Source organism: Molothrus aeneus, chromosome 3 (assembly GCF_037042795.1).
Source record: "Molothrus aeneus isolate 106 chromosome 3, BPBGC_Maene_1.0, whole genome shotgun sequence".
In the NCBI taxonomy this organism is placed as follows: domain Eukaryota; kingdom Metazoa; phylum Chordata; class Aves; order Passeriformes; family Icteridae; genus Molothrus; species Molothrus aeneus.
This window is the reverse complement of record NC_089648.1, coordinates 78,432,815-78,692,818: the sequence shown is the minus strand read 5'-3', so window position 1 is coordinate 78,692,818 and position 260,004 is coordinate 78,432,815. Positions and strand designations below refer to the sequence as shown.

The 260,004-nt window shown below is 40.2% G+C and overlaps 6 protein-coding genes across 13 annotated transcripts; 3 read left to right on the top strand and 3 right to left on the bottom strand.

Moving 5' to 3' along the window:
- Positions 1 to 17,014: 17,014 nt before the first annotated feature.
- ASAP2 (ArfGAP with SH3 domain, ankyrin repeat and PH domain 2) lies at positions 17,015 to 101,457 on the top strand. Of its 4 annotated transcripts, none has more exons than XM_066547233.1 (28): positions 17,015 to 17,319; positions 35,822 to 35,894; positions 39,808 to 39,953; positions 48,618 to 48,692; positions 50,248 to 50,297; positions 60,036 to 60,165; positions 62,309 to 62,394; positions 63,762 to 63,837; positions 64,324 to 64,410; positions 69,657 to 69,760; positions 69,870 to 69,939; positions 74,935 to 75,022; positions 76,809 to 76,857; positions 76,966 to 77,132; positions 78,490 to 78,623; positions 79,355 to 79,449; positions 81,108 to 81,297; positions 81,709 to 81,794; positions 81,994 to 82,109; positions 82,565 to 82,632; positions 83,421 to 83,534; positions 86,283 to 86,538; positions 88,961 to 89,122; positions 89,993 to 90,161; positions 91,491 to 91,558; positions 93,214 to 93,320; positions 97,098 to 97,220; positions 98,824 to 101,457. In XM_066547233.1, the coding sequence occupies exons 1-28, from the start codon at positions 17,194 to 17,196 to the stop codon at positions 98,896 to 98,898; spliced, it is 3,090 nt and encodes a 1,029-aa protein (XP_066403330.1). In that variant the 5' UTR covers positions 17,015 to 17,193; the 3' UTR covers positions 98,899 to 101,457. The 4 variants fall into 4 exon arrangements, with proteins under 4 accessions (XP_066403330.1, XP_066403329.1, XP_066403331.1 ...); XM_066547232.1 differs by having other exon boundaries at positions 93,211 to 93,320; XM_066547234.1 differs by lacking the exon at positions 88,961 to 89,122 and having other exon boundaries at positions 93,211 to 93,320.
- Positions 101,458 to 101,736: 279 nt separating this feature from the next.
- On the bottom strand, positions 101,737 to 110,759 carry ITGB1BP1 (integrin subunit beta 1 binding protein 1). Of its 4 annotated transcripts, none has more exons than XM_066547228.1 (7): positions 110,690 to 110,759; positions 109,260 to 109,357; positions 108,272 to 108,350; positions 107,058 to 107,194; positions 105,775 to 105,867; positions 102,805 to 102,954; positions 101,737 to 102,095 (listed from the first exon to the last, which is right to left on the bottom strand). In XM_066547228.1, exons 2-7 carry the CDS (start codon positions 109,329 to 109,331, stop codon positions 102,024 to 102,026), a joined length of 603 nt encoding a protein of 200 aa, XP_066403325.1. In that variant the 5' UTR covers positions 109,332 to 109,357; positions 110,690 to 110,759; the 3' UTR covers positions 101,737 to 102,023. The 4 variants fall into 4 exon arrangements, with proteins under 4 accessions (XP_066403325.1, XP_066403324.1, XP_066403328.1 ...); XM_066547227.1 differs by having other exon boundaries at positions 109,260 to 109,360; positions 110,690 to 110,758; XM_066547231.1 differs by lacking the exons at positions 108,272 to 108,350; positions 109,260 to 109,357; positions 110,690 to 110,759 and having other exon boundaries at positions 105,775 to 105,839; positions 107,058 to 107,164.
- Positions 110,739 to 130,149, top strand: CPSF3 (cleavage and polyadenylation specific factor 3). Its single transcript, XM_066547226.1, has 18 exons — positions 110,739 to 110,881; positions 111,376 to 111,439; positions 111,834 to 111,931; positions 112,893 to 113,021; positions 113,772 to 113,949; positions 115,494 to 115,583; positions 116,582 to 116,732; positions 118,948 to 119,123; positions 119,652 to 119,810; positions 120,556 to 120,702; positions 121,717 to 121,869; positions 122,275 to 122,383; positions 123,120 to 123,218; positions 124,273 to 124,367; positions 124,909 to 124,996; positions 127,041 to 127,110; positions 127,695 to 127,791; positions 129,720 to 130,149. The coding sequence occupies exons 1-18, from the start codon at positions 110,748 to 110,750 to the stop codon at positions 129,819 to 129,821; spliced, it is 2,139 nt and encodes a 712-aa protein (XP_066403323.1). The 5' UTR covers positions 110,739 to 110,747; the 3' UTR covers positions 129,822 to 130,149.
- Positions 130,150 to 130,728: 579 nt separating this feature from the next.
- IAH1 (isoamyl acetate hydrolyzing esterase 1 (putative)) lies at positions 130,729 to 139,308 on the top strand. Of its 2 annotated transcripts, none has more exons than XM_066547225.1 (6): positions 130,729 to 130,961; positions 132,040 to 132,092; positions 132,545 to 132,693; positions 133,524 to 133,685; positions 135,843 to 135,961; positions 136,641 to 139,308. In XM_066547225.1, exons 1-6 carry the CDS (start codon positions 130,881 to 130,883, stop codon positions 136,806 to 136,808), a joined length of 732 nt encoding a protein of 243 aa, XP_066403322.1. In that variant the 5' UTR covers positions 130,729 to 130,880; the 3' UTR covers positions 136,809 to 139,308. The 2 variants fall into 2 exon arrangements, with proteins under 2 accessions (XP_066403322.1, XP_066403321.1); XM_066547224.1 differs by lacking the exon at positions 130,729 to 130,961 and adding an exon at positions 130,998 to 131,392.
- Positions 139,309 to 139,694: 386 nt separating this feature from the next.
- On the bottom strand, positions 139,695 to 173,175 carry ADAM17 (ADAM metallopeptidase domain 17). The gene is made up of 19 exons (XM_066547223.1): positions 172,993 to 173,175; positions 160,716 to 160,848; positions 159,158 to 159,291; positions 158,158 to 158,246; positions 155,997 to 156,165; positions 155,309 to 155,439; positions 153,568 to 153,657; positions 152,418 to 152,531; positions 151,741 to 151,885; positions 151,112 to 151,200; positions 149,157 to 149,309; positions 148,189 to 148,388; positions 147,061 to 147,164; positions 146,257 to 146,391; positions 145,209 to 145,339; positions 144,115 to 144,193; positions 142,884 to 142,972; positions 142,198 to 142,254; positions 139,695 to 140,610 (listed from the first exon to the last, which is right to left on the bottom strand). Exons 1-19 carry the CDS (start codon positions 173,087 to 173,089, stop codon positions 140,260 to 140,262), a joined length of 2,490 nt encoding a protein of 829 aa, XP_066403320.1. The 5' UTR covers positions 173,090 to 173,175; the 3' UTR covers positions 139,695 to 140,259.
- Positions 173,176 to 196,867: 23,692 nt separating this feature from the next.
- Positions 196,868 to 218,432, bottom strand: YWHAQ (tyrosine 3-monooxygenase/tryptophan 5-monooxygenase activation protein theta). The gene is made up of 6 exons (XM_066547222.1): positions 218,301 to 218,432; positions 216,912 to 217,290; positions 201,972 to 202,095; positions 199,453 to 199,616; positions 198,991 to 199,086; positions 196,868 to 197,937 (listed from the first exon to the last, which is right to left on the bottom strand). The coding sequence occupies exons 2-6, from the start codon at positions 217,203 to 217,205 to the stop codon at positions 197,878 to 197,880; spliced, it is 738 nt and encodes a 245-aa protein (XP_066403319.1). The 5' UTR covers positions 217,206 to 217,290; positions 218,301 to 218,432; the 3' UTR covers positions 196,868 to 197,877.
- Positions 218,433 to 260,004: the final 41,572 nt, after the last annotated feature.

The following is a 260,004-nucleotide window of genomic DNA, read 5'->3' as shown; positions in this document are numbered from 1 at the left end:
ATGAGAGGGAATTCAGAGCAAGTGATGGAAACCTATATACTTAAGCCATGTTTCCACAATCATGTGGGACCTGTGCATTGCTCAATCACTCACCTTTACCACCTCACTTAGTAGTAGATACAATGGTTATCATCCTAATTTCCAGCCGATTGCCACATGAGCAACACACCATGTTCACCTGTACCTTCAGCAGCAGCAGTAGGCTGGATATCTACCTGGAAGTGGTCAGAGAGCTGTGTGAAGAGGAATGGATCCACTTAAAGCTCATCACACACACCACAAAGGGACAGTGCAATTGTATGGCTATCAGTGGTACTAAATCTGGGTCACTGTAGTTCTGCCATCTGCAGGACTTCCCACTTACATTCCCATTCTTTTCTTCTTTTGTTACCACCGCTTCTAATTCAACCACATGCTGAGACAGTTCAGGGGGCTGACAGCTGGCTGTGCCAAGAAAGTGATTATTTTTTTGTCAGAACAGCTATAGAGTCAGCTCACCACATAATTCTGTGAGCTTGTGCAATGTGAGGGATGGGAACGTGGCTGGGCTGAGTGGGGCAGCAGGAACTCAGCAGCTCAGATGTGACAGCTCCAGGTGCCATAGCACTGTAAACAGAGAGAGGCCTCAACTAAGGCTTTAGGAAGTCACCGTAGCAATGTGAATAAAGGGACTCCCCCTCTGAAATCATCCCATGGGAAAGGAGGTGTCTCATAGCTGTGCTATGAGCATTCATGGGTGGCTGGAGAAAATGTGCTTGATCACCTGAAGGCCAGAGGAATATTCCTAAAAGGGAAGAAAAATCTCAGACTAACTTGAAAAGGATTCTGCTTCTCTGCTGTCTCCTGCATGGAATTTGCAGGAGCAAAGAGGAGCAGATGGCACCAGACAGAGAGCAAGAAACCCAAATGGAGCCCCGGTCACCACCTGTGCCTGCCACAGCTTGTTCACTCACCCGGGACAAATGGGAGGGGCAAATTGAGGAGAATGCCCTGACCGACTGTGCTGTGCACAATCCCTGACCACTGCTTGCTGGGCTGGGAAATTATACATGTGCTGGAGTGAAAGCAGTAAACAACTGTGCTCTGCAAAGCTTGCTCACAGTCTTTTCTAAGGTGTTATTCCTGCACCCACCCTGGACCCCAGACTTGGCACAGGGCTGGCAAGGCCTACATCCCCCAGATTGAGGTTCACTGATTATTCCCAACACCACGTTAATAATCCTCCAATTTACTCTTGCAACTTTTCTGCTTGGCAAAAGGGCAGAGAACCCAGAGCTGTTAAAATGTAACAGATTTTTTTTTTAAATGTAACAAAGGCTGAACTATGCAAAGACGGGGCAGGTCCGGCAGGCAGAGGGACTGTGGAGAGCTGGAAAGGTCAGAATCTCATCATGCGTCCTTCTGTGTCCATCCAATCTAGCGACTCTTACAATCCACTGCTCCTCAACCAGAAGGATTTTTCAGTGCTAGAAGGAATCTTGTTGTCCTGGGAAATATAACAACTGCCACACAAAGGGCACAGATGCCATGGTATGGTGGTGGAGGAAGCTTCAGGAGAGCAGAACGTGGCACAAAGTGCAGAGATTCCTCGGCCACTGGCACTACCACTCCATCAGCTGCTCCCTCTCCAACAAAAACACAGAAGGTATCATCATCTGGACAGAAAGCATGAGGGAACAATAAAAGCAATTGGAGGTCTAGAAACACAAGGAAGGAATTGAAGAATAAAGGATATTTATCCTGTGGAGGAAAAACAAAGGGAAGCCTCATAATAGCCTTCAGAACTTTTTAGTGGAGAGGAGCAGAGCAGTGGAATTACACTGTTTGCAGCAATCACACTCACTAAGTTTTTAGAATTTGGTCAGATAAGGTTTGTGAGGAAGTTGGTGATACAATCTTGGGATGAGTTGATGACCTGTGCCACCTCTGACTAAATTTTTATGATCTTATAATTTATACACATCATCGCATTTGCATCCTAGAGCAAACAAAGCAATAAAGATATTTATTAGGTATGAAAGAGAATTACCAGGATGTGGTTAAGAATATTGCTGCAATCAGAGTCCCCTCTTAGCACACTGAAAGGATTCTGCTCAGAAATCAGAGGCCCAGATAACTCTGCAATCCATACTCCCAACACCATTCCTCTTCAGTCTTCAAGTTATTATTCAATTGCTCTTTTAATTACCTTTATTATAATTTGCTTGAATTAATTTAATTCAAATAAAAATAATTGCTCATATTCACCAAAATCAGAAGGATTTAGTAAGTCGTGCTTTTGTATATATTATATGTTGTCACCTATTTGAGCACTATTCTGTGGATTAAGACTGTTAAATAATATTAATTTCTTTATCCAGTTCTCCTCAAGTCCTTCAGTGTGTTGCACTAACAAGTACACTCTGGGAAAATGCTTCTGGAATCACCTCCTCTCTTTTAAGATAACATCAGAATGGTACAGCAATTATTTTGTCAACCAAACCTATTTTATTCAACTACATGCATGATCTGATTTGAAAGTAATAATAATGAAACTGAAGATCAGCACAGAAATTCTTTCAACTATTTGTACTCCTCAGTTAAATTCCTCTATGAAAATAGTAATTTTGCTGAGCTTTTCCACTTTTTACTGTCCTTTAGCAGCTAGGTTGTCCTTTTGCTCATGCATTTGTGTAGCTGAATCTCATTGTTTGTGTCATTTCAGCTGCTTGGATGTGCTCATGCAGTGCTACAAGAAGAGGAAGCCTGGAAGCGGTGCCTGTTGTGTCCCAAGGGACAGGCTGAAATGTCATTTAGTGCTCTGCTATTGCTCACACTCCAGTGCTGAATGACAATGTAAAATACAAGCTGTCATCATCTGATTCCAGATTTTCTGGTGGTAAAATGAGTCCTGGAAGAACAGACATCCTGGTACACTGCAGGTTTATTCTGGATCCTGTTAATAGTTCCAGTCTCCTGTTTCCAAACACACACTCTTATTGCCTTGTGATTCAAAAGGTTGACCAGTTTACTGGGTTCTAGAGGGGTTGTGCCAGGGAGAAGGGGGAGCTGGTTTGAGAGCAATTGCTCTGATTCTTCCCTTTATTTCCAAACAGATTCTTTTATTCAAAACACAAGAAAAATCAAAATAACTGTATAATTCTATAGTTCATATCCTCAAATCTTTCCCATTCAAAATCTGATTAAAAATCCCTTCTTCTTTCTCAGTTTTTTCTCAGATCACCAGACTTTGGTGGGTGTGCCCTATCTATCCCTTTTTTTTTTTTTTGTCCAAGTCATGGTTCTGTCTCCTTTTGTAAAGACAAACCAGAAAGAATGAAACAATACCCAACAAATTCCTCTGTATATATATGTGTTTTCTTTTGGATGAAGCCAGCTGGTGCTTCAGTTGCTTTTTTGACATGGAAGTGTTTAGTATCTTCTTAATCTTAAATGAGGAATACTATACATAACTGTATACTCATCCTTGATGGATGCCCTGATAAATCCTGATTTTTTATTGCAATATAGGAATTTGGGCCAAGTGGAGAAAAATATCATAAAGCAATCCTTTTATTTTTCATGTGAATTTTGCAGAGGTTTCAAATATGCTTAAATTAGCTTTGTAGACTGTACTTCCCTTGGCCTTTGTCTTCTCTTCTGTTTATTTATGCTATTTTAGCCCCTCCAGCAATATTCAATAAATAACAACTTCCTTTCTGTTAAAACTGCCATTGGATAATGTTTGTTCCAATGCATATTTCCTATAGATTTAGCTGAAAATCACCGTCACCACAAGCATGAGGAAGCTTAATTCAACAGGTTGATAGTGCAGGCTAGTGCTTAAGAACTTATGTCCCAGAAATTAGGAAAATGAAAGCAAACATATCTACAGTTTTGCTATGTTTCTATACAATCCTGAAGTGAAAGTCAAAGGATTTATTGTTTCTATTACACGTTACATATCAAAATACATTCGATGTGTTAGCAATTTTGAAAAGCATATGACAGATGGAGCCAACAGAAGTGTATTTCCCATTGTTACTGAGTCCATAAGCCTGATTCAGCTTCAGGCTGATTTCCAGTCTCAATAGACATCCAGTGGTAGTGGAAGAAAGGATAACTGCATGCTTTTCCAACAGAAAACTCATCAGAAAGGAGAGACATCTCGGGATTTTTGAGATGGAAAAAATTATTATGTCCTGGCCATTCAAAAGACAGAAGATTTTTTTAGTATTCCCTGTGCAGAATTCTTTTTTTTTATTTTCTCAGACAAAAGTACATTGAGAGATTTTATCCTAGAATAAGTGTGGCATGCAATGTCTTGGCTACCTGTGACAAGAGCAGCTTACAAGATGAGCTTCCAGACAGATATTTAGTGTTACTCTGGTACCTTTACTATTCTACTCATGCAGGCATCCCTCCTCACTGCACTTTTACTGTTGTGTCCCCACAGTCATACCAGCAAGTTCATGTTCTTCCTTTGAAACAACACACTTTGCTGTATGTACTTGTCTCATCTGAAAAGTTTTAAATCATCCTGAGACCTCTTTAACAAGACAGACCCTAAAACATGGTCTTTGTTTAAAGCTTTGTTGGCAAGCTCCTCATGAGACATACAGTAAATTCACTCAAATGAAAACCAGGTCACCCCACTGCACCTTGCCACTGAATCATTGCATACATCCCCTTCCTGTGCTTCAGATGCAAGTACTGGGTTTTGTCACTCCATTGCATTTTAGCTATTTTCCTTTAATAAAGGCATTCCACAGCATCACCAAATCTAAGTTTTCCACTTGTTCTGTTGCTAAGTTTTATAAAATCTCGGCATAAATGAAAACTTTGTTATAAAATGAGGTCAGTGCAGGATTGCTACATGAGGTCACTGAAGAGCTCATAGAGTGTGTGTTAGACAGTGCCAGCGAGTCAAAGTGAGCTACCAGTAACAAACCCTGCCAATGGCAACAGAAGTCATAATGATGTGTAGCTGCCTTGCAGTTGCTCGAAGTTTTCCACAAACTTGCACTTGTCATGCAAACAGAAAGTCAGAACCTGCTAACAATAGTGTATGAAAACAACACATTGTTTTGCAACAAACAGGCATTATGTTAATGCACAAAGCCTAAACACTCTTTAGGACTAGATAATTATCCCCCTTGTACTTCTGGAAAAGCAGAATTGCACAAGGGAGAACTGCATTAGCTCAGACCTGGTTAAATAGTGGCCTAACTGAGACCTCAGTGCCTCTGGGTATGTTTTATTGTTGCTGTAAAACAATGATAATTTGTGGTAGCTAGAGACAGAACTTTTCTTCTGCAAACTCCTATAACACTGCTTTAATTATCTTTTCCAGAGTTTTTGGGACAGTGCTTGCAGTCTATAGCAGAGCTGAGCTAGCATCACATAGCAGCAGGGAAAAACAGCATTAAAACACGTAATGGATGTGGGCTGTCTCAGGGAACTCTGAATGAGGACAGAGGGAGATCAAGCAAGAGGTCATTTTATGTAAACAGAAGTGGAGAGCACTAAATTTAGTCAGCTGATTATTTATTTCATATTACTTTTGCTTGAACATTTGGCTGTGGAATAAAAATATGCTAATGTCACTCCATGGATATTCTTGAGAGCATAATAAATTTGTAGAATAGATAGATAAGCTCATTGAAATCAATACTTTGGACCATGCTGAAAATAGCACTCAGGACAATACCACTTAGACATTAGAGATATTACAATAATTGGTTTCATGTAAAACAGATCGCTAAAGACATTGGATTAGTTCCCAGGAGTGTACTAGACTACATCATTGAAGATGGGTTCTTTAATTGAATGCATATAGGAATAGATATAACAGTTTGAGCCATACACAGTATGTCACAAACCTTAACATTTATGGCTACATTTCATTCTGCACACCATCCCATCCCCATAAAATAGCTTGTTTCAAATTTAAAGGTACAGAATCCAATATATCTGCTTAAGAGGCATTTTATATTCTTTGAGGAAGGAGACACATCCTTCTGCTTTTTACTGAAAAGAATCAAGTACAGTCCTGGAGCAATATAAATAATAAATCTCTCTCTTACACATTTATAAAGGCTCCATCAGTATGATACATATTTAACATACAAGCACTTTATACTTCATTATATATGTATGTGAAAATTAACTCCACTTTCTAGGTTTCCATAAATTTTCCTGTATAAAAGAAAATATGAGCTATGTATTTTTATTTTCCTTTTCTTTTCTTTTCTTTTCAATTTTTTTGGTTTTTTTACCTTTTTTTGGTACATTTATAGAAGCTGAAAAACAGTGTGCAGCTATGCTTATCCTGCTCCTACATGATAATTTTTTAAAAGGACCTGCCAATATCTAGACTTTTTTTTGTTTAAGTGCAGGAAACGAAAAATTTTCATTGGTAGGGTGTACCTACACTGTTCCAATTTTGCAGTTGTTTATGTGAAAAAGTAAAAACAGAACAACTCAAGCCATAAGGATCGCAGATCAATCTGGGCAAATAATCAGACATCCTGCATTAGAGAACTTCCTTATATATATATATATATATATATATATATATATATATATATATATATATATGTTGGGTTTTTTTAACATATGTATTGTAAACCAAATCTCTACCTTCGGCCAAAACCAGCTGTGCACTGTAGTGGCTCTCTTATGAGCATTATCACAAGACAATAGCTTTGGAAACAGAGTGTTGTGTTGTCTGCAAGTGCAAAGATAATGAAAATATGTGAATGGAAATCATGTGATTTCCTTGGAATGCTATATCAAACCTCTTGATTGACTCTCATAAATTGCTTTGCAATTACTGCACTAATTCTTTTCCCTGGTTAGAGATGAAACAATGTAGTATTTACTCAACAAGTTTTCTAACACTTAAAAATGTGTCAGAAGAAGTCTGAGCTGCCTTCATAATAACATATGTGCTTTGAAGCATATAGCGGAATTTTTTATAAGTTTTAGCCGAATTTATTATTCTCCTACAGGACAAAACTAGATTGTAAGCCCATAAATATCAAATTAGGTTGCTTGCAGTTTACACCAGAGTAGCATCATTTCAGAGATGCTCAGAAACCACAGGAGGGAGTGGATTGCATCAGCTCTCAGGCCAGTGAAGATACTTTCCATAACTTGCCATTCATGCAGGCAGCAATTGTGAAGCAAATCCTCTTCTCAGCTTACTTTGACCCATATGGACAGTCTAGTTCTGTGGAGCCAGATTTCCTTCCTGAGCTGCTACTTGGGATGCTAATGCAGAGGAATTAAGGGGCTGCCTTAAGGCTCCTTACATGCATCGCAGTAAGCAAGTGCCCTGCATCCAAGCACTGCTGCATTTGAATTCTTAATGGCAAGTCAGTTATTGGTGTTTATTTTTTGTTTGCTTCATACAATATTGTAAATGTTTATGTTAGCATAAAGGAAGGATTAAAAAAATTATTTTTAATCATCTCCTACACACCAAGCAACACGCTGGCATGTGATTTGTTTCACTTCATTGATAATATGCTCAGAGCCTTTTGTGCTGAGGCATGAAAAGTTAATTACTTGCAGCACAGGGTATTTATTACATCTCCTTGGGTTCTAAGTGTTACTATTTCCTGAGTGGACTATTTAAATGCATTTTTGAGGTAGCAATATTTTTTGTTATTGCTATTTTAATGCATATCACGATTATGTAAATTTTTCATCCTATCTGGACTTTACCAAAGGATTGTTTTCTCTTTTTCCTTTAGGTACTGATGACACATTCTTTTAGCCACTGAGAACTGTGTGCTCATTACTACTTTTCACTATCTTTTAGATATTAGATAGTGACACCAAAAGAAAGACTGTCAGATACCTTAAGAGAAGTGAGTGTAACTCAGTTCAAATACAAATAAAGCTGATGTAAAAGGACTGAGCTTTGTGGCATCCAAAAGTCTGTACATTTCTACTGAAGTTCGTCACTGTCTGCCACTAATCCCACAAAGCTCAGTAGGGATCAGCTGCAGATAACACCAATGAAAGGGGGTCTTTGTTACAGCACTCTGGGTTTTTGTACATATTGAAGACCTTCTGAGCCTCATTCAGATTGTCTGTTACGTAGCAAACATTAACAGTGTGTATAATGCAGTGCTTCAGACAAATCTGTATTTTCTCAGGCTTTTTCGTTATTTCCATTTATCACAAATGTTTTATATATAATTCATGCTTATGATTTAATTCTCTATCCAAAATAAATGCCTCATAAATAAACAGTTGATTTTTTTGGTCTTCTTTTCGGTGGCAAAATAATGATTTCATGGATAAAGTTCAAAGCTAGAATGTTTCGCCTGTGGTGGATTTATTATTACCATCATAAAAGTTGTCTTCAAAGAATTAAAGTTGCTTAGTTAGTTATCCCAATTCTCCCTGTTTAATGAAATTATTTTGTTTCCTTAAACTGTATTTAATAAGTAATAAGGAAGACTGGAAAATTAATACACATCTTGCTGTGTTGATTTAGGTTTAGTTCATTCTGTTTTCTCTCTGAAGTCTACATGCCTTTAGGTGCTAGCTAATCTATTCATTTCTGACATGCACATCTTTCTACTGCCTAAGTGCCTGTGCTGTTCTTGAAGCAGCAGAGATTATTTAAATCCACATGCTTTGCTTTTTCACCTGTTCACCATTTCCCACATACTTCTCTTGTGTACTTCAAAACATTATAATTGTACTCTAAGAAACTCTGTTGCCATATTAGGTCTAACTTAACACGACAACATTATCCTAGGACGGTCCCTACATCCACTGTCCTGCAACTGCAGGAATACTGCTAGATCTCCCCTTGAGTTCTGAAAGTGCCTGGCAGCAATTCCATACTCAGGACTGCATTTTAAAATGGATAGCTGCTAGTGTTGGGGTGTAATGACTCAGGTTGTGCATATACAGGTAAGATACAAGGAAAGTTAAGACTGTGGTACTATGGTAAGTGTGATGAGAGCAGACTGCAGAGTTATTTTTAGATGGCAGTGCAGGAAATAAAATGATGTGCTTAAAACCCACAAAATGCTAAATTCAAACTCATGAAGTGCAGAGTCATTGTGACTGAAGCAGCCATAATTAGCAAAGTGAGGGACCAAGGCTGGTGAAAAGGCTGGAAGGCATGTCCCGCACAGAGTGGCTGAGGACACTGGCTTTGTCTAGTTTGGAGCAAAGGCAGCTGAGGGTGAAGCTTTAAAGCTTCCTGAGGAATGGACAAGGGAAGAGAGGGAGGTGCTGAGCTCTTCTCCCCAGGATGCAGTGACAGGACATATGGGAATGGTTCCAAGCTGCACCAGGGGAGGTTCAGACAAGACATCATCAAGCATTTCTGAGGTTGGTCAGACACTGGAACAGGCTTCCTTAAGAGACAATGCTCTGCGCCTGTCAGTGTTTAAGAGGTGTTTGGACACCAACCTTTACAACATCTAATGTTGGTCAGCCCTGGTGGTCGGGCACTTGGAGAGATGGTCACCGTGGGTCCCTTCCAGCTGAAACACTCGATTCCAGTCTATCCATATAGTCACAGTGCCATGCTATACAAACTATGTCTTCTCAGTATAACTTCTCCACTAAATCCTTCTGCCTGAGCCTCCTTAGGCAGGGGTTGGCCCAAGCTGTACAGTCTCTGTAGCATCTTTCCCTACCACTCACAGCAGCTATGAACAGTTCCCACAGGAGGATGCAGGCCTTTTGTAAGCCTCGAATGCCAAGTAGCTAAGTACCAGTTTCCATAGTCCAGAACACCTCTGGACTATGATCTTCAGGCAAAATTCAAGAGCAGAACCACTACTCGGAAAAGAGTTCCTTTCTGTACTGCCTAGGACCTGCCATGTCCCCTACCACCAAGAAGTTGTCCCACCAAACTAATTTTCTACCGTTGCTATGGATTCCAGGTCATCATATGCAGGCAAGCAAAAAATGTAGCAAAGTATAGCCCCTGAAAGGCATCCAAGTTTATATAATCATAGAATAGGTTTGGGCTGAAGAAGATGTTAAAGATCATCCAGTTCTAATGCCCCTGACAAGGGCAGGGACACCTTCCACTAGAGCATGTTACTTTAAGTTCATCACTGCCAGATATTCCCATTCAAGGCAGTTGATCTTGCATATTTTTGAATAAGTGAGGACTTTACCATACAAGGATAGAAGATGCCAGGCTTGCAGGCTTACTTTTGTTTCTAAATGTATTCTTCACTTTAAAGGTCATCATATTTTATTTAGCAGACATTCATGAAGTGCTTGATCTCATATGCTACACTCTTGATTGCAAGCCTGACTCTGGGAAACAAAATAGATTTATGCTCTTTTGTTTAAATTCTACTTTGTTTTGAGCCATACCTTATTACAATGGGGAAACTTTTAATTGCTATGCTTGTTTTCCATGTTAAAGCCAGGTGAACTTCAGTCTTAGTTCTCATTTTTAGACAGTCTTTGTCTACTGAATTTAATTTCTTAGAGTTTTGTAGTATTATAAGTAGCTTTTTGAAGACAGACCAATTTCAAGATTCTAAATTCCAGTGGGGCAATGGAGCACTGCTGTCTTCTGAACTGAGTTTCAGGAATTGGTCCTTTACAGCAAATTTATGAGAGGAATAAAGGTGCTTTGTGTTTGACAACAATACAGGCTTTTCTTTCTTTCTAAAAATTCTTGAATCTGAGAACATTCCTCATCTTGCCCATTTTGTGCCCATGGGAACTAATGTCTCTTCATTCCTAAACATGATCCAGTTGTCTTCCATGTAAGTGCTGTCACCTGAAACTTTGCTGATTCTGGCACGGAATTGTAATTCTTTAATTTCTCAGAAGAGAAATCACCTTATCTCAAGCTATACATCAGGGATGTGACACAACAGAGTAGTGTATTGAATATAGTCTGGTGAGTGCAAAAGTAGCCGACAGGCTGCTGACCTTGCCTATTTTCATTGGTGATCTGGAGCTGTAGGATCAGAATAAGATCAAAAGGCCATGTCTGTGTAAGGGTACCTCCATTGTGTAGTCTTTAGACACAGCTGAGCTACTGACAGGAATGATGACAGGTTCAGCATGACCTGAGGCTTGAGAAGTGACCCTTCAGCATGTGCTTCTTGTGAACATTGTGACTGCAGAAGAATTTACAACTGCCTGGGTACTAGAAAGACTGAGTTTCCTCTGCAGAAGTTACTCTCCTCCCCTTGTGTCAACAGGCTGGTTTATGGCCCAGTGCAGAGACTGAACGGCTGTGGTGGTTTGGGATGGTGACACAGGGTGAGACAGCAGCCCAGCCAGGGGAAACACAAGCTCTGCAGATTCATGTTAGAAGAACCTCTCTGGGACTCTAGCAGGGTAACTACAGGAGTCAGTATCCCAGAGGGCTTCCCCTCTATGTGCATTCCTGAGATAGCCCAGGGGCCTGAGGCCTCATCCTCAGCACAGCACAGCCCGAGGCTCCGTGAGAGGGGCGGCACTGCTCGAGGGCATCCTGAAGGTAACACACAGCAGTGTTCACATTCATCCAGGGCATACCTCACAAATACTGTGACCCTAAGATATTAGTATTGAATTTAAATTAAAACATGTGGTGTAGCTCTGCCAAATCTCAGTAAGCAAAATTCTTGTTACACCAGAAGATGTTACAGACTCAGTCCTGCCCAGTTTTACCCTTGGAGTGGCATGCTTCCCCACTGCTGGTTTAAATAATATCTTTGGGGAACTTTGAGGGAAATAGAAAAAATTGCCAACACTCAACTCCATGTTTTCCATCTTGCTATCGTCTACACACTACTATTTCAATTACAGGTGAAATTGTTACTATTAGTGCTAGGCAAAGTAAATCTTTTGAAATTCTCCACAAAAGTCTGAGAGCAATGCAAAGGTACATGATGTAAAAGGTAGTAAGGGTGGGTAAAGCATACAATCATATGTGCTTAAACCAGATTTTCAAGTAGGCACTTCCAAATGCAAAAGGACCTGAAAAAACCATACTTTTCTGAACTTACTTCTTTATTTGCAGAATTTGCACTAATTTGTAGAAATAAATCTCTGGAAATAGTCCTATGAGGCCAAATAAATTTTCAAATAGGAATTATTTTCAAGTTAATTCTAAAAGAGCAGACACACATGCTATTCTAAAGCTGCTACATATTGTAATTGTTATCATTAAAACATGAGTTACACCTCCAAAATCATATGAAAAACTTTAAAATAACCAAGTATTTGCTCTTCTGGGGATTAATACATTTAGAAATCACGAGAAATCTTTCTCCTAAACTGTAGTAACAAATTTTCAAAAGTGGAAGCTGTTTTGAAAGTGTTTCTCTGAACAATCAACATCAGGGATTGATACTTCACAGGAAGAATGTAAGAATTGGGATGAAACAGCAGAATCCACTAATAAGGCTCACCACAAAGTGTTTTACTAAGCTGCTATGAATTATATATACTATAGAAATTTCCTGAGTTTACCATCCACCTGCCTGAAAATTGTCACCCAGTAATTAGCAGCTGCCAGACTACATTCATTTGCATGCCTATTTTTAAAGTTCAAAGATAAATGATGACGCTAATGAGATTTTCTATGGACCATCTTCTTGTTGTGTTCCCTCAAAACACCCCTCATAGAATTAACAAATATACCTCAGAATCATTGTAAGTACTGAGTATACACAAAGAAGACCAAGAAAAAGTATTTCCTCAAACTACCTAAAGCTACCAAATAAAGAAATTCTGTGAAAAACCATTGACATAAAATAAAGATAGAGCAAACAGAAACAATCTGTCATGGAGCTGGTTAGTGGAGGGCAACAATGACACAACATGCTGTGGGTTAAAAAAAAAAAGCCTTATACATTTTGGGTCCTATCCTAGGCACCCTATGCTTGAGGGATCATCATATTCTAACCAGATCATCATGTTCTTTCCCTGCTATTCTCAAAAGTCCATTAGCATGTCCTCTCATTAAACAGACATTAATTTTTCCTCTGATCCATGATATTTACCTCTGACTCTAACATGTTAAATTTCAAAGACACAAAGTCTTTTGTGCTTTCTTTCATGTTGACCCTTGTTCTTGCAATAATTCCCCCTTAAACACACCAATCTATCACATAATCCTTCTTGAAAATCATACTTAAAATGTCTACAGAAACATTTGGGCAGCAGTGTGTGAAGATCATAGACTGTAGTACAGACCAAAAATGGTCCAGTATTTCCTTATATTAACTCAATTGCCTTTCATTAGCTAATTTTAGATATCAAGGTCTCCAGAGGCTGCCTTATTTTTCTGTTTCTATAGCACCTGGTCCTCAGTTTGAGTCCTCACTGATGCAAATAAAGATTTTGACATAGAGATAAGATTTCTAAAGGCTCAAAACCAACCATACAAATAAACAAAAACATAAGAAAATCAGTTATTTTTAAATCTGTCTTACTATTTTGAAGATGACATGTTTTTAACAACACTGACTGATGTAACCATTAATGTTGTTTTGAAGTCAGTGTTGGGAGAAATGTTTGTACAAATCAAGTATTCTGACTAATGGAGCTGTAGTCGGTGTGTATCCAGCAGATTAGAAGCTTTTCAGCAATGTGCAGAGCATGAATCTTTGGAAAATATTTTTGTTTATTTCTCCTTAGTAGAAGATCTCTAACTGAGTGACTGGGTCAAAGAATGTAGTGGCATTTTATTGAGGGAGGGAGGGTCCAAAACCAGAACAGGAGGAGCCATGGTGAGGAAGCAAGCAGGAAAACCTAGAGACAAGATAGTAGTACCCCATTCTGCACAAGAAAGCTTTGTTCACAGCTGTCTCCTTATCAAGGCATTCCACTTCAATACTTATTCACAGGTTCAAAGAATGGGGTGTTGAAATTAAGTATCACTCTTAAATACCTAAAGGCCGGACTATAGGGTTAGATGAACCTGAGCATGACATTGGGACCAGAAAGTCTAATAATACTCTTGAATATAACAATGAAGAAGTAGAGAACCAGGAGAATAATTTATTGAGGTGTTAGAACTGTAAAAATGATGGAAGGGCTGAGAAAACAGCCTTTCAGTGAGAGACACAGGACTTGCACACACTAATAAAAGTGTTACTGCAGAGTAATGAGGTGCCATGTGTCAGCTGACTCACAGTCACCACCTAGATACTCAGTCTGGATTTGTGGCCAATGCAAAGCAATTCAAATTAACTCTGCCCTCTTTAAAAGAGGGGAATTGTTCAGTTTGGTTTATCAAGAAATAAGCTAGGAAATTAAATAATGCCTGTGTACAAGAATGCTTAGAAGTAGAAAAGCCTGAGTACCAAATAGTTCTTTAACTACTGAAAAATTGGAATAATAGCTGTAGATGCAATTAGCTGATGTCCTAAAACACAACAGAGGCAGGGAATTCTTTGAACTGTTGAGCCTTGATATCAAGTCTAAACAACTTCTAGAAGGTCTACTCAAGCACAAGTCTTTAGCTTCATAAAGAGAAGAGCTCAGGCAAATGCACAGTCTGTCAAGCAAAAAGGCCTTGCAGTTTCACTGAGATGGCAAATTTTTGAATCCATTTAAGTTAAAGAGAGAAGAAGATCAGATACCACTGCAATCATGTAACTTTACCTGCTGTACAAAAGAGAATCTGTAGAACTCAAAGACTCATTGCATGATGGTACTGTCTGTCCTGTTTTCAGCTGGGATAGAGTTAATCTCCTTCTTCACAGATGGCACAATCCTGTGTTTGGAATTTAATATGAGAATAATGTTGATATCACACCAATCTAGTTGTTGCTAAGTAGTGCTTACTCTAAATCAAGGACTTTCCATTTTCCCGTGCTCTGCCTGCAAGCAGGTGCACGAGAAGCCAGGAAAGTGCATGACTGGGACAGCTGATCTGACAGGCCAAGGGGATATTCTGGAACATTGAATGTTATATTCAGCACATAAACTGGGGTTGGCTGGGGGCATCAACCACTGCTTGGTGATGGGACAGGTACTGGCCAGCGGCTGGTGAGCATTGTATTGCTTGTTCCTCTTCAGTTTTAGTCCTTTCTCTCACTCCTTCCCAATAAAATTACTATTATAGTCATTATTATAATATTTTATTTTGTTTCCATTATTAAACTGTTCTTAGCTCAACCTACAAGTTTCTTCCTTTATTTTTTGATTCTCCTTTCCACTGGGCAGAGCAGCAGTGAGGAATGTCTGTGTGGTACTTTGTTGCTTTGTACTGGACTGGAGTTAAACCATGACACCATCTCAGTTGCATATACTCCAATATCAAACTGTGGATGCAACCACTAGAGGCTGCATTATTATGTTGCAGATTTGCACACTATATCTGATAGAAGAGCTGCTGCAGGAAGTTAAAGTCTAGGAGTATTTGCCTTTCAGATCCCAAGTTTTTCACCCCCTTCAAAATATCAAAATAAATATGCTGCACTGGAAGATATGGTAGGCAGTTTAAGAATGCTAGTGTTACTAAGTTTGGGTAATAGTGTGATAAGTGTTGCTTTAAAGGTACCACCATCAGCTAATGCAAAAAATGAAAATTTAAGATCACATATTTTTAGCAAGAATTAATATTTATACTCAACTATATTTATTTATTATGTGATGTACAAATACAGACAAGAAATTTAATGCATTAGCAGCAGAACAATGTATACCTTTACATGCTGTAGTAACTGATCATACATAAGTATTAACAAGGAGAGCAGCAATGAAGTTAAAAGCAAAACAACAGTGGTGACTTTCATTGTAGAAAATGAGGAATGATTAGGATGGGAAAACTACTAAGAGTTAAAAAACTGAGAGAACATGCAGATAGACCCTGCATTCATTCATCTGATTTACTACAACCAGTAAAATAAATATGGCTGACATGCTTTATTATTTATGCTAAAGGATCTAGCAAGGATTGCAAAGGGCAGTAACATCTGGGCAGGCTTACAGTTATTTATTTGGACATTTTACAAATGGCAGCAAAAGAGTACCTGCTTACTCATCTGAATTCCCCGAAGAGTTTTAAAACAGAGTAATAAAGAATCACTTATAGAAAGCTAATAACTATCACCAGAGGGGAGTGAAAGAGCCACAGGAGAGTTTCTGGGCCAAAATACAGACTTCTGAAGCTTTCTGCAGGAATCAGCTAGAAGTCCTAAGGGCTTTGAGGCCAAAAGAAACCCCTGTATTCCCAATGCAAGCAACACCATGCTTCAGGGACACCTTGCCAGTGTCCTTTCTGCTGCATCAGTCACAAACACCACAGCTCCGGATGAGTTTCACCCCTTTTTGCCTTGAGTGATCCTTGTGGCTTTATACTGAAGAACAAAGCTTTATAGCTTTATTCCTTGAGTACAGAAAAAGCTTTTCAAGAATTTAGATTGAAACGTTACTTAGCCTAAAATTATTTTTGCACGGACCTCTTGGGAACGACAACATTTCTCTTTAGCTCTCTCTAAACTAGACAACGAATTCGTAAAACAGATTAAACTGTTGAAACATAAATTACGAGCTGTGAGGGAAGAGAGTGTCTCTGCACCTGCGAGCAGTCCCGGAGGGGACAGTGCGGAGACCTGTCCTGTGGGCTTCAACCTGTTCCCCCTGCTGCCAGGCAGGCACGGCGCCTCACCTTCCCCTGCCCTTGGGTTTTTGTTGTTAAACACTATCCGAACCACACGGCTGGATTCGTCCTGCCTGTCGCTGGGATTACCCAGCCGGCGCCTGCCACCTCCTCTCCCCTCGGGGCTGGGGGAGGACGGACTGAGGGAGGGAAAGAGGGAGGGGGCCGCCATCTTCTCAGGGCGGGCGCCGGTGGCGAGCGCGCGGCGGCAGGTCCGCTCCGGGGGCTGCCGGGGGTCCGCGGCCGCGCCCCCGCCCCGCGAGCGTGTGAGGGAGCGAGGGAGGAGGAGGAAAGCGAGAGGGAGAAAGCGACCGGGAGGGCGGGGTGTGGAGGCAGCTCCCGCGGCTGGGCGTGTGCCCGGCCCCCGGTGCTGCGTGACCGCGCGGGAGGAGCAGGAGGAGGAGTGTGGGTGCGGGGAATTTCCTTGTGTGGCGGCGGAGGAACAACACCGCTCCAGACAGCGGGGCTGCGAGGAGGGCGCTGCCGCCGCCGCCGCCGGTTGCCGAGCGATGTGAGGGAGAGCCCCCCCCTACACCCTCCCCTCCCTGTCCCTGGAGCCGCCTGCTTTCCCCCTCCCTCCCCTCGCTCATCCCCGCCCCGCCATGCCGGACCAGATCTCCGTGTCGGAATTCGTGTCCGAGACCAATGAGGATTACAAGTCACCCACCGCCTCCAACTTCACCACCCGGATGGCTCAGTGCAGGAACACGGTGGCGGCCATCGAGGAGGTGAGCCCGGGCGGGGGGCGCGGGGCGCGCAGCCCTCTCTGGCCTGGCTGCAGAGAACAAGGCGCTACCGGCGCTGGCTCCTGCCGCTCCCTCTCCCGCCCGGCCCCGAGCAGCGCCCTCGGCTGCCGCTTCGAGGAAATGGAAATGGGGCTCGCCCGAGTGGAGAGGGGAAAGAAAAGGAGGGGGGAAGGGCCGGGGCGCCGCTCCCCCGGCCCGCGGGGCTCCCACTCCGCCCGCCCCTCAGCGCACGCGGGGCAGGGTCGTCCGCCGCCCTCAGCTGGGGGAGCCCGAGCCGTCGCTTCTCGCTCCTCCTGACGCCCGAGGAGCCCCGATCTGGGCGGTTCCGGCCGCTTTCTTCGTAAATGGGGGTGGGGGAACTTGAACTGTGCAGTCTCCTCCGTCAGCCCCTTCCTTCACATCGCCACCTGAACCACCTTGGTCTCTCCAGCTGCCGTGTGGGGCTTTGGCTTTCCCTGTTTGTCCTTTCCCTGAGTGTGTGTCTGTCTGCCTCCGGGCACAGGTGGGATTTAATCCGCTTTCCATTTCCCGCACACAGAAATTTAAACGCACTTCCCCCGGCCATACGGTTTAAGGCAGCTTTCCCTGGGGATCCGCTCCCTCAGGGCCGTGCCCGCTCTTCGGTGTCGGGATCCCGAGCTCCCTCTTCCCTGCCTCCTCCGGGACAGCCGGGCTGCTCGTGCCTGGCGTGAGCCGCTTTTGTCTCGCCGAGAGCCGGGTGTTTTTCTGTCTTTAAAGATACTCGGAACGTGCCGTTGGACCTGATGGTGAGAGCCCACCCTCCCTCCACGGGGGATGTCTGCCAGCACTCGGGAGAGGGAGGCTCTTTTCCCTCCTGTTTCAAATGAGAGGGAAATCTGGGACAGGTCTGAACACAGTGAGAGCACATTCCACATCCCAGTCATACACGCACAATGAAATGAGAAGCGTCTGTGTATCTTGACTCCTTTAGCAGCTTCTCTGAAGTAACTTGTAGGAGGGGGGAGTCTTACTTGTGCTGCAGATTAATTTGCTCCATCTACCTGTTACATCAGTTCTTACAGTGTGTGTTTAGTTGATTTGTTTTGCAGTAAGCATATATTTTAAAAAGAGTCTCTTCAGCAAAAAGAATCTTGTCAGTTGTTGATGTCCCTTCTTTCAAAAGAACTGCCACTAGCAATGGATTATTAACTTGTCTTAAGTGAACAAAACGCAGGTTAGGTGTTTAAACACCCTTTTCAGGATTTTCCTGTTTTGCCAGTTCCCAAAACCACTAAAGCAAGGAGCTGAATTCAAAATAATCTTGCTCCTGAGGTAATTTTCTGCCCTGCAAGCTTGCACTTAAATGCCTGTATTTAATTATGCTTTATTAACCCGATAGTCTTAAGATCAACAATTCTGTAACAAAGACAACCTCTTCCTGAATATTTATAGTAATGAATAATTTTAATTGCAAGGTAGAAGTGCTTAATAATTGACTAATACAAGATCGAAGTTGGTACAAGCATTTGTGTCAAAAGCAGTTTTGTGAGATTTAGAGATTTTTATTGCAGTTCTGAAAAAAAATTGTTTTTTTCTCTAAGTTGAATTTAGTGGATTGGTGTTTGATTTTTAATGGAATTCAATCAGAACATTCAATCTTTCTTTGTATCTGCTTATTTCTGGTATTAGATGCTGTCTGCTAGGTTAGTACAAAATTATCTTTAGGTATAATGATGATAAACAATGAGCCTAGTAAAGTTTGCAAGGCAGGAGGTGAGAGATTGCAGAGACTGGCAGTAGTTGTTAATAGTATTGATCTATCTGGCACTTCTGGCAAAATATCAGCAGTTCCTGCCTGTTTGTGCTGCTGTCTGAAAGCATGTGTGGAAACAACTACTGACTCTTTTTCTCTGTGATTTGTCAAGAACAACAAATATATTTTCATAGTTTCAAAATGGTGAATTTTTTTTTCAGGCTTAGACTTTGGTTTGGAAATCCTCAGATCCTTTACACGACGTGCCTGGTTTTTCAGGTTAAATGTGATTCTTGGATAAAAAGCTGTCTATAAGTTGTGTAATAGAGAAGTCAGGGCTCAGCACCTTTTCTCAGGGAGGCTGAGCAAGAAGTAGTTCATCAGCTTGTTATGAACAAAAGCTTATTAAAGAATGCAACTAAAAATGTTCAGGGAATACAAAGAACCTGTGCATTTCCAGTGGCACTGGTAGTGTGAAGCATTGATTTGCAGAGCACACTGCTCTCTTGCAGCAGGCAGTGCAGTTCTGGGAACTAGGAAGTCTGGCTGTGCATGATTGAGGGAATGTGTTACTTTAAAGCAGTTAATAGGTAAGTTGAAACTGGCTGACTGCTGACTTTGTGTATGCCCTGCTTTGAGCAAGCGACTGTAAGAGCTAGTTTATTAACTGAATACACATTTGTGCTTCCCAGGGTATTGTATACATTTATTAAATTAACAAATTAAGTGGTTAATACTGATACTTAGAGGATGTCTCTTTACTGCTACTCCCAGCAAATATGGTTCTGGAATGAAAGTATTCACCTGCCTGCATGAAGCCAGCTCTGGGCTCCCAAGTCTGGTGCTCCCTTGGGAGCTGGGGAGGCAGGGCAGAAGCACAGGAGGGGGAGGCTGCTGTGACTTGTTAGCCTGAGCTCAGCTGTCCACAAACACAGATATGTTTTCACATCCCATTAGGATGTCTTTTGTACTTAACATTGCTGGCTACTAGTTTTGTAATTCTGTCTTTGTTAATTAGTAGATATCTAATTGTGTCTTAAAAGTTTAGTTAATTAAGTTTTCCATGGTGGTGTGGAAGAGCCTTGTTACGTGAGGAATTCAATAAGATGTTGGACAATTAAGAGTGTATAATTTATCTGTGTATCTTTGTGGGCAGTGGTATTGCCTTAAATCTGAACTTGGATTAAGTGACCTCTGTCAGTTTCACAATATGGTTGATTCTTAGTTGAAAATACTTTCAGTTTTACTGTTTTATATGATTACATACGCTGATTACAGACCATGGATTGTGGCTTTTGAGATCACCAGAAACACCTGCATTGCAGTTTGGGAGCTGGTGCCTCTTCAAACACTTGCAGAAAGAGCATCTGATTCTTTGCTGAATCTGTTTATTTTCTCTCAGTAGTGGAAAAGGGATTATGGAAGGTGTGCTTGTGGAACACAAAGTGATTTCAAAGGAAAAGGAATCATATAATTTCTTAATTGTTCTCAGATTAGGATGTTGCTTAGCAAAATGTTGGGAATATTTAGCGTATTCTGAAACAAAATTATTAATGAGCAATATGTCACAGGCCCTTACAGGTTACTGTTTAATCTTTACCAGTGTGATAGTGACTAAAGATTAAATAAGTTTTAATTGATAGAGTGCAGTGCATGGTCACATGACTTGGGGACGTGTTGCTTGAAATCAGTAAACTGGTCTGAGAACTGCAGTCTTTTTAATTGTCTGTTTCTATTAAAGGTCACAGGATCTAAAATTTTGTGGTGACTATTTTTAAACTAAATTGTAATGAAACCTGCAAAGTGGTTCTAGTAACTGTGATCATTTTAAAGATTTTTAGACATTAGTTTAAAGAGTAATTGAATGACTAGAATCTAATTGTGCCACTTTTTTTTTTTTTGAAGCGTGAGTTAAGTTTTACAATAAAGAGTGGAAGTGAAGCCCATATTTCTGTTCTGACTGTTAATTGGGATCCAGTGCTGGACCAAGTAATTAGGATAGGGAGCAGTTTTGCAGACTAATATGTAAACAGAGAGAGCAGACAGTCCTTGTGCTGAAGACATTTCCATCTAAGTCAGGACTGAGGTATTTAGTACAAATTAGTACAAAATTTACCTACTTAAACTTCACTGCATGCACAGATTTCCCTGTGAAGGGAGAAGAATGGAAACACTGAGAGAAGTTTCATGGGTTACTGGAACAGTCCACATCACAGTGGCACTTGCCACTGGAGTAAATGTGTCCTAAAAAGTAGAGAGGACAAATGTGGGGGCAATATGAAAAGTGTGCAACCAAAAGAAACAGTATAGTAGTGACAAAGGTGGTTTTAGTTCTCCGGATAGAAATAGATTTCAATTGCTTACAGTCTATTTAAAAACCACTCTCAAGGAATTTTTATAAAAGCTGAGGAATAAATGTTAAAGGAATAACTTGTAATTTCAAGTCTCTGCTTGCCTTTGTTTTTTAGGTCCCGTTCCATGATGATTATACCTCAATAATTCTGTTATTTTACACTTCCAAAGATTTTTTTTCAATTACCACTCCTACAAATGCAGCATGTCATTTCTGTATCAAAAGCTTTTTTTTTCTCACTGTCATTTATAATGCAATTTTCTATCAGAAATGGCAACATCTTCTTGCCACCTAAGGCAATCCACAGTTTTCAGCTGGCTTGGAGTGGTGTAAGGGATCAATGTTTATTGAATTTGATTCCCTCTTGTATGGTACAACTCTGTAGTGTGCTCTTCTGCATTTTGGTTCTGCAAAGCTAACAAGGGGGAGATGTAATAAAGCTTGGTAGGGTGGGAGAATGTGTGTCTGGATACATGGATGTATCTGTATATTTACTTTTTGCTTGCTACATTTATAGGACTGGATTCTGTTTTCCTATAGTTGATGATTGTGCCTTGCATTTCAAAGTTACATGAAGAGAGTGATTCTGTATAGTTTGAGAAGCACTAGGAAGTGTGATATACTGTAGTTCATTCTGAGAAATTTACTATGGTTCCTTGTATATTTCTTTTTAATAAAATGCATCTTTATGCCCTTTAGTAGAACATATTTGCTTTTTAGTAGAGCAGCATGCTCTTTAGTAGAACATATTTACACACTTTTCTTACCTCGTTACTAAATACACTCCCACAAATACATGTTGTTTAAAATGTTTTTTGTGTTCCTTTCTGGAATCACGATTCTCTGTCATCAGCATCCAGAGGTTTCCGGAAAAGTCATTATGACACAAAAGGCATGATCATTTCAAAAGGAGTATGGGAATTGTTTTCTTTTTGAGAGGAATATAGAGAACAAAAATTGCAGAAATACAGGAGCTAAACTCTACAGCTTCAGCTGGAGCTTTGTGCATATTTTCAGGTAGTCATTTTCAACTTAAAACTTCTGACATCAACATGCAGTCAGTTAAAACAATGTCAAACCACAAAAAAGATTTTTGTGCACCTTATCTTAGTGCATTTGGTGATGATTCTGCTTCACATTACCAAATGCTCCCATTCCTCCTAGGAATGTGAATTAAAAATATAGATTTATAAAGAAAGATATGTATCTTTCTGAAGTATTTTACTAATTGGGGGGGTTTGTGTTTTGAGTTTTCCATAATGTTGGTGTATTTTTCAGAACCATCTTATTTGAATCTAGTGTACTTCATGCTGATGCCAGAAGATGGTAATGTAGAAAGTGGCTACTTCTGCTTAGGTTTAACCCACTTCCTCTTCATGTTGTTCTCTGTATACCATAATATGCAGCAGTGTTAGATAAAGGTGAATAAAGGTGAAGCTTTTATTCTGAAAGGCGTTGGAAAGTCACAGGACAAAAGCCTAATCCCTGCTCCAGAGTTCTTACAGTCCACATCTCAAGTGGATCTGGCTGCTGAATGCAGATGGAGAAATGCAAGAAAACTTGGTGCACCTGACTAGTGTATTGTGTTAGTAGATGAACCACTGTGAAGTACTTTCTTTTTATTCATATGTGTTGGAATAGTGGTTATTAAACACTTAGTTCAGCTCTTAAATCTGTGATTGTTTTATAATTTTCACCTTCCATATGTGTATGTGCATGCACTACATACAGCCATTCCCTGTGCAAGCTCCAGCACTGCACCTTCTGAGCCTCACTCTACACAGCCCAGATGATCTGTTTACTCCAGTTTCCCAGAAACAACCTTTCCACTTAAAGCTCCACAAAAGTTGGGTCTAGCCTTGTTTAGGCTGACTCTTCCTCTCTTGTCTTGGGTATCAAGCTTCCCTATGCTTTTGAAGTGTTTACAGTCTCCTTATCTTTCTTCATGTCTTGAACCTCCTTTGCTACAGCAATTATTGGTGCTTTGTCCCATCTCTTGGAGGTCCCTGCCTTGGCCCAGCCCTGTCCAAGGTACTGGAGCAATGGCTGGACCTCAGGTGGGCTTCATGCTAAGGTGAAATGACTCTCATGGATGGGCTGGTGGCAAGAGCCTTCACTTGTTCTCAGCCCTTGCTCTCTCCAAATAAATCTTATTTTCTTTGTGAAGTTGCTAGAGAGGGAAGAAGTCATGTTATAGTCAGGCACCAGTCATGGCAAGCCAAGATGTTGACTTTTATATAAGGAAACAGATGCTGGATGGGCTAATGTGAGAGTTGCTGGTTTAAAGGAAGGAATCAAGTTGTGGAAACAAGTGAAGTGTTTATTGAATAGTAGGGGCTGAATTCATTATGTACTAAAAGCAAAACAAAGAAATTAAAAGCAAAGCACACACACAGATATATATATAGGGAAAAAATCATTCAACTGAGAGCTGGTGAGGTTGATAGAACTGAAGAATGCATGTACTAAAGCCTGAAAAATGTTCATTAAATATTCCAGGAAAGGGGAAAATTATGGGAAAATCCATAGACTTGGAACACCCCAGGAAGAATGTCCCAAATTATCTGAGCCTGTCAGACATGTGAAGAAAAAGGCAGATATTCAGAGGAAGGTTTTGTTTTAAAGAATGTGTGTAAAGATAAAAGACAAATTTGCAAAAGTCAAGTTTCTTTAGGAGTGACAGGAGGCAGTAAAGCAAACAAAAATGCTTTTAAGCACATAGAATTGCAAGGAGAAAAAGAAGACATAATATGCAGTTAGAATGTAGTAGTATTAAAGATAATGTAGGTATTGCCAAATCTAAACAAGTGCTATGCTGCAATTTTTGAGCTCAAAGTCTGGGAGAAGGTAGAATGGATGGCAGGAATAGAGGTGCAAGTAAGCAAGGCAATAAACAAAATTGTGAGCTTAACACACTCAGTTTGTTGGGGCTGGTTGACTTATTTCCCAGGATCCTGAAAGAACTAAGATGGTAACTAGCAAATATTTCTGACAAATCCTCGGAAGACTAGCTTGATATCTGATGTAGCACAGAGGGTTAAAAAGGCAGGGATGGAAAGAAGAGGAGAAATATTTACAATCTAAAAAAAACCAATATTGCAATGAATGCAGAAATGCAGACCATGACTGTTAAATTGAGGAGAGGTGTTCTTACTCAAAGATTGTAAGTGTTCCTGGATGAGTAGCAAATGAGTACTGGTTCCCCTCCTGCTTCCAGAAATGCTTGAAAAACATTCTAAACATGCATTTACAGCAATTACCGCTGCTATTCAAGAAGACTGTGCTTTCACATTTGTAGCATAGTCAAATGTGCAAGTGGTTCCCAATAGGAGAAATTGTGTGTCTTCTTATTTACTCTTTCAGCAGCGCTGGAAGCTGCTAATGGGAAATCAGAATTACTGAGAATCATACTTGTAAAGCTGTACAAAGTGGTCATACCCAGGTTTCATATAGCATTAAAATCTCTCCTTTGGTCCATTTTAACTGAGACGTTTTTTTTTTTCTTTAACCCAGCTGGAAAATGTAGTTCTGCTTATGGGACAAGCAGAAGTTTGAAGTTTGTACTATTAACTTTATTGCAAATTAAGGGCAGGACTTCTCTTTTTTTGGTAGCCTTTTCCCCACACAGTCTCACATTTGTTAGCATGAAGCTTAAACTGTTCTGCATGCAAGATGCTTACTGTAGCTGCTCTTAGTGGGGACAGAGACATCAGCTCAAAGAGTTTTAGTATTAGAGATGAGATTTTTTTGTGATTAAGGTGACCACAAATTTCTTTTGTTTTGACTAAATCTAGACTTCTTTTCTGAAGTTTACATCAACCTGGGAATTAAGTGGTCAAGGAAATTTGGCTGGGAAGCAACAAAAAATGATAACACAAGAAAGGGAAGACTCACAAAGTAATGGACACCTGAAATGTTTAAGAGGTAAAGTGGACATCAGTCAAATGTGAAGAACAAGAAAAGGAAATTTGAATTAAAAACTAATTGAGAGATTGAGAGAGTTATTCAGAAGCAGAAGTACTGCGATGGCATATAAGGAATTGAAGGGTCAGGAATTGCCACTTGGGGAGAAGCATTAAGGAGGGGATAAGGAAGTGCATAAAAAGTCTGAGGAAATTCAGAGAAATTGGAATTGACAGGAACTGCAGAGGAAGAGGGAGCGTGGCAGTGTTCACACAGGAAGTAGGATGAAAACACAGGCCCGAGAAGGTGGGGGCAGGGCTAATGTGAAAAGGGTCAGTGTAGCAAGGAAGTGGGCAGGAATATAGGGAAGGGGTAGTGGTGGAGGACAGGGAATAATGGTGATCTCTTAGCTATATCCTACTGGGTAGTTTAGGAATGGAAGAAGAGTTCTGTAAGTTCCTCAGAAAATGGGATGTTATTAAGAATTATGCAGACTTTATGAGATATTATACATATCTCAATCTTATTTGGACAGAGAAAATAATTTACCTTACAGGGGAGGATTTATTGATGGAGGAACTGAGATACAGCATTGTAACTGAATAGGCTTTTTCTTATGAGCAATGGGGCTTTGCAGGAAATTAGCTTGGGTGGTGTGATTCAGTACTTTTCATCTCAAGTAGTAGGCTTTGTTTTCAAGTGAGTAGGTGTTGGACAGAATTTGAAAAATGTGCTTCTTTGTGTATGTGAACTCTGCTTCACAAAAATATTTACTATGCAAGTGACATACAGTGCAGTGTATTTCTTGGGAGTATATTCTTTAAGAGGTGGCTGTAAAAGTTAACATGAAAGAAGCTATAGTATAAATTCTAGCATCTGACTTGTTAAACCAAGAAGAAATAGACAACTGAGAGAGAAGGCTGAAACTCTGCTCCTTGTGTCTTGGAGCAGCATGGTGTTCAGAACCATCTGCTGTTTGTGGACCCCTCAGCTAGCCCTGATTAAAGACCAGATTATCAATGTAGTTCTAGCCTGAAATCTATAATTCTGTCTAGGCATTATGCTAAGTATGTGTGTGGTTACATCAAAACAGCTGAAGTGATTAGAGCTGAACAAACTACTTCCACATTCCTGAAAGCTTTGTACTACATTTAAAAAGCACATAGGAAGGGAAAAACGGTAGTGAAGAGATGTGGATGTTCTTACAGATTATTTTCTCATGTTTTATGATTTCTCTTCATTGTTAATGAAAGATTTCTTTCCTAGAATATGCAATTTCAAGGAATTTTAGGCTGTATTCTAGGGAAGTCAACTCAGAAACAAATGCATGAAGTAATCATTTTAAGCCCCTTCAATCAACCAGGATTACTGTTTGGCTATTGCAATAGGAGTAGAAATTTCCCTAGCATTTGCAAACATAGAGCCCCTGCTCTGTAGTCACATGCAAAACATGCAGTATGGAGTTTTGCAAAGCACATGTTTTTAATTATTTGTTTATTTTCCAGCACTGTAGGTGTATGTTACAAAACAATAGAAAAAATGCCAGCAGAGTCCTCCCACACTCTGAGCTCCATGGAGAGTAGATGCTGATTGTGCTGATAGAGAATGAGAATAGCATTGAAGAAGCAACAAAGTAGTAAATCTTTCCTAAGCTGCTTTTTGTTCAGTTTCATTCATTCTTCTGTTTAGTTCACTCTCTTCTGTTATTTAAATGGTCTGGATATAGATGATAAGCTTTCCATATCAGTATTTCCAGCCCAGTCTGTTTAGGGATGGAGTCATGTTTGCCACTGCCTTCCCTGTCCCCCAGGCCATACGGATGTGGCACTGGTACAAGGACACACCGTGCTTGTTTACATATAGATTCAGGCATTTGTCTCTTTTGCTTCAATCAGTTGATTCAGTAGCTCTTTTCTATTTCATTTAAGAACAACAGAGGTTCTAATAGGCCTGGACATGCTTGTCTGTTCTAAATTGCTTCAATTTTAAATGCAGAAGTTCTTTGTCTTAGGTAGTGTTTTGTCTTAGGTAACAGTTGTGTATGAATTTACTTTCCTAATGTAAATTGATGATACAGGGAAGTACCATCTATTCCATTCTAGAGATACCTTCCATGACATGAACTCTCTCATTATTTTGGCAAAGTCCACTCTAGGGATAAAGCTTTTATTTTTGCATCAATATTATGTAAATGAGTATTGTATCTCTACTGTTTGGTGCACTAATAATTGCATCACTTAAGATTCACTTACACTTTGAGGCAGCTGTCTGTAGTGACAGGAATGTCTGAACTGTAATTTTAGTTATACTTAAAGCTGCTGAAATTCCAGTAGAATTTAAGATCATTGCTTTCAAATTATGATAGTGTCCTGTGATCTCTGTGTTGAGCACCTGAAATGAATGGCAGTTCAGAAGCCTTCTTTCATTTAAGTGTATTGATACTGAGATAATGCAGAGATTTTCAAAGGTAGAGTGAATTACAGAGAAGTTGGAGTGCAAATCACAGGCTGAAGTCTGAAAGCCACTATAGAACAGAAATAATTTTATAATATTTCAAGAGAAAATAAGTTATATCATTTGACACTGGGTTTTATGTATGATGAAAATATAGCATTAGTATTATAGGTAGATGCTGTTAATAAATTTCTATCCCGATAATAGAGAGATGATGTCCAATGTGCTGGTTTACCTCTGATGAACCTTATTTTGACAGCTGGTTCTATATGTCCCTAGGAATAGTTAGTTCATTTGAGGTGATTTGTCTTGCTCTCCTGAAGTCCCCTCTAGGTACCTCTGCCATTCTTTGCTGTGGGAATATGGCATCCTCAGAGTTTCAGGTGTATCATAAGCTAGATACTGTTTGTGTGCCTTCTATTCCCTTTCAGAATGAACACCTTGTATGTGTCTGCCAGAGATGTTTGTGACACCAATTTATTTTTTATGTCTGTTAAGAAGCTCTCAGAGGCCCGTTAAGACTGATGTTCAATTTTGCTGTGTTGCTGTAGACTCTTCTCTTTTCTAGGCTAGTTCCTTGTCACTAGAATTATTGGATACCTAAAAAGAAAAAGTCAAAGGAGTGTTGGATGTGGAGGGATAGATCAGTTTATGGCATCCAGCAGATCTGTGTACACACTGCAAATATTCTCATTTTTAGCATAAAGTACATCATACATAGGGGGAAATGTAACTGTTTCATTTTTCATTGTTTTATAGGGATTGTAACAGGAGTGTCTGCCTGGTTCAAGTAGAGGTTTGGAAGACTACAAATACCAAATTAGACCACTAATATGGGAACTTTTGAGTATCTGGAAAGTGTTTTGATTTGTTAATTGCTCCCATAAATAACTAAAAATTCTCTTTTTAGAAAGCTTATCACATCCAGAATAAAATGGCATTATGTTCTGCAAAGATTAATTCTTGTTGCCTCTGATGGTGTCTAAAAAGATGTAATACCAGAGAAAAGAGTTCCTGAATTAAAAAGATCTGCAAAAGGGAAATCCCATCAGCCAGCTCATCATGATGCTGTTGAATGATACAGTGTGAGGATCAGCCTCTTCCAACAGCTGGACTCCAACCATGAACTGCTGACAGCAGACAGAAATGCAAAAATATGAAGCTAGAAAAAAGAATCTTGCAGGGTGAGGACCAGAGAATTTTGGCATGGGTAAAGGGTTGGTAAGTCTTAGTGGTCCATTTAAGACAATCATCACTGGAACTTTAATCCTGTTGCTTATATTACTTTATTTTACATGGTGATATATCTTAGGATGTTGAAGCATGTAATATTAAATAAATGGAGATGGATATCAAGAATTGGCTACTGCAACTGAAAAAATAAACAACAATTAAATATTAAATAAGGGAGTTTATTTTACATCCCCTCTGTTTATAAATGAGCAACTCTAAAGATTAAGTGCATCATCTATTACATTGCTTAGGAGATCTGTATTTAAAGTCCAGTCATCTTGTCTTTGAAAGCAGATAGCTGCCGTGTTGGAGAAGGAAAGTATATTTCTCAGTGTAAAAATTGGTTAATGCAGGAGGTGGATGTGTTCTGGAGAAATAGCTGGCATAAGCAGCTTCCATTCTTTCTCTAAGCATGAGATTTTATTTCACAAAAATGCTTGATGTCTGTTTCCTAGTTGAGTATCTGTTGCATTTCTAACTTTTTGTAGTGAGGGAAGCCTGTGGAAATCAATTAATACACAGATACAGCACCTGTTGGTGTGAAACAGTCTCATTTAGTGACTTGTATTAATGACATAACATTTTGTATCTCTGAACTTCTGATTTAGGATTTCTCTTCTGACAGAACTAGTCTGTTAGAGAAATCTGGTTTTTAGGCATCCCTTCTTTGTATTAATAAATGCATTGTACAAAGTCATCATGTTCAGGTCTGGCTTTATACATAACATAGAGCAGTGCCAGATTCTCTCATTGTTTACCTTTGCAGCAGAATTACCTTGCACTTTCATGTATTAATTTCCCAAAGCACATTAGTGTTACTTTTTTCCACCGTGCATATCCTTAGCTCAAGAGTTTACTACATTCTTCTGCCAAATACACCAGTGCTTGTTTAAACAGATTGCCTTGGCATTCGGCCCTCAAGAACCATGAACCCAGATGCTGGAGAAATAATGGTTTTGTGGAAAGGGACCTTTCAGAGATTATTCTGCCATAAACTCTGTCCTTTTTTTTGCAGGTTTGTCTCTGAACCTTCAGTCTCTTTAGCTGACAGGTCTCACAGGAAAGAGCTCATTTATACAAATTAACTGTCATAGCTGCTGCAGTTTTTCACATAGCTACTGCTCCAAGTAAAGTAATTGCCCCAAATTCAAGTGTTTTTAAATTACTGTTGTTCTAGGATCCATTCAGAAGCTACAATGCCTTGCCCCAGACTATGCCTGTGAGGGTTTTTTTCCACCCTTTGTATCAGTCCCTCTGTGAATGTGCAAGGTGATCAGTGGAAGGAAACTGGAGAGGGTTTAGAAAAGAAACTAATACATTGAAGGAGGAAAGACATAAGAGTAGGAGAATGGAAAGAGGATTCTGGAGAGGGATAACATAATTTAGGGAGTTTTTTTACCACCCTCTATAACAGAGAAGTGGATTGAAGCCAGTGGTGTTGACAGTTCATTTCTAGTAGAAAAATAACAAGCTGAGACAGAATGTCTGTGGATATCTATGATCTTTTGAGTCAGCAAGGATTAATTACAGCAAATATCAGATCGCCTGTAAAGATACAGGAGAAAAGCCAAACTATTGTGGTTCCTGGATACAAGTATAAAAAATTTGCTGTTGTTAATTTTTAAACAAGAGCAGTCCAGTGAGGCACAAGAACCCTGTCTTGTTCTGCTGTCTCTACAATAACTACCTGATTGCCTCTCTTTTCCTTAACTGACAAAGTTTCTTCCTGTGCCCTTTGTTTTTTGGGAAGGATGTTCCTTTATGTATTCAGCCTCTGCAGCAGCCTCTGGCATTATTACTTCTTCTGAAATACTGGAATGGATGAAGTGCAGGATTTATGACTGTTGAGTAGACTAATGTTTTAAAGTAAATTGCTAAAATTAAGAGCGAGATCTGATTTTGTTTGAAAGAACTAGTGTTAAGATAACTGTGTATAATAAATCAAAAATCAGTGTGTTAATATTTTTTTGTATATTTGTCAGTTAGATGCTCAGTGTAGAGAAGAACATGTAGGTTCCTGACTCCAGGATAATTTTTCTAATGACACAAGATTTATTTCCCAAAATTTTGTTACTGCTTTAGCAGTACTTTCAAGCATTTGTTGTTGTTGTTCCAATGGACTCTTTATTTTATGAAATGGTAATCCAGTTCTATGAATACTTTCAACAAAACCCCATCCAAATAGCTGAAAATGTGAAATAGTTACTTTTACACTTTCCAAAAGGAAACTGCTGTGGGTAAGTAGGAGGGAATGTGTTAGAGATTTTGAACTGTTTTAAATGTAAAATAAATTAAAGATGATGGCTGACTCCTTCCTCTTCCTCCGTCCCTATTTCCCATGGTTTAGGTTTTTTACTTTCCCTTGCCTGGAATGAGAAAATTTGGCTTCTTGTTTCTCTTGAGAATAGCCTGTTGGGCTGTGTAGTGTTTATGGTTGAGAGTATATCAGTCTTTTGTTTTTAAACTCGTTACTGGAAACTGGGAGATTATCCTGGGGAAGGATGTGTACGTGCTTTTCCTTGCTTGCTGCCCCGAACATCTGCTGTTGGCTGCTCCTGATAGAGGATATCAGGTTAAATGCAGTGTTGATCTGATCCAGTATGGCTGTTTTTCTATTCCTTCACAAATAATTAATTATTTTCTGGGTCACAAAGAAAAAGACACTGGTGTGAGGACACTTGCATAAGATAAAGACCCAGACTTCTGCTGTAAGTTTGGCACAAAAGGTGTTTAATGAACCACTAGAGCGTGGGGACTCTCCACTTATGCTGCTCCTGCCCTGGTTTTCCCCGTACCCTTTGGCTCTGTAAAAGGTGCCAAAATCATCTCTGGGATGTTCAGTTTCTGAGTTTCTGTCTTCCTGCTTTTTTTCCTCCCTCAGTTAAATATGCTAATAATAGAACAGTTGTTTCTCCTCTCTCCACTGAAAAGGGCAAATAAAACATTCATCTTTTATGCCAGCCCTCTATATTGCACAGATCTATTTAGACAATATAGATTTGGGGATTGATACCAGTCTTTTTATTTTCTAAGGTTTTTTGGGGGGGAAGGAGCACAATTGAATGTTTGAAAATTGCAAATCCTGGTGGGCTTAAATCTTTCTAGGCAATGTGAAACAGACTTAAGCAGAACTGCTACTACTATTATTATTAATTAGAATGAAGCATACAGAGTAGGATGTAGAATAACATTTCAGGATGTTTCAGTAATCTCAGACTGATTTCTTCATGGTAAAGATGGATTTGGTTCTAATTAGTTGACACATTTTACTGTTCAAAGTAAAAACTCTTGAAGCAGTGAAAATGGAAATTGGCCTTTGGCAAGTGAAACTGGACCTTGTTCCTACATGTGGAAAAAAGCTTTGCTACTTATCACTGGTAGCTTGAGTCCTCTGTGCTGTGTTCCTTTGAAAATCTACATTTGATTGTGATATGCTTGTTCCTCTCCCTAGTATACTTCTGACTGAAAAGTAATTTACCTTAAAAATAGTTTCATCAGATTGCCATCAGAAATCACATGAAAGTAAATGAACAAAACACATAAATACTGTATTTGGAAAAAAGATTGCACAGACAAGGACACACAAGAAGGTCACTTTCGAGTTTCTGTTTCAGTTCACGTGTTTAACACCACTTCCACAATAGTGTGACTTCTTGTCCTATGTACTGTAGAGAATTCCCACCACTGCCCCCCCACCTTAAGTCAAAGCTATATTTACTGTTTTTAACAATAGAGCAGTCTGAGTGCTCATCAGTAGAAGCTGAGTGGGACTATGAAAATTATTTATATGGTCTCAGTTGTGCTGAAACAAATGCTAAAAGAAGCAGTCTTACCAGTCTTACAAAAGAGTTTTTTGAGACAAAACTAGAAACGTTACCTGAGAGGACAAACTGATCCCACCATGTGAAATACATTGTCACTTTTCTTCTTGTTCAGGAGTTTACTGGGCATTTTTAAGTGAATAAAAAGAAACACTAGTATATGCAACATCCAAAGTCATTTTAAAATTCCTGCTTCTGAAACTACTGAGAATGCACCAAGAAGTTGAATTAGGGTGCATGTGTGTGCATTGGTATAGTATGTATATATTTATGAAACAAGCAGAGGCTTAGAAATGTGAACTGTAGTGAGGCTACAGCTGGATTTTAACTGATTTCCCAGTGCTAAGATGTGGGCAAAGACAAGGACAAGGAAATATGAAGAAAAACACTAAAGACAAGGAGCTGACATTTTCAAGTTTTATCCTGAAATGACTCCTTTGAAACACTAGATGTGAATAAACACCAATGCTGTTCAATTAAACAAAGGCAAAGTCCTCCTCTCTGCTTTTTGGTCTGTAAGCAAGAGTGAAATACAGTATTAAAGATGTGAAGCTTTTCGGTTTTTTGTCCATTAGTTGTAGGCACACATTGGCGCTCTTAAATGTCACACACTATGAGAAGATTGCACCAAGAAAGGGAGGAATGGACAGAACGTTCTACAGCCGCAATTGTAGTTATATTGCCACAGTTGGAAACATAGTAATTGTATTTCATAAATGTTTCCAGGTCCCTCTTCAAAAGGCTAGATATTTGTTATCTTTTGTTTCCTGTTTGGAGAGCTTTCCAGAACTGATATTCCCCCCCCCCCAATTTCTACTAGTGGTTTGTTAAGGTTCAAGTGCAGCTTTGCTCTGACACAGCTGAAAAGACAGGCAGAGGATGAAGAGAGGACCCAAGAAAGCCTGACCTGTACAGTTTCAACACATTAAGGTTTTAGGTTTTGCTTGTTGTGTTGTCCTCGGTACTGTCAGTGGGGTATTTCCCCCCTTATCCTTTGTTTTTAATTTTTATGTGGACCAGCTGTCTGAAATGGGTTGATGCTTGAGTTGTCACTGGTGTATTAGGGGCATTAGCTGCCATTTCTATTGGACTCTGTTTGTGCTGTGCCTTGTGGATTTGTTCCTCTGCTGCCTGATCCCGGTGAAAGTGGAAGTTGGTTGAGAGACGTTTCAAACTAAAATGATTACTTTAGTTGAGGAAGTGGATTTGAGGTTTTTTCCTTGCTGGGAGTTTGTGCTTTCTCACTGAAACAGTCTTGGGCCAGAGGACTTTATGAATCCATAGATCTGTCTGGATCCCTGACCACGGTAATACAATTAATCCCATGCATCTATCCTTCTGACATTTCTCTTCCTTAAGAATTATCTCCCCCAAACTAAGGTGCAGAGATTTAAATTTTCTCAGCTGTACACACAAATCTAAGACTTGGCTGAGAATAGAATCTGTAAATTTTAAGTCTCTGACTGTCAGCCTTCTCTTTGGACTGTTGCTCATATTGCTTATATTTGGAGACACTCCTCTCACTTGTACTCCAAGAGGGTGACTGCTCTTTGCAATCATCAATGAAATTATTCCTCTGTATTCAGCTGGTTGGAGGGTGCTTTTCTGAGGTTATTTTTAGAAATCACCAAATATACAATGAGGGAATTCACTTAATGTACTCCCATCCAAACAGGTGACTAATCTAACCTTGGAGATCACTAGATACAGACTTGTTGTACTAGATGGAATTCAAATTGCTGAACAGATCTGGCATGGCTTTTATGGGCTTGCTTAGATTGTTTTATTTTCCCCTTCCTCTGTACCTCAGAATTCCAGGTGAAAAGGCCTGTGCACTTCTCCTGCTGATATGTTTCAGATGTGAACTATAAAGATGCTGGAGGTAAAACCTCCAATGGATATAGCAGTACCATGATGCTGTGAACATTAAGGCATGGTCAGAATTGCTTGGTTTCCATGGAATGCTGTGAAGATTTTGTTCAGCTATTTGTCGTCTAAATAGATTCAATTTAAGAATACTCCCAGAATCAGGGGGCTTAATATTTCTTTTTGCATTCGCTGTTTTAACATAATTGGATCAACTCCTAGGGGCTGACTTTTCCACATAAAACAATGGTAGGTCAGATGTGCAGCTGCTGCAATTCATAGCAGTGTTTTGAATGAAAACTGGAATTAATTTGGTGGGTTTTCTTTGCTTTATCATGTACCATGCTAAACAGCTCTTAGCATAATAGAATTTGTAGTGTTCAGTATTGTTTTTCAGTGGGGTCTAGAGATACCCCATCTCTGGAGCATATATTTTCTTCAAATTTCACAAGTTTTTTTTAAAAATTAATTTGTATAACCATAATTCTGCTTCTCCCTTCTGGAACAATTCTACATTTTTGAGTCTGCTCATATTTTGCTTCAGTAAGCAAAATGATTACCTGCTTTCACTTTTGTCTTTGAAACAAATTGATTATAAGTGTTTGAGCATTCTGGGCAAGATTTAAACTTGAATTTTATATAGTGTTGGGGAAAGCTTAGCCTAGTGTTAAATTGTGTGAAAGATATTTGAGAGATATGCAATTTATTTTGCTCAGCATAGCAGTTAGAAAGTTCATATAGTTGAGAAAGTAATTAACTAAATTATCCAAGAAAACTGAAATTAAATTCCATTTTCAATATTCTGCCTAAGGAAGTGATATTGCTCATTTCTTCAGCAACATCAGAATATACAATGAGTGAAAACTGTTTTAAGCTTCTTTAATAATTTAGCATGGAAAGATGATACTGTGTAAAATGTTTCCTGCAGAGTTTACATGATGCTGGTCTCCAGCCAAAGATGGAGGAGATGTTTTTTCAGGCAAGGGGACAGAATAGGTTGGATGGGGGTGGAAGCAAATAGCAAGTAATTTATTAATTATGGAAATAAAGTTAACTATGCAATAGTTGTAAGTACAGCAGGTTTCCAGGGCAGAAATTTGCCAAAGGACAATGCACTATTACGTTTTTCTCTTTTTTTAGGCTCTGGATGTTGACCGAACTGTTCTCTATAAAATGAAGAAATCTGTCAAAGCCATAAACTTATCTGGTCTGGGTAAGTACATAATTCCTATTAGTTTATATTGGTGAAATTAGAAGATTTAAACAGTCAGATGCCATACTGAATCAGAAAGAGTTGTATGGGGAACTCTGGAAAGAGAAATATGTGCATTTAAAATGGCAATCTTGAACTAGCTGTTTGATCATGACCTCAGTAAGGATGAGGTGTTGTGGTGTAGCTAAACCTCTCTTGCTGCCCTGCTGGTACCAAGTGGTAAAGCTGTGCTCTCCTCTTTCCGCTGGGTGTGGGCTCCCTGCTCCTTCTGTCACTCCTGCTGCTCAGCAGATCCCTAGATGAGTTTTTAAGCTGGTATAAAGCTGCATATGCAGTGAGATCAACTTAATTGGGATTAGATGAGCACCTGAAGTGGTAGGGCCATGTGTATGTATCATCAAGAGAGGAGGGTGTGGGGGGGTGAAATTACTCTTTGGCAGCAATAAGAAGCTACGTTGGCTCTACTTTGTGAAACCTCAGTCTCCCTGGTGGCTTCCACTTATGTATGTTGAGAACTTCATGACAAGAGGGAGCTGATGAGCTGCAACTTTTTATTGTTATCATGTAAAAAATCAGATATTTTTTCATACAATGCTGTATAAAATATAAAGAGCTATTGCTGCATGCATTTTTAAATGTATGCCATTCTCTTAGAATTGTGTATGTTTATCTTCTTTGAAAAAATAACTGAAGCTTTTGTTTTTGTGGATCAGCAGCATTTGTGAATAAGAAACAGCATTTGTTTTTGTGGATAAGGAACAGCATTTGGTTGCCTTTTGTGCTCACTGTTCAGTTCATAGCAATTAGAGCTAACAAAACCTATATTAAATGCAAAATAGATAGGCCTGTCAACCTTGGAGAGCCACCAATACCTGACAGAACTTGTGGTCATGTTGGTGTTCAGACAAGGTTAGAACAAGAACTGCTGCTGTGGTGTAATTCATCTCCAGTAATTGAAAGGAAGTTCCTTGTTGAATGTAATAAAGCTGTTATCTTTGGATTGTGGAGGGTTCAGTTTAAGATTTATCAGGAGCTGTTTCATTGATTTGGCATCCTTTCTTCTCTTCTTTTTCTTGCTTAGCTGGGTTTTTTTGGCTGTTGAGTTTTTTTAACATTTTATTCTAGAGTGCTAGGCTATGCCTCACAATCAGAGTACCTGTTAGAACATTGTAGCAAATCACTAGTCTTTGCATAAAATCATGCATACCTTGCCCATGTTTTAAATTTATGCTGCTCACCCAATCTTGACAAGAAAGGTTTGGAGGCTTTTATCTTCCACCAGCAGAAACATCACTAACTAAGCCATTTGTCAGCCCCTGGGGTTTCTTTTAACAAAACAAACCCCATGGTCCTACACTCAGAAGAGTGACTGGATTTTTACTGTAGGTTCCCTAAATAGTTAATAATGTTATAATAAAATAATGTTTTCTCTTTCTTTTTTAATGTGAGTTTAGAAACCGTTATTAAGGATTACATAGTGACTCTCAATTTGTACATAGCTTGGGTTCTTATTTAAAGAAAGCCTCTAAACCCTCAAAACTGGATCAAGTTTCTTTTTTTGATTTCATACTTTTTGTTTGTAGAAAAATTTTTAAAATTTTTCAGGAAAACATCATAGGACAGGTAGAGTGTTTTGGAGGGTTCCATCAGAAAAGTAGATTTTTGTGTTCTTCAGAAGCACTTTGGGGTTACTAGCTCAGTTACTAGTACTGCTGCAATAAACTACCATCAGCCTTCTGGGGAATGTCTCAGAATCCAGAAGAGCAGTCCCCAGGATGCTGGGGAATAGAAGCCTCCTGGGGATGCCATGTGCAATGGGTGCCATGCTTGTTTCCTAAGGTAAAAAAGTCAGCATGGCTCAGCTACTGCTTGCACATCTAACCATTACACTTAATGGTAGCAGCCTTTTCACCTTGCTGTCATGCAGGGGCACCTTTCTCTTTTTGCTGTAGGAATTGTGGCCTGAGCTCTTCTCTCACCTGCGTTCATATAAGCTAAGCTGGATGCAGGAAGCAGCAAAAATGCAGAAAGCCGTGTTGAAATAATTCACCTTACGGGGTAGATGTGAGATCTAAAGGAGCTGTGACCTCCCCCATCCTCATTTTTGCTGTCTGTACCAGTTCTCTAAAAGCTTGTTCAGGTGTATATATGTCACACAATAGAATTACTTGAACATCCTTACTTCATCCTGCAGCAAAAATTTTGCTAAGTGCTCAGGCCTTGCTGTTGATGCTGAGGAAAATAAGTAACTTTCAATGCTAGTACTCAGTTTTAAAATTTAATACCTATCTGCAAACTATCTGTTACAGGCTGCAAATTCAAGTGCTCAAGTTAAAAACTTGTAGAATTAATGCTGTTTGTGTAATTCCCATTCTGCATGTACATGATGTCAATCTTTAATTACATAGTGTTATACCACTACTACACAGGGTTTTAGTTTCATATACTGGAAATTAGAGAAAATTTGTAGCTGTTTGAGAAACAAATATCTTGAATGGCATTCCAGATAGGATGCATGAACAGAGGTTTATTTTTAGTCTGGAGCATGATAAGTTTATTGAACAGGTTATATAACCAATTCACTGAAATTTGGGAAAGGACATTGTATCAAAAATACTTTGGATATTAAACATGTTTATGTGTAAAAATGGGCTTGAAATGAAACTGAATCATTGCTTGTTTAAATAGATTAATCCTCTCTAAATAATCTTCAGGGTTTATGCTAGTCTCATGTAATGACCAAGACAGTCTTTGTCCTTATTAATGCATAATTGTTTTCTAGGGTGGGGAGTTTTTTTTTTTTCCTGACTTGCTTTGAAGCTTTAGAAAATGTCTACAGCTAGAATAAGAAATAGGCAATGTTAGCTTTCTCAGGTGGTAACCTGGTGTGCTTTGTCCACATGCTCAAGCATGACATGGTCACTAAATTTGAGTTCAGAAAAACTTGTTTCTGTTTTATTCCACAGGTCAAATTGACTTTTGACAAAGGGACTTTTTATGCTTCTCTATATAGGCAAGTAACCTGGTGACCTAGGAGTAAATCACTTGGGCAGAGTCATTAAGACTCTCAGATTTCCTTTATATTTGAATTTATTTTATGCCTAGATTTCCTCTCATGCCCTGGGCTGAATAACCCCCCAACATGTGCAGCTCAAAGCTTTCTGAACATTGATGTCAGATGTGTGCTGCATGAATTGTCCCGGTGTAGCCCAGGACCACTGGATAATTTCTAGGGCAGAGCCTCTGGTTTTGTTGTCTCAGAAAGGAATCTGGTTGTCATGAGCCAGAACTGCTTTCAGAACTGAACTGGCCTGTGGTAAATGCAGATTGCTAGGATTTGTTTCAAATCCCCACTGCTGCCCTGAATTGGAGAACTAACATAAATATGGTTTTGTCCTCCTCTGTAACATGCTTCATAGTCCTTTTTCCTAGGATATATGACCCAAGGATATTTGATCTATTGCCTTCTGTTGTAGAGATCAAAGACTGCCAGCACACTTTAGCTCCTCTGCTTCTTTTTCAGCACACAGTAAAGCATAACAGCACGCAGTTAAAATAAGAAAATGTTAATAAAAGACTAAAATCTGAAAGTTCATTATAGGAGTTGGCAGTTGTTATGAGGTCTGTGCTATGGTGCATAAATATTATGGGTCTTTCTAGGGTGTCAGATGTTTGTCTTGTCTTGGCACGTTGTCATTTGTACATGTGGATAGGTACATGCAAACTGGAAGTAGTGAGATATGTCATACTTCTGGCATATCAGTGTTAAAGTGTAAATAATGGCTGGTTTTTATATCAAGTAAACATTTTTAGCAATAACTCTGGAAAGCTTTTTTTTTAAAACCCCCATAAATTGTGACTTCACTACCCTTTTATCTGCTGATGATATCTTCATGTTTTGCTCTTTTTGAAGCTCATGTGGAAAATGAAGAACAGTACACACAAGCACTGGAGAAGTTTGGTGGCAACTGTGTTTGCAGGGATGACCCAGATTTGGGAACAGCGTTTTTAAAATTTTCTGTGTTTACAAAGGAATTAACTGCACTCTTCAAAAATTTGGTAAGAATTACTTAAGAAAAACATGTTGGGATTTTAAAGCCAAAAGCTGTATTTTGGTATTAAAGCAGATCTTCGTATTGAAGACAATTTGTGTTTTAGCAACCACTGTTCTTACAAAATTCTCAGCTTATGAAAATAGCTCATGTCCTAGGTTTTCCCCTTGCAGAAGTCAAAGCTCAACCCAAACCAAAGAAACCAGAAAGCAAACCACCACAGCATAAAAACACAACAAACCCCCCTCTTCCAACACTTCTCATGCCTAAAAGCTTCCCACAATAAAGTAGTTATAACATGCAAAATAAAACACACAATAAATCTCAATTTGCTTTAAAATGTGAAACCAGCAAAACCCAACTTGATTTACTGTGTGATCACGATGCTTTACTTTACTTTTTCCCACTTTCCATTTGTATTTGTAAAGGGAGATTTTAGTGGCCCTGGAAGACGGCATTTTTGCTTCTCAGGGAAATGAGTCAGGGAAACAAAATCAAGCAAAATGCTAAAAAAACAGTAGCATCCATTGGGGACCAATCCTACAGCTGAAGCCAGTAAGTCTTAAAAGCCTCTTTGGTGAGCCAAATGGGATGGAGCCAAATGGAAGAAAAGGATTTTTCATTATAAATGGAGAATTTTCAGCCTCAATTTCACATTAATCAGAGGGTGCAAAAAGGGCAGATTCTGATTACATCCTAGGAGATAGAGCTATCCCATATCTTAAGTACCAAATTTACTTGAATTCACAGAACTCTTATACCAGGGGCTAGGAAGGGGAAATGACCCAGATTCCCAGGAGCATTTAAAAGTCTGTGTCTGCTGAAATCAATGGCATGAAGGCACATCAAATGCTTTTGTGAGTCTAGACCAAATGTCTGTAGTTTGCAGCCAGCTGGTCATAATCACTTCTTTGGGGAATGTTTCCAGCTGATAGGATTTAGGACAGTGCCATTCACTCCTGATGCTGTCCTGTCTTTTTATCCAATCATGGTATTGATGAATACAGCCACAAATGTATTTATCAACAATGAAATGTATTGCATATTGGTTATATTGATTTGAACTTCTTTGGATGTACAAATACTATCTGAGATTATGTATCAGAAGAGGCATCCTGATTCAGTGGGAGTCAGTTATCCCAAGTCTCTCATACAGAGGCAGGCAGCTCCTTTGGAAAGGAAAATTGAATGGATCTTCTAATTGATACCTTCTGTTGACTAAAATCCCCTCTCTATCATATATTAATTGCAGTATGATGAATTCATTAGGCAAATGGATCTGGGAAATGTGATGTTTAAGTGGTTTTAAAAAGCAATCTGCTAAAAGCTACACCCCCTCCCCAGAAAAATCTTACAATGTATTACATTTCAAGAATACTTCTGAAGGCTAGGTGGTGTTGTTTTTTTTTTACCAAAAATCTTAGCTATTTGTTCTCTTAAGACCAGAAACTACTGTCTTTGCAAAATGTTTCTGACAAGAATAAATTTTCTTCCATGCTTTGGAAAGGAAAAATAACCAAAATATGTATCTATGGGATGTTAGAATGGATGTTTTTGTTACCTTTTGTTATTTACCTGTAAGGTGTTTTGTGTGTCTTCTCCAAGGAATATTTGTAGTTCTTTTTGCTGTGTACTGTTTTTTTTTAGTAACAGCTATGTCCTTTTGCTTCAGTTTGTGTGTATAAGAAGAGGCCATGTCATAAGAGACTAGCTAAGTCTGTAGTTTTTCTCAGTTTGTGGTTCTTATTTTCTCTGTTTTTGAAGGGAAGAGTAATTTTGCATAGGCATGAATATAATTTCTTTTTTTTTTAATGTTGCAGTAGCATAGGCACCTTCTCTCTTTATTACTGTCTGGTGAAGAGCAGGTCTCTGTAAAGGTCTGCTCCTTCCTGATATGCCTCATATTGTTGGGGCTTGAAGCTTTTTGTTTTTTCTTGACTAGCAAAGGAGACCTAAAGGTCCTTGAATTTGGTGTCTCAATGAGAAAATAGTTTCCTCCAGAAAGAAATACATATGAAAAAAAGATGTGAACTTCATTATTGCTAAATGCCATATTTATGAAAAAAAATCTAGAATAATAAAAACCTATAGCCTTATATAGCTTTGCCTATTAGAAGTTAATGCCACTAGAAAAAAATTTTAGTAACTGGTCACTTTGGAAATCTGTTCATAAATTCAGTGTTTGAGGTCTAGTTTTCTAGAAGGTTAAAAGGGTATTGACCAGTATAAAAGTTTCTGTACAGGAATTGGAAATAATTTGGGGTGTATTGTGTTTAAGTCACAGTCATATGTGCATTCTCAAAATGAGGTGACCTATCAAACTCTGAATGCTTTCAATATAATGGTATTAAAAACAGGCCTCTCCTTTGGTGTTTCCTTGTAGCACTCCACATGTTTTGGTTGTAAATATTTTCATTAAAAATGTAGCCAGGGCCATGCAACCTGCTATTGTTGAAAAAAACATTCTGAAAGGTACTTTTTAAATAGGCCTATCTCTGGAGTTCACAGGGTGCTGAGTTTCCACAGAAGATTTTAACTGAAGTGGATGGGGAATGTGCAAGGAAGTGAGAGGACATGTTCAGACTGGAACAGATGCCAAAGCTATTAACACTGGCAAAGCTTTAGGGCTACTGTCAAGTTTTGCTTTGTCATATATTTTACTTTTGTTTCTAGAAGCTGATGTGTTCTGTCAGCTCTTGGCCTGGATGGCATTTAGAGCTGTAGCTCTACAGTCTTTCTGCACACAGATTTTCCTTAAACTTGTCCTTTGCAAGGTAGAGGAAAGCCATTATAAAGTTGTTCTGCTTTAACTCAAGTTTCAGGTGCTTGTTTTCTCTAATAATTTTTAAAGTTTCCCAAAAGACTTTGAAGTTTTTATGGCCTTGTGAAGGCATCATTGTTTTAAAGTATTTCAATAACAGTTGAAGTGTTTTTGTTTTTAATCCTAAAACCTGTATACTTACTATTAAAGTTAAAGTTTAGGTCTTGAGGTTTTTATAAGTTTGCTCTGCTGCTTTTATGTGTGCACTTTCAAATAGTGCATCAAATAAAAAAAACCCCACCCCAACCTTTGTATTTTTTCTTTACTTTTGAAGGAATGTATAAATGCATCTTCAAGAAATTATTTTATATTTACTGTGTACAAGATCCTTGTAACCACTCATTTTAGCCATTCTACCCGTTTGCATTATTTCGATCACTTTCTGATACATACTGTGCAATTATTTTCTCTTGCCGAATCTCTGATATAAACTTAATTTTTTTTTTTCAACTTCTGTTTTTTAAGAAGATTGAGCAATCAGTTTGTCTTTTTGGTAGTGAGAGATCTGGAAATACCAGAGGCCATTTTCAGAGATAACATACTACATTTTGTGACAAGCACAATATTGCTGTTGATGGCAACCTTGTTACTAAGTCCTAATAGACTTGGGCCATCCACTAGAGTAGGCAGTGCTCCCAGGTGGGTAAGGTCTGCGTGGTACTTGCTTGTAGTGTTAATTATTATTCCTTCTTAAGTATAATGCCAAGGGATAAAGGTGTGAGTCTTAATATGAAAAATGTCAGGACAAGGAAAGGCTCATTGCAATATGTTTGCAGTTTAAATATTTTCTCCTTTAAAATCTGTTAAATTTCTACACTGAGAAGAAATAAACTCTGGTTGTGCATTTTTGTCAACACTCCTTGGAAAGGCTTTGATCTGTGAAGATAAAGTAGCTATTTAACAAATACCATTTTCTGTATTTGTATACATTTGTATACATTTTCTGTATTTGTATATTTGTAATATAAATTTAAAGCTAATGAAACAGGCTGCATTGAGAGGAGTGGATGTGATATTTCCACTCTGTGGAAGACAGCTGAAACAAAGACATTTTATTTCCTATTAATAATCCTTGTAGTTTTAGTCATAAAAAATTGAAGAACAGCAGTGGTATTTTTCTGACCATATGCTTTTGCTTTACTTACTTTTTTAAATGTAAGAAGAAAGAAAAATTCCTTAACTGTAAAAGGTAACAACAAAACTGAAGGAATTATCTTTTCTGTATTATGTAATGAACTTGAAAAATTTATGCCCAGAATTTTCTTTGTTTAGACCGAGGTGTTAAAACACAATGTTTGATGCCTGAACCTTCACAAACATATTTTTGTTTATAAGGACTTGCTGAAGTCCATGAAAAAACTCCACAGGTATACATGTTTGAGATTGGAGTATTATATATGGAGCTTAATGATTTAAGTTGTGCGCTTTCAGTTTTTCACCAGTACACTTGAGGAAAACTTGGCTAACAGTGCGAGTTAAAAAAGAGTACTCTTTGATTTATGCTTGTAGAGATATAAACCAAGATGTAATAATTCCTCCTGAGAAGCATGGGTTCAGCTCCACCTGGAATCAAATCTTTATTTTTTTGCCAATGGGTATTGATCCAGCTGGAGGAAATTCAGAGGACAGTAATAAAACATGATTAGGGCTTCAATAGGTAGATTTATGAAGAAAGTTCCAAAGAATGTTCACTTCACAGACAACTGATTGTGGAGGAGGAAAACAATAAATTGTGTATAAATAGAATCTCACTTTGAAAATCTTAGGTGAAGTGTCCCAGAGAAAGTGATAGAAGCCTACCAGTTATCCTTTCAGCCTAGGTTAGGAAACGTGCACTCTGGAGTTCTCCACTGGCAAGGAAGAAGGGCTAGAATAACCCCAATCCTCTTCCTTTTCTTTTGCAGCTCTTCATTTTATGCTTTTCAGATTTCCCATGAAGTATTTCTTCATAGAGAAGTTCCCAGTTTGTATTTTGCATGTTGATGCTAATAATGGGGCTGATTCTAAGGAGTCCATGGTGGCAACACTTGGTATCTTGTGTGAAGGCATTTTTGTAGGCAGCTCCATGTGGACACTTAGTGGTGTTCAGCTCCTGTTCTGCTGGAGTCCTTTTCCCTGTGGTGTAATGGGCGGTGGGTGATGTCCCAGCTCAGCCACACCTGTGCTGTGGGGGAAAGGGGGTGAGGACAGGGGAAGGGCAGCACTGTGTCCTTGTGTGTGAGGGGAAGGCACAGTGCAAAGATGAAAGTTTGTGCCACCAGTCTTTGTTACACATTTTTCTGAAGTCTTGGGGGTAGATGCTAAGCCTTAAAGTTTAGACAAACAATGTCTCATCTGTACCATGCTCATCAGGGCATCTGTGGATGCTCTGATTTCCACTTTCTCCCTGCTGTGTTGATTGGCCTTGTCCTACTAAAACTCATGTCACTTGGAAAATTATTGGAAACTATTAAATCCAGTAGCACTTGCCATAAAAAAACCAACTTAAATAATGATTTGTCAGCAGGCAGTACTGCCATCACCTGCACACACACACAAGCTCACTGATGGTTGAGAAGCCCACAGCCAAGTAAAGGGACTGCAATAGGAGACATATCATACTGCTCAACTGCCTAAATTTTAGTTTAAACTGAAAAAGTTTTAAGTTCTGCATGTTAAGAAAAGTATTTAACTTCTGAAGTATACTGAAAAGGCTTTTTTTCCTTTTTGCTTGGATTTAGCTGACAAAATCTACAGAAGTACTGTGGGCACCAGTATAAAAAGCTCTCATGGAAAAGAGCTTTACATTAAAGAAATCAGGAGGGCTGGCAAACAGTGAATTTAAATGTTTAACCATAGGCCCTTAAACCACTTGAACATCTTTCCCTCTTACAAATGCTGGCTTGCTTGTTGCCTCTTACCAGCACTTCTGGCAGCTATGTGTTTTGTTTATATGTTCTCTCCTCTGCCATTTCTTCTTCTCTAAGCCTTCTCCAACTTAGGAAGTTTTAATTTTTTTACACTGTCATCTTGTTGGAAACTGTCAGAGGAAAACTGCAAGTGCCACAGCAGCAAAGTTGGAAGTGGAAACGAGGTCAACTATTTTTTTCCTTTCTTTGTTTTTTAACCATGTGAAATGTGCTAGTGTTCCTCTGAGACAGGATGACATTAATTTCTGTGAAGCTTTCTTGCACCTTTGTGTATTTTTTAAAGCACATTTTAAAACATAAAGTAGTCAAAATGTAGAGTCCATTGCATATGTTCTAGCTCCTTGTACTCTGCACACAGAGTAGGAGCTGCACATATAAGTGCTTCTGTATGCCAAAAATGGTCTATATTTTTAGATAGTTCAGCTTATGCTTCTCAAGAAAGAGGGGAAAAACGTGTAAGATCTTTCATCTGTATACTGCTTGCTGACTTATAAATATGAGGGAGTATGATTCATCTAACTGGGTTAATAATGACAAGTTCATGCATTATGTATGTTTACTTTTGTTACAAATAGAATAGGAGCATAGGGAATACAATAGACTGATGGTAATGTACAGGTGATAGCACACAGAAGGAATTAATTTGAATAGGCAAACAGTCTCTAAACTTTTAAAAAGAATGTAGAGTTTTTCTCTTGTTTTTGGTTGTTTTTTTTTTTTTTTAAGTTGCTTTGGACTCCAGGCCTTATAGTGTAAAATTCTAGTAAATATCCATAACTATTTTGGAGTCTGATTGATGTTTACACATGAGTATGTTTGGGATAATACTTCAGATGGTTTATTTTTTCACAACTTAAAGAAAAATCAGTTATCTTGAGTCTGCTGCTGAGAAACGCTTTGTTCTTTATTCCTGTGTACTGAATTTGGAGAATAATGAAATGGAGGCTATGAAAGTATTGATCCCTAAGTTAGACATTTGACTACATCCTACTCATAAAATAGACTAAAAAAGTAGAAAACTTTACATGGAAAGATATCTTGAAAGGGACCTCTTCTCTTTTCCACCTGAGTAACCATTCTGGATGTGCACTTGCAGGTTCTGGAAGTTTTGGAGGTCTTTTATGTAGGTGTTGTGCAGTTTAAGCCTTTGCTCTTTCCCCTGTATCTATGGCATATAATTTTAGTACCTTTGGGAATGGTTGTGTTGATATATGCATGTGGTAGTACTGCTGAGGACTTAGGAGGTGGATGGTTTCCAGCACTGCCAGCTAAGCATGTGTACATGTTGCTCATTCAATTTTTATAGGAAGTACTTAAAAAAACCAACCCCAATACAGAGCTGAAATATAACATGTTGATCCTGAAGGACTGTGGTTGGGTCCTGCAGCTTTTTGGGGAGGAAAAAAGTAGGATGGAGGAGGGGAAATATGATTTGTGTTAAGAGTTTAAAAGACCAGATTTTCTGTATTTCTTTAGCTTTTCCATACAGAGACAATCTGTGTAACCTTTAAAACTGATGAAGGTTCACTTTGACTGGTGGCTGAAATTTCAAGCAAATGCAGTAAGGTAGTTTCTTTGAGGAGGAAAGGTGGAGACAGTGGGGCTTTGCTGGTTTGTTTTAACAAAAACTGTTACATAGCACAGAGTCTGTTCTAGTGAGGCCACCAAGTAACTACAGGGTGATAATATTTTGTGTTTTACGATTCTGGGGAGACTGAAGCATCCATAATTGGAATTATTTTTCCCTTGAAATTTTAGTATTCTTTCAACTCTGGGTGGGTTACACTAAAGGGGACTATGACATCCCTGACATTATTCCTGAGAAATAAAAGCATTTGTTCCTACATGATGCAAAGTTCTTTCTGTAATTGGAACATTTGAACTCCATCTTCATGTAGGGATTTCAGAGCTTCTTGAAAAAAAATCACATTTTAAAAGAACACCATAAAGTACCAAAAAAGATGTAACTCATCCAAGGGCAACTTTCACTGAACTACTACACAAGTTATTCTGATTTTTTTTCTCTTTGTGTTATTCAAAAGTATTTTGGGTTTTGCTCCTCAGAGCAGCCAATCCTTTTGAATAGTTACAGTTTAAACTCTTTGCCTAGATATTATGGTCCATACCTTGAATGTTTTCCCTGAATCATAAAGGAGTTGATATACAATCTTTTCCTAGCTGTCTTATTCCTACAGTCTTTCTTCGTTCTTTTTACTTATTAAAATATTATCATACAGATATTTAACAAAAATCATTATTATTTTACCACTGTCTTAATTTGAAATAATTTTTATCTTCTTGACGTACTTATTTTCTCTTGAATTACTTACATACTGAAGACCTCATTAAAATCTAATTTCAAAGTTTGAATGAGATAAATAAGGCAGATGTATTGCTTTTTAAAAACAAATGGAAAATATTGGAATGGTGGCTATTTTACAGGCCAGCATTCTTTGCCTTTATAACTTCTGTCAGAGTAAGATGCCATGTATTGGGAGAGTAGCAGATATGCTTTATGGAATAGGTCTAAGAAGCTAGAAAGTAAACAAGGTTAATATAAAATATGCTCATGAACTTAAAATTATCAGTGCTAAAAAATTGTATACGTTTGTTCATAGAATTTAAATGGAGAAATAAGGCAATGTAAAAATTAGTGTTCTTATTTTGCAGATACTGTTGGATGAGGTATTTATAATCAGCAGTAATTCTGGAGGTTTCCTGCTGGTTTGGGTTATAGTGTTTCCAGAGTGAGTTTAATTAACTTGTGTTGCTTTCATCTTTGACTACTGGCTGTGCTGATAAACATCTCCATAAGGCAGGGACAGGAAAATAATATGTAAGATTTCCTTGTGAAACTTTCTGAAATGTGTGTGTGTATTAAGACATTTTATGTTCTGTGTCTAAATATATTATCTGATTTGGTGTAATTTTCTTGTTACAGATTCAGAATATGAACAACATAATCACTTTTCCATTGGACAGTTTGCTGAAGGGAGACCTGAAAGGAGTGAAAGGGGTATGTCTTTCCTCCTGTTAATGTATAGGATTGTTGTTGGTACAGTAGATACATTTAGCAAGTGTATTAATCTTATGTGTTGGAAGGTGTAGGATACTCAAGTAATATATTAGCTCAATAAACAAGACTGTGGGGGTTTTGTTTGTTTTTCGTTTTTTTTTTTTTTGTGAATCAAGTCATCCTTTCTGTTTGTGCATTCACATACCTCATGTTCTTGACTGTGTATACAAAACAACATTTGAGAAGCTTTAAAAGCAGGCCTGAGATGCAGAAGATAAGCAGAGAAAGAGGTGTAAGATTCAGATATTCACTTAGTTGAGTTAAGGGTACTACTATATTTTTAAGGATTTTTAGCATTCTAAACTTACCTGGAACTATTAAGAAACACACATTAGACTGTATGAGCATAAGATTTTTTTTTAAGAAGATGAAATCTATTTCTTTATGCCCCAAGGACATTTCCTATTTGAAATAACAGCAACTTAAGACTAAAATGATGATATGTTTATGATAAATTTCAGAGCCTATGGCGAGCAAACTTTCTTACAAAGCTTTTACTTTGTTTACTAGTGAGCAAACAGGAAGTGACTGGCAGCTATTGTTCTAGGACACTGAAGGAAGGAGAAAAATATGTACATAGACTAAAAATGGTTTCTGTAAATTACTGGAGCATAAATAGATTATTTAATAGGATAGACTTATTATCTTTGTGTTGTTTGCTTACCACATTTCACTCGTGTTTTTCTCTATGTCAGAATAAATACATTTATTACAATACAGTGTTTCCCCACTGCCTTGAGAATATAATCAAATGCTACTTCAGTTAATGTAATAATTATTTCAATCATTAATTAACATGTAAGAATTAGTTCTTAATCTGTAATTGTAAAGATTTTCCAGTGTCTGATAGTTGTAGTTGTCTGTTCTCTTGAACTTCATCAAAATTTCAGCTCTTGCATTTTTAGACATCAGAGAAATAACTTTACAACTTGTTAAGATAATTTTATCCAAATTACCTTATTTAGAGAAAAGAAGATAAAGGAATTTGTAATGTAAGTAATTCAGAATTCTCATGGAATTAGTTATTCTGAGCCATAAGGTCTATACTGTTCCCATTAAGTCAGTGGAAATTTGATTTTTTTAAACTTTAATGTGATGAATCAAGTTCTTAGCCAAGGCTATACCACAGCCTGGGTACAGGAACTTTTTTCCCAGTACAGGCAGAGATTGAATGATGAGAAAGCAGTTACTTTGTTTAATTGCATAGTGTGGTCTTGGGATAACATGTTGTTATACCTTTTAAGGAGTAAAATGGAGCTGTGAAAATCATAGTAAAGAGCATCCTAGAGATGCTTTCAAAAACATGGGTGTATTAGTTCTCTTTACAAGATTAGTTTTCCTGTGTGCAAGATTGCTTTTGCACAACCCTTAGAAGAGAAAGTGAAGTCCCTTATTCTCGTAGGCACTGCAAGGGCCCAAGGTGTGTCTTCACTGTTAGAGCCACAGTGTTTTTTATGTAAATAGCTGGCTGTTATTTTTTCTCTTTTCTTGACAGGACCTGAAAAAACCCTTTGATAAAGCTTGGAAGGACTATGAAACAAAAGTGTATGTATTTTTAAACTTTTATTTAAGAGGGAAATGTAACTGAAATCTGTAGAGGTTATTACTTCATGCTGAGGTTGAATGTTCTCAGCAGGTGCAGCATGTATTAGAAGTGGATGTACACCTATCTGAGTCTTGTGAGTTGTGTTTTATGTTGTGGATCTAACCCTACTTAGCATAAGCCACTTGTTTGAAGTTACCAGATACACTGTTTAAACAAACAGCTATAAAATAAGTTTATAAAAACTGGAATTTTATATCTAGCTAAATAAATGGAATGAGTCAACAAAGCTCAACACCTAATATCAAACACAATTTATTCTGGTTCCTAGTAAATCTTAAGTGGTTCAGTGTCCTGCATCAGAGACAGCTGTTTCCAGGGTTGGCCAGGTCAATTGTATCAGTACAGCTGACAGTCTCTGAAGTAGAGTTTTGTAGTGGGTTTTATTCCACATTACAGTATTACCTGGACTGACTATCAGTTTTGTCACATGTCCAGTGTCTTTGTTCTTCTGAAATAATGCTGCCTTGCATCAGACCATCTCTGATGATACAGGTCCAGAAGAATCATGTATGATGACACTATTTAATGTAAATAACTTGCAGATCCACAGCCTACTAGACTGGCTGAAAATCCAGCACCATTTATGTATTTTTTTTAATTGCACAAAGTTATAGTGCAGTACTTATAGACTTAGTCTGTCTGAAGTCTTCAGAAATTATTCCTGTAGCTGGTTTACCCATAAAAGCAACCAGTTAGCTAAATTTCATTTTTCCTTTTGTGAATAACAATGAGCATGGTCTAGTTATTGCTTTCTAGCATCAAATTGTGAGGAAGACCTCTGTGGCTTTTGGTTTGAAACTGCCTAGCTATAGGTGGATTTTCATAAAAGGACATTCTGAAATACTGAGATAAACCTCTGGTCTGATACTAAATCCATGGAAGATTGTGTTGGCTCCAGTGTTTTATGTTCCTGACACCTGTGAGCAGTCTCATTTGGTGCCATTCCAGTTATTGACTCTTGAGATAATTAAGATTTCTAATCATTGCCTATGGCAGTAGTTGATCTCTGAGGATGGACCTTAAAGAATAATCCTATAATGTAGTCTGCTGTTGTCTAGCACTGCTTGATTGCTGGATTTGAAAGCTTGTTTATTTGTGTGTGAGTATTCATACTGACAACCCACGAAGTTTATGTGCCAAATTTAAATAAATTTGTGCACTGCTGGGACATACAACAAGAGGAATGTTACTACTGGACCAAGACCTCTAGTGCTTTTAAGATTTCTGATCTAATATTCACTAGGATGAGTGTGTTGAAGTGATGTAAGGATTTGTGCTTGATCATCAGTTTGTTCAGAGCTGGAATTTCAGAGTCAGATATACCAGAAATGTTTTCAGTTGTTATTTAATTTAATTAAGTAATTGCAAAGTAAGAAATCCCCTTAGAAAATGTATTTGTATATTTGGGGATTTTCATTTCAGGTTATGGACATGTTGGAAATGTTATTTTGTGTGCTGTGTCATTCATAATCTGAAAACAGGATGCTGACAATGTGTTTTCTGTCTGTGGCATTGAATCCATTGCTGCTTGTATGATATAATGAGATTTTTTTCTTTTTCTTTCAACTGACAATCCTTTAGAAAACCATTTTATGACTTTGCTTTCAAGTAAGACACTTGGGTTTTGATCTGAAACGGGTTTCCTTTTTCCAGTTGCAGTTACCTCTACTTTCTGCAAGATTTTTTAACAAATGAAGCAGATCTACTTGACAATGCTCTTTTCTAAGCCATTTGCATGTCAGGTTATTCAACATGCAAAAGTTGAAGGTAGCACACATTTATCAGAAATTTTTTTCAGATCTATGAACCATTTTTTTGGTATTTCTAAGTGGTGGACTGGTACAATTACTGAGTGCTGCATTTTTTAAGTGGTTAGATGAAAGCTCCACATCAATATTTTGAAGTTTTAAGCTCTTAGTCCAGTCTGTTGGACTCCTTGACTTTGATATAGACCAAAGGATCATCTGCTTGAGGCTTAGGATAGGGAGCCTGGGAATTCTGTGTAAATTCTCTCAAATAATGGACTGCTGCTTTGTTTTTTTGGTTTTTTGTTTGGTTTTTTTTTTTTGGTTGGTTGGTTGTTTTTTGTTTTTTTTTGTAGGCTGTTCTACAACAGTGGAAATTACTTTTCATGGCATAGAGTTGGCAGTCAGGAAGTATTGTTTTTCAGTGCAAGCTGTGTTGCTTATACCAAGGAGCAGACCAGTTTTCCATTATTTTGTTGAGTTAAAGTCAGTCTTGGACCTTTCTGAGACCCCTGCCCGTAGGACTGTGAGATTTGTCAGACCTCTTGTACATAAGCTCCCAGATAAATTGAGATGTTACAACCTGTCATTATGGAGCATTTGTGTTCAAAAACTAGAGATGGGAATTTTAATGATGTGATTTTCAACTTAGGATGAGAATAATTATTTGAGCTTGAATTTGTTCAGGTCATCTTTTTTCTCATACTAATTTTTTGACATAGAGAAACCGTGAGGTTTCTCTGGGTTGCTATTATACAAGCTGTTGAGGTTTGCTAAGAAAAGAACTCGTTTCATTCTGTGGCCGTCCTGAATGGATTTAGACTTCCTTATAGCTGTGTGTTTTGGTCGTCTGTAGCAGTAGGTGGATGCAGAATCACCTCAAGAAGTCTTAATTACAAATTTTGGGGGTTTTGTTGTGGTATCTTCATGCTCTCTGGTTTAATAAAAAGGACAAAGAGTTACCAGGGGAGGTAACCTCAGTCTCACCTACAGCTTGTATTGCCAGAGTTGAGTGGTGGATGTAGGTGCTGGTAGCCAGAGGTTTGCTCAGCCCTCTTCGATCTGTTACTTTAGATAACTCCTTGTTTGGATTGTGCCTAAAACCAATTCTAGGTGTGTGCTTAGTGAGCTGTCTTTTCCAGTGATATTTCTTCTAACACGTGAATAGCTCTTTTTAAAAATTCTTCCCCCCATTTTTTTTTTCCTTTCCTTTTCCATTTTGGTTAACAAAGTATTCAAGGCTGCTAGGCTGCTCTTTTTCTGCACATGCCTCTGTATCATGTGCTTAACATCATATTGTTCATCTGCATTTCCTAGTCACAAGTACAGACCTGTGAAGCTACGTGCCAGGTAATGAAGTGGTATTTTTGTAGTCTGTTGAGAAGCGACAGTTTTCATATTGATTACTGCCTTTATAAGGAAAAATTTTAAGCTTATTTATCACACTATCTCATCTCTCTTCCTTGCACCTTTGTGTGCAAATATACCCAAGTGTGACATATTTGAAAAGAAAAAGTTAATTTAAAAATGGCACCTGCTTTGCTTTATTCCCATAACAATTTTTGAGATTCAACCTCTCTATGTAATTAGGTGTGTTTAAAAATTCCTATGTATCTAGTTCTTATTTGGGAGTGAGATGTTTAAGATCCTTTCCAATGATCTTGGATCACCATCCATCATTGTTGATTACTATGCACCTCCTTTGCCTTGTAGCCACCTAACTTCTCAGACTATTTTCCTCAGGATCACCTTAGGTGAAGTAATGGAGGGAAACGAGCCCTATTTCTCTGTACCCTGGGGCTGCTCTTGAGTAAGGTAGTATGAAGAGCAAGCAACCTATAGCTTCATGCAAACCTACTTCAGTCAAAAATTGGGACTATCCTGAGGTGGCATTCATGAATAATTCATATTTTCTCACCACCAATCATTAACATGACTCAGTTGGAGCCATAAAGATTTTAAAATGTTTTTAAAGCCTTAAAGCAGTGCATTTCTGATGGGACTTCAGTTCCAGTTGTTGTTTCCCACATAAGAGCTGGGAGATGCTGCCGGCCACCAAAGCAGCGCAGCGGGACTGGTCTGTGTCCTTTGGGAGAGCTGTTTCAGACTGGGCTCTTCTTGTTACAAGGCAGTTGCTTTCCCCTGTGTACTTAAACACTAATGGCAGGCGTGCCCAGGGACCATATGGGGAAGGAGTACACATGTCATAAAAACTGCTCATTCTCCCAGCAGACAGATCGCATTCAGCAAGGCGCTGAGCCAGATATCACCCACACACTTCAGTTTGATCGGTCCTGTTGTGGTACATTCTGAGGTAAAGACTATGTGTCAATTTTATACAGGAAATAGAAGCATAAACTTACTGAAGCATATTATTCACAATTTTTTTTTAGCTGAGTATGTCTGTATTCTGAATATAAACCTGATTTTCCTGAAAAGAAAAAAAATGTTAATTTTTTAAAATAGAGTTGTCTTATTTTGGGGCCTGTAAATGCCTATTATCTTCAGAAGTCTTCTTTAACAAGTGTTGTGCTCGTGCTACGAAATGTAAAGGTTTAATGGAGACTAATGAACTGTTTCTGGGAAGGCTGATTACCTCTCCTTCTTTGCCATTCTCCTTTTAAAAACTGGGCATGAGGTCTCTTTTGCACAACTGAGGGAAGAGAACAAGTTGTTTGAATGTGCTTATGGCATTTTAAGATCCAGGCATTAACAATACATTACTGTGAAGAAATGCAAGTGCTCATATCTAGAAATAACTGTCATCGATTTGTTTCTGAACTATTTGAAGTCAATGGAAAAATGAACAAAGTCAAATAAAGTCATCTGTTGAGATGTCTGCACAACTATTTAAGTGATGCTATTTCCAGTTTAGTGAACTCATGTTTTGCACAATATAAAACAAATTTATCTGAAAATTCTGCAAGCATTTCTCAATTTACTTCTTCAGAGCTCTAACTTGACACAGAAGACCATTGATATTCATAGCTCCTAGGTATTTCTGCCATGCTTCCTTTTAGTGCAAGTACATAAGACGAAGTGGAGGTCACAGCTCATAAATAGTGATATAGAATGAAAGTGCTAAACAAGGTTGCTTAAATATAAAATCATAGAATAGAATAATACAATGATTTAAGTTTGAAAATACCTTTAAGATGATCAAGTTCAACCATAAATCTAACGCTGCCAAGTCCACATCTAAAGCATGTCCCTAAGTGTTACATCTACACATCTAAATAGCTGCAGGGATAGCGGCTCAACCACTCCCCTGGGCAGCCTGTTCCAGTGCTTGGCAACCCTTTCCAGAAGAATTTTTTTTCTAATATCCAATCAAAACTTCCCCTGGTGTAACTTGAGGCGGTTTCTTTTTCTGCTATTGCTTGTTACCTGTGAGAGGAACTGAAATTCCACTGCAAAAACCTCCTTTCAGGTAGTTGTAAAGAAGGATAAGGTCCCCTCAAACCTCATTTTCAACAGCCTAAAGAATCCCAGCTCCCTCAGCCACATCTCATCAGACTTGTGCTCCAGACCCTTCACCAGCTCTGTTGCTCTTCTCTGGACTTGCTCCAGCACCTCAGTGTCTTTGAGGGGCCCAGAACTGGACACAACACTTCTGTGGTGAGGTGTGGACTCACTGGTGCAGAGTACAGATGGATGATCACTGCCCTGGTCCTGTTAACCACACTATTACTGATACAGGCCAGAATGCCATTGGCCTCCTTGGCCAGCTGGGCACATGCTGGCTTGTGCTCAGCTGGCTTCTGACCAGAACCTCCAGGCTCTTTTCTGACAGGCAGCTTTCCAGCCACTCTGTCCCCAGCCTGTAGCGCTGCTTGGGGTTGTTGTGATCTAAGTGTGGGATCTGGCACTTGACCTTATTGAACTTCATACCACTGGCCTTTCCCAATCAACCCAGCCTGTCCAGATCCCTCAGCAGAGTCTTCCTACCCTCCAGCAGATCCACATATCCCCCCAGCTTAGTGTCATCTGAAGGCTTACTAGGAATGCACTCAGTCCCCTTTTCCAGGTGATTCATAGAGATATTTATCAGGACTGGCCCCAACACCAAGCCTAGGGAATACCGCTAGTGACCAGTCACCAGCTGGAGTAATTCCATTCACCATCATCCTCCAGGCCTGGCTCTCCGGGCAGTTTTTTTGCTCAGTGAACAGTGTGCCTGTTAAGCCATGAGCAGCCAGTTTCTCCAGGAGAATCCTGTGGGAAGGGCTTAAAGTGTCAAAGGCTTTACTGAAGTCCAGGTAACCACTGGTAATATACTGTTTCAAGTCTAAGATTTCATATTAAGTATTTTTATTTTGAAATAGATTACCTATGAATTAAATGGAAAAGTCTTTGAATGAATCTGCAGATGTGAAATGATGAAAATATCCTAGCACATTTCACTCCTTCTGTCCTCTTCTCCTTTATCATTCAGAGCAGGATGTATGGAAGGGAAAACCTTTCAAGCATTTCCAAAAGGAAAAGATGACTTCTTCATTGAGGACTTGAGTGTTAGGAGAGGCATACTTTACTGTGAGCATTGACAGACAGTAGGGTGAAATGAAATGGAGGCTCTTTCACTAAAAAGCTGGAGGGCCCAAGCCTGGAGAGTCAGGCTGAAAAGGAAGGCTAGACAAAGGATATTTGAACTGAAAATGTCTAATATTATTTTGTCAAACAAAATAGCCTTCAGAAGCACTTCTTTTTCCAGAGGGCTACCAATTAAAGTGTGTTCCTTCCAGGTTCTATTCTCAGTCTCTGCACCTTCTCATGTATGTACCCAGACTCAGCCTGGCTGACTGCTGTGTGGACAAGGAGAAGAAGAATGACAGAGTTGCTTCCCACCCAGCCAGTTCACTACTGCTGCATGTACACAGGGTGCTCTAATTTTTTACCCTTACTTACTGACAGAAAATAAATACAAGTTTTTGGTGCTTATTTATACCACAATCTGTATGACAAAATTGATTTATTTGAGATGAAAATTGTAATTTATATTGAAAGATGGTTTCTTTTCAAATTGAAATGGTAAAAATAGTCTTATATTGGAAAATTAATGGGTGAGACCATTCACTTTGTATCTCTTTGACTTTACTCTTGTAATTGTTCATCCTGTATTTCAGCTTTGCTTGTCTGTTACACACATCTGACCTCACTGTATATTAGTTATGTGCAGCTGTCTTGTGAATGGACTGACGTGTGCTCACGTTTTAATCTTAGTCAGCAAAGTGTCTATATGAGATATGTGCTGCATGAGCTCCAAGAATAGCAGCATTACAAAACATTTGCTGCTTTCTTATTGCTTCTAGGGTATTTTTTAGAGTTTTCACAATTTTCTTAATAATTTGGGTTAATTGATCTGCCTGGAAAACCTAAATACCCTGCAACATTTGGAAATCTCACAGTGTAGTCTTACAGGAGTGTCTTTGCCAAAAGGATTTGGTTAATGTCACAATAGACTGACACTTGAAGCTGAGTTGATCCCTGCATTTGGATAGGACACTCAGCCAGCCTTTAGCACTCAGAAGATTTGTGTGAAGAAGGGCTGTGAGGGGTTTCTTTGTTTCCCTAGAAACAAAGTGTCCTGTAGTGTCAGTCAGATAAGAGGGTAGCCTATAATTGTGGCAAAACAGCAGGGTAAATTCTGAATTACAAAGATGAAGATGTAGTTAGTTAGTTATTAAAAGTAAAATAATGAGGAAATGTAAATGTGAAATGCACGAGGCATGTATCTCTGATACTTGTCACTGAGAGGTGATTTGGAGTTTTTGGTAAAGTATCTTTTTGAGTTTTTGAAAACAGGTAGCCTGAAGCTCCACCAAATGGTTTCAAGGGTATCTTTGTCTGAATTGCTTGATAGAGGTCAGTATATTTTCATTTTGGTTTAACTATTTTTTTTGCCTGTGGAGTATGATTTATCCTTTAAAGAGCAGAAAGCACTCTTTCACCAAAATCTAGCTTTCTTTAAGAGGAGTACAATGTATGCTGTGGTATTGTGCATAATGTTTGACTGTTTGGCAGTGTTAGCTGTCTTTTGGTTTAACTAGCATTGAGAGATACCTTATGGCATGCTAATAAACTCCTAAGATTTTGGACTTGGTTTCATTTTCTTATGCTTGAGTATTGTTCTCTGTAAAAAATGAAAGTACTATACAATGATAATTGGTAGTTATTAGCCTTCTCACACCTGGTCACATGTTAGTGAGTTCTCTGGCCTCAAGAACTGTTAAGTTAATTTGGAAATTGAGAGAACAAAAACAGCCTGGATCTTTCCTCTGAGGTTGAATGTTTTAGAACTATCAAATATGATGTAATGTAAACTCTTCTACAGTGTGTGCTAGAAATGAGCTGCATATTCATAATTTTCTGTGAATCCTTTTTCTAGTGGTTTGTCTTTCTTGTTCAGGATTGTCTGGTTAATTCTTGTATCTGGACTCTTGTTTTCTGTAGCACCTTCAAAATAGCATAACTGGTAGTAATTGGATAAGAGTGAGGACTTATTCTTCCTGAAAACAGAACATTCTGGAACTGAGTTTTAATTCAGGCAACTGGAGGTTTTCAGAAGATTTATTTCAAAGGAGAGGATCTTCCTTCCAAACGTCTACTCCTGGCGGGATGTGATAGGCTGAGGAGGAGCACAGTGCTGGCTGGATGTGCTGGCTGCTGCAATACTGCACAGGGCTGCCTCTGCTGTGCCTGCCTGTGCTGAGAGCACAGTGGGGCTTCTTGAATTGCTGCTCAAAATGCTTCCCAGTGGGAATGCTGAAGGGAAGGATTCATGGAATTAATTCTTGTTTTCCTTTGCTGCTTGAGGTGTAATAGGAGGCAGTTCCTCATTTATGAGAAGTGTAAGTACAGAATATTTTGTTGTCTGGAAGTCCTTAGATCTTCTAGACATTTTCCCATAAGCTGTTAGGGTAATGTTAACATCAGGTTAAGAGACTACTTGAGACATGTCACCTTTTCAGAGAGAGAGCTAAGAGACACTTGACTACCCAAGAGGAGGTAGGACAGTTGTCTGTGTTATTTGTTCCTCTGATCTCCTTCCTGTATTCCTTGTTCAAAAGCAGTATAGCATTTCCTCAGGAAGCTCTTTTCAGAATTTGAAGTTCTAAACGATATGAGTGGCAAACTAAAAGTCTTCAAAAAGTAAACACCCTCTGTATCTTCTTTCCTTAATATATATATGTATTTATGTTAGACTTATCTAACTGGGTTGTCAAATTATGCTACTGCATTTAGGAATAATAGGGAGAATAGCTTTAACAAATGCAGAAGTGAGTTTATGGGAATAGACCAGGCATTAGTTATTCATTTATATTCTGCAGAAGAACCTGTTTTATTCAGAGCTCTTGGAAAATGTTCATGGAAACTTTTAGGGAATTAGGACAGCTGGTCTAGCAGACTTTGAAGTCGGCAACACAGCCGGCTGGTCGGCATTCCCAGTGCCAACTGGCTCAGCAGCAAGTAGAGACAGCAACTGTGATTTTGGCTTAGGAAACCCTGTATATATAGAAGATGACTTGATGACAGGCAAGACTCAATAAATCTGGTGACATAACTGAACTTTGTTAACCAGTGTTTGCTCTGTTGGGATTAAACATCCCCCTATGTTTTCAATTAAAACTCATTATTTTTTCTTGTATTTTCTTTCTTTGGAGCAGGAACTTAGTATGTACTTCTCATCGACTGTCTTTTGGAATATTTGTCAGAACATTACTTTAACAGATGATTAATTAGATTTCAGCTACTGTATGTCATTGCTGATCTTTAGTCATTGTCAAATTTCAAGTGAAATGTCATCTGGAAGTAAGTCATATGCAAAGCTACAGTAGTTTGGCTCCGAATCCGTCAGTAGACTTTGTGAATAATCTGATTTCCTGAGAAGCTTTGGATTTCTCACTTCATTGGCTGATTCTTTTTGCCTTATAGTACAAAAATAGAGAAGGAGAAAAAAGAGCATGCTAAGCTTCATGGAATGATTCGTACAGAAATAAGTGGAGCTGAAATTGCAGAAGAGATGGAGAAAGAAAGAAGGTTCTTCCAGTTACAGATGTGTGAGGTAAGATTCAGTGTGAAATTATTATTATCATTATCATTAATATTGTTATTGTGCTGTTTGTAGGAAATTTTTGAAAAATGCAATTGTTTAAGAGTAGCTGTGATATTAAAGGGAAATGCCAAGTTATTTGTTGACTCCATTTGTGAAAAAACGTTTTTTTATTATCCTGATGGGCAAACTTTGCAGGAAATTTAGATATTTTCTAATTTCACTAAACAGCTAAATTAATGCAAATAAAACACTGAGAGATTATAATAAATCAGTCTTTACACCTCTACTTCACTGTAAGTTATTTTAAGCCCTTGATCATTCTCTGAATTGTTCCCTGTCCTGACAGCTGTTGCGTTATTAGGAGGAGAGGCTCTAGTCTAGCGCACTGCTGGGTTGGTACAGGAAGAAAGTGCTAGGGATGGAATCTAATTGTCTTTCAAGTTGTTTCAGAATGTTTCTACTTCAAAATCTCTGTGGTTTTGCAGTATGTTAAATCTGATATTAATATTTTTGGTTTGAATCATTTAAGGATATGTCTGGTTCTGTGGTTGGGAATTCAAGTTGCTGTGTTCTTTTTTAGTACACATTAGCCCAAAAATACACCATGGGTGTTTCTACTGCCTTTCCTGTGATGATGATAGCTAATTTGACTCATATGCCAGCATAGCATAACTGCAGTTGTCCTGGATATTACTTTTAGTAACTATATGCACTCATACGTAAGAGAAAAGCTTCACATTCCTATACAGAATCAGACTAAAATGTTAAAAACTGATTAAGGGATTTGAGTAACAAATAAACATATGGATGTTGTCAGCTAATTGCCCATCTATATCCTTCCTAAGAAACAACTAGGAACACATGCTTCTCTCTTGCTGTGTCACAATAAAAGAAGAGTTCACTTTAGTCAGTTGTAGTGATAATGAAGGGTGAAGTTTATGAATTTGGATTAAATTACCTTCAATGTGGAACAGCTGAAGTGTATCCTGTATTTCTTCTGATTTTGAGGAAAATAAGTTTATACTCTGTTACCTCTGAATAGTTGTGAAAGAGATCTTTGATTTTGTTTTGATAATAAGTCAGAAGGGTGACATATTGAAGTTTTATCATAAGTACAGACTAGTTCTCTATAAATTATGAGAGTGAACTGAATAGCAAATGCCTAGAGCTCCGTTTTAAATTAACAGACAGCTGGAGAGGTGATTATTGTAACTAAATACTATCCAGTGCACATGACTACATTTAGGCTCATCATTTGTTCACCTGAACCAGCATAAGAAACTGCAATATTGAAAGCTGGCACTTAGATGCTGCTTTACCTGAGCTGATTTAAAACATTTAGGGTGTATGGTGAGAAGGGGAAACTCAGATGCATTAGAGCATCATTAAGAAGACGTTCACTCCTTCGCTTGGAGGTCACTGGCTAAGTTAGGGTTAAAATTTATTGTCATTTAATGGACAGTTAAGGACTATGATATTTGATCAATCATACTTCTGCTTGCATGGCTGACATTTTATGTTATGATATTATGGGGAGGAGCTGCCACTTAATGTGGACTTTGATTGTTTGCCTTTTGCAAAAGGACAGTAATTACACTTCTTTTGCACTTGACAGTAGATTAATTGAAAAATCTCTTGCTAAACTGTAATTTGTTGTAATTACCATGTATAAGGATTTGATAAAGACAACTACAAAATCAACGGGCAGATTTCAAAACTTGTTAAAATAATCCCTCACTTTTATTTTAGCAAATTGCTTTCCTACTTAATGACATCTGTTTGGTAATGAATTAACAACTAGTGAGATAAATTTTTAGATGTGCTACTAGGTATAAGAATGGGTTCCTAAATGTACTCTAAAAACCCTTTCATGTTTTTTTTTTTAACAGTGGCTTTCCTTAGGAGCCCCAAAGCATATTCTAACAATTTGAATGGATCATAGTGAAATGTCCTCACAGGATATCAAAAGTCAGCAGTGACAAGACTTCTTTTTGTGTGACTTAACTCATGAAGCCACTTTTTGCCGCATTTTCTTTTAGGTTTTGTAAATCTGCAACTGTTAAAACTTATTGAAATAGAAATGAAAATAAAGTGGAAAAAAAACCCCTGTAGCAGTAATAAATAATTTGTTTTGTGAATTACTGTTTTACAGTACCTACTGAAAGTCAATGAAATCAAGATTAAAAAAGGAGTGGACTTGCTTCAGAACTTGATCAAATATTTTCATGCTCAGTGCAAGTATGTTTTACTTTTCATAATCGCTACACTAACTGGAACAACATTTTGTTTTCAGATTTTTACATCATCATAACACTTTTCTAGAATTTTTAAAATCTTAAGTTTCAGCTCTTCTTGCTGGTGTCTTTTGACAGATTGCTTTTGTCAGATTAGTTATAGGTATTGTTACTATATTCTGAAAAATGTAATGAGATTGAGCTTGTTACATTGAATATAATTGTATGTTCCAAAGGAATGCTGAACAATAATTTGCCATGTTTATAAACTACTCTTCAAACAGGGCTTTTAGTTTGATCTATTACTTTTAGTTTTGATGGACTTCTTTGAGTGCATCTAGCAATGATCTAAATTAATTATGCGCTCAAGAAAAATAAGTTGCATAAGCAGTGGAATAAAAGTATATTGAAAGAGTCACTCTTTTTCTAGTTAATTGGAGGAGGACCCAGTGGTAAAACACAAAGTTCTCATTAGAATTATGTGCTTTTGCTATGATACTGTTACAAGTCATGTAGCAATGAAGTTACAGCTATAAACTTGAAAGAGCCACTGCTAACCTGTTGAAATCAGTTAAGTTTTCATCTTAAAACACCAGTTTGCATCTATGTATTTTTTCCTTAATGCCTTTTGCTTTTAAAATCAGTTTCACTTGTAGTGTGTCATTAATCTGCTCTGTCCATTTAATAATATTTTAGCAATGTAAGTGCTGTGTTGCATTGTCACTTTCATGACTGCTTCCCAGAGTGAAAATATTTTATGTTGCAAACAGTGCAGCAACATTTAATCAAATATGCATGTAACTGTGGTTTCTTATAATTTATTTTTTTAAATCTCAAATTATTTTTTTAAAGAACTGGAATACTTGGCATAGACAGCATTACTCTGCCAATTCAAAATACATGTACTACAGAAAGATGTAGCATATTCTATAAGCTCACTTATAGAGCATAATTAATGCTTGGGAAACAGAAGGGTTTTCCTTTAGTAAAAAGATTGCATCAGACATAAAATTATGTGGCTTCAAGAAATCACAGTTATTTTATATGGAGCTTTTGCTGTTCTTCAAGTGAATCTTACTTGTTCTGGGCCTTCAGAAAGTGTGATAAGAACTTGTATTTGAGGTGAGAATGAGGAAAATTTATGTGGCAATGGATTGTGGCAGTTCTGAATCTAATTGCAGATTTTGCATGTTAGAATAAGCTATGATCGAAATAAAGAGGTGGATGAGTCAAAGATTAATTTATAAAAATTTACTATTTTGAAGTTTATGGCATGGCATAATAATATGCATGTCTTAGTTTGGCAACTTTTAAAGCAGGAAATTCAAAGTAAAGTTTCATAACAGCTGGCTTTTTGCTTTTCTTTTTAAGTTTCTTTCAGGATGGGTTAAAAGCAGTTGAAAGTCTCAAACCTTCAATTGAGACGCTCTCAACAGATCTTTATACAGTGAGTAGCAACATTTCATGTTTGTGTGGTAAATTTAGTTTTCGACAGTAGAAGCATTATCATTTTGGTTCAGGTTGCCTGGCTGCTTTAATAGTCAGCATTAAGGTTGAGAGTAGATTGTTGGTAAAGTCTTGTTTTAATATGACATTCAGAAGTCTTAGTTTCAGTTCAGGACCCCACTCTGTAAAATGTTATGAAAATAGCCTTTGCTCAAAAGTGTCTATTAAGTGGAAAATAACCTGTGATTTCAAATGGAACACAAGGAAGCAAGAGCATTGTGAGGCAATATCAAAGCCTTAACACAGCAATATCCTAACTATTATCAAGTTTTCTGAAAATACAAGGGAAAATAAACTGATCACATCTTTTCACTTTCATTCTAACTGAATATTTCTCAAAAAATGAACCAATTAAGCAGCAAATTTTAAAGACCTGCATCAAAAGTTAAAAAATATTATTTTTAACCTGTGTTTTTCTTCATTCAAGATTAAACAAGCACAAGATGAAGAACGAAGACAATTAACACAGCTCAGAGATATTTTAAAATCAGCACTCCAAGTTGATCAGAAAGAGGTGAGCATATAAGGTGGTTTAACTTTGGAATACCTATTTTAGTTACTTGTAATGTAATCTTAATATTCAAAATAAAGGTATTTTAACTTTTATCAGACATTTAATTCCTTTTGTTAATTCATTTTTGTTTTGAGGCTGATGTTAAATGTTTCTAACAAAGGCATTTTTTACAAAAATGAATGCCCTCTAAAAATACTGAAAATAATTTATTTTCATTACCAGTGTTGTAAAATATTTTGGATGGTGCACTGTTGCTCAAACTGAGAATGAAAAAACTTGGGCAATATCAAGAAGACCATATAGAACCTTATCTCACAATATTATTCCAAACTCTATAATGATTATGTAAAACTGAACTTCAAATCCCAAAACACCTCTGTCATCATCTGCAAAAAATGACAATCAAGTTTGGTACTCAGCTGCAAAATGCCAGTGTTCAGATGTGCAAGAGCTGGGTCAGTTTGGCAATCCGATAAGTATTTTTTGAATTCCAATTATGATTGCCATTAGACTTAATGAATTCTGGAGTAGTCTCAAACTCTGATCTGGAAGTAAGCATCTTTTGTATGATGCAATCCTAAATACTGGGTCTACTTTTGTTTCAGATTGCTAGTGCCTCCTCTTCATGTAAATAAAAGCCAGCCAGCTTCCTTTGTGTGGCTGCTGGGCCATGAGTGAGTGATGAATGAACCACCCCCCCACTTTTCAGATTCTCTTTCTGAGTGGGATCACAATGAAATAGTTTAGTCTGCAGAACTCAGACTTCCTTGATCTTTTCCGGTCTTGCTTTGATCCTCCCCTAAAAGTTATGGTGCCTCCTAGCTCTTACTGGTGACAGATGATGGTTGTTGAGCAATGTAGTCTAGTGAAAGGTGTCCTTGCCCACAGCTGGGGGCTGGACTTGATGATCTTTAAAGGCCACTCCCAACCCAATCCATGTGATTCTGTGGCTTGCAGACAGGCATTTGGAACAGTCTGGAACACTCCTCACTTTGTCACCTTGGGAAGTTTGTGATAATGACCATTGTGTACAAAGTCCCACAAGATCAGCAGGCACTTCCTTAGATTCTGCCTGGCATTCAGGACTCACTGATTTGCCAAAAACGTCCAAATTTGAGCTTGGTAGAATGAGACACTAGGGAACCTCATGGAAGTGGTGACACTGCTTTGGGTTAGCTGTTGATTGCCCACTCCCAAGAAAGAGCTTTTACTGTTTGGGGTGTGTTAGCAGGTGTCCTCTTTTAGTTGGGTCTGTGGCTTTCTTGGTTGCTGGGAATGTCTATCAGTAATACTGATATTAAATATATATGGAAGATGTGACAAGTACACATTTTTTCACATACTCAAAAATTAATAATACACATACATTTATTATTTCTACTGAGTTTGTGACATTTAGAAATACAAGTATAAAAAGTGCTTTATGCTGTAGTCATTATTTAGTAATTCTTCAAATTTAGATATAGATGCTTACCTGCAGAGCATGAGAATTACTATAATTATTTTTAAAGCTTTTTGCAAACATCAATTAATCAGTGGGAAGCCAAAGAGTTCCAGTGGGATGCCAGAGAGTTCTTATATAATTTACTGTACAACCCACTAATATTATTCTTGTTGCACTGTAATTTTCTTTACTATAACTGATTTCTTTTTCCTTCCTGAAATGCATTTACATTTTGTGACCGAAGTCTAGGAGAGTAAGTGTTACTATATTTTAATCAAAATAGTGGCATGATTTGCATTTAGATTTCAAGAAACTGGATTTTTCCTCTGAGCTTTTGTCTGTTGTCATGAAAAGATTAGTTCTTTCTCCTCTTTGGTGTATTTTATTACCCTCCCTCCCTCCCCCCCCAAAAAAAGAAAAATATTATCAAAAAATTTATCAGACTCTTCTTGGGAAAGAAAATTGTTGTAAGACAAATTGGTGATTACCTTTGTACTTTCTTTTGGAAATTAAATCCAGTTGCTTGATTTGATGTTCTTGCAAGATTTTGAAGATATATGTATTTTTAATTAAAATGGACTTAACTTATGAAATGACAGAATGTTGACAAACATTGTTCCTGTTATGTTAAAGAAATTTAACACACACAAGCACTCTTAGTGAACCTTTTTTTTGTTGTCCCTATAGTTTTGTTGTACATAGTTTCTTCCTGCACACAACTTCATTAAACCTACTTTATATGGAAACTTTATTTTTAAATGTTATTTTGTGTGCACCTTCATAATTTTTAATTTTTAAGCTTTTATTTTTCAAATGTAGAAGTTCTACAAGTTTCAGAGTCAACCTTAGAGTTGTATTGCCTAAACTGTTCTTGTTCCCATGACCTTGGGTGAGGTCACCTCCTGTGACTATAGTGTTTAGATTCATTTCTGCTTCTTTGTTAGAACCTATAATCTATTTAGACCACTGCAAAATAGGATATGTGTTGTATTTCTTGACAAAAATTATGGTAGTTTTGCTATAAGAGAGGCTGCCTGCAGGGGGTTCTGACAGATATGTCTTTTGGAGACTTTGTGGGGCTGTAATAGGGATAGGGATGGATCTCAGGAACATCCTCCTGGCAATTATCCTGCAAATGTCAGAGACGCTCAGGCTCTGGAAAAACTATAAGAGCTTTTGTTGGCAGCTTTGCACACAAGAATGATCTAAATAGTCTAAAATCCCACTCCCTGGGAGCTGTGGAATGGCTAGCCAAAACTTGTTGTGTATAGGTTGAAGCACCTTGTAGGAAAAGTTCTGTTATGTTCACATAGTGGAGCTGACAAATAGCATCTCAGAATATCTCTTATCAGTATTCACAGACCATCTTTAGAGAATACTGTTTTCACATTTCTTTCATTTTTGGCTCTGCTGTTCAGCTTGACTTAAAAGTTAGTATATCTTCATAGACTTTGCAAGAAAGAATTTCAAACCTTTCTATGGTCAGTGAAGTGATTCACTAAGAACATGCTGCAAATTTTAAATGACTCACTTATTTTTATATGCCTATCTACATTTCAAAGTTGATAAAGTGGTCAAAGTTCAGTTCCTTAGGCTTGTGTACTTCAGCCTGTTCTGATTTTGTTATGTTAAGATATACTTAAAATGACAATACTCTGCACTAGGTGTGTGTCCTTTAGCCTGCAGTATTCCATTTCCTCCCATAGGTAATGGACATTGTTTCTGCTTCTCCAATGAGGCTACTGGGTCTGACCCTGTTATCTGTGATTTCTATCTCTGTTTTGTGTAGTATGCAAACCAGAAATAAGGGAAGATCCTTGGAGTGCCTGCTTATGGAAAAGGCATGCTGAAAGGGAGGATATTAATTGTGGTGGTGATTTGTGGGGTGGCTACCGTCTCTTAGGAGCTGGATCAAAATCATGAACTTCTTGTCAGACAGCTGTGGAAAACCATCATTTGGCAATCACATTGGACAGTATTGATCTGGACATGATCTGAACTGAGAATTTAAAATGAACAATATGTTTATCCTTAAGATCTTTTAATGAAATAGTATTAAATTTTTTAGATCCTGTTCAGAGTCATGAATGTGTGGAAATACACGTCAGCTGCTGCAGCTTCCTCTCCTGCTGAAATGAGGCAGGAAGCTTGTATTATTGGTTTGCCACTTTGGCCAAACACAGCAGCTGAGCATAAACAGATGAAGGGAGGTAGCTGAAATGAGGCAGAAAATAATGCACAAAAAGTAGCAGCACAGACTAATGGGAATGGTACTATGAGCAGGTGTTGGAGGTCATCAGTAATCTTTACATAATTGAGGATGGGGAGAACTGAAATTAATTTCCTGTCAGGCCTCTAATCTTGTGAATGGAGTTCCTTTACTGGGTAATGGGAGGCAGAGATCAAGGCATTGGTGGGGCACAATAGGCAGTGTCAGATCAGATTTTCTTCAAAAGTCAGTAAATGTATGCATGCAGCAGTTTTTAATGAGTGACAGGAATATTTTAAAAATGTTGTTCTGGCTTTATGTTGTGCAGAGTGCAAAACCAAATAATTATATGTAAACCAACTAGAAAGGAATGATAAACAGACTGGTTTAAATCTAAAGTGATGCTTTGTCAGGCTCAGACAGCTAAGTGGTAGTTCTTTGGGCCTTTTAAAAGCTCTGATGGTGTTGTAGCTACCTGGTATGGTTTCCTGGATCACATGCTGAGAGGCAGGGAGAGGGCACAGGTTGCTTCTCTTGAAAAGGAGCACCAAGGAGTGCTGCAGTCTGTGCAGAGCTCAGCTCATGGCTCTCAGGACCACTGAGCTCCTGCAGTGTATTCAGGATGAGCCTGAAATCCTGCAGCTTGGAGGTGAGGAGTCCTAAGCACTCTGAACAGAGCTGTAGGTGGGAGCTCTGTCCCCACCATCATGTTTAGAATTGCTCATAGTCATATGAGTGAGCTGCTTTGTGTCTTTTTTCCTTACTATACTGGTATTATATGCCATATATAACACAAGAGTAATTATGTCCATAGAGCAATGACAGTGGAAAAGAAAAAAATGAAAATTTGAATTAATAGTCGCTGTTACTTTGTGCATTTATAAGTCCATTCTGTCATGTTACTGCTGTTAATATGGTATGACACATCAGATTCCTCCTTTTCAGGTTCTTATTTTTTAAGAAGTTGGACTCTTACAGCAGTGGGTCCTGCCTCTGGGTCGTTCTGAGAGCAGTGAGAAGGGTTCAATTAATCCTTGTCTCTTCCTGTCTCAGAATTCTACTTTCTTCCAGATATTTTGCTTTAAATTATTCTTTTTTGGAAATGACTTTTCAGTTTTCCTGTATGACTCCTGAACTATGTTTCCAGGAGGACTCTTCTGCTTTTCAAATTGATGTATGCAATTTTCACTTCTTCAAATTGATGTATGTAATTATTTTTTCAGTGGAAGAGTACACTAGGAATTGCAGGTAATAATAGTCTTTAGTGTTTGTATCTTGCTGTGTTTACATGAGTTGGAAAGGCCACTGCTCAATTAAGTTTTGGGTTAAAACCCCTATATATTAGGACCAAAAGTAAATATAAATAAAGGCAAGTAAAAAGATTTTGGCAGGTGCTGATAATGGATGCTTCTCAATTTTTTTATGCCCTCTGAAAAAATAAATTGATCTTGTTCTATTTTATTGAGGAGGGAAATTGTGCTTCATTTGGCCTGTTGGATTAGAGCAGGAAGGAAAAGCTGTGAAACTCATTAATGGGGAAGTAGTTTGGTTAAAAGTGTGGAATGCATCACAAATTGCTGTTGATTATTTCAGGATTCTCAGATTCGCCAGAGTACAGCTTACAGTTTACATCAGCCTCAGGGAAACAAGGAACATGGCACTGAGCGCAGTGGCAGTCTGTACAAGAAAAGTGATGGGTAAGTACTGCTGCAGTTTGCTGGGAGAAATATTAGGTCCTAAGAACTCAAAAAACGTAATACAAAATATGTTTAAAACTGTCACCTTTCTTTTTTCTTTTTATACTAGAATCAGAAAAGTGTGGCAGAAAAGGAAGTGCTCAGTTAAAAATGGTTTTCTTACAATTTCCCATGGTACAGTAAGTATTTGTTTACAGTATTTTATGTACATAGTTGCTAATACAGAAAGGCAAGCTATGCGGGTCTATATTTATGATTTGGAATTAGCTAAATTCCTGATGCAGTGTTTTGAATATGAGGAATATATTTTTTTAAGGCAGCCTTTTAGAAATATATCAAGACATACACAGTATCTAAAAATACAGCTGTTTTAATGTTCATGACTGTTAATGGGAAAAAAGGTCTTTTTTAGTGACTCAGTTCTTGTAAATGTACATATTTTACCGGGCTATCTAAAAATACAAGTTCTAATTTTATTTTTTTTTAAGGTGTGGTTGGGCATTAAGCCATTTTTTCGATATGAATTAAACAACTTTTTATCTTTGCAAGATAAACTGAGAGTATGCTGAATTGCATTTCTCCCCCAGATTTGCTGCTGTATGGTAGTCTGTTAGCTCCTTAGGATACTAGGAGTAGCTGTTGGGGAAAATCAAGTTTAAAAACAACTTCTACCAGAATGACAAGAAATAGAGAATTACAAATTCATCTTTATTACTGCTACCAATATTTGAACATATTAACTATAACTATTAAACATTAGTCAAAATTTTAAAACTTTATGCTTTCATGGTTTGGACTTTTTGTACTTTGCCTTCAACTTGGTTGTGCTTTCCTGTAACATTTTATATATTGTTTTCTCAAAACTTTTAAGAAAGTTTCTTGAGGCAAAAAATAACTCAGTGTCAGTATTTCCCATTCTTGGTCTAATAAACAGCCCTGTTTCTTGTTCCTGTTATGAACTGTTCTGTTCTTCATCCTGTTATGCCTGTTGCTATGACTACAAGTTGACCCTGGCAGCAAAAATGAATCAATCTCTCATTTGTGCATCTAAGCACAAGCTGCTGCCTTCAGAATTGATAATCAGGAGTTAAGGAGGAGTGTAAAGTCAGGCCTGCAAAGCAGAGTCCTTACTATGGCTTTGGAATTGTCACTTGTTTATGCCTCTTCTCATTTGGGTGTGTAGGATTGTGTCTTTCTCGGAGGGAAGTCTGTTGGTGTATTCTGTGGTGGTGTCTCCATGTGCCATGATTGTGCCTGATGTTGGACATGTTGTACTGGTACCAGTAGGAATGTAGTTGGGAGAGCTCAGAGCTGGCAGAGGCTACAAAATCTACTTGTGGAGCAGAATTTGAAAACTTTCACTTGCAAGTACAGTTACTGAGTCTATCAAGATACTGTTTTCTTCTCTTTTTATAAGCTGTGTACTGGATGGTCTGACATTTTTAGAAGCAGTATGTTCCCACTGAAATCAGTGGAGCCATGGAGCCAGTGGAGCTGGAAATCATTCCTAAGGGAAGAATTCAAATGTGAATTTAGATAGGTGCATTGCGCAGGTTTGGTCTTGATGTTTTTATATTACAACATTAGAAAAGTCCCTCCTTGTTTTAAAATATACTCCTAAAAGGTATTTTCACTTATTTGCTCACTTCCCCCTTATATATTGATGACAGCATTATTTAAAAAATTAATTAATGTTTCACAGACACTGAAACAGGTAGAAGTAATTTTTTGTTAGTTAAATTTTTTCTAGGCTGCTCTGAATGTCTTCTGAGAATTTCCAAGCTTCTCAGGGTTGATATCTCCTGGTCTCTGAAATATGATGTATTGTTCTCTCACCCCAGCAGTTCATCAAAATCGCAGAAATTCCGTTGTCAGTTTTGCTTTCTTTATCAAACACAAATTTGTAAATACTTCTCCTTTAAGGTCTAAGTATTCTTCTTGGATATCTCTTCTTTGGTCATGTAGCCTATCTTTATGAGGGACTACTTTGTCAGTCTCTAGAACAGCTATCTTCAAGCAATTGCAGGTTCTTAAACTGGCCTGTCAAGTGCTTTCCTGATGGATAGAGAGAATGTGTTTGGTTCTCTGTCAGTCACCCAGCTGTGACCCTGGCATATGTGCAGAAGTTATACTTTAGACAGCTAAAAGCTTCAAAGAAATCAGCATTTGTACATTTAACATACGTGGATGAAAAACAATGATAGAAGAAGATTGAAACATGTAATTAGGAATTCCTAAGTCCTTTCCAGATCAAGAATTCCCAAGGCAAAAATATTTCAGAAACATCAGACTCCTCAAAGCTGGATTTGTGTTTAAAGAAGTTTTGCTGGTTGTTTGCAAAAGAAAGAATATAAGAAACTCCTTATCAAAACTTTTTTTGTTGGTCTTTCTTTACTGCTGAAAACCTTACCATGATGATTAAAAGGACGATCTGAAGGCAAAACAATCAGATTTCATATTTTTATTTTGAAATTGATCACTGATATCCAGAAGAAATGCATTATGAAATCAGCCAGTCTGTTAGTGGACATATTTGCTCATGCCTTTTGTAAAATCAGCTCTATGTCTCCTGTATGGTCTCAGAGGCCTAACTTTTTGATTCCAACACTTCTGTTTGTTGCTAGAACAGTTTATAAGTCAGTTTTGATGGATAGAGAGTTGCCATTTTTGCTGGAAGGAACATGAGTTGATGATCAGGTCTGTGTATGGCATGAAAGGTGGCAGCACTTTTCAGGATGTTGGCATGTTAACGCGGGTGTCCAAAAACTCAGCAGTAGTCTGAAATTTAATCAGAGACTCAATCAGGAAAGTAAATCTCAGACGTTTCAAACAAACAGTGTAATGTTAGTTACATTTGTTAGTCTTTTCCATGTCTAGTGTCTCCTAATCCTGCCAAGTGTCTGAATCAGTGTGGCTAAGGAGCTCACACAGCCTTACCTCCCTTTGTCTTTAAGCTTCAACATCTCCCCAGGCAGCATCTGCCATGTAATGGAAGTGTGGTGGGCATAGACCGGGGAGGCTGCTGGAGAAAAACTGTTAGTCAGCTGCAGGATGGAAGCATGAATGAGGTGCTATCAGCCACACATGCACAGGGTTTTGAATACCCTTGTTGATGCTGACTTCAAGTTAGGAGTTCTTCAGATAAAAGCTCAAGAATATGTATGGATTCCAAGCTCAGCATATTTGCTCAGGATATGCTATTGGTGTTGCAGCCATTTCTTTGGGTTGCCAGATTGTGATACTGAGTTCTTCTGCTGCATTCTCCTGTCCCGAGGGACAAGTCCTGTGGGCATTGCTCCTTCAGACCCCTCTAAAGCATTTTACTGCATTCATTTACAGCTTCGTAAGTTAGAGAAAACTAATTAGGTCCCAAATACACTTCAGAGCCAAAGTCTTGGGGCAAGGGGATTTTCTCTTAAACGTGAATTGCATTTTTACATTCTGATAGAGCCTGTGAGAATGGTATATATGACTTGCCCCAGTGTCTTTATAATTAATGATTTAGAAATATTTTTATATATTTATATATAATTTATAACTAAATAATTAAAACTGTATGCACTTTTACTACTAAAAGGAAGGCTGGAATTGGAAAAACTATTTATTAGGCAGAGAATACAATGTGTTAGTCAATAAATTGTCATCTTGCTGCCCCCAAAACCTCTCTTGGGTATAATTTGTATTACATTGCCCAGCAAGTGACCTGCACATTTATTGTTTCAAAGCTTGCATGACTTTGTTTGTCTGCTGCTTATGCTGGGCAAAGCATGAGCATACTATTTTTCAAGGACACCATGCTTTTTTTTTTTTTCCCTAACAGGAAAAAAATACCTAATTGTTTCCTTTTTTATCTTTGTCCATGCTTTTGATTTTTTTTTTAAACTGGTCTGCAGATATAATGGTACTGTTCTTTTTTGGCCAGCTATATTGTTTTGTCAGATTGTTTCAAGGGAATCTGTAATCTTGTGACTTGTTGTCCCTCGTTTTTTTGAATTAAATGTTTTCATCAATAAATTTAGATGAGATTGTGACAATATTTACATTTCTTATGATTCATTGCAAGTTAATAACATTATGTGATAGTAGTAGCTTCATTTGGTAATAGTTTTGTTTAGATATTTAAATCTTATTTTAGCAACTTAGTCTATAAATATTGTTAGAATGCAACAATAAGTGTGGTAATGAATTTGTGGATATTGCTATCCTTATAATAGTTCTTTCCTAATGGTTTAATGATGGTTTAATGATTTTTTAGATATTATTGTCTAGAGCAAAGGTTGACTAGTTAAATCTGCTTTCTAATTTAATTATTTTAAAAGAAGAGGGAAACTAATTATCAATTGTAGGGAGTGAAAGCCATTCCTCAAGTCAAGGTTGCAAACAAATCTTTCTAGGTACTACCCCAGGTCTGTAGCACAGGTAGGTTAAGGGAAAGAAGAGTGCAGAGATGCTATTTGAAAAGTTCTTTGTAGCCTTTATGAGTCTTTCAAAATGCAGGTTCCTTGTGAATCTTGTTCTTAGTCGAACACTGTCACTTTCTTTTCAAAAAGAAACTGAAATAGCTGAGAGGAACTTGACTCGAAAATATATGTCATTATAAAATATACATTATTTCACTAGATTTTTTTAGTAATCAGCTAGCTCGGTTTACTTTTTTATGTTTGCTGCAAGACTCCTCTGTGAAAACTTACTTTCCTTCACTTAATTCCCTTTAGTGATTTAAAAATTCGGCATTTGTTCTTAACTGGCTATTTGGGGACCCCTTAAAGGCATTAGCAGAAGTCAAAATAATTAATTATTGAAAACTAAACAAGTAATTTTTTAAAACTAAATGTCTGAGTTTTAGGGGATTAAATATATGGATGAACCTGTCTCTTTTTCATGCCCAGTTCCTTCAGGTAAGTTTTCCTGGTTAGTTGTAATTAAAGAGATTCTACCCTTTTTCCTTTCAAAATTTTAGTGTCTATCCAGCTACCAGTAAACAAAGTCATCAAATAAAAGTAGCTTATGAACCATGATGTGGAAGAAAACATGAATGAAAACTTGGGGACCTTAAAAATTTAACAGCCATTTGCCAAGTCTTTCTGGCCAGTGGGACATTATCCTGTGCTTTCAATCTGCACCTTTCAGTCAGTGTGGGTGTACTAAAATGTGTATGTTTTATCTTCAAATAGGCTAACCGACCTCCAGCAAAGCTCAATCTGTTAACCTGCCAAGTGAAAACAAACCCTGAGGAGAAAAAGTGTTTTGACCTCATATCACGTAGGTTTGTTGTTCAGGTCTTTTTACTTGCAGCTCATAGCAGAATTTTGCATTATTTCTGTAGATGTGTCAGTAATCCACTAGAATATTTTTGCCATTGTAGAAGGCTTCCCTTTATAAAATGCCCTTCCTATGACAATTTGACCTTTCAGTTATTTTAGCATAATGCAACTAACTGTGCCTGTTTCTTTGGAAAACCATTTGTATTTAAAAGCTGTCTTCACTTCTTTTTTCTATTTAATTTTTTGCTGTCTTACAGCACAGTAACTATTTTTTGCTATGACATCACTCTTCATAACTAAAAATATCCTAGCTCATCATCTTGAAAAGTTAAAACTTGTGCACAAGATCAAAAGGTGCTTGTTAAACTTTTTAAAATTTAAGTCTGGTGGTTGCTATGCAACTGTGAAGAAAATACTAAAAACATTTTCTGGTTTTATTATTTCATAATAGATAGAAAGGTGAGATAAAGAATCTACATGTTAAACCCACCAAAACAGAATAATTTTTGGATCAGAATGGTATGATATGAAATTGTGTAGTAGAATGTTTCCTTTGTTTTCTAACTAGGATATTTTACTGAAATATGTATCTCAAATTAGCTGGGGAGAAGAATATAAATGTATTCCTCATTTGTTCCTTTATTGAAGCATAACGTTCTTCTAGCATTTGTAAATGTAAGCTGTGCTGCTTTTGTGAATGGACTTGAATGCTTGTGTGCAACATGCAGCTGATTCATTTCTGCTCAAGCAGCTGGGCTTCCCTGTTTGCTTTTGCACTTTCTTTCTTTGTTGATGACCGTGTCATGTTTTGCCCAGTGTCAGCTTACTGCAATGTTACCACACACTTGAAAAGGCATAACTGGCCTCTTAGCCGTCTCCAGATTACTTTTTCACTTTGTTTTACTGTAGAGTAAAAAAAATTGTTCTTTACAAAATGGAAATTGCTGTATCATGGCAAGATAAAAATCTGTTAATGTAGCACTTTCCTTTCTGTTCTTTGATATATCTTCACTGCCTTAATATTTTCCATGCTTGTAGCTTAGCCTCAATATTTTTCAAACTTTAGAAATTTTCATCTTAGAATATATTTGCCTGTATAGCTTTACCTCTGTTGTTCTCATCAACTATTCTCACTCCAGCTCAATCATTAAACTGTATCATATCTTATTCTTTATAGACTTACAATGTATTATCTTTTTTCTTTAGTAGTGCCCTATAATAACAATGCTTAGAATTAGAAAAGTAGTAGTAAATTAAAAATTATGAGCTTGGTTTAATTGAAACAGATTGGGGCTCATCCTGGTTGTAGTTTGGACTTTGTGTCTGGCTGATTTTTTTTGAAGTTTGTGATTATTGGGTTTTAAGAGCTCATTTGAACTCTTTAAGTCTTTCTTACATACACAAATAAACTCAAATATGGACTCTATATTTTACTCCCCTCCCTCCCAGCAGAACTGTATATTTGTGATGATGGAGGTTATATCCAGAACGTGGAACATTTCCTTTGCTCTCCGGCTGCTTCTGTGATAAAAGCACAGCCCCGAAAAAAGCAATTTCTGTTTAAAATGCAGCAAGCCACCCTGTGTAAACACAGACGTAATCATACAGGAACTGTAGGTAGTAAGGTGAAACTTTTTAAATGGACTTTTTGTCTGTCAACACACTCCAGTGATGAAAATACAGACCTTAGGAATCAATTAATTTTAGATTTCATTGAGAGATTTCTGCAAGATGAGTTTTTCAATAACTTTTTTTAATCAGTATGTGAATTATTTATTGTGCAGACGACAGGACATACCACTTTCAAGCAGAGGATGAACAGGAATGTCAAATGTGAGTTACTTTGCTAATTTTATTGTTGACACTGGTGATCTACTGAGACTTACTTTGAACTTCAGAAGTGCCATAACACTTAATAGCAAAATATTGCTGCCATTTTAGATGGACATCTGTGCTACAAAACAGCAAAGAGGAAGCTTTAAATAATGCATTCAAAGGAGATGATAACACAGGAGAAAATAATATTGTCCAGGAACTGACAAAAGAAATTATATCTGAAGTCCAGAGGATGACTGGAAATGATGTTTGTTGTGACTGTGGAGCACAAGGTGACTCAATTAAGCATATTTCTAATTGGTAAAAATTCTTTGTCTCATGAGAATCTTTAAACTAATGTTTTATACTTTCACTTTTACTCATTATTTCACAAAAATTATACACATAGTAGAATATGCTAACAATTTAATGGAACTACTTTAATAAGATTGATTTGCTATGTGCTTATTATCAGGTGGGGAGAAAAGTTACTACGAAGCTTATTTTTCTCCCATGTATTTTTCTAATTGTAGCTTTTGCTTACATTAATCAAATGAACTTACATAAAATATGGGATAATAATGTAAGATTTAGGTAAAACTGAGCAGCCATAAGTTACTTGAACATTTTCTTAATATACCTTTTCTCTTTTTTTTTTTTTTAATCATGTTTGACTAAGTGAAACAGGGAATATGTCTAAGACTATACTCATTTTGAGAAGAATGCTCCTGCTGACTGTGGTTTACTGTGTTGGTTTTCTTCAACAATAAATTTCTACTTTAACCCTCTTCAAATTATTTTTAAAATCCTACTGTTTCTTGTGTTCTTTTGTGTTGCAGGGGCACTGCAGGACTTAGGGTTTTTTGTTGTAAAAATGTAGCTGCAAACATCTGCTTGGATGCTGTGTGCACTTTACAAATTGATCGTTACTTCCAGCAATAAGTCCTGTATAGGGCTATGGGAAGAGTCAAGCCTGCTGTCTTAGAAAAGGACAGTGTAAATGGCAACTAACAAACCTTATCAAACAAATTAATTGCTAAGCTGTCTCAATCTTCAGAAATGAGTTATTTGGCTGGAAGATGAGGGAATGATGCAGTAAATGCAAAATACCAGGAGAAAAGACTTTCAAGGGCTATGAAAGGAGAGGGATGAGCCTTAATATCTTTGAAGTAGTCGAGTGAGAATCTTGTAATGTGGGCTGTGTGTGCACCTCGGAATCACTTCTGCTTCACATGGTTGAAAGTCTATATTTGAAGTAGAAAAGAACCCCAACCCTGTAAATAAACATTGTTATTTCAGTTTAAACTGCGCCTGTATTCCCAGTTGAGAGTATGACACCATTATACTGGTGGTGGGAAAATGCAACTCCTGAAAGTTGTTTGAAGAATGACAAACTGGAGTGATTAATGGGCTCCCTTGGATAGCAATGTCTTTCACAAAAATGAAATAAAAATTCTCCTCTTCACTTCTTTCAGCATTAAAAAAGGTCCTGGATTTTTTTCCTGGTAGAATAAATGTAAAGACATAAATTAACAAAAAAATTTAATCTACAAGAATCTTATTTTACAGAATTTAATTTGTGTATTCTACATTTTCTAGATGAAATAATTGCATGAATAATTTTAATTCTGTGGGTGCCTTCTGTTACAGATCCTACCTGGCTTTCAACAAATTTGGGAATTTTAACTTGCATTGAATGCTCAGGAATCCATAGAGAACTTGGTGTTCACTATTCCAGAATGCAGTCACTTACATTAGATGTGCTGGGAACATCTGAACTTCTGGTAATCAAATTGCTTTTATTAACTTAAAAATAGTACTGTAAAATACTTCTAACACAAGTATATTTTTTGTCACTTTAGCAAGATGTTCTAATCCTGAAGTTGTCTCTAGATAAACACTATTTAAGAAAGCTTAATTTTTTAAATTTATTGGAATCTTCTGGAACATAGTGTCCTACTGTAAACTCTTTCTTATCTTAGAACTCAAATTAGTAGAGGCTTAATATTTTTTGTATTTTCAAATCTTTTTATCCTGAGTTGCTTTTTAAAAGAACACAGCTGTTTGGCATAAAAATGTGCTTCAGATTAAAAATTGGAGGACTTCACAAATACTTAACCCATTAATTATTTAGCACTATTTTAGAAGACAACTTTAATCCCCAAAGGAAAAAAATGTAGTCAGCTTTGCTACACAAAGAAGTTGCCACTTATCAGCTGCTCCATGACAGTTCGTATGTGTGTTCTTACCCAGCACAGAGTATTTGCATTTATTGTAAGAACTGGTGTCTTGATGGATTATTCTGCAGTTATTTGTTCATGTACTAAATCCCAGTTGAAAATTCACATCCAAAAAAAGTCCCTAATCTGTTTGTTATTGCTGACATAGCAGCAGGCCAAGAAATCAGAAATAAGAGGTCCCAACTCTCATTTTCCCTTGTTCTCCCCTAGTTGTGTCTGTGGCTAATAACTGAACACGTTTATTAATTGAGCTGTGGGATTTTGTTTTTTAACAGCTTGCAAAGAATATTGGGAATGCTGGATTTAATGAGATTATGGAATTCTGTCTTCCAGTTGATGAAGTGGTCAAACCTAATCCAAGCAGTGATATGTAAGTAAAGAGCCACTACTTCTGAGAAAGGCAGGCATTTAATTTAATATTGCTAAGGGGCTGTGCCATTATGGTTTGCACTGGTAGGCCATGGAAGATGTGTAATATCTTATTTATGGTCTTATAGCTGAGGAGTAAACCTTTCTTCTGATGCTTTGCATGTCTTTTTTATTGAGTTTTATCTGACTGTACCTACTCTAATAGTAAGGAATATCTTACCAAATCTTTGAATCATGGTTTGTGGGAAAGAAACAAATTAACTACGACTTGTTGGGAACCTTGAAGTCATACAAAGATAGGGATTAAAACAAAAGCAATTAATTTTGTGCTATTTGAAAACAAAATAGAAATTGTAATAAAGTGCACATTTACTTGAAAGATACAGAACAGCATTTAGAAACTACACCTAGGACCCAAGTCTGTGTGGAATGGAGACAGATCATTTAACTGAATTCCTCGAAAGCACTGAACAGTGATGGCAGAGATACAGCAAGGACAGCTGCCTACTTGGCTGGATACTACTCATCATGAAAGAGCTAGTAAACAATGCAGAAACAAACCCAGAAGAATTGGCTCTGGATGAAGCTGATTTTACATTAGGTGTATTTTTAGCATTCTGACAAAACCAGTGTTAAACAAGGCAGTTTAGATAGTTTTGGACTACTACTATCAATAAAAATGCAGAGTATTAATATTAAGAATTTAAATTACCAATAATTTTACCATATGCTGAATCAATATAATAGGAACACTTCTAAAAATTTGTATTTAAAAAGATAATTTCGTTTGATACCTCAGAAATTATCAAAATTTGGGCTATTTTATAGAAACAAGAACCTGACTGCTATCAAATGCTTTATGAACAAGAGTTATCCATTGATTCAATCAATTTATTATTATTTATTGGGGTTTTTTTTACTTGTTGCCCATTACATAGTATCTAGATGATATGGTATGACTTTGTCAATTGTCTTCTGTGCAATGCTGTGTTCATCCCAAGAGCTGCTAAGGAGTTATGCCTTTGGGAGGCAAGCAAACTCCTGCCTTGGAGTGATGGGAAGAGGAGTGGATGTGTTACTGGGCATCAACAGCAGAAGTGATAACTTGTGCTGAGTCAGGTGGACTAAGTTTTCATCTTGGTTTAGAAATGTTGCTAAAAGGTCCAACTTATCCTCCCTGTTACAGTTATGGTGAAGAGTTTAAAAAACATACTCCTGTGAATTCAAATTCAAGGCCTGGATAGTGGTGTGCAGAGGTATAAGATAGATTATTTTTTTTTTGGTATCCCATGCCTTCCATCCCTTTCCACCCCTCCTTGTGTAGGAGTACCAAGTCAGGTAAACATAAACTTGCAAGGCAACATAAACCAACATTATGAAGCTTTGATGTAGCTTCTGTACATAGAGCTAGATAGTCTTGATCTCAACATCATCGCAGAGTTTGGAAGAAGAAATTTGTGGTCCATCTTCATATTGGATATTTGATTCATTTTCTGTAACTACATTTCATACTTGAAATATGAAACTGCATGGTTACATGCATATTTAAAAAGAAAAATTATCATAATGAAGGATTTCAAATGACTTGCATGTATTTATGGAAATGATAATATGTATCTTCAGCTGAAAGTTATATAAGTAAATCACATTCAATTTCAGGAATGCAAGAAAAGATTACATTACTGCCAAGTATATTGAGAGAAAATATGCAAGGAAGAAGCATGCAGACAATGCAGCTAAATTGCACGCTCTTTGTGAAGCAGTGAAATCAAGAGACATTCTTGGATTAGTTCAAGTGTATGCTGATGGGGTGGATCTCACAGAAAAAATTCCACTGGCCAATGGTCATGTAAGTGTTGTAAATTTTATTAGACAAAATGTGCATTCATTAATTAAAAATTATTTGAAATAATATCTGAAACACTGTTCTGAATGTATGTAATTCTAATGATGTAATTTAACAATTAAAAAAGAAGAGACTAAATAGTTTAATCTAAAATTGTTCCCAAGTACTATCTTATTTTAAATGTATTAAAACATTAAATACTAAAGCATTCAATGATCCATTAGTTTTCAACCCATTTATTTATTTATTTACTTTAAAGGAACAAAAGGGACACAGCAAGTCTTCACAGATGTTTTAATGGTAGCACATTTGAATATTTTGAAATTACATGTTTATTTGATTTAATTCATGTCTTACTAAAATTTCTTCTTCAGAAGAAGAAGAAACAAATATCATTTTTCATTTTATTCTTAGGAGCAAGATGAAACAGCACTGCACCTTGCTGTTAGATCAGTTGATCGAACATCCCTTCATATAGTTGACTTTTTAGTGCAGAACAGGTAAGTATGGAAAGCTAAATACTGACATTGCTTTTATGTAAAGTAATATAAATGCTAAATAAATACAATTACTGAAGTACTAAAGCTGTATTTGCAAATGTCATTTTATTTTTTGAAAATCTTCTAATGAGAGTAGCTTAATAATATAGATTAGGAAACTTATGTTTAATTACCTTTCTTCTTTCTTGTACTCCAAAAGTGGCAATCTAGATAAGCAAACCTGTAAAGGTAGCACAGCCCTGCATTATTGCTGTCTAACAGACAACGTTGAGTGCCTCAAACTGCTGCTGAGAGGGAAGGCTTCTATTGAAATAGGTAAAAGGGTAATGTGTACTTCAATTTCCTATTTGTCATTGCTTCAGATAAGAAACAGTGAAGTTGGAATAAGTGCATTTTCTCCTCTGTTGTTTATCATAATTCTGTAAATCTTCATTATTAGAGAATCAGTATTCACTGTTTATTTCAAGTTTAAAATTGACTTATATATTACACTTAGTTTTTAAACAGGTTTAGATTTTTAATTGCTCTTTTGTTGTCAAGTTATATACTGCCATTTCATGGCTATCATTCATATGTATATATGGCATCTTGAATTGCTACTGCTTGTCATGTTCAGAGGGTTGATATAAGCTGGACCTACCTATAAAAGAAAGAGAGGAGTTTTCGAATGTGTTGCTCTGGTACTTTATTATGCAGGTTTGTCTTTTTAGTAATGGACATGTTAATAGTGACACCTCTCATCATGCATTTCTTTTTTTGCTGTAATATAGCAAATGAAGCAGGAGAGACACCACTTGATATAGCTAAACGTTTAAAACATACTCACTGTGAAGAATTGGTGAGTATTGTCATTCTGTGTGTGCATTTCAGGTCTGATCATTTAACAATTTGCAGCTGAATATTCAGTGAATCTATTCCAGATGCAATAGTGATGTAGTAGAAATAGTTATGTCCTCAGAAATTTTCATATGCTTACATAAAGTTATATGCTTTTAAGAAGAAAACAATATTTTTCTTCAGATGCAAGGGAGTGGTTGAGTCACCTTTCTTGGAGGTATTCAGAAATAGTGTAGATAGGGCTATGGTTTAGTGGTAGATGTGGCAGTTCTGGGTTCATGGTTGGATCTTAAAGGTCTTTTCCAACCTAAATGATTCTATGGATCGAAGTGTCTGACATCTCCTTGAAATCTAATTACTACAGTACTTTTTATGAGTGAAGGTCATGGATGAAGGCCGTTATCTTGTTGCCCAGAGAAGTTGTGGATGCCCCATCGTATTAGGGGGGTCAACGCTTCTTAATAAGTCACTCGGATTCAAGGAAACTGCCATTGCAGTTAATTTCTTTGAATTGCAATTTCTAAACCAAAGCAAATACTATGTGGTGCTTCTTATCAGAAAATGGAGAATGGATCTACAATGGTTAATGAAATGTCTAGTAACTTTTGATTTATTTGTGTTGTATTTGGTAACACAGCATAATTTAAATTTACTTCAGTGCAGTAACTTTTCAGATTGCTGAAATCAAGATTCTTCCTATTTATGGACTTTGTTTGCTTTTAAATATGTTGTTTTAAAATAAGTACTGCCCATAACATAAGTGTCAACAGTCATCTTTTTTTACCTTAGCTTACTCAAGCACTGTCTGGAAGATTTAATTCTCATGTTCATGTAGAATATGAATGGCGGTTACTTCATGAAGATCTGGATGAAAGTGATGATGATGTGGATGAAAAGCTACAGGTTTGTATCAATATTATTTTTCTGTGCACATCTATGTGTAAGTGTGATGTTCATAATTATTTCAATAACTTAGCTTTTATTATGGATATGAAGACACTGTGAAATAAATCTCTGTAGTAAAATGCAGTAGCTTAAATTTTTGTTTCTGGAATTATACTTGGTCTTCTTTTTCCTCTTAAAAAATGACCATGTGGTCCCAAATTATTAGCCATGTGTTATATATTCTTTTCAATCAAGTCAATAGTTGGTTTCAATATATCAGGAATATTTAGATCTGCTGATTGTGAAGCAGATCCAACATGAACTGGGAAAATTGCCTTTACAATGGAAGGCACCTCACACTATCTCCTCATGTTTGTAAAATATCTCCAGTCAATGACTCTAACTTTAAAACAGTTTATGCATTGTTTTGTCTTCAACTGAACCTCTGCATTAAATAAGCTGCATCCATTAACAGCAGGGTAGGGTCTTAATTCTGAATCTTCATGTATAAAATATTTTTTCATTTTCATGCTTTTCATCCCGGAAATGTTTAGTGGAGTTGTGGTACTTTTAGGTCCAGAATCCCAGAATGGTTGGGGTTGGAAGTCTAACCTCCTTGCTACACCAGGATCACCTGGAGCCAGTTGCCCAGGACCATATCCAGATGGCTTGAATGATGGTCATATTGCAAAACATTTCAATAGCACAAAAATTTCATTGCATTTTCAAAATTTAATTTCTGAAATCTGTGAGCTGTTAGATCCAGTTCTTCTGCATGAGCATACTCTATCCTCATATTTATGTATTCCTATATATTTTATCACCCTCCAGATAATAACAATAGTAATGATGATCATTTTGATAAAACAAATTGAAACCTTTAGAGGTCCCATGTTTTCCAAGTGTAAAATTTTTTGGTTATTTACAAATGCTAATCCCTTTCAGGCATGATCTAAATTTGTTTTTTGATCTGTTCTTGTCCTTCACTTTCTTCATTGTTGCCAGTTGCCTTCTGCAGTTAAGTGGGGTTTTTTTGACTGGTCCCTGAGCTCCATCTCAAATAGGAAGGTATATGCTACTCAACAGTGTGGCTAAAATTATGAAGCTCCTATTTCACTGCCCACTATTAGTAAGTTTATACTCCAAGGACTTTTGAAAGAAGATTAAAGACTATTAATCACAGAGTCCCAGTGTCTGTGACTATGTTGTTTGCACAGGTGAATACTGCTGTTGCTTAGGATCACATCAGAGTTTTGTTTTTAAATGTCAAACTATTGGATGTGTTTTGCTGGTAAGACAGCTGAATAGATTTTGTAATCTGTGTCAGAAGAGGTCATGTCTGAAATTTCTTTTAGTCTAGAACATTTCATATATGAGAGACTATAACCTAAAAGAAGGTTAAGATAATTCAACTGGTTTCTGCTGTTGTTGTACACCATGGCTGCCTGGTCCTGTCTCAGCTTTTGCCTCCACTCTGGCACACATTTGTCCCCGTACTGCTTCAGTTTGGTGAGCCAGTGAAAAGCTGAATCATAAACATGAAAAAGAACTTCTGCTGGTTTAGAAAGCAGAAGAAGGTGTGGACTGAAACAAGTCCCAGAACTAGGACAGTGGAGAGGTAAGGGAATGGAGAGTGTCAGCCAATGAGGAGTGAGGCCGGTAAGCCAAAGCAAGGGTAGGGACTATAATGTACATAGTTCTGATAAATCTTGGAGTTATAATGCTGTTCTATAACAGATCTAAAGGCCCTGCATGATGAATCCAGAAGTAATCATTGAATGTATTCAGAGGAAAATCAATTGCTTGTTAGTGATACTGTTGATGTAAATCTTTATTCTGCCTAGATGCTATTACTATAAATTGTTATTCTAATTTCATACAGACAATATGTCAGTATAGCATGTTTATCTAGCACTATTTCTGAAGGTATATTTATGCTCTCTGGGCTGTGGATTGTTAAAGTCCATTGCTGTACTAGCCATATGAATTTGTAACTCTAGCTATTTTAATTATCATTTGATAATAGAAATGACTATGCTTGCTGTTGAAACAGGAAGAATAATGCTAAGTGCAGATGATTGCCGTAAATCTCAAAACCAGCTAATCTGATAGAATTTGATAACGTGTGTAGGATGAGCAATGTTCCATCCCAGCTGCCAATTAAGTAATCTCCCAAACTTATCCAGTAATACTAGTGAGCTAAAAAGAGTTTAAGAGAAGTTTTGGCTACTCATTTGTTGTAGGCTGAGCTACAGGTAGAATACTTAGATGAAATCTTGTCTGGGTTATGGGATCATGATCATCCATTTGGGATTTAGCTCTGCTGAACTTCAGATGAGGCTTAGGACCTACAGTTATTTATTTAGTTTTGAAAATACTGCTGGATATTTTGATGCAGGAAAACTTTATTTGATCCAACCTGAAAATCTATTCTGGTTATCTGTAGAAGTATAGTCTTGTGTGGATAGGGATACAGTAGTATCCTGTAGCAGTGTACTACTGAAGAAATGAGAATATATGAATAGTTTTGAAGCGCAATTCACCTTAAATCTTTTGTTGTTGTTGTTATGGTGCATTGTTAGGGTGCACAGTTACTTTGGTTTGAAGAGGGCAGAATGTAGGTTTTAGGCTATGTATTAAAAGCAACAGAAACGCATTTTAGATGCCATTTTTTCTTTTTAGAAACTAATAACTTTCTATTAACTAATAAATAAAATGAGTACAACTAATGTGATATCAATGAGTACTTTTTTTATTGTGTTAAAGCAACCCAGTCCCAACCGGAGAGAGGACAGGCCTGTCAGCTTCTACCAGCTTGGATCAAACCAACTTCAGCCTAATGTAGCATCCTTGGCAAGAGATGCAGCAAACATTGCTAAGGACAAGCAAAGAGGATTTATGCCAAGTATATTACAGAATGAAACATATGGAGCAATACTCAGTGGCAGTCCACCTCCCATTCAGCCTGCAGTACCTGTTACAAGTAGTGCACCTCCTCTACCTCCAAGGAATATTGGCAAAGGTACTAGAAAATATAATTGTATATTAGAAGAATAGGATCATAAGTTGTTTTTTTAAAGTAATTTTTAGGTTTTGTCTTACAGTTATTTAGCACAGGTAAGTATTGGAACAGTTATTGGTGGCCTCAATTTAAATCCTTGAAGTGAATCTACATAACGTCTTCTGAGTTTGATTATTGGTATACCTGCAAGGCAGTACCCAGTAGTGTTTGGGAAAACAATACCCAGATAACCTCACCAGAGTTAAACCATTTATTAAAAGGATGTCTTCAGTCAATGTAGCTCATCAATTTTTTGGTTATATTCAATCTTTTCATACTTCTGTTTCTTGAAGACGTCATTGTCAGGGTTCACTGTAAAGATAAAATTTCAATAGCATTTGTCTGCCATCAAACTTTGTTTCAGACCTCAGAGAATGGAGAGTGTATGCAGAGCATGAGATCTTAACCTTGCAAATTCTTCTCTTAATAAATACATACTTCAGGATTGTTGAAATAAAAGTGTAAGTGTCATGATGTGGAGAACTGAATGATTTTCACGACCTGATATCTGACTGAAAACACAGCTGCCAATTACTGGTTGTCCCTAGATCGTTAGAACAGTGTAAAAGTATGTGTCTCATCCTAATTCAGAGGGTTGTGTGATTGCAAAATCTACCATTAAAGCTGGTGCTGTGAACTTCATTCCTATCTTCATATGTAATCTGTTTGCATCACAGTAAAGAAACATAGAGAAATCCGAATAGGTCCTCTTAGTACAGGTCATATTCAATGTGTTTCATTGTTGTAATACCTTTATTATCCACCATCTTTCATGGAGGCTAAATTTATGTATTCAATTCTATTCAAGAAAAGTTACTATTAAACACATGGTTTTCTGTGGTGCTGTATTCAGACCCCCTAAGAGGAGATATGATCAGGAAATGTTCTGGCACACATGAGTGACTTCTGCCTTTGGGAGCACTGTGCAGAGGTCAAAATGCAGGACTCCATGCACCAGTGATTGTGCCTGAGATGGCAATCTGATCTTCTGTGTAATATGAAAAGTCAGTTATGGAATGGCTGCATAAAACGGGCAGAAAAACGGAGAACAGAAAAGTCTGGTTTTGGGTTACTTGGAAAGGGTAGGATGGGAGTGGGGGAAGTTTAGTTATATGTAAAACTTAACCAAGGCAGGATTACTTTGACATTTCACATGAAGTCTAACCTTAATATCTAGACAACATTTTTTCACTTGGTGGAAAGGAATATTTTCCCCACCAAACAGGAAAATTTACTCAAGGAGCTTGCCTGGTTTGTTTAACTGTTAGATTCTATCTCTGAATTAGTGAAAAATTGAATAATTAAAAAGACTGTTTTATCCTTTGATATTATTTTAATCATGGCCAACCATACCCACACTTAGCCCTTGCTTAAATGACACATTTCAAGAAGTGTCATTTTAATTTCATTCCCAACCCCAAACTTCTTGGCATCACTGTAATACAACTCATGCCATGAAGACAATGCTCCCTGCCTATTATTAGCTCATATTCTTTACTCTAGCGATGTATTAGCCTATTAATTTATATACTTAGTTAAAAGCTATAATAGTATCGTTGACTGTAGCTTCTTTTCAGTTGCTGATGTTGTTAATGTTATGCTTATGGTGTATTATTGCTCCTTTATCCTCATAGCTTTAGGCTGTTTTCCAAGTCTTCTGAGCCTTTTATGCTTTTCCCTGCAACCTAATATTTGTTCATACCTTACTCTGTTTCATCTTTTCTTAATATGATACTCATGCAGTGAGTAGTGAGAAATGGCATAATATGTGCAAAATGCTGGCTTTGTAAAGAAAACCTGTGGACTGTTTTTATGAAAAGAGGAGGCAGCTCTTCAGAATGAAGTAATTTAAGAGGCTCTGAAGAAGTACTTTGTGACTGTTTCACAACTAGTTATTATAGCTTCTTGCTTGAGTGAAATTCAGGTTTACAGTTTTATTTTATTTCTAAGTCAAAACTGATGTTTCACTTTGAGTCAGCAATGTGTGCTCATGCTTATGGAAGAGTGAGGTCCTTTTCTTGCAGTACCTGAGAAAATTACAGTTATCAGTCAGGGACTAAAGAAGGTAGCAAGATGTGCCTTCTGCCTTCTTACTGAGAAATCTGCTTTTTCAAGTATTGATATATTTTAAAGTAATGACTGGAGACAAATTTTGTTTAGGTAAAGTGTTAGAAGTTTCTGGGTGATTTTTTCTGTAATTTCTAACACCAGACTGATTTCTGCTCTGGCATTCCATCAGGATGCAGTGACTATAGTTGATGAATATAGTGTTGCTGAATACAGTGGTCCATCCACACCATTTCTGAAAGCACAGGTGTGAATATTAACACTTTGTGCTTAGGGTAAGTAATAATAATAATGCAGTATTTTCCTCTCTTTTTAGTTCAGCCTTCAGTTCTTGGCAGTGGTATTCAGACAATTTCTTCATCTAATGCAATGTGGAAGACAAATTCTTTAGGAGTGGAAAGTATAAGCAGGCAGAGGTCTTCATCAGATCCACCAGCTATTCATCCCCCTGTGCCGCCATTGCGTGTAACATCTACAAGTATGTTTCCACTTTCCCCTGTTCTCCCTTCTACTGTATCTAATCACAGTTGGCTTATTTTTCCATTTCCACAACTCATACTTCCTCTTTTGGTGACTGTAGCTTTGGCCTATCGTTCCCATCCAGTAACAAACTATCTTCTCTGATGCTCCAGTGAGTACTGTATGGTGTAGTGCAGGGTCAGCAGGAAACACCATCTATTACTACAGCTAAAGGGCTTATCATTTTATTTATATATATATATATATGTATAGTTTTTGTGCTGTATTGCTCATTAGTTGTGAAGGTGAGTGTTACATGTAGGCTTGGGGCTGTGTCTCCACATTTTGCTTGATTCTTGCAGATCACTGGAATGCAAAAGGATGTTTTAATTCATTGCCAGCTGCTGTTTTTTGTGGTTTTAAGAATTCAATAGCAATTTTAATTAATTGCTAAACCTAGTCTGCTGTTAGTTGTGAATCACAACAAGATTTTAAGAAAAGTTGTTCCTCTAAATAAAATTTGTCAGATATTACTCACTTGGTTACTTTTCCATAAAACACAGACTGAAGGTATTGACTGGACAAATAATGTTAGCACTTTAAAAATGTATTCTGATCTACTGTTTTCAAGAATGTGACTGACTTCAGTAAGAATTTTCTTTGCTTGCACTTTAATGCTTGAATAAATTTAAGTGCTTGTGAGGTCTCCAGCTTTGATTAGGTGAAACAAAAGGTAAACCATTTTCCAAAGAGGTCCTCCTTCCATTACATGTAGTAAAGCATTTTTCTTACATACATCCTGTAACAGGGGAACCTGTTATGAGAACCCAAGAAATGAAATGGTAAATAGAAATTTAATTCCATGTTTCTGTCTAACTTTCCTATATAGATGTACTTTCTCCAGCACCACCGCCTCCAGTGGCAAAGACAGCCAGCATTATAGAAGCTCTGAACCAGCAATCAAAACAGCAGCCAGCTCCTCCACAAAACAAGCCAACCCCACCACCACTGCCTCCACAACCTCCTAGCAGAATCTCTCAGAGAAAGCCTATTCCTGGGTAACTGATGTCATTTTAATCTTTAATATACTTCATCATTTTTAGTAACTTAATATATCTATAACATGCAATCATCAATAAAGCATGCATGCTTTTGGCAGTGATGTGTTCATGTGAGAATGAACAGAAGGCAGATGCTAAGGATGTAGATGAATACTACAGTAATCAAGGATTACTACAGGAAAAACAAGACAGCCTAGTGATTTAAGGTTATCTGAATATCTCCAGAATGCCTAGCTATGATGGAGATAAAAAAAACTATAAAAAATATTCAATTCCTTATTCTCATCTAGTAACAAATAGGAGATAATGGGATCTAATGTCTGATTGTGCTATTTATTGTTCACGTGCTTTGTATAAGTTCTGTTCCATTGAATCTTTCCATTTGTGGCAGAAGTAGAGAGATCTGGAAAAGAAAAAAAAACTTTTAAATTTGCAGAAAAGTAAGTTAGGAGCACATATGCACTGGAAAACAGAATCATATCCAAAACATCCTTGAGAAACTGAAGGAGTAGTCAAGGGAAAAGAAGGGTGTCATTCTTAGTAATTAAGAATAATCAACTACAGGGATGAAGCATGGAGAACAGCAGAGTATAGGTAAGCAAAAGTCCTTAGAAGAAGGATCTGTAAGGACATTGTAAGTAAGGCAGATGACCTAGTGCTGTTGTGGAAGAGTTAAAGAATATAGTTTTACCTGAGCCTGCAAACTATAGGAATTAATTATCTCAACTGTCTCAACATCAGTGGTGCCTCAGCAGGACTGCTGTGTTCAGTTTGGGGCATTGCAGTAAAATTAAATACTGAGGCGGGAACCAGGGGAGATCAATAAGGTAATGAGAAATCTAGAAAATAGGGCCTTTGATCAAATTTTGGAAGAAATAATGTTTCATTTGCAAATTGGGACTGAAAGATGAAAGCAACCTTGACCCTTAAGCTCTTTTCTAGCCCTTTTTTTTGATGTACCATACTACATAAAAGGTAGACAAAATTGTTGAAACTTTCTATAATGTACAGACTAATATGGATGAATAATTTTAAGAAAAAAATAAAATAGCAGTGAAAGAAACTTCGAATCTCAGGAAAAGACATAAATTGCAATAATCAAACTTGTATTATTTTTCTGCCTTATTTTTTTAAAATTAGGTGTAACTTTCAATTCACTTAATCAGGAATACAGAAGAAAAGTAGTGCTTTTAAAAACAAAATAGCTGTCACCAGATTTTACTGAAGACAGGCCAAGATTTTTAAAATTTGGAAAGTACTCTGTATTGTTGCTTTTTGAGTTCTTGTTTGTTTCTGAAATGGACCCATTTCCCACTTTCTGCACAGGACTGAGAAGTCATCTGGCTTAACTAACAAAGGGCAGACCAGAGGACTTGGGTCTCTACAACAACCTGGTAATTGTGGTTTAGAGATTTATTTTATTATAGTTAAGCTGTCATAACAATCAAAGGGAGAGTGTGGGTTTGTTGAGGTTTTCTTTAATCTGTTCATTTACCCTACACATTTAAATAAAATCAGTGCCAACATTCTTCTTGTTTCTCTTTGTGATTGTGTAGGCCCTGATGCCTCAAGTTCTTTAGCATGAGCAGAGCTATGGGCCACATAAAGTCAACAATGGGACCATGTAATAAATATAAACACAGAATGGTTGATATTGGGAGGGACCTCTGCAGGTTATCAGATCTAACCCTTCCCTAAAGAAGGGTCAGCAAGAGTGGATCACCCAGGACTGTGCCCAGAGGATGGAGACTCCACAACCTCTCTGGGCAGCGTGTCCCAGTGCTGTGTCACCCCCACACTGACAAAATGTTTCCTGATGTTCAGACAGGGGCTCCTGTGTTTCAGTTTGTGTCCACTGCCTCTGGTTCTGCTTTTCAGCTAGGTGGCCACCAGCATATATTGGTGTGTGGCCTGTTTGTCCCCAGGTGCAGAACTTTGTACTTCATTGCTCCAGATTCTCCCCTGATGTCTGGACCAGGTTTCCTGAAGACCTGTCTTGCTAGTAAAGGCTAAGGCCAAGAAGGCATTCAGTAGCTCAGCCTTTTCCAAGTACTTTGTAACCAGTATCTCATCTTGTTCAACAATGGGTCCACATATTCTCTAATCTTCCTTTTGTTACCTATGGATTTATAGAAGCCTTTCTTGTTTTCTTTGACATTCCTTGCCAGATTCAATTCCAGCTAGGCTTTAGCTTTCCTAACTTCACCTTAAAACCCACTCAAACAAAGGATGCATTTTGAACATTTTTGTTTGCACTGTTGTTTGCATATGTCATAAACAAGGTATCAGATACACATTTTAGAATAGAAAAATGTGTTTCTAGCTTGAAAATCCAGAGCTTATATAGTGTCACTTCTCATTATATTGCAAATTGATATAGCTCTTTTCATGTCAATAAACAGAGTACATCATTCAGAGTCCATTATTCATTTTGTGGTTTTTGCTGTTAGAAGTAACTACTACTTTGGGACATGACAATAATGTAATCTCCATAAAATCTCTACAGTGAAGTTTGTGCAAATTCTGTGGTGGTTGTAGTGGAATTTCTCCTACCTTGTTTGCCCTTATACTATATATTTTATATTCATTTGATATTACTGTGATTCTTTTTCATTTTCTCTTGACATATCCCAGAGGAATTTGCTAATGGCTATCTGCCATCTGTGACAGGAGTCTCCTGTGAAGGATACAGCACCCTGATAATGATGGTCTTTACTAGGAAAGAAAGGTTCTAACAGCATACAGTCTGTAGTGAAGGAAAGGGGGAACAGGATATTTGGTTCTGCCCTCATCTATTTTATCTCTCTTAGCATATCTGCACTGCTTAATGTCTTAGGTAGTTGTCTTTGGGAAAAGTGGCCTTTTTGGTAAGGAAAAGGATAGAATTCTGTTCCATTATTTAGAAAGAACCAGTAAAAAATAAATACTCATGGGATATAAAATGATTTATATACTTTTAAGAATAATTGGTTTGGTTTCAATTGGTACCATCACTCTTCCTTTTTTTGGAAGCATGCCTAATATTTTTTTGGTTTATTTACCTTAGCAGGAGAGTCATCTTCTGTATGTGACATTCCAGGAACACAGACTGGTTCTACAGCAAATACTTTGGCACAAATCCAGCCACCAGCACCAATGCCAAGGAAATCACAAATAGTAAGTACAAAATGTGGCATTTGATTTTATTCGTCTTCTGCATTCTATCAAACACACTGTAGACATGATAGTGTGTCCTGCCATGGTAAAAGTGTGAGAGCCATGAAACATAAAAGGCCTGTATCCTGTGTTTAAGTATCTGTGTGACTTGTACTAAATAGTCACAAAAAGTTTTTTCCTTGAATTTCCTATAGGATAGTATGTGCTTTTAAATTTAAAAAAGCAAACCAAACCAGTTGGATTCTTGTTAATGTCCAGATGTGACCAACACAATCCACAGCATTATGGTTGACTTATTGGAGATAGATAAGCTTTAGGAGTTAGTGACTTGTAGATGAGCTTGGTGAGTCACTTGTAACATGTGGCTTCATTCTCAGTCTTTAGTTATAAGGGAACTCTTCTGCTTTTATAATGGACACAGATATACTGACAGTTGTTCATGTAAGTAGGTGAAATGACTTCAAACAAGACTAGCAGGAATCAAGCTCAAAACAAAAGAAACTGTTTCTTTGTGCTGTCAATTCTCAGCATTCACCTGGTGACAGGAGAGAAATCTCTTGGTAAGCATATCCCCAGCAGAAGGTGGTTAATTCTATATTTTTTTCTCCACCCTCCCCCAGCCTTACAGTGACTATTAGAAAAGACATACTGGATTTACATGGACTCTTGATCTGATTGTGTGGCCTTTTTATACTCTTTACTTATTATTTTTAATCTAGGACCATGAATGGTAACACATATTAGTGTCAGTACCTGTAATCTTATACTGGTGTAGGTAAAAGGATGTATTTCCAGATGTCAGTGGAGCTGTACATTATATGTAGTTAACTTGGTCTTTGGTTCTTACTTCAATTTTATGTTGCTTTCTTGTGTGATAGATCCATAAAAAGATCTATAAAGATCCATATCCTTGATCATGCCAGTACATCTCTGCAGGAAGCGAATCACAATATGTAGAGCCCATACATTTCTGAGGTGCTGTGTGTGACTGGGTCTGGGCAGTTTCATACATTCTGTGCAGGAGTGTGCTTCAGTAGTAAATAATAAGCAGAGAGGTAGGAGATGTGCTGTTCCAGGCTCTGCAATGCTCTTGTTAATGGCTTGTAATGAAAACACCTGCTTCCTTCAGTCCCTGGTGTCTCTCCCTTCAACCATTTTTCCTTAATCATGTCCACTGAAATAGCAGCTCTCCAGGACAGAGTTGGGTGTGTTTGTGTGCATAGCCTGGACATTGGTCTTGAGCACACAGAGCCCCTGTTACCTGTTTCTCATCTGATAATGATGAGAAGCCTCAGAGGCATCACCTTGCATTAGTTGGGAGTATAAAATTTTCTGGTTTCTTGCCTCCCCCACTCTTGCATTAAAGTAACCTTCATTTTTTAGGCCACAAAAAATTAAATGGTCTAAGTAGTGTAAATTGCTTATGTTGTCATATTAACTTTGTGAAGCTACTGGACTCTGATCTTAATTTCTGTTGTGTGTGCTGGGATTCAAGTGTAAGCACTGGTTACATCCTTCCAGCACATCTGAAACAGCTCCTAACCTGACTTTCTGTATAAATTGAAGTTGTAGTTTCCCTATGTTGTTCTTTTTTTTTTTTTTAATAGGACAAATTGATTTAGCTATGAAGGAATGGGCTGTGCTGGCTAGTTTTGGGGTCAGTGTCTTCAATGTTTAATAATAATTGCACATAATATGAAGAACGTATCTCCAGCTCTCTCTAGGTCTTCATTTAAGGTGAATTCTGTCACTGAGCAAATCAGCTGGGTGATTTTCTTCTGTCATAGGGACAGAGAAATAAGGGAAAACCTGGCTTAGAAGTGTGTGCTAGTTAAGATGCTTTAGCTAAATTAATCTAACTAAAGCATCTTAGCTGAGATTTAGTCAAGGGCCCCTCAGCTAAAGAGCTTTAGCTAGATCAGTCTAGCTAAAGTTCTTTGGCTAAATTGCTCCATTTAGCCTTATACTCCTGGCTTTTTTGCCATTTCTTTACCCTGCCAGGGAATTCAGAGGCCAGCCCAAGTTTAGAAAACAAATGCAGAAGTGCTCCTTGAGTAAAGAAAAGACAGGTCTAGTTGTACATGCACATTTAGCCAGTGGCTTATCTCCTACACAGTGCATTTACCCAATAGCCTGTTTATCAGGTGGAAATTCCTGATTCACCTTTTGATTTCTTCTTTTTCCTCAACGTGATATTTAGATTTTTGAAACCATTTTGTAGATACATGGGAAATTTCCCTAGAAGATTTTATTCCTCTGGGAATGAGATCTATTTTAATTTCCTTGCCTTCTAAAGAACAAGAAATACCTGTAATTACTGCACTTTGAAGTTAGTCATTATATCACTGTTGTACTGATGTGAAGCTTTTCCCTCTTGACCTAAAAGGTGGTTGTGGTTCAGACTGTCATTTGTCTGAGAGGGAGCGTCTGGAAAAATTGCTGTGCTGCACTGCCAGGCTGGCAGCTCCCAGGGATGAGACAGCCTCAGGATGTGCCTGCCCTGGGCAGGCCACAGCTTCATTTATATTAGAATTTATACTAGACAATTTATACTAGAATGCAAATTAATGCTTCTAGAGGAACATAACAATCATGCTGCCTCCATCCTTCCCCATCCACATTCCCTCTTTTCTCTGCATGGTGCTCAGCTCTAGCACAATGGCACAATAAGAGACTGCTGGGCAGTTCTCTCCTCAGCAGAGCATTTTGCTGATGGAGAAAATGAGAGTTGTAAATGAGGTCTCTTGTTCCTTTTTATCTGTCTGCTCCATGGCTGACCTAACTAGAGACTGGGACCAGGCACTGGGGGAACTCCAGTATGGTGATGAGGCCATCTCTTCCTTATGCCATGTGGAACTTCTGTCCCTAACAGCCATTGCATTAACAGCCATCTCAGACCTAAATGGCACTTACACCTCTGCTCTGACACTTTAAGGTAGAAAGGAGAGATTTTTGTTCCCTATGGCTGGAAAAAGGGTGGATTCATGGTGGAAAGCTTTACACTCTGCTTCCAGCCCTTGAGCCTCTTCACTTGTTGGGTTGTTTTGCATGGGAACACTGTGTAGGCAACATTATTGTTGGTCTGCAACAGAGAATGAGGAGGCTGAAAAGAAATGCAGCAGCAGACTGGCTTGTACTGGAAAAGGTGTGAGATGAGGAAAACCAGAGTGAAACAATTTTGGTATCACTTTGCTCAGAACATAGCCAGGACTGAGTCCCACTGCCATACTGGAATATTACAATCCTTACTAAACTCTACCTTTGAAAGAGCTGCCAAAAGACTCTGTGGCTGGCAGTCCTCAGAGCACTGCTGGGAGGCAGAGGATGTTTTGGTGGGTTCTTACACTACTGAAATGGGTTTAACAAATTAAGAAGAAACATATTGGCAGGTGGCTCAGGCCTCCCTCTGATAATGCTGCTGCTGTTACATTTGCACAGAATTTGATCACCCCATCATCTGAACAAAATCATGCTCACTGCAGTGATGTAGAGCTCTGAAGACAGAGGGTGACCCCTCTGTAGGTTTGGGTGAGCCAAAGTGGAGAATTTCTTCAGGAAACATGGCCTATGTTATTGTCACAGTGGCTCCAAAAAGCTTTGGGTGGTGCCATATTTAGTGTGAAGTGTGAGCACCCAGCATAAAAGATATAGCTGAACTCAAACCTATGAAAAACAGCAGTTGGAAGCAGTTCTGAAACTTTCTTTAAAAAACTCCAAGTCTACTCTGTCTATTCTGTGCTGTATTATTTACCTTCAGGTTTTTTTTTTTAATTTCAGTCAAAAAGTAAACCCAAGAGAGTAAAAGCAATTTACAACTGTGTAGCAGATAACCCAGATGAGCTGACTTTTGCAGAGGGAGATATTATTGTAGTTGATGGTGAAGAAGATCAGGAGTGGTGGGTGAGTATTTTGCATTTTTTGTCAACACACTTTGAAAGCAAGAAATTAAATCTTAGAGGTTGACACTCACTTCGGAAGATCCCTTGCTGGGTTTCCAAAAAACGAGAATAATTTCATCTCATGGAAACCAGAGATGAAATTTCAAAAGTAAAACTTCAGACAAGCTTTTAGCTTTTCTCACTCAGGGGAAAAAAAAAAGAAAGAAAGAAATCTGATTAGCAGGGTTCACAATATGGGGGACGTGGTCTCAGTGATCCAGAAAATTTTTGGTGGAGTGTCAGCAATTTAAGAACCCGCTATTACAGGTGCTGTGTAGTGGGTGTCTGTCCTGGCTTGAGACAAACTTGGAAGGGAACTTCCAAAGGGATGTTCCCTAAAGGGCAGAATTCAGTGCCCCCCCCCACCTGTTTGGCTGATAAACCTCCCTCAAGAAAAGTGGAAAAAACTGTTTATTTAACAAGCAAAGTAGTCACAGACATGAAAAATGAATACTATTAAACAATGGAACCTCTCATTGTTTTGAAGAGATGGCAGATTCAGAGAGTCTTTTTTGTGGGGTGTGACTCTGCTCGCTCAGTCTCTTATCAGTCCCTCCTGTGCTGGAAATGCCACATCCCAGGCCCCCGTGGGCCACAGGTGTGAGCTCCCCGTGTTTTTCTGGGTTTTTGGTCCAAAGCAGGGCTGAACAGTTCCAAGAAAAAGAAAACCCACAGTCCAGAGAACTTGTCTTCCTCAGCTAGCTAAAAACTAACTAAAAGCAAAGGAGCGCTCTGTCCCACTCACTGTCTGTGCTGCAAACAACATGCACTGAGAGGGACCTGAAGCTCTTATCTCTGTGTTTTGAATACAGTCTCCTAGACATTCCACCAATTCTTCTTCTGCCTCCCTTAGCTCTCAGATCTAGTTTTAAAGGTGCAGAACTTATTTCTGGGCTAAACAGATGGATGGGGATACAAGTACAATAGAGCATCCTAAAGTCACCCCAGGACAGCATCAGAGGAGAGCTTTGTATTGTCCTCAGCCTTCAGATGACTAGGACTGAGTCTATTTGAGCTGGGAAACCATCTCAAGTTTTTACATTCCAGAGTCTTACTGGCTCAAGCAAAATCTTGGAAAATTATTGTGCATGAAAACACTTGCCTTAATCTGTTAGCTGGTGAAGAACAGAGCTTCAGATTGCATCTAAGTTGACAATAATGCTGTATAAACAGAAATAGGTTAATGTAAAACCTGAAACTGTTGAAGCTTGATTCATCCTTTTGCCTCACAGTGATGGTTAGAGGAGCAACTCAACAGAGGCCAAACGTGGGCTGCCAGGCATTACAGATTGCACTGGAATTATGCAGCAGTGGTACTGCAGTAAGATGTTGTATATTCAAAGAACTGGATAAAACTTTTGCATTTGACAAAAACCCAACGTACAGCTGAAAAATAGGCACTCTGGAGGACTGAATTTTCCTCTTGGCAGAAGAAAACTAGCACTACTGCAGAAAAGATTTGGTGGGAGGCTTATGCTACAGGCAGGAAGGTCACTGGTATTCATTTTGGTGATACTGCAATGTCATTTCGAGATTTAACTTGAAAAATATCTGGACTCTTTCAGATTGGTCATATTGATGGAGATCCCAGTCGGAAAGGAGCTTTCCCTGTATCATTTGTGCACTTTATTGTTGACTAGATTGCTACTGATAAGTGAAGACATTTCTCATTTCCAGCAGTCACAGAAATAAGTTTTGTTCTATTTCATTTCACCTACCTATCCGCAGCCACCTTGCCAGAGCACTGCCCAAGTCCTAGGTACTGTAGCTTACTTTTTTATTGCCATTGTTCTGGTTTGGGGACTTTTAAACTTTTTTCTACGTGAAAATTTCTCATAAGCAGTTTACACTTTTAAATAAAAACAATTCTTCCTGTATTTTTCAAGGTGAACTGAAAAGCTTTAACAATCAAAATCCACGTGTCTGAATATCACAACATTATGAATGTTCTTATTGATCAATTCACTGTAATTTTAATCTCCCTTTTGTAACATGACAGTACAACAGTTCAGTGTTGCTTCCCCAGTTAAAAAATTGTGTGTGCATCTACCAGGGCAGTGAACTTATCTAGTTCTTGACACCATTTGAACCAAAACATGCAAGCTGCTCTGTAGTTCTGAAATGGACTCATTTAGTAGCTTGCCATACTGGCTGTCATCAAGGATGCCAACAGTTGCAGAAGAAATTGTTTTAATTATGTGTCTTTGGCCAGGTGAAAGTGAAAAAGTACTTCAGTTTACCACAGGAGAAACTTCTTTCTTTCAGAATGGATGTAGATATTTGCTTAAAGTTATCTGAACTCTGTGTTAGTCGTTGAACTTTCTAGTTCTAATTTTGTGAGCTTGAGACTGTTTTGTTTTTCTATGCTGCATGTGTGTAGAACCTGTTTTTTGAATGTTCTTTATGTATGTTACATCCATTTTGGTCATTTAATGTGACTACTGCTGGTTAACTAAACTATGGCAATATTAATGAGTTACTACATTAACTCAAGGATTTGAAAACTGCACTTCCTGAAATGTACTTAACTATGATGATGGATTGCAGAACATTTCTTACGCTTGTCTCATTATAGCATTAAGACTTTTTTTTAAAATTCTTGAATTTTCTTTAAATCATCCAGCAATGTGTTCACAGAGAGAACATATTTGGTGGAACATGTAGGTAATTTTCCTTGGTCAATAAGATACCTGACACCTCATGAGTTCACTACGTTATGTTCTGGTTTATGAAATTTGCGTGCCACTACCTTGCAAACAATGATAGTTTGCCAACTCACTCTGTATTTATATAGAATACCCACATATATGGTAGCTACACTGTTGTTAAACTTGTTTTGCTGATTTGTGAACAAAAGCTAGGCCATGGATAGTACCCAGGTGGTTGATGGAATTTTAAAACACCAATACAGATCTGACATCATTTTGATGTTTGTGTATTGTGAAATTGTACCAGGTTTTGCTTATGCTACAGGAAACAACTGAGGCATAGGATACAGAAAATCAATGTCTAGGTCACATTGGCTTTGATCACGTTATGTGAACATTGTATCTCTAGATTTATCAAGAGAGCTTTGAATTTCTGGTAAATGGTGCTTAAATTGGCCATTTCATATTGGAAGGAATGGAAAACAGGCCACCACCACATCTGTGCTTATTTGGATGAGAACCACGTTGCGAAAATGCTGGAAGAGCAACACTGATCTCACCCTGTGTCACCCTTCCTGAATGGTACCGTTGGTTGATGCCTCTCGGGCGTGTGGGTACAGCCACATAGATGTGTAACTTCCACTTCCTAGATGCTGTTGCTGCAGTATGAATGGGGAACAAACTGGAATGTTTCAAGATATTTTTATTGCAAGTTGAAGCAAATTAGTCTGTATTTTCAAAGTTCCCAGTAAAATGATAGAGTAATAGTTTAGCACTACAGTTTTATTCACTTACTGATACGTTCAGTTTGCAACACTATTTTGTATGTTTCTATCCCTGATAGAGTCTAGAGAGTAAATGGGCATATTATTTTGCACAGATCTCCTAATGTACAGTATTTTTAACACAGAATCTTATAGTGTATGTAACAATTCGTAACATTAAAAAAATTATACAAATTTCCCTTGAGTTCTGCTAGAAGAGGAATAGAGTAAAATGTCACAACTTTGTTCATTGGTCACTTAAAGACCAGGAAACTTGTAGACTACAATTTAATAGCACTAACAGTGCAGACAGGTAAAATCCCAAGGACCAATAAAGAGCAGCTAAGCAAAATTTATCCCTTGATTTTCTGAGTTTCTCAAAAGGTTTTCTCCTCTGGCAGAGAAAAATGAAATTCTAGAGCCTGTAGATATCTATTTATAATATAAAATTAAGAATTTTAAGTCCAAAATGTTGGCATATTTCATACAACTTTTCAAATCTGATTCAAAAAATCTGTTAATAGACTATTAGGTTGCTGTGTTAACTGTTTAAAAGGGAGCAAGTGACACTTAAAATGCAGCTTAGAATGCTATGAGATGTATAATATTCAATCCAGTTGTTTTTATTTTGTTTAGTTGCAGAGCAACTGTATATATTGTATAACCTAAAATCAACTCTTATTTTCAATGTCCTGGATGCAGTGATTTATAATTAGAGCATGATTAATAAATTTTACTCTTGTTAACCAGTCAAATGTCTGGAAAAATAAAACTACTTTTAAAATCACTTTTTCTGCTTCTCTTCTGTTCCCTTGTATTGCTTATGCAATATTGTTCTTTTTAATGTATAAAAATGACAAATACAAACAAGTATCACTTGAGGAAAAAATGTCTTTCTTATGAACTTTAGTTGAACAGAAAAACTGTAGATGGCACACCTGAGATTAAATTACAGGGGTAAAGCACCAAATAATTCCATCTTACCACTTGGCTTTTGTTTTCTTCTAGTACCTGGGTTAAGCAGAATCAAAGTCTATATTAACAAATTATTTCTCAGACAACGAGGTAGAAGCAAGTGTCAGTTTTATTTTACATTTCTGCAATATTGACATTAACATACAAAACATGATTTATGAAAAAGAGAAATTGTGTTAAATATAAAATTCTGTAATATCCTGGACACTGAAGATGGACTCTTCAAGTCATGTTTGGGGAATGCCAAGTACCATGTGCAAGGTTGTGAGGGTCTCCTTTGCACAGTAAGTCTCTCCTAGGACAGTGTGTGGCTCCAAGCTGTCCCTGGTGTCACGAGGAGCCCGGTGCCTCCCGCACCAACGCTGCTGCCCAAGGAAATCAGGACTTCTCCGACATTAAAACTGAGTCAAAGGCCGTAGACAACACTTTGCAAATGGCTTGTGCTTGTTCCTAAAAAACCCAGACACTCATGTTAACACCTTCTGAAGAACTTCTGAACTTCTCAAAACTCATTTAAAGCAGAGTGTGTCCTTCATTTTGTTCTGTGAGACCCACAAAACACCTGTCTGGCCTGCAATGACATGTAGGAGCTGTCTTACACAAGCTCTTTTGAACCATGTCAGCATTGCTGGCTGTCAGCATAGCACAGCACCAACATTCAGAACCTCATTTTTTGTGTTCCCCCAGCACTGCCAGCCAAGGGTCAGTGTCATCAGAGCATCCTGACAATGAATTCTCCTACTCATAAGGAGGGATCACCTCCCTTGCTTACAAATATGGTTGCATGCTCTATTACCAGAATTGTTACTCCAGCCCTTCCTGCTCTGCATCTTAAAAGATTTTTGTTTTGTTTGGAAATAGAAGTGGAGATTGTCCATAGGTGCTGCCATAGCACCCTTTAGACTGGACAGAGCTTTCTCAGGTGAGTACAGTCACTGGCAATTTTAGGGAATGTAGGTGTTTTCCTCAAAACTGATCCCATGAAGGCAGCAGGGCTGTTTTCCCTTCTTCAGCCAGCACAAATTTATACCTTTTTTTTAAATTAAGCTATCCTCCTTCTGCCAAAAAGCCTTCACAAGGGCCTTCGGTTTTAGAATCTCCCTTTACTGGAATCAGAATTCCAATACCTATTTTAAATACTAAAAGCATAAACTCTTACCAAACTACTGCACTGATATACCCAGAGGCTGCATTCTTCAGAGGCTGCATCTGTTGTCTTCAAAGCCAGTAAACTTTTTCCTGCTCCCAGACCATCATCATAGCACACCATCCTTACAATCAAATAGAGAGCATGCCTATGTAACACATCCTGAAAGCACATGGCAAATAAAAGTTACTCTGGAACAGCAAGAGATATTTCAGTTTTCCATGTTTTTATTCTTACTTACAAAAGAATACTTTAGATTTATTTAAAGGAGAAAAGTTTTCCTTAGTAAATTTTTTTTTTGAGAGTTTAGTCAAGATTTTAAAAAGTGGTGGTTAAGCACAGGTTTAGCCTTAACTTTAGCTTCTACTTTAGAAGTGCATTCCTATGTGGACTATGAAGATAAGCTGACAGAGTTGTTCAGCCGGGAGAAGAGAAAGCTCATGGGGAGACTTTGGGGCACCTCCCAGTACCTGAAGGGGGTCTGCAAGAGAGCAGAAAAGGGACTTCTTAGAGGGGTATGTAGTGACTAAAAGGGGATTTGAATCACTTTACACTGAAAGAGTATGTTTATAGAAAGTTATTGAATTTAAGCTAAGAAATTCTTTACTGTGGGAGTGCTGAGGCACTGGAACACGTTGCTCAGAGAAGGTGTAGCTGTCCAATCCCTGCAAGTGTTCAAGCTCAGGTTAGAGGGGGCTTTGAGCAACCTGGTGTAGTGGGAGGTGTCCCTGCCCATGGCAGGGGAGGTGGAACTAGAGGATCTTTCAGATCCCTTCCAACTCAGCCCCTCCCATGATTCTATGGAGACATTCCTGGCCATAATCTGAAAGTGCACATTCACTTCCTCACTCGGCCACTGTGACAGGTGGGACACTGTCCTTCTGGCACAGAGGTAACTTAAAACAACTTCTTACTTTCCCAGTATTTTTCCCCTGTCCAGTCTTGGGAAGGATACACACAAGAAACTGTTCCCAGAAAAGAGCATAGACAAGGCCAGTTGCTTTGGGGGGCAGCAGCCATGTGGCTTAGCCAGGCTATTGGCGACCTAAACCACAGGATGTGTCCTGACTCTTCCACGAAGCTCATCTAGGAGAAATCTACTCTCCATCAGAGCTGCAGGATTTCCACTATGGTCCCAATACTTCTGATTTTGGCCATTCCAGAGAGGGATTGGTAGAAGACATTCAGTACAAGGTCTCTGCAGCTGTACCCTACACAAGCCTTTCTTCTCCAGCCATCCTGCCCTCTGATCATTCTCATCTGGTCTATTCCAGTCATACCATCTCCAGGGTCTTAGGAATTCTAGACAGCTTTGTTTCTGTCTTCATGGCATCAAACAGCTGTCTCTGTCAGCTGAAGGGTCTAAAGCAATGCCCACTTTGATACAGAAGCTGTAAAAAGGGGCAGTGAGCTTGCTGCCTGCCTTGGAACCCTGGAAGGAGAGACCTCCACCAGAGCCCTAAGGTCACCTTGCTGAAAAACATCTCCATCCTGAAGCTCCTCAGCTCATTGCTCTCACCATCAGCAATATCCCACCATGCTCAGGACAGCTGGAGCCTGCCTGGAGCTTACTGCATCCACCCTCCCATCTCTGTAAGAAAGATGCCAAGACTGCTCACCAAATTACTAGTAACTCTCAAGGGTTGCTTGCTTGGCACTTGCTACAGTACTAATGTGTATGTAAATTATCACTCAAAAAGAGTGATAATCTACATACACATAGATAGAGTTCTTTTGAATACAGCCTCCTTGTAAATTCATTTCTTCCCATCCTTTCAGTATCTTGGAACTCTGTGAATAGAATTTGGTGAACTAACACACTGAAGGACAAATTAAATGCCTACAGTGACACAGATGCAAAAAGCCAGAATTTGAGGAACAATGCAATGCAACAAATTGTCAGTGCAAGCTAGCTTAACCACAAAAGGCTTTATCTGCTTGTGCAAGCTTGCAATTTGAAAAGCGATGGATGAAAGTCTTAAATTAGCTATTTGATCTTTACCAAAGCACAAAGGAATTCAAAGAATAGTGTAACCTATGTTTTTAATGAGAATTAAGAATTTAGGAGAGCAAAAACAGAATTCAAAATAATTCAAAGTCTGAATAACAAGTACTACCCTTCCTCCCAGGCACTAGAAACAAGTGTTTGATTTTCTGAAGGGACCAAAGGAAACTTTTTGGCTCTCTTCAGAGCATTCAACTATTAAGCAATGCTATTCTCCATGCTCATACTTGAGGCTTTCATGAACAGGCATCGCTGGGTTGTTGATGGGTCAAGGCTTCATAAGGCCAAGTATTTATGGCATCTGGGGCTCTGAGGGCAACCAGAAGGAAACCACATGGCTGCAACACAAAGCTACACAAAGGCAACTGGAGGGCCCTGGGGAAGAGACCGGATTTTTATTTTTAGCAAAGAAGCTACTTGAAGTGCACTAAAGGAAAAGAAACTATGCAGAAATCATGTAGGAAATGATGCAAACAAAAAGTAGGCTTGATCAATAAAGTGGAATCATGAGGTTTTAATGCTGGAGTGAACTCTAACTCTTGGATTAGGAGTGCAGGATGGAACTTAAAAGAGCTTGCAACTCGGGTATTCTTAGAAAAACCCCATCCTTTGTTTTTCCCTCTTCACAGAAACGCCAAAAGGAACTGCCTTGCTAACTTGTGCTGAGGAACCTATGGTCTTGGCCACCACAGTCACACTACTTTCCCCCAAGAAACAATGATGTCCAAAGTGTTACCGAAGAGTTGCTTGCCTTTTGTCTGGTGCTCAGTCTCAAAAGGAACAGCTTTTTGTCATAAATCCAGGAAAACACAGCCTGTAGAGATATGACATGAAGCAGTGCTGCTGGGAGAGCTTGTTTGTTTTGCTTTTGCTTAAAGCCAGAAATGACATTTTGGTCACACAGATCATCTACCAGAGAAATAAATGAAAGCACTTATCAACTCTCATCAGAAAGACAAGTTGGGTGAAGCACTTACATACTGATCAGATGTGGAAACTTTAATGCCATACTTGGAAACTCCCATAATAAACTCCTCTTCACCTGGAACAAAAGGTAACTTTCCATCTTGCTTTGGAGGGAAACAAACAAAATCCTTTAGTGCAGACAGAAGAACATGAACAAGGAAGATACGTAACAGAAGACATATTTACGTGTACTTGGGTCCACTGGGTCAGCACCAGCACAAACCCTGCTCAGATCCTGCTCTGTGGGACTACCCAGTGCTCATCCAGTCTCTTAAGGTTATGTGAAATACATTCAGGGGAGACTGGACATTAGGAGGCATTTCTTTACTGAGAGGGTGACCAGACACTTGAACAGGCTTCCTAGAAAGGTGGTTGATGCCCCAAACCTGTCAAGTGTTTAAGAGGCACTTAGACAATGCCCTTTACAACACATTTAACTTTTGTCAGCCCTGAAGTGGTCAGGCAGTTTGGACTGGTGGTCACCGTGGGTCCCTTCCAGCAGGAACACTCTATTCCATTCTGCTCTATTCTACTCTAAATATCACATGATTCCAGAAAGGAATTTGTCATCTCAGGGGAGAATTTGGCTCTGTGGTCAAATCAGGTTGGCTGAAAAATCATGCATGGCCTATCATGCTGCACTGACCCAAGGTGATCCATGTTCCACTGGCAGCACTTTCACTGTCTGGCTGCAAAAACAATTTTAGGAAATATTCAGAAATGGCAAGTTGCTGCACAATAAACAGACATTCTGTGCTTTTAAATATATATAATCAGCTACCTAATGAGAACAACCAGTTATGGCTTTCAGTACAAAAGTAAGTACAAGCAACCAGAGTTTGGCAAGGATGACCCAAATATTATTCAGGTTCTTTGGTCACAGGTTCATGAGTGATGAAACTTGCAGAAACTTGACATCCTCCTCTATGGGAAAACTTTTACAATACTAAAGAATCTGGGGAGATATTCCTTCCTGGATACTAATCCTAATCGTGCTGGAGGCAATGTAACAGCTTTCAGCTGGGACTTGATCAATAAGGACTCATGAAAAGGGCCTGCTTCTGCAGAATGGTTCTCTGGATGCATCTTCTCCAGTCACCTAAAATTACAGAACTGTGATGGCTTTTGAGATTCATAGGTTAATAGTTAAGTATGCCACTTTCTTCAAGTAAGTCTAAAACTTACAGATTTTAATAAATAAAAAATGGGGGGATATATAATAAATAAAAAAAACCCCACACCTAAGTTTAAGATGTTTTGACTTTGTTGGTATTGCCTTTTGTAACCCACTTACCTGTGCAACATCTATGTAATTTATCAAGTCCAGTGGCCCTTCAAGACTTTTGCTCTCATTGTATTTCAATTTTTCAATGGCACCAACATATTTAACTCTGAATTCTGCACATGTATCAGAATTACTATTGCTTTGTCCTGCAACAAAGTAAAACAAAGCCATTCTGAAGACTTCCAGAACTGTAAGGCTATTCTAATTGCTGTTGACAGGGCTAACATAATAAATTCCCTAATTTTGCAGACTTTCATCAAACACTTATCACAGTATATTAACTCCTCTTTAATGAATTGTACTGGATTGATTTAGAACAGACCCTTGGTAAAGGCAACAGTTTTATATGCATACATGATATTGGTAAAAACAGCACTGTTGATGCCAATTCAAATTTGGAGTTAACAACCTGGAATCAGAAAACATTAAAAAGCTGGTTCTACTTTTTGAGGTCTATTTGTTTCAAATTAATTGTTTGGTCCAACAGTGATACACTGGTGACTAAAAACAAATAAAATCAAATCTTATTTCCATTATTTTGGTGCAAATGTAAACTCAGAAAGCAGAAAACAGCAATCCAAAAAGCTGTACAAGATTTGTGCTGGTAACAGACTGGTAGCACAGCTTTCATCCTCAGATACTTTACTTTGAAAACAGTGACTCAATCCAAGATTTACAATCCTAGAATTGTAAATAATAGAAGCCTAGGGCTGTGCCTGCAATAGTCACCAAGCTACCTAACAGATTCACTCATATTACTGAAAATACCTATCTTAAGCTTTTCTGTCACAGACATGTTTTATGAAAAATCCCTTCTTTAGGATTTTTTCCCCTGAGAAGCTGAGAGGCTTCAGGAACAAAATGTAAACAATGGTTATCTGCTGCTGTGGAATGCAACAGGTGGAGCTTTGATTAGTCTCATGTGGTTGTTTCTAATTAATGGCCAATCACAGTCAGCTGTCCAGACTGTCTCAGTCAGTCACAAGCCTTTGTTATTCATTCTTTTTCTATTCCTTGCTAGCCTTCTGATGAAATCCTTTCTTCTATTCTTTTAGTATAGTTTTAATATAATATATAACATAAAATAATAAATCAAGCCTTCTGAAACATGGAGTCAGATCCTCATCTCTTCCCTCATCCTAAGACTCCTGCAAACACAACCATACTTTTCCATGTTCAGTAATCCTGCTCCATCCATACCTGCTCAGGCTCCGATTACATACCTGAACTTTTTGTGGAGTCTGTATCTAGGCTGGCCACAGTACTAGACCTGGAAAGTCCCCCAAGACTGGAATCTACAGACTAAGAAAAAAAGTCAGCATCATCAGAAAGTTACTGAGAATGCATTAACAATTAATTTGTAGATGTCCTGCCTCAAGTCTTTTTATTTTTTTTTTAAATCCTACAGTTTATGTTCTATTTACTTCAGCAGCACTGGAAAATGGGGAGAAAAAAACAGTACCACCTGTTTCTTTCCTGAAGTTATTTTTCTGCCTCAGTGCAGACTGGACTGATAAAAGTTCATCAGGAACCTTTGAGAAGTCCACAGATATTTTGAAAGAAGGAGGAAATGTCAGAGGAAAAGAAAATGAACCTTAAGGTTATTTCCAGAGAAAAAGGAAAAATAAACCTTAGAGTTATGTCCCATTTTTTCTGGTACTGCAATTTTACACGAAGAAATTGACAACTACATGCTTGTCACCAATACCTAAAATAACACAGTAGTGCAGGGGAAAAGAAGCAGCACCTTGGAAAACCCAGAATATTCAAGTGATCATTCTAAAACTGATCAGACAAAATGAACACATTATTCAAAATTAAGAATACTTTTAGAGATACTGAGAAACCAAGAAGTACTGAAGAATAAACTCATTCTTGGTACCTAGCAGCAGGCACTGTCCTTAAAGAAAAAAAATTAGAACAAATGTCGTAATTTTTTCTTCAAACCTTTCTATGTGCTGTGAGAAAATCTTGTGCAATTCAGTGTGGAAGTGACTGAGTATTCATCTCAGAATACATGGGCTTTATGACTGATAGGTATTTTTAACTCTCATAACACAATCTGAGGAATGGAAGTAGAAAGTTCTCTTTGTGGAACATGACATTTTATGGAAATCACATCCTACCATCAGTGTAAGTGAACCACTGAACTGTTAACTTGGAACAAACCCAAGTGCTTCACAAAGAGAATAAATACCACATCCAGCTTACCTTGCTTTTAGTGCTGATTTCACTGCTTTGTGAGCTGCTGCTGCTGTGTCGCTTTTTTCCTTTTCTAAACATCTTTTCATAATTGGATCAAAGAAGATCTTCTAAGAAGAAAAAGTTAAAATTAAAGCCTGTCATATCAAGGGAAGGAGGTCCAGGCAAATACCAGGGACTGTGTCCAAAGTGGACTAAAACTGGAAATTTGCTCAGGACTCTGTGAATGGAGGTAGGAATTTTACTTTGGTGCTCTTCATGCGTGACTGGGAAAAGTTCCTCAAGCTCTCTGCTAAAACTTCCCTATTCTTCTGAATTGCCAAAAAATGCTACTACCTGGTTTACAGTGTTGCAAAGGTCAGTTTCTAACGCATAGATAGATTTAGAAACAAGGCAAAATTTAAAATTTATTCCCACCTAAACATTAGGTGATTTTTACTTGTGAGTACAATCTAAGTGCCCTATGAAGTGCGCACAACACATTCCCTGCTCCTATGGCAGTGTTTCCAGTAAAACAAAACAAAAAGCGAAATCTATCCCCCCCAACACCCGACTAAACACCACCCGACAACAACAAAAAAAACACAAAAAACCAACCCCAACCTATTTCTGAAGAACTACTGACTGGAATACTCATAGGAGCAGCCATTACCACTTAACATATTCTTGAGAATTAAGTAAAATGCGTGGTACATTTACTGCATTAGAACTGAGTTCCTGGGCGTTCTGAGAGGATTCCAGAACTCTATTTCCTATGTGCCTGCCCTACCAACACGTTGCTTCACTTCAACTTTGGCTGGCCAGTGTCAAGCAACAGGGACGCTGGCTCTCTGCTTCTCTGAAACCCTATTTCTCAGCTTCAGAGACGAATTATTGTCATTACAAAACTTCAGAAACTTTGAGCAGGCGGAAGAAAGAGGACAATGGATGATGACAACCTACGGAAGACGGCTCCCACTGCAGAAAATAATGAAAGAAGCACAAGGCGGAGCCTGGACGCGCGATGCCGTGATGGGTCACAGTCCCTAGGCCGCCGCTAAGCAAACACTGGGTGCCTGGCGGACTAAGTGAGAGCCACTCAGAGCAACCGGCGGTGTGCGGGGCAGGGCGGTGTCCAGCACACACCGAGCCCCGGTTTCCAGCGTGGATGCGCCGGCGGCTCCGCACAGCCCTGCGGCCGTTCCAGAGGCGCCTCTGCCGCTCCGCAGCGGCCTCCGAAGCCCTCAGCACCCGCGGCTCCCGGGCGGTCCGGGTGCATCCACGGGCCCTCAGCAGCTCCCGGGCTTTCCGCGGAGCATCCCTGCCCCAGCGGGTGCAGGGGGCGGCCCGGGAAGCCGGGCAGGGCAGCACCGGTTCCCGCCTTGGCTTCTCTCCCCGTTCCTCCCTCCGTCCCCGGCCGATAACCCGAAAAGTGACAGAGCGATGCGGCCGCTGCTCACCGGGCGCGCCGGGCCCCGCTGGCTCCCGCTGCCGATCCCGCTGCTGCCACCGCCGCCGATGCCGTTCCGGGTCGCGCGGGGCGGCGCAGGCGCGGCGGGGCGGCGGAAGGAGCGCGTTGCGATGGCGGCCAAGCGCAAAGCCGAGGCGCTGATCCCGGCCGAGGAGAGCGACCAGCTGCTCATCCGGCCCCTGTGAGCGCCCGGGGCAGCCGGGGGGCGCGGGGGGCCGGGCCGGGGCCGTGGCAGCGCCGCTGGGGCCGCCTCTTGCCCTGGTCAAGGGGTCGCTGCCGGCTGAGGGGGTTTGTGGTAGCGTGCCCACAAGCCTTGGTTTGGGGACAGCTTGAAGGTGCTACTCCAGGCTTATTGGGCCCGGTTTGTTACTTGGGTGAACTTTAATTGTACGTGTCAATAGTTTGAGACTCGAGTGTTCAGTTAAAAAAAAAAAAAAAAAAAGAGGCTAAAATAATTTCCTCAAACGGGTTGGTTTTATTTCTGCCGCGTTACATAGGGCCTCATTTCCTTTGGGATAAGTACAGCTGCTCAGGTACTTGGGATAGCTGGGCTTAAAAGGGCCGTGCAGTTGTTATTTCTCCACAGAAAAATAACCGCGGTAAAGGCATCCAGTGTGGTCACATCTGTGCGCTGTGGGTTGTTTCAGTCCTCATGACTTTCATATCCTTTTGCAGAGGTGCTGGCCAAGAAGTAGGAAGGTCATGCATCATTCTGGAGTTTAAAGGAAGAAAAATAATGGTAATTATTGCATGGATATGTTTGTATGCCCTCTCAGTGTGCTACTTCAGATCACAGAAATGATCTGAAATGTTGTAGGTCAAATTCAGCCTCTGCTCTGCAGTCAGACACAGTGCTGGAAAAGGCACATTTTGTAGCCTTCTGGACCAGTATGTATGGCATTAGACATCACAGAGGCTGTGCTGTAAAATAAAACCCTCTCCCTATATAGAATGCATGTGCTTCCAACCCAAACCATTCTGCTTGAAATCCAATGCTGAAAGTAATGTTTAATGAAGAAAAAACTTTTTTTTGTGTGATGCTAAAAGTTACCAGTCACTAATAACTATGTCATAGACCAAGATGGAAGAGGCATTTTTATACCTTCTGCTAGAAGCTTTGTTTCGATTTTCAGCTTGATTGTGGAATTCATCCTGGGCTGGAAGGAATGGATGCTCTTCCATACATTGATTTGATAGATCCAGCTGAGATTGATCTCCTCCTTATTAGTCAGTAAGTAGCACCTAAAAGCACAAATAACTTGACATCGTGGTCTGAGCTGTGTTCACTTGTAGGTTATTAAGAGAGACTGAAAAATAGGAGTTATTTAGATGGTAGGGGAAAATTCTAGTTTCTGGGTTTTTTAAAAAAAAAAGTTTGAAGATCTCCATTTAGAATTAAGGACTGAACATTGAGGATGTTCATTCACTTTTGACATTACAGCTCTTCTCTGAGGTCACTATGATTTCTGACTGTTTTACATCCTGTCCTGCTTTAACACCATTGCAATAGCTTGTGGAGTGAGTTTTCTACACAAACACTGCAGAAGAATATTGGTTGTGTTTTTTGATCTGTTGGCTTTGAATTTAAAAGGTTCTTGGAGACTCACACAAGCTTTGAATGTGGTTTATGTACTGCTTAGTGGCTGAGAGACAAGGAGAGCCATTTCTAAATGATGTAATCAGTAATAAAAAGTTCTCCATAAAATACTGAGCTTTTGTGGTATGTGTTTGTTCCACCTGTATTTCAAAAGTATTTCTTAAGATGGATTGAACTAGAAGTGTGAACAAAAAATTTTCAGAGATCATGTTTTATTCTGTAGTATGCAACATGCAAACTTAGGATAATGTTTTTAGCTTTCATGTATCTTTGATGTTTACTGTCCCTGGTTCCTGTTCCTTTTCTCCCTCTAAATTTATATGGAAATTACAGAAAGAAGGTAATCCTAATACTATACATGTAAAACCTTGGCAATTAATGGAGAATTTCCTGTATTAGTTTTACCTTTTCTTGGTCATGTTTCTAGTCACTAGTCTGCAGAATGTAGACCAGCACAGTTAACAACAAGGTTGAAAATTCTGTTTCTGGATTTTTATGACACCATGTTAGTCCAGTGAAGTAGTGAATTATAGATGTTATATATTAGTGTTGTGTAATATGAATGTATTAATTGGATTTGTGTGTCTGTTTTAAGCTTCCATTTAGATCACTGTGGGGCTTTGCCATGGTTTTTACAGAAAACAAGTTTTAAGGGAAGGACATTTATGACTCATGCCACAAAAGCTATTTACAGATGGCTTCTTTCAGACTATGTTAAAGTCAGGTAAGCTAACCTGTGGGCTGTCTCTTCCTGAATTATTTCACCTATTATTTCCCTTTCCAATGGGAAACTTAAGGTCAAGCTACCAAAAGTAGCTGGATGAACCTGGATGTTATCTTAAGTAGCAACATTACATATAACCAGATTAGAAGTAATGAATCATTTTACTACCTCATGGATAGTTTGTAGTGAATTTTAAGCTCCTAAAGATACAATTTACTCTTCAGCAAAGGACAGATCAAATATTAAATATACAAAGAGGCTCTGTTACTTACATGTTGGGGTTTTTTTTATCTCTTATGTTTTTTTGTTTTCTTGTGTTTCATGCCTTGACACATTATTTCCATGTGACTGCAGTGGTCCTGAGTGTATCTCAACTCAGCTGTTTTGACCTTGGATCAGAATCCTGGTGAACAGTCCTCTTTTAACTTGTTTCTTCTGGGCTGGTAGGAAAAGCATGGATCCATGTGGTTTTTGAGGACTGTTACATCTAAGTTGCAGATCCCTGCCCGGGGCTGGGAACCTTTTGAGAAACACAGAGCAGATTCTTAACTGAAAAGACTCTTCTAGCATGGCCTTTCAAAAGAAAGGTACTTTAACTCTCGTTAAGGAGCTACATTAGAGGAGCTGGGCTTGATTTCTAACATGGGGGACGTGGTGTTACTGAATGGAAATCTGTCAGTGGGGAAAAGCCAGGAAGTTTTTTCCAGCTGTTCAGATGAGCTGATATTTAGCCATTTCACTTGTATGCAGTAACATCTCAGCAGATGACATGCTGTACACAGAAACAGACCTGGAAGAAAGCATGGACAAGATTGAGACCATCAACTTCCATGAAGTGAAAGAGGTGGCAGGAATCAAATTCTGGTGCTACCACGCAGGCCATGTTCTGGGAGCAGCCATGTTTATGATTGAAATAGCTGGTGTGAAGGTATTTTCTCTTTCTTACAAGTTGAAATCAAGCCTGAGTACTAATGTAGTCATTAATTATTGTTGTCTCTTATGCCCCACCACTGTGGCTGGAGCTGTCCAATAGACTTGGACTCAGGCCAGGGGCAGAGGTCTTGGCTTAGGACATGTATTTTCTCATTGATTAACACTGGCAAGTGACACAAATCAGGTAAGATGTGTGGATTGTATGGGAGTCTGAGACATGACTCAGATTTAGAACCACTAAACTTGTAGTTTCCCTTGCTGGGCTGATCAGAGGAAGGTGGTAGCTGAGGCAGTTTGTGGAAGCTGCATTTTATTAAATCTGTGAACAGATGTTTGTTTCTGTAATTCTCACTTACGTCTCTGCCTGTCTCTCAAGTTTTTATATGGCATTTGTCAGTGTATGTGAGTTACATTTTTATCATAACACTCCTGTGCTAAAGTACCTAAATAAATAAGATTATTATTAATTTTAGGCACAGAGGGATTAAGTAAATCATATAATCAGAGGCAGCACTGTGCCAAAACCAGATACTTGAAACACATCTCATGAATTAGAGTTCAGCAGGATAATCACTGTCCAAGGAAAGTTTCACACAGCCCTGAAGAGGGAAGAGAGAAGGTGGTTCTGAGGCTTGCTGCCCAGGAGTTTGTTCCTGATTTATAATGATTGAGAAGCACAAGAGTTTTAACTTTAAAAAAATCCTAGAAATAGAACTGAGTTTACAGTGATCACAATAAAGTTTAGATCTCTTAGTGTTGCTTTTTTGGGTTTTTTTCTGATTGAGGCATGATGAAGAAGATTTCCCTCTCACTATGCATGACTCAAATAGATTGGGTTTTACTATCATTATTTTCATTAATTCCCTGTGATAGTAGGTTACCTGGCAGACCAGGTGTCTGCTGTCACTGACTGTATGTTATTTATTATTCACATTTTCATCAATGGAATTATTGTTAAATCAAAAAATGTCAGTTTTGAAACCATCAATTTTGGTGCAGAGAGTTGCATTCTGCCCTGCAGTTAAGAATCCATTAAAAATAAATAACAATTAAAAATTACTTCTTGGTGTATTGGGGAACGTGATTATTCCATTTGGAAAACCAATTAGATTACAGGCTTTTTTAGTATCAAAAAATATTATAAGAACTTTTAATAAATAATTTTATTGGATTATTCGTTATATTTGCATTCTGGTATGTAAATACAGTTTGATCTTTGATTTACTTCCTTGTAGGAGTTGCTGTGTTTTATGTTATGTCTATTTTTACTTCTTTGTGAGGCTGAAAATGGTACCTTGATATCTGAAATGAAAAATAAGAGCCTAATAATTGTTTACCTGGTTTTGTTGGAATGATGTTACTACTTGAAAAACCTTTACTATAGAAGTTTAAATACTTGTAGTACTGTTGACCTAAAATTGTAAGCATCGCTCACGTAAGAAGAGTCTTATTTAAAGTACAGCTGACCTTTTTATCAGAAATTCATTAATTCTGGTAGAACCTGTAACCAGAGCACCTGCTTCTCTTTGTCTCCAACAGCTGTTATATACAGGTGATTTCTCAAGGCAGGAAGACAGACACCTGATGGCAGCTGAGATTCCCAATATTAAACCCGACATTCTTATAATTGTAAGTTTTGCAAAATGATTTCTTTCTGTTAGTGATTAATTATGGATTAGGGGTATTACTTGACTAAAGCCAAAACAGAATGACAAAGACAGTGAGATTTAGAGGGAGGGATTTGTGTTAAATATCCAAAATACTTGGGTACTCAGAACTCTGACATTGCTTCCCATTGTGTTGAAAAGTCTAACTACAATTTTATAATTCTTCTGATGAAGTTCCTTAAGACTCTAGACAGACCTTTCTGAGATGAGAGATTTATTTGATTTTGACTTGTGTTACACCAACCCAAATTTAACCAGACATCTCTTCTAGTGGATCCTAACCTAGTTCCAGATATGTTAAGAATTTGTCCTCGGTGGAGGGGCCCTGAGTATTATTCCATAGTTTTGTTTTGTTTTCTGAGTGAAATTATTTTATTCTGAACCTATGGTTGGAAAACAGCAGCTCAAGGGAAACTTTATAAGTAACAGTTTTAGTTCAGAAACAAACACTGGGAACTTATAGAATTATTTCATGTACTGTGTCCCTTCTGGCTGTTCTCTAACTGATAATCTAATTCTAAGTCACATCAAAATCTTGTGTTTTGTGTAATTCCTATATTTGAAGTCTGAGGTTAAACCATGGTGCATGTACCACTATAGGCCCTGTCAGTGTGGTCATCAAAGCTCTGGCAGCATTTGCAGTTAGGAAAATAAGTGTGTTACATTGGAAACCTCTTAAAAGAAGCATTGAAATTAATAGCTCTAACTTTTTTAGTGCCAACAGGATCTGTCTGTCTAAATTGCGTGGAGGGATTTGGCAGCAGGGAAGTTTTGGTTATTTGCCTTGGCGGGATGGTTTTGGGAACTTGGGGGAACTTTTCCCTCTCTTTGACCTCTCTCCTTCCTCTCCCCAACATGTTAACACCAGTATGTCTATCTGCCTTTTTTGTTTGGGTTCAGAGAAGAAGAGGAATTACTCTGTGTGTCAGGCCTTTCAATGCTGTGTCTGTCCATCTGCAGGAATCCACCTATGGCACTCACATTCACGAGAAGAGGGAAGAGCGGGAGGCGAGGTTCTGCAACACCGTTCACGACATTGTCAACAGAGGGGGCCGAGGCCTCATCCCTGTGTTTGCCCTGGGCCGAGCTCAGGAACTGCTCCTAATCTTAGGTATGGACCTTCCCAGCTGCTCTTAATGGAAGGGCACAGAAAGGGATTTAGAATGTTTTCAGGTATCATAATTCCTTGAACAACTCTTCAGCCATTTTACAGCGTGTTGTTTACCTGATAATTTAATATATAATGCATGTTTGTTCAAATGCAAAAGGTCCAGTAAACCGACCAGCAGTTCTGCTTTGTGAAGTAGGGTGGGAGACCTAGAAAGGAGGAGATGATGGTGTGATAATATGTGCTTGGCTTTTGAATCTTTTTGAATCACGATTTCAGCAATCAGGGACAATTATTACAAACAGAAAAATAACAACAAGTTACAACAGCAACTTTTTTACTTAAACTGTAGTGCTAAAAAAAGGGGTATATTTTCTTCTGAAGTTCTGCTATTTTTGCACTTTTAGTTTACAAACCTGAATGAAAAGCTCTTTATAGGAAAAGCTTAGAAGACACTTCTAACACTTCTGAAGTCCTAATAATAATGAAAAGTAAATTAGGCTTTTGAACAAAAGTGAGAACTACCCATGAACACAAGAAGCTACTTCACATAAAATATATAGATAGTTACAAGGTACTTAAGAAAAAACAGCTTTTAAGTAAATGATTCCCAGGCCTCTCTTCTTCCTTTTAGCACATTTAATTTGTACTATGTTACGTGATTTTTTTCACTAGTCTTTCTGCTCATTCAAAGGCTGGCAAGATCAAAAGAAAACCATCTCAAGCTTAAAATGCTTCTATTTAGGGGTGTTGAATATGAAGTGATCCCTAAACTACTTGAAATCTTTCTCACTTTTTATTTCAGTTTTTGCTCAGTATTAGAAACTAGTTTATTTTCAAAATGTCTTACTAGTCTATTCAAATGTAAACAAGAAATCCAGATCTAGGCATGGGGTAGTATTTGATGTTGCAGAATTATTTACTACTTGTCATTGATTGCGAGGGTTTTTTTTAATTTCTAGAGAACATAAAAACTGAGTATTTTCAACCTTGTGTGGCCATTAGGTTGTAATTTGTTTGCCTCTCTTTGCTGTGTGTAGTTATTAAACTGAGTTTCTAAAGATAACCTTGAAAATATATCTAGGAAAGCTAGACATGCAATTGGATGCCTAATTAGGTAGAAAATGCAATTGCATCTCACATGCCTATGCAGCTGAGCCTGTAGGCTTCTGTGTTTATTTCTCTTCTTTCTGTAACTGTATGACAAAAATAAAATACTGGGTTATGGTGTAGAAAATGATGGTGATGAATTCAGTTTGTGCCTGGTTATCTTTCACTGGCTCTTTCCACCTTACTCCTGAGCTAATTAAGGTAGTCATGGCAGTGAGCCTCTCTGAAATGTTGTGAGAAGCTTTGCCTGCAAATCAGAAATGTTAGGTAAAAGCACAATGTAGTGTTATTGTAAATGCACAAATACAGCCAAAAGAGTGTACCTCTATTTTTGGACTATTTTGTCTCAATCGTGCAACATAAGTATCATTCAGACTAGCAGAAATGTATCCAAATGGGAGAGTACAGCTGCATTCAGATCTCTTCTTTGTGTTTAGGAAAGGCCATGGCTACTGTCGACAATGATAAAATAAGTTGTGGTTAACGGAGGCTCTTTCCTTGTTTTTGTTCCAGTTGGGCTTGTAAAGTATAACTATTGGTGCTATACATAAAGCCAGGCTTGATAATGGAGTGATTCCTTCTCACCTTGAACTCCATGGATTTATTTTACAGAATGTTCATACAGTGAATTCTCACAAACAAATCTGTGTGCAGATGTCCCAGGCTCTTAGATGTAGAATTAATATTTGACAGGGACATAGAAGCTTTATTTTATTGTCATAAATGTAGAGTTATTGCAGAGTAGTTTCATGTATACTTTATAGCTTGTAGCTGAAGGTGGTGGTTGATTGAAATTTGACCTGCTGAAAGGATCTGAAGTTCACCTTTGTCATGTTTGTTTGCATGATTGTTTGTACTGGTTGTATATAGTTCTAGCTGATGACTGTTTTAGAAAAGCAGATGAAAGCAAAGAGGCTGTGATGGTGATTTGCTGTACTAAAAATGAAAAAGCCCACTGGTAAATCTGTTTTACAGGAATTACTGATGTTTCTGAGAAGCACACACTTTATAAATAATCCTATGGATAGAATTTTGTGTTTTGTTGTTTGGTGGCTGGGTTTTTTTGGTTTTGTCCTTTTTTATTATTTTGTTTGTTTTGTGTTTTTAGATGAATACTGGCAGAATCATCCTGAACTGCATGATATCCCCATATACTATGCCTCCTCTTTGGCCAAGAAATGTATGGCAGTTTATCAGACATACGTCAATGCCATGAATGACAAAATCCGCAAGCAAATTAACATCAACAATCCTTTTGTTTTCAAGCATATTAGTAATCTGAAGGTAAGGCTTGAGATTCTCACAAAAAGGTGAATGTGACAGAAGAGTTCATATTTGCTCAGTAGTTTGCATGTTTAATATCCTGATACCAGAGAATATTCTGAGTTGGAAGGTTACACAGGGATCATGGAGTCCAGCTCTGAAGTGAGTGGCCCCTCCAGGGATTGAACCCACAACCTTGATGTGTTTTTAGCACCATGCTGTAATCAGCTGAGCCAATCAATATCCTTAATATCCTAATAGATTGATTAGATGCTGGTTTATATCTGAGTTATCTGCTGTCCCAGTGCTCAGAGGGCTGTTTGAGGGAATCTTATGCCCCAACATTTTTTCCACTTCAGATCCCTGTGCTTGCAGTTTACTCCTTGTGGGTATCAGTAAGAGGAATTTTCCTGCAAAGGGCACTTTTTATGAGGATGGGGTATAATCTGTGAACACAGGGCCCTTCTTGTATGGTGTGTAAGGGTGCAGCTGAGCTGTGCTTTGTTTAAGTGAGCTGTGGTAACTGATATTCCCATTGTGTCTTTCTAGAGTATGGATCACTTTGATGACATTGGCCCCAGTGTTGTGATGGCTTCCCCAGGTATGATGCAGAGTGGCTTATCCAGGGAGTTGTTTGAGAGCTGGTGCACAGATAAGAGAAATGGAGTCATTATCGCAGGGTACTGCGTTGAAGGAACTCTTGCCAAGGTGAGTTGCTAATGCACCACAACCTCTTAATTACAGATAGCATTCATGTTAGGTTTTGAAAGAATTGGTCAATAGGAAGTGTCTTTATGTGATTTACTGAGATTGTTGTTGGATATGTATGAGTATGTAGTCAAAACTGATTGCTTTTGGCTAATACTAATGAAAAGTACAGACGGTTTGCATATGGTCATTTCCAGTGATATTATATAGAACAATCTTTTCTAGGGGCAAGATATGCGAAGGAATGATTGGTACTTTAGACCTCTCCACTGCTTAATTTTTCAAGAAGGTAGCTCTAATCATAATTCTAGAGAAGTTGATATTAAGTCTAACACTACTTATGTGTCAGAGACCAGACTGCCTTGTGCATCTTGTGCCATTCACCATCTGTAGGGAATTAAATCCTTCCAAATTCAAGCAGGTAAGGGCAACCACAACATCTAATTTTCCTTTAGAGATAGAAATCACACACTTGTTACTGTTTTGATACAAGTCAGAGAGATTTATCTGGAAGAAGCATGAGCCCACAGAACAGCTGAGGATGCACAAGATGAAATGGTATGTTGTGCCTGTGTTTTTCATGTGTGAGTGTGTGTTCTGGGAAATTTGTGAGATTTTTTCACTGCTTCACATTTAACATGGCTGCCACTATTATTTCATTGATTTTTGAAATGTAAAGCATTAGTTATACAGTGTGTATAGGAGGCTTTACTTTTTTTTAATTAAGGTGCTTTTTATTTTCTAGCACATCATGTCTGAACCTGAAGAGATCACAACTATGTCAGGGCAAAAACTCCCACTGAAGATGTCTGTGGATTACATTTCCTTCTCTGCTCACACAGATTATCAACAAACCAGTGAATTTATCCGGGCCCTGAAACCTCCACATGTGGTCAGTATCCATGCTGCCCTTTTCTCCAGAGTGGGATTCATCAAACCAGCTCACAGCCTTGAGTCAAGGCAGGGACTGGTGTCTAGCAGTAGCCAGCATGCCTGTGCTTTGAATAATTAAAGCAGATTTAATGGTTAAATTAAAGCAGTGGAGTTAGATTAGTTAGATTAAAGCAGTGGAGATTTTAATCATTTTTTGTCAAGTTATCTTAGCAAAGTAAAAATCAACTTGCTCTTGAGTGTGTGCATGTGGGATCCCTGGGGATGACTTTGCAGACAATGGTGTAGGCCATAATCTTTTCCAGCAGTGTTTTGGGAAGTAAGATGCAGTATGGAAGGTGGGAATGCTGGTATTGGAACAATTCACTGGAATTTGCCCTGAAATAAATAAGAAAACATATGAGATATGTGCAGACAGCAAAAGACCAAGGCAGCACTTGGAGGGAAAAGCATGAGCAAATCCAGGGAAGAAGAAGGTGTGAAGGACCAGAATGTGAAAATAGCAACCAGGATCTGAAACTGGTGGTGAAACAGTGTGCAAACACAGATAAGAAAGAAAAAAATCACAGAAGAGAAGACAATTAACTTGGCAAAGAAAATAGTGAACTCTGAAGCATCCTCTTTGAATTGCATGTTTATTATGTTTATATCTCCACACAAACACAAAAATATAAAGCTAAGTGACTTCTGTTGAACTTAAATTAATATTTCCCTTTCATAATACAACAATATATTTGTGTGTGAAAACTTAAATGGGTTCTCTGTAATGCACTCTGCTTGATAGCATGGATTTTTCAGCTAATACTCAGGGCTGTGAGGTCCCACCCTTCAAATTATGCAGAGAATTCACAGACACAACTGTAATTGAGCTCATGTTTCCTACACTGTGACCTCATGGAATTGCATTTTTATAAAGATGAGATAGAATATGGCAATTTTTTTTGATAACTCGCTTACTAAACATGTCTGGTTGGACAAATAATTTCTGCTAAGAGGAAAACTGTCTTTTTTATAGATTTTAGTTCATGGTGAGCAGAATGAAATGGCCAGATTGAAAGCAGCATTGATACGGGAGTATGAGGATAATGATGAAGTTCATATAGAAGTTCATAATCCTAGGAATACTGAAGCTGTGACATTAAACTTCAGAGGAGAAAAACTTGCCAAGGTATGAAATCAGTGTTTTCTTATATGTAGAACAGTGTTTTCTTCTGGTGTAAAAATTGCACATTATCTTTGTAGCCTCTATTTTTAGTTGATTGATTTCAAAAATTGCATGTTGTCTAAGTATGTGAATGATTTGTGTTTAGTTGTATTTGGTGTTTGGTTCAGGGTTTTTTATTTTGATGGTTTTTTGTTGTTGTTTTGGGGATTTTTTTTTTTTGGTTCTTCACTCTTACAAACTTTTCTTGTGTTATGTCTCAGAAAGTTTTTAGGTTACTCCTTCTTTTGTTTTCAGTGTTAATTTTATACTCTGATTTTTCTTAGAGACCCATATTTCATCTCCATAATTACTTGAAGCTGTGAATGCTTCAGATTGCTTTGATGCACTATATGTGTTTTTTCTCTCCAGGTGATGGGATCTTTAGCAGATAAGAAACCAGAGCAAGGACAGAGAATTTCTGGAATCCTAGTTAAAAGAAATTTTAACTATCACATCCTTTCTCCATGTGACCTTTCCAGTAAGTACAGACAGTTGTGTGATCAGTGGGTAATTGAAACTTACTGTGTCACTAAAACACTTATAATTCTGGGGTTTTTTCCTGCAGTTTTGTGTTTCATAAGCAGGTAGTGAACATCTTAGTTTTATTTCTTATTTGCCATAAGTTCTGAACTATCGTAGTGAGACAAAATGCCTTTAACTCATTCACTCAAACTTAAAATCTTTCCTTTCTCTAACAGAAAAGAAGCAAAATTCCATTTCCCTTCTGATTACTTAAAAGCTTTTCCTCTGGAAGAATATGCATAAAACATTCCAGTGAGAACCAAAAAACCACTTCAATCAATAGTCCTACCATTTTCTAAAATGTCATTAGTTTTTAGTGTAAAAAGCTACAGAACACAGAAAATATTTGCATAGTCCTCCTATGCTTTTTATTTCTCAGGGAATTGATCTGTTCTCAGAATAGAAGAGGAATTAAATCTGAGGTCAGAAGAGCTTGGGGGAAAGCAGTTCTGCTGCCCTAGTTCATTGTTTGTCTCTAATAGGCAGGATAATAAAACAAGCTGGTTTCCTAACCACAAATACATTATTTATCTTATAACAGGTGTTCCACCCTCCTCTTTACAAATTATCCTTTTTAGCCCCCTTGTCTTAAATGTATCAATGCTATTATTTATCTCTAATGACAATTCTGTTTATTAGACAGCAAATTCAGAGGGGTAGCTTTTAACATGCACTCTCTCAAATGGTTTCAGATTACACGGACTTGGCGATGAGCACGGTGACCCAGACCCAAGCCATCCCCTACACGGGCCCTTTCAATCTGCTCTCTTACCAGCTGCAGAAACTCACTGGTGCGTGCTGGGCAGCACACGGCCAGCACTCACACTGGCCAGCCTTTACAGCAACTTCCAGTCTTCAGAGGTCTTCTGAGTGGAGATTTCTTTGTATTTTACAGCTTACATTAGACTGTGCAGCTTCTGTCAGATGCAGTTCATGAGTGTGACACAGCTTTGGGGGGGATTCTACTACATTCATATTACAAAGTGATGAGCATATAGAAATATAGAGCATAGCTGATTTCTGTCAGCCCCAAAGTGAGTGCTCTGGCCACTCTGATGGAAACTTTTATTAATTGGTCTTGTATCTCTAGCCCCAGATGAAATGGCTAATGCCAACCAGTTAATCAAAACAAGAGCTCTGCCCTCCTTTGGGACAGACAGCCTCGTCTGTGCCTCCCCAAGAGGCACAAATTGGCTTTTCCTGGATGAGAAGCCATTTAAACCTGACACTGGGATGATCCCCTGTGCCTCTCTCTGGCTTTGTCAAGGGTTAGGGACAGCTCCTATGCTAGGTACACACACCTTGCAGATTCCTTTCCTAGATTTAAAGCTCAGAATTTTTTTAATTCTCTAGTGTCAGAATCTAATTCATGTCACTAGTGAAGAGAACACCTATATTCAGTTGGGGTTCAGGTCTCATAACCCGAGTGCTAGCAGGCACACAAGTGCTTTTCTTTTAAGCTCTATGCTAATGTGAGCAATGGATTATCCTTTAAGGGATATGAGCTGGTTACTTCTGCAAATGGAGCAGAATTAACTAAATTCCTCATGTCTTTTCTTTTTTGTTGGTGTACTCACTCAGTGTACTAAGCTAGTCAAATAAAAGAATTCAAGCCAAGTAAAGTGGCCAAAATTACCTAATAAAAAACCCTAAACAATCCAGAACAATGAATATTGTCAGGTAAGGAAAGAGAGTATGGGGTTCCATTTTGTGAGCTACTCTGAGAAGCTGTGATAACAGACAACCCCTCTTGTTCTTAAACTGACTTATTTTCTTAGGCAAATAAAGTTAGTCTTGCTTCCAGTATAATTTCATTATTACTAACCATTTGTTGTCACTTCTTAGGTGATGTAGAAGAAATAGAAATCCAACAAAAACCAGCCCTGAAGGTTTTCAAAAATATTACGGTGATCCAGGAACCAGGCATGGTAGTCCTTGAGGTGGGCATTGGTGAGGGATAAAGAAGTATTTTGTTCTGCAGTTTCTTAAAAATAATACCATAGAGATGCTATGCAGAATTCAATGTTTTAAGTTTTCTGTTGTATAACAAGTACAGCAAAGGCTAGAACAAAGTTCCCCTTGAGCTGTGGTCCCATGTGCATATGTGTTATTTGATTTATCCAGTGCCTGTTGGGTTTTTTTTGCTGTATCTAATGAGTATAATGGCAGATTTGGTGCCCTTTTTTCATTTGCAGATAGTAATTGGAAATAACATCAAATGGTGTTTCTTCCTCCCCCAGAGTTGTGGTAATTAATTATTTTGTAAAATATGCTTAGAAACATTCAAAAGCTTGAATTTTTCATGGGAAGTTACTGGAATACACCCAGTTAAAAGTAGTTGATTTGGTGTGAAATGTATGACAGTCATTTGAAGGTGGAATTCAGAGAAAAGTAAAAAGGAGAATGCAATTAATGTTATATTGTCTTTATGCTGCATTATTCACTCAGTCTAAATCATGAATTCAATTTTTTGTCTTCTAGTGGGTGGCAAATCCTGCTAATGATATGTATGCAGACACTGTGACAACAGTGATACTGGAAGTTCAGTCAAACCCCAAAATACAGAAAGGTATAAGTTTAGTGTAGGATTATTTAACTGAGGCATTTCTTCCTATTTTTTTTTACATCAAGCTTAGAGGGAAATAATGCTTTCCAGTAGATTGCAATCCCCTTACTGTATTTCCTTGCCTTATGGAACTCACTAGGGAGTAATATTTGCTACTTAAAACAGAATTATAGGTTGGTCTTCGTTATTTGTGCCATATTCAATTGTTGAAACTTTCTCTTACATGGCAACCGATGACTGCCTGTGGAAAACATGGCCTTATTTAAAATAAGTTTTAAACCTTGTACAAAAAACCTAAATGATTAAGTTTTGTATGGCCCAGTTCAGGCCATTTTTCGATTCTATGATTCAATGTGGACAGATATTTTCACTGGATTATTTTCACCGGATTACCCCTCTTGTCTTTTTATTATATATTTTAATAATTTTGTATAATAGCAGTCAGTGTTCCTTAGGGGTTTAGTCCCATACCTGACTCAACACATTTGTTAAAAATCCTTTCACCTGAGTTTATAAATTCCTATAACAGTTCTTACTTTGTTTGGGGGTAAAGATTTTCCAGTCACCTTGACCTGAACAAATTCAGAGATAATGTTCTGATCTTGGTTGTGATAATTTTCACTATATAAGTCCTTCTGGCCATGTCCTCATGTTCTGCTCTATGAGACTGACCAAAAATAGAAATTTTATTTTTGAATGATACTTTGACCTCCTCTATTTTTTTTCTTTTTTTATACAGATGGACAAAACCGTTTCACTGTTTTGCCAGATTGTTAAAATTTCTTATTGTAGTATCTGTCTTATCTTGTTTTTTCATAGTCCACACTTTCTCTGTATGATTTGTTAGTGACAGTATCTAGATTGTTCACCCTCCACCACCCTGAAATTAATTCTTTGTATTTTTATGGGCCTTTTAGCATTATCTCCCATGTTGTTTTATGGTGCTGATTTTGTCTGCTACTCTCAGGTGTGGCTTCTTTCAGTTTTTGGGGTTTTTTTGTTCTTATTTGGGGTAAAAACATTTGAAAGAGTTCTTGCAGTTGTGTATTTTAGGATATGTACACAGGATCAAAAGAGATCAAATTAAAATATCTTAAGTTATTGTTGCTTAGCTGACCCTGTGCCTGTGTTTACCTTATTCCCAGGATGAAATTATATCTGGCTTAGTACATTCAGTTACTGCATCTTATCTAAGGAATGGTAAATTAAATATATTTATTCAGGGTTTTTTATTATTATTAAGATTTAAGCTCGGTCACTTGCAGTTGAAAAATTTTTCAAAGAATTAATCAGAAACTTACTACCACTGTGTTCTGAACTCTTCAGCTGATTTAGAAGTACTGAAAAACAGTTTTTCAAAAGACTTAAAGTTTTTCTATCCATCAATGAAAAAGGTAGCAGTTTTCACAACTACCCTTTCCTCCAGACTTCTGACTCTTTTACAATCAAATACTTAAATAATTATGTTCAAAAGAAAAATCACTTGTTTTGCACTACCTCTTAATTTTGAAACCAGGTCTAAAAAAAGGTATTGCTTTTATTTCAGCTTCTCTATGCTGAAATATATTGCAGAAATGTCTGTGCTTATTACTGCTGCTCACATTCAGTATAAAACAAAACCGTCCAGTTTTATTTCATTTTATTTTATTCTCTGCATGCTCCCAGCCTCCATGATGTGGTAGTTTCATGTAATAAGAGAAAATGGAGGGATTATAAGCAACTGATAAAAGTAAATTATTTTCTCTATTAAGTAAAGGATATATGAGATGTAATGAGTGTTAAGAATGAACAGGAGAAGTAAAAACTCAGAATGTGAATTGTGAAATTTTTTACTTTAAAATACGATGAGAACAGGCATATGTAATGGAAATGTATGCATTTCCTTCAGTCTCATTTTTTAAATACATTTTTTAATAAATTGTTTAAATATACTTTTTTTATTTTTTTATTGTTTTTCAGGAAAATCAGTTTGTGAATAGTATCTATCAATTAGCCATTTTTCCCTCCCAGTAAATGTCTGTGAAAGTAATTTTTTTTTTCTTTTCAGCTGCCATAAGTAAGATTTCCAAAAAAATAGATATGGATGTATATAGGAAGAGAATGGAGATCATGCTTCAGTAAGTTGATGTGTATTTTTCTAAAGGAAAATGAGCAATGTTAACCACATAAATAGAATAGCCTTAGTATAAAAGGGTTTAAAGATAGTTATGTAAAAATACTTCATGCAAATTTACTTCAGTCTAATTTCTGTGAAGGCCAGGAATTAAGTAAAGAAAGAGGTACAGTAAAAAGTTCTCAGCACCATTAAAATTTTGAATACAGGGCCCAGTTATGTCTTCCAGAAGCAGATTTTTAAGTTGCCTCCAAGTGTTATGCTACAAATGGTTAATGAAAACAACTTTGGATCACATCTCTTTTAAAACTTACTCTGAGTGTATTCTTTTATTTAAGTAGAAATCTTGCCTCTTTTGAAACCAAAGGAGACCTTCCCTTTGTTTATGATGAGATTATTTTGGTAAAATTCTTACTGTTATTTGATACCCACTGTCATAATAAAGATTGATCTTCTTAATTACATCAGAGTGAGTTAAATAATTGTTGCTGAAAGGTGATACTCACCTGCCAAAGTGACCCCAGGGTTAATAGAAAAACCTAAGTTTGCTGTTTGACCACACCTTACACTCCTGGGTGTTTGCTTTAGGGATATGTTTGGAGAGGACTGTGTGAGTTCCAAAGATGACTCTGTGCTGTGCATCACAGTGGATGGAAAGACTGCCAACATTTCCCTGGACACTCGGGTATGTAAAGCAAAGCAAAGCACTTCTGTGTGTGCTGTGTTCAGCGGTCTCCTGCTGGCACACAGTGCTGCCTACACTGCTGTGTACTCACTTGCTAAGGAAATGTACTTGTATCAAAACAGAGCATTCTTAACTAAAAAATGCTAGCCATGTTTATGCAACAAATGCAGTATATTTGGGAAAAAAACCTAGTATTTTTCAGCAGCTCAGTTGTATGAAAAAAATTTAAAAAGAAAGATTGTAGAAGAGAAATTGAGTTAACCCACAATTTTTTTAAATGCTTTTAAAGCATGGCTCTGGTCTAAATAATTGAACAGTTATGGGGTAGGAATGTTGTTTGTTTGTTTGTTTGTTTGTTTTTGTCATCTTGATCCTTTTGGAGCTAAATTGAAAGCCTGAAATACAAAAATAAATACTTTATTAATTTACTAGCTCACAGAATTGGATGTCACGCATGTTAGAAGGGTGCTTTAAGAAGCCATCACACCTAGTAATTTGAATAATTTAAAACTGTTAAGAATGGTTAAAGCCATGTCCTTCATGTTCTTAAGCATTTTAACATACTGACTTTGTCATTACTAATAACATATTAAGCATAACTTGTGTATTGCCTCTATTCATAGCAGTAATATAATGAAAATTCATTCTATGGAGCACCTCTCATATGCTCTCCTTAAGGGGTCACAACAAATGTTTTAAGTGTTCTACAAATACAGAAGAAACCCTGCCAAAAATTTGTTACCTATTGAAACAAAACAAGTGAATGTTAATTATCTTAAGAAAATAGTGAGTTACAGTGGTTAACACACAACTTGTGCCATCTCTTCAATTCTTTAATAAAAAATCCTACATTTCAGTTTGTACATAGTGCAGAAAAATACAGGAGTGATGAAAGAGCTCTTGAAATAAAGAAAAAAGTAACTAGACTGGAAAAGGATGCAACTGCTTAATCAAGGAGTTTGATTTCATTTTTGTAATACATCATTATTGTTAAAAGTTTTGTGTACTGACAGAAAGCCCAGTTCAGTTACAGCAGGGTGTATCTTTGCAGTACTTACTGTGCAGTCTGTGTTGGCAATGGCAAGCTTGTGCCATTGTGAACCAGATTTTACAAGGCAGACCAGTCTTTCTTCACGTGTGTATGTATCTTATAAAACTTTATTTGCTCTAAAATAAAAAGCTGTTTAGTGTAGATCTGACTGGTGGGACACATGGATTTATTTTCCATGTTTACACAGTGCTCTCGCAGTTAACACGATTTCAATAACATTGCTAGATAACATTAAATGCATGTTTGCTGTTTTAAGTGCCTTTTTTCCTCCCCCCAAACCTTTATGGTTGGAAAAATCACAAGAGTAACAAGTTAATACTGAATTAAAGGAGGTGTAGTCCTAGAGTCTAGAAAGGCCACAGGACCAAGAACAGTATTACTACTCAAATGCTGTCCTCTGTTTCTGAGGTAGAGCAGTTGGGATTGTAGATCAACTTTCATGTTTGGGGTGGGCATCTTTTTCTAGGAAAATTTGTTTTAGTAAAAATTAATTTGCTTGGATTATTTTTGTGTAAATGTCATCATGTTTGTGGGAACATCTGTGTGGTGCCTGTACCTCTAGTGACTGCATGTGTTTTGCATTGTTAACCTAATACAGTGTGACTGAATTCACAGATAAAACAAAATCTCCAGGAATTGAATCTTGTGTGATTTTATTTGATTTCGAATCCAATGTAATCCACAAAACTTAGTGCATTTTACACAGCAGTTTTGAGCATAAGACTCGCTTGAGTCTTCTCTGAACTCCTCTACATGGTGGCTGCTGCTCTTGATAATTTCATGGCTGCTTTTTGTTTCCCCTTGGGAGCATTCTGTGGATGCTGATAGGGAGCATGAAGTGCCCACTGTTGTAACATCCTTCTCTTTCTGTTCCCAGACAGTTGACTGTGAGCCGGGGAGTGAAGATGACGAATCCCTTCGTGAAATGGTGGAACTGGCAGCACAGAGGCTTTATGATGCCCTCAGCCCCGTGTACTGACCTCTGTAGATACTTAGGTTGCTTTAAAAAATCTTTTAAATTTTCAGTTTATTTGAGCTGGTTTTTTACAAGTAAATAGATTTTTTTCTTGAATAAGTCAAAGGTTTCAATTCTTTGAATGTGAAAGTGCTGAGTTATTTTACATAGTGGATCAGCAACCTCATAACAACTGTATTTGTGCATATAGATGCAATTAAATCAGGCAGAGTGAGCCTATGTTCTCTTATGTGCACAAAAAAGAAATAATTCTCAACCTGATACAGCATTACAAAGATTAAATGGAGTTTTGTATTTTTGAATATTAAAACTGGTTGGAGGAGAAATTGTATGTATTGAATTTGCATATATAGTTTTGTTCCTGTTGAGGAAGTGGTGGCCTGCATGCTTGTATCTACTTGAACTCAAAAGAGTCTTGAACGCAACTGAAAATGGAATCCATGTTTGCATGGTGGGATTAGTTGGAGCTTTAAAACTCCACCACCTGCAAGAGAAGGGAGCACTTATGATCTGTCACAGCCTTGGTGCCCCAAGTCGGTGACCACCCCAGCCTGGTAGAAGGGACACAGGGTATCAGACACCGCAGGACACAGAGCAGAATTCCAAATACAGCATGGTTGATGCTCTGAGGTAGCTGCAGTTGTTGTCAAACGATGAGCTTCATAGTAATAGTAGTGTTAGACGATTAGCAAAATTAACGACACTTTCCTCTTCAAATTGTGTCGTTAGCAGGCTAAACAGTATGAAGCCAATTAAATGAGGCAATTGTATTTTCTTAAGAAGTCTCTCTTTGAAACAGATTAAGACCATGAAACTGGGCGCGTTCTGTCGGGAGCGCTTCCAGCCAGCACGGGGGGTGTGTGAGGGGTGGGTCCGCGGCTGCCCCGGGCGCGCCCTCCCCGCGTCCCTGCGCCACTGAGCCTTGTAAAGGGGCGATAAAAGATTGAGTGGGGCTGGAACCTGAACCCGGTTTGTAACCGGGGCCTTCCACCGATCCGCCCCGTTTGCCGCTGCAGAGGAAGCGGCGAGGCCGCCGCTCCCGGCGGATGTCCGGCCGCGGCCATGGCGCTGGCAGAGGCGGGAGCCCGCGGGCGGCTCCTGCGCTGGCCCCGCGTCCTGCTCTTCGGAGACTCCATCACTGAGGTAGTGCTCGCCCGCCTGGCCTGGCCCCGCAGTTCCCGTGTGGAGCTCCCAGGCCAGCCCGGCTCCCCGCACCGAGGCCGGCGGCTCAGCAGCCTGCCGGCGTTGGTCTGAGCGGCGGGAAGGGGACGGTCCGGCTGCCCAGCCGGGAGCGCGCTCGGGGCCCCGGTTACAATCCCGGACCCGCCGGGGCCTTCGCGCCTGGGGGCGAATGTGAGATTCGGGGCCGTCTCACAGGGGCGCGAAGGTGAAGGTGTAGCTGGGATGTTGCGGTGTCAGCGGCATTTTCCATGCGGGAGGCCCAGCGTGCTGCCCGAGCTGCCTGCAGGGACCTGTACCTGCCCTCCCGGCTCCTGGGGCATCCCTGCTCCCCGTGTCTAGCTCCCTGCTCCTCGTGTCTAGCTCGCCCAGGCCGGACACAGCTCCTCATTGAGGTGACTGCACTTGGTGAACATGTCTGAGGCAGCCGCAGCTTCTTGGCGTTGATTTTGGGTCCCTGCCTTCTGTTGCATGGGTTGTGTGGTGGGTCACGGAGCTGGTCTGATGAAAAAGTAACCAGAGACCAGGTTTGTCTTTAATGGGAGATGGGTGTCTAAGCCGACTCGCTGCAGAATTGTAGCAGAGAGGATGGTGCAGCAGTGGGAATAAGGAGAAGGAATTAGTTTTTCTGTTTCTGGAAGTGGTACGTATTAAACTGAACTCCATGAAGAGGAAGGATTTTTGAGAGATGCTCTTCAGAATTATTAGAAATAAAATAGAAAAATATTCTGAACACAGCAAACCCTCACTGTCCAAAATGAAACTACAGTCCAACAGCAGTCAGTTTGGGTTTTGAAGGGACCGCAGGGTCCATCCCTCCAGAGGTACCAGCCCTGTGTTGCCTCAGAGGCCAGCAGTGTGCCTGGGTGGAACCAGGAGTGTTTGACCTCAGAGGGACAGGGCAGGCAGGGAGGAAATGCACCAGCAGCAGTGCCAGAGGCCAGGCACAAAAGCTTTGCAGGTGGGAAGGTGCCAGTGGTGGGGCTAAGCTCTGGGGAACAAGTTCTTCCAGTGAGGATCTAACCATTTTCCTTATTTTCAGTACTCCTTCCAGGAAAATGGCTGGGGGGCATACCTTGCTGAGAGACTGGTCAGGTAAGAGCTTAAATTTCAGAAGTAAGTTCTAGCTTGCAGAAAGTCATGGAGCTTTTCTAAATGAAAACCAAACCAACAGTGGTTAATACTGAATACATGTTTGTTTATTGACATTTATTTATTTAGTGAAGTGGAACTATCTTCTGGGCAGCATGCCCAGAACTGGTGAAAATATTCATTGGGTGTTTCCACTCAAAGCTTGAGTGGAAATTAAAAATCCCTTAGTGATTCTCAAGATTGTTGTTCTGGTTCCATGGTGTAACAGGTAAACAGTACATGTGCAGCCTGTGTGTGCACTTTCAAAGCATGATCACATTGAAAACTCACGTGACATCTCATTTTTCCTGAGAGGGATGGAGGCAGATGGCCTGACAGAATGGTTCAAACCTTCCAAAGTTTTGTTTTGGTGGACAGAGAAGAGATGTTCTTTTTGATACATGCCTCTGTTTCAGAAAATGTGATGTTGTGAACCGTGGGATCTCGGGGTACAACACCAGATGGGCTAAGTTGATTCTTCCTAGACTGATCACTGAAAGTACTGGTGCTGACAGTATTGCTGCAGTTACTATTTTCTTTGGAGCTAATGACAGTGCTTTGAAAGGTAGAGTAGCTTGCTTTCTGTCTTTTTTTTTTCCTGTGACCTATTCTCTTAAAACAGTTTTACAGTTTAGCAGAATAGGCAGAACATTTCAGAATAGACTTTTCCTGCTACTTCTCTAGGAACTGATTACTCTCTTTCAATTTATACAGAGGTTTGTTTCCTGTCATTTCATTTGTATTTAAACCATGCAGTGCCTTCCATTTCCCTCCCTATCACCAAGTTTTAATATTAGAAAAATAAATTTAGGGTGCTCAAGACTTAGTTGCCTAAGATTGGAGTTGGGCATCCAGTTGTTTCTTCTGTCTGTAAAGGAGACTGATGAGTTCTCAGCAGATGGGCTGAGGAAGCGAAGAAAGGTAGCATTTGGATTCTCTTTCAGATGAGCATAGCAGGATGCAGAGTCTAATCAAAATGATACCATCAATGCATGAAGGACTGACTGTATGTCCATGGGACTTTCCAGAATTTTCTCTGCATCCAAGAATATTGGAAATCTCGGGTTTTGGTTCAGGCAAGGTTTGAGGTGATTATATTTTCTGATACTAAGATACAAAGGTGTGAAAAAAGCATCTTAAAAAACCCCAACTGTTGGGGTTTTTTTCCCTGTGCATTATTTGCCTGTTGGAAATGCTGTCTTTAAATTCTTGATTTGCCTGCTTTGGCTATCGAGGAACAGAATTCTCCTACCACATCTCCCAGATCCGTGACTGAGGGGAACTGGATGCTGGATCTGAGTGTCCATGGCCATGCTGTGTAAAAGTGCTGTAATGCTGTGCAGGAAGCCTGCAGGGAGCTCAGCCCCACTGATGCCTGTGCTCCACCCCTGACAGAGCTGAACCCCAAGCAGCACGTTCCTCTGGAGGAGTACGCTGCCAACCTGAAGAGCATGGTGCAGTACCTGAAGTCAGTAGACATTGCTGCAGACAAGATTATTTTGATTACACCCCCACCTCTTCAGGAATCAGCTTGGGAAAAGGCATGTCTTGCCAAAGGTGAGTGATGAGGATGGGTGGAATTTCTGCATTTTACCAGTGGAGTGTAAGTGACAGATCCCAGGTTGTCCGGTGGTTTCCTTCCTGTGTGTGCCATATTGCAGTCATGTTTATGATTTGTTGGAAAAGAGCTGCTGTTTTACTAAACAACTTCTGGATAAGCTCATGGAGTAACTACCACGTAATTACAAACATCTTTTCCAAAGTGTTGATTGATGTGTTAATGCATAGAAATGACAGAAGTGGCTGCCCTCTAGGAACATGGGGTTTGTCAGCATGTCCTAGCAGATTTCATCGTGTCCCAGCAGCTTCCAGAATAATACAAATAATGGAAGAAATGTTGGCATTGTGGGCCTTAGAATAAGTTTTTACTAGGTACAGCAGATTTCACATCTGTTTGGATAAGCAGTAATATTCCAGCCAGGTTTATTTTAAGGTTAAACAAAACAATACCAGAGAATATCATATTCTAAGGATGCTAATAAAAGTGCCTGAAAAAGAAGAAAGAGGTAGTTAAATTATTTCCCATTATGTTATTGGAGCTAATTCTAAAATTAGAGACATAATAGCACCACTTATTCGTGTTACTGAGCTGGTGGAAATTGCCATAATCCCATTGACTCCAGCAGTGACAGATTTTACTTCCTGAGAGCATGTGCTTTTTTCTGTTGGGGACACCTTTTCCAGTTCTTGCACATTTATAAAAAACTTCTGAGTTAGGTCAGGTACAAATACATAGTAGATAGATATACTGAGCTGGTACCATTTGTGGCACAGTTTTCTATGATTTAGGTGGTGTTGCATATCCTGAGTGATGTTTTCAATCAAAGTAGTAAAACTTTGAAGATGACCCTAAGTTTAAACTGCATTAAATTAGACAACATTCTTGTATGATTTTGCATTAGGAGGCTTTGATGTGATGTCATGTGAGCACACCTCAAATGCTGCTTATCTGGCTCCCAGCTGTCAAGGAGCACTTGTAATGTTAACCCATTTTCCTCTTAAAACTGTCCTTTTTATGGAGTAGGGATGGAGGAAACTTGAATTTACAGCATTGAATCTGCCAGCTTGTGTCTAAAAGAGAGTACTGTCTGGGGATGGAACAAAAGGCAGGGTGATCTCAGACCATGGACCACAAATGAAGTGTTGTGGGCACAATAAGCAGCAATATCAGACCATCTGCCCTCCAGAATCAAGGAGAAGTTTTCTGCCTATTTCTAGTTTTGTCAGGTATCAGAGCAAAGGAGAGATGGGAAGCAGGAGGATGATGATGTTCACAGGAGCATTCATCCACGTGTGAAAAGTAGCAAGAGGGCTACTGCAAGGAGCAGTTGCATGTGGACTTGTTAGTGTTCAGAAACACATAACACATAAGCAATTATATGCAGGTGCTTTTCTTCTGAGCTCTGGGTGTCAGGAGTATTCAACTCAAATCTGACTCCGACCATACATTCGAGATGATCGTTTTTTTATATTCTATCGTTATATAACTTTCATGGTAATTATTAAACTTATACTGTTCTATTGTATACATAGATTTCAGCTAAACATAGCCCCCTTAAATTTCCAACATAGTTTCTCATGATTCTTCTTATGATTATATAATAATTATATTTAAGTACTAAACAATCATCACATCTAACAATTATATCATTTATCATACTGCTTACGCAGATGCAGTGATCTGAGAAAACAAAAAGCCGAACATTTTCAGAGTTCTATCTTTAACATTTTCCAAGGTTCCACTATCAGACGTGGACAAAAAGCAGAAAGCAACTTGTAAATAGATTTCCATTTACTTAACTCTGTTTTACCTGCCCTAGCAGGTGTAAAAAAGAGTTTAAATCTAAGCACTGCTTTCACCTGAAGCTCGACAGGAGCTGAGAGCTGTGAGCAGCAGAATTATACTGTCTGCTGTTGCTTCTCTCTCAAGCTGATGCATTTCTTCAAAAGAGACATTTTCAAGTGACTCAGAACCAAAAGGTGCCCTGAAAAAGACCACACAGGCTGTAGCTTCCAGCCACTTACATTGCTGTGGATTTAGTTTGTGATTGCTTATGGCTACTGGTTTGACACCTGATGCAGATGCCACAGAAGACTGAAATGGTGCTGCATCAGTGGTGGGTGCTGGATGTTGTCCTTGTTTGTGCCCGGCAGGTGACAAACTGAACCGCTGCAATGCCACCACAGGGCAGTACGCCCAGGTCTGTGTCCAGGTGGCCAAGGAGTGCGGCACGGACGTGCTCGACCTCTGGAGCCTGATGCAGAAGAACCAGGTACGATGAAATCAGAAATGCCTGAAACTGACACAAATTGTGAAATGCATCACTTAGCGTAGAGGAACCGGTGGTGCTGCATTATCACTGAAATGCTGCAAAATACATCAAAATTACACTTTAGGGAAAGAAAAAAATAATCCAGAGTGCTTCATAGTTGGCAATGAGAAATAAAGCTGTATGCAACCTGGCCATGGTGCTTGGTTAGCACATATCCCGAGTACATCATATCTAAATAGCCTTTTTCTTGAACTTGAGCCATGGAATAGTTTAGGCTGGAAGTGGCCTCTGGAGGTTTCTTGTCCAACCCACTGTGCAGTGTTGGGCTAATTTCAAGGTCAGATCTGGCTGCACAGAGGTGTTGTTGATGCTTCTAGCCAAACTCATCCATGGGAGACTGCAGACTTTTGCTGTGAGCAGGTAACTCTAGTTTGGACCCTGAACATTTTCTCTTCTCTGCTCTCCCCAATGCAGTAGACTGCTGACTTTTGATTGCATCACTTAATCCTATGATCTTTTACTGATAAATAGCAGCAATTTTGGCCATCAGAACATTCTCTTAACATTTTAACAAAAACAGTGAAAAATAAAACCAGTTTACCAGCTGGCTTTGAAGAATTACTAAAGGCACTTTGCAGCCAGCAAATCCACTAACACCTGGTTTTAACCTCACTTGTAGGATTTCTCTTCCTATTTGTCTGATGGTCTTCATTTATCAGCGAAAGGCAACAGCTTTGTAGCAGCTCAGCTTTGGTCACGCCTGGAACACAAACTGTCTGCCCTTCCTTCTCTGCTTCCTTACTGGCGTGACGTGGACCACACGAACCCCGAGGCCAGTCTGCTGTGACAGCCCTGCTATCAGGGAGGAGCCAGGGCAGCCACGCCAGGCAGAGCCAGCTCATTGGGCAGCAACGTGCTGGAAACTGTGTCCTCGGGGAGCACAGCATGGGGAGTCCCCAGCAATGCTCTTCTCTGTCCCCTTCTCTTGGTCTGTGGGAGAATAAAGGTGAGACCACTTGGGTGTGTCCTGAGGTGGTTTTTCTTCATGCTGCTGTTGCCAGGATAGCTTTCCTTGGAGGACTCAGAGGAAAATGAGTCTCAGCTGTTCTGTGGCCAAGGGATAGAGGCTGCCCTGAGCAGTTCCTGGCCTTGCTGAGCTTTGGGGACTGCACTATGATTAATACCATCTACTTGCTTTGAACACAGAGGAGCTTGTAAGAGGCAGTAGGGTGGAGTTTGCCAAGAGCAGTTAGTGTCAGTCCAAATTCATTTATTTGGATGTAATACAGCAGGAGCAGCAGTTCCCTAAGTTTTACTGTGGCTTTGGTATTGATAGAGAGTAGTTTAGAGCAGAGCTTTTAAAATTTAACTTACTCTGGCACCAGCAGCAGCTTCTTTATACCCAGCTCTTCTGTATAGGCCCAGGTTTCAGACCAGTGCATGTTTTTGGGCAGTATAAAACTGGTGAAATATGACCTTGGAGAAACTACTAGAAAAGGTCTGCACCTCTGCTGACAAAGCTGCATCCTATGTCATTTGCCATCAAGTTAAAAAGACCTTTTAAGTAAGTTGTTAAAATAATTTTACAACTCATCTAATACATAAGTACTGCAGACGATGCAGGTTTTGGCCAAGAGTACACCAACTACAAAACTGCCTTTACAAACAAAAAAAACCAAAAACATTGTCTGCAACCTAAATGAAATTCAACAAGTATGGAAAAAAATGGTTTGGGAAATGATTGTGTAGCAAGCCAGATAGCAGCAAAAATGAGGATACAACTAATGTGCATAAAAATCAAATGGTGTATCACTGGAAATGTAACCCCTCCATAATCGTGGGCTGTATTAACAGTTATGTTGACATGGTGTGCTTATTATGTGGGGGGTGGGAGAGTAATGAGAGGCTCTCATGCTGTCTTGCACTGTCAGTGCTATTAGACTGCCTTTGCTTCATTAAATAATCAAGACAAGCTGGCCAAGACCTGTCATCTACTATGTAACAGTGTTATAAACTGAACCATAAGTATTTTTCATGTGCCTGGAGCCAGAGCAGAAGCAAGTGATATATAAATATTTATGAGTATTAAACTGGACTATGCTTTCTGTAATAAATGCTTACAGTAAATACTGGCTGAACAGCAGAAGGGGTTCCTAGTGGGAAGCTGTGGATCTTCCCGCCTTAGATGTTATGAACAAACCATGCAAGTACTGCTTTCAGTTTCTGGACTACAGCTCAGGCTGGGGGATGGATTCAGTGATTTCCAGGGCCTGCTCCAAATCTGTTTCCATGCTCCCAAGCACCTGCCACTGCATGGTTTTCACCTGGGATGTAAAGACCTTTGTGCTGAGAACATGTGCTCACAGATTTGGTAGCTGGACAGGCATTTGAGCACACCCCCATCCCTCAGGCATTTACTGTCACCATGTGAACTGATGATAATCTGCAGGACACATGGCATTCCAGCTCCAGGAAGCAGGCAGCCCTCACAGTGCAGGTCTGCACCCTCACAGTCCAGGTCTGGCCTCTGCAGCATCTGAGCTCAGAAAGGAGCAGTCAGCAATCCTGGCTCCTGCCTGGCTGCATGCCAGACTTTTAACCCAGGCTTTGACAACCAGAGAATGGAGATCTTTTATAAAAGGGCTGCAGAGAAACAATTCTTGTTTAACTGATTTTTTTTTAATATAAAAAGCTTTTATTTTATTGGGAATTAAATTAACTCCTCACATGTGTACTTTGCACTGAATCAAAAAAAACCTGAACAAAAAACAAACAACCCCAAACAAAGTTCAAAACCAGCATATAAAACATAATAGCTAGTCAGATAGGAATACCATAAGGCACACATTCAAGTAACTAGTGTAACAAGTATCCTTGGGTGTGGAGGAGAGGGAGCACTCACACAACGCTGCAGCACAGGTTCAGTTCCTTTCCCTCACATTTAAAAACATGGGCCCACTGCAGCCCCACATGCCTGTGTCTGAGTCCCGGCTTGTAAGAGTTAAATGGTTCTGCCCTTGGCCATGTTCTGTCAGTTTTATCAACAGATTATTGTGGGAGAAAACAGCTGCAGAATGAAGGTGCTGCGGTACTACCAGGACAGTTGCTCTGTGACTCTGCTTGTCAGTCCATCTGCTACTAGGCTAAAACAATGCTCATGTGCCAGTCCAAGCGCACCTGACAGATCTCCAGGTGTACAGAAGACACCATCCAATTATCAGCTTTTTACATCATGTTTTACTACCTGTATGAGTATCTGTATTCACAAAATCTCCTCCTTATACTTACCCTGCAAGTTTTAACAAAGGTTTATTTCTTTATTAAATTCGCAATTGTTTTTGAAAAAATGCCTCCCCTGCAATGGAGTATTTTTTTCCTGTCATTCATGCAGTAGGAGCTTCCAAAGGCCACAGAGACCACAGAAAACTGAGCTCAGTAATTTGAAAATTTCAACAATAGTGTTGCCTATTTTAAAATAACATTTGGAGAAACATTTCTGCACCAAAAGTACTGTAAACAGCATCTGCATAAATGATTTCTTCCTTTATGCTTCTTTCTCCAAGCAGACACCTGCGGCACACAAACCTTAGTGCAGAGTGGGAAGCTCCCAACAAAAGCCACCAAGACAAGACAGCCTCACCACTGAGGCAGAAGAGTTTCATGCTAGAGGAGCATTTCTCACGCACTGTGTACAGTGTAACAGCCTCTGTGATCCTTTGATTTATACAGAAGCTGGGCATTTTAAGTTTCTTTATTCTGAATGCTGCGAGACTGTATTTTTACCTGTTTCATTACTCTTTCTGTTCTCAAGGCATTTGCTTAGGCTTTTGGTTAAATGTACCTTAAACTGCTAAATTATCTACTCTATTATGGAACATACTGCAGAGTTCATTTTGGTTTTAAAAGCCCCTTAATTTTGTCTATCAGTGCTGTCAGACTACAAAATATTAAATTATAAAAAAAGGCCAATATACACAATCCAATATCCATCAGGATATTTGGTTTTGCACCACAGGTCGAAGGAAATGTTAAAGGTCAAGGAAGTAGAAAAACAAATCCAAAAAGCTTCAAAAACAAGCCAGTTCTAGTTTGGATTTTCCTTTTTAAAAGATATAATGCTCTAATAAATGTAGTTTAAGGAAGGTCATACACATGACCAGCATCTGCAGTAGGTCACTTCCTTATTCTCCCACTCCCTCACAAAAATATATATACATATATTTATATTTATAGAAATGAAATGGTTTCAGATCCTTGTTTTGCAGACACGAGTCATACATTGGGAAGGCAGCAGGACACTAGCACTCTGTTTCTTTGCTGTCCACGCGGTTCTGGCGCTGCAGTTTGAAGGACGAGGCTTTCTCACTCCTGATGACAGGGTGCTCTGTCAAGTCCTCGAAGGATTTGGCGGCGGAGCTGCTGTTTGGGAAAGGGTCCTTCTCGAAGGCGTCCTCGTCGATGTGCGAGTCGGTGCTGGGGTCCTCCTGGATGGTGTCCATGCGCTGGTGCTCCTGCTTGGGCGGCGCGGGCGCGGTGGGCGCGGGCGCCAGCGGCTGCAGGGGCTGGTGCCGGCTGGCGGCCGGCGCCGCGGGGAACGGCTTGATGATGCGCACGGAGGCCGAGTCCAGGCTGCTGAGCATCTCCACGTTCTGCAAGACACAAGAGGCCACGTCACCGGCAAAGCAACCGGCAGCTGGTCCAGGGTTGGGTTTCTGCAGCGTTTTTCAAAGGGAGGAGGCACGTTCAGAGGAGCAGCTGCACTCCTGTTAGAACAGCCTAAAGGCTGCCATATCATCCATGCCAGTCCCTAAGGGCAGAAATGCTTTTCTGTCTCTTCTTCCTCCTCCTCTGTGTAAAGCACCGCAGGTGACAGCCTTACTGGGAAGAGCTGATGAGTCGGCCCTTCCTTCCTGGGGCCCAAACTGCTTTGGCAAAGCCTAGGACTGGAAATGGAGGGTCAAGCCACATGGCACAGAGCTCAGTGTAGGGAAACAGTCCAAGGTACAGCTTATTCCAGTCCTCCCAACTTGGGGAGTTCATGGTTTCATGTACAAGAACTGCACTGAACATAGGGTCAAACACTGCAGGGATCAGTGTCATCATAACTCAACCCAGAGTAAGTTCAAGTCCATTGATGTCTGCAACTATTTCAGCATGGTTTGGAAAATATCCAGATAGCTCTAAGCATAAAAATTCCCCAAGGACCTCAGCAAATGCTAATACTGGGAAGAAGGAGACATTTACCTGCTATCACTTCCCAACTCTCCATCCTCAGCAGATTCAAAAGACAAAAAATCTGTTTGTTAAACTGTTGCTGGTGCATGGAGGCCATTGGCTATACTGTTCTCTCTCTCCTGCCTCTGGGATTTTCTCAACTGAATGCAGGTAAGAAGCACCAAGATAACTTTTCTCATGTCACAGCTATGGGGCACTCAAACTTAAGATCACCCTCAGTTCTGTCACAGTAGATGACAGAGGCACTCTGCCTCAGTAGTCTCTGACTTCAGTATGCTTCTTCCAATGGTTGCATAAGGAAGAGCTCCACAAGGCTTTTTTTCCCCTCCCCTAACAGAATAACTTTTCCTTAACTGAATATTTTACTTTTTAATAGGAACTGGATTGTCAAAGCACAGGAAAGGATACCTAAACCTCTATGTCACAAGATGCCCCACACTGCACTGTAATTAAAATTTATCTTGGCACTTTTTTGCTCTTCCTCTCTCCCAGCTCATTATCTGCAAGCTGAGAAGTGCTGCTGATGTGACCTTTGAGCAACTGGAAGGCTGTAGCACATGTGGCTGCTAGAAGCCACCTCCTGCAAACAGCCATTCTGCAGCAAAGACACTGCATTTTGCAGAGATTTTTGAGCCTCATGCTTCAGTGACTCCACTTGGCTGGGAACTAGCAGCCTGTGGCTGGTGCTGCCCAAGGGGATGCTGGACACAGGTGAAGCCATGCTCTGCAGAGCAGAGTGGCTTCCTGCCCCTCTCTGCTGCACCACAGGGGCTCTGCCAACAAGGCTCAGCTCTTACAGGAAGGAAGGATCAGACCTTGCCATGCTGCAGTGCTTGGTAAGAGTGAACAGAGGCTTGTTCAGAAACCAGCTTGTCCTCTCATGGATTCACCCCCTGCAGCATGGGGCTCTGGGGCTCTCTCTTACTACTCTTTTGGAGGTTCAGGTTTTCCTTTACACATGGGACAGCATTCTGCCAATTCAGACATAGACAGCAACTTACACTGGGGCAAAACAGGGACTTTGTGTTCTCCTCATACTGCTTGTCCAATTTCTTGTCCTATTGAGAAACACACAACAAAATAAGAAAGTTAATTTCCCTATGGCAAAGACTCCTTTTTCCTGCAAGGACTCAGCATAGGGTCCCCTGCTTCCCATGCCTTCCTATTCATACCAGGAGTGCTTGTGGGCACAGCACCCCTTTGCTCTACCCCACACTGATGTTGGCAGCACACCACATGTCCACACTCCCTGTGCCCATGGCTCACTGACTCTCTTTACCCATCCACCCAAGATCAACTAAGATCACTTCCCACTCTGGGTCTTCTCTCAAAATGTGGGTGTCTTTTCTTCACAGGGCTTTAGAAGACTTTGTTTTTAATGATAAAAATACTAAAATTATACTTGGGTGGAACTCAGAAGGCAGAGAAAGAAAATTTGCCTGGGAAAGAATGGGAAAGGCTCCAGGGAATAGTCATGGGAGCACTGGGTCTGCCAGGCCTGGCAGAGTTTAGCAAGAGTTTTGCCTACTGAAGGAGCAGTAAAAGCCTTACATATGCTGGATTTCCCCCCAGGGTTTGCTAAAAACTTCCCATCACTTCTCCCACAGCCATCTGCCACTTCACATATGAAGGGTGTTCTCACAGCAAAATCCAACAGATTGTGTCATCTCAAAGACAGCTTACTCACCACACAGTGCACAAGGATGCTGAGAGGAATCCAGAACAGTAAGGAGAAGACAAGCACAGAGCCCACTATATTATCTGCTAGGAACTTCCCTGTGGAACCAAGTTCAAATCTGTCAGTTACCCACCAAATACTGTTTGAACACACACATCTATCCCCCCTTCTGCAGCTACTGCTCAGGCAACTGAAGCCTCAGAATTGCTTAGAGAAAGGCTGCCTAATTTGAGGTAGGCAAAGGTAAAATTACACAATTTTAAAAAATTGTATCCAGTATGTTAACAGTAACAGGTTTTACTCTGTTCTGTGAAGAGAAATGCTGTGAGGCTGTAATATTGGATATGGGTTGTTTTGGAACAGTCTATACTGAGCCAGCCAAGCTGCCCCTCTCACTTACACAAGACACACTGCGAGTCCCTCACCACGTTCTGATGTAACAGCCATCTGATCTCTACCTGCCTCCACCAACAAAATATTTGGATGCCAAAGATTCAAAAACTGCCTCTATCCAAGCAGGCTAAATAGCTTTATCAGTTACCTAAGCAACAATTTTTTCTCCCTAAAACTTGGGATTGAAAGCTGCAGCTGAGGTAATTGCACTGTGCAGGCACAGTGGTGCCACGAGCACACACAGCTGGGGCTCGGGACACAGCACCAGCTTAACCAGGGGTTTTGTCTGGTACCAGTAAGAGAGTGAGACACTGGGGGTGACACCTGGGCTGAGGTGACACCTGCTTGGGTTGCACAGTTGGGATGAAGACCAAGGAGGCCCACTCAGTCACAGGGAGCGACTCAGCACAGGCACAGCTTGAGGTGTGTGACCTCTGGTTTTCTTAAACGTGTTCCACTCCCTTTCTGTTGACATTTAAAACCCACTGAGAGGCCCACTTCATACCTGCTGAATCTAGCTGACCTCTAAAGAGACTGATTATTATTTGCTTTTCTCTAATTGACCTAGTTCCCGGTATTCAGACAAGAAACTATCATCCCTTTCACAAGCTTGGAAGATGCCTACAAAAAAATGGAGTACAAAAATGCAAAACAGCCTCCCATCCTTTCAGCTTTAAAAGGTGAGATCAGTAGTCTCAAACTTCAGGCAGAAATATACTTTGATATATCACAAGCACAGCTACCCTTGCACATGGTGAATAAATCCAGCCAGCTAACTCCCCCTGAGGCTTTAGAGGTTCGTGTCATGAACTCAAAAATCCCCAAAGGATATGGTTATTTATCTTACCAAAAGTATTGATGCTGAGTTGGTCTATGAAATCCCAAAACCGTTCAATCACATCCTGGACTTGCTTCTCGCATTTGCCCTACAAAAGTAACAAAATAATTTTCTACCACCCAAGTATTAAGTACTGCCTTCTTGGAGAGGGAGGTGCAATGATAGTAATGAAATGAGAACTACAGACACAGCATGACTTAATCTACATTCTGAATACAGAATTACACTCATGCCCAATAGCAGCAATCCATTTTTACTGCCTTTATTTTTATCAAGCTAGTTTCACTTCAATTGTGGTCTGAATCAGATCATTTTTGTTTGAAATGTGCAAAATTCCCTCCACCTTTGGCCCATGTTAGGGGACATAATACTGATGTTTCTGTAGAGATTTAAACACTGGAAGCCTCAGTTCCCATTATCCAAAAAGAAGGCTGCAGCTCTCAGGAGCCCAAGGTTACAGACAAACTCACTCCCAGATTTGGCTGTGCTGGTTTAACACAGCAGAACCTTGATCTTCCAGTTCTGCCAGCAGAAGGACTGGGGCATGCCCTCCCAAATTCGTTTCTGCTGACACCCAGGGGGTGTCACTGGGGTCTGCAGGTATCTGTACAGCTGAACCATGGAAAAGGCCACGGAATGCCAACAACCCACCAGTGTCCCTGCCACAGGCTCACTGCCCCTTTCAGATACTGCTGGCTGGATTTCCATGTGATTGCTCCCTGACCTGAATTATTGGAATAAAAACTGATTGAGCTAACAGGAACAACGGGAAAAGGCAAGCGCTGCAAACCCAATCGAGCTTATGGCAGCGCTCAGTCCCCTCCTTTGTGCAGGGTGCCAGGCTGCTGAGCTGAGCAGGGTCCCTGGCTGGGCTGTGGGGAGCAGCAGAGGGGACAATGAGCAGCTCCAGAAGGTAACAGCTTCCCCTTACATGGTTGTCTGCAGAACTCCAACACCCACAGCCTCCAACACCCTTTAGTACTTACCCCGTGAAGAGGTACTTAAAAGCCATCACCCTGCTCAAGCTTTGGCTTCTCTTCCCCAGCACATTCCCCCTCACCAAGGACTCAGACCCCGAGCAGGGCAGAGCTGGGCACACTTACATTTGTGTCACAGAAGCCCACAGTGCAAGGCTTGCCCTTGCGCAGGAACAGGAACTGGTCGTTGGCATCCACGTACGGCGTGCACCTGTCCTGCTCGTCCCGGCAGCACACCTTGCAGGAATTATCTGTCTCTGAAACAGAGCAGCAAACTCGTTCCTTGGAAGCACAAAGAGTCACCTGCAACCCACAACCCCGTGCGTCTCCTGACTGAGCACAGTCCTGACCAGCTGGCCCACAGGGAAAGCAGGGCCAAGCCACCCAATTTTGGGCACTCTGACAATCAAGCCTAAAACTCAATCACATGCCCTGTGCAACATATTAAGGGGTACAGTGGGACCAAGTTCTCCAAGCTGATACCCCAAAACTGCACAAATCAACAGCCAATGAAGAGGTTCTAAGCACATCCAAAAAGATAGATTTGAATATTTCTTGGGCTCTGAGTCCTCTAGGTACCTGTCTCCTCAGCTATGCCCTCCATCTCAAATGGTGGGGCTCACAGCAGTTCCTTGTGTTGCCCCTCTGAAGTTTTCATCCTACTCCCAAGCTGCTTTCCCACATTTAGGGGATAAAATGGACAGCAAAGGAGCAAGAAAAGTCACTGGCAGAAGTGTATAGCAGGCAAGTTAGCAGGGGAATTAAGTAGGGCATTCTATATTCTCAAGACACTTTAATCTCTCTGAAATCTTTCTTTAACTCCTTGCTGGAGGCCACCACTCCTCTGTCAGATGCCAGATCCAGAGGTTGGTTGGAATCTCCTTACAATCCCTTCTTGTCCATCTGTGGTAGAGCTGGAAGGCAGGAGAGTGCCCTCTCCTTCAGCTGGAGTGTCAGAGCCTAAGTCTCATCTTAATGTCTTCATCCCAACCACCAGAAGACAGAGGACATTCACATTCCCTTTTTAAACAGAGAACAGCTGACAAAACCCAACAGTTTAAACTTTTCCAGAAACCACAAACTCAGCCCACAGTGAAGCCAACACTCTCCAAGGAGCAGGGATGAAATACAAATTTCAGTCCCGGCCCCGTTTCAGTTCCTGTGTGTCACCCACCGTTGCAGGCACACGAGCGCAGGTTCCTCTCCCTCTCGCAGAAGGGGACGCACTCCCCGTCCTTGCACTTGCCCATGTCCACGCACACGGTGTCATCCGGAGCGTTCCCTGGGGGGGGACACTCGCTGCTGTTCCCTGCAGATGGAAGTCAGCAGAGTGGGAGGGCTGTGTTAGAGCAAAGGGCAGAGAACCTAAGTGTGCAGAAGAAAGAAGGAAAATAATGGAAATACAGACTTATCCCAGGAAAACCCCAATAATAGCTTGTTCTTGGCTTTCAGCTGCAGGCTGCCTGCCAGCTGCTCTGAGAGGCAGCAGAACCTCTGGAGGCTATCAACAGCTCGGGCATTGTGGCACTGGCCACCAAGCAGTAGGTGCAGACCCTGGAGTCCCCCTCGGCAAAGCACACGCTGACTTGATTCCCTGTCTCCAAGAAATACTATGAGGAGGAAGTAAACAAGTGGGGAAGTGAAGAAAAGCTGCAGCAATTCCACCTTTTCTATGCAAAATTCATTCTTGTTCCCCCCCAGGGACACACTCTGTTTTGCTTTTTTTTTCCTTTCTTTTAAGGGAAAGAAACAAATTTTTTAAAAACAACCTTTTTTATGTTCTTCTGGGCAATAAATCACAAAGTGACTCTTGAACTACAATGAAACTCATTATAGGAGCATACTGTGATGCTTAACTGGTCTCTAAAATTACATGTACCGGATGACTAAAGGGCACTAGACTGAAAGTGGGTTGAACAGGACACTGAGCCTGAAGCACTTGGCTAGCTGACATACAGGGGATAGAACCACATCCTACCAGTGCAAAAAGACTCTCCTTTGCAAGTGGCATTTATGGCTTCCTGGCATTTCTTTTGTGCACTTTCAAACTGGCAGCCTTTACAGCAAGGACTGTTTCGGTCACTGGGGAAAAATCAAAATGAAAGAAATAAATATTAACCAATTTTTAAAAAATAAGTACAAGTGTGACAAAGCCAGAGAAAAAAAGGTTTAGGAAATAAAAAGCTCTTCTTGGAGACTGACTCATTGATTCAACCTTTGTCTTCTCTGCCCCCCTCCCACAACCACCTTTCTACATACATACTCACTCTTCATGCACTGAAGGCCAAATCACATAGAAAGTACAATATATTGAGAGACAACAGAGGGACCCTTGTATTTATTCAAGGCACTTGGATCAACTTCTTGTGACCTGCTGTGCAGCTTAGGACAAGATCTTTCACCCTTTCCTTCCCCAAACATTTCTCCCCCTTCTGTCTGTGCTGAAGGTTTCCTACTTTCTATTCTGCATTGTCTTTACTTTCATTTTCTCACCTAATACATGAAGGCCCTTAGACAAAAACATTCATTAAAATGTGTGGATTTTCTTGCTAAACAACAGGAATTGCACAACCTCTCTAATGTTACATGGTGTAGAGCTGAACTATGAAAAAAAAAAAGATTGGACACTGCATTGCAACAAGGCCATGAACATCCCAAAAAGCAGCAACAGAAAGAGGAGTCACTTAGTGCAGTCACTGTGTTGTCTGCCCAAACACATTTTGCAGCATTCTGGAATTACCATTATGTACCAGTGTAAAAAGCTTCCATCCAACACAAACAAAGCTTGTATTTGCACAGGAAATTTTTTAATGCTTTTTGATTGCCTAAGTTTGCTTAATAATAACGGTAGTAATAACAATGACAGCACTATAATAATTTGCAAGGCTGTGGCTCTTGACACTTCTCAGGAAAACAAACAGAATGCTATAAAAATTAATGTATACATACTGAAGCCTTTCATGAAATCTTTCACTGTTGTGAGCTCACTCATTCAGCCTTAAAGCCAGGAAAGGGGCCTGTGACACTGCAGGTGGCTTTAGGAGTTTTTAGCCCAACTCAACGTTCTCTCCTGTGTAAAGAGAAGCTGCAGCTCATTTCCCCTTACCTGCACTTGGCACCCTCTTTCAGTTTGCAGTCTGCAGAGCAGCAGGGATCAGCCAGCTGGTACAAGAGGCCAGGGTCACATTCCTCGCCTTCATCCACTCTGGAGTTCCCACACACTTTGTTGTTGCGCTCTTTGAAGCACTCCTGGGCCTTGACCTCTATGGTCCTATGGATGGATTTTTTGCTGCAGCTTGAGAACATCTAGAGAATCACAGAGGAAAAAAGCAGCATTGAGTGTACCTTTCTGTCAACAAGTGGCATCTAGGACAGCCACAGCCTCCCCATGTCTCTGAGCCCTGGCATTCCAGAATGCAGTTATTCCCTTTGTAGTGTCAGTTTGATACCTTGGAAGAACTTTAAGATGGGACAGTAACAGCTGGGTCAGTAACAGACACTGCTGCACACTGCAGGGGCTCCCCCACGCAGCCTGGCTCAGAGGCAGCTCCAGCTCTCCCATGGCTTCAGCGGCCCCAGGACGGGATGTGAAGCTGCACAGGAGGCACAGGGCAGGGCAGACTGCAGGCCAAGCATCCCCTGCTCATCTGGGTTTCATCTGTAGAACAGGCACAATGCCAACCCCACGGTGCCAGGGCAAGCTTCCACCACGGCTGTGGCACCTGGCAGCCCCTCTCCAACAGCAGCTATGGAGCACCCCAATGCTGTGTGGGACTGAAGGTGCTGGATTTGACTCTTGCTGGGACTTGCTTGTAGCAGCATATGGCCACAGCTAATTACAAACAACTAATTAAAATGCACCTTGACATGCTATGAACTCCAGTGAAACCCAGATTACAAAGATGAGCTTATCTTACAGAGAACCCAACTGCATGCAAATGTTTTCTTATGGCTAATCCATTACATTCTGGTGGTTTCAAACTACAGGAATCATTAACTAAATAGATTTGCCATGCAAAGGGTCACTGACCATAGCAGAAACTTTTGTGTGGATGCAAAACTAAACAACCATACCTTGTTGTTTTCATGATCCCCACTGACAGCAATAGGATACATGACATATTTCCCACCCTGGTCTTCAGTGGGGGCACACTCTGGCAGACTGTCAGGATCATGCTCTGCTCCAAAGTTATGTCCAAGTTCATGTGTTGTCACCAGGTCAGCCTCCTTTTTTGAACATAAAAAAAACAATGTTGGAAAAAATTAGTCTGACCAGTAAAGGACAGAAGATCCCAGCTACTTCTAGGCCACCAGAAATACTAAAATACACCAAGATGATAGGGAATTGCCTATGAACATTTTTCTGCTTTTCTAGAGAAATTAAGGTAAATAAAATTGTGGTCCTTTTCAAAGTTAAGTTCAAGGACTAGATTTGAACATTGAATCACTGTTAAAGGCAAAATACTGTCCTAGAATACCGATTCAAATTGTTTTCAAGGCAATGCAGATGCTTAAATATGAAAATTTCCTTCTATGTAGCTGGAAGGCATAAAAAGTTAAAACAAAACCCAATCCAAACAAACAACAGCTACTACAATTAGTCAATCTCTTGTTTAACAGATCTTGCCATTAGAATTGTTTCTTCTAAATGGATGATGACATTAGGAGTGCTGAATAAACTCCACTACTGCATGATTTCTAGGAAAGACACCTACAATTGTGGCCCAACAGGGATGGATTTCCAACATCATTTATGTGAGACACGCCTGCCTGTGCTGAGGATCCCAAACCGGCTCTGCTCGCTGCGCACCTCCCACGGCGCCCTCCCCAGCAGATGGTGTCACACTCACAAGGTGACAACCACAAATTAAACTCACACAGAAATAAAGATAACCACAAGGAGACTGGGCAGTTCTGGAGAGGAATTGTCACTGCAGCTGCTGTGTGGGGATGGGAAGGACCAAGAGCTGCCCGGGCATCCCTCCTGGCCTTCACTGTGTTTCATTTGGAGAAGAGTTTTAAGGAAGTTGTTTTGGTTTTGGTTTTTTTAAACCAAAGTGGAAACCATGCAGCACTTTCCCTGTGAAATGCATGTGAACCATCATCCCAAGCCCTAAGCCTGCCACTGGGAAGATGGAAAACTAAACCTCCTTTGTAATCTAAGGCAGAACTCCAGCCTGGAGATTGAACAAACGCAAATAGCATGGCAACAGCTATTGCTAGAGCTCTCTGTCAACATCCCTCTAACACAAAGCTTTACTGTCTTTTTTCCCTATCTTCTTGACAGTTTCTGTGCCAAGTTTTAGCCCACACATCAATTATAAATTCCTATTATCATAATCATGCTACAGAAAAGCACAGCTGACAAGCCAGCAGAAGTCAGCAAAAGTGAAATATGCCCAACTTCAAAGATTTAATAGAGGCAGACATAGGCACTGCTCTGGTGTCTTTACAAGTGAGACAACACTCATAGTTAGGCCTTTGTGCATTTACTATCTCATAAAGTATGGAAAAAAATCCAGGAAGCATCAACTTACATTAAACTTAGTATTAGCACTAATAAGCTGTGTCTACTATACTGTTCTCTACTCAGGACACACAAAAATCAGGTGGAGGAATTTCATTAAAAGGCTCAAACTAAACCTCCTACTTTGCCTGCTTGCTCTGTTTGAGGGTTTGTTTTGTTAAGAGTCTTGTTGTTTGCTTGGGGATTTTTTGTTAAAACAAAACACATTTAAATTCATCTTCAGACATCAAAAGCCTGTTTATATCTAGGAAACTACAGCTCCTATGACACTAGCTTCTATTCCTGTTTCACAGTGAGTTCAGTTTTCAGTTCCATTCAGTCCTGTCTCCCCTTGTCAGCTACAACAAAAAAGATGATTTTTGTTTTATGATCTATATCCTTGTCCTCAGAGATCTCACTCAAATGGAAAGCCAGCAGCTCTTTTCTGAGAGAGCACAGGAGTTTGTCACAATCCCATGGCACACATCACCAACACACACATATGAGGAGGATACTCTTCTACCTTTGTGAGGATGGTCTTCCCATAGTTCTTGGTGCTGGTCAAGCCACTGTTCAGATAGATATCCTTCTTTACAATTTGACTGTAATAAGCTGAAAGAGTGAGAAATAAATTAAAATTGAGAAACATTTTTCTTGAGTTTCAGGGTACTTTTGGGAAGAGAGGGATACTTGTCTGGGGAAATGAACAGCTTTACAACTTTATTGTTCTCACAGGCTCACTAGTGAGACCCTGCCAATTTTTGGAGCTGGGAATCTTTCAAGCACAGCTCCAAAAGCTCATGTATTGCAGTAAAGGCAAAAACAGCAGAAATTTCCAAGACAACAGCATCTGCCATTCCAGAACCGCTGCAGGATGTGCCCACACAAAGCAGCCCTTAGAACAGGGTTTTTTCTATACAGCCTGCTCACACCAGATAGCTTAGCAACTTTGTTTAGTGACTTTTATCCTTCCCCCTTTTTCCAGCTCCAGCCAAAAAAACCAGCCATCCCTTCTATGTAAAAAACCAGCTCCTAGAGTGTGTGCAAATAACACAACATACTCCATGAAAGTTGGAGAAATGAATTAAACTTGAATAACAAAAACTAGCTTCCAACCCAGAACTGGGAGAGAAGAAGAAGAAGAAGCCTTGCCTTTAGGACAAATGCCACCATGGCTGTTAGGTCTGGGAGAGCCAACGTAAGCCAGTCCAAGCGTTCCCATGTCAAAATCTTGGTACGTGAAGAGATGAGCAAGGCACACGTGAGCTGCTTTCTCTGCAATATCAAAGCTAAATTGCTTTAAAAAAAAAAACAAAAAAAAAGTCAAATCCCTGTTAGCTTACAGTTCTTGTTAGAAGCCTATAGATAATAATATTTATTTAATGTGCCAGACAATACCTCCTAGATCTGGTTATTCAGAACACAGCAGCTGTTTAGCAGTCCTGCAGAGCTGCAGGAAATTAAAATAATGCCCAAGTACACTGTACCCATTCATTTACATAACTTGTCTATTCATTTCCCCTTTCCACAGGGAGGACAAAGCCAAGTACAATAACTTGATGAAGGTCACAAGGCAGCCAGTCTCACGGCCAGACATATCAGGACTGCCTGACTCAGACCACATTAATAAGACTAATTGATGTCTGCTCTGTAATTATGCAAGGGAGCCCTTTACCAAGGGCTACAGGGCACAGCAGCTGGTTTGACTTTGTGTGACATCTACACATCATGCAGAGGGGGCAGAGGACTTTCACCCATTACTACAGAGCAGCCATATGAATGAGCAATTTTCTGTTAAGGGCCACAATTTTTCAAGGGTTACAACCTACCTCTAGCAGCATTTTCACATCCCAGGCATCTTTCTTATCATCTGGATAACTTCTTGCCATATTATAATGTTTTTCTCCAGGTTTTACATTATTTGGCTCATTGTGGATAATAATCTACATGTCAAAAAGGGCAACAACAATGAACAGGAATTTTTGTCAATTTTATAGCTACAGAAAAGGTTTCAATATAATTTTAAATATCCCAATAGATCTGTAAGGAGAAAAATTCAGACTCATCATGATTCTAATATTAACTTTCCAGCCTCTGCTAGTTAAATACACCAACTAAAATAATTACATTGTAAGTAACCCTTTTACAGGATAACATCAGAAGTTTTCACTGTAAAATTCTGCTTTGAGATGTCTTTTACTTTTAGAAAAACCCCAGACAAATAAAACCAATATAAATAACCCCAAATAATTTCAGAGCTCTAGCTAACCAAAATGTATGTTAAAGGACTGCCACCTTCCCAGTAATCCAGAATTAGCTCATCATGTTCTCCACCCCCTCCCTACCCAAGTAATGCTCCTTCTTTATGCCTGCAGATCTTTTCCCAGCAAAGGGGCAGCTGGCTTGTACCATGAGTCTCCATGTCCCACATCACAGCTCTTGCAGTATGCTGAGCTGATGGACTCCTGTTTTTAATGCTGTTTTCCAGATTTCTGTGCACTTCAAGACACCATCACAGAAACTGAAGTCACAACATTCCCCGTGTCCATATACAAGCCTAGCATGTTGTCTAAGGGAGTCATTAAAGCTCTTCAGGCAGGATTGTTTTCACCTGGGTTTGAGGCCCACTCAGACTTTGAAAGCCAAGCACTAGCAACAGGTATATGAGATAAATGCATGAGTAGGTCTGAATGAAACAAAATTTGCTCATATTCAGGTGAAAAATACACTTTTGAATCAGGAATAAATATGGAAAAATTCTCCCTGAAAATTCACATCTCAAACACCACAAGGAACTGAAAATGGGCATCGTGTCAGATCATTAACACTGGCAAGATGCAATTTCAGAGTGCTCCTGGCTGGGGTTAATAATGTAGGATTTTATTATTTTAGCTCTAACCCAGACAAAATAATCAGAAGCACTGCTGTTTGAAGCATGTTCCTTTAAGCTGGAAGCCCTCTGCAGAGTGCAGTGAATACCTGCTCTATCTGTATGCCGTACCCATTGAAGGTTCCATCGTCCCAGGAAGTGTTTCGGTAGATGTCATCTACTCTGTCTATCAGTTCAATCTGTGTGGAGGAGAAAACAGGTTACCCAAATGAGCTTTCATGGAGCAAAAGACACTCAGAGAAACTGCTACATACTTACCTAGAAACAGTCACTTGACTTAAAATTGAACCTCGTGAAAGGTAATAGGACAAACTCCCTGGATCCAAGTACTGTTGGTTTTGGATCAGTATTATCCAATATACTTGAAAATTTTCCATCATTAAATAGTAGCACAAACTTTTCCATTTATCACTTTTGTTTGTGTAGTAGAATAGCAATAATATTAAGAACAAGACATTTTGAGAAACACTTTGTTCAAACACTAATTTTCCAGATTTCTTTGAGGGGAAGGGCAGAGGAGGGAGCTGCTTTTACTGCTTTGTTCCAGCATAGAGCTTAACTAGTTTAACTGACCCCCCAGGCTTGCTTCCTTCACCCAGCCAAAAACCTATTATTTTCCTCATTATGGTTCAAGCACAAAGTTCCAGGAAGTCTCTTGTCAGTGCCCACAATCAATACCTCCCTTTTCAAGCTGTTCTCTTATAAAAACACCTTATGCTAAATATAAACCACCAAACTTGCTGAGAAGGAGAAGTGACATTCAGAACCACTCAGTAATAGCTTATGCTTTAGTTTTCCATTCACTGTGTTGTTAACAGTACCCATCTACCCAGGAAACACAACAGGGGTCAGCCTCAGCACATGTCAGATGCTGAGGTAAGAGCACTTCTGCGAACACACCAAATGAGGCCCCCTCACCTGGAGAATGTGAAAGCACTTCTGGGGACAGAAAGGTCAAAACGCCAGCAAAAGTGGAACAGAGTGATTAGCATTTCAAAGAGTAAAGCTCAGAAAGAGACTTTAGATGAACAACAGGCCTCCAAACCTGTTTTAATTTGTTTTGTCTTCAGTCCCTAAACCCCCATACTCTCCCTTTCTGCTGAAAGAGAGAAGGGCCTTGTTCTAGTTCACAAAAACCTGTCAGATAGACAACCCCAGTGTTTCAGCTGGGTCACTCAGTAACTGGTACACACGATGGAGCCCTGCTTCCCTGAGGATGGTTGAACACCTGCCTGCTAATGAAAAGCAGTAAATTAATTCCCTTGTTTTGCTTTGCTGCTGTGAACAACTTTTGCTATTAAACTGTTTCTATCTCAATCTACAAGTTATCTCACCTTCACCCTTCTGATTCTCTTCCCATTCCATCTAGGAGAGCAAGTGGCTGCCTGAGGCTGAGCTGCCTGTAGCTGAGCTGCCTGCTGGGGTTAATACACACCACCAGTGTACAGCCAAACAACTTGTTTACTGGGCCTGCTTCTAATTTATTGTTCTGGACAGAGAAACCTGAAATAATCTGGAAAAGAAGATCTATATGAGTTGCTTTAACTTCTCATTAAATATGCTAGAACTTTAAAGTTGCTGAGATAATTTGCAGTGGATTTCAAAACCCAGGAGACTCTAGAGCTCTGACTGTGAAAAGAGAAGTTCCTGGGCAGAAAACAGCATAGCTAACAGAAGTATATGACAGGAAGGAATTTGCTTTTAAGTGAAATTTGAAGACTACTGAACTACCTTAGCTTCGTTGTAGAATATTTTTAAAGCACAATTTAGCATTTTCCCAGGTAAAAGCCATGTGTACAAAAGCAATATAAGCTGTATGGTGTTACTTACCAAGTAATTGATAGTGGTGCTCTCTTCCCCACGGCCCATGTACTTGAAGAAACGATGGTCTGCCACTACCAACATCTTGCACGTGTTTTTGGAGTTCTCTGGAACGGCTCTTTTCTTCCGATGGGTGCTTCCTAAAGTAAATATTTCAAAAAAAACCACTCAATACTACTACCACAGCTCAGCCTACTGTCCTTATTCAAGACCTGAATTTGAGCGTGGGTGGGCTCCTGGGAGGAGAATGGGGATGTTTAGTTTTAGTTTGGGGCTTTTTTTTTTTTTAATAGTCATTCTTGTACTTTGTCTTCCTAACAGTCCTCAAACCTACTGTAGGGAAAAGAACGCATGGCAGTGAAACTGAGTTATTCATCAGATTTACTTATAGAGCTTTTAAGATCATCACCACAACCTTAACAACTCTCCTCCTCCTGTTCCTAGCCATTGCCCCAACTTTTGCTAACACAGCAAAGAACAGAGGAAACTGGGACCAAAAACTCTCAAAACCTCATCACAGCTCAAGATGGATCCTTGAGTGACCATAGAGGCCAAAGAGGTCCTGCTGCACAGTGCACAGAAATACAAAGTTGTTTAAAGAGGCATGAGGAGTGCTGCTTCCCCCTTCATGCCCACAGTGAACTGAAAGAGCTAATTTGTTTCAAAGATGCCGCTCTCCCAAGGTATGGACACTCACCTTCATTTTGTTTCCTGTCTTCCAGTCCTTTTGGCAGCAGTTCATCTTCACTCAGCTTTAAATAACCACATACTTTGGGGGACTGCAACCTTGAGAAATCTTTGATATCTTCAGATCTGTAGACCAGCAGTCTTTCATCTTCCGCATCATCTACAAATCTCCACAGTGGCTGACAGCACAAGGAGAAGTTAGAAACACAATGAACCCAAAGTCTAGATAAGTAAAAAACTTTATGTATGCACCATTGTATCTCCACAGTTTTCTGTCTACACACACAAATGGCACAAATGCACTTCACCCATAGGAACAAATCTACTGATAAAATGACATCCACAAGAAAGCCAACAGAAGTCAACTCTCTTATGCTACACAGGAATGCAAAAGTCTCAGAGCATCTTAACAAAGTAGTGGCAGCTACCTGATAAAGCCATAGGAGAGAATTTTTCTTCTCCTCAGAATCTGAGCAAGCTGAAGAGGCTTCTCAGGTTCCTCTGCTCCCCTCTGTAAGAGCATGGAGCCAGAAGGATATCTTTAACTGGTAACCCATGCACTGACCAGAAGCACAGGAAGAGACAGGTAACAGAGAGCCTTTAAGCACGCAGCAGAATGTGGGCTCTTCAATGTTCAGCTACCTAAGTCACTCACAAGCATGTAAGTTTCTCCAAAACCAAAGAACACCAAGAAATCTCAAGGAAAGACACCAATTCCCATAGCAGATGCATACAAATAATCTTTTTACTTTACTGACAAATCCTATTTTTATCTGAATGTTAAAGCTAAAGCAACACCACCAAATATGACACAGACAGGGTCAGTTCTTTGGCCAGAGCCAAGCAGCACAGACTGCCTGCACCTACAGCATAGTGCACCTGGCTCTGGGTCTCCTCTGGCCCTTAGGCAGGGCTCTTCCAACTTCAGCCAGCCATCATTTAGCACACTGTGCTTTCACTTCACAGCAAAAAGGTCCCAGAATGTAAAGGCTGTGCCATGTCAGCAGCCATGTCTGCAGCACAAAACTGAAGGTTTCACACACTAAGGCAAGGTGAGAGGGCACCAGCAGTTTACACAAAGGCCCACAGCCTTTCCAAACCATACACAACTACCCTGAAAACAAAAGCAGGAAATGGCAGAGCAGCTTTGCTCATGCTGCCTTTGGGGAACAGACTCAGGCCAGCTCCCTCTGCACATGGCAATCATCTCACCCAGGGCTGGTAGTGGCCAAAGCTGACCTGGGGACAGCCCCAGCAAGGCAACAGGGCAGAGGCTGCACACACTGCCTGCCCCCAGCTGCACAGACACAGCCAGCCAGGAACAGGGGGGTGGCTGCACAGAGGAACAAGCACACCCACAACTGCTCTGGAGCACAAACACAAAAATGCTTTACATCACAAGCAAACAGATACTGTATGTTCTCAATGTAAAACACAAGTACAGTGATTTGGGCATTTTGATCACATTTTTATACTTTAACATGACTAGATTTCTCAGGTTTACCCATAATTCTGCGTATCTTTGGATTTGGAGACAATTACAATATCCATATAACCCTCAGCCATAATTACTGTTATTCACCCATTCAAATACTGCTTGTGTCTGGGAATATACTGCACTGAATATCTCATTATGACAGTCTCTAATTATATACTTGTTGAATTTTTTTTTAACCAAGAGTTCAAAATAACACAAGCAAGTAAAATGGTGAAAAACAAGGGAGTAGGGAAAAATTACCAATTTTCAGATAAAATATCAGATTTTTAATGAAGCTCTAAGAATGGGAAAACTTCCAAGATGTAACAAAGCCAGTTTTAAAAAGCTTCACAGATATTGACTCTGTTTAGACTGCCACAGTTAGAGGCCACGATCACCACTAATTTCTGACATTATCCATTTCTGTTTCTGAAATCCCTTCCTATTTAAAATATACCTTCTCCCTGATGTACCTAAAACATGCAACGGTCAGAGAATGCCACTCACTAATAAAAGTCAATACTTGCAAGCCAAATTGGTTTCTTATTTCTCTCCATCCTCACCCCAAAACAAACACTACCACCAAATCTAGTTTGAGCTACAGAAGTGTCAACATAACCAACAAGGAAGAGGAACACCCAGAGGAAAAGAAGGTGATTGTCTGGATACAGTTTTCCATCACAGCAAAGCATACCTCGATATTGTATTCTTCTCCATCAGTATTGATTCGCACTGTAAAATCTTCATCCCCAATATGTGCCACAACCTTGGAATTATGCTCTCCTTTAACATAAGCATGGAAGCATTAAATTAATTCATCTGTTTGCATGTGCTCCTGCACAAACACTGTTTGTTGGGGGTTTCTAATTGTTTCTAAACTTCATGACAAATTACCTTCCTCGGTCTCTGTACTGTTCCATTTAAAGAAAAAAAATGAAATTAATCAGCACTTCCCCCAGGTCTTAATTTCCCAATGGTCACAATCAATGAGACTCAGACTTAACAGAAAATTTTGCAGAAAGTGTTCAGATGGCTGTGGGGATTAATAATGGGGGACACAATATTTCTGCCAACAAAAGCAGCGTGCATCTAACTACTATCAGACAGCAATTTCATGGCGTCAGCCTGCATTCCAGTGGAAAAGTCTCACCACATCACAAAGGCAACAAAGAAATCAAAACAACTTAGCAGAAGCATTAGTACTGCATGAAAGTGGAGCATGGCATCTTTCTTTACAGAAAAGTAATCTACAAAGAATTATCTATCTTTAAGTCTTTTAATTGAACAGTCTAGGCATTACTGCATCACTTCTACCTTGGCTTTGTGTTCTGGGGCAAGGAACATTCAAGTCCTACATTCCAGCTGGAATTAAAGCTACCATCAGAATTTAAAAAAAATAATGATTTGCAAGCTGCTGCTTAAGTAAATTATACCTTTGTGTCCTGCCAAACTCAACACAAGAGTCCTGTCTTAGGAGCTTGATGCAATACACCCCACCACCCACCAAACCTAAAAAATCCCCAAACACACCACAAAAACAAAACCAGAAAACCCAAGAGGATAAGAATTATGTTTATTTCTTCATCCTAACCACATCTGATGAAAATGAGGGAAATACACCATTTACTGTGCCCAAGAGACTCGAGCAAAGCTGTGGTTGCTCAGCACTGACCCATAGTCTACTTCATACTGACCAACAACATGTCCGGTGAAAAAGTCTCGCCATTGAACACGATACTCCTTTTCCTTGCCTTCACCATCCACAACTAATGCTTGAAATTTTTCTGAAAAGTGTTCAGCAGTTGCAGTTAAGTATAATTTAAAGTGCCTGTAAAAGAATTTACTTACATTTATTTTTAAGCAAAGTATATACATATAACAGATACATTCAATCTCCATTTACTGAAGGTCCAAAAGAAGTTAAAAAGCATTAATTCTGATAAGCAGCCTACAAAAACATATACTGTGTAATTGATAACTGTAAATATTTTAAGAGTCACAGATGTTTAATTAAAAAGTTAAAAATATAACCCCCCAAATCTAAAATAGTCAGTTTGCCCATAATGTGCCTTCTCCATTTGCAGTTAAGCAAAACCAGTTACTGGTAACTATTAAAAAAAAAGAATCAGACCAAGAAATTTCTCCATCTATTTGAAATTAAATTATCTTGAAGTTCTTACTTTCTGACATAATACAGGCAGAAGACCATAAACAGAAATCTAAACTCCCTACATTTTTCTACATTTTTTACAATATATTGTCCCAAAAACTGAAAACTATCCCAAGAAGTATCCCTTTTCTAGAAGAAGCCTCGTGGGCTCTTGGTTTATGTGGGCTTTGGGTCAAAGATTTTTGGCATGCTCCTCTGCAATTATTCTGTAATCGTCATTGGCAACCTCACCCTAAAGCCAGCGTGCATGAGGCAGTGCAAAACAGGGACAGTCAGACATCTGATCCCATTAACCTTTCATAACTGCCCCTCCAAACTCAAAAAAAAAAAAAAAAAGCCCTTTCAAACATTTTGAGATTCAACAATTATGCATTACTTGCATGACAGCTGAAGATGACACAGGGGAAACACATGAATACACAGAGGACAAGATGTCACACAAACAAAAATGAATCTACATTTGTTAATACAAAGTGTTATTCTGACCCTGCTCCCCATTTCAGATTCAGTTTCAGCACTAAAATACCTGCAAGGCATTTTTCTGACTCTCAGAATAAAATCTCTGCAATCTTCATGCCTGCTCCCTTCTACTTCTCCTCCCCCTTTCACCTGAACTTTTATGTCCCATCTTACAACAAAAACCAAAAACCAAAACCAAACCAAACAAACAAAACATGAAATACAGTAAATCTATTGGGCAGCAAACCACCCACAATTCCCAAACTGAAGGCTGAGATTTTCAAGAACCAGAGGACAGACCAGAAGTACTGACAACATTGCCAGATGAGGTATAAGTGAGATTCAACCCTATCAGTGGGAGTAATCTACATGAAACTAAACCTAAAAATAAATCAAAAGAAATCCTAAATGACTGTCACTTCAGCCATCAGAGAAATAAAACAGAACTTACTTTCCCCTTTCCTCTGAGCCTCTCTGAAATCATATAACCATGCAGATCACTAACCTAGAAGAACTGGCCAGTCATGACAGAAAACAAGACAATTTCTGGGTTTGAAACTGCACATTACTCATAGAAACTGAGGGAAAATATTATGCTATTTCATCATTAATGATTTAATTACCTTTGCAGGGCTGAAAAACTTAAGAGCCTCTCTACATGTGTCTCAGGCTGGAGGTCCCTCTTCTTCAGTGAGTGCTGCTGGATGCTAGACAGGGAGAGGATGTCGTAGTCTGAAAGCATGGACTCAACTGTGTCTGAAAGACCAACAAGGAAAGCTTTAGTTTCAAAAGACTTTCTTTCCAAATGCACACATAAAAAAAGAGCAAACCAGAGACTCCCATTTTAACAGTGAGACCACATTTGCTCTAATTTTAGGATAACTACTGTACGTTTCTGTAATGGCCTATTTTGTGTACACAAGTAGAAATCATAGAGTGAGACAAGACAATCTGAGAGTGACAGAGTTTGCTTCACTTTTTCTACAACTTCTGAGCAACCAACTCATCATTTTTATTGCCACAGCAATTCAGAACTAAGCCCTCCCTGGCTGCCCCCAGAAACTACATGGGGAGAATGGCCCCATTTCTCTGGGGTGAATTTCTCTACTGGTCCCCACATGAGTCTGAGGAAGAAATAGTTTAACCTAGGAGACTTAAACCAAGTTAATTGCAGACTGGACTGTATTGGGCCTCTCTGGCCAACAGTAGCCAGAAAACAGGTATCTGGATATCACAATCAATTAGAACTAACTAACAAGACTACTCAGGTGAGATACCCTGGTTTCCCAATACCTTACCATCATGCAAAACTCCTTTTCCTACTCAGAACACAAAAACTTGTTCAGAGAAAGGAGACCAAGTGCCTGAATACCTATGGGAGCAGCACAAAAATTACAAATTCAGGTCAATATTCTGCAGATGTTTTCACCATTAACAAGTGCAGGATAGCTGCAAACAGTCCTTGGCTCTTGCTGATAAAGCCTCCTGCTACTTTGTAAGGCATTCCTTCATTCAAACATCCATCCACATTCTTGCTTCTCTGGAGCACCCACCACCTAGAGAGACACCCAACAACCACCCTGGCTTCCACTAGCACTGATAGATTCAGTTGCTATTTAAAGCCTTAACCACAGGTTCTTATTCCCACATTGCCATTTTCCTTCTCAGCCAGAGGTGTTCACTCTTCACTGCACTAAATGAGGATTCAGATGTGCTTTCCAAGAGACAGAAGTGCTCACCCAGACATTCTTTTTTTAAAAAAAATTCCTGTTTCCTTCCCCTCCATTTCCAACTATGCTTCTAAACCAGACCTGATAGCTACCAAAGAAGTTTTCTGTTAAGGGAGATGGCATTCCTTCAGAGTCCCTAGCTAGTGGGGTCACTAGCTTGCCCCACTCAGCAAAGGCACCTCATGTGTTTTATTGGCCTTTTAAGTAAGCAGCACCACTAATAAGCTGTTTTACCAGCTATTGTGCAACAAACCAAGATTGCCAACTTGAAATCTAGATGCTCATAGCTCTTGAAATAATATGGGTTTTTTAAACCTGTCACTCAGTACCATAATTTATCCCCAAATCCATGCTTCCAAAGCACAGGAAAGCTTTAAGAACGCATGCACTGATGAGGGCAAGGGAAGCACCTTGCTTTTCCTTTTGCAAGGGGGTGGGTGGGTGGGGAGAATTAACCAGCACTGTACAGCCACAGGTGTGCTTGTGTACACTAAAGTGAGGAAGGCACAGAAGCAAAGATGACCCTCACAGCCCTCCTGGCCCTGCGCCAGACCCACTCACAGAGCAAGGCACAGGCGACACGGCTCCTTTCTTGGGCAGCAGACACCACTGAGCAGCAGTTCCCAGGCTTCTCCCTCCCCAGGCCTTGAGCAACACAGGAAGGGCAGCGCAGTTGCAATTTCCTGATTTCTGTTTACAACCCTCCGGTCGAGAGCACCTGCACATGATTACCATGTGTTTCGGGTTATATGCAAAGACAAGTTTCTATCACCGTGTTTTCTGTCATTGGGATTTTCCCCACACGTGCCCCACTGCTGCATGTCAGGCAGGGCCTTCCTTTTCAGCTGCCAAATGCTGCAGAGCTGGTTCACTAGAGCCATGCAGTGAGTAAATGCCTAACTTCCCCCTCCAAACAGCTCTTTTTTTGTTAAAAAGTCCGTTCTAATTAATTGCTTTTTATCTGGTGTCTGCCCTCATCCAGAACCACCTAGGAAGGGGTAGGAACAGGCAAGGAAATCAGTTCTGGGAAAAAAATACTCATTAAACTGCTTAGTTCTGAATTCTTTTAATCAAACTCAAGATTCTGTCACTACACTCAGGCTAGAGCTGACCTCTCAAAGTGAATGTTGATACACGGGATATCCAACATTGGTCAATGATACAGACCAAGTGTGTGGGACATGGGGCATGAAACAAGAGGCGTGGTACTACTGCCGTGCTGTTCAGGGACTTGCCAAGCACAAGCTCTGCCCGAGAGGCACAACCCTAGCTACAAAACATTACTGTCCTTTTCCACCTCTTCCTTTGAAGTACAGACCAGAACCAAGAGAAAGCCATGCCAAAAAGCAAGACGCAGTTGCCACTATGGCCAGACAAAATGTCTCAGTTTCATGGCAAGAGAACTGAGAAGTCTGCTAAAAAAAAAATCAGGTTTTTTTATTTGGTAGGCAAGTCCTACTCCACCTTAATATACAGACACCCTTTTGGAAATGTCTCACAGAGACACAGGAAGGGTAGTAAGAACAAGACCTAAGAAGTTCATGAAGATGAGTAAGATGATTCTATTGAAGTAACAAATGAAACACACGGCACTCCCAGTTCCTGTAACCCTGAAACAAGAGTGCACTTGTTCATATTTCCTCTTATCCTTCCTAAATTTGTTTGCTTTTAATTTTACTTACAACATAAGTAGAGGCTTAAGATACACTGCTCCCAGACATAATCTGTTAACTAATTATGGTATCAGACAGATGTGGAACAAATATATTGGTAATACACTCAAAACAAAATTTTCCTGTAAAATGTTCATATTGCGAAATGAATCCATGTTCATGGCTTATTGAAAATAAAAGATGAAGTGTCATTATTGTAAAGAAAACACAGAACTGTACAGAATCCAGCTGTACAGCAGACTATGGATGGCAGCCATAGAAAGCATATACTTGACTTTTTATTCAAGTTTAAAAATCTTTCTGGTATTCATTCCCCATTATCTTCATTATGGTCCAAGAGTCATTTCCCATGGGCTTCAATAGATCTGAGCTTAGGTTTCCCAAACCATTTTTTTGCGGTTCGTTCCCTTCCACACCCTCCTAGATTTCTGCATTCCTGTCATTTTAGGGAACCTCTTAATTGCATCCTGATATGGCAAGTATTTATTTATTGCCACCAGCCTTCACCTCACGGTACCTTCCTTCCCGGAGACAAACCTCCTAAGAACATACAGAAACTGGGTTTGTAAGACAGACCGGGAAGGAACATCAGTGACAAAGACAATATCCTAAAGTTCTCAAGAAGAAATCCACAGCAGTGATCCACCTCTGCCCCCAGCTTTGACCTCACCAACTCTTGCCTCTTTTTTTTCACCTTGTTTCTGGGCTAAAAGCCTCCTGGCACTAGACTTCCAGACTTAACACAGAAAGTATCTTTTAATAAACTCTGCTCTAGCACCAAAGAGCTCAAGAATGCACGAGAGAACAGCTTAACTCCCTGAGTTGGAGGCCACTGCATGTATTTCAAAAGAAGAAGTTTCTCTTTCAGTGCTCAGCTAGCAATTCAAATACCAATGTCAGCCTTCTCCAACCAGCTTGGCTTTCATAAGTACAACAGTAAATTCCCATGATCTCATGCCCCATCTATTGTCCGGAACCCAACAAGTAAATGTGGCAAGTCAGCCATTTCATAAGCATTCTTTTGCACTGCATCATTTCTGGAAAGGTTACGCTTATCTGGAAGTGTGAAGTTTTAACTCAGAAGATATAATTAATATTTTTTAGAACTCTCTTCAAAATTATCCCATGACAGAAATGTTCCTACCTAAAACTCAAGATCCAAAATTTAAAAAAAAATTACTTTTGGGATTTAAAAAAGACCACTAGATAATCAGTGGGCCTTGCAGGAATAATTGCAGTTATTTCTCCAATCATTCCAAGAGAATAAAAGCAGAAATAATTTTTCAGTCAAAGGCACTGGAATGGGATGACAAGCCTACATGAGCAGTCCTACAACAGGCACTGCAAACACATCCAGGAAGGATTTTAGGATTTTGCAGTGGAACTGTTAAATCAGTGTCATCTCCAAGACTGAAGAAGGGGCTCCAGGCTGTATTTCATGTCGCACTCATTGACTACATCTGGGATCTGATCTCAAGCTGATTTCCAATCAACCTATCAAAAGCTTATGAGCAGTTGACTAGTAACAATTTTTCTGATTCAGCTGAGGAATAACTTAATAGAAGGACTCCATATTCTTAATTGTTACTATTTAGTTTTGTATGCTCTTCTTGTACATTAAAATATATTAATTGAAGAAACCAAACACAATAATTGGAAATAGAATTCAGAGCCTCAGAATTTAGATGAGGAAACACAGACTGGAGTCTTTCCAGCTTGGAGCACAAGAGCTAAAGCAGGTGTCCATCACCCTACATAAAACAGCTGCCCCTGTGTTTGCAGTAAGAGCCACTCACTGGCTGCAACACAGCTGGATCCTTTGGCTGCAGCACCATCCCAGGGAATGCTAATGGAGAAGGCTAATGAAGAAAATATTCACATTTCAACTGGGCACACAAACGGTCTGTGCCAGGCAGGAGGTGATGCAGTCCTGCATAAATGTTTGTGGGTACCCTCTCTGAACAGCTTATGCTGCTTTTAGGAGACTGTTGACAAAGAGGACACATTGAGAAGGTTCATTGTGGGAAAGCTGTTCTGTAACAACTCCTTGCACGTGCTGTTACATCTTTCTCCAGCACATCTGGTACAGAGACATTGCCAGAGACACAATACAAAGTGAACTGAAACACTTATCCCACACAAAACAGCCCATGCTTTCAACAGTTTAGATAAATCATGTTTACTTGTTTCCACTGAAGAGTGGTTGCTGTTTTGCTCATCAAGAACATGTAAACAGAAGAACTTGTACCAGAAACCAGTTCAAAGCAAGAACCAAATACATGGCAGCCTTCTAATAAACCATAACAAGATAAAAGTTTACACTCTGAGCACATTTCTGGACAAACCTGTTAGTAAGAATGGTCAGCCACATCAGCGCTGCTGAATGCTTTAGAAGGCATGTTTTTAACTTGATCCCAGCTGCACCAAACTAGTCAAACCACGTGAGAAAACAAGGTGCCTGCACTCACTCACTCAGCAGCAGAGGAAGCCTCCGGGTAGGGTTAATCAGCCCTCACGCTGGGAGGGCAGGGATGCTGCTGCTTTACTGTCCACCTCTCCACAGAGCACTTCTCCTGCAGCTACACTGGGCAACTACTCCCTCCTTATCACACATTCAGACATGCCAGTGATGGGTATCATGGAAAAGCTAACAGCTTGCTAAATACCCTTTAGCTCATCTCAGGAAAAACTTGTTCATGTAGCAGCACCTTTATACTACTCCAACGTTTTTCCCCACAGTAAAATAAACATCTGTTTCTAGGCAGTGGGAATATTTCCTTAAGGGTGCAAATTCTGTTTAGCAGAAGCTGTATAGATAATTAAGCTGCTGTTTCTGGTGGTTTTGAATACAGCTGAATACCCACAATGGCTCCTACACATTACCTCACACACTTCCAACCTTGTAAATTATCTCCTTCACTAATCACATCTTAAATAAGGACCAGTGAGGAACAAAACTTACACTGTTGGATCTACTTGATTTAATAACAGTTTGTCTTGTTAATGACAATAGACCACTTTCCAAAGGGAAAAAAAAAAGCAATATACTGCCAAACATTGACATTATAAAAAATAAGGAAGTCTACTGAATGAACATCCTCATAATTAAAATGAAGCGAGGGCAATACAGCCATCCCATCTTACAAGAGAACAGCATCATATGACTTGATGCTCAAAAAACCCCAGCACAACCCACCCCTAAATCACATGCTTTCATACATCCTGCAGAGAGGAACTGCCCAGTCACCAGGATGCAGTGTTCTCTGGAAACAGACCATTTGTCTGGCTATCAAAAAACTACAAGCCTCACTACTGTACAAAGATACCACATCATAAAATCCTGCTGGGTCACAAAATAAAATCAAGTGGAGCTGATTCTAGGTAGACACTAATTACTGTCTAGACTACACTTGTGAGACCAACCCCTTCACTTCTGACTGCATTTCTTTTCCTTGTGGACACAACTATGGACTCATTCACACATGAACTTCCAAAATTTGAGGCACCTCACAGGTACCGAGGGGCAGAATTTTACTATTTCAGTGAAAACCTGAAAATGTGAGAAAGGAAACCAAGTGATATCATGTTCTTGTTCAACACCTCAGCAACTATAGATCAGCATCTACTGGGTGGCAGCTGTAGGTGCCTCCCTTCATAACAGAGTCCTCTTGCCTTCCCACTTCCCAGTCCATTTGCCTACAAAGGTTAAAAATGCAAATACCAAGGAGGGAAAAAAAGTACAAATAATGCACATTAGGGCAGCACAGGAAGACAGGGATGGATATTGTGAAGAGATGCAGGCCACAAGTGACAAAGATGGGCAGTACTATCACATGTACATCAGGAAATCCATTAGAACCATTGAGAGGGTCGCTGGACACCCCCAAAACAGGCAAGCTCATGTGCTGCACACGAAGACCACAGAAAAGGACAACAGGATAAACTGTTCTTTGTTAAAGAAACCTAGCTCTTGGGTTCACAGCAAAACACATGCCATCATCAGTCTGGCAAACAGGTAAACTCAGACTCCTACAGTCTGAGTGAGGGATCAACCTGTTCATAACAGAAACTAAATATAAACTTCTATCCCAAAGACAAATCTCTGCTGACTACTAAACACACAATTACATCTGAATGTAAAGTCATAGTGCCAGTGTTAGAGTATGGCCGGCTGCGCTTCCTCACTTGCCACAGAGCAAAAATCCATGCTGGGGCTTCTGCACATGCACACAAAAATTCCAGAGTGGCAGAAACATGAAACTGAGATGAGTCACTGCTGCTATCAGCAATCTACAGCAGCAGGGAAGCTGTCAGTTTTTACCGGGGAGAAAATTAAAACACCCCAAATCTTGAAAGCAAACAAGAATTTTACTTTTTGTCTGCTTAAAGGTCAGAACAAATTGGCACTACTGAAAATCAAACCCATGCTGAGCACTGGATTAGGCTTCCATTATCAAAATTCTTACAACAGTTAAAGGTAATTCATATTAATTAGAATTTAATGTAGCATTGACATTATTCTTTTTGTTGACCTTGAGTACTTTTTGCAGAAATTACACTTCAATCACTTTTTTCAGCTGGAAATGGAAACATTGACCTATTCATATGAACAAATGAAAACAAACCCGAGAAAAGTACTTGAAAACCTTGATATTAAGTAACTTCATGGAAAAGATTGCTAATCCACAACACAAAAATAATAGTGGTCATTTGCATTCAATAGGGCCATGTCTACACCAAGCATTTGCTGTTTATACAGAGACACACACTGCATCAATTCCTGCAATGATTTTGAAATAATCCTGCCACATCCTGGGCAGGGACCACATGCTGTGAGATTGTGTGTCCTTGAATTCTCCACCATGTGATGCATGGTGAGAAACACACTCAACCTTCAGCTTTTGGGGACAAACTGCAAAACCAGCTCCATCTAAAACAGTAATCTTGCTTCAAAGGATGTCCAATGGGGTAAGAAACTGTAACGAAAAAGGCAGATCATGGTAAAGAAATGAATAATTTGACTCTCACCTAGGTCTTGCCTTAGTCTCCAACAGAAGCTTCAGTCCAGCAGGATAAAATTTAAACTTGCATTACGATTTTTGTCACTAGTTATCTCACTGCACATTCTTGACGCTGAGCTAAACTTCCAATCCCTAAATTCTCTGGCAGCAAGTTACATTCCTGGCCTTTGGACTTCCTGCATTTTGTCACACCAAGTGTGAAGAATTCAAAACTGACTGTAAATCAATTTCTTTCTGCCCTCTGTATCACTTAGCTCCCCTGGTTTATTCATCAACACCACTACCATTTGTTTTTTTCACTTAACAAATCTAAATCCGAGTCTTCTGATGTGCATCAGGTAGGTATGCACTGAACCATTTGTACCAGGGTATTTCTCCAGCTCATGCAGCTGTTCCAAGTTCTGCATGGTATGTCTGCAGTGTGGAGAAAAAAATGGTGAAAATCAGGGTACCTGCCTCAGATTTTATTAGTGCAATTTGGCAGATAGAAAAAGAACCCCAGTGAGTGATTTAAAGAATATCATCAGCCCAGCAAAGGAAGAAATATCTTATTTTAGTTCCCTGCCCAGCTTGTGACAAAAAGTTCTCACTCAAAAAGGGCAACAGTTGAGTAAAACACATTTTACATCCAGAGTCTGTTGGGGGTAACCTGCACACATGCTGCTTAGTGGTAGCACACAACTTGTACCACTGTACTGTAATACAGATTCAGGCAGTTCTTTAGGTATATTCAGTACCTATTCACCTATTCAGCACCCAAGCTGGACATTTGCACTGTTACTCTTTTCAAGTACATTAATGGTACTCTGTTACCACTCAGATATGTCTGAACTCCAAGACAAACAGCGTAATATTTTATAGGTATAAAAGGTTATCTTCAGAGATAAATTACAACAAAGAGAAAAATCTTGAAAGAGTTGCCATTAATTTTTCTGGGGCCAAACTATAGTATCAGTCACTGTATTGAGTACTGGAGTCCCACTTCTCTAGAAACTGATCCCTGATGTCAACATTACTAAAAAGAGAACACCTTGAAGACAAACTGAGGTGGATACCATTCTGCCTTCATCCCTCACCTGGAACACAACCCCTTCCACCCCCCAAAAACAATGGGGCAGGTGCTTGGACAGACAGTCACACTGTGAGCTGCTTCACAATAATGGAATTCACAGAGAGAAACTATACCCTTTACTGAAAATAAACCAAAATCAAGCAAACAAAGACCCCAAACCACTAAAAAAAAAAAAAAAAAAAAAAAAAAGAGCAAGGAAAAAACAAATAAAAAAAGAGATTAGTTTCCAGACAGCTCACATTCCATGAATGTGCTCACAGGAATGGGGAAGGGATTGGAAAGCTGAGGTCAGGTTGTGGCAGTCCCATTTTAGATCAATTTAGACTCCTGGAGCACCACACCCTAAGATTACTTCAGCCAAAAAAAGCTGGAAAATGACCCACATCATTTTATCACTTATTCTATTCTTTGTCAAATTCTTTTTTTTGCTGTATAATTTTTTTCCTCCTTGAAAAACTGAACTCAGAGTAATAAGCAAGAAGTTCTCAACAGAAATCACAAAATGTTAATTCATGAAACTTCCTTACAGATACTGCTCATCAGAAATCTGATTTCAGTTCCCAAAAATTAAGCTATTGAAAAACAAAGCTTTCAAAATAATAATATTGAAATTATTAGAAGGAAAAGATGATATTTAGAAAACCAAGCTGTAAGATGAGGACAACAGAACTCCAACAAAAGATGAACGTAAAACCACAATAATAGGCAAAGGTATTTTTAAAAGCAGCTTGTAAAAGGCAGAAAGCTAATACTTGAAATATTTTTTATTTTATGAGAAGAAACCACACAGCTAAATAACCAGAAGGGCTTGTAAAACAAGTAAGCTGCAAATACAGCCCCAAGAATGGATGCTAAAGGCCGGTACCAATAACTGACCTTAGTATTCACTGCAGAGGAGATTAAAAAGTTCCCCAAAAGGACCTTTTTGTCATGATAGGATATATGTAAAGACCTGTGTTTGAGACTCAGGAAAAGAGGCTTTACAAGAAGTCAAGAAAATGACCAATAAATCAACAGGATATGAATGCATTACCCCAAGAGTTACAAAGCACTGCAAAAATAGAACTGGTCAACTCCTAACTGTGCTATGGGACTAAAGAGCCACTGGTGTAGTTTGGGGGGTCTGAAGAGACCAATTTCCACTCCAGGTACCATCCAAAGGCCTAATCAACAAATACATTCAGTGTCCCGACCTGGCAACAACAGGTAACAATAACAAGGACGTGCAAGTTACTAGGCCTGGAGCTAAATAAGGTACGGGGAAAGCAGTGCCTCCTATACATATATATGGATCTGGCAGTAGTGTGTGGATAAAAGTAACAGCTAATGTAGCACACATGGATTTTTCAAGTTCCCTCACAAAATACTTTTGTATATTTAGTTTACTGGACAACAAAACAAAATGTGATGAAATTCAAGGTGTGAATGTGTGAAATAACACGTGAGGAAAAGAATTCCTCACTGTTTTTACACAAAGTGTATCAGTACAATTATTACCTCTCAAAGCAAAACAAAAAAAAAACCCCAGAAAAAACCCAAAAGAAAACAAAAACAAACAAACCAAACCCCACACAAAAACCCCCAAACAAACAAACAAACAAACAAACAAAAAAAAACCCACAAAGAAAAGAGAGCTTGGAGTGACTATTAGAAGGAAACAAAACCAAAACCATTCATAATCATAAATGTATGCTGCCTTTGTATTACAAATGGTGTCCTGCAGCCCTGACCATACATCTCAAATAAATAAAAATCCAACACAAAATATATAGAAAAAAGTAACCAATAAAGCCATGATTCTTTCCTCATATTAAGAATTATTATATAGACTAATATTTTATCATTTAAACAACAAACAGTAGTACAAATGAGACAAATTGCATAGGTATGTAAGTCACTGCAGGTGTGAAGAAAATGAATAATTCTTCCAACATTGAGAAACAGAAGAAATGAGGTTTTCCTCCATGCAGTATTTAATAAAACTGAAGAGCTCATAGTCCAGGCACAGTGCTATGTGGGCCAAGAAGATAAAAGTCATCAGATAAAGACTGCACAAACTCATAGCAGACAGGTCCTTTAGAAGGCATGAAGATCTGACAGCCCAAGATGCAACAGCTGCTCAGGACCTCCCTCCCTGATGGTGAAAGGACACACTGTGTTTGTTTTATTTCTATTACACTTCCTGGAGCATCCCCCACTGAGCCTTTCCAGGTTCCTACAGCCACAAACTGCTGAGGTGTGCACAAAACCACAAATCCATCCACCTCAGGTGCAGGAGAGGAGGGCAGAGGTGCAGACACCTGTCAGGAAATGCGCTGAGAGATCTAAGCCAAGAAAGGAGACTTGGAGCAGTCCCTGCTGGCCTCAGGGACTGGAGACAGGACAACTATCTCTGTGGGAATGTACAGCTGATTAATCACTGCAACAGTGCTCCAAGACCGTCTTTAGACAGTTCAGTTGTTCCTTTGAATGTCAGCATCACCCCATGTGAATCCCACCCTACATAGCAATGGGCTCAAGGAAAGCAACAGAACTTATCACAAAATTATTTTTATACCTTTGATTTTCAAAACAGGGGTTTTTCATGTGGGGGCCAGACAAAGCTTTTAAAGGAAACAAGAATTTTGCTGCTCAGAAACTATCATACAGGGAAGAGGAAAATGGAGCAAAGACAAGGATCCAAGAAGTATGTAAGACATGGGCCTTGAGGGCAAGACACGGCCACTGCCTCATGCAAGAGTCCATCTGCCATTGCAGTGATAAGCTTTTGCTTATCAAACGAAAGTCTACAACTTCTTCAGTGCAAAGCAGAAGCTTAGATGCAAAACTGTTTAGAGAAGTTAAATCAAGCAGCGGTTCTACTCCGTGTCAAGCTTTTCTAGAGGTCACTTTCAGCTCCAATAGCTTCGGGCTCTCTGGTGACTCTCCAAACAGAACTACGAAGGGATGCCATTTATAAGGTTTTGCCCAGTGAGGCTGTGCAGCCTCCCTCACTGGAGATATTCCAGAACCGCCTGGGTGCAATCCTGCGGAATGTGATCCAGGATGACCCTGCAGGAGCATGGACACCGGACCAGACGACCCACCGCGGTGCCGTCCTACCCGACCTATTCTGGGATTAGCCCGCCTGAACAGAACACAAACTCCTGGGAGGAAAACTCTTCAGCAGACCTCGCGTGTGAACAATGGTGTATCCCCGCAGGGAGCAGCAGCCCCAAACGCTGCCCATCAGCGATGCCCTCAGCACGAGGGCTGCCCTGCCCTGCCCTGCCCCACACAGCACCCATCGCCAACCCCCGGCAGAGACAGGGGTGCCGTGCCTGCCTCCCCCCCACTGTCGCAGTGGTCTCTCCCTCCTCCTCCTCCTCCCCTCCGGGGTTGCCGTGGTCGCGCCCTGTCCTCACCGTAGCGCTGCGGGCGCTGTGGGTGCCCAAGCGCCTCCAGCCCGCCCGGCCCCCACAGCAGCGCCAGGGCCGGGACCAGCCACAGTCGAAGCCTCATGGTCCGGGCGCGGCCTCCTCCGGCACTGCGCGCCCGCTCGTTCGCATCCGCTCGGAGCAGCCTCGCCCTCCACCCGCCGTGCTGGGCCCGCCGCCCTCCTGGGCCCGCACCCGGAAGCGCGGCAGCTGCGCGCGGGGCATTGTGGGGCGGGCGGGGACGCCATCTTGGGGGGGCGGTGCAGGGGGACGCGCCCGCTTGGCTGTGAGGGCGGGAGGCGGCGGGCGCTGCCCTCACGGAGGCTCGGCGTGGGGCAGCGAGTGAGGGACCGCAGCGGGGCGTCTGGCCCAGCCTCCCCCCTCCTGCAGGGTTATCTTAGACCACGTGGCACAGGATTGCGTCTAGACCGTTCTTGAGTATACTCAGGGAGGGAAACGACACAGCCTCTGGGCAATCTGATCCAATGCTTGGTCACACGCACTGTGAAGTTCTTCCTCGTGTTCAGGTGGAACTTCCTGTGTCCATTTCTGCCTATTGTATCTTGTCCTATTGCTTGGCACCACCAAGAGGAGGCTGGCTCAATTCTCTTGACACCCTCCCTTGAGATACTGAAATACATTGATGAGGTCCCCTCTCAGTCATTTCTTGTGGCTGAACAGGCCCAACTCTCTAGCTTTTCCTCATAAGAAAGATGCTCCAGTCCCTTCATCATCTTTGTAGCCTCTGCCAGGAGCTCCATGCCTCTCTTGCACTGGAGAGCCAGAACTGGACCCAGCACTCCAGGTGTGCTTCACCAGGGCTGTGTAGAGGGGCAGGATTGAAATAAAAAGGGTTTACTCCTAACAGGATCACCCCCTTCAACCTGTTGGCAATGCTGTTCTTCCTACTGAGAGCACTTGCCTTCTTTGGACAGCCTCACCACAGCCCTCTCACAGCTTCCCCAGAGCAGGAACTGACCCCTGGGAAGGGAGAAGACTCTGGGCTCTGCAGCCCCTCTCTGGGGACAGTGTGGGGTGTGGACCTGCCTGGGCAGGACCCTGGTGCTCTCAGAACTTGCAGGCTCAGTGATGCCACTCACAGCTGCATTTGCTGCTCCTCCCCAGCCCACGTGAGTGACTGTACTCAGGGACTTTACAAGGTTTTTGTGCAGTTTCCTTAGCACAACTGAGGACTGTGGCACTTGGTACAAATAATAAGTGATGGGTCCATGGCTCAACTGTTCCCAAAGAGGACACCTTATTGAGATAAAAGCACAGAAAATGTGTTACAGCTGTGCTGTAGTGCTCTGGTTAATGTTCTCCTGAATTAGATGATCTCTTACCTTTTTGCAGATGTCTCCAGCAAAGATGATTGCAAGTGATGTACTCAGCAAAACTGGACAAAAAGTGTCCCCGTTGCCCATCCTGCTTGAGCTGTGCTGCTCATTAGTTAACCTGAAATATTTTAAAAGCATCAATGAATTACTCATTTTTCAATTTTTCATAGCACCGTAAAGGCTATGAAAGGCAGATACATCACTTAAAACAAGAATGTGTCTCTCAGTTCTTGTCCCCAAAGATGAAAGGATTGTAAGAGGTGAAACTTCTGAGGAAACTTCTGCTGGGTCTGCTTTGAACTTCCTACGATTTGCATCCAGTGGCTCCTGAAATCAGAGGTTGTGTCTTGCTTAGCAGCCCTCACTGTATCTCCTCCATACATTTGTTCAGTTGGTTTGATGCTCAGGGAGTGCCAGCTGAACATGAGGAGGAATTTCTTTACTGTGTGAGTGACTCAGCACTGGAAGAGATTATCCAGGGAAGCTGTCAAGTCTTCCTCACTGAAGATGTTCCAGAACCACCAGGATACAATCCTGTCCCATGTGCTCTGAAATGGCCCTGCTTAAGCAGGGAGGTTGGACCAGATGCTCCACTGTGGCCCCTTCCAACTTTATCCTTTCTGCGATTTCTATGATTTCTGTGATCTCCTGCTTGTAAACTTGTAGCATCCATATAATCCTGTGGCAGGAGTTCCACAATGTCACTGTATGCATGAACAGCCACTTTTCTTGCTTTCAACTTGACATTTTGTGACACCGTGTGATGACCTGACCCTGCTTCTTGCTTGGGGAAGGACAGTACATCAAGTTTGCCTTCTCTGTGCCAGTCGCCACTTCAGAGCCTCCATGAAATCCCCTTGCAGTCTGGTAAGGCTCCTCTTGCAGACAAATCCAAGTGAAATCTCCTTTCCAATGAGGTGTATGCTGCTATTCTATGAACTTCACCATTTCTGTTATTCTTGTTTGTGGTGGTGGGACTTGAACTCCATATGGTACTCATGACAGAGGCATCTAGTAGATTTATAAAGTGGCATAATAATATTTCCTGCCTTGTTTTCAGTATTGCTTCTGAATATTTCTAATATTCAATGTGCTGTTGATCTCCACTGAGCTGGCATTGTCCTACAAATAACCTTAAACTTCCCATCTCTCTCTCCTGACATGTAGTGGTCAGTTCAGAGAGCATTATTCCACACGTGATGTAGGACTGTTTTGTCCCCATGTGCATGGATTTACATCATCTGTTGTTTTCATGATCATCTGTTGTTTTCCTGCCAGGCTCTGAGGTCTCTGTTCAGTTGTCCACAGGGAGGTGTCCAGTGCTATTCCAGATGACACAGAGGGTTTGAGTGAGGCTTTAGAAGAGTCTGGGGGTCCCTGCTGAGTCCTGTGCTGGAGCATATCTGTCCCCATATAGTGGATCATCAGTAGGTTTCTATGAGCCCTGAACAGAGGAAGGTCTTTCTGCAATTCTCAGCTACACCTTTTCTCTCCTTTCATGAATAACATGATATCTTCAGCAATCTTTGTCTTGTCACTCCTTATCTTACTTGGATTATTTATGAGTAAATGCAGAGATGTGAAGGTGCATTAGTGACTTCTTTCATTGTGAAAATGGACCATATACTTAGTCTTTTAACTGCATTTCAATCCATGCTGGGATCTTCTCTCTTGTCCTCTGGTTGTTTAGTCTCCTTAAGAACCTTTAGCAAGAAAGTCTTGAAAGTCTTTCAGAAATCTCAGCAAACTGTATCTCTGCAATCCCTCTTATCCAGGTGCTTGCTGACACATTCAATCTGAGTTTACAAAGCAAGACTTCTCTTGGCAAGAACAATGTTGACAAAACCCTTGTAGATCTTTCCCTGGTAAATCACATCTCCCCACGTGTGCACTAATTATAGTTGTACTAGTCTGTGTGGAATAGGTGTCACTTTTAATGGTCACGATTTAAAAAAATAATGTAACATTTGATACAATCTACTTCTTAGATGCCAAGAAAGTTTTAAGCAAGAATTGATACCACAGTTAGAATTTTACTACACTGTACAAAATATTGCATCCTTGAGTTTCCTGGGTAAGCAATGTCTCTTCAGAATTTGTCTCAAAGTTGTTTGTTTTGTGTCTTGAACTTTTTAGGTCAATGTCTCCATTTGAAACAGATCAGAGGTAAGTAAGGCTAATGATGAAGTGCTCCAGCAGAGGAACACACACTCAGGAAGTTCTTTTGGGTTTTCCACCATGGTTTTATCATCTCTCAGTACTGGTTTTGCAGCCAGTTTGGTTGGTGAGTCTCAGCTTCTGGCACCTGGTACACTAAGATTATTGAAATAATCTTAGATTATTTCAGATCTTCTTGAAAATTATTTATTATTGGGTTTTATGCATTTTATGACTCTTTCCTTCTATGTCATCCATGAAATCTACCATAACCCTCTGAGTTACAGGTTTGATTGGGTTTTTCTCCAAATGAAATGTCTTATTTTGGTTAGCCTTCTTTTGTGTCTGATTAATCCATGTTTGTTCTTAATCTAAACATCTTTCTGGCTTTTGGGTTTTCGTTTTTGGGTTTGTGGTTTTTTGTGGTTTTTTGATATAGTACAGCCATTCTGAAGTATATAATAAATAATTTTCTTCTACACATGTCTGGATTCTAGTGACTTTCTCTAATTTTTGACATCCACTGAGTACAGAATTAAAGTTTCAGGTAGATGATACTTCATCAGCTTTCTAAGATGTCTTTTCACATTAATAACAACTAAACAAGTGGTCATCATTGTAAGTATTTGGTGAATGTTACATGTAACATTTATAAGCCTTAATTTTCATTTGCCATCTTATCAGATGTGGTTTAATATGGCAGAATCTTTCGGCAAGTTTTAGAATCAACTTTAGATTGAACTTTTTGGAATGCATTGTTCTTTCTAATCCCAATTTCCAGATCACATATTGGACTTCAGAGGTATCAGTACAGATCCATTTTTTTATCGATGGATAGACTATTCTATCTCTCACTATTTTGTAACTTGTGGAGGAAGATAAAGAAAGCCAGATAAAAAGTTTCTTTTTCTATTATAACTTGAATGTTCCCACTGAGTAGTTTTTTTTCTTTCATTTACTTCTTATCTCACAAGGACACTTTAATAATAAAAGTTGATTGCCTGTAAATATTTTTAGGGTTATAGAGCTGCGCTTTGGGTTTTCACAGAGCCCATCACAATGGAGTTGTTAAAGTGTTTAGACTATTGCTATTTAATAATAGCATAACAGTATATAGTAATTATGAAAATTGTCACTGATTTAGCAATATGGTTTATTCCACATTAATAACAAGAATTGATTTGGCATCTGTAGGTTAGTTTAATGGGATGTCTGAGTGTGGGTTTTTTAAAAATCTTAATTTGTTTATAAAATATATCATCTTGTGTCCAGTACAAGAGCACTTTTGGAGTGTGTTGATACTCAGTATTAATAGAAATGCATTCTTTCCTTCCCACAGTAAGGAATTTGAGCCATTTTATTAATATGAGTATGGACTAAACAAGGATATGCTAAATAGATAGGATATGATTAGAAATTAATGGGAAACAGCACGTAGTGTGTTGGTGAGGAATAGCACAAGTATAACACATTGAATAAAAAGAAAAGAAACAAAATAATTTTATATATAAAGGCAGTGACAGTGTTTCCCTGTGTCAGTAATAAAAGCTGGAGATGTGGAGTGACAGCTAGCTGGGTAACTGACCCTGTTGACAAGAAGGGTTCCTTTAAGGAAAACTATTAGGTAAAAGAGGTAAGCCCACTACTCAGAATGATTCATAAAATATACAGTTTAGTAGTTTGTTTGGAAAGGAAGATGGATTCTGTGGCATGCCCTGGAGGAAAATGGTGGATTACCTTTGTTTTGTGAATGTTTGAAGAGTAAATGATCCCCTGAGGAAAAAGTCCTGATCTTGGTTCTGAGCTAAAGAGATAAGCAGAGCTCCTCCCCGCCCATGTGGGAGATGTAGGCTTCATAAAGCTGCATATTTTCCCATGGGAATTATTGAAACCTGTATCACGTGTGGCTTTTGAATCTATGTTGGGCAAAGTCCTGGGAAGTGCAGTGACTTATAAGAAGTGTTCATACTTTGGGAGAAGGATGGAATGAACATATTCATAAATCTCTTCCACTTCTTTCTGCAGAAAGAAAACAAACAAAATTTAAAAGCACATGGGAGTTTCTTAAAGTGAAATAACTTCCAAAACATGGGAAAAAACCCCAACAACAAAACATCATCCATGTTTGTGTTGTACAAGGAGGCTTTTGTGTTTGTTTCATACCATGGAACAGGGGACCTAACAGCAAGAACAGGTCTGCAAGAGTTAACAGGCAGAAGACTGGTACACTTCGGCCTGATTGCTGAGATTGTCCTCCTCTTGCTGATAAATGAGATCTGGACTCCTGTGGCATACCAGTTCTGAAATTTCTGTAATTCCTTACCTCTTCTTCCTCCACTCCTCTCTTCCATGTCTGTCTTTCACCAAGTCATCTGACTTAGTCTCCTCTTTTATCTCCATAGATGTTTTTCTTTCCCATACAGTGTTTCATTACTTTGAAGGCCTCACCCCTACTTAGCTCTGTTTGGCCTATTGTCACTTTCAAAATATGTAAAATAGCACTCCACATAAGTGATCCAGGAGTTTCCAACATTTCAACATTAGTGATCCAATGATTTCCCAACATTTCCCCTACTTACTCAGAAAGACAGAAATTTGGCTACAACTCTTGAAATATACGTATTACAAGATTTTCTGACTTCGAGGAACTACTATGGTTTTCTGTGGTCTTCCAGGACTACACAAATATGCTGCAACTGGACTGACTTACCTGCTGTGCTAGTTTTGAAATCTGCTATTCCTGCATCACAAAGGAGAGCAGAGACTAACATGAGAGAGCTTTTTAAAGGCAGAAGCAATCTGAATTTGTTCTTCATTATTGTGAGCATATGTTCTCTATAATTATAATAACACATAATGCTTTTCTTCCCTGAAGCATATAAAAGTTAATCTTCTTAGGGAGGGAATATACTCTTGTGAAGTTACTTCCTGCTTCAGCCTTTTTAAAATCCATGAAGAAATTACTTGGGCCCTACCTTCTGACAGAAAGTGGTCCCTATTTCTTTTATCTGCCAGGAGATGGTGCTGCCAGTCTTCCATCTCTTCCTTTCCAGTTTTTAGGAAAGGTGGCACATGTTTATGCATAAATTATGAAGATACTTCTGCCATCTGACTGGTACACTTTTGTCCTAATAGGGATCTTAAGAGAAACAGAAAACACCTTTCCATATTTAAAGCTTACTACTATCTTACAACTGGACATAGATATTTAAGATTCACCAGATGTCCTTGGCAAAGCCATTCAGGAACTATCCAGATTTTTTTAGTGTTCCACAGCAAGATGATGAATATAAACCACTAAACTTTATGATTTCCTGGGTAGTTTCACACATGCCTTTCTCACCTTTACAGACATCTGTGGATACACTCTGGCAAGATGGTTCATACATTCACAGACATCCCAGCCCTGTTGAGAGAAGAAGAGCTGTGACACTGCTTTAAATGGAAGCAGGATGCAGTTTTAAAACTCATCCTAAATCACTATTTGTAATTTAGACAGTTGTGTTAGCATCAATGTTAACAGGTCATGTGGCTTCAGGTTCCACTGAGCACACTTCACAAAATTTGGCCTGAAAAGACCTTGCAATGTATAATGGAGAGACACATTCTCTTCTGCTTGATCACATTTACAAATATGTGTGAATGCCACAGAGCAGCGTACTTCCTTTTAAGCTTAAAGGATCAACTTTTTTGCTTTGTTTATTTGGTATCAGATTTTCTTTTCATCAGTGCAATTGTTTGGTAATATTCATGACTACAGTAAGAAAAGAAAAGAAAAAAGAAAATAAAAGAGAAAAGAAAAGAAAAGAAAAGAAAAGAAAAGAAAAGAAAAGAAAAGAAAAGAAAAGAAAAGAAAAGAAAAGAAACCACAAAACCCCCCAAAAAAACTAAAAAAAAAAAAAAGAACTGGACCTAATGTCAAATTCCTAGGTTTTGTTGTGTTCTGGTTCTAAAATACATCCAGATGATTTAACATATATCCTGGTGATTTCTCTTACCCACCCAACAGCTGTCACAGACACTGGTGGAAGTTAACATCTTTGGTATCAATTTCTGCTCTTCAGAGGACATCAGATATTTTTATTGATTCTCTTTTCTCTCCTAGGAAAAAGCTTCTTTGATGTGAAATTTAATAGAAGAAAAGAGAATCTAAGCACAAGGTAAAATGTGTTTCTTCTGGGCAGCATTTTTGATCAGACATTAGGACCAGACATTATTCCAGGAGTATTGTTAATATAAAGGCAGCAAACGTGGACCTTGTGGAAAGTGATGAAATGTGGGCCAGTCTCCAGCTGTACGATTTTGGTGTATGAGATGCAGAGGGAGAGACTGCCAGTATAGTCCAGCAGCCTAAGCAAAACCTGGCAGCTGGACAACAGGACACCTCCCATAGTAAAAAAAAACAAAACAAAACAAAACACTCCAAAACATTTAACTGATCAAATTTGCATATGTTTGGGTTTGGAAGGATCTGCTGGTATTCTACCTTATGCAGACTGCTTTGCTCTACATTTGTGTGTGTATATTTATTATGTCTTTAGATACATATGAAGAGTTCCTGTTTAGGCTTAGAATAATATGAAAGAGATAAATGAAACTCTATTGGGCAAACTGAAATCAGTATTTGGTGGCTTCACAAGTGAGATTTATTCTCATGCATAGGAGTTGAAGGGTACTCCTGGGGTTTTTTTCCCTTGCAAGCTAGGTTGACAATATGGGATTTAAGTGTAAGTGGAGACTTCAACATACTATGGAAAATTCATGTATTGAATTCTGTATCATCTGTGTTACAAAGAGACAGAAAAAGAGTGGGCTAGAAAAAGGCTGTGCTGCAATGGATTTGTGCCTTCTAGGGTTTTTTTGGCAATACCTCAAATATGGAGCAGTTCATGGAATACATGGAATATAGTGTTAGATTTTGCTTGCTATTCCTAATTAGAGCTGTGGTAGACCACACTTGTGAATGAGACATCATCAAGAGTTGCTTGAAAAGAGATAAATGCCTCAGCCAACCAAATAACACCTTGCATTTTCCCTGGGTTCCACTGTGAGAATTGGAGTCCTGAGCCTCCTGCAGAAGCAGATGCTCTTGAAAAAATTGCTGCGATGGGATGTTGCAGCAATTCTCCTGTAAAATGAGAAGCTGTGTGCCTTGTCTTAATGTTCCTCCAGAAACTATCTGAAAGGCTCAACAGAGGGGAAAGATCAGGACAAGAGGATCTCGTGTAGTGACCTGGTGACTTTGCAGCAGAAGGACAGGGCAGAGTTACCCTAAATTGCACCACTGACTGAATGAACCCATTCACCTCAGAACTGGAGGAATGCAGGCTGGATTTTGCTGAGCTGCTGCAATCCTTAGTGTCTACAAGCTATCAACAAGTTCAGAGGTTTCATTCTCCTTACTTATTTTTGACCCTGTCAACTCACTGATAGCAATGTAAGTGTGAAGCATTGCTGCTCCAGGCTAGCAAGTACTTCACACTCTGAATAGGTATAAGTGCCTGCACTGAGCAGGCGGTCTGGATCCAAGTCCTCACAGTTCTTTCAGACAAAATAGTTCTCCTGAGTATGTGAGTGAGACCAAGAGAATTTATTTTTAAATAATTTCTTTACAAAGAAAAGTTCCCCAAATGTTTTGGGTCTATGAACACTGTCAAAATCTTCATGTGACCAGAATTCACACATACCACCCGTTTCCAACAAGAAAAGGAAGCCTCTATGAGCAGCCTGCATCTGGGACAGCAGTTCACCACTCCAAAATGGGCCTGCACATGTGTTGGACTTGTAGATAGCCCACTGATTTCAGGCTCAGGAGCACCACTGGCATACTTCATCCAACAGTCAGGACCCAGGTGACCCAGGCTGGCCATCCTCATCATGGAACTTTGGTGAAGGAGCTGCATTTGAACTGCTTAAGACCTGGGTAATTCAAGTCACCTGCCCATCAGCTGAGATTTCAACATTTTTTTAAATATGTCTTCCTATTTCTGTGCCTTTGATGTCTCATTTTCATGGTGCCTCATTTCTCTCCTCGCCAGGGCTTTCAGTTCCGCGTGCTTGAAATGTGACTCATAGAATCACCACTCCCCAGCCCTGCCCAATTACACTGCTCTGGGATGTGCTCACCAGCCAGATCTGATACAGGGCACACAGCAGGAAGACAAGAGAGAAGGGCATTGCCAGGAGACACTTCTGCTTCAGGACAGTGCTAGTGGAATGCATGTTCCCTTCTACACCTGTGCTGGCTCTTTATCCTTCTTCTGGCCTACCTGCAGTGGTTTGGTTGGAAGTATATTCTGTGCAGTGGTAGTAGAGAGCCTCAAGAGACCTGCCCTCAGCAAATATGCTGGCTGTGTTATTCATTGAGCTGCAGCTTATATCGCCCTGGTAACACAGCTCTGCCATCATAAGGCAGCTGGGAGCACTTTGGTAATTCTGTAATCACAAATGTCAGACTAGCTCAGGAGTCTCCAAACAGTTTGGACCACTGGAGTGCAGTCAACTCTGAAAACTTCTTGCGCCCTATTATTAAAATTCTCTGTAAAACCATGTTTTCATATGATTCAGAGTCCATACCAGTGGCTTATGGGGCACAGTGAGGAAACCACTGGCCAAAATACTTCAACTGTAACTAACTTAAGGTACCATTAAAGAGACTTTAAGTCTCCTCACCTTTCTGTGTGTGAAATCAGATTTCAGTGGTAGAGCACAGACAGTGATATATATTAGATATGCAATGCAAGAGCCAAGTGTTCTAGGTATTATACACCTGCTGACTTAAAGCACCAATTTAAAAGGACTGGGAAATAACTTGAAAACAAGCACAGTGCTAGACCCATTTTAAAGCGATTATCTTAGGTATTTTTTTAATGAAAAGTGACACCAAGCTTGTGTTTCTCACACATCAGAAAAGTGTTATTGGTGAAGAACTGGTAGGCAGAAGTTTCCAACGTCCCTAAAGCAAAAAGCACAAGCACAGAGTTTATTGCAAATCTAGGACACAAACTCATACTTGCTTATTACTCTTTAGATGTTTTTGTTCTCAAAAGAATACTGATTTATATATAACCAGGGATGTTAATATGGCTCTTTGTAAATTTTTTTTGCATTTGGGGAAAAAGATAATGAAGGGAGTGTTTGAGAAAATGTCTGTCCTGAGTGAATGCCTGTTAGTTAAGATAGTAGGTAAACAGCACTATAATTAAAGGACTCAAACACTTTTGAAGTTGCTAAGGAAATGTGTGACAAATATCATCAAGAATGTGGTTCAAAGGATAAAGTTCATATCTCTAAGACACACAGGGAAAACCTAATTCTGATCCTATGCTAATTGGGTACCAGGCTTCAGCTATATCAAACTTACTCTGCTGTCAGATGTCCACACTGGGCAACTTTTCTTGTTTTATCTGGGATACTGAGAAAAGATGACCCGTGGGATCAGGGCAAAGAAGGAGCCTGAAATAGGTGATAAAAAGAGCCATGAAAGATGAGGACGTCCAAAAGGAGACCAAGAAAAAGTTTAAGAGAAAAAAAACCCTCAAGCTCTGTAGTGCTATCAGAGCTTTTGCTCTTAGTCTTGTCTCCTTGATACCTTCTTCTCATTTCCTTTTCCCTTTGCGCTTCACAAAAACTGTTCCAGTTTGGCCAGTTAAATGATGCTGAATATGGTTTGTCATTGTTTGTGTTTGTAATTAAATCACACTGAATTCTTAGGTACACTTATAGTTTATTTTGTTGGCTGGTTGGGTTTTTTAAAATTTATTTGTGTTTACAAATACAGGTAAAATAAAAGGAGTGGAAGGCATAAATAGTTATGCACAATCAAGCTCTACAGTTGTTGGATTTCTGAATTGTCTGGAAGACTCCTTCAGGACAGCTGACTGGGAAGACTGAGACACAGGTGAACATCTGTGGTGGGATCCCATGGGCCTCCACTTACATTTTCCATGTAAGGGCAGCAGAAGTGTCTGCACAACCTCTGGACTCTTGTAACAGTGGTCATCATGCTTAGGTGCCTTTGCCAGGATTACAGACTGGTTAGGTGCCTTTGCCAAGATTACAGGCTGGATTAGGCACCTTTGCCAGGATTATAGACTGGATTAGGCACCTTTGCCAGGATTACAGACTGGTTAGGTGCCTTTGCCAAGATTACAGGCTGGATTAGGCACCTTTGCCAGGATTACAGACTGGTTAGGTGCCTTTGCCAGGATTACAGACTGGATTAGGCACCTTTGCCAAGATTACAGACAGGATTAGGCACCTTTGCCAGTATTACAGGCTGGATTAGGTGCCTTTGCTGGGTTACAGACTGGTTAGGTGCCTTTGCCAGGATTACAGAGTAGATTAGGTACCTTTGCCAGGATTACAGACTGGATTAGGTGCCTTTGCCAGGTTTCAGACTGATCAGATATCTGTGCCAGAGCCTTGCTAGAGGAGTCATTTCCCAGTAAGAATCAGTAAGATTAGCAGACTATCCACTGCAAATTAAACCATCCATTTTGTCAAAAATCAGTTCTTCTGTGTGTTTTGATGAAAACATTGCTGGAGCCAGTGTAAACAAGGATGCATTGCTGCTGGTTTTGAGGCAATTATACTGAAATTAATGAAAACATCATTTTCAGGGCCTTTTATGACACTAAAGTGATTAGAACAAAATTAAACCAGTTGAATTTTAGTGTGCTGCTGTTGGACAGGTTTTCTCATTTACCATAGCTGATACAAATCCACGTCTTTTTCCCCTGAGAATACAGATTATTGGCTTTCTGAGCATCTAAGAAATAGTCTAAAGCATAATTCACCAAGCCCCAATCTTGAGAATGCAATGGTAGTTCCCCAAGAATAAAACCACTACTGACTATACAAATATATTTGTACTTAATGACTCTGCAATAAGGGGTCTAAAATAAAAAAAAGATAGTATAAAAATAAAAGAAGTTAAGAACTTGAGAGAAAAAAAACCCTGCAACACTGTTGTTTATATAAGTTTAAATAAGTATAGTGGCTAGTTTTAACACAGGGTAACTTTAATGTATTTGTTAGTGGATTAGTGAGAACAACTGACTGTATGAATGCATTTAATGCTATGCAGAGTATTGGGATGATTTAGCATTATGTGTGCTTGAAAGACACGCCCTGAGGAACCTGTAACTTTGAAGTTGGACTTGCTCTGAGAGGAGATATGAACCATGTAATTTCCATAAGTCCCTTCCAGCCTTAATGGTTTTATGACTCTAAAGCATTATTGAAACTAAGGTGCTTTTATTAAAATATTTGCCTTGTTAGTAGCTGACAGCATTGTGTAATGATAAGAGCAATGGAGGCATGATGTTAAGCTATAAAAAGTCATAATCAGTAAAGTATGGAGCCATAAACAAATAGCTGCACTTTATAAATGTGTGTGTGTAATTTATGCAATGTAGAAAAACAGTTTAAGTGTGAGATGTTTTGTAAGATCCTTAAATGTGTATTACTTATCTTGCTCTTATTAATGCAAAGATACTGCATATATGGTAGTAAGTAAATCTGAGCAGTTTTTTTATTTTGTATGAGTTGATTGCTTTTATATTGCTGTTTTACTGTGCAAGTTTCTAGTATTTCCTGTCATAACTTAAACCATATTCAAAGGAGCTATTTTAAAAGTTTAATTAATAAGTAAACTGGCTGTTCTTACCTGTATACAAAAACACCCAGAAAAGAGGAGTTTATCTCTGAGGATTTAGACTTTTATTTATGGTTTTTTTCCAGACAACATGAACCACATAAATGTGGTTTCTTAACAGTTTCAACCAAGACACCATAATGAAAGGAATGTATTTAGTACAAAATTTTAACAACATTTTTATGTCCCCATTTGAGTCCAGAAATCCAAATTATGCAAAGGCAGGAGTGGCTCACAGGACTGCAAACTCACAGCTAATGATGTGTGGTTACTGGCGTGGGGTCAGCCTAGGTCCTTAGTAACCAAAAGTTGTTAGCATCTGATTATAACTAATTTCTAACATCAAATGAGTCAGTTGTCTGCAAGCAGACACGGTCAAATTTTCAATTCTCATAAATATAAATATATATATATAAATACATGTAAATATGTATATATAAATACTTATAAATAAAATATATATTTCAGTATACACACACTAGTACAACTGAAACTATTTGGTGCATTACTCATTACTTTTCCACCTTTTAATTCTCCTGAATATGGTGTATTTTTTAGGTTATAATTTTAGAGAGAGGATTCCAAATCCACTTCTCAGTTGAAAGAAATAGGAGTCTTGCTCTAGATTGTTTCATTTTAATGAGTTAAACTTCTTTAGTGAACTAATTTTCTGTGGTTAATTATCAGCTCATCTTGTTTCTTGCATTAATCCCATATTCTCCTGTTTCCTTGATAACAGGTGTCACTACCAGGACATTTCATTCTGGAACAGTACAGAAACAGCCTCCCACACAATAAAGCAGAGGAGGACTGTAAACAAGGTTTGCCTTTTGGTGCTTGAATTTGTTTTTACCCTTTAGCCCAACTTGTGAAAGTAGAAAGAAATTGGATGATGCAGAACACCCTGAAATTGCAGTAAAACAGGTTTGCTGACCATGCCTGTGTTCTGCTGGGGTGTCATATGGATTGATACTTCTGCTAAGGATACCAAGCTTCTTTCCTAGGTGGAGATCTTAGTTTTTGTCTTTTATTTACAAGTCTTCTTTTTGTGCAGTTTGAGACTCATGAGCTTTCATTACTGGAAGATATTACTCCTAAAGAGACTTTGATCATGCAGCCTAATGAGTGAGAATCTGGTGTCACTCACTTTGAGCTAACCATAAACATTACAAGACCAGACCCAGAATACAGTGCAAAATAGACAAATAAACCTGCCTTGAGTCTGACAAGAAGAGATGTTAAACTCCTTGTACCTGTGATTTTTGTTATGTTGCCACATCATCCATCCTAATTTGCATTGCCATGGGGAGGAGGAGTGCTCCTGGCCTCTCCTCCCATGCATTTCCCTTCCTGAGGGTCAGCATGTGGGCAGGGGAGGGAGAAGGGAAAGGTGTCCATCCCTGTGTGTGGTTTGGCATTCAGGCTGTCTGATGCCGGCCTGAGAGGGGCAGTAGGGACAAGCAGAGATGAGACACAGATTTCAAAGGCAGTATGGATTTGTGTTGGGCTAAATTGACTGCATAACTGTGACCTCAGAGGGATCCTCCAGTGCTTGTATCCAGTGCAGCATCTGGTTGTCAGCACAGGAGACATGGCCCAGGAGGAGAGGCTGCCACTGGAGCTTTGTACCCCAGCAACTCCCCTTTAATGAAAATCTTCAGACATCACTGGCAGGGAGTATGAATCAGCACAGCCTTTGGATTGCTGTAATTTGTAAGGGTCAGACTGATACATTTTATCCCACAACACTGTTTAGAAGCAATATGTAGAGTTTTTAAAGTAAAGATCTTTTGAAATTAGGCAAGTAAACAAATTACTAATAGCAAACAGGAGTTTGGGAGTGGGTGGGTGCAAATGGATATGAAAGCTGAGTGACAAGGAAGAAAACCAAACACAAATACATCAAACTGCATCTATCAGTTGCTTTTGTTTCAGTGGAGTAGGTCTCTGAGGCAGTTTCCCTGAACAGCAGCAATCTCTTTATTCCAATTGGAAAAGGAAAACATCAGAAAGCTGCAGAAGTCAAGGGAAAAAACAAGCAGGAACAGACAGGAAATATGCTGTTAAATGTAAGATTTTTAAATTTTTGGTCATTCCTTCCACAGAGGTCTCTCAGTAGTCAGACACTCCTCATTTCTAGATGTTAAAATTTCTTCATTATCACAGTATTTTTCTTATTAACCAATGATATTTTTATAATACACATGTATTTATTTATATTTCTTGAGAGGTTGAAGATTTTTTCTCATTGTTTAGAAATTGGGATTGCTTTGCACAGGAAAATACTTTAGAAGAAGAATACAGGGCATGGAAAACTATTGACATCCCTGTATCTTGTCCATGTCTCTGGCCCCACAGGTGGCAGGGTGGAGAGAGTGTTCCTTTTGGCTACATGAGTAGGAAAGAACAGATTACCAGGGCCAAAGGAATACAGGACTTGTCCAGTCTTGTACATACTAGTCTGTAATAGACATCTACTTCAGAAGGCCCCATAAAATATGTAGTCAATAAATCTAAGCTAAAAGACAGGTTTTTAACATCCTCTAACCCAAAATACCGAAAGAAACAGACTGAAAGCCACAACTATTAAAAAAAAGATACAAGAAGAGGTCAGGAGATTGGGCATTGCAGAGGCTCTTGATTTCTGCAGTAATAGAAAGTATATGACATAACACTTCTAGCAAGAAGCACTCTACTCCACTTTCTCTTACTGAGGAGAAAATCAACCTTCCCACAGTTCTTCCAAAGTGGTTCTGAAGGAAAACTCCTCCTGCATCTCAGTTGGCTAGATGAGCATCCATCTAGTAATTACAAATCAGAGTTGTGAAGGATCTCAAGGATAAACATCCTCTTTCAGACAATACAGGGGTTTTGTGTAGTTTCCATCAAAACAGCAAAGTGTTTTATTGGTCTGTGTATTCTGCTTTTTAAAGTTCTTTTTCTTGTACACCCTCACTTCTCTGCCCAGATGCAGGTGTTTCTAAGTGCATTCTTGTAATCCATTATCATCTTAATGCTACGGTCAGGAAGGTCCTTGCCCTTCATGTTTGGTTCTGTTTGTAGGTATGATGTGAATAATGGAGAACAATTACAGATGGGATGCACCAAGTGGGAATAAGATTCCATGTATAAACTCTGCAGCATGAGGTTGTGTTAATAAAATGTATTTCAAAGATTTATCCCTTGATAATAATCTAAATGCTGATTCTAAAATTCTTCATATTGCAGATAAGATCTGCCACTACAAGACCTTGAGCTACCTCACTCAGGGAGAACAGGTAGCCTGTTCAGCCAGCAAGAAGCACCAATTGATGGGAAAGGAAGAAAAAAACAAAGAAGAAAAAGTCTCCTTTTGGATCATGATAACCAGGTCATGGCTGATTTATAAACAGCTGCAAAAAAAGCCATCTTAAGGCCAATCTAACCAACTGCAGACTTTGGCTCAGCAAGCTCAGCAAGCTCAGGTCATAGAGATACAAGGTATGATAATGGAGAAGTAGTCAGCACAGTGCTGCACTTCCAAAGTCTTGTAGATGAGTTGTATGGGGTAATATTAAAACTGGGCAATAGAGGATATTATTCCTGCAACTCCTTTTTTGAGCTCTTCTTCTCAAGCCTTGCTTTTATTCACACATCAACTGTACCAAGCAGATGTCTCATGCACTGAGGAAGCTGTGCTGGATTCCAGACAGAGCAGATTGCAAGTCAGTTTTAAGGGTTTCATCTGAAACACCAACATAATGATATAGGACTGTATGGCATTCAATTAATCAGTGCTTGCAAGGTGATGGAATCAAGAATAACAGGATTTATTTGTTTCACTGGGAGATGTACTTTCCATATTTTTTTATTCTTGTTATCAGTCATGTGATTGCATGACTAGTTGAGGAATCAGACAACTCCAATGGAAAAGAGAAATTAGGTCATCTGGTCCATCCTTGCTGCCAGGACATGACTGTTCCCTGCTGTGGATCACTTCCCACACAGTTATCTTTCCAACAGTCTTTTTGAGGGTGGAAATGCAATTCAGAGTCCCATTGGGCTATGGCTTCCAGAGCTTTTGAGGACTTTCTATTTCACCAAGAATGCTTAATGAGAGAATCAGATCTAAAAATTTTAAATTCATTTCAAAGAAAAAAAATCAAAATCTCAGAATTTCATTCTCAATAAAAACTTTTTAACAGAAAAATTATGCAATATTTGGGATAATTTGGGACACTGTTTTTATTAGACAGGAAATAGTTTCTGTGACTCAATTCTACCAATTAAACAATAGGATTCCTGTTAAAAGATCAAGCAACTAATTCAGTAAGTAGTTTAGGAAGCATCCAGTACTTGTGATACTCTGAGCAGACCATCATTAGGAGACCCAGCACTAGTGCTAGCTGACTGTAGGCATTCCAGGTTGCCTTGATAAATTACTCCCAGTGCTTGGATCCCCATCCTTCAGCAGAACATCTCAATGGGCAAACAACACTCAGTCTGTACAGAGCAGGACTGGTTATTAAGGGGGAAAAAAATAAACACAAATGGAAAAACAGTGCTAGAACTGACACATAAGGAAATGGCACACTACTTCCTTTATGGCAGCTTCAGCATGACTCCCATGCTGCCTGCAAATACAAACATTCCCCATCTTTTACCACTACCTCACTGTGCTCATTGAGGAAATCCATTATTTCAATTAGTAAGTGGCAGTCCAAGTATTTCCCTAAGGATGATGTCCTTTCCCAAAGGACCCATTTGCTTCATTTTTACCCAGAGATGTGACCATGTAGTTTGGTTTAAGGCTTGATTGACTTTCTGAAGTTAGGCAGGGATTCTCTAAACTCTACTCAGCCTCACTGGATCACTTTGGCTACCAAATTCCCATCCTTCTTTGCTTTCTCACACTTATCTACATTATTTCTTGATGTTTGTAGACCATCATCCTTCACTAGAGAATTTTGTTTGAACTTTACCCTGCAGCAACATTCTCACCAGAGAGGATTCAAAAGCATTTAAGGAACTTCAGTACCAACTCAGTAGTTCAGAAACAAGCTCATCATGACAAAATGAGTAATGTCTTCTCTAGATCTTTGAAAAGATCACAACCACTGCAACCTCAAGTACAAGTGCATGCAGTTGCTTTTTTTCTAACCACAGCAGATTTTCTTGATAAAAGATGCCTTTTTTTCCTTCTCCAACAGAGGAAAAGTGCTCTCAGGTGCTCCAGAGTTCAGGAATAAAACAGGCTACTCTCTCCCATTGCTTTATTAAATCTTCAAATTAATCCACATAGCTTTTCATTTTGTCCCCAGCAGAACTACAAAGACACTGCAGGGTTATTCCATCTCTGCTATAAACTCTGAATTGATTGTCAAATCCTTATTGTTCTACTTGGCTTTCAAAGTACATGAGAACACTGTATTTCACTCCTTTACATAAATAATGCTTGACCTTGTCTTAACTTAAATGGGCTTTATCCCACTATTTTAGGGAGTCATTGCAGTTACCAAAGGTTGTCCAACATTCATTACTCATGAAAGGGTCAGCATGGCAGGTGGGAGTTCCCAGGATTTGGATGCTCTCCACAGCAGGGTTGTGAAGCTTTACTGTAATAACAATAATGATTAGATCCATGGTGACATGACAATTTTCCTTGGCTTTTTTTTGCAGTAACAGGTTTCTAGATTCCACTTGATGAGGAAAGATGTGGTTACTAACAGAAGAACACACTAAATTATAGACCTTTTGTGGGTGTAGCAATTTCCTACTGTTAGAGAAAAACAAAACATTCCAGCATTACAAATCCACAGAACAGTCAACTTGTTTTCTTTCTGTTACTTTTCCTCCTGCACCATTTAATCCTAGTGATTTTTTAGTTAGTAGGAAGGTGTGCCTGGTTTTCTCAGCAAGTGAAATTTAGAAAGACAAGGAATACAATATGACGTTCCAGGATGCTGATATTGATCTCATATTTGTACCTGGATGGAAAAAAAAAGTTACATCTGGAAAGCTTGAGCACCTTTAAAAAATTAAAGCGCCCTTGACAAGAATGATTTGCCCTTCCTTCTCCAGTTCCAATTGGAATATTTGCAATTGACCCATCAACCAAGCCAGACAGATAAGCAACATTTCCTTTTTATCTTTTAAGACAGTGAACTAACAAGTGAGCCATTTTTATAAAGAGCAGCCATTTGGAAAAAGAAAGTATGTTTATTTCTTTCAAATGTCAATGCCTGTGCTGTTAAAGATCATTCTATTCAGCAACAAAACAATTCCTTTTTCCTCGGTTGTTTTTTCCTTTTGCAATAGATTCTTTGCAGATGCACTCCAAAGCAAATTGCCTCCCTTACCAGCCAAGTTATCACTGAAAAAATACAAATGTAACTATTGAAGACCATTGATTGAACTGAATCCTCATTAAAATCAGTAAAACCTTGAGCAAAAGGATGTGCAGCATTAGGACCTACCTCTGAAAACCAGTTACTGTTACAGATGTATTGAAGTTCTGCACAATGTACTATCCCTGCACACCACAAAACATTCCTGGAGCACTCTGTTAATCTAAGATTCCTCTCCATGCAGAGCTGCTGACAGCAAAATGCTTACAAGGTTTAGCTAACAGGCAGCCCTGACACAAAAACAAGTGGGTAGAAACTAGCTAAGAGAAAGCTTTTATTTGGCTTTCCAGCCATCAGCAGATGAACATACAGATACACATCTGATAAGTACTGTGTAGAGTGGGATGTGATATCTAGGGGGTCTCCCCTGACTTAAGTACATAAACCACAGCATAAGTTGTCCCACCTTGAAACAGAAGTCTTCAATTGGTTAGACTGGCAACTCATTGCTTGCAGAATGGAGCAGCACATGCAGAGATATCAAACATCTTCTCAGCCTTGACCACACACCAGACTTGCATGCATGACATCCCTCACTTTTAATTGAAAAAGTATCCTAAGTCCTTTCCACTCTGGAGGCAATAACAAGAGACTGCAGCGTTTGCATTCAATACTGACAGATGGGCACTGGTTTTCCAATTCTCCTGCCTTACAACACTTTCAGGAGTGATCATCTTGCTGTATCTTCTCCCCTCTGGGATCCTACACACCTGGCACCTGGGTGCAGACCATCCCCTCGAGGATTTGCAATGTGCAAGAGGGGAGAGCAATTTGTGCCCTTGAGCATCTCTCCCCCACCATCCAGTGTGCCCAGCCCTCGCCCCAGAGCCTTACAAGAACAGGGTAGAAAGGAAGAGCAATGCAAGACAGCTGGAGTAAAGCAGAACAGAAGAGTAACCAGAAGATCAGAAACACATTTGTAGGGATGGAAGTTTCACAGCAAAGTAGCTTTTAACTTAGCTGCTAAATAATTCAAGCGGGTCTAGCAAAAGCCCTAATTTTATTTCCCACTGAGCATTATTGAAACTGTCCCAGATGGTATAAAACTTGAGGGGAGGGACAAAATGTAATATCAAAAACTGGGTCAGTTAAACTGGCTCTAGCTGCAGTTCCACTGTACACAAAATTCTTTGGTGATTCTCTGGTACTCCTTGATCAAAGTGTCACCTCTCAAACCACAAACCTTAACAGCAATAGCTGGCATGAGCTTCCACTTGACACAATCCTTACTGAGCACTAATATTTATTTGAAGCATTTTGGAGTACCTACATATTAACAAATATCTATACTTTGAAGTGTCCAAATAAAAATATATTTTTGGGTGCTTATCCTATGTTTGCATAAAACCCTACTGAAGACCCAGTGTATGAAAACTGAAAATTATGTTCTCAAGATCCTGCATTTGAACGGATTAATTCTATTAATAACTTAATTCACCTTTAATGTTAAAGTTCACCAACTACTGAAACCTTTTAAATCATATAGCAAGATCTTGTTCAGACCATTCAGTCTTATCAAATTAGCTCTATAAATGAAGTTTAAGTCACCTACACATTGAAACCAAGGAAATTTCACTAACAAAGAACAAAGGCAGGTTTTGTGTCAGCCTGGATTTTTCAGAAGGGATGGGAGTGGCAAAACCTTGGCCCTGCCATTTTATAATAGCCAAAATATTCTGTTGCCTCCTGGTTCACATTGGCATAATTTGTTCTATGAATAGAAACACAAGTATTTTTTAAACTTCACTGGGCTGATTGACACATCCTGTACTACAGAGGCTTCAGTATCACTTAACACATGCACAAAATCTCTTTGGAAGCCTTGAGTTATGTGAAGAATGCTATAATGTACAGTGTTGTTATTGCTGTTACTGCTGAAACCAAACTCTATCACTCCCTGGCTGTCATACACCAGATTTCCCCGGGATTGCAATTTAAGTAATTCATAGCATAGAAACAAACATCTCTTCTCCCTTTCATTTTCCTCCTTTTTACAGGACTGTAATGACCCTCTTTTATTGTTTCCAACATATTTACAACAGATTGGAAGTACCCAGCATCTGCTCAGCAGCAACAACATGAGCAGCCATATGTGATTTGAAGCCAAGGCTTAAAAAAGCCCCAGTCTTTTCCCTCCAAACAGATTTTACAAACTGTCCTTTTGCTTCCAAAGCAGAGGGTTTTTACAATGACAATGACCACAACAGGAATGAGGACTTAACTAAGCAAAGAGGTTGGAAACAAATAATATAGTTTGCAATAAAAAAAGCTTATGAGCCACTTCTAATGGCATTTACAGAATCTCTGCTCAGAAGTTCTTACACAATATCAATGCACAGATCCTAGACTACAGACAAACTGCCTTTAAACTGGTTTGCATATACAGAAATACAAGTTTTAAAATACTTGATGACATAGTTTCAGGCTACACTTTATTGTCAGGTGTCCTCATGACCACATGGCAGAAGACAACAAAGCATTCCTCTAGGAAGCTGGACTCTTTGCAGTGTAGCGGAAAATATCGTGGCAGTAACCCAAAGCTGGTACTAACATTTCACCCTTCCCACTCTGGCATTTTATACAGCTGAAAGCTGGCCAAGCTGTAATTGCTGCAGCTTTCAGCAGCCGTGTCATCTAGCCACACTCACACAAAACAGGGCACTTAGTTCTTGGGACACAAGTCTGGCATTTCAGCTGTACAATGGGAATCTCAAGTCTGTATGCTTCCAATAATGTGTGGAATAGATCACAAACTCTGCCCTTTACCTAAAAATGATGATTTATTGCCCAGGTTTACCTGGGAGGGAAAGACTCAGCAAAGTCATTTAGGGAATTACAATCCATCCCTTGTATTTGTGGTATCATCCCATTCCCCTACATGTTTCATTCCCTCTCTCCTCCAAAACAATGCAAATACGTGGCCAAATTTTGGAAGTAACAATGAGAGATGCTGCTGTATTCATTATTATTTAAAATTTAAAGCTGATGCTGTAGTGTCAAGACTTTTTTTCACGTAAAACACAGATGCAATCAACAAGAGAGTCTAGCATTTGCCCAGCTTGATAAAAATCAGAAAGCACATTTAATAAATTAAGCTAGAATCTAGACACAAAGCCCAGCTGCTGTTCCTGTAAGGAAAACTGACAACTCTCTCAACAAGGTGCAAAAGAAAGGAAACAAGAGAACAGTGTTAGCTGACAATGCAGTGCAAGCCAAGACAGCAGCCAGAAGACAGCAAGGAAAGCAAGCCTGGAGCAAAGAAAGCAAAAAATGAGTAGATAAAGCTGACTGCTACATGTAGTACCCAAACAGCCTTACTAGAGAATGGCAGCACTTAGGAGCTAAAACCTTTATGAAACAAATAAAGGATCAGTAAGAAACATGTGGGGGAGGGGAAATTACGAAACTGAAACATCAATTAAGAAGCATATGAGTTTACTATGTAGAGTCCTGCCACACAATACTTTGACAGCAATTCAAAGTGACTGCATGAAGAAAATGGAATTTATACAATTTTTTTAGAGCAATGCATGTCAATTGAAGCACAGAATCTGAACAGTTTTATTGTAGAAACACTCATTGTGCACACAATGAATAAAAACATGGAAGGTGGAAGATATACCACCAGAAGCCTTCAAGGAGTAGTAATATATATCCTTTTTTGCAATGTGATTTCTTGTCCAGCCACAACACTAACAAGAGTTAAATATTTTCAAAAACCCACCAACATGGGAAAGTAAGAGGTAGAGATTTAGGAAAAAAATTCTTAAGGGATCCAGGGGGAAAAGAAAAAAGGAGAGCAACATATTGTTACAAAAAGCCCCAAAAATGAGGGAAAACAGTAACACTAAATGTAGTCTAAGAACAAGAGAAAGCAGATCATGATGTAGCAGCACACAAACTAACATTCTAGAGCACAACAAAGTCCTCTGCATTACTAAAAATTTAGCTGGAACACTGTAATGAAATCCATCAGGAAAAACACAAGGGAACACAGCAGAGAACTCCAATAGATTCCAAAAAATTGCATCATTTAGATGAGAATATTTGCAAGCCATGAAAGTGTATCAAGAAATTGGCTATCTTTTCTTAGTTCACTACTAAGGTGAATCCGTTTCCTCCAGTAAATTTAGTTATTAAGAAGTCCACATGTCAGATTAACTATGAAAAGTTATCCAGGGTATTTTTTTAAAACAAGTTCCTTTAAAGGCAGACTTTTAAGAAGTATGCAATAAATTTGAGAAAGACATTTCCAGCACAAGATACTTACTTTTTAAGTTCAGCCCTTAAGTTACTATATGGAATTGTTACAAGTCAACAGTAGGTGGTTTATAAAATGTAATTTTATTTAATGTTACTTTGCTGTTACAGAGGGCATAACATTTTCACAAGGCTTTTTTGGGACTACAATCAATGATTAGCAACACACAATAGTGGTCCAAACTCTCTAACAATCACTGGACAAACTTGACACCTTCTCACATGTGCACAAACCTGCATGGAAAAGTACTAAATTTTATACTTGGACATGTGAACTTCAATTGGTTTTCCCATTCCAGTGTATTAAGAAATGACATGCACTTTAGTCTGCCAAAAAGCACTGCCTGTACTCCAGCAGTAACATGCTGCTTCTAATACATAGTAAAGTGAATACCAGAACTACAAAGGCAGGAGTGTAAGTGAACTTTTATTGGGAAGGGATATCAACTTAAACAGCAGCAACTGAAGATTAAGAGAAGCCCCTGTTTTTGAACACACAAGCTTCTGTATTACATGATACGGGAAGCAACTCAATTTGTGGTTTTCCAAACTTTAAATGCTCAACTTGATCTGGCCCAAAACTTCCATATTCCTACTGAAATGAATACACAGTAGCATGTGAAAGTCAATTATGGAAAGGAAACCCTGCAGAATAAGAAGGGAATGTGGAGAATTAAATGCTATGTGGAACACTCTTTAGTTGCAATTAACTACATTTTCATATCTTACTGTAATACAAAACACAGTCAACTGGCAGGAACTGGTTCAGATTTGTTTTTAAATACCAGGTACACTTTAGTCCGCTACATAAGTGTTTGGAAGTTACTCATGTTTATATGAAATGAAGCTATTAATACTTTTCTACAGCAGTAACCGCACACCAGGAAGGCCAGGACAAACACAAATCAAGGAATGGAGTTTTCCCAAAGCTGCAGTGTGAAAAGACTATAAATTGATTTCCATACACATGGATGGGTTTTCTTTGCTATAGGAAATCCAAGTGGAGCTATAAGGAATGGAGACGTGTAAAAAGGTTTTTTGAGAAGGAAAGGGAGAATGACGCCCCACGTGCAGTTTAGTTTTCTGCACCTTCTGCAGCATCACATTCTTCTCCTGCACTGTCTGATGTCCATAACTAGAAAGAAAAGAAGAACAGTGTCAGCTTTCAGAAGTGTAGCTTGAATTCCAAAAAGAGACAACTACTGAGTGTAAGGAAAAGATAATTCATTAGACTTAAGGATGCCCACAGAGTACCAGTGCACTGCACTGCACAGCCCTGGCTGCCAGCACTTGCTGGGGCAGAGGTAACTGGACAGAGCTCCCCACGCAGGGCAGGGCACAAGGAGCTTTTCCCCTCAGGCACAGCAGACACGTTCTCAATGGCTCCAGCTCTTGTGCCTAACAGTGAGCTCTGCCATAGATCCCAAGCCATTCAACATCCTCAACAGCACCTCCAAGGGCAACTTCCATTTCAAACACAGCAGGCTGAATTCTGCAAGTGTAGATTGCCACTCTGGCTATCGAAGCTAAGCACTTCACTCTGCTAACAACAGATACTTCTACTGAAGGACTACTGAAAAATAGTAAATGTTGTTGTAATTTTAAACACAGTAATTATTCAGAGAGGATATTCCCCAAAAAATTGCCATAGTTGCATATTTTAATACAATTTAGTTGTTCCATAAAGCAGTTTCTTAAATGGTTCAACATTATAATAACATACTCAAACAAATGATTTTATTCTTAGTACACTGAAATTTCAGAGCTTTTGAATGAAAATCACAACAAGTCAAGCAAGCTACACTGGATGCACACCAGGAGAAACTTTGTTTTGAGGTAGTCATCAAAAAAGTTTGAGTAAAATTCCCTGATATGTCACAGATGACCTTTTTCAATTCCTTGTCCTATCTTATACATTAGGTTGGGCTGAATGCCCCTTCTCCCCTCTACCATAAACACCAGGAAGGATGTGAGCTAACCAGGCTGCTTTTCCACATTACACAGCATGAAGTTGTACATCAACTTACACAACATTCAAACTACGTTATGAAAAGGTATCATAGGCAAACAGCCCAAGTCAGTGCTGTGCTGTGTCTGAGAGGAAAATAAGTGTTTTTTTCCATCACAAATTCAGTCTAAGCAAACACCTGGAGAACAGAACCAGATAATACATAAAAAGGCAACTTACTGTTAGGTTGTCTCTAAGCAACTGCATGATGAGAGTACTGTCTTTGTATGAGTCTTCGTTCAGTGTATCAAGTTCTGCAATTGCCTCATCAAATGCCTGGAATAATTAAATCATCTTTAGCCTTCCTATTAACTGATCATTAAGCAAGCAGAAGCTAAACCTATCAGAAAAGGTAGCTTAAAAAAAAGGTAACATCAGACATTAAATGACCTGCTCTACTTGAAACAAAACCATATTAAAGACATAATAAATTTTCAGCAGCATGGGAAGCTTTTAAGTCACATTGTAAATACAGCCTGCTTGTACCCCTTCAATCCCACTAACAATACGAGCTAGGAAATCAGAAACTTTAAACATGATTATTTCATTCACAAACTCTAGGAAGCAATAATTCATGCAGTTTTAAGCATAAACTCTCTTCTAATTTCCCTGCAGGTATACTGGGAAAAAAAAGTTACTTACTGTCTTTGCCAGTGTGCAGGCAAGCTCAGGATTGTTGAGAATCTCATAATAAAATACAGAGAAGTTAAGAGCTAGACCCAAGCGAATTGGATGTGTTGGCTGCATCTCCTTCTTGCTGATATCAAATGCCTCCTGATAAGCTCCCTGTGAGTTTTCTATTGTTTCTGTAAAAGAATGACAAACAAAGTGGTTTTGGGTTTGTTTAAATTTTTTTAAAGATATTTCTACCTAGATCACTCCATCTGTAGGAGACTCTACAGTGCTGCATGTAAACTGGTTCTTAGGAAAACAGTGCACTTAACTTTAATCAAAGTAATGATTATACACCCATCTTAAGTACAGCTGGCACACTGACAAAGCACAAGGAGCAAACTAAGCTACTACAAAGGTATTCAAGAGAATAAATACGCAGAACTTGGTAAACACAAGCATCCAAGACTACTTCAGTCTTCAGTGGTCTCTGATACTTTGGGGGTGCGGACAGGGGAAGCATTTGTTCATTACTTTTTCTACAGAACTTGTACTTCATTCCTTTCTCAGGATGGACAGGTTCATGTGAGTTATGTGTGCAGAGTAAAGAAGGCCCAATTCCTTGAGGACGTTTGGAAGGCATGTACAGTATGTTCCTGAAAAACTGAAGGTTTGCCTCCAAAATCTGCGTGTAGACAGGTCAAGATTAAAAGCCCCAATGTTGTGCCCAGAATAACTGGGACAAACACCACAGAGAAAAGAGGTTATCAGGTCAGAGAGTACTTCAGGAGTGCTACCTATAATCTATTCCAGATTTACTTCTGATAGACAACCAAAGGGCCAACAGCTGCCCTAAACATGCTGCAGAATGGAAGAAAAAGAAAGGTCATTGTCAGAGCTCAAAATACTCGGTGAGGGAGCCAGCTAGTATTGGCACTGCTCCAGCAAATGCTAGTAAAAGAACTTGGTAAGTAAAATCTAATAAGTATTGAAAAGAGTCAAGACTCAAGTAATGAGTACCAAAGGACTATCCATTAGTTGAGAACAGGTGAAAGAAGGCAAAAGGCTAGCAAATCCTGGAGATAAATTAACTTTTAAGTACATAAAATATATTTGAAGCTGAGAAAATAAACAGATGTTTTGAGGTGGAACATCAGAAACGCTTAAGGTCTTGAAGTTTGTAAGAAGTTCAGCAGAAAAGTCCGCATGGTGATACACGAACTGTAACTTCAGAGCTAAACCCCAGCAGGATCTGCTAACAAGGTTGTATCAATCAACCTCTCCTGCACTGTATCCCTATCAGCACGTGTGGCATTTAACTGCAGTCATTTTAGCAAACAGGAGCTGGTATTTCTATGCTTGGACAAGCCCAGATTTGTAGCTGTTGCTTGAGACAAAGTATAAATCAGATCTTTGGGAAAGCCAAAGGCAGTTTTTTTCTCTGCTACCCATGGACTTGTTGCTGGCGCTTGAATCAAATTAAGGGTTAAGAATTTCTAAATGCAACACATTAATGCAAAGACTTTTACTCCATTCTGTATATTTTCATCTTTGAATGTGAATGCTCCTACAACAGAGGCAGACTAACAAAGCCTTTACTGAAGAGACAACCAGCCCCATCCTCCCACTATGCACTGCCACCGGTTTCAGGCGGCCAACAAGGACAGATCCTGCCACACCCAACCCCAGGGGACACCACAGCATCCACGGGTTCCAGCAGTCCCTCTCCTTGGTGTCACAGCATTACTGCACAACTAATTTTAGTCTGTTATGTAGAAACAGATCACTAGCTTATGCCATTCCAAGAGTTTTTAACATCACAACACTATCTGGGCACCTTGCAAGACAGTTTTAATAATTAATTCAATACATCTGCTCAATACAGAGTTAAAATCTTCCCCAGAAGAGGCTCCCGAGGTACTTACAACTACCCATGCACCTGTTCTAATTCCTAGGAAAGGACTACAGTCTCAAGATGCCCAGTATCAAGTGGCAGTTTCCAGGATTTTCCTGCTGAATCCAAAAGGGCAAACTAAAATTCCCATTAAAATCAATCATTTTAGAGTACAGCTCATGCTTTTTTGCTAGAGTATCAGCCTAGCAATTTTGTTGCTTCTTTATAAACACAGGTGACTGCAATGAAGTCTGCTTCACAGTGAAATGGTTAAATTTTAAAGACCAACAGGAATCAACCATGGAGTACAAAATGTTACAGAGATTTGTTTACTTGCCCCAACCAACTTAATTTTAGTAAACCATTATAAAAAAGCACCATTAAATATATTATCGTACCTTCACCTACATTGTTTTCCAGAAGATTTGAGTAAGCATTACGGAACAACTCTTCAGGAATTTAGGGTAGATGACAGGAACACCAGCTAAAATTCCCAGGCATACTTAAGGCCTAGTCAGATTTTGCTCTCAGTCTGTATGAAAACTGGAGCTTTCTGACTGAAACACAGCTAACTTATGTGAATTTGGAGTCTGTGTATTTCATTTCCTGGCCCCTCACCCACGGACCAGAGCTGGGAAAGACCCAAGGTACTTACGTTTTCTGTCATCACCACAGGCAACCTCAGCAAGGTATCGGAAGTAGTCTCCCTTCATCTTCAGGTAGAATACCTTGCTCTCTGGATTAGTTGCATTAGCTATTAAATATTTGTCCAAGAGCTCCTGAAACCACAACAAAACACACATTGGCACATGGCAAACACCACTGCAACTAAGTTCAATCTACTCTCCCAGATTTGAGTTCATCCAGTTTGGATGGACTCAAACGTTTGCTACAAGGCTAAACGGAGTTCTAAGGCACATTTAGAGCTAGAACAGGTGCACACTTATTCCAACAAACTGAGTTGGCACACAACCATTAAGATGAACAGCCAACTGGCCTATCAGACTGCAAGTAACAAGGAAAGGTTTACTGATGTACAGTTTCAGGACCAAATTTAGTTTCGGGATATACACTTCTCATTTCAAAAACGCTGCAAATGAGTAAGCTTTTACTGGAAAAGCAAAACACGACACAAAGTTTCAAAGCTACTTTTTTTTTCATCAATTCTGTTTATTAGACTTGTGATAAGGAATCTCCAGCCCACCTACCACATGGAGTCAAGGATTCAAACCCATTCAGTCAGCAGCCAACCTCACCAAACTGCACCAGCTCTTCACAAGGTTCTAAAGGAACACCTGGCTGCAGCACAGCAGGGAGGCATCCTCATATCCACCTTGCTATTCCCAGAATGGAAAGAGCTATACGGTGCTCTCCAGCACACCCTGAGCTGCTGCAAACATCACTCCCCTTGTCCACAGCTCCCCTACCTGATACCAGAAGGACAAGGAAAGGTTTGCAAGCCTTCAGCAAGAGAAGGTAAGTCTCTCTCCAAGGCTGCAAGTCATCCTACGACAAGGGTGAAGAAAGGAGAGAAGAGGTACAGGACTTTCCCTCAGAGAACAGGGTAGCTCAGAGAACTGACAAGCAGCAGAACAGCTTCTGGCTGACCTTGCCCCTGAACTCCAGAGATTTACCCAACTCATTACTACAACCACCCATGTTCTCCAGAGTTGACAAAAGATGCAAGTGAGTTCAGACACACTCAAGGAAACCCTGCAGTACTCAGAGAAATTTCACAGTAGGAATGTAAGTGATAAACATCTGCATTTACTTATTTGGAAAGTGAACAGGTCAAAAAAGGAGCAGAAAGTTTCCACAAGGCTTGCAGCTGGCTAGTTAAGATTTTTGTTACATGAACATGTATCCAAATACATGAAGCAGCTACAAAGGAAATATTCAAGGAACTGTTAGCTTTCTGCACAAAAATCCTTAGCACTTTACTACTTGACTACTAAAGCACTATAATCAAATCAAGCTAATTTTAGACACAAACATACTCCCTATGCACACCACCACGCCATTATTACTTCCTTTAATGATCAATAGAAGCAGAGCAGTCCAATTCAAAGTGCTTACTCAATCCAAGTCCATTTGAGGTTTTGGCAACTATTTTCAACTGACACTTGTGGAAGGGTACTTCAAATTGGGTTAAAAAAGCATTTTTGCATCCAAACTCTATGTGTCCCATGGATGCAACACTGCAGTGCCCAGACAAGCTGCCTCAGAGATCCCCACCAAGGCAGTAAGGCAAGCAGAGTGTCATACCTGCCCTTGATACCACCCTAGGGAAAGCAGCAGAAGGTAAGATGATACCAAGCCTGACACACCCTTGCACCTACCAAATCAAAGACAGACGTTTTTAGGAGTTTGTCTAAGGCTATAAAACCACTGCCAAAGCCCAGACACTGGCTATTTGGCAAAGGCATAAGTGAGGAATCTGTGTAACAGTTTAACACAGTCAAGCATGCAGGGGCTTGAGCAAACATATAGAACAGTACAGCTCACTGGTGTTATGGAAAAAGCAGCAAAACCTTAGGTCTGTTTCAAAAGAAGAGTTAAAAGGTAGTAGGCAGCTGGGTAATACAACATTGGATTAATACTGTTATTGTGCATGAATCATTCCATACTGGAATGAGTTATTCCCATTTTACAAATTTCTGCAAAGAAAAGAACTTCACATTTTGGCTCAATGTTTTCCTGCTACTTTTCTCCTATGACAATGTCCACGTCAGCCATAAAAGTGCAACACTGCACAAACCAGTTTCAGTCTCTGAGACAACAACGTGGTAACCTCAAGTCTAACGTCTGAGTTTGATTTTCCAAGAAACTGCCCAGATTGATGAAATGTGACACATAATACACCTGTGGTTTAGAAAGGTTCCTTAAATCCATGATGTTAGAAGAGTAACCACCAGCCTCCAAAAGCCATCCTAGGGTTGGGACTGCATTAAATAGCAGAGATGTGAGCTATCCATGTGCTCAGATGAACTGTGCCACAGTCTAAGGAGTGCTGACCAGAGAAGCAGTGAAGATACTATATAGCATTTTAAACCAGGTATTTTGCAAAACTCTATCTTTGAGTCATCTTTCAAATACTGAAATATAACTTTCAAGATGGTACAACTACATCAACAAGGAACAATCAGGCATTTTTCTTTTATGCTTTCCAAAACACAGAAATTTACTGTATACTTAGCCCACAATAAGTATTACACATTTCATTACAAAATTCTGTCTTTGGAGAAGCTCTAGCTCTAGAGCTGATATGGCTTGGTTATGGCTGAAAAACACTTAACCCCTGGCATCTAGTGCACACTAAAGAATGTTACAGGAAAGCTTTAGCGTGGCCAATTTAAGCCAAATCTGAAAGCTACACTCCCTACTCCCCCCGCCCCACCCCCGATGGCATAGGCCACACACTTTTTCTGGGAATATGAAAGGATTTTGCTGTGCCAGCCCTCCACAAGCAAGAAGCACTGTGGGCCTGTGTGTCAGTGCATCCCTAAAATGCTGCCTTCGTTACGCACATCTGATAACCAGTGGCTCTGTCCAAACTTCAGAGAAACTTAGAGAAAAAGTGATGCAGAGAATGAGCTGTAGTTTTTCAGACAGCAAAGAGTGGGTTATTTCCTAGGCACTTCTCAGGTGGAGAAGCTCAGTAGCCCAGCAGCTCTCACTCCCAGTTCATCTTAAGGGCCTCCTAATCCTTACATAACACAAGTAGGAAGAGACCTGTGTCTTTTCCTTCAGCTAGGGTGGAACATTCTCCTTCTGGACTTTACATATTCAGTTTTGTTTTTTTAATAGCCTCAAATGGAACAAGATCTCATTTATGAATCATGTAAGTTAGAACAGAATCCAAACAGACTTTGAGTGAAGCTGATTATTTATCAGGCCAGATGTTAATCTTTCAAATCAATAATTTATTTGGTGTACTTCATGAGCCATTCATCTCAGGATTATCGTAACTTCTTGGAAGGCATCTTACCCTCCCTCTCAGAGACAAAATGCTGGTGGGGTAGTGAGAGCAGACAGCACAGTAAGCCAAATTATTTGCTTTACACTGCTGTGAGTCAGTAAGAGCCAGGAAAACTCGATTTCCTGCATCTCTTCTCTCATCTTTCTTCACCTGGACATTTTTACCTTTCCAGCAGAGAGAAATTAGCCAGGAATCCTTATTTTCAACATCAGCTGATATTAAGTAAAATGGCTACAGGCACGCAAAGCAATGAAGCAGACCACAGAGAGCATCAAAATTTTTGTGATTTTACCTAGGCAGAGATAAGCACTGCAAGAGGCATGATTCTGGGATGAAGTAAGGCAATACAGTAGTAGGCTGCCATCCATGCTCACATCCAGTGAATCTGCCCATCCCTTTTATGTATTAAAATACAGCTGCCACCATCATTTAAGAATTGCAGCTCTTCCCATCACCTTCTAAACCAAGCCTTGAAAAACCAGCCATGATGTGCTCTGCAGCACAAAATATGCCTCAGAAGCTGCATGAAAGCCACACAATGTCCAAGCTGCTGATCTGCCCTGATGGGGATGCCTCTCAGAACCAGGAGCAGGAATCAAAGCTCTATCCTCAGACCAGACCCTTTGTGTCCCACTGCAGTTGCATTACAATGGGTTTGCAGTGTGACAGGCTGTGGTTGGCAGCTGCTGCCTCCCCCACACTGCCATATTACGCTCAAGTGGCACGCTGGTCCTCCTAGAGCGTGACAAGATTTCCCACTCCTCTTCTCCTAAGTGTTGCTCATCCATCTCAGTTTACTTCTACCTTCACAGTGTGCAAACACTCTTGTCATCCTAACAGCATCATATTCTCATATATGATATTCTTTTCCCCTCCCATGAAAGGAAGGTTTATTTATCTACTATAGAGATGCCAGCAACAAAGGGCTGACGCTCCCTGGAACAGGTCTGCAGCTGCGTGAAGAAGCCATGGGGAGCAGGCTGGGAGCCTGGCAGCTAGATACTTCTTCCCCTTTCTCTCTCCATTGGCAAACATGTTCCTCTACATGCAACTGAAACTTACATTTCAATTGCCTTTTTGGATCCTTCTCCACTCTACTCTTGCTCTTTCCCAGCTAGGTAAGTATCCTCTCAGTCCCCTTTCCCTTCTGTTTAAGTAGGCTCAAGGGTTGAGCACGCGGTACTCACTGACCACTGCAATTAACCCGAGCCAGAAATATTAAGTATATCTGCTCTCATCACTTCCCCATTTTTTCAGCTTTATGAAAAGCAAGCCCTGAAGGAATGTGAGGTATACCTTTACCTGAAGGTATGTCTGACACAGACAAAGCAGCTCCCTGAAGACAGAGCTCCTTAATAATAATTTTTGTTGTGTGCATCCAGCCAACCTCACCTTGCAACACACTGGCACACCTCCCCTGCAATTCATGTTCCAGTCCCACTCCACACATGCTTCCTGTTCTGTCTTTTCAGGGCAACACCTCCTTGAAAAAGCTGACATCATAACAGAAAGTCCCACTTTCTCCCCACCTAAGCCTATTTTAAAAAGCAAGACTGGTTGAGACATTAAGTTCAACTATAGTGTACACTAAATACTTTCTATACAGTCTAACTACAGGGTAGGTTCAAGTGGCAGAAAAATACCACTTTTATCTGGTCTGTGCTGTTCTCTCTTCCCACATATCCAGCTATAAAAAATCTCAACAGCAAAGATAAATTTGAAAAAAAAGCATCTTGAATACCCAACTGACCTTTTAAGTTTCCTTCAGCAGTTGTGCCATTTAGACTTGGGCTTCAGTAAGACTAGCAAGTATATGAGTGTAAGTCTCCTCATATATTCCAATATCACGAGCTAGTGAACATATTCTTCACACTCAGCCATTCAATACCAGAGGATAAACGTGAACCAGGTCAGCTCCAGACATTATCTACTCATCACAACTAGTTTGAGGCCAATTTTCAAAGGACATTAAAGACATCATGTGCCTAGGTACAGACAGGAGTTCACAATGTGGTAAACTCAAGTAACCTAAAACATTTACAATGCCACCATCACTCAGATGTCAACATCTATGACATGTTTGGGTCACAACACCAGCACCAAGTTATTTAATGTTATGCTATTAAAAGACAGATCTACATTGTCATTTGCAGTCCTCACTGAGTACAGTTTATCATTAATTTTGTTCCACTAAAAGGAAAAAAGTCAATGTAAAAGCAACCATCAGAAACAGCAAAGGTCTCCAAAAGTTTGTCCCATCAGTTAAGCTGCTGCATGGTATTTAACAAGGAGTGTGTTGATGCGCTAAACAGCTGGCACACAACTTTCTGAATGAAGTCTATGTTGGATAAAGTTTGATTTTTTCAAGTCAGACTGTTTCAACAATACTCTTGAGCCTTAAGCCCACGTATCTTACTTCAAGATGTCTAAAATTCCTTATTTCAGCACCATCTCCATCTTCTGTGAATGTAATTTTAAAGGCTATTTTTAAAAGTGAACATCTTAACAGTTTGTGTGAAGTAATTGGCATTTGCAGGTTTTAGTAATTAAAACAATGTCCTTCACCTGGCTTGAACTCATATGACACAAAAAGTATATAGAAAAAAACCCAAAAACTTATAGTAGTAATTTTTTGACAGAAGAACAAACTAGTAAATATCAATACTTATAAAATCAAAGAAATTATATTCCTCCTTACTGCATAATGAAAAAGTTCAATTATATGGGGGAAAAAAAAGAAAAAAAAGAAACCAAGTTGAACTTCTGCTCAGCACCTTTTAGCTGTCCAAGTGTTCTCAGACCTGCCAGCAGAGGAGGTGCTGTCATTCCAGAATACCACTTTTTCACAGGTTTTACAGGAACTAGACTGAGTTTCATTGCTGTTTCCTAGATGTTTCTTTGTTTTCTCAACTGACACTGAATGTTCTCTATTTCGAGCTCTTAAGTGTTTTTGGGTTGTTTTGTTTATCGAGGAGCACAGCCGCCAGGAGCACAGATGTTACCTGGGTCACAGCAAGTAACTGATTACTTAATGTTGTACCAAACACTAATTAGCCAAACCCCACAGAACCAAAAAGTCACATGTGAGTGAAGAAACTGTTTCAAAATAAACCTGTTTTGAGACAAGGTTCCTAAAAATAATACACAAGGCAGAGAGTGCATGTCAACACTTCTAGCAAGTTACCTCACCATCCTGAAACATGGATTCAACATCAGAGTCCCATCTAGATGAGCAGCCTGCATCTCACAGGAACACCATGAGTGAATGAGGCTACATGAATTCAGGGCTGCAGTATGCAAAACATTTGAAAAAATTATTCCATCTCAAGTATTTTTGATGGTCCATTCAGACTCAATATGAAAAAGACCTAGAAGCAGCATAGACAGAAATGGTTCCCACCCCAACTGCAGTCAAAAAGCAAAGCTAAAGATGGTGAGGCAGCTCAGACCAACATAATCACCTAATATAACTTAAATGTGAATTTAAACACATCAAATATTTCAAAGTCTCTGACAGCACAGATGATTGGGGTGGGCTCAGACCTTTCAATAAGGCTTCTACTCACAAATGACTGCCTGTTTTAATGGTCTAGCAGAGTAGTATTTAGGACTTCTTGACTATTTTAAGTAAAATCAGTCATTCCAAAGTCCACAGTATGACTCACTGAAACCTAGGTGTTTTTTAACGTTCAGCAGTTGTTTTCTTGACAGGAAAGGGAGAGTCCCCTGCTGCAACAGTAAGATCGCTTTACTTTCAACACTGTAATTCAGCGGAACCTTCAGGAGTTCTTCCCCCTTCAGGATTCAAGCTCTCTGCATCAACTCCTTTTGGGAGAACATTAAGTGATTTTCATACAGACCTCTCCAGACTAACAGTGTTTCAGTTTATGTATTGAGGAAAATATGTGTGTACCTTTCCAGTAATGGCATGGCCTTAAGATGACCTGACAAAGCACTACTGAAAGCAGAGACAAACGTACCCGACATGAAAACAGAGAGGGTGACCTAATTCATCTTTTCCATTTGGTTCCATGTCTTTGTCCATACAGTTGTAAGAACTGGCAGCCAATACCTAGGATTGGCCCTGAATGAAGTATCTGGAATCTCACTTAACAAATGCACTGAAAGCCTGAGCTGCAGCACGTCTGCCCACACTATTCCCACCTGGGGCTGAGATTAATTTAATCTAGAATTTACACTCACTGCTTATACTTCTCCTCAAGTTAGAAAGTTCTGCGGTCCCCAGAGAACTATGTAAGCCAGGAACTAGAAATGTATGGAAATACAAGTTCTCCTTTCTACAGATTTTTCAGACAAGATGAACAATACAGTGAAAGTCAGAGAACTATTTAAGTTTTTATGGAAGACCCTAAAGTTTTCCAGTTTCCCTCCATCAAATGTAGAAATGAGTATTAAAAAAGAAGTCATTCCTCTTTTCAAAAATTATAAATTTTTGATGAATTAATGGCCATACAGCCAAAAGCTTTCAGAAAAATTCCTTGGTATCTGACATTTATCTCAGATTGATTCTAACATTCTTCCATGACTGCGTTTCACATATTTCTAATTCCTCAAAATACTTCCAAGTGCTCTTCTCCTCTTAGCAAACACACATTTTAGACACCAAATCCTTCCCTTCAGAATCCTGGCCATCTAAAAGCTTCTTTCAGCATCCACTCATGACATTGTATAATATGACAGAATCAAACAAAAAACTCTAAATTTTCATTTGAAAACACTTTATGCTCTGCAGCTACAGAAGCCTAGAGGTAAGACTGAATGACTGGCCAAGGTATAGCTAGACTAACAGCACTCAAGAGGAACAGCAGCACACAGGAGTTATGTGGTCTTAGGTACATTGCCCTTACAGAAAGGGCAATTTTGACTTGCTTTAGTTCTCATCTCTCTTTGGGAGCTCTTGATCAGAGGCTTGGGATCACTGAAACTCAAAAGGGTAACACAACAGATGCACTTTCTTCCCATTGCATAGTGTAGCTTGGAAGAGCCTTTTGCATCATCCAACTTTATCTTGAAGGAAACCCAGCAATGTACTATTTTACTCAGTCTATTGGGACTGTGATTGGGAGCGTGCCAGTAATTTGTTATTCCCCAAATGAGACAATTTACAACAACTTCCTGAAGAAGTTTTGTCCAGGAATGATGTGGCTGTCAGGCAGGTAAGAGTATATATAGTGTATTTAGAAAAGCTATTATTAAAGCAAATGCAAATTCTTCTGTTTTCAGAGCTGAACACTACTCATATATCAGGCTACTTCAGTGAATGGATCATATAAATTAAAGGAGAGAATAAAGAGCAATAGAGCAAATAATAAACCCTTATCAATATTAGAAACTGGTAAATCAAACCCTTGATTACTTAACAAATTTAGAGACAGGTACAAGCAAAATCATAGCTAATTCAGGACTTCCAGTTCTTAGATCTTGACACCTGATGTTTTGGTGGGTGCACAGACTACAAGATGTGAAACTCAGCACTCAAATTGTTTTGGTGCCTCTCCTATGTGCACAGCTCACACAAACTGGGCACTGTTATATATTCAGATATAGAGGATGGGTTAGCAAATGACAAGCTTACAAATCCTCAGTATGCACAGCTGAAGTGTTCTCATGTTGGTTCCAGCTTCCTGGGATGCAGAAAGGATGAGGAGGAACTTCTATATCCCTCCAATAAACTTGGTGGAGCTATACTGAGCATCACAAATGCAGTGCTCAAGAATAGTTATTACTTACCCTACCTTTGTGACAAAATTGGCTTCAAGTTTATTGGCAGTAAGAAAGCACCCGGCCCCTCAGTCTGAAAGGCCAAGAGCATAAAGCTAAATATCAAAACATTGATTAATGAAGCACGCACCTTCACCTACCAAAGTATACCCATTCACTTTTACCAGCCCTTCCTCTGCTGTTTTCTTTGCTACCTTCCTCTGAAAATCAGGCATCCCCCCACTGCTGAAACCAGAATACCAAGTTACAGTGCCTGTACAGAAACTGTACAATTTACTCCTTTAATACTGTACTAAACAACCCCAAATGGCATAATGTCAAAGAAATCAAGTGTAATAACCTTCAAACTCAAGTGTGTTCTTTTCCCATCAAGCTCTCTCTCTCTTAAATACAGCCTCTGCTGTGTTTTTCTTCAGAAAGGCACCTCATCACATTAGTATCCAAGGTAGTAGAAGTGCCTGTGAGACAACTGTCTAGCAGGTAAGCCTGACAGTGATTTACAAAATCTGTTAAAAGCTTCACTGCATTAGCAGAAAAACAGAATTTTTGGTTTTGTTGTCCAGTTCGACCTAGTGAGCACATCCTACTTTCTCAAGGCCACCAAAGCCATAAATGTCCTCCAAGAAATTAAGTAACTCTAGACAGCATTCAGCTGTAAGGGGAGGGGGCAGCAAGCAATGACTGCATGGGATGGAGGCTGCAGCTCCAACAGAATTCCTTGAACTATTCTCAGCTGGACTCTTGAACAGTTACAGTCTGTTCAAGAACCTCAGTGCACTGTAGGCTTTGTTCCTGCAAGAATCAGACCCTTTTCAGAAATGATCAAGTTTCCTTTGCACAAGAGTGAGGATTCCAGCAGCAGATTCTATTGAAAGATCACAGAGAAGGTAAGAGAAGGTAAAACTATGAATAAGTTCAGATCTAAGTTTCAAGCATATTACACTAAAAAAAAATTAAACTATTAAGTTCCACAATTCTTACCACAAATGTGTTGATGGTTGCTAGAGGTTGTGCTAAGAACACAAAGGAAAAATCATCTCTCTCTCTCTCCACAAATTACTTTTCACAAAAAAAAATTTTTTATTCCAAACTATTCATTCAATTCACATTCACTCCACAATTCTGGACTTACCAAGAAGTAACATTCCCAACCTGACTTTTATGAAGTAGCCTTTCCCTTTATTCAGTCACTTAAGAATAGCAGCTCCTTTAACTTAAAAAAAGCTTAAAAGTCTACTTGCAACACTGTCCCCAACCACAAGTAGGACAACTAACTCAAGTTCAAATGTAATATTAAGTGATTAGCATGCCTGACCTTCAAAATAAAACTGCATCCTACACAGTTTCCTGTATCAAAAGACTATATGTAATATCCTTTTATTTACGGGTTTCATGTCTATACCACATACATTTCTGTACAAACTCTCTTCCCTGACAATAGCAACACAGAGACAAAGAATTCACAAGATATGAAACTTTGGCAATTGTTTAGACAGCATCATGAAGCTGATACCTACTGAATATGGCAAATTTCTCCATGTGCAAAAAAACCCACAAAGATTTCACTTTTCTGTAGGCCAAAAGTAACAGTAGGGAAGAAATAGGGCTATGGTCAAAGTTATTCATCATCAAGACATCAGATATTTTAGCTGATATGAGGAATCTATTTGCTACTGCATGAAAATGCCAACTTCACTTTCAATGATCTCTGAACTTGTGCTGTTGAAACAAACTGCTCTACCTTCTAGCATGGAGATTTTTGTTCTACTCATTTTAAGTGACTAACTTTAGAACTAGATCAACAAAATGGGTAATAATCAGAAGTGGACAGATTTTTTTACTCATTTTCATTCGCTTTTATTGTTTCTTAAGTATGTGAAGCAGCAGCAAGAACACTGCAACCTCGGGGAGGAGGGAGGTAGGAAGGAAGGAAAGGGGAGCTGGCAAGAGCAACGCACCAATACATGCTTTCAACAATTAACAGTAAAGTCTCAGAAAATCAAAGCATCCCACCAGCCTTAAGACATTAAAAAACAGACATTGCACACCTATAGCTCAAAACTATTTCATTGCAGGCACTGCCACAGGGTGGCAAAAAGAACCAACAGCACAAGTAATGTGACTGCTCCATCATTTCTCAGAGTTCACAATGCCATCGCTCATTTCATGAGAAACAAGGCATCGTGGGCCTGACACAACACAATGTAAAAACGTTTACAGAGGACACTGTGAAAACTGATGTTGAGAAACAACTTAAAAGCCTCAGGTATGTAACTTTTCTACACAAAATTTGTTAAGAATATTTAAAAAACACTTTAACACTTCAGCTAGAGACAGGCGAAGTAATAATCAAGACACAGTTGTTTTCAAGATCTAATGACTTTGCATATTCATCAAAATTTAAACTGTGGGCAAATAGTTACCAAATCTTATCTCTATTACTCCACGAAGAGCTCCAACACATCAGGACCTAGAAACTGAACACATGCAAACAGGCACAAAAACCGTCAAGCTGTAAGTGGAGAGTGCTTCCAGGCAAGGGCTGCTGTCTTTCCTGCCTTCACATTACTGCTAAAGAACAAAGGAGCCTGAATGCAACACAAGTTATAGCCATGCAAAACGACCAAGGCTCTCAGAAAACCCACCAGTTTAATCTACCTTCCCAGAAAGGTTCCAATTCAGAAGTTAACTTTTTAAAAAAACTATTGTCACTGAACAGTGGAGTGTGCATAAAATTAAGCAGATCTTATACTGTGTGCTCCATCTTCAAAGTTCCCCACATCATTTCACTAATTATAGGAAAGTTGCTGCTGCATCCACCCCTTCTACATTATCTAGTACCTGTCTTGAAATCACTCAAGTCAAGAGAAAGCAACATGAACTTTGTGCTCAGAGTATATGAATCAACATAGTGTAACTTTATCTTGAAAAAAATTAAGTTGCTAACCTGTTTTAGTCAAGGAGAAGTGAGTTTCAAGAACAGTTTTAACTATGAGTCATAAGGGATGATTCAATATTAACTCTCTACATTACCAAAGAATTAGTCAATCAATACAGAGAGTTCAGCAAAACTCCTATGTACCTTTCAAATAAAACATTTATGCAAGTTGTTTGACAGCCATACCATTTCTCTATTAAAGAGCTACTCTCATCTGAAAGACCAGTCATAAAATTAACAGCTAAAAAGCATTCAGATCATGCCTACTTATAAGGTAGGCAGTTAAAGAATGTCAGTTAAATAATCAGTAAAAGCTTTATTTTTATGCATATACCTATATACAGATATCTCAATGTAATTCTGAATATTTGTATTCTAGTGGTGATTAAATTTAAGTTCCTTATCAAACCATGACCTGAAACAATGCCTACTTAACTGGCTTGGGGCATTTTTTTGCAGGAAAAAAAGTAATTACAGATTCCGTGTTCATGCCATTTTAATAAAAAAACTAGGAGCATTTTTAATGCTAGCACAAGTACTTATACATGAAGATTTAGAAATATGCCACACCAGCAGTTAAAAAAAAACCTTTTGAAAAAACTGTTAGTAGTATGACTAACAGCAGTCACACTCCACCCAACACACCCACCCTTGCTAAATCCAAATACTCCAGATGACAAGCAACCTTTCCATACTATTTGCCAGCAGTTGTTACAGTTTAGCTGCCTTCCTAGAATTAAAAAAAGCATCTCTGAGATTCAGCTGAAGAGATCTGAAAAAGCCACAAGCTGTTACCATAGTACTAGTACAGAAAAAATTATCATTCAAAGGAGGAGCCAAACCCGTGGTGTGGCTCAGCTTTAGGAAACCCATCCTTTGTAACGCCTGCTCCTCCTGAATTCCAACCTCTCATATGCTGACTCATGGATCATGAGGAGTGGTAGATGGAGAGGAAAGGGAGGCAATCAGAAGAGGACAGAACTGCACATGGCCCTCAAAGGAAGAATAAAAAAAGGAAGGCTTGCAGTAGATAGCCGACACCTCCTCCTACCAAAGGAAGGCACATCTTTGCAGCAGGTCAGGACAGGACAGGAAAAGCATGCTCAGCTGCAGGTTTTGGTCTTCACTACTTCCTGCAGCCTTGCAGGCCGGAAGGAGAGAGCTGCCAACAGGCCATTGCTGAGAACAGAGAATGACTAGAGTGCATTGAACAAATCATCTAGCACAGGAAGAGCTTGCTTTCCCTACACTGGAGGTCTGTGCTAGCATGGCTACCAGAACAGCTGCTGGCCACCATCAGATGGGGTGCAATAACTTCAGTAGAGACACTGTGTGAAGGGGTTCACGCCTCTCCCTATGGAAACACGAGTTCCTTGTCAAAATGGTACAACCAGTATGAGATTTTATGCATCACCTTCTCCAAGGCACTAGATTTGGTTAAAGGACAAAGGGAGATTAAGAAATCTGAAGAGTGAGCCTTACATGGAGGTCCCAAGAAATTAGTTCTGAAGCGGGGCACTGAGTAGAGAAAGAAGAGTGACACAAATGCTGGCCCTTCATCACACAGGGTTCTAGTGAAACTTTTGTCACAGGAAGCAGGAATCCTACAGAAGTCCCATCATTTTCACAAGGGTTAAAGTTTCAGAATTTCAATACACCTGTAACTGGAAAAACAATTTTGCTCTTGTGGAAGGCATGGGCTCTTAAATGTGCTAAGGAATTAACTAAAAGCTAATAAATACGAAAATTATTTTCAAGACAACTCACTTTGATTTAGAAAGAAAGAACAAACCTAGGTGGCAGCATACAAGGAAGCATACAGGTATTTTCAGCACAATCCAAAGAAGCATTCCCTTATACGTGAGTCAGAACACTTAATCAAGAAGAAAAAATCAGTTACTTCCAGACTAGTTACCTTTAAAGTCACATCTCCTAAACAAATCTAGAATAAATTTACCTCAAAATTGTCTATTTCCTTATAGACTTGCTTCCTCCTGGTCTCACATTAGCAATACTAGACACCGAAAAAAAAAGGTAACTAAGAGGAGCAAATCAACCCCTGAAGCTGATCTGCCACAGAATTACTACTGCATTATACACATGCAGTTTCTTGCAGATACAATTCCCTAGTCATGTAGAACTGGGTCCAGCAGCCTCCTCACTGCTGACACACAACTCTTGAGCTCCCACTACAGTTCTCCTATCAATATCATCTGGAATTCTGCTGCTTCCACAGAAATGTACTTCTGGGTTTAATGCATGCTTAGGGTGTCATTCCAGTCTTTACACCTTAGCTTTACATTGCCCGATAATTACTGCAAACTCATCTCAAAGATACCCTGAAAAGTCAGCTTGTATCTAACAAAGACAATTTCTACATGTCTCTTTCCCCCCTTCAATACAGATGTTTAAGTTTGTAAAGTCAAACTTATAACATTCCTCAGAATGTCTCTTGAAGATCCCTTTAGAGTATTCTTCTTCGTGAGGAAGTTAACAAAATGCACACATTGTTTCAATGTTTGTAGCAAGTTATTAGCTGATCTGAATAAAAGGGTTTTCACATTTCCAGCTTATCTTACAAATAGGCTTACTAACCACAGCAGAAAGGCTAAATTCTCTGTATCTCTGCAACTACCTGGTGAAATACTGCATATGGATCACTCCACCCAAAAATGTACCTCACAGACACCCAAAACCGACTATCTCAAATGCCTCTACACATATAGGGCCAAAAACATAGTGCAGCTGATCCTCCTCATCACGGTGACCCATGTAAGCTTGTAGAAGTTATGGTACTGACCTCACCTACTCCAGCACAACACTGCATGATATGCCCCAACCGAGTTCCCAATGCTTCCCCCAGTACGGCAGCACACTTAAATAGTGCATTTCTTTACCTTAAACGAAATATAAGAAAAAACAAAGTCCCCACTTACCAGCACCGTGGTGCAGATGGACCTGAGCTCAGACTCCACCTTCTCCCGATAGTCCTTGATAAGCTGCATCTTCTTGTCACTGGTGTCTGTCTTCTGCTCGATGCTGGAGATGACCCTCCAGGCCGAGCGCCGCCCCCCCACCACGTTCTTGTAGGCCACGGAGAGCAGGTTGCGCTCCTCGTTGGACAGCTCGGCCCCTTGCTCCGTTACTGCCTTCATGCAGGTGGCCATGTCATCGTAGCGCTCGGCCTGCTCAGCCAGCTTGGCTTTCTGGATCAACTCGGTCTTATCCATGGTGGCTGGCAGTGGGACAAGAGCAGTGCAGTAGCAGAAGAAGCTGGAGATGTCACACTATCAACAAGAGAATGCACCTCAAAACCTGACAGAAAGAAGACAGCAACCATGATGCCAGGATAAACACCACCGAACACGATCCTACAGCACCCACTGCAACCCAGCAAAAAACGAGAATTACTGTGAGCCTTGCCTTCCCTTCCCCATCTCCAGGTTCTCTTCCAGGAGAGGCGGACTGCAACATCCTGCCCTTCCACTACGGGGACTCGTCCCAAGGGTCCACCCCTCGGGAAACCACGACCTAGAAACCCAGGCGGAGAAGTCACACTCAGTCGGTGCTATCCAAGGGACGGCAGCCAGCCGCCCAAGCAGTGGAAATAGCTGCTTTTCCATCAGAAAAAAGTCATCACCCCGCTTTTCCTTCGTGCCCTACGTGAGCATATTAATATGCCCTCTAACAGGGACTGTGGAATGATTCCTGGTTACCACCCTGCCTAAGGCCCTCGCCCAAATCCCTGCCCCCGTGCGTTAGCAGCCCTGCGGGCGAGCGCCGGAGGCAGGCGGGCATGAATGCCGGGACTGGCGGGAAAAAATACATAATAAAAGCAGCAAGACGAGCTCGGCGCCGGCGAACGCAGCAGGGGTTAAACCCCTCCAGGACCCGCCTCCCTAGGGGCGAGCGAGGCCGGGGCCGCGAGGCCGGGGAGGGGGCACCGGGCGCTTCTCCTCCCCGCGGCGGGGCGCGGCGGACCCAGGCCTCCCGTCTGCCCCGGCGGCCGCCGATCCGGACCTCGGCGCGGCGGGGGCCCCGCGCTGCCGGCGGGGAGCGCGGCGGCTCCCGGTACACGGCAGCGGGTGCGGTCTTGGGCTTAGCGGCCGCGTCTCCTGGGACGGCGGGGGGGGGGCCGACGGAGTCCCCGTGGCGACGGGGCGGGAAGAGGAAGCGGCAGCGGGTGCGAAATGGCGGCGCTGGATGCACCTCCCGCTTCCCGGGGCTGCCGAGCTCTCCACGCCGCGATCACAAAATGGAGGACGCGGCGGGAGGAGGCAGCGGAGCGGGGCCCATCCCGCCGCCGGCCGCGGCCCCGCGCTCACCTGGGTCCGCCGGGCTGTGGGGCCGGGCCGCACCCGGTCGGTGCCGCGCTCAGGGCTGTGGCGGAGAGAAAGAGCCGCTCCCGTCTCGGCCGAGCCAGCGCTGAAGGGCGTTGGCGCGCGCACCGACCCGCTGCGCGGCCCGCGCCCACGCGGCCAATAGCGGCCCAGCCTGCGCGCCCGGCTCCGCCCCCCCGCGCACCGCCCGCCAATCGGAGAGGAGCGCGCCGCCGCGGGGGCGAGCGCGGGCAGGGCACGAGCTCGGCTGGGCCCGTGGGCTGCGGCTGGGGCCACGGGGTTTCCTCCAATGAGATCCAGGGTGGGGTGACGTCACTGTCGCCATGGTGACGCCGCTACAACCCCCCCCCCCCCCCCACCCCGCCCTCGCCTCTTCCCCCCCCCGCCCGGCGCCCGGGACCGGGAAGGGGACCGGGAATGGGGGATGGAGGGGGTGGCGGGAGCGGGGCCCGGGGCTCCCTGTGGGAGGGCCCGGCCGAGGCGGTGCCCGTGCCGGCAGCGGGGCGGGAGCGGGGGGGCGAGGCGGTACCCGGGCCCGCAGCACGGCGGCTGTTGTTCCGCCCGCGGGCGGCCGCGCCCTCGGGTCGGTGCTCCCCGCAGCGCCGGCGGGCGGGAGCTCCTGCAGGAGCGGGCGGCGAGCCCGGCCCTGCCCGGGCGGCCCTGCGGCGGCTCGGGCGCGGCACGGCTGGGAGCGGCCGGGCGGCCCTTCCGGAGCGGGCCGGCCGAAGTCTGGGCGCTGCCGCCGCCCGGTGCCGGGGCCGGCGGGGTCTGGTACAGGCACTGCGGGGCTTCGCATTCCCGAGTACGTGTTCCCGGAGCCCCACGCGGGTACAGGCAGCATTTGCCATAAGCAACGATCAGTATATTTGCTTGTTTTCATCCTCTTGATTTCACCTTAATTCTCTAGAGGTCAGACCATGCTATGACGTACAGTAGTAGCGAGTTACCCACCCGTGGCTGGATAAAGGATAAAGGTGAGGCGCCTATGGCCATATGTATGTCCAAACTGTTGGCTGAGTAGATGCATGACTTGTGTGCACTCACGCTGCCCGAGCCTCAGAGGATGTGGTGAGGACACGGTGGGTTTGTGTTGTTGGTCTTGCCGTACAAAATCAGGTCAAGTGCATCTGTTGAATCAGGGCTCAGGCAAGGTCAGGTTCTCCAGTGTCTGTGCAGTACAAGGTCTGTGCCGTCAAGTGATGAGATTCCTCACCTTTGTTTTCAGCATCACCAAATATAGTCATACTGAGGAACTTCAGCATCCAGATGGGATGATGAAGTCTCTGAATCAATCCCAGGATGTTACTGTCTCAACTCATAAAGCTTTTGGTCTCTGTTTGGACTAGAACTGGGATTGTGTATGTGGAAATTTGAGCTATACTGTGAACAAGACACTTTTCTTAGCCATTTGAGTTTGGGAAACATTGCTTTATTAGAAAAAAATATAGAACAATAGATAACAACCTTTTCAAATTTAATGAAACTCAGAAACTGCTCTGGGTCTCCCCCAGAAGTTACCTCTTGGTAACTTGCTACAGTTTTAGGATGCCCATTTATTCTTCCTTGTTGGTAGGATATGTTCTCTTTTCATTAGTCCCTATTAATTATCTTCATTTACATGAAGTAAAGACCAAAATTGACCAATTGTGTAACAAAACCTTTTTTAATAACACCATGTCTCTATCAACTAACCATTCCACCTATAAGGCGTGGGTGAGTCTGTTTTATTTGAGGAAGAACAGCTGACTTAATTGAGGCGACTTCCTTTGCTGATTCACCTCAGAAATGGGGAAGATATTAAGAATTACCCTCCTAACATTTAGTTCCCATTTCTCTCCCACCTATTGAGAGGCTACATTGAGAAATACAGACCCAAGTTAAGAGTTGGGAAGAGCTGAGCAGAGCAGTTTGTGTGCACAGAGCAGTGACTGAACTCCATGCATGATGTAGAACCTGATGTATGTGTGCAGAGCAGCTGTGTGGCCTTTGTGTCTGCCTTCAAACCCCCTCTGTGCTCCTTGCTTTTCAGGCTTGGGTCTTGTGGGCTAACGTGCCCTAAGATTGCCCAGCAATATTGATTTAATCACATAGCCATAAGCTTATTTCCCCAGAAGAATCTTTTTGCTGAGTAGGAATGTTGTCTTTTGGGGAGCTTTTCAGAGAAGGGGCTTGAAGAATTTCTTGTGTTTAGTTGAGAAAAATAAATGTTAAGAGGAGATTTGATGTTGTCTCACAGGAAGAGTAAATGGCATGGATATAGAATTGTTGTTTAAATGGAAGACAAATGTGTGTTAAATGGTCAGTAATGAATTTAGACTGTAACTTAGAAGGATTGGAATTTTCAGTGCAATGAGGCCACGAGACAGTTTCCCTGTGCTGAGGGCAGGAAACCCATCCACTCAGAAAGAAGAGCTTGATGAGTTTATAAAAGTGCTTATGTGATGTAATTGCCTGGAATAGCAGGAGAGTAAGCTCCAGAAGCTTTCCAAATCTGTGTTTCTTTTATTGCTTATTACATATTCTTATACATGCTTAGTCCATGTGTAATTTAATGTACAGTTTACTGCATAGAATTATCCTTTATTGAATTAAAAAAAACTAATTTCCTGTAGAGCATTTCAGGAGTGCTATAATCTTACTGACCATTAAGGACTTTACCCTTGTCACCACTATGAAAGGGTTGGCATCATTTTGTCTTGTGTGCAGGAAATTAAAAATATCAACATTTCTGGTTACCTATATGAAGAAATTTAAGCCTTAATTTCCCAAGTGGTAAATACCGTATCAAAGACCTTAATTTCCAGGGTGGTAAATGCTTTATGCTACTTTGCAGGTAGAGAAGGTCCACCTCCCACTGACTTCAGATGCACCTACTCACATTCAGCATCTTAGCAGCTCACACCACAAATTACTCAATTGGGGTGTGGGAGAAAAATAAGGAATAAATATAATGCAAATTCCTCAGACTTACATGTGAACTTTACAACAGAGTTAGAAAACAGTTTTCTAGACCCTCTGTTATTTGCTATGAGACTTTTCTTGCTTTTAGTCAGCAGAACCAGCCCCCTCCATCAAATGCTTTCCATCTCTACAGCGAAGGAGGTTGAGATGGTACAGGCAGGAGAGTCCTTCCTACTGTCTGTCCAACAGGTACATGGCAGGTCAAAGTGGCATCTCACCAAGCAAACATGAATGTTCATTCACAAGCACTGTGAATGAAGCTAAACACACGAGAACTCCCCAAAACAGACTTCTGTCACGGGATTTACCCAGACTACCACTGAACAACAGTGTGAGTGAGCTCTTTGGATATGCAGCATGCTCCTGAACTATACCCAATAGTCCTGTCATGGGTAGCAGTAGAAAAACTTGCTCATTTTGTGTCCTGCCTTGAGTAGGATGGAGATTCTTTACAACTAGTCTTGTGTCTGTTCACTTCATGGCCAGAGAACATATTTTATGCTTATTAAGGCCCTGTGTTCTGGTGGTTAAGGACTTTTCTGTTTTGCTCCGATACTCTTCCTGTAATCTCCTCCTTATTATCAGCCCCCTAATTTACACTGCTATCCCATCTTACCCCTTCTGATTCCTGCCTTCTGCTTAGCTCCTGCCTGTACACTTGTTCTCCTGCTGTCATTCTTTCTGTGTCTTTACCCTCTGCCCTCCCTTTTTTGTTCCAACTGGGCAGAGAAGAAGACTTTCTTAGGAGGCCTAGATATTTAGCAGTCTTATATGAGAGCTGGAGTCTTAAGGAAATTCTGCAGGCAAATTTTAAGATGTCAGCCGAGGGTATTAAAATTGAGTTTTCTCTTGATGATTTCTATGTTTGGTTAATTTTTCATGAAACCAGTGTAAGACTTAGCTTCCATCTGGCCAATTTCTTGAGGAGTTTTAAGGTGCCACTCTGATGGTTACAGGTGTTGGAATTCTTTGATAATCAAATTGTAATAAAGTGTGTCATCCTGGACACAACTGGAATTCCCTCTGATTTTCTCTGTGAAAAACAGCTAAACCATTCTAGCTAAAACATGAAAAACATTCTAAGTGTGTTCATATAGACTGGTGTGTATTTAAGCCTTTGGAGAGGAACTAAACCAGTGGTCGTGACTCTTCTAGATAAAACTTAAGTTTACTTAAATTCATTTATCTTGCACTTGGTTGGGGGACTTATGAATGAAAGGATAAGATCTCTCGTTGCCCTTGTATTTTTTTCTCATATCTTAAAGGTGCTAGAGGGTGGCACGAGTGCTCTTATATTAAAAATAGAAAGTCATCCATGTAAGAGGCTAAAGCATCATCAAGTCCAGTTAAGTGACAAATAAATGTGAGTCAGTGGGATCAAGCTCTTTAAACAGTATCCTGATTCCATATTCTGTCTGTACTCTGCTGTGAGGAGGCCATGGGACTTCTAAAATTTTTGAAAATACTTTCATGGCTTGCTCACAGCTAATTGCTCCAGAGGACAAGCCTCTGAAGATTCTGATGAATGTGTAGCTGCTGCTGGGTGCTATTTTATGCAAATAGTTTTCTTCTGCTGGGAGAAGAGGGATCTAGGAATACTTGGCTTAGGAAGGTGACTGTCAGCGTGGCAGGATGGTACTGAACCTCAGTTCTCCTGCTGAGTGCCATTTGTCTGGCTTAAGTGGCTTCAGGATAAGTGTATCTCCATGCTGGGACTGGTTTGGTCGTTGCTTGTGAAGGATGGTATTGATGAATATTGGTATCTGCTGCAAGGTAAATGCTGCTGTAGTCTGATGTGCTGAGGCAGCTACTGATCATAGTTGATAGGAGTGTCTCAGCTTTTGTCTGACACTCTTCCCTCCTACCATTTCAGTAACTGATATTAGATTCCATGCCTTTTTTGGGAAGTGCAGTATACATAACCTATTGAACATGACAGGGTTTCTCTGTATCCTTTCCATCTGTGGCATGTGGTACTGGAGAGTGCAATAAGGCTCTGGGAAGCAGAGTCAAGCCTGTGTTACCTGGGTGAGCCATCTCCCTACCTCAGAGAGCTTTCCTTTCCTCCTGATGGGCCTGTGAGGGAGGGAAGGAGGATGCTGGCTAAACAGAACTATTTTGTGCTGTTGGCATTGAAATGCAGGTTTGTCTGTTTTGGTCCTAAGCAGGTCCAGTGAATCTCTTGTGAAGTAGATCCAAAGCCCTGGGACCTCACTGTGCTGCAGCTGTCAAGAGACACGTGTGGTGGAGTCCCATATGGGATTCCTCTCCAGGAATTCCCTGCACTGGTCCAGCTGGACATAAAGCTTTCACAGATTTCCGTGCGCTTCTCTTTTACTTTCACTGGCTCTGTCTTACAAGTGGGAGGACAGGAGCCAGCTGGAGTTCATGGTATCCCTCAATGTTGAGGGGTGTCCTTTTTTTATGGAAATGAAGCAAATAGTCTTTTAATGGCTTTTGTTTAGTTACATGCAACTTACTCTGCTAAAGGTTGATAAAAGGTCCCCTTTTGCATGAACAAATACAACTGGAAAAAGTCACTCAGATTGTCAAGTAAATTTTATCCTCCTATCTGAAGGTAACAGGAGGGCCCCTAGAATTAAGACAAATGTAGCTCATGTCCTTTTAATGGTGATTTGATTATTCTTTCATTACAAGTAACTAGTTCCCTTTTCTAATTATATGTCTTGCTTTTATCTAAGAAAAATTACTCAGTTTATGGAGTGGACCATTAAAATTGTTCATCCATTAACAGTTTATTGTAGTGCTATGAGATTAATGGTTTCAGAAAACATCTGTATTGCAATAGATTTGTATAGAATTTTGGCTCCTCTGTCGTTTTGCCAATGGTCATCCTTGACAAATGAGAAAGCAGGTAGTGAGGATGGATGTGCAAGGCAAAAATTATATGAAGAGGTCAGAGAGCACAAACACTGCACGCATTTAATGTGCCTTTTGGGGAGTGAGAGGTATTGGAAGGGAAAGGGACACTAGAGAATAAGACCAAAAGGCATAAAGATACCCTGGTTCTTGGAAAGGCTCCAGGTTTCCTAAAGATTCAGTGAATTCAGGGAGAGCTCTGTCTGTGTTTGACCTCTGCACTTCTTGTTTTTTTCTCTCTTCTTCTCTTTCCTCTGCAATTGCCCTAAGAGTATGTTATTCAAATGGAAGAAGGGGCAGCAGTCAGCCAAGCGACCCAGAGGGGACAGGAGAGGGGGCATTAGAATTGTAGTTGGGAGCATGACTTGAGAAAGCCTTGGTCCTGCAGGCAGGTCACTGCAGGCCACTCCTGTTAGTTTTGTGGCTAGGGCTAGGGATGCCAGCAGGCAAAGCTGGTGCAGAGAGGTAACAACTCTTACTGTATCAATTAACAGTTTGAAAAATAGACAAGCATTTGATCTGAAAGTACTAGTGTAGTTTCTCTGTATAATCTAAATGTACTTTTTTTGTGCTGTGTAATATAATATTAAAACTGAGAATGTCTGAAGGTCAAGTGTTCATCTATACAGGTAAACTGACTGGTAAAGGAATTGTGAATAGTTTTACCTGTAAACTATAAGTAAACTGGGGTAATTCCTTTCATGGAAACTCCATTCTATAAAGAAAGCCACTTTTATTCTGAAATACAGTGCATGCTAGGGGAGCAATAACAACAAACTATGATTATCAGACTATTCCCAGTGTACAGCAGCCATAAAAATAAAGTAAGGAAAGGGAGAAGACCAAAAAGATAGAGGTAGAAAGAAGGCAGTCAAGTGGTTAAGTAGAGATACCTGTGGGAAGATGTACTATAACTATCCTTTCTCATCAATTTGTTCAAAGGTGAGATATTTTGGTTTTGAAGAGTTCATGTTCTTCCATCAGCTCAATGTGGCAATAGGATGTGTATGTATTGAATTTTTCCATACTATTTCTAATGACAAGGTTCTTGGTTATGAGTTTAATTAGGACTCAGCACTGCTTTTCATGTACAAAAATCAGAAGTCTGAGGACTATGAAAAACACACATTAAATGTCTCACTATGATTATGTATCTGGTACACTATTAATAGTGATTTATATGTAGAATAAAATAATTCTTCTGTGGAAGAAGGGTATAGCATATGCATATATATACATATTTTAGGCTGAAATGCCCTTTGACAAGCCAAGAACAGGGCACTATTAATACATCTTTAGTAAGTGAATTAATTTTGGCAGTTAACATACTGCATCTTTGCTTTACTGAAATATTTTATCACTGTTGTACTTGTCTGCCATCATTATAGGCAAGCTGCTTAATGATGGCCTGTGGTAATGCAAATTATATCACTTAATTACTTCATTAATGTTGTAGGAAGTTTCAGGTACACAGGGTGAGTGTCCATGGAGCTACAAGCAAGGAAAAAAGCTTCAGACGAGGGAAAGAAGTGGCTAAGTGTGGGGTTGCCTCCTGCATTGGTGGGTTGATCTTACCAGTGGGAGGTTTTGCCTTTTGGAAAAACCAAATGAGATGCAACCTCCCTTTCCCTATTTTCGTGTTGTACTGCGTATGAGAGAGCAGGGATTTCTGTTGAGGTGAAAAGCTGTGCTTGCATCATGGAGAGACATGCTGATGTTGGCAGATAAAGCCATTTCTGCAGCAGGAGATACACTTCTGAACAGGGAGATTCAGATGTGGTCCTGATCCATGGATGAGTACATGAGCAGTTTAGTCTGAAGGTGCTAGATGTTCACAGTGTTAACCATTAATGCTGGGAGGAGTTTTCACATCTAATTTCCATGTGTTTGAATACCAGAGACTTCCAGGTAGAACACACAGAACAGCTGTAAGTAAATGCCAGTATTTATTTCATTCTGCTTCTTTATGGTGTTCCTCAAATTATTGTTGTTTGTGTAACCTTCAGTAAAGTATATTTGAATGTTCAGATGTTATATAGTTAGCATTGCTCCCCTTCTTCAGAACAGGCATTTCTATGAATTGGCCTTATTTCCTTTTTAAATACAATGTTTCTATACATCTTTACCTGAGCTTAAAGGCTATGTATAGATCATTAATATAATAAGATAATTAAGGTGAAAGTTTTGGAAATATAAAGGGAAATATAACATAAAATGTTATATTAAATGTATCAAATATTTCATCTTTTTTTTTTCTACTGTCACAAATTATCACCTTTGTTAGCTATTTCATTCAAATGTTTTCCAGGAGGGATGGTATCTTACTTTCCTGGGTGTGATGTTGGAGGAGTACTGGTTGACCAGCTTGCTTTATTGTACCCATGCTACTGTCATCACAGCTAGGTAGGAAACAAATGTCCTGCTCTGTCAAACTCTTCAGGAATTCCTACCCTGAAGAAGAAGTTGCAAAACTTTTCTCATGGGAAAAAAACCCCATGCTTCTACAGTATGAATGAAAGTACCTCCATGCCATGAGCAGGGACATCTTTCACTAGACCTGGTTGTTTAAAGCCCCATCCAACTTGTCCTTTGGCACTTCCATGGATGGGGCATCCACAGCTTCTCTGGAAAATGCATACCAATGCTTCAATACCCTCATCATAAAAAATGTCTGTCTTCCTTATGTCTGATCTAAACTCTCAGTTTAAAACTGTTGTCCTGTTGCTCAGGCCCTGGTAAAAAGTCCTTCTCCATCTTTCTTGTAGTCCTCTGTATATACTGAAAGGCTGAAATAAGGCTTCTCTTACAGATAAAGAGAAGTGTGTATCCTGGAAATGTCAGATCTGTTTTCCAAGACATTGTTAGGATGCTCCACAGAAAGATAGACTTGGATTTTCTCTCCAGTAGATGTAGTTCCAAGTTACTGCATTTTTGAGCATAGTAGCCCCAGCATCTCTGTGTAGCCTGTGGAAAATATTTCCAGGGAATGATTCTTCCCATCTTACTGAGATTCTGAAAGTGTCTGTTTCCAGATCCTTAAGCAACTAAATAAAATTAAATAGGCTGAACATAAGCCAAAGCCTACAAATATGAGAACAATTTCATGAATAATGGCTGAAAATTACCCCTAATGGATCAATACAAATATTACATACTAATTATGAGCAGGTTATTGTTATGTGCTCAGAAAGCACATAAATGATCATCAGGCATGTATGAAGGGCCCAATTTCATACTGTATAAAATGGCATTTGTTAGGGGACTGAATTTTCTACATTTTCCCCTTTTGTGTCATACTTTTTTTCAGGTGGAGAGGAATATTCCTTATTTCTGATGCAATTGTTTTATTGTTACTCTTGGCACACATCCATTTAATTTGTTTGAAAGAACAGTAGTTGCAGGGCATGATAAGTAGAACGATTGTCATCAAGAGTCATTTAGTGTTCGCTTTCACAGAGCACAAGGTCCTTTTGATTCACTTTAAAAGGATAAGGCCTGATTTTTGTCTGGTGTAAATCAGAGAAAAATGCTGCCTGTTTTGAATATGTGTCTTTTGTATTTAATTAATTCCTTGAAGATTTTTTATTGTAGGATTTGTACCATCTCATTTAGTCTGTCCTTACTTTTGAAATTCTTCAGTTATACCTCTGTGGACTCTTTATTTTCTCATATATCTCTGTGATGGGAGACTTGGTACTGGACACTGCTTGCAAGGTGAGACTATTGATTTAAACAGTGGTTTAGTGCTTTCAGGACTTTTCTCAGTACAATTCTTCCTGATATTCTGTCAGCTTTATAAAATGACACTGAACATGGTGCAAATGTTCCTATTTTGCTGACCACATCTATACCTAAATCATTTTGTCCTAGACTATACTTGATAACATGGCATTTCTTCTGTTTCATGTTGTCCATTCAACCAGCGTTTGTTAGGTCTGTATGAAGGTTTTCCACAACCTTGTCTCAGAGTTCTGTTTTGACTGTCAGATAAAATTGTGTCACTTGTAAACGTGCCCTATTCACACTCTTTTCCAGACCATTAAGTCAAGACATTGAGCACTAGCCTACATCTTTAGGCACCATGCAGTTTATCTTCAGCCTGAGTGAAAAGTAAAACCTGTATTCCCACCTTTTTGCTTGTATCAGTGACAATAGCACAACTTGATGCATCTGAGAAGGTGGCCAAACAAAACTTGTCCCCATAGACTTTAGCATTGTTTGAAGTTTGAACCAGTTTGGATAAAAAAACTATGCTGTGGGCAGCTGTGGTGGCATCAGTCTCAGAGCGGTTCCGAGAAACCTGTAGGAGTAGAAGGAGGGGAGCTCTCGGATGAGTGTTTCCTACAGCCTCAGAGCCAAGCACTTGTTAGCTGGGGTCAAAGCACCCTAGGCTGCCCCTGGCTGGCAGCTGAGCCTGTGGCTGGCAGTGAAGGGTGGGCCGGGGAAATGGGCACGTGTGGCTAAGGCTGTGCACCGCAGACTCCGTTGTGCTGGGATCCATGGAGGTACTCCACGTTTTCTCCTCTTCCTTCCATCAGTCTTTTAGTCATTACTGCAGAGATATATTTCTGTGCATAGCTTGTCAGTCAACATGCAGAAGGTAGTGTGGAAGTCCACAATCCCTGGAAACTGCTTTTTTTGCTATGTTATATTCCCAAATGATTGCCTGGCTCCAACTCAGCCATGGGCTTTGCACTTTTCTCATGCTGCTGAATTATTGATTCTGCTTCATTGCAAAAGAGCTCCTTAATGCCCATGTTGCAGCACGGGAACCTGATGTGAGACATTCCCTTCTGTAGTTCATCTCATCCCTCAGACTCACATGGGCAACTTGCAGAGGGAATGGGTTGGGGTGAGGGAGAAGAGAATATATGAGCAGATGGGGAAAAATGGGATCAAATATCAAAACATCAGGATAGGAGCCCCAGCTGAGAAAATGGGAACAAAAAGACGTGTTTCATTAGTTGGAAGGAGATGGCTATGTCTAGTCCAATTTGGCAAAGAAGATCCACATTAGTTTTCCACATTTTGCTATGGCAGCTTCTGAGGGAGTTGTTCCTGCAAGCCTGCCTCCCCTCTCAGGTTTGCCTTTAATTATGAGCAGCAGAAGTATGCTGGTGGAAGGCAGTACAGGGGATGTTGGAAGGCTCTGTGCTTGTTCACTGAAGCATGAGAACAAATTCTGTGCACATTTCAAGGCAGGAGCATGTCTGGTTGCCTACATCTGCCTCAGATTCTGCAGTCCTCCTACCTTACAATTCACTCAAGCTGCCTGTGCAAGTTCAGCCTAAACCTAAGTGCTAGTCCCTTTGTATCTGCCTCTTTCCCTCCACCAAAACAGCCTCAGAACCTCTTGAGCCTGAATTTGTCTTTGTTCAACAAAAAAAATCCCCAGTTCCTTAGAATATCCCAGCAAGATCCCCATAAGACTTTTAGTACTAGCACAATAACTTTTTTACTGGTGAAAATAACTCATACCTCTTGGCATCAAACTTTTTCAGCCCTGCATCACATTAGCAAGGGATGATTGTGCTTATGTAGAAATATAAGGTGTTCCTAGTTGGCTGCTAAATTACAGGCTTCTAAGTTTTTAGCAGAAATTCTGGTGTTAATCCCCTAAATACATGACTTTATACTCCATGATCCTCAGTTTAGTCTGTCTTAGCTTACCTGTGCAATACTCTGATCTTCCTCTGCATTGACCCAGCCTTTGAATCTTGTGATATGCTCTTGTTTCTTTAGCGTGTTTTCATTTTCTTGTGCCAAGGTTGTTAATGAAAGTATTAAATAAGATCAGTTCCAAGGTCCCAAGCTTGAAGAAGCTTTAATTGGATGTGCAGGGTACATTTTGTAGATAAACAAAGGACACAGCGGAGATCCTCATGGGAGCAAATCAGCCTAATCCTGATGTCTTCTGTAGAGTTATTCTGCTTATTCAGAGGATGCTGCTTCATTTCAGTCTTTTGTCCTGCACACAGATAGCAAAACAGCCCACTATCCTATGGCCTGGATAGCTTTATAAGGACTATGAAATACGATTTGGATGAATCATGATTGAATGGACAGCACTGATGTTGAGGTGGAAGTAGGACAGAAATACTCTTGCAGCAACTTTGTAAGGGAAGAACAAGCAAGAGGGTATTGTGTAGATGTGGGAAAAGGCAGAGGATACACAAGCCAAAAGCCCTGAATAGACAGAAGAGGAGCCTCACAGAAATGCTGTACATTCTTGGGGCCATCAAGTAAGAAATGCATTGTGCTCCTGGCGTGGCTCAAACAGCCACTTGTGAACTACAGATAAGTCTATATAAACCACCAGTCAAGTATATTGCATATCTTCTTGTGTATGGAATACTATTGTCATGATTCATGTGTACCTTTTACCTTATTTTATGTGCGGAATTAATTGCACTTTCTGTGGAAAGGAAACACATTTTTAGTGGGGTTTTTTAAAATTAAATAGCGGGGAGTGTTGTGGTGTGTTTTATGTCTGTTCAGTTTTCCCCCCATTGTTCTCTCAGGAGGTCCTGCCCTGTTACCAGTTTGTGTCAATCCCCAAACCCCTCCCCAGTTGTCTTGGTTACTAAATGTATCTTTCTTGTTCCCCACCCCTGGCTGCCTGCCTGTCACTCGACACCCCTGCCTCTTTTTCTAGAAAGTTCGGGCCAGGGGTCGGGTGATTGGGTTAGGGGCCAGGGTCCCTCCCACAACTGTGTTTGATTGGTTCTCCGATTATGCCAATCCTTAATATATCCTTCTCTGATTTGCTATCTTTGACCCCCCCCCCCACCCTCTGTAAAACCCGGGGTTTTCTTGCCTCGGGGCTCTCAGCTCGTTCTCCACGTTTTCCCTACCAATAAAACCACCCTCCCTGAAGAGACTGAGAGTCGCCTCTTCATTTCATCCTGCGACTTCGGAGCTCACTACTGCGGCCACTCGTCCGTAAGCCTGTCATCGCTAGGCACCGGGCCCTGACTTCGTGTTGGGGAAGTGCCTTACTGGCTGGAGGTTGGCTGGACACTCATCTAGCCTGGGCGTTTTACCTTCCACCGGCCACCGCTCCAGGGGAGCACATAGAGTAAACACTAAGCAAAACTACATTACTCAGCATCTGAAAAGCAGTTAGGAGCATTAAAACCATGAGCTTCAGGAAAATTATCTGCCCCTCCAGGGTCCCCCAAATCTGTTGTGCTATTGGGTATCAGCCCTTTCCCCACACTCTTCTGTCTCCTCTTTGTCACACTGATGATCTAGGGATGTGCAAAGGAGAAAACCAAGAAATTACTTTCCAATTTACAGACATTAACCCAGTGCAGTTGTCCTTTAGCCTCTTCCTCAGGTTTAGGTCTTCTTTCTCACAGACTCTGTCCAGACCTAAAGAAATCTGAAGCTACAAGGATTTCATCTTTCCAAATTCTTCCTTGTCCCCTGAGTCTAAAGGCAATGCTTTTCTGGTAACTCAAGGAGAAATTTATTAAACATGGCATGGATTCCTAGATAGCCAGGGAAAGAGCAGAGGGTAGAAGGCTGTTACCTGGGAGAGGCTTCAGGGGTTGTGTGTGTCTCCATTAGGAGGGTTGATGGCTGCTTTTGGTATGGGGTAGCCAAGTGCACGAGAGGCAGATTAGTAAGTGGGCATGTGTAGGGCTGCCCTCAGTTTGAAGGATCTCATTTTCAAACTTGTTGCAAGCAGGCAAAACTGGATTTTTTAAAATGAGGATAAGGACAGAGGAGGAAAAATACATCCTATTCCTCCAGAACACCAGGCCCTAGGCACAAGCACACTCCCTCCCAGTCTGAGCACCACCAGAGACCTGTGTCAATGAACAATCTTCATGCTAAGGACAGCACTACTTTTGGTATAAGTTAATTTGTTCCAGCAGTTCAGTATAAAGTACACTGCAAAACTACAAGAAAGCTGCAGAGAATTCCCTATAGCAACACTCAGAATTGCTTTCCTTTAGCAAGTGTCTGAATAGCCTGACCTCAGCAATTTCCCTCATAATAATGATTTATACTGGCTCAGAACTGAGGGCACCAATTAAACCGTAAGCCAGCAACGCATCTCTAGAAGTTTTCTTCCTCTGTTTACAGTAAGCACTTTTAGAAGAACTTTACCTTCCAACTGTTGTAGTTTTCCTTTAGCTGTGAATTTTTTTGACTGATGTAATAATGCCCTATCACCTGGGCAGTCAGCTCAGTGGAGGAGGAGGCAACACATTTCATCAACAATCTGGACAAGGGGATTGAGTGCATCCTCAGACAGTTCAAAGATGGCATCCAGTTGGGTGGGAGTGTGAATCTGCTGGAGGGCAGGAAGGCTCTGCAGAGGGATCTAGAGGGATCTAGACAGGCTGGATCAATGGGCTGAGGCCAATGGAATGAGGGTCAACAAGATGAAGTGCTGGCTCCTGCCTGCACTTGGGTCCCAGCAACTCTATGCATTGCTACAGGCTGGAGGCAGAGTGGCTGGAAGGCTTCTCTAGTGAAAAGGACCTAGGGGTGTTGGTTGGGAGCAGCTGAACATGGGGCCAGAGTGGCCAAGAAGACCAATGACATCCTGACCTATATCAGGAATAGTGCAATGGGACACCTTCCACTAGACCAGATTAATCACAGCCCTTTCCAGCCTGGCCTTGAACACCTTCAGGGATGAGGTGTCCACAGTTTCTCTGAACAACCTGTTCCAGTGTCCCATCCTTTGGAATAGTACCTTCCCTGTCTACAACGTAGAGAGATGTTCCAGCTGGGGCTCAGAACCAGAGCGCAGTCAGGTCTTGGTAACAGTGTACTGTAGTAGGCCCTGGTACCATCCTTGATGTCTTGCTCTATTTATTTATTTCTGTCACAGTCAGGGTCCTAACTCTCCCTATCACTCATTTGCTTTTTTTTCCCTGCACTAAGTAGTTCCTAGGGGTTTGGCCAAGAGGCAGGCTTCTCAAGAGGTCATCAGTTCCAGACTTCAGTATGGGATTGTGGTGGTAAATCAGCTTGCCACCAGCACTTTGCTCTTTGCCAAAATGCAAGAGGGCAGGTAATGGCTGCAGCAAAAACCAGGTATCTAGCAAAATATGTTAGGATATCAGTAAAAGAATATGGGATATTTTCAGAAAAAGGATCCACTTCCTGTGATCCTGAAAGGGTTAAGCTCCCCTAACAGGTTACTGAATCTGCCTGCAAAATGGCTTTAAATCTTTGCCAGTTTGCAGTAAAAAACAAACATGAACTGCAGGAGTAAGCCTAGTTAACACTATTCTACAAGCTGTCCTACAAGGATCCATGGAGAAGGCAAGGATGACATTCTTCCTTCAGTGGCACTGGTCTCCCTCTTGTCTCAGAAGGCCAAAAGGGAGGTGGAAAAACTCACGGCTCCTTGACTTGAAATACACCTGGCTGCGCAGTGCTGCCCTTTCCATTCCTGTACTCTTGTTTTAGCTGTAGTTCACTGTTGTACCAGTCCTCAGGCTGAAGCAGATCTCTGAGTGCACTGGAGTAGGAGTTGCCATTCCCAGCTGGACATGGCTGTCATTGTTTATTGTGTACTGATGCTGTTAAAGCAAGTTTGTGAAATGCACTGCACATAACTATAGTAGAGGAAAAGTATTGTGCTTGAATATCTGTACAACTGTTAACAAGTAAAAGAAAAGGGGGAAATATAGTAGAGGTGGCCTTTGAGTCCTAGCAAAATGCATGTACTTGAATATCTCTGTATAGAGGCTTTGCCCCAGGAAGTCCCGGTTGTCCTTGACGGGCTGCAGCTGTGATGTCCTTAATTGGGCTGCAGCTGTAACCAGTGAAGATGACTGGGATAAAAGGGGGTGGGTTAGTCAGTTAGGGTGGGGTCTTGGTGGGGCTCTGAGCTGAGAGAGAATAGTGTGCAGAAGAAGGAGTCAGTGAAGATCTGCAGCCATGAGACTACACTGAAGAGGTATGGGCTTTAGAAGTCTGATAATATCATTATGGGACTCTAGAGAAATAATAGAACAACAACACATAACTCCTGTCTCTGACACCCATCTAGCTGGAGTCAGGCATGGAAAGAAAAAGACAAAAGTCACTGTGTTGGGTCATCCCTTATAGTAGGAGATCACTCTTCTTCCATTTTGTCACATTGTTTACATTCTTTCACAGTCAGGGTTGGGTCTGGAGGAGAACTAACCAGATCACAAGCCTCCTGCAAAGCCACAAGCTTGAGGCACAGGGATAGATGTTAGTGAATGTTAACCTGCAGGCGAACAGGGAGTGTGCCTCATGGAGCATCTTGCTCTTTCCATTGAAGGATTAGGAATCTGTTTCTACAAGGAAAGGGAACAAATACCCTCTCTTCATCTCTATTGCCTTTCAGGGATGGGGAGAGGAAAGGTTTCCTTCCCCTGGTGAAAAAGTCAGGACCAGCAGTAGATTTGGTCCCTGAACTCAGGACATCACATTATCTACTTCCCTGGGTGAATTTTACCATTCATGTGTCCCAAAATCTGGACAGACACTTCCTAGCACACTTCCAGAAGGATGTGACACATGTTAAGGTACACTAAAGACAGTGTGCCTTGTTTGCACAGTAATTAGCTCATGCCCATTTTGATTATTAGGCAAGCTTTCACTGCCTAATATTTGGGAGAAGCTTAGTTCCTATGATATTGCAGGTATACATCTGCCAGGATGGATCTGCTGTGAATGATGTTTGCTTTCAAGCATTTGTCCTTTGAAGCATTGTCCAAAGCAGACACTTGCTTTGTAATGCCTGGCAAAAAAATCACTTGAGAAACCATCCCAACCTGCTTTAAGCCAGCTTCTGAGCTGAAAGGAGGAATATGGCCACAACAGTGCATCCCATTGTCAGAGAAAATAAAGAGGGAATTGTTGCTTTTTTCCTGCTCAAAGAAAGTGAAGTGAAACAGGCACCTCACAGTTTTTGGTGTCAACCTAAATGAATAGAGAAATTAGGGCCATAAAGTAATCTGGACTTTATACTGAAATCTGATCTCTGTCAAAGCATTTCAAGGATGTGCATCATGCCTGTAAAGGGCATTATAATTATGGCAACTGAACCTGCACTCTAATTTGTGTTGCCCTTGTCATAAAGTACCCTGACAATTCTCCTTCTGTTGTCATTCTGCATCCTGAGAGATGCTGAGCTCCCATTAAAGGTTGAAGTCTGGTAGTGGAAGAGTGCCTGCCTCACCCAGGTGTGTCAGAGTTTTTGTTAAGAGGATGTAAACAATTTAAAGGCAACAGCCTGGAGTCCTGTGTGTTTTCAAGCAATGCCTGGGCAACAGGCAGTGATGCCCTGCCTACAGTACCTTTGTGAAGCTCCTATGACTTTGTCATCGTGCCTGTACCTGGTGTATCAGGGGCAGTACCCCTGTACGTGTGAGGTTACTGCTGTATTGAGTCCTGCCCATGCCTCCAATATCAGCCCTTTCCAGAGGTACTGAAGCTGGAGAAGACACTGGGATCTTTCTGAGGAAGAAGCATTTGGAGTGCAATGCAGCATTTCACTTGTGCAGCCAGGAAAGCTTTGCTCACCCTTAGTAGCTGCAGATACAGGAGGGAGGCTGTTGGACACAGCCCCTGCTCCCATCACCTTTCACTGCCTGGATGTCACTTATGTGCTACCAAATCCTCCTGCCCACATTTCTCTCATAGAGTTTTTCAGGCTTTGTCTGATTTATGAATTAGATCTAATCCCTGCTAATCCCTAATCTAACCTAATCTAATCAAGCACTGCTTAAGAGCTTGTTAAAACTGAACATCAACATCTAAGTAATATTCCAACACTCCATATAATTTCATTCCTTTTGCACTTAATGGAATTTCTTGCTTTTGTTTAATGCCACTTCCTTGCCTGTTTGGGGTTTTTTGGTGTATGCCTACACAATACTTAAATTTATAATACATCATTTTAGCTGAAATCATTAGGAAACTTGAAGCACTCATTGAACCTTAGGACTGAAACACTTCTCAGCTCAGTTTAGAAGTTCAGCTTTCACCCACGGATCAAAGGTTCCTAAATGTTACAATCACCTCAGTTATGGAAAAAGGGAGATCATATTAACAGATTTCTTGCAGCTTAGAGTATTAATTCTCTGTCAATTAACTCAAAAGCATCGTTAAAGGCTGTGGGTCTGGACACTTAGGTGCACTAGCTGATGCCTGGTGGCAAAGCCAAGCCTAGCCAAGCTACAAGAAAAGCACATTTCACCCTCCAGATCATTTTAGCAGGGTCTTTACTAGGGCATAACTTGTTGTTTACAACAAAGGAAATACTACAACTAAAACACGGTCCCCAGGGGGCACTTCCCTGTCTCCGTTAACCGGAGGAAACAAGACACACCTTCCATGTGACCTGAGAAACTGCTTTTTATCGTGCCATATGGACCGGAGGTAGGCAGGGATGCCAAAACCATCCCTAGGCTGCTGTCTCATAAAACTCTGCAGCAGTTAATGCATGTCAGCTCTGGCAGATGTAAAATGCATTGCAGTGCTTTTGAAGATTGCACCAGAACCCTTGTCTAATCGAAAGGTCATGTATTGCTGTGATGTGTCTTGAAATAAGAAAAGTAATCCTTCTTCTTAATGAGTTGATAGCAGCACTGCATGCTGGTAGGGGTACACTTCCCTGTTTATATTGTGGATTGTTTCTCACCACTTGCAAACTGGAGCTCTGCTTCATGGAAATGCTGCACTCAAACCGAGCACTTAAAATGCTTTGGCTCTTGCTGGCAGCTGGGGCTGATATCATCTTGTGAGGGGTTCTCAGAAGTCTGCAGGAGCTGTTTTCAATGGGCCAGCAGGTCTCTCTGTTCCTCTGGATTATAAATTGTGTCTTTAGGTTGATCTTCATATTCAGAGTTGTGTTACTGAAAAAGTCAATATTTTATCAGGTAGCTGTCTGCATCTCAATTTTGAGGACAGTTAGTGTCCTCAGAAGTACTGAGCACTCATGATTCCCAGGCTTCTGGCAGCTCAGTTTTGTTTCAATTTATATATTTAACTATGATATCCTGCATTTGTTATGCAAGCCATGAAATATTTTTTTAAGACAGGTCTTTTGTTAACAATAGGTGAAGTTAATTTGCAATGCTTTTTACAACATATATTTTATTAAGAACTTTTGATAAATGTAAACAATGGGAAGGAAAGGAATATCTTCCATCCCTTCCGTGATCATCACCACACTATCAGGCTTGTGAGTATACTACAGGGGAATTCTGCCTTGACTGCAGGAGGCTGCAGGATCCCACTGCTTGCAGCAAGGCTCTGAGCAAGATCCTCAGGCCAGGCCAGGCCCAGAACTGTCACCTAAAGAAAACATTAAAAATGTACCAATTAAAACACTCCTGCAAATGATGCCCAGCTCTAATCAGCAGAGAGCAAAACAGCAAGAAAAACTGGGAAAACTCTGAGAAGGATTCTCCAAAGGTGGTGGTTTAAAATCTGCCCTTATATAACTTGTTGAAGTCACCAAATATGAACCTAGGCCAGCAAACTCATTCAATTTTTTATTCTATAAATAGTTTCCTCTCTCCAGTGGCATGAGTCTAAGTGGTTTGGCAGTTTGCAGAGAAAAACCTGAGCAGTGTGCCAGTTTGCTGGGAGGGAGGAGCAGAGGGATGGTGAAACACCCTTGACTCATTCTCACTGCAACCAACTGAAGGTTTGGACTTAACTCATTTGTGGGATTCAACCTTCAACATGTCCAGTTATTTGGAAAACATAGGAAAGGCCAGACCTCGGGGGAGGCACTTCCCCAGCACCCTGCCTGCCTGCCTGCTGCAGCACTGGAGCCGCTGCTGCTCCCCGCTGTGCTCCAGCACCCCGACAGGAGAGTCCTGTGCTTTTATGCACATCAATTTCTGCATAGTTCTTAATGTGGGGGAAAAGCACCCAAAATGTTTGGGTTTGTTTGGTTTGGGGTGGTTTTTTGGTTTGGGTTTTTTTTAAATTATTATCTCTTACAATTTGCTTTCCCAGCCTGGTTCTGTGTTGCTAACTGGAAATGCAGACTTAAAGGAGACAGTACTGGAACTAAAGAAACCAGGCAGGAAAGAGAAAACAATGGCTTGGATAAAAATCATTCCCCTGGACAGAAATGGATAACCAGGCTGAGAGGGATGAAGGGGGATCCCCGAGCTCCAGCTCCTGTCTTTGGGAGGCTGCTGTGGGAAGGCTGGGGAGAGGGGGCATGCCAAACTGTGAGCCAAGGAGCCCTGTAGGAAGGGAGGGGCTGCAGGAGTGTGTCAGCTGGAGACTGAGGGAGCTGGCTGCCAGCTCCCAGCCCCAGAGGATGAGCAAATGCAACTTGCTTGGTCTGTGAACAGAGAGGATGCATGTGGGTAAGGGAATGTGCTGGGAGACCTGTGTGTGCCTGAGGCCTTATACCTTGGCCACTGTCACTTCAGTTTTGTTGGGGATGAATAAAAGGTTTCTGGGGGGAACTTGCAGATTCATAGCATTTGGCTGGTGGAAAGCAAACCTTTTTCTGAGAGAGCTGAAGTAGGTGTAGTTGGTCACAGCTTAGTGTGAGCCTTGGCAGCCCCCCAAGAGAGGGACAAGTCCCCTTGCTCTCTGAGCATCCCAGCTGAGACCCCAGGAAGGAGGACAGTGACTGTGGCACAGTAGTTGTGACAGGACAAAACTCTCATTTGTTGCTTACTCTTGTTAATCTTCAGTTCAAAAATAACACAAACACATCAAAGTCATTCCTGTCTCTGCTGTGGATCCTCCACTTGAAGGAGGCCTCAGAGGGAGGACCCTGGAGGGCAGCTCAAGCTGCAGACCTGCTTTGTGTCACTGACACAACTGTGTGTGCAAAACGAGTACACCCAGAGCTCTGTGCCCCAGCCTGACCCCAAAGCTCCTCTGTGCACACTCTGTGTTCTCCTGTGCAACTGAGAGCTGCTTGCAGGGCTGGTGCTCCTTCCCACCGCCATCCCAGGTGCAGCTAGCCCTTTCCTTTCAGGAATGTAACCCCCTCAAACAAGAAAGGGAGGAATAACCTGTCCAGGAGGTGCCTAAGAGGATCAAATCAGGAGAAAGGAACCTCTCAAGATTCTCCTGTGCTTTTGACCTACTATCTTACCTCTTCTTAATAGTGGCTTTTACTTCAGGGCAGGGCTTCAGAATGGTCATTTGGTGCTCAGGTCTCCATCCCTGCTGTGGGCAACCTCTACAATGCCTTGGCATCCCAGCTGGCCTAGGTTTTGTCTGCTGCCCCTTGCCTGCCAGGGATGTTCTGTGTGCCCCCAAATAATGTATGAGGCTGGGCAGGGAGAAAGGATCTCCAATGACAGCATCTTGAAATGCCAGACTGCACTTCTTGGCCAGGCATTTCCACCTTACACAGAAAGTGGGAACCAGTTCTTAAATGCCTTGAATGAGGTGTTTTCAATTCATAAAACTTTCTGAGATTCTTCACCATTTGCCTTTTCACATTTTTGTTCATTGAGCAGAAAGGAACATTTAATTTTTAAGCAGACAAGGAGTATGTATGTTGTTAAGTAAAAAATGTGTTAAATATTTCATCAAGGGAAGTGTTTTAATAGGCACTTAGGGTTTCATGTGCTGTTTACTTTTGATAGCTTAGGTGAAAACTGTTTCTTGAGAGAAATTGTGATCTTCTTTTGCCAAGACAAAATGTCTCTCAGCCCAAGTCATTACATTTACTTGTCCATGACCCTGATCAGACAGGTAGTGACGCTAGTTCATAAATTGATGTTTATATCAGCAGCCTGATAAAAGACTAGAGCCTTTATCTATAAGACAGGCTTTAAATATTGAGCATGACACTAAATTTCAGAAGTTGTGCTATTAATATCATGGTCATTTTCATATGCAACTCATTAAAAGTTGTTATATGGTCTGTCTCCTGTGTGTGGAATGACACTTGGTCCAAACAAAGGCAGTGCTGAACTTCACAAGCATTTGGGGTTAGATCCTCATTGGAGTAATCTGTGTTTCATACCTTCACCTCATTATGCTTATTTGATAGATTTATATGGCAGTTAATGGTGGGCTGTGTTTAGACATTTGCATATGACTTAATGTTATGCTATTTCCATACAGAGCACGGTCCATAGGAATACAGTCTGCTCTTTGGAGTCTGATCAAGTGCCAGGGAGCTTGTAGGTGTGATGCAATGTACCTGTGATCAGGGATGGCTGAATCAGGGATTGAAAATGAGCTGTCAGGGAAGATGTCATGAAAGCAGGCTCAGCCTACAGTGCCAGCTCATCTAACCTTTGGCTGCAGGGGGAAAAGGGAGGAACACATTCTCCCTTGGTTTAGTATCTAAAATGACTCCATTAGCACCTGCAAAAATGAGAAATAAAAAGCAGTCTGTTTCAAATGGTATTTTGGGAGGATTGCAATCCTACAGATTATGTGGTTTGACATAAAATAATTTTGTTGCAAGTTGTGAAGTGAGAAGTGCAGAAAGGAAATTTCTGTTTTCTTTACCAAAAATTGTTGTCCTCCTTCTTGGCTGTGCAGAGAGAATAATTCAGACACAGTGGGTTTGTTTCCCTCCTAAAGGAAGCAGCACAAATCAATAATTCTACCTGGGTCAGGACTCATCTGCATGGGAAGTCAGACTGCTGTAATTATAACTGTATTGCTGCAGTTATGCCATATAATCTCTTGTGTATCCTCTTATTAAAGAGTGACTTCTTTTCAGCTTAGTTTAAACTACCTCTACTGATGTTAAGAAACATCAACTGTATTGAAAATGGCCATGGTTGATATTGGAAGGGAAATACTCACATGGGGAATTAAGTTGCCAGCATGATTAATTAAATTCACACTTTATTTATGGTGGTCTAATTCCCCTTTTCTATGGTTAATGTCAGGTTCAAGGCAGTGTTAATACTTCTTCCAGCCTTTTTAAACTTCTGTGAGCCTGCTTGTTTTAAACTTTAGAGCCTGGTGCTAATGAGCTGCCCAAGCAGAAAAGCTGATTTCTGACATTTTAACAGGAAGGGACTTTCTGCTGCTACAGCTAGAGGTAGGCAAAGCCAGAAGTCAGTAATGTAACCTGCCCATGAGACCTCAAACCAGTGGAGAGTGTCCCATAAACATTATTGTTCCCACTTTTACATCCTTATTTATTTGTGCTTGGTTAAAAAAAAAATCTGATTTTTTTTTTTAAAAAATCAGCCCTGCTGATAGTGATGGCAGAAATTGGAGAGGGTTGGAGTGAGACAGGTTTTGCCCAGAGAGCACAGAGCATTTCTCCAGAGTTATCTTTGGTTCCCAGCCCTGTGTTCACTACATCAAGCAATGGTTTTTGTAGAAAAGAATGAGTGAATTCTGTAACTCTTCCCCCGTGAGATTGGTTAGTTTTATCATCTCCATATGCACAGAAACTTGCTCAAGTTTCTGCATGAAGGTTGAGCTTGAGCTGGTAATAAGGAATGACTTTTAGCCCCAGGGACATTTCTCCTGATTGTTTGTCGTGAACTGCTACACCTCAGAAACCAGAATGATCCCCCTTCCATTTCTCAATCAGACTGGGAAAAAGATGCAATATTGTCAAATATGATAGTCAGCAGTTTTGGTGCCAGAAGGGCTGTTCCTAAGCAAATTCTCCTTGGCCTGGCAGCATGCTGTGCACTATGCCATTGGTGGTGACCTGCCCTGGGGACAGAGTCCACTGGTGGCAGTGCTTGGATATCAAGTAAGTTGATGCTTTTTTATTCTGTTTAAAGGCAAACTGAAATAAAATGGGTATTCCTTATGTGATTATTAAATATACACCTTACTGGTTTTATTCCATCAAGAAAATTAAACCCTGTGGTTTTGCTTTAGTGCATGCAAACCTTTGAAAACCTAGATTACAGAGAAGTGCAAAATATCTCTTAGAGGTACTGAAAACATTGTGAATAAAGATGGACCAACAAATAGCTTCTGCCTCACAACTTGATTATATGAAGATTCCACAGCTAAAATGTGAGGTCAGAAATCTGCCTCCTGAATCCTAGGGTTCTGGTATTAAAATCATTGATAAGTTGATGCCCATCACTGCTAAGAAGAGCTGTATTTTTTACCTGTAATTATTTTTTAAGGAAAGTGCGTTAAATTATCCTGTCACTAAGTCTATTTTGACTGGTGCCTTACTATGCGTTAACAAAGTGTTAAAACCTGAATCCTGCTTGTTCCAAAAGAAGTGCACCAAAATCCCTTCTGCTTGCTTTGGTGAAGGACACACATATGCTACCTGTGCAGGGATGATCAGTTCAGAAACAGTGGATCTCAGCTCACTGGGGGTCTGACATACAAAGTCAGGGTAGGATCAGGCTTGGGTTTTGTCTCTCCTGAAACAGCTTCTTTCACCTGAAGCTGTCAAAGGTGAGACAAGCTGAAGTGTATTCCTTGCATCACTCCCAAAGTACAGCTCCACATTTGCATGTAATGCCTACAGAGTCATTTCCCATACAAGAAGACACTATTCCAGCTTCCAGACCAGAATGGTTACAGTGATCAAGACTTACTCCACTTTCTAAGCCTCTAGGAAGCTTAATAGTCCACGACTCTGCAAAGAGAGCCCAAAGGTCTTGCTGCATGAGCTGATCTGTAAACTCAATGATGAATATTTTTGGTGCAATATGGGCTCTTTCTTTAGCTGCCATTTTTCAGGTGCAATATGGGCTCTTTCTTTAGCTGTCATTTTTCAGGGACTAGCTCAACATTGTGCAACCAACTCTACCAGTCCCTAGGAGTATGTCCCTTTGTGCTCCAAACTCAGGTGAGCTTCTTTGCCCCTGTGTTCACTGGTAACAGGACACAGCAGGGAGGGGGGAGCTGCACACCTGAAGCATGGATATGCTGCATTCTTCCTGGAGAGAGGGAAGAGCATCACAGCTGATGGAAGTTGATCACCTGTGCATGTTGCTACATGGAGGGATGATGTACAGGCAGGTACAATAATGTGCCTTTCTCTACAGTTTGTGTCCGTTCCTTTTCTCTGGCGTGCTAGACCTGTTTCCTCAATACTTGGAATTAATTTTCCTGACCTGCTGCAGTTGGCATGCAGAGGTGATACTGCTGCTCTGAGTCACTCCCGTGGGATGAGGTAATGCTCCCGCTGGCTTCCCCACGCGCTGGGCGGTGGCTGCTCTCCCCCATGGGAGTGGAGATCCAGAGACAGTGCAGCTAAGCATGGGGGCTGTGCCTGCTCCCAGACCTCACTCCTGCAGGAGGCTACTACATTCTCCCATTCTCCTTTAAATTGATTAACACCCTTTCTTCAGGCTTTCCTTATGCTTTCTTCTCTGTACATCCTGCAGACAAATGCCACAGCCCAGCTCTGCTGGTTAATGGGGGCTGGATTAGTAAGTAAAGGTTTTCTTCTTGCACTGTATGTGAACATCTGCTCCATACAACAGTTCTCCCTGCCCTCCCTCAGGGTTTAACCACACACTAGGTGCAAGTCTTGGCCTGTGGCAGCTGCAGGTATCACGTCAAATGGAAGATCCCTTTTCTCTTGGGGGCCAGCCCATGCTGTGTCTGTTTCCTGTGAGCACTTGCATCCTTCTGCTTATGGCTGCATCCCTCTGCATCACTCTGGATTGCTCTGCATCATTCTGCATCCCTCTGTGTCCCCCTGCATAACTGGCAAGGTGTCAGGCTGGTGAGCAGGCTTCCATTCTGCCTGCTCCTCCCGTTGGGAAGCAGTCAAATCTGAGGGAGCAAGGCTTGCTGGAGGCTGTGTCCACTCTGTTTGCTCAGAGGCCATTCACACCATGTGCCCCAATATGTATTTTTTAATTATGTTGCTTCTGGCTCAGGTGCCATTTACTGGGAACAGGCAGGTTTTCCTCCAGTGCAGCAGTGTATTTACAGCTCTGCTAATGCTGGCACAGAGAGGATGCATCTGGGGACATACCCAGGTGGTCTGACAGTCCACCAAAGCATTGATTTTCATTTATTTTTTGATTGTACATTCTATATCATATAATATCGTATATTTTAAAAGGTATCTTTATATTTTATATTACTCCCAGCCCTCCTTCTCTCTTGCTGGGAGCAATCCTCCCTGTCAGGATGGAGCCCTAGCTACAGGAATGTGGGACAGGGGTGTTGTTGTCCAGGGACCACAATGCACACTGGGGCCTTGTGGCTAATCAGTTCTTATCTGCTCTCCCAAAGCTGACAAAAGCAGGCATAAAGCTATAACAGGAGCACAAACTTGTCATTACCAGGTCCTATTAATTCTATATAAAAGCAATTATGTGTTAGTGTCAAATCTAGACTTCATACATACCAGAGCTTTATCTCTCATACAGCTCCCTCAGCACTGATGGCTACAGGAGATGGTGCTCATGCTGTTCTCTGATATGAAGGTAAGCCAAAAGAGGGATGTCACTTTTGGCACCTCAGGGGACTGAAGGAGTTTTTCACTATAATAGAATGGTTTAGGTTGGAAAAGACCTTTAAATCAGATGTTAACTCAGCACTGCCAAGTCCACCACTAAACCATGTCCCCAACTGTCAAATCTATACATCTTTTAAATCCCTTCCAGGATGGTGACTCAGCCACTTCCCTGAACAGTCTGTTCCAATGCTTGATCACGCTTTCAATGAAGAAATTTTTACTAATGTCCAATCTAAACCTGCTCTGGCACAATGTGAGGCCATTTCCCCTTTGAAAATTTCCTATCACTGTGAACAGTAATTATCTTTGTGATCAGTGTCAACATTGCATCCCTCATGTTCAGCTGCTGTTTGCCATCACTGCTTTCAAAAGAGATCAATATGACACCAATCTGTGAAGAGGGATGTTGCCATAGACCTAAATCTTCCAGCACATAAACAACCCAGGACTTTTCTGAAGTCAGTACATCTTTCAATGAAGTAGGGATGTGTCCTGGGCTCATGGAAGAAGATGTAGTGATTGAGGGCATGAGTGATCTACAAAATACCTGCACCCTTCTCACGCTATTCAGAAATCACTGCTAGATTTTATCAAATGGCTAAAGAAGCTGAGGCAACACTCAGTAGCCTTTAAACCTCTGATTTAGGTGGGGAAATGTGCTAGAAAGACTTTGATATTCTACATCTAGCTGTATAATGAAGACAGTCACATCCAGTGGTATTTGCGTGTCTGAAGCCTTCAGATTTCTTATGCATGCTGTGACATTTTCCCTCCATTTAATGGCCTTAATCCTATGCTGAGATTGCCTTGGCTTGTTGCTGATGCTCTCCTGCCCAGCCTTTTGCTGCACTTGAGCAAATGAATACCTTGTAGTGTACAGAACTTGCCATTTGGGTATTATTTTTGCTATGTGTTTTTTCTTATACTCCAGCACCACTTTCCTCTCTCCCTCTCTTTCGTGTGTTACTTTCCGTGTAGTGTGAGCCCATCTGCGTTTAGCTGAACGAGTGGGAACTGTGGGCACGCAACAGTACATGATCCCTCTATTACATAATTAAATTGCCATAATGTATATGACTTAGAAAGATGTCTGAACAAGTTGCTATGAATCATACATTTTTCAGCCTGAAACTGCCCTATTTAGCTTTTGTTAATCATATCACTGCTCCTACGTTTCAAAATAAAGCTTCCCTTTGCTTCAGCTCCAAAGGCAAAAGGATGGGAAGAGTGAAACACATTTCCATCTCAGTTATTCTAGTGCAATATGAACATAAGGTAAATTACAGCACGTGCAGTTGAGATCAGAATCTGGCACAGAGTCTCTGCGCCCCATGATAAGAAGCTTCTGCTATCCTGACCTACTGAACTACCAGTAACAGCAAGCAAGTAGATGGATAATTGTTGTAGTTCAATATCTCACATAAATTTTGGGCACAGATTTGCAGGGCAAGTTTTTAAGAAATTAAAGTTTAAAAAATTGTTGTTTTCTTTCCGTAACAGTTGCTACTTGATCAAAATAAAAAAAAACCAAAAACACCAAAACAAAAACCAACAACAAACTGTTCTGTCTTTAGTAGGATCCTGCTTTAAGCAAGATTCATCTTGTCTTTATCAGAAGCTCTGTCTGATCAGAGAGGGGATCCTGCCAAAAACATGGGAGAGATTTGGCTAGAGCTAAATGTAAGAAGTCAGTGATAGAAGGGAAAAGTCCAACGTCTGCTTATTTATTCTGTGTCAGACTTTGTCTTCACTGGAATTGCTTTCTCTTTCCCTGTGCAGCTCAGAGCAGAGCTTGGCTGGAGTGCTGAGCGTTTGCAGTCTGTAGAGGAGACAGGGAGTGAATCAGGGAGTGAATCACAGTGTGTCTGGGGAACCCGAGTGTGAGTGTGAGTCAAAAGTGACACATACTCGATTAAAGGAATGCTCTGACTTCAGAGAGCCCTGCCGCAGCTCTGGCACTGTCTGGGGAGGCAGTGGGGCTGATGGGCTCATGTGCTTGTCCCTCTGGGGAGCTGCCCTGGCCTGGCCATTCCCAGGCAGGGACTCGTGTCTGGAGGCTGACACCAGCCCGTGGGTCCCTCTGTGGGGTCACCCACCCTGCGGATCTCAGTGGGGTCCCACTGGTACTCCCCACACAAAGCAGTACCCACAGGCAACCCGTGTTTCTGACTGCAGTCTGCTTTACTGTGGGTTTGGGTGATTCACGCTCCTTCCTTTCTGCCTTATCTCTTATTTCTGTTGTGTCAACGGCAGCCCAGCAGCTGCAAGCAGGGACATCTCATTACCATGCAGAATTTTATAGTGAATGAGTAATCGAAGCTTTGCAATGTGTTCTAGAGCCAGGCTGGCAGAATCTCTGCTGCAGGGAAGGCTCTGACTGCCGCGCAAAGGGAGCCCTGCCAGCCCTGCCCTGCCTGGGGAAGGCGGTGAGCGCTCATGGGCTGGGGGGAATTGGATGTTCTGCCTTCTGCAAGGCGTACTCGCGGCACTGCCCGCACGGGTCCGGCCTCTTTTTCCACACTCTGGCAGGGAGGCTGCGTGGAATGAATAGCCAATGCCATGCTGTGGCTGTTCGGAAGGGGAGGGCGGCCTTTGTCATGCAGATTAAAGCACTTGACTTCATACAGGCAGAGACTTTCTCGGCGCGCTCTAGGATTTTTCTGTAGCTTTTCTTCTTTCATTAGAATATTCACCAATGTTATCCCTATTCCTTGTTAGTATAGGTGTCTAGAATGAGCTTACATTTCATTCAGAGACTATGTTAACTGCACGATGGCTCTACTTATAAATATGTATAGAGTCAAGATTAGAAAAATTCAGGTGGGGTGACAAGGAATGGTACCCTTTGCTCTTGGTGGCTATGATGTTTTCCTCTTGCACTGCATAGGAATCCCAGGGTTTCCCAAGGCACTTGTTAATGTTAAATACTCCTGACCTTCAGACTCTTTACTGGGTAATAAAACTAGAAAATGTTCTTACTTGGTATAGTGAACTCATCTTGTCCATTTTGCACGTGTGCATAAAATGCTACTGTGATAAGGCAGGATTGTACCCACCCTGAGATAGTGAATGGAAGGAAATCCCTGCTCGAAACTGGTCAGAGTATGACCCTTCAGGTTGGTGGCACAAGCAGGAGGACAACCCTGGAGTTCTGCTCTTCTTCCCAGTTCCACAATCAGCCCACATGCCAGCTCTGTTCCTCACTCTCCTGCTGCAATACTGACAGCTTAAACATTTACTCCATATAACAGCATCCCTTGGAAATTGCAACACAATAAAGATATTGGAGGATGGTCTGAGTGGTTTGTGCAGCACTTTCAAGCTGTTTGAAAAACACAAGTCCTTGATGTAATTTCAATGTACACAAAACCACACCAACCACTATAATAAAATGATGCCATGGACCCTATATGAATGATGTTCATATAACTCAGCAAAGCCCGGGACACCCTGCTTGAACATAAGAATCTGTTACACAGCTGACATTGTGGGTGTAAAAACAAAGACAATTACTAAAAACCAGAGAAAATTACTGATGCTTGTTCTTGGAAAATATTATTGAATTGTTTTTATTAATATTTTCTGATAACTTCTCCAATGGAAATGATGCAAATGCCTGTCAAGGAGTGCTCCAGATGTCCTGGTTCATGAACTTAAAAAACAAAAGCTGCTTTGCTTTGATTCCCAATGCAGACTTTTCACCCTGATAGGCCAGATTGAAGCATTCTGGATTTTGCTTAAATGACTTTTTCTTAGAAAATCCACTAATTTCCATCTCATACTAATCACCCTGAGTTACCCCTCAGTTTAAAGCAAGAAGTACTGATCAAAGTCATGCTTTGCTTCTTACAGAGATGAAGAACCACTCAGCAATGTCACAGGTTCTTTATTGTAGTGCAAAACGCTATGTAACTCTCTGTAGAGAAGGATACTTCTGGATTTATCAAGATCCTTACAGCTTCTGAGCAGTTCAGGAAGGGAATAAATGAAGAGAAACTTCAGAAACTAAGACCTGTAATTTTTTTCTCCTATATATTTTTCAGGTTTTAGAGCATTTAATTGTGTACTGAAAAAGGATTGTAACACAATGTGCCAGTAAGGGCATTAAAAAATTGATGACATCTCTTTAAATACTACATTCTAAAGTCAGATAGTTACTCTCAAAAGGAGCATATGACTTCAGTAGTCTGTAAGCAGCCAAGGACCCCTATATTAGAAAACTGGTTCACATCATTGTCAGCTCCAAATCTCTTCTCAGAAAACTGAAGTGAAAATTATTCTCATTCAGAAGGCATTTGTAGTCAACATTTTATTCCAGTTAAATGTTTCTTTAATTATTTCAAAGCATATTTTTCTATTTTTATCATGACTGATCAGCCAAAACAAATCAATTTGTGTGTTAAATTGAAGAACTTCTCATTGAATTGAATTAGTTTTTAGCCAGACTCTCATTTCTAACTCCAATACAGCTAGAACACCTGCCTTGTAGTAGATAATAGATTCTTTTTCTTAATATGCACAGGTGTCCTGGAATACAAGAGGATAATGATTTGGAGGGACTTATCTATGTTCAAGTAACAGCTCTTTTACTGCATGTTTCTGCTGTTTTTTTTTTAAATAATAGAAAGAAAAGTAAGCCAAGGGAACATTATTATATATTAAAGGTGGGGAGTCTAATCCAAATGTCATGAAATGCAGAGCTTTTTCCTCTGCATTTGGTGAGCTTTGGACCAAATGCCAGGCTTGGAAATTGCAGCATTTTGTGATGGCAGTCTCAACCCCACTGCCTGATTCAGGGCTGGATCAGCAGCTCAAACTGTGCTGCCAACAGCCTCTCCCTGGGTGGGGAGCATGGTCCTGTCTGCCTTTCCCAGCTGAAGCTGGGAGCTGCTGGCTTGGGCTGGGAAACCTCTGGTAGGAGTGGGCATCTTCCCCTGGTGGGACAGGAGCCTGCAGTGTGATGGTGCAGAGGCTGAGGCAGGCAGGGGAGCCTGCTGGTCCTCCAGGGATGCCACCACAAGGACATGGGCATCCTTGGCAGGAATCATCACACAGCAGGTCTGAGAATGAAAAAAAGGACAGTCAGGCCACTTCACCTGGTTTTGAGGCATGTTCTCTCACACAGATTTTTAAATCATGTAATTTGCTTACTTGTAACTGACTTGCTAACAGCCACAAACATGAGTTCTGTGCTGCTGAAAGACAGCCCAGGTGACTGAAGTTATTGCTTCTGCTTCAGGAAATGATCAGCAAACCCTTCCCCGTGCAGTGCTGGCAGCCTGCCTCCTCTCTGGGCAGCAGGATCACTCAAGGCTCTCAAGTGTGAGACTGACTTACTTGGAAAGAGTGTGGGGCTCCTCAGAGTCTCATCTCTCCCCAGCTTTATTGCACAGGTGGTGCTCTGGAAAGATTGTTAACATTGACTGAAGGTGCTGGGATTGCTCTGCAGGTTCTGAGGCATGTCTGCATCATGCTGGGATGCTGAGGTCCTTGCTATGCACTCTGCTGCCCTTTCTAAGGTGAAGTTTGTTACCTAGAAAAGGAAATTTATTAAACCTAAAGCTGATCAAAGCTTCCACTCCCCAGATGTGAGAATTTCTCCTATGGCACTCTCAGTCCATGGTGGTTGTCTCCCAAAGGCTGCACACTTAAAAGCAAGCATTTGATGCACAGCTTTCACAGCTCTGAAGAGCATAACCTAAAAAAGACTTTTGAATAGTTGTGAACCAGCACAGGAATGCCAGGTGTGGGTATGACTGGGTCCTGCCTCTACTCAGACCCTGGGACTTCTGGAGAAATGCATCCATGAGCAGAGATGGACAACCTGCAGGCTGCAGCTCTGGGAGTCTCTTGAGGGTGAATGATGGAGTAAATCCCCAGAGGGACCCTTACATGTGGTCTGACCTCTCAACAGAACTCATGAAACATTAATAAATTCCCTGTGCTGCCTTTCTGAAGGACCATGATTTCCTCTACAGCAGCACAAAGCCCTTCCCTCTGCATCTTGCCCTCTTGGTTCCCATGCTCCAGCTGGGGCAGTGGGTTCATGGCTCCCCTTTAGCATTTCAGTCATTTTATCTGCTCAATGAGCATGTGATGTCTGCCTCTCCTTTCTCATCCAAGCCCATGAAATGTGTGTGAGGATGGAGAGCTGGCCTGAGAGGCTGGACAGCCGGTCTGTCAGCAGGGAGCCCTCCAAAACCCACCCTGGAGGAGGTGGCCCTGCCCCACCATGGCCAAGGACTGAGCCTGCACAGTGATGCTCAAGGGCTGCATTCCCTTGGATGCCTATGTTTCAGGACAACTAAGGTAATGCAAGCTGTGATTAAACCTTGTGTTCAACACTGCAAAATAAAGTCCTTGTACAAAACCAAAAGCAAAGACAACCTTTATTGAAACTCTCTAGTTGTAATTATCTTTGGAACAGCAGAAAGGAAAGAAAAATCATATTGTTCTTTCCATTGGTGGATGTCGTGCGTTGAAGGATGTTATCACAACAGAGATTTGGCAGTGGAGGTGAGCTGAAGCTGAAGGAGCAGATGCTCAGGTGGTGTAAAATGGCTTTAGTTTAGTGGAAGTGAGTGGATTTTCATTGCTTACCCTTTACGACCTGATTCATAAGCCCTGACACCTCGTGTCCTGTTTCTGACTGCTAAAATCACCTTTTCTCTTAAATAACACTTTTAGGGTGTTGTAAAAGAACTTTCACAAAATTTAATGAAGAGAAAATTAAAACCTTGTGAATTAACAGATTTAATGCTCTGGCTTATTCTTATCTAGTCCTTGGGCAGTTTGCTTTGAGAAAATGTTATAACAAAATCTGGGGCAGAGGATTTTAAATAAAAATTCAGCTGGATCACATAACCAGACCTTTCTTACATGAAAAAAACTCCACCACTTTTGTTTTTAGAAGTAATTATGTGATACAAACTCTTCACATTTGCCAGTATCTCAAAGTCTGCCCTGAGATAAAGGCTTACCGAATGTGTTGGGCTTTTTCCCAGACCATGTCTGTCCTGGCCCATCAGCTCCCCGAGATGCTTCCTGACCCCTTCCCTGCCTGCCTCAGCTGTGCTTGTGGCTGAGAGGAGAGGAGGTGGGAGCTCTCCAAGGCTGGCAGTGCTGTGCCTTGCTCACTGCTGGTCCCTTGCCCCATGGCCATGACATCTTCTGCCCTGGTTTTCTCGTCCTGGAGTTTGAGTTCCTGTAGGTTATTCCCTTCTGCCTTGTGTTTGGTTTCTGTTACAAGTTTTTAACTCAGTATCTCAGGTGAGGCTGGACTGGCTGTGAGCCCTCAGCACTGTGGGAGGTGGGTGGAAGATCCCATCTCACAGAGCAGGCCAGTACCCCTCACACTCTGTGTTTGCACCTCAAGCGCAGCTCTGCTGTCAGCTTGCTTGTATCACCACCTTGCCCCCAGATGATCCTCACCTTCAGTGAAACTTGGCTGAGTATGATGCCAGGCCATCACTTCAAAATGTGCACTTTACAAAAATGTAAGAGAAAGAGATTAATAGATTTCATAGCCCATTTTTTCCAAGAATCTAATAAACAAAGCTAGATGTGATGGTCTCAGCGTACCTCACACATTTCAGAGAGAATGAAATAACACAAAATAATATTTCCACTAGTGCAGATATCCACTCTTGGACCAGATGACTCCCAGAGGTCCCTTCCAGCCTCCACCCCTCTGTGAACCTGTGGTGGGAATCTGGTGCCATTGGTAGCAGGGATGCAATCACAAGCACCATGTGCTCCCAGAGGGCTTGGCTTTCCATCAGGTGAATGGTGAGGCTGTGCTGAAGAGGGGCACAGCCTCTGCAGCACAACTCTCACAGAGACTTTTATTTCCCCTTCCCCTCCCCCTGGCTGGAGATGTGTGGGACAGCTTTTCCCTCCCAGCATACAGATGCTGTCATTGAATCACCATGACAACTTTCCAGCAGGGGAAAGAGGAGCAAGTCTTGGTCTTGCCACACCTGCCCAGCTGGATTTGCTGCTGGAAAGTCCTGGGAGCTGATGCAGAGTGAAACTGTCAGCAGCCCTTATAAAAATTCTGTACAGCAAAGATCAAAAAGGAATTAAACCCATCGGTGGATGAAATGGTAGGGCTGGAGTAAACTGAATTTGAACACTGTCAGATTTGGTTCAATGGTATTTTTAATTGAAGACTAAGTAAATAAATAAATAAATAAATAACATGATTTCGTGCAATTTCTGGCCAATAGTAAAAAAAAAAAACTTGGTTCTTTGCCATGGAAAACCATCTGTCTTACACCTAGCAGGGGTTTGCACCTAAGTGATAGTTTTTCTCTTTTTTTTTTTTTGCTCTTGTTCTGCTTGTAGTATGAGTTATTCCTTCCCCTGGATTTCCTCTCTCTCTGCCTCCTGTGAGGCTGAACCAGTCACATATGTCAGGTTTCAGCAGGCAGCAGGCTGCTTGCCCAGGTATCAAATTTAATGAAAATTCTGTTTTTTCCCATCCAAATGAACCAGTTACCATCCTCTGTGTGTGCAGGAAAGGCATGATAGTGTCTCAGGCCAAGAGCTGTCTCATCAGTGACAGACCCCTGGCAAAGGGCTGTCAGGGACAGTGGTGTGTTTGTGAGTGCCCTGCCCTGCCTGCATCCTGAGGATTTACTGTGCTTGCTGTCATCTTTATGAATGTCCTGCTCATTTCTATTTCCTGCCTCAGTATACTATCCTTGTCACACAAATGAGACAAGCTATTAGGACCACAGCTGAACTGTAAATGGCACATATATATACATATACATATACATATACATATACATATACATATACATATACATATACATATACATATACATATACATATACATGTGTGTGTGTACAATTAGAACCACCATAACCCTCTAAAATTTTTTCCTGCTTTTTTCTCTTCTCCAGTCCTTAATTAAAGGGTTTCTTCCTCAGAAATTTAAGAGGTGAGGTTCAAAATTTGTAGTATTGTGTTGGCCGATTTTAGCATGCCAGGTTTGCATTATTATTATTCATCTTTCTTTGTTTTTTAAGATAGAAGACCAAGAGTTGCTTTAATAAAGGAGATGTCCTTGGTACCATGATAGTCTTTACCACAAGAGACACAGTCCAGCCATAATCTTGTCCAGTCGTAATCCAGCCCAGCCACAGCAAAACTCAGCCAGCTGCCTCATAAAATTGCAGTTCAGAGGTCAGAAAGACTCACAAGAAATAAATTTAGGATACAAGAAGAGCGAGGTAGAAGAGGAGAATGAAACTAAGTAATAAAATTTTGCAAAGTTCAAGAACTTTTCTGTCATTCTGTCACCACGGGCCCCCAGCTGGGTGATAATCAGCATTGACTCCATGCTTCTCAGAAGGCTGACCAATCACTTTATTATACTGTACTTATTAAGAAACCCATCAGCCTTACAGACAGTCATGATACAGTTTGACCCAATTAGTCCATCCAAACACCATCACCATTGGCCAATCAAGAAGCCACCCTCTGGTTAACAAATCTCCATAGCACATTCCACATGCTCACAGCAACAGGTGCAGTAAGGATAAGAATTGTTTCTCATTCTTTTCTCTGATCTTCTCACTGCCTTCCCCAGGATAACGCCTGGGAAAGTTGTGCTTGCTGCTCGCTGTGGCCAGAGAGCTGCTGCCACAGTTTTCTACTTTCTACCTGGCCTTCAGGTGGGGCAAGGATGCTGAGGTACCAGCAGGAGGGACCTCTGGAGAGCAAAGTGCCCAGGCTCTGCTCAATGAGGGTCACCCACAGCAGGTTCAGTTAGATCCTGAGTATCCCCAAGGATGGAGATTTCACAATCTGTTCCTGTTGGGTTCTGAGTATCCCCAAGAATGGAGATTTCACAATCTGTTCCTGTGTTCAACCACCCTTACAGTAAAAGGAGTATTTCTATAATGTTTAAATCTATTTTCTTGTGTTTCAGTCTGTGTCTAATGCCTCTGGTCCTGTCCCTGGGTGCCATGGAGAAGAGCCTGGCTGGGTGCTCTTTGCTCCCTCCCCAGCAGGTATTTAAACATATTCATAGGATCCTGCTGAGCCCTCTCTTCTCCAGGCTGACCAGTCCCACCTCTCAGCTTCTGCTCATGTGATGAATATTCCAGCCCCTTCATCACCATTGTGGCCCTCACTGGATTTGCTGCAGAATGTCAACATCCTCAGTGTACTGGGGAGATTCCCAGCTTCCAGGTTCTGTAACAGCAGCATGGGTTTTGCTTACAATTCCTCTATATGCTGTCAAGGAATAAAAAAGCCATTGCTCAGCAGAGTTATTTTTCAAAGGAATTAGTTCATTGCCAGGGCCATTTTAGGCTTAAATTTAACTCTGGCATGGGAGTGAGTTGAAAGGTGTCTGTGTAATAGCTGCACTGGGATACACATCTTCACACAGGTACTTCATGGGCTTGTTGATTGTACATCTGCACACAAATAACCAAAGCACTAATAATGTGTGCAAAGGAATGGAGGCCATTAGGAAACCTGTAGAATTTTGATGGAGCATAGGATGAAGAATATTTTTTCTCTGGCCACGTGCTTCATCAGACTAGTCCATTTTATTCATCCTTGAATAGACTTTGATCTTCTACAAATGTACTTGATATTCAAATTATTTTGCCAGTGATTAAGTAAATACATTTCCTTTTAGAATTTGCTTATGTTCCCAAGATGTTCATGCTGCAGGAAAAGTCACCCAGCTCATACAATGTGATTTTTGCTTTCTGTGCATCTGACTGACAGATCTTTCATGCATTTCAGTTTGGCCAAGCACACATTCCCTGAAAACCCCACGATTAATGTCTGTCTCCAGAAGTATTTATGATGCTGTTCTGATGGATGCATTAGCAAAAAGTTAGTTAGTAGAAACATTAGTTGAAAGTGAACAAAGTCCTTAGTGTGTCATGTAAGCATCAAAAAATGTAAATGGGATATGATCCAAGGAATATATACTTGTCACAGCTGTAAGAGCTCCCTTTTATTGCAAAACAAAGCATCAGTGACTGTTGTGATTCTCAACTGAGACCTACCAGAGCAGTCCCAGAGCTCTCTCACATCTGTGTTGTCTTTGAACAGCATCACAGCTCTTGCACCTGGTTTACCAGCCTGGCCAAAAGTCAGTCTTGTCAGTGGCCAATTGTGACAACACAGATATAGTGATGTCCAGATTTATTCCAATTTTTTTTCCAGTACAAAAGGTAGATATGTCTGTATCCAGTAAGACTATTAAGATTTAAAGATTAGCCTTGGGGCATTTATGAACATACATGTAAAAATGAGAAGGTTTATTCCTGAAAAAATCACTGTTACAATATAAAAGAGTGGCATTGCAATGTAGTCATCTCCAAAAGAAAATAGATAGTATTTCTCCATTGTCAGGGTTGGGAAGGAGAAAAGGATTTCATTATATAACCTTATTATATGATTATATGAATCAGTAATCCACTGTCTTTGTGGACAAAGGTGTCTCTTCTGTGGAAATATGTAAATGTTTCCTTTTCCACTTTTGTAATAGAAAGAAGTATTGAACTGACTTGAGTTTTCCTCTTCTTTAAAACAAGGATATGGTTACTCCATATCAATTAAAAACTTGATCTTCTCCAAATATATTTTGGATATTAAATGCCTAGTATAAAAATATTGGCTTCAGATTTGTATATTCACCTAGCATCCAGTACAGAGTGATGCAGGTGTGTTGTTGGGAGCCTGAGGTGCCACACCACAGAAATAATGATTGCTCATCAAAATGCTAATGTTGCTTTGCACTGTTTAAATAAACTGTATTGAATTAACAGCTTCTTGGTAGAGCCACTTATTTTAGGGTTGTTTTTTCTTCTGTTGCAATTATATCACTGTAGTTGAAATGACTAAACTCTTTGAGACACAGGCCAGGCTTTAGAGGTGTTGCAAATTTAAGCAACATTTGATGGATACTTTGATAAGTCAAATGATCAGAAGTTACTGCTATGAATAAACAATAATATTTTTTCATATTTTTCTTAGTGTAGTATCAAACAAAGGTTCCGAATTATGTCTTGGGGACTAAATTCTTATGGAAGGAACCAGTGAAGTTCCTTCCTTGTTTTTCACTCTGCCCACACTTCTACTGAGCTGGTTGGGGAACCTAACAATGTCCTTGTGTTATTTTGAACTTTCCAGCTCCCATTGGCACCACTTTATATAGCACAAAGCAATTTGTTTTCATTACAAAGGACATTAAGGTGATGTAGCTGAAATTTTTCTGTGCCCTAAATCTATATAATTTGTTGCTCTTGAGCTGTTCAGCTCAGCTTCCATTAGCACAGGCTGACAGCAACAAACCATTTCATCTTCCAGGCCTGTCACATCAGGGGTTTTTTACAGCACTGTTATAACTTCATTTCAGAAACTGACTGTGACAAAGAAGGGGCTGCATTAGACACAGTGTCAATAGCAATCTGATTTGCTTCTCAGAAACTTCATTAGCTAAAAATCAATTAGAAAGTGACATGTGTGGAGCATTGGCAGTTCAAAATACTGAGAAATGAAGCGCTGTGACAAAGCAGTGCATGCCCCAGCAGCAGCACCTTTGGCCACTACCAGTTCCTTAGTGGTGCCATGACCATTGCTGGTTCCATTCTCCAGCTGCCAGGAGAACATTTGTTTGCAGACTGGGGTTCTCTACAGTTGCATTAATGGACGAAAGTTTCAGAGAGGTACCAAGATCCTGCTGGTTTTCATAATATCCAATAGATAACAAATCTTTTTGATGAAGAAAACAGGTTTTTTAGCTGTTTATTCGTCACTGCTTTATCCACATAATGCTTTATAAATATTGTGTATTGGCAATTCCTAATCAGAATGCCAATATGGTGCTCAGAAAGAAACCTTGCAAAACTCTATTATGTCTTTGCTGTTATAAATCAAACACATAATCTCCTCAAAGAATGAAATATTCTCTTTGGCAGGTCTTATCTTCCATAATTACATTTCTACTCTTGTCCCTCAGCAGTTTTTTACTTTTTTGTCTAATACTCCAATTCCCTGTCCTTCAGTTGCTGAGAGGTGCTAGCCTTCTATTTTTGAATTTGTTGCTACAGCAGCCCTCTCCTAGGCTTCACAACCTGCTCAGGAAGACAAGGTTTATCCAACACACAGCACCAGCAAAGTGAACATCCTGTCTTTCCTTGTCCCCTGTCCTCCTACCTATGGCCTTTTCTTCTACATACTTAGTTTTCTTTATAAATTTTATAATATTGGATTTTGATGCCACAGAAGGCATAAAATAGGGCAGGACCTAACTGATGTCTTCCTTACTTTGTTCACTGACATTTAAAGGGCATTTCAGCTGTGCCCATGTAGAGGCACAGTGCTGGCATGAGCACCCACGGGACAGGGGAGTATCCTTGGGGACACTCACCCACAGCAGACCAGACCCTGCTCACACTGCTTTTACTGTCAGCACAGCCAATTCAAATCAATATTTCTCAAATTTGTTGAAAGTACCCCTTATTTTGCCTCCTTCACCTAGCCAGCACTCCTCTGAGCTCAGCTTCCCCCCAAATTAGCAGCCAAATTTGACATGTTTCTGTTCAGAGCTGCACTAAGCTGATCAATTTAAAATTAATAACCTTACTTAATGCATAGCTTGCATTCACACACTGCAGATGCTCTGAAATCATGTCTTAACACTTGCTCACCCATTCTCAGATGAGGCAGCAGTAGTTTGGAATAAGAAATGTCTCTCATTTCTGTGTGAAGTGTCTGTACTGACAACTACCTTAATCTTCTAGCAGATGCTCAGCACACCCACAGTGAGGATGAAAAGTTTGAACCTGCAGAAAGCAAAGGCTGCCTGTATTTTTTCCCAGACTCTGAGAGGTCCAGAGGTTCACTGCCTTTCCCATGTAGAGATTTGTGTTGTGCACCCTGCAGAGGAACCCTGGCAAGTGGAAGGGTTGGCTGACAGTCAGCCTAGTATCTGTGTCTTGTAGCTCCCTTTTGCACCAGTCTGGGTATCATGACATATAAGAAGCCTAGAAAAAGGTCTTGCACAGCAGCCCTCAGAAAAGATTTTACTGGTTATCCCTAAGTGCACAGAGGCCGGCATGGGGCAGCTTGGCCAAAAGTGAGAAGGAATACAGAGGAGAAAACTTCAAAGTTCTTTACAAGTTCAGGTTCAAATACAAAAAATCCACCTGTTTTTCCCCAGTGTATAAGAAACAAGTCTTATCTTGTTACTATCTTCACAATTAATAATCTATTCTATTCTTTCTTGTATTATTTTGTTAGCTTAATCCTCTACTTCATTAGGCACCTACAAACATTATATACTCCCAACTGTTTTGTTAAGATCCCCACCAGCCAGAAAGCATTAGGACCAAATGTACACTGCTGGGAGCAGATGGCTGGATGGTCAACAGGTTGTCTCTGCCCATGTTCAGAAAGAAAGTAAAGATTGTGCAAGCCATAGGCTGCTGCAGATCAAAAGATGTGAAGACAAACACGAATATCATCATTTTTCACTGAACATAGAAATTCTTTTTCAAGAAGCACCTATTCTTTCTGTGACCTGGGTTAGCACACTCTGGTGTCATTTAGTCCCTTGTGAGCTTGACTTACATTTCTACTGGGTTTCACTGCTGCATTCTCACACCTCTGCTGGGACTGCAGAATGATATTTAGAACTGTGAGGAAGTTAATGCCCGTAAAAAATAAGGTGACTGATAGTGGGTGCTTAGAAATGAGCAGAAAAGTGGGAAAGCTGTAGCAGAACTTCCCAGGAGGCTTTGCCAAGGAACTCCTAAGCCAAGTGTGATACCTTTGTGATTAATAATACTTGATGTATTCTGTCTTCCATGAGCTATTTCCATTCACTGTTTGAGCACATGCAGTTGTGACATCCACCAGTGTCATGTCTCAGTGAGCTCTCCAGTTTAACAATGCACTGTGTGCACCTCTTGTTTTTGAATCTGCCACTAGAAAAATTTATGTGAGGTTTCCTAACTTATTATTATTATGAGTAGTATGAGAAGTTAAATCATTATTTCCTATTAATCTACCTATGTGCCTTGAGGTTTTACAAACCCTAACATATTCCTTATGGTCCTCTCTCCTTAGGTTAAAGATTTCTTATCTCTGTCAGGTTCTTCCCTGTATCACCCTTGCTTCACATCTTTGTGCTTTTTCTGCTGCTTCTCTGTTGCTTTGGGAAGAGATACCAATGCTTATTGTAGAGATTTATGGTAAGATGCAGGCAATACAATCCTTGCAATATTTATTTCATTTTTGTTCCTCTCAAATTTTTTTCTATAATTTCCTAATAGTAGTATTGAAATTAGCCTTTTCAAACTGATCCTGAGCTTTGAGTGGACAGTTTAACAAACCTCTCTAAAATCTCTTTACTGAGTGGTAGCAAGCCAGTTGGAGCCCATCACTGTGTGCCTGGAGTTAAAGTTGTCTTTCCAGTATGCATTATTCCACATTTA

Coding starts and splice junctions, on each gene's coding strand:
- IAH1 (XM_066547224.1), top strand. CDS start 131,249: ATGCGGGAGGCCCAGCGTGCTGCCCGAGCTGCCTGCAGGGACCTGTAC. Junction 132,093..132,544: donor CTTGCTGAGAGACTGGTCAG/GTAAGAGCTTAA, acceptor CCTCTGTTTCAG/AAAATGTGATGTTGTGAACC. Junction 132,694..133,523: donor TAATGACAGTGCTTTGAAAG/GTAGAGTAGCTT, acceptor CACCCCTGACAG/AGCTGAACCCCAAGCAGCAC.
- YWHAQ (XM_066547222.1), bottom strand. CDS start 217,205: ATGGATAAGACCGAGTTGATCCAGAAAGCCAAGCTGGCTGAGCAGGCC. Junction 202,096..216,911: donor CCATCTGCACCACGGTGCTG/GTAAGTGGGGAC, acceptor TTGTGGTTTCAG/GAGCTCTTGGACAAATATTT. Junction 199,087..199,452: donor CCTGCACACTGGCAAAGACA/GTAAGTAACTTT, acceptor TAATTATTCCAG/GCATTTGATGAGGCAATTGC.
- ASAP2 (XM_066547232.1), top strand. CDS start 17,194: ATGCCGGACCAGATCTCCGTGTCGGAATTCGTGTCCGAGACCAATGAG. Junction 39,954..48,617: donor CTGCACTCTTCAAAAATTTG/GTAAGAATTACT, acceptor TTCTTGTTACAG/ATTCAGAATATGAACAACAT. Junction 82,110..82,564: donor GAAGGCTTCTATTGAAATAG/GTAAAAGGGTAA, acceptor GCTGTAATATAG/CAAATGAAGCAGGAGAGACA.
- ITGB1BP1 (XM_066547228.1), bottom strand. CDS start 109,331: ATGTTTAGAAAAGGAAAAAAGCGACACAGCAGCAGCAGCTCACAAAGC. Junction 108,351..109,259: donor AAATCAGCACTAAAAGCAAG/GTAAGCTGGATG, acceptor TTTTTTTCTTAG/TCTGTAGATTCCAGTCTTGG. Junction 107,195..108,271: donor AGACTCCACAAAAAGTTCAG/GTATGTAATCGG, acceptor ACTTTGTTGCAG/GACAAAGCAATAGTAATTCT.
- CPSF3 (XM_066547226.1), top strand. CDS start 110,748: ATGCCGTTCCGGGTCGCGCGGGGCGGCGCAGGCGCGGCGGGGCGGCGG. Junction 119,124..119,651: donor AGCATATTAGTAATCTGAAG/GTAAGGCTTGAG, acceptor GTGTCTTTCTAG/AGTATGGATCACTTTGATGA. Junction 127,792..129,719: donor ACATTTCCCTGGACACTCGG/GTATGTAAAGCA, acceptor TTCTGTTCCCAG/ACAGTTGACTGTGAGCCGGG.
- ADAM17 (XM_066547223.1), bottom strand. CDS start 173,089: ATGAGGCTTCGACTGTGGCTGGTCCCGGCCCTGGCGCTGCTGTGGGGG. Junction 149,310..151,111: donor GGAAGACCATCCTCACAAAG/GTAGAAGAGTAT, acceptor TGTTCAAAAAAG/GAGGCTGACCTGGTGACAAC. Junction 144,194..145,208: donor TGGGCTTCTGTGACACAAAT/GTAAGTGTGCCC, acceptor TTACTTTTGTAG/GGCAAATGCGAGAAGCAAGT.